This window comes from Symphalangus syndactylus, chromosome 24 (assembly GCF_028878055.3).
Source record: "Symphalangus syndactylus isolate Jambi chromosome 24, NHGRI_mSymSyn1-v2.1_pri, whole genome shotgun sequence".
Lineage (NCBI taxonomy): Eukaryota > Metazoa > Chordata > Mammalia > Primates > Hylobatidae > Symphalangus > Symphalangus syndactylus.
Window position 1 is genome coordinate 23,059,091 of NC_072446.2, and position 273,410 is coordinate 23,332,500.

Here is a 273,410-nt window from a genome sequence, read left to right on the forward strand (position 1 = left end):
CTGACTCGCCTCCTTTCCATTGCGTCTTGGAGTTCCCAGGCTCCTCTGTGGGAAAGAGATATTAGTTTACCTCTAATTGCTCTGCTGGAAGCGTGTGCCTCCATCCATCTCCACCCTATGGTGGAGTGGCTTGGTAGGGATGGCTGGAAGGCTGCATTCAGCTGTAACATTGGGAGGGCTGAGCCTCTGTCTCTTTCCATGTAATTGCAGGGCGTCTCATTTTCCATGTGCATTTCATCATTGTTTGGCCACAGACCCTGGAAGTCAGTGGCTTTGAAGGTCCAGGCCACAAAGAGGCTCACTGGCTTATCTGTCTTCCTCTGTGGGGACCCTCTGATGGCACTCACCTTTCTCCCCAGGGAGGGAGCCCAAAACAACAAGCTAGGGATTAGCACAGAGCATTACTGCAAATGTTAGGTGGTAGATGGGTGGAGATGGCTGGGTGGGCAGGTAGATACATGGATAGATTAGAAGGGTGGATGGATGGATGACTGGGGACTGAGTGGTGGATAGATGCATGAATATTTGGGGTGGATGAGGGAGTAGTTGTGTGGGTGGGTGAATGGGCAGATAGATGGATAGGTGAAAAGACAGATGGTGTATGGATGGGTGGATAGATGGATAAATGGATAGGTAGGTGGATGAGGAGGTAGCAAGATGGATAATGGATAGAATATATGAATGAATGGAAAGAAAGATGGATGAGTAAGTGGGTGAGTGAATGAATAGATAAGTGAGTGGGTAGATGGATGGGTGGGTATGTAGTTAAATAATTTGGTTGCTGAGTATATGGATGGATGAGGGGATGATTAGGTTGATGGATAGGTGATAGGCAAAAGAAAGGAAGGAGAGATGGGTAAATGTTTGGGTTGGTCAGAAAACTAGGCTCAGTCAGGCACACTGGGTATGTGTCTATAATTCCAGATACTTGAGAGGCAGAGGTGGGAGGATCATTTGAACCCAAGAGTGCAAGGCCAGCCTGGGCAACGTAGACTCCATCTCTAAAACAAATTTTATTTAATTTAGAAAATGAAAATGAAGAAAGAAAAGAAAACCAAGTTCATCCACTTACCAGGAACTTGGGCCAGGAAACCCAGGGCTTAATAAAGACAATCAGGCTAGGGGAAAATAGAATAGGCACTAGAATCAGACATCTGTTCACTCAAGTATCATCTAACATTTAATAGGTCTTGTTTATATAGAATATTCAGCCTGAGAGTGAAAGAGCTAGAAAGAATCTTAAATGAGATCAGACACATGCAAAGCATTTAGAACAGGGCCTGGTATATAGGAAGTGCTCAGTCAATGTTAGCTGATATTGTCGTTGTTAGCATCGCTACTACTCTTCCCTTAATGAGTACTTACTACTTTTAGGCAAGGTGTGAAATACTTTATATGCTTCATCTTTTTACTTCTTTCAGCAACACTGAGAGGAAGATTCCATCATTCTCCTGTTTTTAATCATGATTATGATTATTACTTTGGGGTGTGACAAAAGAGAGATGGGTGAGAAGACTGGAGTCCAAGCTGATGGAAAAATCCCTCAGGCTGCTGGCGCTTTGTCTGGGCAGGGCCACAGCAAAGACCCGTTGTCCTGAGTGACATCCACTCAGAGATGTAACGATTTTCCTTGAGGCTTCGGGTACCCCTATAACCACCCTCATAACGCAATTATTCTTACCCAGGAATTCATGGGGGAAGGGGGATTAATTTGCCTTGCTCAGTGCCCAGATGTGCCAAAAATCCTGAGTAGGATACTCAGTGGGATTATAAATAAATGATGACAGGTATTATGGAGTCCAAGAGAAAGAAAAAAACTTGACTTCAAGTGAACACGTCTCTTGCCAGCACCTTTTAAAGGTTATATCACTTGTATTTACATGGACGAATTGGGTTGACTTGACCTCACTCAGCCTCTAATAAAAATCTGAACACTTCTCAGCAGAGGATGTCTGCAGAGAGGATTGAGCAGAAAACATTTTGAGAGGGCATTGGCCTGGAAGTCGGGTGCTCGGGTGTTGGTACTTGCCTGCCAACTCACTGGCTGACCACTGGGATCCTGTTCCCCTAAATCAGCTTTTTATTTCCCTATCTTTAAATGAGATGGCTGTACTTGAGATATTTTATTTTATTTTATTTTATTTCATTTTATTCTATTTTTATATTTTTTTGAGACAGAGTCTTGTTCTGTCACCCAGGCAGGAGTACAGTGGTGCAATCTCCGTTCACAGCAACCTCAGCCTCCTGGGCTCAAGCGATCCTCCCACCTCAGCCTTCCAAGTAGCTGGGACTACAGGTGCACACCACCACACCTGACTAATTTCTGATTTTTTGTAGAGATGGTGCTTCACCATATTGCCCAGGGCTTAATAAAAAGTGGGCTCAGCCATCCGCCCGCTTTCACCTCCCAAAGTGTTGGGATTACAGATGTGTGCCACCACAACTGGCCTGTACTTAAGATCTCATTGGGATGGGGTGTCCCTTCTCTATAGAATATTGTTTTTTATTACTCTTTTTGCCTTGTTTCCTATAAGTATATATAAGTGTATATAGGGCTCAAGTAGATTACAATTGCAGTGGCTCATGCCTGCAATCCCAGCACTTTGGGAAGCTGAGGTGAGCAGATTTCTTGGCCCAGAAGTTTAAGACCAGCCTGGGCAATATGGTGAAACTGCATCTCTATTATTATAAAAATACAAAAATTTTCCAGGCATGGTGGTGTATGCCTGCGATCCCAGCTACTCAGGAGGCTGAGGTGGGAGGATTGCTTGAGCCCAGGAGGTCAAGGCTGCAGTGAGCCGTGATGGTGTCACTGTATTTATTCCAGCCTGGGTGACAGAGTGAAACCTTGTCTCAGAAAAAAAAAAGTAGATTATAACCTTCTCGTCAGTGGAAAGAGGATTATATCAGTTGAGCTCTTTTGGATGTGGATGACTCAATGACAACTCAGCTTGGCTTAGGTAAAAAGAATTTATGGGCTCACATAACTGGAAAATCCAGGGGCGCCCAACTTTCCCCTATAATGGCTTTATTTCTAGGTAGTCTCTCCTCTTATGATGGCAGGAAATTGTTAGAAATGAAGGTTATGTGCCTTCAAATAACTTACAGTCTTTTCATTCAGAAAGTGAAAATTCTAAATCAGGCACTGTGCAGAGTCTGGGGAAACAGAGAGAGGCAAGACAACCTCTTTGGAGTCCCCTGGCCTTTGCATGCAAGAAGCACACACTCAAATTTATACCTGGACCAGGCAAGTAACATAAATAAGAAGAGTGAGGCCGGGCACAGTGGCTCACACCTGTAATCCCAGCACTTTGGGAGACCAAGGAGAGTGGATCACTTGAGGTCAGGAGTTTGAGAACAGCCTGGCCAACATGGTAAAACCCTGTCTGTACTAAAAGTGCAAAATTAGCCAGGCTTGGTGGCATGTGCCTGTAATCCCAGCTACTTGGGAGGATAAGACAGGAGAACCACTTGAGCCTGGGAGGTGGAGGTTGCAGTGAGCTGAGATCACACCACTGCACTCCAGCCTGAGTGACAGAATAAGACTCCGTCTCAAAAAAAAAAAAAAAAAAAGAAAAAGAAAAAAAAGAAAAGTGACTTGAGTGAGGGGCTTTAGGGAGAGGTGGAGACTGTAGCAAACAGGAGAGCATGTCCTGCTTTAAAGGAGCAGCTGTGACTCAAGGGCAGCCACTACTCTGTGCCAGCCATAATTGCCATGCCATGCAAAAATGTGGTTCCAGTGTTAATCAGATCCTTTAATTTTTCAAGTGACGTTGCAAATCCATATTTTATGTAAACTTTTCTGATGTTTCACTGTTGATTACAATTTTAAAAAATACTCTCATGGCCAAACAACACAAGTCCACAGTCCACCAGCTCATGCCCTCTGCTATTTGGAATAGAGATTGCCTAGAGGGCTGGAACACTGCTTACGTACCAGCCATTTCTGTTTCTTTTTCCCCGAGTAACTTTTGCAGAATAGCCATTCTTTTTTTTTTTTTTTTTTTTTAAAGATATATACAAATGTCAGTTGAGATACTGAGATCTTAAATGATCTCAGGGGGTCTCCTCATCAAAGCCTTGGAGATGGGGAGGGACCAATAAGAGAGATCATTGTCAAATTTATTTCTGTATACCTTATCCCAACGAATAGAACTGGATACCCTTGAGATCAGAGATGTGTCTTATTCATAAGCTTCTTTATTTGTTTTATTTTTAATTTTTGTGGGTACATAGGAGGTGTATATATTTATGGACTACCTGAGATGTTTTGATAGAGGCATGCAAAGTGAAATGAGCACATTATGGAGCATAGGGCACCCATCCCCTCAAGCATTTAGCTTTTGAGTTACAAACAATCCTACTACATTCTTTATTTCAAAATGTTCACTTAAGTTATTATTGACTATGGTCACCCTCTTGTGCTATCAAATAGTAGGTCTTATTCATTCTTTCTACATTTTTATCCATTAATCATCCCCACCTCCCCCTCCCCAAGCCCTCACTACCCTTCCCAGCCTCTGACAACCATCCTTCTACTCTCTCTGTCCCTGAGTTCAATTGTTTTGATGTTTAAATCCCACCAATAAGTGAGAACATGTGATGTTTGCCTTTCTGTACCTGGCTTATTTCACTTAACATAATGCTCTCCAGTTCCACCCATGTAGTTGCAGATGACAGGATCTCATTCTTTTTTATGGCTGAATAGTATTCCATTGTGTATATGTACTACATTGTCTTTATTCATTCATCTGTTGATGGATGCTTAGGTTACTTCCAAATCTTAGCTATTGTAAACAGTGCTGCAATAAATATGAGTGTATATTTCTTTCATATACTAATTTCCCTTTTTGGGAAGTATATACCCAGCAATGGTATTGCTAGATCATATGGTAGCTCAATTTTTAGTTTTTTGAGAAACCTCCAAACTGTTCCATAAGCTTCTCATATGCCCTCAAATAAGAGGGTTTATTTATTCATTCAAAAACATTTGTCAAACAGTTTCTCTGTAATAGGGATTGTGCTGGCCACTGGTGAACAGTATGGCGGACACTGTTGGCTGCCCACTCAACTTCTGTCTTAATTTCTTCCTTATTAAAGGAACTTGAATTTTGTTAATACAGGAATAATCTCACCCTATGGGGTGAATCCTGTTCCCTTTGCTAGTGATCAGCCTAGGGGTGGCTAAATGACCCAGTTCTGGCCAATGAGATGGTAGGGGAAGTTGATGGTGGGCGGCGGGATTACAAAAAAAGAGAGAGAGAGTGAGAGAAGCGAGAGTTATTTTGGCCATCCTTGTCACTTCCTCCTTCCTGCCTTTGAATATGATTTTATGAAGATTGATGCCTGACATAACAGCAGCCATTTTGTAGCGATGAGGCAACAAGCCTGGGCATGAAAAGCCTATACATATAGGGAGGCAGAACAAAAGGGTGGAAGAAACCTGGGTCCTTAATAACAAGGTTCAGTTGCTGAATCAACTTTCATGCCACCCTCCTCTTAACTTTTTAGGTGAGATAAGTAAATATCTGTATTCTTTAAGTCTCTATTAGTTAAGCATTCTCTTATATGAGATGAGCAAGACAGACTAGCTCCTGCCCTTAGGTAACCTACAGTTACCAGACAATGAGAGCTGGTGATGACTGAGTGCTTTCTACAAATTCCTCATAATAATCCTATAAAGCAAGTGCTCTTTTTATTACCACCCTATATTTCAGATGAGAAAATTGAGGCTTGGAGAGGTTAGGGCACTTGCCCAAGGTCACTGCAAGTAAGTAATAGCACCATTCTGACTCCAGAATCCTTCCTCTGAGCCACAGGTCACACTGCCATCTGAGTCATTTTGCACTGAATCCTTGTTGAGTAAATAAATGGACAAGTAGTCACAACAGGGCTGTTAGCTGAAAAGTGACAGAGCCATTCCCACTGCCTTTACTTGCAAGCTCCAGGCATACCCTGATGTTCTTTATCTGAATCTGGAGCCACACTTTGTAAATATCGGGCCACTAGTGGGGAAGAATCTGAGTGATGTGGAATATCTAGCACTGGCCTTGGGCTTGGGGACCTTTGCCTTCCGTTTAATTAATCTAAGGTTTCTCAATCTTGCCACTATTGACATTTGGGCTGGTTTTTTTTTTTTTTTTTTTTTTTTGAGACAGAGTCTTGCTCTGTCGTCCAGGCTGGATTGCAGTGGCGCAATCTTGGTTCACTGCAGCCTCCACTTCCCAGGTTCAGGCAATTCTCCTGCCTCAGCCTCCTGAATAGCTGGGACTACAGGCATGCGCCACCACACCTGGCTATTTGTATTTTTAGTAGAGACAGGTTTTCACCATGTTGGCCAGGTTAGTCTCAAACTCCTGACCTCAGATGATCTGCCCGCCTCAGCCTCCCAAAGTGCTGAGATTACAGGCGTGAGCCACCATGCCCGGCCGAGAATTCTTTATAGTGGGGGGCTGTGCTGGGCATTGCATGGTGTTTAGCAGCATTCCTGGCCCCCACCCACTAGATACCAGTTTCCCATCAGAGACTTGTGGCTGTGAAATTGCCCAGCCATCCTTGCCACTATCATCCCAGTCCAAATCTCATTACCTTTGCCCTGGACAATTGGAGAAATCTTATCATGGGTTTTCCTGCCACCATTTTTTTTATCCTCAAATACTTCACAATGCACACCAGCAGCTGGAGTCATTGCCTCAGTGCATGGGACTTCTTTGCTTAAAACACTACCGTGGCTTCCCATCACAATTAGAAAAAACTCAAACTCCTCCCTTAACCTTGAGAATAAAATCCCAACCAGGCACTGCATGGCTTGGTCTTGGCATCCATGTGTTCTTAGAACACACCAAGCTCATTCCCACCTTAGGGCCCTTGCTTGTGCTGTTCCCTTGCCTGTACCTCCTTCCTCAGAACTCCACGTGGTTGGCTTTTCCTACCCGCAGGTTCTCAGCTTAGACATATTGCCTCCTCCAGGAAGCCTTTCCTGACTACTCTATCTAAAGTTGCTGATGTCTCTCTCAGTTAGGCTGTATCGCTTACTCCTGTTTACTTTTTTTCACTGCATTTATCACAAACAGAATGACTTATTTACTTGATTATTAACTGTATCTCCCACAAGAATATAAGTCCATGAATGCAGTACTGTCTATTTTATTTACACTGTAGCTCCAGTGTCAAGAGTAATGCTTGGTACATAGTAGGTGCTCATTAATGGTTGGTTGAAGAATGGCATTCCCAGACTGGGAAACACCTTTGCCTTCCATCTAACTCATGCAGGGTTTCACAATCTTGCCACTATTGAGAGTTGGTGCAGGAGAATTCTTTATAATTGGGGTTGTCCTGGGCCATGCATGATGCTTAGCACCATTCTTGGCCTCTACCCACTAGAGGCCAGAACAACCACTCTCCCTCTCCCCTGGAGTTATGACGATCAAAAATATCTCCAGACATTGTAACATATCCCCTGTTTGTTTAACAAACAAACAAACATAATAACATCAAAATATCTGTCTCACTCGTTTTTGTGGGGAAATTGCTTTCCTTGACTTTCCAGCTGATTGGAAGATTGGCCCCAGATTTCTTTCCAGGGACCTGTCTGTCCACATTTGTATTAGTCAGGGTTCCTCAGGGGGACAGAACTAATAGGATAGATGTATATATGAAAGGGAGTTTATTAAGGAGAATTGACTTACACAATCACAAGGTGAAGTCCCACAACAGGCTGTCTGCAAGTTGAGGAGGAAGGAAGCCAGTAGTGGCCCAGTCCAAGTCCCAAAACCTCAAATGTAGAGTAGCTTACAGTGCAGCCTTTAGTCTGTGGCCAAAGACTTGAAAGCCATTTGGTGTAAGTCCAAGAGTCTAAAAGCCAAAGAACTTGGAGTCCGATGTTGCAGGGCAGGAAGCATCCAGCATGGAAGAAAGATAGAGGCCAGAAGACTCAGCAAGTCAGCTTCTCCCACCTTCTTCTGCCTGCTCTATTTTAGCCACACTGGTGGTTGATCGGATGGTGCCCACCCACATTGAGGGTGGGTCTGCTTCTCCCAGTCCACTGACTCAATTGTTAATCTCCTTTGGCAACACCCTCACAGACACACCCAGGAGCAATACTTTGCATCCTTCAGTCCAATCAAGTTGACACTTAGTATTAACCATGGCGACATTCCTTAGGGGTTTCACTGGGCAGAGGAGCTGTGGGTAGGCTTTGGTGGCAGATTGGTCATCAGGATTAGGAAATGAGTGCAAGGGAAGAGAAATTGTCCCATAATAAACTTACTAAAAAGTTTGTAGAGAGGATTAAAGGTTCATAAATAGCCAAGTGTGCCCTAAAAAGAACAAAGAAGAGAGACAAGGGCTACAGGCGCTAAAGCACACTATAAAGCCATGCTAATAAAAACAGGACCACAGTGACATAAGCAAAAGAAGCCCAATGGAGCAGAGTGGGGAGTGCAAGAGGCTTCATATGACAAAGGTGGCCCACAGATCAGCTGGGGAAAGGACAAGTTATTTCATAGGTAGTTTTCAGAAAACTAGCCGACTATAGGGAATGAATGAAGTTGGCTCCCTACCAAATAACACACACACACACACACACACACACACACAATTGGTTAAAGACCTAAAGTAAAAAATAAAAATATAAAATTAATAAATAAAACTGTTTGCAACTTAGGGGCAGGGGAGGACTCAAACAAAAACTTTAAAAGCACAAACTATACAGCCAAAAATAGATTATCTTGATCACATTAAAAAGATTTCTGCTTAATAAAGGACACTGTAGACAAGATTAATAGGTAGGTGACAAAGCAGAAGAAGACGTTTGCAATGTCTAAAATCCACAAGGGACTTAAAATCTGCATTATACAAAGGAATCCTGCAAATCATCAAGAAAAAAACAGGAATCCCAATAGAAAAATGGGCCACTGTGTGCACAGGCAATTTATATAAGAGAACAATAAGCATATGAAGAGAATCTCAGACTCATTAGTAATCAGAGAAATGCAAATTTAAATATACTGAGATGTTACTTTGTATGTGTTAGACTGTCAACACCTAGATATCTGGATAATACCAAATGCTGGCTGGGATGTGGAGCTGTAGGAACTCTCGAGCACTGCTGGTGAGATGCAGCCTGGAACAGACATCTATAGGGAGACTTGGGTGTGCTTAGTTAAATTAAGTGCATACATACTCTGTGATATGCCAATTCTGAACCTGCAGGAAATGTTTTTTTAAAAAATCATCACACTGGCTCATAAGCAGACATGTGGCAGGATGCTCGTGGATGGTGGTGGTGGGAGTTGGAGGTCTTCTGGGTGACCACATAGCGGGTGGACAGTGGAAAGGGGACATGTGTCATCGTGAATAACTGTGCAGCTATTACGAGCAGCAGGCTGGGTGTACCCACAGCAACGTGGATGGATCTTAGAGAAAAATAAATAGAATGTGTTGTATAACACAAACCATATATGTAAGTTTTAAAGTGCACACAAAACACCAAACACAGTTTTCAAGAACTCATACAAACAAAGCAATATACAGGCCGGGCACAGGGACTCACACCTGTAATCCCAACACTTTGGGAGGCCGAGGCAGGAGGTTGAGCCCAGGAGTTTTAGGTTGCAATGAGCCATGATCATGCCACTGCACTCCAACCTGGATGACAGAGTGAGTCCCGATCTCTAAAAGCAAAAGCAAAAACAAACCCAAACAAAACAATATACGGTTGACACATGACAACCATTTCCTATGGGCTAGAAGGGGTAGTGGGAGGGGAATGCAGATAAAAGAGAATTTAAAAATGAAAAAAACAATACAGAAGAAAAACAAGTAACAAGGTTTTATGTCTGTTCCTGGCCTTGGCAATAGAGGTGTGTAGCTCCACGAGGACAGGGACCATAAAAGTTACTCACCCTCAATTCCCAGCACCAACACCCATGCTGAGGCACATAGTAGGTGCTCAGTAAACATCTGGAATGATTCCATTAATCAATAAATGAATTGATGGATAAAGGACTTTGCAGACAGGCTGCTCTGGTATTTGGATAGCCTGTTGATTTTGGAGTCAAACAAGAGATTCCCATATCTGGTTGTGCCAGCACTTGCCAGCAAGATATTGGGCAAGACACCTTCTCTCGGAGCTTCAGTTTCCACATCTATAAATAACCTCATCTCTCATTTACAGATGTGGAAGCTGATGGATGTTATACCTTCAGAGGACTACTTGTAGTAGGTGCCCAACAAACATTCATCTCCACTCCTTGGTTATATGGAGTAGAGAAGAACCGCACTTCCAGGTGTTATTTTAGCTGTACCTGGAAGGCACCGTAATGCCTGCAGTAATGCCTGGAAATTTCACCATCATAGAGTCATTTTTTCCCTCTCATCAGGAAGGATTTATTGCTATCTGAAGCCTCCTGTGGGAATGCCCAGATCTCTGGGGAAAAGTTGCCTTCAACAGATTAGGCTTACAGAGGGGCCAGCTGAGAACCCTTTCTGACCAGCCTGAAGCAGGAGGGAATGTGATTGTTCACTGTCTCTCACACCCCAGGTCATTTGCACTTGCTGTTTCCTCCACCTGGAATGCACTTCCCTCATTCTCCCCATGGCTAGTCCCTTCTTATCTTTCAAGTCTCTGTTAATCTCCTCTGAGACACCCTTTCTGACCACCCTGTGTTACGCTAGCAGCTTGGTCTCTTTCCACAGCATCATGATGTTCCATTTCCTTTATAACAATTACCGTAGCCTGAAACTCTCTCTTCCTTTTTTAGTTATCTGTCTTCCTCCACTGGTCTACAAGCTCAGAGAGGGGGGCAGGGCTGAATTAGGGCAATAGATCAGAAGTTTAGGTTTTCGTCTAAAGCAAGGGAAAGTTTGGGGAAGGTTTTAAGCAGATGAGAAACACGGTCCAATTTATGAAATGTAGCAGTTGTTTTGGTGGCCATGGGGAGAATGAACTGTAGGAGGCCAAGATGGGAGCCAGGGATGCCAAGTTTTAGGGAGGTTGCAGGGAGACAAGACGATGGTACATTGGACAAGGGTCGTGATGATGGAGATGATAAGTGGACAAGTAAAAAATATATAATAATATTATGTGTAACTCTATGGAAATAATGGAAATGAACCGCTTAATTTTAGAAATGAAGAAAAAGGCCAGAGAGGAACCCGTGTTGGAACCCTGTGTCTTGTTCAGTTTTCGTCCTCCAGGGCAGGGGAGCTCACTGCTGTACCCATCCCCGGCACTTTTTTTTTCTTTTTTTCTTTTTTTTTTTTTGCAACAGGGTCTCACTCTGTTATCCAGGCTGAAATGCAGAGGTGCAATCACAGATTATTGTGGCTTTGACCTCCTGGGCTCAAGTGATCCTCCTGCCTCAGCCTTCTGAGTAGCTGAGACCACAAGTACGCAGCACCATGCCCAGCTAATTTTTTGGTTTTTGGCAGAGACGGGGTCTCACTATGTTGCCCAGGCTGGTCTCCAACTCCTGGGCTCAAGCCATCCTCCCGCCTCAGTCTCCCAAAGTGCTGAGATTACAGGCATGAGCCACTGTGCCCGGCCCCCGACACCTATTTACTTATCATGCAGTAAATGAATATTTGAAAGAATAAATGAGTAAACACAAGGCCCATCTGTGGCATCCTTAGAGAACCCTTGCCTGCCTCTCCAGGTACCTCCTCCAGTTTTCATTTCTGGGATCATCTGATGGGTTTTTCCTCCCCCACTGGATGGGGAGCTCCAGGGGAAAGACTTTCCCTTCACGGAGCCTGGTATTCTGCTTGCACATGGGAAGCTGTCAATAACCAGATGTCCAACTTAACATGAATAAATGAATGAATGAATGAATGAATGAATCACCAGACTATATAAACCAGCTCACTCTTCACCCTCTTTTCCCCATACCTCGCTTTATTTTTCTTCTTAGCGGTTATCACCACCTGCAACACTGCATATGTACTGATGTGTTCATTGTCCGCCTCCGCCCCCCACCCCCGACCCCCCGCTAAAATCTAGAATGGAAGCTCATGAAAGCAAGGGCTATTTACAGTTCCGATTTGCTCCCTCCTCCCATCCTCTGACCCTCCCTCCTGCTTCATTATTTCCCCCAGCGCTTGTCACCGCCTCACATATCCTTTCGCTTTTTTTGTTTATGATCTGTTTCCAACCAGCTCCACGAGGGCCGGATGTTTGTGTTTGATTCACAGCTGTATCTCAGACGCCTGTCACCGTGCCCTGCACCGCGGCTCGCGCACAGGAGGCGTTCAACCCACGTTGTTGACGGGACGAAGGAAGGCGGGATCGCGAGGCCGGCTGTGCAGGTGGCCTGGGTGGAGAGGGATGCACGGCCACGCGCGTCTCCTTGGCCCGAGCCCGGAGCCCGCCCCCGGCCTCCCCGGCAGGCTGGGCCGGGCAGGCAAGAGTTAAGCCGCGCGCGCGCTTCCGACCCGCAGGTGGCGCCGTCCCGCCTCGGTGCCCGGCTCCGGGCGCTCCGAAGTGCGGGACAGAACAGCAGCGAGCGCGGAGCCGAAGCTCAGCCCCGACTTGTTGATCTCGCCCAGGCAGCCGCCGCCGCCGCCGCGGGAGCAGAAGGAGGAGGAGGTGGAGGAGGTGCCGCGCGGCCGCGGTCCTGCCCCCGCGCCCCCGGCGACCGCCCGCGCCCCCCGCCTCGGAGAGCGCGCCCCGGCCCCGCGGCGCCTGCAGCCCGGGCGCGTTGCCTGCCCGGCCGGGGTAGGCCCCGCTCAGCCCGGCCCCGGGACCGCCGCTGCCCACGGGCGGGGGCGCCCGGGCGGCCGGGACGATGCGCGGTCCCTGGCCCCAGGAGGCGGCCGCCCTGGGGGTGAGTGTTGGGGCGTACGGCCTTCCGTGGGGGTGCATGGGGACACGGGCAGGGGGCTTGCCTGCCGCAGCTCGGCCTGTTGGTCTGCTCGGGCTCCGCAGCTCCAGGCTGGAGGGGAGCGGGGTGGGAGGCAGGCAAGGGCTGGGGCCTGGGGGTGGGGCGCGATCCCCATTCTGGGGCTAAGGCGTGAGCCCTACATGCAGGGGGTGCTCAGGGAAACCCCCCGAAATCACCAGTGCGCGGTGGGAGGATGGCACGTTTTGAAAAGGCCAGAAAATTTAGCTCATTTCCCCGCCTCCCACCTCCCCCACCCCTTCCCTTCCAAGCCCGGGGAAAGGCGCAGAACCCGGAGTTATAAAAAGCCATCGCAGGAGAGGAACGAGGAGGAGGAGGAGGAGGAGGGGGAGGAAGAGGAGGAGGGGAAGGGAGAGGAGGAGGAGGAGGAGGAGGCGGGGAAGGAGCGAGGGGAGGACGGCGCAGGCGGATCCCGAAGACTCTGCCCGCCCCTCCTGCGGTAGGGTTGGGGGCGCAGAGGGAGAGGCGAGAGCGGGCTTTTCCTCCTCGCGGCTCACCTTGTCGCTGGAGCAACCTCAGGAGATGCTCCAGTGTTTGGGAAGAGGGGTCGCTACAGGACAGAGGGGCTGTTGTGCACACCCCGTCTGTTGTGACCTCGGACAGGTGGGCACCTGGAACCCCCGGAATTCCTCCAAATCTTTTAAGATTTGGAAAAAAGCCCGCTGCCATTCCCCCACCCCCAAAATCTTGATTATCTCGAGCAGGGGAAGGAAAAGAAGAGAGCTCGTTAAAAAAAAAAAAAAAAGAAAGAAGAAGAAGAAAGAAAGAAAGAAAAAGATAAAGAAAGAAAGTTTTCATGCAGCTCCCCCTCTCTCCCCATGGCGGGGCCAGGTTCGGGACTCGATCGGGAGACCCATAATGAAGCGAGTTTCAGCACTCTAAGGGGCGGACAGCGCCCCGGGCGGCTGGGTCGCGCCTGGGCTGCAGAAGCCCAGGGTGGGGCCTCCCAGGCTCCAGGGGCATCTCTTGGGGCCCTCTCCCCGCCCCGATGGGCGGCCCCTCCCTCTATCCTAGGGGTGCGGAGGACTTCAGCACCCGCTGGAGGGACAGCGACCATCCGTCCTACCCCACTGAGCCGCTTAAGCGCGGGGGAAGGTCAAGGCCGGCTGGGAGCCTGGTGGAGAGGTGGGGGGCGGGGGGACAGCATGTCCAGCTCCCCGTTTGCTGACCTGCGTCCGCTTTCGCTTTCTGCCTCCCAGCCGTCGGGATGGAGGTGAGAAGACGGCCGTGACGCGCGCCCGAGCGGCCCCCTGCACCCCCAGCAGCCCACAGCACTCCCTGCCCCCCTCCCCCGCAGCAGCGGGCCTTGCCGTCGAGTGACAGCGGCCTGGGGGGGCAGGGGGGGCGGGGGCGGCCGGATCAGCGATGCCGGCGGGCATGACGAAGCATGGCTCCCGCTCCACCAGCTCGCTGCCGCCCGAGCCCATGGAGATCGTGCGCAGCAAGGCGTGCTCTCGGCGGGTCCGCCTCAACGTTGGGGGGCTGGCGCACGAGGTGCTCTGGCGTACCCTGGACCGCCTGCCCCGCACGCGGCTGGGCAAGCTCCGCGACTGCAACACGCACGACTCGCTGCTCGAGGTGTGCGATGACTACAGCCTCGACGACAACGAGTACTTCTTTGACCGCCACCCGGGCGCCTTCACCTCCATCCTCAACTTCTACCGCACTGGGCGACTGCACATGATGGAGGAGATGTGCGCTCTCAGCTTCAGCCAAGAGCTCGACTACTGGGGCATCGACGAGATCTACCTGGAGTCCTGCTGCCAGGCCCGCTACCACCAGAAGAAAGAGCAGATGAACGAGGAGCTCAAGCGTGAGGCCGAGACCCTACGGGAGCGGGAAGGCGAGGAGTTCGATAACACGTGCTGCGCAGAGAAGAGGAAAAAACTCTGGGACCTACTGGAGAAGCCCAATTCCTCTGTGGCTGCCAAGGTGAGTCTGGGATCTGGGGGCTGCTGGTCTGGGATCTGGGGGCTGCTGGTCTGGCGGGATCTGCTTGCATCCCCATATTGAGGACCACTGCTGGAGGACTTTGGCTTCATTCCCAAAGATGAAGATTAGTAATGGGGATAGGCTAGGACTGAGTCCCCAGAGGTGAGGACCAACCCCCTCAGACTTTTCCCATGTGGCACTGGTCACTCCATTTTTTTATTATCCAAGACGTTATACCCTTACTTTGTTGGAGAGGTTTTACAGGGACCCATAAAAAGCCACAGGAAGAAGATGGACACTGATGAATAAGAGAGAGAGCACAGAGAGACAACAGAGGCTTGCTGGGGTGGAGTAGGGTTTGCTTCCCTGTGAAGTCCCAGACCTAGGCTGGATTGGGTCACCCTGTGATTTTAATATCTCCATATTTATAACCTCACTCTGCCCCAGCAAGGGAATAAAAGCAGCTTACAGACATGCTTACCGGACACTGAGATACTGTCAGGTAGTTTAAACATAAGTAAGAAGGGACCCCGACGGGTAGGTGTGGACCCACATGACACATGCAGTTGGTTGTGGATGCTTGTGGGTGAGGGGTCACCCCCTGGTTACTTATTTATTTGGTGAGTTTATTTCAAGAATGGTTTGGTGCAGCTTGTAACGATGCTTCGGCTCTTGGAACAAGATGTAAATTTCAAAATAGGAGAGAAAAATGAGGCAATGTGAAAAATAAAGGAGGAGGAGGAGGAGGCAGGAATGAGTTTGAACACAAAGAGTGGGACAGAGAGTCTTTGGTGCTGCTGGGTAATGGCATGGGCTGTAGGGGACTGAGGAAGGCTTGGGGTGGGAGCCAAGGCAGGGCGGGAGGGCACTGGTTGATCAGCAACTTTTCTACGTCAGGCTGGGATTCAGGGTTGCCTGGGAGAGATGGGGCCTGTCTTCATGTGCCCAAAGTGCTGGGTGCTGGGAACAAATGACAAAACAGTGTGTGCAAGGCTATAAAAGAGGTTCTGTGAGGTTCATGGAGAACCCAGAAAAGAGAGATGTTGATGTTGAAATCCAGCAAGACCAACTTGGGAAACATGGGGAGAATGTAACTGAGTGTGGGGCCTAAAAAAGGGGTCAGGTATATAGATTTGTGGCAAAAGAAAGAGGAGAGGAGGAAGCCTAAATATCCAGCCATATCTTACTAGCTAGGGCTGGCTCCTGTCCAGCCCAGCCTTTTATTGTGGGGTCCCTGGCTCAGTTCTCGTTGAAGGCCCACCTGCAGGTCCCAGTCTGAAGGGAGACTCCGTGGGGTCCTTCCTCCAGATCTAGCCACCCAAGGAGAGGCCCCTGAGAGTAGATGGAGTAGGGGTGGCTGCTAAGAGGGTGGAGGGAGCCCCCACGTGTTTTTTTTTCGTTTCCCTGTTGGCCCTAACAAGGATGTAGAGGTTCCTGGGCCTGGCTTCCTCCTCTGAGGCTGTGGGCTGTCTCTCTCCATAATCCCGCCCCCAATTTTATGTCCAAAAAGCCTCCTCCTAAGACAGAGTCACTCACCCTTAATCAGCTTAGGATCAACAGACTTATTTTGCTATTTCTAGGTATGACACAGGTTCTCCCACTCCACATCCCATTTAGGCCCAAACGTGACTCTCCCTCCCTGTCCTGTCCCTAAGACATGAGAACAAGGTACAGGGAACTGGACAATTTGCCCTCCCAGAGAAGAAGCAGGCACAGGGCCATGTTTTGGTCTGGCAGCAAGACCCAAGCACTGGGGCTTGCAAGAGGTGCTGTTTGGGAATAAAGAACCTCTCCTCTCCCTTGGGTTAATCTGCTAGCAGGGACAGCCTCGTGACCTCTCCATGATCCCAGTCTGGGGCTGTCGGCTCACATTCCTGGCAGATGGACCATCTAGGATTTTCTGCAGCCAGAGCTGAAATGGGGAGGCAGGCAGGCTCACTGGCCCTCAGAATAGAAATCCTGGCTGCCAATGATCAAACACCTACTGTGTATGGAGTGTAACAACGCAGCTCTGTTATTATCCCACCTTTCACAAACAGTGAGGCTGAAAGAGGTTAAGTAACTTGCCTAAGGTCACACCACAGGCAGACAGGAGTAGCCAGAAATCCAAACGAAGTGTTCTTTCTATAGTGATCAAGTGCCGCAGCCTCCTCCCCAGTCTCCCGGCTTCCACTTTTGCCCCTGCAATCCATTCCCCACATAGCAGCCAAAGTGAGCTTTTCAAAATGTAAATTGGATCACATTATTCATCTGCTTAAAATCCTCCAGAAGTTTCCCATCACACTCAAAATAAAATCCAGACTTTTCATCCTGGCATACAAGGCCCGGGCAGAATCTGGCCCCCATGACCTCCCTGGACTCATCTCTTTTGATCTCCTCTGGTTCACTTGGCTCCAGCCCCACTGGCCTTGCTGTTCCATAAACAGGCCAGAGTTTATCTGACCTCAGGACCATTGCACTTGCTGTTTCTGCTGCCTGGAATACTCTTCCCCAGATTCCCCCTTGGCCAGCCCCTTTTCCCCCTTCCTCATTTGAGCAGGTTCCTGCTCACATGTCCCCTCCTCATACAGACCTTCCTTGACTGCTGTTCTAAACAATTTCCCTCCCCTCACTATCTGTTGCATCATGCAATGTCTTTCCTGCAGAGGCCTTAAACGCCATCTGAAATTATATTTGCTTCTTTATGTTTCTCTGTTTCACACCCACAAGAATGGGAGTACCATGAATTGATTCACTGCTTGATTCCCAGCACCCATGATGGTGCCTGGCACTGAGGAGCATGTGGAATGAATAAATGAATGAATGAATGAATGAATGAATGAACGAATGAATGAATCAATCAAGCAAGCAAGCAGTCACTGTGTCTCAGGGTTTGGGGACCTGTCACCCCTTCTCACTGCCCACCTGCAACCCAGGTCCCTGTACCTCTGGCCTCCTTTGAGTCATCTGCACCTTGCCCACCCCATCCCCACCCATCCCCCCAGTTTGGATGCCTTGCTTGTCAAAATAAGCAAAGCCTGTGGAAATTGCTTAGAGCTCACAGAGTGACAGGACCAAATGGAGGATCATTTCTAGGTGATTGTAAGATACAAAAGTGGCCATATCTCATATGCTGAAGAGCAAGGATGGATCTGGTTCTGTGCTGGTCCCCACTTCCATAGCTTTTAGCTTCAGGTAATTTCTCCAACTTTCCAAGTCCCAACTTTCCACCTGTAAAATGGAGATAAAAGGCTCACCTTACAGGGTCTTCATTAAATCAGATTTGTCAAAATTTTGCTCAAAGCCTAGCACATAGCAGGTGGGGATTGTTGTTATAAATGCTAAGGAAAAGAGTCTTTTTTCTAGGGCTGGGTGGGCCGAGTTGCTGCAAACCCTTTCCTTCTGACAGCAGCAGTGCCAGGGAGACTGAGCTGACGCTGTTAATAATTGATGGGATGTTCTGGCAACTCGGAGACAAACCAAAGCACAGGCCCTAGGCTTTGCCATCAGAGGAGCGAAAATCAAAACCCATTAGGCAAAAGGCAGTGTGATTGATTCTTGTTTAGAAGATGGGGTCAGCCCCATTGGTGTGACAGGGTTGCGGTGCTGGGGCTACCACGGGGCTTTGGCTTTCTCGGAAAACTTGACAGGCTTTTCTCAGTAGGAGAGACAGTGAACTGATTTGCCAGTCCAGGAGTGTTTGTGATCCCTGGGATAATCTCAGGGTTAAAGCCCTGAGATAACTTCCTAACTTCCAGATTAGCTGATGTTTGTTGGGCCCAGCACTGATTAGTGGTGCTTCATATCTGCTATCTCATTGAAATTCCTCCAACAGGGATACAACCAGGTAGTTTGCCAGTTAGGGATGCTTTGGGCTGCAAGTAGCAGAATAGAAAACTCAAAGCAGCTTCAATAAGGAGGAAGATGCATCATTGAATATAATATGAAGTTCCAAGGCAGTTGGTTTTAGGGTGAGTTAATGGCTCAATGATGCCACCAGGATTCTAGATTCTTTTCATCTCTCTGCTCCTCTGCTCTCCAACCCTTGCAAGTGGCTTGGTCCTCATGCTTGATGCTTCATATCTCAAGATGGCTGCCCAGTTCCAGCCCTCAGACGTAGATTCAGTGATGTTTAACCCATGAAGAGAAACATTTTCTTCTATGCTCGACTTTCTTTCTTTTTTTTTGAAATGGAGTCTTGCTCTGTCACCCAGGCTGGAGTGCAGTGGCGTGATCTCGGCGGCTCACTGCAACCTCCGCCTTCTGGGTTCAAGCAATTCTCCTGCCTCAGCCTTCTGCCGAGTAGCTGGGATTACAGGCATGTACCACAATGCCTAGCTAATTTTAGGGGTTTTAGTAGAGACAGAGTTTCACCATGTTGGCCAGGCTGGTCTCAAATGTCTGACCTTAAGTGATCTGCCTGCCTTGGCCACCCATAGTGATGGGATTACAGGTGTGAGCCACAGCACCTGGCCCACTTTCTTTTTTTTTTCTGAGAGGAAACCCTTTCCCAGGAGCACCCTAGCAGACTTCTTTTAAAATCCCATTGGCCAGGACAGGTCACATGCTCATGCCCCAGCTATGAGGGAACCTGAGAAAGCAAGTGTCTGGCATTTTCAGATGAGAGAAGGAATGGATTTGATAAGTGGTATGAAGACTCTTTTACAGAACAGCAAATGGAGGCTCTGAGAGGCGAAGTCACTTGCCTGAGCCCACACAGCTAGGTTCTCAGTAAATATTTGTCAAAGGAATGAAAATTGCAGAGCCAAGGTTTGAACCCAAGTTCGTCTGGTTCCCAAGCCTATGTTTCTAAATCCTGGGACCTTGGGTGGATCATTTTAGCTCTCTGAGTTTCAGTGAATTCATCTGCCCGATGGTGATAACAGTCATAGCTCCCTTTCAGTGCTCTTTTGATGATTCAATGAGATTTCAGATGTGAATGTAATTTGTAAATGGAAAGTACTTTATAAGCATGAAGTATTATTGTATTCAAAAGTGGGAGTGGCCTTTATTTATTTATTTTTAATTTTTTAACTCTTTTAGAGACAGGGTCTCACTCTGTCACCCAGGCTGGAGTGCAGTGGTGCAATCAGAGCTCACTGTAACCTCAGACTCCTGGGCTCAAGTGATCCTCCTGCCTCAGCCTCCTGAGTAGCTGGGACTACAGGTGCACACCATCACTCCTGGCTACATTAGAAATTTTTTTTTGTGGAGACAGGGTTTTGCTACGTTGCCCTGGCTGGTCTCGAACTCCTGGGCTCAAGTGATCCTCCCATCTAAGCCTCTCAAAGCACTGGGATTAAAGGTGAGAGCCATCATGCCCAGCTTAAAGTGGCCTTTATTTAGGAACAGTGGTCAATATTTTTCCCATTACAGACTTGATTAAGAATCAGCTCTGGAGTCCAACAGATGCGGTTGATTTCTTGTCTCCGTTGCTTACCATGAATATGACCTTGAGCAAGCCCCATTCTTTCTCTGAGTGTCACTTTCCTTATCTAGGAAATGAGAATTATAACAGAGGCAACCATGAAGAGCCATTAGGAGATGCCCCTAATGTAAAGAGCCTAGCCCAGCGCCCGACTCATGGGAAGCATTCAGTAAGTGGCAGCAACGATTATTAGTGTTATCGCGGAATTCCTCTGCTCCAGCTACACGTCTCTAGTGTAATGAGGTTCCAGCTTCCTTGACCTGAGCCACAAGGATCTGTGCATTATCAACAAAAGAAATGCGGGAACCACCTCAGAATCCATGGGGCCCCTTCAGTGTGATGAGTCATCGACTTAGGCTCTTGCTGGCCCCAGCTTGGTCAACCCAGATGCCTGTTTTTATCCTGGCAGATAATATGCCAGCAATTCTGAATCCTGATTGTGGGGTCACACAGACCTGGCTTTGAATTCCAGCCCAGCCTTGTCCTAGCTGTGGACTTTGGCCAATTTGCTTCACCTCTCATCACTTCCATTTCCTAATCTGTAAGTGAGGGTGTTAATAAAACCTACTCCACAGGGTTGTCTGAAGGATGAAGGATGATAGTGCATGATCAGTGTTGAAGCTGTGCCTGAGAAATCCCACATCCCCACAGGATAAAGAAACCCAGAGACCCAGGATGCTCCAGTGACCTGCTGAGGATCACACAGCCCATCATAGCCTTTCAAATCCCCTGAGAGACCAGCTGCTAAGAGATGATCCTGGTCAAACATCCTGGAATAACAGAAAGATCCCTGAGCCTCAGCAGATATGGGTGGTGGGGCCAGAAAGGCCTGGGCATGGCCCCTGATCTTTTACCGACTTGCTGTGTGAATGTGAAATGCTAGGAAGAAAAAGGGATGGTCAAATGAACAGGTTGGCCAAAGCTTAATTAACTAGAAGAGAACAAGCATGCATTAGGCACCAACTCCATACCCAGCATTTGTGTACTTCCCGTACTTGATAACATCATCAGGATGGGAAGCACTTGACCTTAGCGCTGGATTGCCCAAGTTCAGAGTTTGGCTCCTCTACTCACTGACCATGTGATTTGGGGTCAACTATTGTAGGCCTCTGTGCCCTGGTTCCTTCAGCCAACAGCAATTTTGGGGCAATCACTGTGCCTGCCTCATTGGATTGAGTTACATGCATTAATGTATGCAGAGCACTTAGACTAGGGCCTGGTATGTAGAAAGCCCTCAATAACTGTTGGGATTTTTTTTTCTTCTTTTTGCTGTCCTCTCATGTAATCCTCCTGACAATTGTGCAAGATAAATAAGCTCCTTTTCAAAAAATTGCTGTCATCAAATGATACCTGCTCATTGTAAGGTTAGAGGCTTTCTCTGGCCACTGCAGTCCAGTAAAGGCAGGGCACTAACACCCCAGCAGGAACTAGTGGTATACTCACCTGCCGGCTGATGGGGAAGGTGTGTACGTGCTTCTCCCCTGGCTGGGGGTATAACTCAGAGGTGTGTGTTCTACACTGGTCCCCAGACCAGCTCCAGTTGTTCACATTAATTACTTGCTTGATAACAGACCCTGTTTGACCTCTTTCCTATCCCTGTCTCATGTTCCCTCTACCCTTCCAGAGTTTTCTGGGATCACTTATCATATAAGCCACTTGTACTCAGAATCTTGTCTTAGGATCTGAGATGCTGGGGAACCAACCAAAGCTCTGTGGGACACATCATTTTTCAGAATGACCTAGTGCTGTATTATAGACAACCCACCCGTGATAGAGAAAATCTCTTGGAGGTTGTCGTAAAAGAAGAAATTCTAGGTCTGGCAGGGCACAGTCAGCCTCATCTCTGTCTCTTAGATAAAATGAAAACCACAGCGGTGGCAGCAACAGCTAACACTGAGTGCTTACAATGTGCTTGCCTGGCACAGTTCAAAGGGCATTAAATACCCCATCACATCTGATTTTCACAGCCCCCCCATAAGGGAGGGATAACTATCCTCGTCTTACAGCCATGGAAACTGAGGCTCAGAGAGGGGAAGTGTCTGGCCCAGGGTCACGCAGTGAATGGAAGGCTGGGACAGATCCCACCCAGGACTCCCTGACTGCCCAGCCCACGACTTTGACCTCTGAGTTGTATGAGTGACCTTCAGAAAGTGAGAAGCAAGATCCCAGTGTTCCCTTCTCATGCTGGGGCAGTGCTGAGAGGAGAAAGATTTGTCTAGAATCGCCCTATGACTTGGAAGTGTTCCTAGCTCTGGATCTAGGATGACTTTACCCCCAAAGGCTCCTGGATGGGACTATGGGAGAGACAGATTTAGCATTAAGCATTATTTAATAGACAAACTAAATGCATAAGGTCCTACCTTCTCCCTGAGGTGAAATCAACTTGATTTTGGTGTCTCTGGCAGGAATGGGCATGACTAGGTGGGGCCAGAGATGGGAGGAATCTCTCAGCCCCCATATCGGGAGTGGGTGGGGTGGGAGCTAGAATTCTCATGTTAATATCCAGGGTGCCAATGCTCCTTAAATGTTTTCTCTGATGACATAAATAACAAATAAGATGTAATGTTGCCATGTGAGACACACTTCTGTGGACCTGGGTACAGGCCTGGGTTCAAATCCCACCTCCTCTGCTTCCTGGCTGTATAAGCCCCCAAGGCACCTCACCTCTCTGAGACTGGGAGGTGGGGGTAATACCTGGGGCACACCTCACAGAGTAGCGCTTCTCCATTCTGGCTGCACATAAGGATCACCTGGGCTTTGCAAAATACTCATGCCTAGGCCCCACAGTTGAAACTCACCCCCTAACTGGTTTCTTTTTAGTTCTGGTAAAATACACATAATATGAAATTTTCCATCTTAACCATTTTAAAATGTATAGTTCAGTAAAGTATATTCACATTGTTGTCCAACCAATCTCTAGAACTTTTTCATTTTGCAAAACTGAAACTGTGCCCATTAAATTCTCCTGGGCCCACCTCCTAGGCCCTGGCAACCTCCCTCCTACTTTCTGTCCCTTTGAACTCAACTGTTCTAGGTACCTCATATAAGTGGAATCACACAGTATTTGTCCTTTTGTGACTGGCTTATTTCACTTATCATACTGTCCTCCAGCTTCGTCCATGTTGTAATGTGTCAGAATTTCCTTCCTTTTAAAGACTGAATAATTTTCCACTGTATGTATACAGTACATTTTGTTTATCCATTCATCCATCGACAGACACTTGGTTGCTTCAGCCTCTTGGCTATTGTGAATAATGCTGCTATTCACATGGGGTACAGATATCTCTTAGAGTTCATGCTTTCAATTCTTCTGGGTATGGATAAGCAGAGACCGACTAGAATTTTTAACAATTCTTTTGGGTATATACCCAGAAGTGGAATTGCTGAATCATATGGTAATTCTATTCTGAATTTTTTTAAGAACTGCTGCTCTGTTTTTCATAGTGGCTGTTACCATTTTACATTCCCACCAATGGCGTACAAAGGTTCCAATTTCTTCCTATCTGTATTAGTCAATTTTGCATTGCTATGGAGAAAAACCTGAGGCTGGGTAATTTATAAAGAAGAGAATTTTATTTTGGCTCACAGTTCTGCAGACTGTACCAGAAGCATAGTGCTGGCATCTGCTTCTGATGGGGCCTCAAGAAGCTTACAGTCATGCAGAAGGCAAAGGGGGAGCACGCATGTCACATGAAGAGAGAGGGAGCAAGAGAGAAGCCAGGCCTTTTTAAACAAGCAGATCTCACATGAACTCATTACCGTAGGGAGGGCATCAAGCCATCTGTGAGGGATCCACCCCCATGACTCAAAGACCTCCCACTAGGCAGGCCCCTCTTCCAACATTGGGGATCACATTTCAACATAAGATTTGGAGGGGACAAATAGCCACTACATCAACATCCTTGTCAATGCTTGCTATTTTTTTGTTTACGTTTTTTTTTTGGTAGCTATCCAAATGGGCATGAGGTGGTATCTCATTGCAGTCTTGGTTTGCATTTTCCTGATGATTAGTGATGCTGAGCATCTTTTCATGTGTTTTTTGGCCATTTGTATGTACTAGCACCCCCTTATCAGGATGCCTAAACCTCAGATGGTACCAAACCCTATATGTTTTTTCCTACACATACGTACCTATGATAAAGTTTAATTTATAAATTAGGCACAGTAAGAGATTAACAACAAAAACTAATAATAAAATAGAATAATTACAACAAAATACTATAATAAAAGCTATGTGAAAGTGGTCTCTCTTTCTCAAAATATCTTATTGTATGTAATACTTTTGGACCACAGCTGACTGCAGGTAACTAAAACCTTAGAAAGTGATATTGCTGTGATAAGGGGGCACTACTGTATTTTCTTTGGAGAAATGTCTACTCAAGTACTTTGCCTATTTTAAAATTGTTTTTGTTTTTGTTGTTGTTGTTATTGAGTTGTAAGAATTCTTTATGTATTCTGGATATTAATCCCTAATAAGATATACAATTTGCAAATATTTTCTCCCATTCCATAGGTTGTTTTTGCACCCTATTGATTGTGTCCTTCAATACACAGAAGTTTTGTATTTTGTTGAAGACCAAGTTGTCTGTTTTTTCTTTTGTTGCCTGTGTTTTGGTATTATATTCGAGGAATCTTTGGCAATAGGGGGAAATCATAAAGCTTTTCCCCTAATTTTTTCTGAGAGTTTGACAGCTGTAGGTCTTATTTTAGGTCTTTGCATGTGGTGTGTAAGATAAGGAACCAACTTCATTCCATTGCATGGGGATATCCCCATTTTCCCCACACAATTTGTTGCGCTGGGTGATTCTGCACACGGCCAGGAAGCCCAGCCACAGAAGACAACATGGGATGGCGGAGATCAGAGGTGCTAAGCTGTGGAGCACCATGTGCAGTGCTGGGAACAGAGGGAGTCACCATCTGGGGCAGCTGCTGTTATCATTGTTGCCAGGATAAGGGGCAATCTCTGACACACCCAGTATGGCTCATCCCTTCCTCTTCCACTCAGGACAGCTTGGCAGAATGCAAGTGAGAGAGTGAGATGCAAGTGTGAGTGACATGTGTCCAGGTTGTGGCCACTTCTTGCCACCCCACTGCTACCTTCCTGACCCTATCCTCTCCCTCCTGGACCATTGCAGGAGCCTCTAGTCCCATCCGCTGCCTCCAGCCTCCCATCCCCAGTCTGGTCTCCACACACAGCAACTCACACCCCTGCTCAAAACCCTCCTGTGGCTCCTGCCTCACTCAGAGAAAAAGCCCAACTCCTCAGTCCCACTCACGGGGCCCATTATCTGGCATCTTCCCGCTTTTCCCAGCACGCTTACAGCCTCCTTCCCTACCACTCTCCCTCTCCATCACTCTGTTGCACCCACAGTGGCCTCCTTGCTGTTCTAGGCACCCTCCCACCTCAGGGCTTTTGCACTTACTGTCTGTCCCTTCTGCCGGGTACGGTCTTCCTGCCAATGCCACAAGACTCACCCCTCACATTGTTCAAGTCTCAGCTCAAATGTCATCTCAGCAAGGCCATCCTTGACCACCACATATAAAATAGCACTGTTCATTCCCCATGGCTGCTTTATTTGTTTCAACCTGACATATAATTAATTGTATGATTCCTTTCTCTCTCTCCCACTTTGATATACTCTTCAAAGGGCAGGGATTTTGTGTGCTTTGTCCACTGTTGTGTCTTCAGTGCCTGCCCTATGGCAGGCATGAAATACATGCGTTAAATAAATGAATGAATGATGTTATCCTAGAGATAACTGAGAATACTAATTGATGAAAAAGGAATTTGTTTACAAACTTTGGGACTTTCACTCTTATTACCAACACGTTGCTAGAAGTCTGACTCTCAGCTGCTTCTGCCAGGCTCTGGATGAAGAATGTGTCTGGTTTTTCAACCAGAGCCCAGTTTCTCAACCTTAGTGCTACTGACATTTGGCGATGAAGAATTCTTTGCTGTGGGGCTGTCCTGTGCATTGGAGGATGTTTAGCAGTGGAGAATGGGCATTAGAGAAAGAAGGGATAAGCCGCTGCCAGGAGGATATTGCATTATTCCAGGAAAGAAAAGAAAGATGACAGCCCAGAAGAGGGTGGTGGCAGGAAAGTTCGGTGAAAAGTGGCTGGACTCTGGATATAAGGTGTGGAGGCAGCTTCTGGGAAGCTACAACGCCTCTGCCTCGACCAGTGGTCACAGACCCTCAGGCTGTGCAATGGGTCTTAAGCCCTAGCCTTTTTTTAAGCTGTGAGTCCTGGGTCACATAGCTGTTTCCTCATCTGTAAAATGGACCTGATCACTGCACGTACCTCATAAGGGCATTGTAAGGATTTGATAATTATGACAAATAACAATAACAGACACATAATGCCCAACAGGTCAATAACAAGATTTTATTATCATGATTGGTTGTGTATATTCATTCAATGGAATTTATTGAGCATCTACTATGTGCCAAGCACTGTGCTGGGTGCTGGGGACACAGCAGAGATCAAAACAAAGATCCCAGCTCTCATGGCACTGATATTCCAGTAGGAGAAGGAGCAAGACTGTTAAAAAAAATAAACATAGATACTGATTGGACCAAAGCAACCATGAAAAATAAATAATGAGACTGTAAGACAATCAGAGAAAGAAAGATGAATGCTAACTGAATATTTGATGTTACTGAGGAATGAATGCTGTGTTTTTAGATGTGATAATGCTATTACGACTATGTTTTAAAATCTTTATCTTTTAGATACACGTACTGAAGTGTTTATGGATGAAATGACAAGATGAAATAATTATGTAATTTTTTTTTGAGACAGAGTCTTGCTCTGTCGCCCAGGCTGGAGTGCAGTGGCTCAATCTCGGCTCACTGCAACCTCTGCCTCCCAGGTTCAAGCAATTCCCCTGCGTCAGCCTCCCAGGTAGCTGGGATTACAGACACCCGCCACCATGCCCAGCTAATTTTTTGTATTTTTAATAGAGATGGGATTTCACCATGTTGGCCAGGCTGGTCTCAAACTCCTGACCTCAAGTGATCTACCCACCTCGGCCTCCCAAAGTGCTGGGATTACAGGCTTGAGCCACCGTGCCTGGCCTGATATAATATTTTGGATGGCACTGTGGAGAAAGTTCTGCAGGGAAGGAGGGGAGTGCTGGGGCTTAACCAGGCTGGTCAGGAAAGAAGAAGCTGCCAAGTAGAAAGGGAGGGAGACAGGCACATGGGCATGTGGGGGAAGAGTGCTCTGGGTGGAGAGAAAAGCAGTGCTACGGCCCTGGGACAGGAACGTGCCTGGGACACTCAAGGAACATTCAGGTGTCTATGTGGGTGGAGCAGAGTGTGCCGGAAGCAGGAGAGTAGAAGGAGGTGAGATCAGAGGTGCGAGCTTGTGGGTCACTGCTGAACTCTGACCCTCCCTGGGAGCCTCTGAGCCCCAGAATAGGCTCCCTGCTTCCAGCCTTTCCCATCCAGTTCAACCTCTGCAGAGCAGCCAGAGCCATCTTCCTCAAATGCAGTCTGCTCAACTTCATCACCCCCTTCCCAAAACTTCCATAGTTCCCACTGCCCCCAGGATAGTCCACGCTCCTTAGCCTGGCTTTCAACATCCCAGCCCAACTCTCCACCTTCATCTCCTCCCTGTCCCTTCTTCAGACACCCTCTGCGATCACCACACTAACCTTTCTGCATTCCCCCAAAAACTCCAGCCTTCCTCAGCGCTGGTCACCCTCTTGCCCAAGCTGTTCCTCTGCCTTGCACCCATTTCTTCCTCTTCTCTGCCTGCAGCCTCTCTCTTTCCACCTTCAAGGCCCAGCTTCCCCACCACCTCCTCTGTGAAGCCTTCTTTAACCACCCCCCGCCCCCCTACCACCACCTACACTTCCCTTCAGGCAGCACTGACTGCTCCCTCCTCTGTGCACCGGAAACCTGACGTTCATACCTTCCTCGCACAAAACATTGTGAAGATTCACTTGTGGGTTGTTCTGTGGATGCCAGGCCTGGCCTACAGAGAAATAGGGAAGCTTAAGCGTGCAGGCTGTGCAGCCTGACTGCCTGGGTTCAAATCCCAGCTCAGCGACTTTTGAGCTGTGTGCCCTTTGGGGAATTACATAACTTCTCTAGGTTTCAATGTCCTGATCCGTAATTTGGAAAGCCTCATAACAACCAGGGTTGTTGGGCAAATTCTATATGAAACACTCAAGCTGTGCCTAGCACTCAGCAGGTGTTCAGTATATTTCACTATTACTATTGTTACTGCAGGTAGGTGTTAGTAAACGTTTGTTGAGTGAATAAATGAGCAAATGTGCATGATCTTGTGATGACTGATCAGAGGGGTCTTCCTTAAAAGGTAAGGGTCTCTCCCAGGTACACCCCACTCCTTCCACCTTTCTTGTCTCTACTTGCTTGCAGAAAGTAGTGGCCTTTTGCCTTCCATTTACAGAGAGGAGACACACAATTAAGTTAGACACTTGAGGTGTTCCCTCACACCCTGACTTGTTTTCGAGACAAGGTCTCGCTCTATTGCCCAGGCTGGAATGCAGTGGCGCGATCATGGCTCACTGTTACCTTGATCTCCTGAGCTCAAATGATCCTCCCACCTCAGCCCCTCGAGTAGCTGGAACTACAAGTGTGCACCACCACCACACCCGGCTAATTTTTGTACTTTTTTTTTTTGTAGAGACAGGGTCTTCCTATGTTACCCGGGCCAGTTTCAAACTCCTGGGCTCCAGCAATCCTCTCACCTTGGCCTCCCAAAGTGTTGGGATTACAGGTATGAGCCACTGCACCCGGCAGCTGCTCCATTTTTGCTCTGAAATGAGACTGGTTTCTACCACAACTGCCCACCATGGGCTGGCAGGCAGACACTGCCTTTGAGAGAATAATGTTCCATTTGCCAATTCCACACCATCACTTACATCCACCAGGTAATGGGCCTAGAACCAAAGTTTCTAAAAACAGATCATCAATTGTCACTAATCACTCCCTACAGGCCATCCCTGAGTCTTTCTAAGCTTTGTGTGATCCTTGGAGCCCTTGAGCTTGGCCAGCCCCACCTCTCAGAGTCTTTGTAGACTCAGTTGTACCGAAGAGGCAGCCGATGATTGCCCTGTCAGGGGCATATGAGAGGCAAAAGGAAAGATGGAGACACGACGAGGTTGAACCAGCCTTTCGTTTGCTTATTACTTGTCTGGAATTCCCACTGTCTCTGAATGGATCGAGTTTCTTTTATCTCTTTTCAGTGGATACATTTGCACATCCTTGATTGTTTCTTGAAAGAGTGACTGTAATTCAACTCAGTCATTCCTCCTGTTTCTAGATCGTTCTTTCGGTTTCAAGGTGGCTTCCATTCTAGGCTTCTCTGGTCCTAAGTTTAGGTGGGAGTATGTGCCTGCTTTGAGGACCTGTTTCAATCCTACCTGTGGTTTGTCCGATAAACATTTAAAACATGTTACTGTGGGCCAGGTAACCTGCTGGGTGGTTGAGAAACACGTGTGTATCTATTTGTTAGGATTCTTCTAGCTGCAGGTGACAGAAAGGTAGCTCCAATGGACTTAAGCAAAATGTTAAAAAAAAAAAGGCTTGGGTTGGGTAAGGTTTCCAGCAAGGTTGGATTCAGGGGCTTAAATATGTCATCAAGACTTGGTATCCTACATCTCTAAACTCTACTCTTCTTTGTCATGGCTTCTCAGCAAGCTGCACCAACATGGTGGGAAAGATGGCCCCCTCAAACCCAGGCGTTCTTCCTGGGGCAAAGCAAGTCTCTCTTCCAATAGGCCCAGCAAAATCCCAGGGCTGATTTTCATTGGCCCAGCCCTGAGCCAATCACATAGCTGCGTCTGGGTCACATGTCAATGGCTGGAGCTGGGATGGGATTGAGAATGGGAAAGAGGTGCTTTCCCAAAGAAAAATTGAAGCCTTCTTACCAAGAGTGGGGAGAATAAATGTAAACAGGCAGAAATAATCCATGGGAGGGAGATATGCATTAAACAAATTAAAAATTAAATGAAAGAATAATCACACTAGGCGCAATATGTATTTTGGAAGCAGAGAAACAAGGTGTTTTGACAGAGACTGATGGGGCAAGGTGAAAAAGGGCTTCTCAGTGTATGTGAACTTTTTTGGGAGCCTGCAGTTGATATCTGCCGTGCTGAGCTACAGGAGTGATACTTCTTCTATAAGATCGCCATTCTGCCTATCCTGCACTGTTCAGTGTGCTCTCTCTCATATTCTATTTTCTTCTTAACTTGTTTCATCTCTCCACATAAAACAGGATGTTCTCAAAGTCTAAGAGTGTATCTTACTCACTTCTGTGTTCTAAGGCAGGGTGGGTGTGCTGCCTGTTTTGTAAATACAGTTTTAATGGAACACAGCCAAGCCCATTCATTCACCTGTCACGTACAGCTGCGTTTGGATGTATGGCCATAAAGCCTAAACCACATTTATTATCTAAACCTTTACAGAAAAAGTTTGCTGACCTGTGTTCTGAAGTTGCATCAGGGCCTGGTGCAGAGGAGAAGCTTATTGGGTGTTTGTGGGTGGGTTGGTGGGAAGGAAGATGCAAGCTAGCTGTGTGACCTTGAGTGAATCACTTAACTTCTCTGGGCCTCTGGCTTCATATCTTGCAGTGCCAGCCAGCCCCTTCTCCTTCTTCAGATCTCAGCTCATAGGTCACCTCTTCAGAGAGGCCCTCCCTGACCTTGAATGGCCAATTTGGACTTGGTAATGTTTACAGTCTTCCCATCATAACATGTTTCTTTGGTTTATTTTAAGATTATGCCCACTTGGGGCAGGCATCTTTCCCTTTCTCTGCACCAATGTTTTTCCTCCTCTCATGTGCCATCTCCCAGCAGGGTAGGTGGAAAGAGCCCTGGTTTGGAACTCTGGAGGTCTGGGTTCATAGTCCCCACATATGAGCAATGAGACCCTGGGCAGACCCTTCTTCTCTCTGAATTTCCGTTTCCTTGGCTGGAAAATGGGCATGGTGACTTTACCAAGCAAAGCTACTGGAAAGACAGGTGTACTCACCCGTGCCAGAGGGCCCAGCACTGTGCTGGGCTGAGCACAGGTACTTCATTCGTGTTAAGTTGTTTTTCCTTCTCTCCTTCCTCTCCTTAAGAGAGTCTACCCCTAACCTTGCTTTAGTCCTGCCCCTGATGATACCCTTGCCTGCTCAAACCCTTCATGCAATGACTGTGCCAAGGAATGGTCGGAGAGGAAGTGTTAGATACTTTCTCTACCTCCCACCCCCAGGCCCCATCACACTCCCCCATTCTTTGATGCCGCGTCCTCCATGTTACATAAAGCTCTATGCAAATGCAACCCAAGGAAAGTCCCCTTGTTCCCCTCCCCACCCCAGGTTACTGTCCCCAAGCCCCTCTTGTATAAAAATTTGGGACCCTTGCTGGCCTCATGCCTGGGAGAATTGGCCAATCCAAAGAGGTGGTTTTCCAGATGGATGAGAGCAGTCCTTGGGGGCACGGTGTACGGGGGACTGGGTGTCCCTAATTACCGAGTGACCTACTGGCAGGGCCAGCTACAGAATTCGTGGGGTGCAGTACAATATAAAAATGCGGTCCCCTTGTTCAAAAGTAAGAAAGAATTTTGAGATGGTGACAGCAGAGTAGCAAACCGAGCATGGAGCCCTTGTGAGCGCAGGGCCCTGTGCAACTGTGCAGGTTGCACACCCATGAAGCCAGCTCTGCCTGCGGGGCAGAATGACTCAGAGGTCCCTATGGGTTGGGAGGAGAAGGCCTTAACCTCCCTGCCTAGGCAAGTGCTGGGGCCGCAGACTCTGATGGCTACTGGAGCTAGGTAGGCCTTGTCACCCAGTGAAGCAGTTGCTGGAAGAACTGTAGGAGGGCAAGTTCAAGGAGGACACTGGTCAACACCCAGCCTAATGTGCCTATTCCATGGCCAGCCACTTTTCAGGCAGGGAGTGGAGGGGGCTAGTGGTGAACTGGAGCAGAAGCCTGCCTGAGAAAGCAGCAGCCATTCAGCCCCAGACTGGGTCTGGGCTTAGCCAGAAATTTTAATTTTCATGGGAGCTATCCCAGTTTTTCAACGTTGGCAAATCATTTTTAAAAGTTAAAAACATGCCCAAGTGCAGTGTCTCATGCCTGTAATCCCAGCACTTACGGAGGCCAAGGTGGGAGGATCCCTTGAGCCCAGGAGTTTGAGACCAGCCTGGGCAACTTAGTGAGATCCCATCTCTACAAAAAGTAGCCAGGTGTGGTGGCATGTGCCTGTGGTCCCAGCTACTCAGGAAACTGAGGTGTGGGGATTGCTTGAGCCCAAGAGGTCAAGGCCGCAGGGAGCCATGATTGTACTATGGCAATCCAGCCTGGGTGACAGAGCAAGACCCTGTCTCAAAACAGCAACAAAAGGCCGGGTGCAGTGGCTCATGCCTGTAATCCCAGCACTTTGGGTGGCCGAGGTGGGCTGATCCCAAGGTCAGGAGATCGAGACCATCCTGGCTAACACAGTGAAACCCCATGTCTACTAAACATACCAAAAAAAAAAAAAAATTACCCGGGCATGATGGCAGGCACCTGTAGTCCCAGCTACTCGGGAGGCTGAGGCAGAAGAATCGCTTGAAGCCGGGAGGCAGAGTTTGCAGTGAGCCGAGATCACGCCACTGCACTCCAGCCTGGGCAACAGAGTGAGACTCCATCTCAAAACAACAACAACAACAACAAAAACTCCAATACTGTGGTGACTGTCTTTGCACTTAACATCTGTATGTGTGTGTGTGTGTGTGTGTGTGTGTGTCTGTGAGTATATCTGTGGGAGAAATCTCTGGAAGTCAGATTTTATAACAGATTTGTGTATTTTACATTTTGATCCATATGACCAAACTGCACTTTGTAGAGGTTGTACCAATTTATTCTCCCACCAACAATGTGTGAGGGTGCCTGTTTCCCCACAACTTCGTCAGCACCATGTATTGTGAACTTTCTGATTTTTTTGTCACTCTAATAGATGGAAGCAGGTATCTCGGTATGGTTTCAATTTCTATTTTAAAATGAAGAGTGAAGCAGGTACCTTTTGCTTGTTGAGTGAAACAGCATCATTGTCACATGTCAGGAAGCTTCATTGTTTTCCTGTCTCAAAAAAAGAATTAAAAACAATTTGAGTGGGCCAAACAGAATATGTTTGGAACCATATGCAGCCCTTATGGCTCTAATTTTTGACCTCTGGAGCATAGAGCCTTCTCGTGGCTAGAAATGTTGGGCGGGGGGGCATTTCTTGCCTCTGAGGCCCCCACCTGGAAGGGAGGAAAGAGACAGAGCTTGGATGACAGAAGCAATAGGTCCCCTGTATTAGTTAAGGTTCTCCAGAGAAACAGAATCACTAAGAGATTTGTTTATTTATTCATTTATTTGAGAGACAGGGTCTCGCTGTCATCCAGGCTGGAATGCTGTGGCACAATTATAGCTCACTGCAGCCTCGAACTCCTGGCCTCAAGCAATCCTTCCACCTTGACCTCCAAAATAGCTGGGTTACACGCGCGAGCCCCCATGCCCCGCTTCCCAGTAAGACATTTATTCTGAGGAGTTGGTTCACACGAGTAAGGAGGCTGAGAAGTTCCACAATCTGAACATTCAGGAGAAAGCTGGTGATGTAATTTGGTCTGAGTCCCAGTGCCTGAGAACCACAGAAGCCAATGGTATAAATCCCAGTGCAAGGGTAGGAGAAGACCCATGTCCCAGCTCAGAAGGCAGGCAGGAAGCAAAAGGGGCAAATTTCTCTGTCCTCTGCCTCTTTTTTTTCTATTCAGGCCCTCAGAGGCTTGGATGATGTCCATTCACATTGGGGAGGGCTAGGTACTTTTCTGAGTCCACCGACTGAAATGCTAATCTCATCCAGAAACACCTGCACAGACACACAAATAAATGTTTAATCTGGCCACCCCGTGGCGCAGTCAGATTCACACATAAAATCAACCATCATATCCCACCTTCCCTCTTCTTATTTCTGGCATCAAGCACCTCGGGTGGCAAATCTTTGTTGAATGAATGACTATCCCCCCAAGGCGGGACTTGGCTCCAAAAATCAAGGCAGTTCATTCCTGATGGATGGCAACACCAGTCGGGGAAATTCTTAGGCAAATCGTAAATTGATTAGCTAATGAGTTACAACTTCCCAAACCCAAGCTCCAACCAGGGCAGGAAGAAAAAGCTACCGCAGTGGCTAGAAAAAGCTCTCGATGTCACGTCAGCAAACTGAACTGGCTCTAGGCCTCAGGTTCCTAATCTGCAAAATGGGAATAAGATCCCTGGGGTGACCCAGAGGATGGATAAGATGAAACATGTAAAGTGCACAGCAAAGTGCCTGATGCGTAACAGATGTAAGCCAGTATTATTTGTGTTGTTATCATCATCATCATCATCATCATTATCATCATCGAAGCATTTGGCTTACTTCTAGGGGCTGTGGGCCTGTGGGAAAGCTTACTGCGTAGAATTAAACTTTGTATCCTGTGGAGTAATGTCAGCTCTACTATTTCAGGCTGGAAAGCTTGGGCATTGAGAGATTCAGTAGAGATTAAGGGGCCCAGGATTGGGATTCTGGTGCTCAAGATTGCTGCTGTTGTGTCCAATATTGCAGCACATCATTCAAGGTCACAACTCTGAAGTTCAAGATCAGACGACTGCCATCCGAGGTCAGAATCCTCTAATCCATCATTGGAGCCAAGGAGTCCATGGCCAGAGAGTTGCTCTTCATAATTAAAACTCTAGCAGGCAAGGTCAGAATGCTGATGTCCCAGGTTGGAACTAATGTACGGGGTTGGAATTCTGAGGTTCAAGGTCAGAACGCTTCAGCAGTGTTCACGATCAGAATTCCGGCAGGCACATTCAGAAGACTGGTGTTTGGAGTCCAGTATTTGGAGTTGGAAGTCTTATTCCCTGCTTGTTATATTGGGAGTCTCATCTTTTCTGTATGTCCTTAACCCTTCATCATCCGTCTTCCTGGCAGCAGTTATTGAAGAAATGCAAACCACAGATCCCCAAACCCCCATTTATCCAGCGAGGTCCTGATACATAGGCCTCTCTCTCTTACTGTGTCTGATGCCCATCCACTCAGCTCGTGCTGATAAGGGTGACAGGATCCTCAGGAAGGCAACCAAAGTGTGGCCCCCCTGCCCCACCCCTGCCAAAGACCCTGGAACCTGTTGTCAACTCTGTTTAAATCTACCCTTAAATCCATCTTGTTGGCTGACCTGGAGCAGATCCAAGGAAGCAGCTCTGCCAAGCCCCTGGGGGGCATCTGGATGATCTCACTGCTCCATCATCCAAAGAAAGGCAAACACTGTCAGGCAAGGGGCAGAACAAAGTGCCAAGGGCTTGCGGCTTTCCAGCCCGGGAGATGGGCTGGCAGCAGAACGTGGGGAAGTGGAACAGTTTGTTGGTCACTGCGGTCACCACAAATACACTGTTGGTGCCAACTGGAGAGGGAGGTTTATTGCTCATGGGGTGGAGGGAGCTAAAAAATAATCTTTAAACTGTATTTATGATGGTGCAAGTAATGAGTGCTCAGTGGAACAAGGGCGGGCAGGAAGGATTGGCTGGGTCACGTTCCCAAGGAAATTGTTGTAACACACCTCCCCTCCCTGCCTTTATGCTCCATTTCTCGGCCTTCCTTTATTTTTTTCATAGCCCTTTTGCTACGTGTTATGTTATAGGTTTATCTGGCTCTTATCTGTCTCATTTCACCACAGTATCAGCTCCATTAGAAAGGAACCTGGTCAAATTTTACTGCTCACTCCCCACTGCCTAAAACTGTGCCTCACATAGAACAAGTAATAAATATTTGTTGAGCAAATGAATGAATGAATGGATGGATGATTTTTACCCTTTCAGAGACAGTATTAGAGAGTTTTCTGAGCTCCCAAATCATTCCATGCATGGCCCACCTCCAAGCCTGTTCGCTCTGTCTCCAGATTTTCTGGATGGGGGTGAGGGGAAACAGCAGGAGAGAGAGGGATTGGTCACTCCACGGCTCCTTGTTGCTCTCGGGATAACTTCCAAAATCTTTTTCTGGCCACCAAGGCCCTGGAAGGTCTACCACCCTACCTTCGTATCACATGCCTGTTATCTTGCCCCCTTTTTTCTCCTAGCTGTACTAGATAGCTTTCTCAGAGCCTCAGCACGTGGTGCTGGGTCACACCTCAGGGCCTTTGCACATGCTGCCATCTGACTAGGATGATCTTATGGCCCCTACCCTGGCTCCCTTGGCCTCCCTTACTCATGCTTCAGGGCTCTGCCTAAACATCCCACCCCTAACTTACTGAACATGATGTCATTCCCTCCATGATAGGCCTTGGTATTTCTTGCAAGGGTTTATCCATAGATCCCCTTGGTCACTGCTTTTGGGTTCCAGTGTTCATTACTGTCGGGATAAATCTTCCCTGAACTGGAGGTTCTTTATGAGGGAGGTAGCTAGAGCCCTTTCCCTGTCACTAAGAAAAATGCAGAAACGCGCTTCTCCTCCCAGAAATGAGACATCCTCGCTCTAGCAGGGAGGAATTTTGGTATCCCAGGAAGATTTCTTAGCTGCCTCTCCAAAGCCTGTCCCATACTAGCCCCATCATAATGGGGTTCTCTCTTTCCTCTCACCTTCCAGCTGTCCAGGCTAAATCTATGGCTTCCCCCAGGACCCTACAGAGGTTAGAGGGTGCAACCCAGCCTCTGAAGACAACGGCAAAATAGCTAACACTCATGTACCACGTTTTACACATCTCCTCATTTAACCCTTACAACATCCTATAAGGAAGGTATTATTATTATTATCCCTATTTTACAGATGTGGAAACTGAGTCCCAGAGAGGTTAAGTAACACATGCAAAGATGCAGCTAACAGGTGGCAGGGTAGCATTTGAACCCCAGCGGTTACCCCCAGAGCCCAGGCCCTGAACCGCTACACCCCCTCCCCTGTCCACTCCTTTTCCTCCCCACAGCCTTCTCCTCACTTACTTCTTCCTTTTATTCTTAGTCTTCTTGCCTTTCTCTTTGCTCTTCTTCTTTTTCTCCTTAAGTAACCCAAATTCCCCAAGTTATAAGCAACCCCAATTGTATGGATGCGTTGTTCTATTTTTCAAATTGCAAAAATCATAAGAGCAGTGGAATTTTTTCACATCCTTATGCTATAAGCGAGGGTGGATGGAAAGGTGGGAGTTTCCTGTTTGATTTGCTGCAGAACGGGTTGGGACAGGAGGGTAAATTTCCTCACAGTGGCCTATAAGACTCCATGAGGCCAGAGTCATTTAACACTCTCTGACTTCATCTTCCACTACCATCTCCTGCCTCCCTGTGTCCAGCCATGCTGATCTCATACTTACTATTATAAATTCCTTCCTGCCTTGAGTCTTTGCATATGCTGTTCCCTCTGCCTCGAATGCTCTTCCTCTCTTCTTCATCCAGTTATTTGTCTCCTCACCATAAAGCTCCCAGATAGAATGCCACCTCCTCCTGCAAGCCTTTCCTGATCTCTCAATATGTCAGATCCCCCAGTTATGGATTTTCAAAGTTCTCTGTGTCTCTCTTGGGTGGCCTCCCTTCCAGCTGTAATTTCACATAGGTTTAAGCAACGATCTGATTAGCGCCTGCCTCCACATCTGGGCTGTGATCTCCCCAATAGTAGGACCTTGTCTGCTATAGGCATGTCTCTCCTGCATCTAGCACTTTGCCTACCTCCATGCAAATCTTCCATAAAATTTTGCTGGATGAATGGATGGATGAATTCAGAGGTTAGTCAAAGTTGGCAGAAACCACAATTCACCTTCCTTTGGTTGAGGAGTGGTGAGATGGCCTCAAATGTTTAGTTCGTACTCCAGCCAGAAGTTTCTTATCCACTGAAAGCACAGGACACTAAATTCTTTACAAGTGGCCAAATACCTTCTCTGGTGCCCAGAATGTGTTGAATGATCATTACAGTGTCTTCTATCGGCTTTTCAAAGGTACCTATTTGGTTTATATTTTATGGGGTGCTATTACATTTTACTTAAGTAAACCCTACATATGAAGACTCAAAACCCAGGAAACAGAAGTTCTGAGGGAACAATAGGCAGTGGCTCACGCCTATAATCCCAGCACTTTGGGAGGCCGAGGCGGGCAGATCACCAGGTCAGGAGATTGAGACTAGCCTGGCTAACATGGTGAAACCCCATCTCTACTAAAAATACAAAAAATTAGCCGGGCGTGGCGGCGGACGCCTGTAATTCCAGCTACTCGGGAGGCTGAGGCAGGAGAATGGTGTGAACCCGGGAGGTGGAGCTTGCAGTGAGCCGAGATTGGGCCACTGTACTCCAGCCTAGGTGACGGAGCGAGACTTCGTCTAAAATAAAAAAGAAAAGGAAAGAAATAAAATGAAGAATCCCAGGAAATTCACCAGAAATGTGGCTTAGTGGGAAGTTGTACTACCTTTGTGGGCAGGTGGGCCTAGTTCAAATCCCTGCTCCACCACTGATGCCAGTGGCCTTGGCAAGTCATTCCCCATCTCTCAGCTGACATTGCCTCCAGATTCCATCCTCCCAGCATGAAGGCCAGCAGAGAAAATGGCCATTTTTTTCCTGACTCTTCCCATGAAGATTGCCTCTGACTGGACAGACTTGAGCCACATGATCATCTCTCAGCCAATCCCTGTGGCCAGAAGGGATCATGAGTGAGGGGACCAGCTTGGGTCAGAGACCACCATTAGGTCCAGGGGAAATGCCTGAAATAGGATTTGCTTAATAGTCTTCTTTAGATTAAGTCATTAATTTTACTAAATCAAGTTGTTTTAACAGGAAATTTGATATTATGAAGAACTGGTGCCATTTGCCATAAATCATGTCATAAAATTCCAGCCAGATGCTGAAGCCTGACACCTACTCTCTGGGTTAAAAGGGAAGATGTGTGTTAGAGAGGTGTTAAAATGTCACTGGCTTCATACTGGGACTTTCCCCTTCAGGGAGTCTGGGGGTCTGAAAGCAATTGGAAAGGGTAGCACCTTCTCACTCTGTGGATCAATGTGATTCTGATGGCTTGTCCCTGAGCAGCTAAACCAGTCTTGGCTGCGCATGAGAATCAGCTGAGGATCTTTGAAAAATCCCAATGCCAGACCACCCGCCAGACCTGTTAAATCGGTATCTCTGGGGATGGGACCCAGGGATTCGTGTTTTTCAAAGCTCACAAGGTGATTCCACTGTGCAGCCAAGGTTGAGAAATCCAGATTTCAATGTATCTAATACTGGTGGTGTGTGCCCCACATTGCTACCCACAAGGGTTCAGCAAGTCCACTGGGCTGCAGGAAGGGGCTTATTGGAGACTGGGGTGGCCTGGCTGGCCAAAGAGTGTCACAGAGAATGGGCTCCTGTTTCTCCAAAGCATCAGCTGAACGGGAGTCTGGGAGAGTCATTTAACACTCTCAGATGGGAAGAAAACATGTCTATCTCCCAAGTCCAGAAGGATTTGATTCCCAAAATGAAATTCAACTCTGACCTGGATCCTACCCCCACTGTCTGGATCCAATTGCATGTTACCTGAACCAGCTGTTACCTTTACCACCTATCCATCAACCATCCCAGACCCAGCTCTGCTGTTTCCCAGCTGTGTGGCCTCAGGCAAGGCACTCAGCTTCTCTGGTCTTCAGGTTTCTCATTTGCCTAATGGGGGTAGGCTGCTGGGCTCTGTGATCTTTAAAGCCATTTCCACTTGGGAACCTGCAAGTCTTGAGAGGCAGCCACAGGCTCTTTAACTGGACATCCAAGCCCTAGGTCAGGAGTTCTCAAACCCCAGGCGGTTCAGATTCCGGGTCCATCGCCCAGACCACAGAATCAAACTCTCTAGAGGCAGCCCAGGATCTGCATCGCTAACAAGGATCTCAACTGATTCTGATGCAGGTAATCCTCAAAACACTTTAAAAGCATATTGCCTATGCCTCCGTGTTCACCATAAAAGCCCCTTATCCAGAGATCCAGCCCACACGAAACATGCCCTCCTTTTTGCAGGTGAGGAGAGGCAAGTCCTTCTTTACCCGAGGTTCTGCAGTGAGTCCACGGCAGAGCTGGGATTCAAACACTGACCCTGCCTAACTCCAAAGCTGGTGTCCTTCCCCTGTCTATGTGACATTCCTCAAACTTAACATCTCCAAAACTAAGCCCCGCGTCCTCCCACTGCGAACTCACTTCTGCGGATTTCCCCCCATCTCAGTACCTCTTTCCAGCCACAGAGGCCAAAAACCTGGGAGCTACTCATGACTCCTCCTTTGTTCACACTCCGTGTGGGACCTCTGCATAAATCCCAAGGCCCTGCTTTCAAAGTGTATCGGGTTCCAACCCCTTTTCATCACCCCCATGAACACTCCTGACCAGGAGTCAGCACACTTTTCTTGAAAGGGCCAGATAGTAAATATTTCAGGTTTGCAGGCCAAGAGGCAAAATTGAGGATATTCTGTAGGTACTTACATAATCACTTAAAACGGAACCATTTAAAAATGTGAATCTGCTCTCGGCTTGCTCTCAGGTTGTACAAGCAGGTGGCAGGTTGCATTTGGCCTGTGAGCCATAGTTGGCTGACTCCAACTGGGGGTGATTTTTGCCCCTCAGAGGACATTTGGCATTGTCTGGAGATATTTTTGGTTATCATACCAGGTGGGATGGTACTATTGGCACCTAGTGGGTAGATGCCAGGGATGCTGCTAAATATCCATAGTGCACAGGACAATCCCACAACAAAGATTTATTCAGCCCAAATGATGATAGTACTGAAGCTGAGAAACTCTACTTTAGGACCAGGTATGGTGGTTTGTGCCTGTAATCCCAGCACTTTGGGAAGCTGAAGCAAGAGGATCACTTGAGCCCAGGGGTTCAAGACCAGCCTGGGTAACATAGTGAGACCCCATCTCTACAAAAAATAATTTCAAAAAATTAGCTGGGCATGGTGGCACATGCCTGTGGTCCCAGCTACTTGAGAGGCTAAAATGGGAGGATCACTTGGGCCCCGGAGGTTGAGGCTGCAGTAATCCATGATTGCACCACTGCACTCCAGCCTAGGTGAAAGAGTAAGACCCTGTCTCACAAAAAAAAAAAAAAAAAAAAAATTCTACTTTAGAGCAAGCCACTGTCATTTCTCACCTGGACTATTACAGTTACTTTCTCACTGCTCCCCTGCATCCACACTCACCGGCTCCCCACTGTCCCTTTTCCGCGAAAGCCAGAGGGATCCTGTGAGAACCCAAGTCAGGTCATGTCACCTCTCATTCAAAGCCTTCCAGTGGCTCCCACATCACTCAGTGTAACAGCAAAGTCCTCATGGCCCTGCAGGACCTGCCCCCACAAGACCTCTCTGACCTCATCTCTCCGCCTCCCATCGCAAATCTACCTGGGGGAGCTTAGCATCGGCTATTCCCGCTGTTCCCTGCACGACTTCTCTCACCTCCAAGTTCTTATTCAAGCATCATCTCTTTAGGAAGTGACACCTTCCCTGACCCTCTATTTTCAAATGGCAGTTTCCACCCCCTGCCTTCCTTTTTTTTTTTTTTTTTTTTTTTGAGGCAGAGTCTCACTCTGTTGCCCAGGCTGGAGTGCAGTGGTGCCATCTCGGCTCACTGCAACCTCTGCCTCCCAGGTTCAAGCAATTTTCTCGTGCCTCAGCCTCCCGAGTAGCTGGGATTACAGGCGAGCACCACCACACCCTGGCTAATTTTTTTGGACTTTCAGTAGAGATGCGGTTTCGCCATGTTGGCCAGGCTGGTCTCAAACTCCTGGCCTCAAGTGATCTGCCTGCCTTGGCCTCCCAAAGTGTTGGGATCACAGGTGTGAGCCACCGTGCCCAGCCCTCTTGCCTTCTTAGCTCCCTTCCCTGCTTCATTCTTTTTTTTCCACAGCAATTATTACTTCCTTCCCCACCCCCTCCTCTCCCACCTGAATATGTGCTCCATGTGGGCAGGGGTTTCTCTTTTGTTTACTGAAGTATCTCAGGACCTGAATTAGTGCCTGGCACAGAACAGGTGCTTCATCAGCATTTGCTAATGAATGAAGTTAGTGCACTTCTCTAGGCCTCAGTTTCTCCCTGCGTCAAATTTAGCCCCCAACTCACCCACCTCCGGATGCTGAGCTATTAGATTGTTTGCTCACTGTAGAGTGCTGTACCCAGGTGAGAGGGGTTCAGTTTGGCACGGGTGGTGTTGAAGTGTGGCCCTGCTCTAAGCCCTGCTCAGAGCCGAAGCATCCAGGTCCTTTTGCAGCTGAGGTCAGGGCTGCAGCCAGGTCCTCACCTGCCCCAAGGCCACTCCACTGGCACCTAATTTCCTACAGCTTCTCACAATCTCAGCTCTCGCCGTCCTCTCCATGGCCTGTCGTGGGGCCTCCCGTGAGACCTGGTCAAGCTACCTTGTCTTTCCTCACCTTGTAACTTCATCTGTCCAGCCTGGTCCTCGAGCCAGGCCCCATTCTGTCTTCCCCTGGGGAGGCCCCCTTTGTGGGTACATTAGCTCAGAGAGGCTGAAAGCTACAATTCTGAAGTTCTGCCCTCAGTGTCTTGAAGGTTCTAGAGTCCTACAACTGGAATAGGCACAGCTTGCATGCTGTGAGCCTAGATGTGCGAGCAGGGCCATTGTTTTGTTCATACACTGGATGCAATGGCCTGTGATGGAGGGTGGTGGAAACTGAATCTTGGTTCAATTCAGTCTCCCTTTTCTTCTAAGGGTTGACCCTAAGTTTGGGAGGTTTAGGTGGTGATGAATTAATACAATAAGAGGACACCCAACATTTAAAAAAAGCTAAAAGAGTGTAATTGGATTGTTTATAACACAAAGGTAAATGTTTCAGGGGATGGGTACCCCATTCTCCATCATGCGATTATGATGCATTGCATGCCTGGATCAAAACACTTCATGTACCCCATGGATACCCCTACTAAGTACCCACAAAAATAAAAAATACATACATTTTAAATTTAAAAGAAAAGAGGACAGCCAATGTGGTGGACACTGTGAGTTCCTCACCTACACTCCATGTACAAGCTGGTGCACCCACACCCCGACTGCTGGCAGTCCCCGCCGCTAACAGCTCATCACTGCCCCCTTCTCATGACTCCCGCCTCTCACAATTGCCCTTGGCCCATGGGAGTCGCCTGCCAGGGGATTTTAACCTGTGGCAGCTCTCCCCTCCTCCCACCAGGCAGCCTGTGGACTCACTGAGTCAGCGGTACAAAAGCTCAGCCCTCTTTCTGCAAGGTGGACTCAACAGCTGGTGCAATTCAGGCCGATGCTAGACCTCAGCTGAGGCTACATCCTGGCTTAGCTCCTTCCCTGTCCTGTCATGCTTCTCTCTCTCCTCCATCTCCTAAAGGAGACGTGGAGCAAGAATGAATCACGTGCCTAAGAATCCCTGTCTCAGGCTCTGCTTTTAGGGATGCCCTGACATGAAGGGAGGTGATCGGTGTTATTTTTTTTATTTTTTATTTTTGAGACGGAGTCTTGCTGTCTCTCAGGCTGGAGTGCAGTGGCGCAGTCTTGGCTCACTGCAAGCTCTGCCTCCCAGGTTCACGCCATTCTCCTGCTTCAGCCTCCCAAGCAGCTGGGACTACAGGCGCCCACCACCACACCTGGCTAATTTTTTTGTGTTTTTAGTAGAGACGGGGTTTCGCCATGTTAGCCAGGATGGTCTTGATCTCCTGACCTCGTGATCCATTGGCCTTGGCTTCCCAAAGTGCTGGGATTACAGGAGTGAGCCACTGTGCCCGGCCAATCAGTGTTATTTAAAACTGACCTCCATGCCCAAGGTCTGGGGACTGACAACTAAGAGTGACCCTCAGGATGGGATGGTCTCCCCCTACCTAGCTTCACCATCTTCCTGCCTTTTCCCTTCCATCTTCAGGGTGGGCTCTCATTGGGACTGTCCCCACACCCACAGACTCCAGTCCATTCTCCATTTTCCCTGCTGGGCTGAAGAGTTTGACTGTTTCTGCTGACTTGGAGGGGACAATGACCAGAGCGGGCTGCAGTCCAAGCATTTGTTCACGAAGGGCTTTGAAAGGCTGGCCCGGTCCTCCCTCCCCACTTTCTTTGCCAGGAATGGTCCCCATCCCAGCGCAAAAGCTCTGGCAAGCCTTGTTTCCTTTCAGCCGGCGTTTTCTGAGGTTTAGCTTGGCAGGCTTCCATGCCGACCTTGGATGGCTTAATGAAGCTGGGAGAGGCTCCATGCCAGCTCCCCATTAACGTGGCCTTTGAGAGAGCCTCAGGGGCTCCCAAATCTTTTGGCTTGCTCAGGTCCGAGGGCAGAGGAGGTGAGCCAGGCAAGGGAGAAAACAATAGCTTCAACGGCACCAAGATGCTGTGTGACCTTGGACGAGTCACATCCTCTCTCTAGGTCTTGGGTCCCCCAACTGTACCGGGAGGGCATTGGGCTGGGTGATTCCTCCCAACTCCCTGCTGTACTCATTCATTGGAAAACATGTATTGAGTGTCAAGTATGTGCCAGGCACTCTTCTAGGTGCTGAAGACGTAGCAGCAAACAAAACAAAGCATCTGCCTTGTGGAATAGAATATCCCCATCTGGGGGAATAGAAAGAACGTGGGACTTAGAACCAGAAGACCAGAATCTTTTGCCACTGACTTCTGAGCCTCAGTCTCCTCATCTGTAAAATGGGGCTGTTCTGAGGCATCAGTGAGATAGTGGATGTAAATGTTCTTGGTAGTAACCTTATGCAATACTTATTGAGCACCTACTGGGTTCCAAGGCATGGACATAATCAATAATTCTCATAATCCCTTCATAAAGAGGGATAATGGTGGCAGGTGAAGGCTCTGGAGCTGGACCGGGTCCAAATCCCAGCTCTGCCCCTTCCTGTGTGACCTCAGACAAGCTGCTGCGCCTCTCTGTGCCTCAGGTTCCTTTCCCGTAAGACAGGTAATGATGATACCTGGATTATAGGGTTGCTGGGAGGACAGAGTGGACTCGAACTTGTGCAGTCCTTAGAACAGTGCCTACTGCATAATAAGTGCTCAATACAGGGGAGTTATGAGCTGTATGTTATTATTCATTTCATTTCACAGGAGAAAACAGATTTTCAGTTCTTGTCTGAGGTCACTCAGCAAGGGAAGCTGAAGAAGATGTGGAAGGAGCCCCCCACGGTGGATGGACCCAGCGTCAGGGGCTCTCCGCACTTCCTTTAGCCCCCTGGACCCAGAGAGGCTTAGCTGAGCTGCAAGCTGAGGCCAAGGGATTTACAGCTCAGAAATCCCCATTTCTGAATGAGTCTGACTGACTATCCATGCACATGTGTGTAAGCGTGAGTGGCTGTGCGCACATCTGAGCATCCATAATAGGCATTGCCAAGAAGGACACACCATATGATTCCATTTATATGAGGCTCAAGCACAAGCAAAATTCAACTATAACGAGACAAATCAGAACAGTGATTGCTTTTGGAGGTATTGACTGGAAGGGAACCCAACAGAACTTTCTGGATGATGAAAATGTTCTGGACCTTAACTGAGGTGGTGGGTACACGAGTGTATCTATTTATCAAAAGGCACTGCACTAAACACTTAAAACTTGTGCATTTTATTATGTGTAAGCTATACCTCAATAAAAGAGCACTGGAAAAAAATAATAAGAGATCTAATTTACTGAGGAGTAATTAACCACATGCTGGGCACTGTTCAAGACGCCTTCCAGGTGTTCTGTAATGTAATCCTAACACAACCCCATGTAGCATTGCCTGTTATGTACATGTATGTACTCCATCCTGTGCGTATGTGTCTGAGGCTGCTTCTTAGCCGGCATATGAGTAGTTCACAGAATGCATGTGCACACGTGACACTGACTCAGTCTTATACTTGGGGGCTAAGTGGGCACGTATGAGGGTGCACGTGTCCACAGATTTGTCCATGGGAATAGATTTCTGCCAGCACCTGTTTGCTCCCCTCAAGAGCATTAATGAACCGTGCTTCACGCGCCATGCTGGCTGGTAGTTAGATGCTAACAGTATACATGCTGGGGCCCTGGTCTGTGTAGACAAATCAAGCACTGTTATCAGACAATAATGGCAGGGGATCAACAGCCAGCCGCCTGTGCCAGGGAGGGGTGGGGACGCATGAGCACTGGGCAATTAGCATCTCTGAAGGGTGTCTTTGCTGAATGGTGGCTAATTTGCCGACATGGCCCCATCAGTCAAACTCAGCAGTCACTGAGTGGGGAATGCCGGGCCTCTCCAAAGATTTGTGAGCTCCTGCTGTTGGTGCCAGCTTTTGCACTGGGAGCAACTCATACCTTAAGACCTCACCCTTAAGAGAATAAGGGTGAACAGAGCCTGCCTGCCCACAACAGCCCTGCCTCTGACCTCTCCCCCGGCTCTGAGGATGGTTGGCTTTGTGAGCTTGGGAGGATGTGGAGGCTCAGAGAGGGTGAGCAACCTGTTTAGAGTCAAACTGCCAGTGGGCCATCAACCCAGGAACTGAGCTTGGGTTTCCAGACTTGCAGGCATTGTACATTTCTCAACACCATCACTCACTCACATGACACAGCGTTCACAATATTTTTGCCATTTCTTTTCACCAAACGTACTATTAGTTTCTTGGTATTTTCCCTCAAGTAGCTCCCTTTTTAAATTTTTAAAATTATTTTGTTTTATTTTTACTATTATTATTTTGACACGGAGTCTTGTTCTGTCGCCCAGGCTGGACTGCAGTTGCAACCTCCGCCTCCCAGGTTCAAGCGATTCTCCTGCCTCAGCTTCCCGAATAGCCGGGATTACAGGCGTGCACCACCACGCCCGGCTAATTTTTGTATTTTTAGTAGAGATGGGGTTTCTCCATGTTAGCCAGGCTGGTCTCAAACTCCTGGCCTCAAGTGATCTGCCCGCCTCGGCCTCCCAAAGTGCTGGGATTACAGGCGTGAGCCACCGCGTCCGGCCCCTTTTTAAATTTAAATGTTTATTTTAAAAGGAAGCTGCCATTAATGGAAAACCAGTATCTGATACCCATAAGTTGAAGCAGGGGTGACCAACCACCCCTGCCTCCATTCACCTGTGAACTTTCAGTTGTAAAACCTAGATGGTTCTGGCAAACCGTATGGAGTTAGTCAACTTAAATTGAACACAGGTTTAAAAATCAATACCACGAAAATAAACTAGGTTATTAAACTCGAACTGGCAGCTCTGAGCCTGGAGCCTGTTCTTACCTGTGCTGAGCACAGAGCTCCATTAGAATCCTGGAGCTTCTCTTTCCGGGTAGTCCCAGGACAAGTCCCAGGGTTCACTCTGATTGGCTTGATTGGGGTCACATGCCCAAACTCAGCCAATCGTGGTTGCCAGGAGAATGCACAGTTCTGATTGGCCAGACCTGGAGCCAGAGGTGAGGCCAGGCTCCAAGCCACGTGGCTTGAGAGTGGGAAAGGGATAGTTCCCCCTAAAGGGTGAGACGGTTTGTTGCTAAAAAGAAGCCACCTCTTCCCCCAGGTATGAGCAGCAGGTGACTCCTCTGCCCTTGCAGGAACAATCTCCTCTTGCTGTCCCAGGCTCTGGCTCCCAGTCTGCCTCCTGCTGCCTGTGTCTCTTCCCGGCTCTGGTCCTCAGTCTCCTCATCTGTGAAATGGAGGGTTGTGCTGAATGATCTCTAAGCGTCTTCCAGGCTTTGATGTTATGTGATTGGTCTTCCCTGGGATGATTATTACTGGAGTTTGGTGGTGGCTGTTACTGTTTTACTCCCTCCCACTTGCCCAGAGATAGATGAGAAAAGAGAAGGTGTTATAGCATGGTAAGAAGAGCATAAGGCATTTCCAGGTTCAAATCCCAGTGCTGACAGTTTCTGGCTGTGTGACTTCAGACAAGTCACTTCACTCTCTGAGCCTCAGTTTCCTCATCTCTAAAATGGGAAGAACAATAGTATCTATGTAGAAGAGTCATACTGAGGATTAAAACTGGCAGTAAGTCTAGACTGTTGAGGTGTATTTGGGTCTTTTGGGGTGTATTTGGGTTCAGGAAACTGAAAGTCAAATGAAACTGGCATGGACAATAAAGGGCATTTATTGGATAGTGCAACTGAAAAGCCCGGGCAGTATGTAGCAGGGGTAGGGAAGGGATCATGATGTCATCATTGTGTCAAGGATTTACTCTGCTTTGTCCTCCTCTGTGAGCCAATTTTTCTCTTGGGCTGGCTCCCCTCGTGGGAGTCCCAAAGGCTGCAGCATTTCTAGCCGTCACACATGCACACTATGTTATCCAGAAGAGAAGGGAACTCCCAGCATTCCTGGCCAAAGCTCAGAAGTCAATAAATTGGCCTAGCTTGAATCACATGCCCCACTCAGCAAGCTCTCTAGCTAGGGGATGCCATGTGCTGACTGGCTTATCCCTGGGGCAGCGGGCAGGGTCGGCTTCCTCAGAACCACAGGGATCCCCAGGGAGTAGTTGGGAAGGGCACCTGCATGTTGGGAGTGATGCAATCAAGCATCGAAGATTACCAGGGACTCTAGCGCTGAGGCTCTGAAAGGGCTCTCTGGACATCTCCTGTCCAGAGCTATCATTTTACACAAGGGGGACACCGAGGCTCAGAGACAGGGGCTGATTTCAGGAGAGTGTCACTTGGAAAATGATGATCAAGATCTGCCTTTGGCTGATTGCTGTAAGAGCCCAGTGAGATGAAAATAATGCTTTGAGAAAGAAGGAAAGAAAGGAGGAAGGACTCAAATAGATCACAGACCTACTAGGTGCTAGATTTTCTGTACCTGTCATGTCATTTAATCCTTGTAGTCACCCTCGGAAGCGGGTTTTGCCATTACTCCCGGTTTACAGAGGGGAATGTGAGGCTGAGAGAGCTGAGGTGACTTTTCTAGGGTCACACCCTAGGAAGCGGTGCCAAAGGGCTGCGAAGCTGGCTCTGTATGATTCTGGTCCGAGGACACTTGCATTTAGTGTGCACCTACTGTGTGGTAGGTGCTTCCCAGGCCACCATCTCTTATGTGAGTGTTCAGTGGGTCGGCCCATGGCAGGGGATGTGTTCTCAGGAGAGAGCGGGGATCCCTTCTCAGTCACCAGAAATGGTCCATTTTTCAAGTTGTCTTTGCCAGTGGAGACTCTGTGACTTCTTTCTTGTTCTTTCTGTAACCCGGTCCCCTCCCCAATCCTGAACATTTTCTGGCCTGGCAGCTCTACTAAAAGTCTCGAATGTTCCAGGTACCTGTACCCAGCCCTGGGACTGGATGAGGAGGTTCTTCTGGAGACACCCAGGCCTTTGTATCCCTGGGCCCCAGGGCTCCGTCCCACCCCTGGCTGCCCCCTCCTGGGCCCCTCCCCAGCACTGGTTTTGTGCCAATGTTTGGGCTGCTACAGCCCTGGCCAGGCTCGAAAAAGGAATTATTTCTGTCTCTTGCATAGTTCTCAGCCCAATTCCCAAAATGGGAAGTGGCCTGGGAGGGCCGCCCAACCCCCACTCCAGTGGAGGAGGGAGGTGAGGAGAACTTGGCAGAGCTGAGACACACACACACACACACACACACACACACACACACACACACAGCTCCTTCTGTAGGTCTGTGGCCTGTAGAGGGAGGCCAGGCACTTCAGAGGGAGATGAGGGATGGCTCTTGGAGTGGGGTGCCTCTTCTCTCCTCTTCCAGAATGCTTTCCTTGATTGTTGAGGGGCTATATCAGGCTCTTGAGAGGGGTGTTGGGACCCCCCGTTATTCTGTGAGCTTAGGACCCCCGGTCCCATTTCTTAACATTCCTCATAGCCTCCAGTGTTTGTCTCTGCCCAGCCTGGACGTCTGTCATAATGGCCAGCTGCATCACTGGCCAGAAGGCAGGTTGGTTCTGGCCAACCTGTCTGACTGACTTGTCCACCGCAAGTCTGAGAGCCTGACGGACAGGATGGCTGACTGACTGGATGAATGGCTGTGCCTGCCTGCCTGCCTGTCTCCATGTCTGACTGAATGTCCCTCTCTGAGACAGAGAGACTGTCTCTCTGTCTACCTGGCTGCAGCTCTTGTACCTGACTAATTAGATGCACAACAAATTGCCTTTCTCTCCCTCTCCTCATTCAAATGCCTGTCGGAGTGTCTGTCTGTCTGTCTTCCTGGGTGTTTGGCTGGCTGTAATTAGATGAGTAACTAAGCCTAGCTGTCCATCTCCTGTCTGACTGACTAGCTGTCTCCATAGCTGACTGACAAGATGGCTGATGGACAGCCTGTCTGTCTGTCTGTCTATGTCTGTCTGCCTGTCTGTCTGCTGGGTATCTATCGTATCTGACTAATAGATGAAGAAGCCTGTCTGTTCATCTCCTCCTCTGACTGACTGACCGTCCGTCTGTCAGCCTGCTTGTCTGACTGCAGGCCTGATCAAACGGCTGAGTGATGGCCTGCCCATCTGCCTGTCTCTACGTCTGGCTGACAAGATGGCTGTCAGGCTGACCACCTGTTTCCCACCTCGGTGTCCGAATGATCAGCTCACTGGATACTTGACTCTTGACTCTCCTAACTAGACACAACTCCCAGGCTGTCCTAGATGGTCGGAAGGGCATGGGTGACACCCATCTGGAAGCCCCCACCCAGCCTCAGCAACCATGCCTCTCCCCTCCCTCCAGGGCTCCCTGGCCCAGAGGAGCAGAAGTCCTTTCCCTGCCAGAGCAGGGAGGGGGAACTGAGTGGAAACCTCAGCGCCTGCCCATGTGTTCTTGTTTCACATGTTTGCACTGCCTGGAGATGGGGGTGGAGGGTGAGCCCTGTGTTCCTCATCCATCTTGCACCCCTGTTTTCAAAGGTCTTAAAGGGGAAACATCCTTCCCCGAAGAGGCCACAAGGACTCTCCGGATATGTAATGCCCTCCCCAGGCCCTGCAATCCTGGAGAGCAGCTTGGGGAACTGTTTCAAACTCTTCACCCCTGTGTTGCTCAGACACTGGGGCAGAGTCCCAGGACGGGGGCCAGGTCTGGGGCAGCCAGCCACCGGTGGGAGCACGGGCTCCCTGGTCAGCATCAGCAGACGTCCACCACCTCCACCTGTCAGGAACTCCACAGCCCTTCAGAAGGAAGCCAAGCTGGGGAGAGTGAGTAACACTTTGCCCGGAGGGAGGGCGCAGTCCTTCCTGCTGGCTGCATTTCCTCCTGATAATAGAATTCTGCCCAGCTGCTGGGCCGGCTGCTGTCTGACCTCCCTTCTTAAAGACAGAATTTGCTGATGAATTTTGTTTCAGGAGAAATATGTGTGTGAATGGGGGAAAAGATGGGACAGAGAGAAATAGGAAGAGTTTGGGAGCCTCTAGATGGAAAGCAGCCTCTTGAGAATTTAGCTCTGTCTAAATCATGCCTTCCCTGTCTTTTTCAGAGCCCTCTAGGTCCCCCAGATGGGCCCCAGGGATGAAAGGCTGGGTGACCTCTGCACAGGCCAGTGGAATCACTTTAAGCTCTGGGGTAAGGTGGGAAGAAGGCATTCTGGGAGTCTCTGGATCACTGGGCAGTACACAGCAGCAACTGGAGATGGCTGGGCGTCTGAGGCCAGGGCTGAACTCAGTGTATGACTAGGGTTAGAGATCAATATGTGACAAAGGTTATGGTTCAGACCTAGGACCAGATTATGGTTGACTCTATGGCCAGGATCAGGGATCAGTCAGTGATGAGTGCCAGGATTCAGTGTCTCTCCAGGGTCAAGGCTCAGTCTGTGTCCTGCGTCAGAGCTCAACCAGTGAGCAGGGTCAGAACTCAGTGTGTGATGAGGGTCAGGGCTTATCCTTGACAAGGATCAGGGTTCAGTCTGAGACTGAGGTCAGTACATGACCTGGGTCATAGATCACACTAGGAGTTAGTCTGTGATCAGAGTCAGGGATCAGTATGTAACTAGGGTTAGGGATCAGTGTGTGACCAGGGTCAAGGCTAAGCCTAGGACCAGGGTTATGAAGGAATGTGCAGCCAGGGTCAAGATTCAGTGTGACCCGGGTTAGGACTCAGTTTGTGGCTCATTCAGGGGCTGGAGTTAGAATCAGTCTGGACACTTGGGCTCTAGGGGTAACCCAGATTCTTATGCCTGAAGGACAGGCAGACAGGGGACCAGCATGTACCTGGCTGGCTCCTGCTCCCCCTCGTCCCCTCTTCTACTTGGGCTCCAAGGGCAAAACCAGGACACCTTAGGAGCCCCTGGGACAGGAGAAGATTGAAAAGTGTCCTCCAATCCTTGCGTGTTCTGCTGCAGCTGGGGCCAGAGGAGGGTCATCCTCATGTCTGGGGAGGACAGGGAGGCAGAGGACTGGCTCTGATAAGCAGGGAAGAGGAGGAGAAGAAAGTCATGAAAGGAAGTAGTTATAAGTATGGCATCTGTAGCAGAATACCTGAGTTTGAATTCTGGTTCTGCCACTTACTAGCTCTGTGGCCTTCAGCAAGTTACTCAATCTCTCTGTGCCTTGACTTTCTCATCTCTAGAATGGACATAAAAATAGTACCCATAGGGTTGTAATAGGGATTCTAAGTAAGTTAATACATGTAAAGTACTTACAGTGTGCCTGTTGGCTGTATGTGTTCAATCAATTTTAGCTGTTTGTATTTGCTCTGATGCCATGGAGGGGTCCAACCTTGTGAACTGCCCAGGCTTGAGGATAGAGGGCCGGAGCCCAGGCTCCGACCCCCAGCCAACTCCCTAGACCTGCGAGCCTCCCCTCTGTTAGGTTCCGATGCCGTCATAATCCCCAACTGTTGTAACACTAACGACATTTGCAGTTACTTCTCTGATTCTGTGTCCCCCTAGCTAGAGCACCTGATCCTGAGGACCAATATTTTTATCTTTCTTGCTCACTACGTATCTTCAGCACCCACAAAGTACCTGGCACACAGTAGGCGCTCAAAAGACAGTTAATAAATGTTTTATTACTATGATAATAATAAAAGCAACCATTTGCATTGAGCCAAACACTGCTCGTTGCTTTCTCTCTCATTTTTTTATCCAGTCTTTTAAAAACTGATCATTAAAATAAATGCATTCAGCCAGCTGCAGTGGCTAACACCTGTAGTCCCAGCACTTTGGGAAGCTGAGGTGGGTGGATCATTTGAGGTCAGGAGTTTGAGACCAGCCTGGCCAACATAATGAAACCCTGTCTCTACTAAAAATGCAAAAAAATTAGCCAGGTGGCACACACCCGTAATCCCAGCTACTCGGGAGGCTGGGAGAATAGCTTGAACCCGGGAGGCAGAGGTTACAGTGAGCCGAGATCGTGCTACTGCACTCCAGCCTGGGCAACAGAGCAAGACTCCATCTAAATAAATAAATAAATAAATAAATGCACTCAACAGTAAGACTAATTCAAATGCCAGAGGGCATACAATGGAAAGACAGAAATCTCACTCCCACATCTCCAGGCTCAGAAGAAGCCATTTTCTTGCACGTCTTTATATTAGGTTGATGCAATTGCTTTTGCACCAACCCATAGAACCTCCACGTGTTTGTATATTCGTCTTCATATTCCACCAGCTCCATGGAAATAGGAGTTTTGTTTTATCCACACTGTATTCCTCCTGCTTACTCCAGTGCCTGGCAAGCAGTAGGTGCTCAATAAGGCTATGTAGAAAGATTATTTTTATTTCTAATATCAATGGGATTATGTCATATATACTGTTGGGTACCTTACTTTTTAACTATTAATAAATGAATAAGCCACCAGGCGTGGTGGCTCACACCTGTAATCCCAGCACTTTGGGAGGCCAAGGTGGGTGGATCACGAGGTCAATAGATTGAAACCATCCTGGCCAACATGGTGAAACCCATCTCTACTAAAAATACAAAAATTAGCCAGGCATGGTGGCGTGCACCTGTAGTCCCAGCTACTCAGGAGGCTGAGGCAGGAGAATCGCTTCAACCTGGGAGGCAGAGGTTGCAGTGGGCGGAGATTGTGCCACTTCATTCCAGCCTGGGCGACAGAGCAAGACTCCATCTCAAATAAATAAATAAATAAATAAGCCTTAGAGATCTTTCCATATCAGCAAAAACTAGATTTACCTCATTCATTTTAATGGCTGCATAATCTTTCATGGCTTAGATGTACCATACATTATTTAACTAAACCCTTCGTGGATATAGTTTTCAGTTTTATTTTTCTTCACTCATCATGACAATAATTTATTTAAGCGTCACACCTCAACTCTACAAGGGTTAACGCTGATTTTGGCTGAGAAGACTGCATCTCAGAGAATCTAAGGCACTTGCCTAAGGTCAGAGAATCTCAGCACTTGCCTAAGGTCACTCAGCCAACCTCCAAGCCCATTCCACCACCCAAGCTTTTTCTTTGCTGCCCGCCAATGCCTCTACCTGAGTTGTCCCATCAACAGCCTCAGAGAAGGCTGCCCTGCGACGCTTCTATCACCTGCACAGGGCAAGGCCCTCTGGCAAGGTTCTTCTCTAGGCCTTTGTCAGTGTCTTTCCAGAGCCTGAAGCAGGCTCAGAAGGGTTAAGAATCAGCTGGGTGTGGTAGCTCACGTCTGTAAGCCCAGCATTTGGGAGGCCAAAGTGGGTAGATCACTTGAACCGAGGAGTTCAAGACCAGCCTGGCCAACGTGGCAAAACCCCGTCTCTACAAAAAATTAAAAAATTAGCCACACATGGTGGTACATGCCTGTAATCTCAGCTACTCAGGAAGCTGAGACACGAGAATTGTTTGAACCCGGGAGGTGGAGGTTGCAGTGAGCCGAGATCGCACCACTGCCCTCCAGCCTGGGCAGCAGAGCAAGACTCTGTCTCAAAAAAAAAAAAAAAAAACAACCCAAGAGTCCCCAAATGGGCCTAGAATCCACATCTCCAGAGCTGTGTTAAGACAGTAGTTTTCAGCTGGAGGTGATTTTGACCTCCAGGGGACACTTGACAATGTCTGGGTCATTTTGGTTGTCATACCCAGGGGGCATCTAGTGGGTGGAGGCCAGAGATGCTGCTGAACATCCCAGAATGCACAAGGCAGCCCCCCACCTGAGTGAGCCAACCCAAAATGCCAATAGGTCGAGGTTGAGAAATGCTCGGTGAAGGGCACAGATTCTTGCACCAGGCTTCCTGGGGCCAAATCCTGGCTGCCACTTACTGGCCGAATGACCTCAGGCAAGTTGATCGATCTCTCTGTGCCCCTGTTGCCTTATCTGTAAAATGGGGATAAGAGTAGTCCCTCTCTTCCAGATTAGATATGTAAATCACTTCAGAAAACACTCAGTATATGAAACCATAACTGGAATATTTGTCCTCAGAATCTGGCTGTCAGAGCTGGGAGAAGATGTGCCCTACAGAGAAAACAGAGCAGTGGACTGTTGCCCCACCGTGGCCCAGCCTCCCCCAGGGAATGTGACCTCAGTCCGCAGATAGAAATAGATGCCCCTGACGCTGCTGACCTCTGCTCGGTCAGGAATAGAGGAAAAATCACTGTTTCCATTTTGAGGTCTGAAAAGCAGCTCCCAAAAGACCCTCAGACTTGGGGATTTTCAAGAAGCCTAACATTAAAGGATTTTAGGAACCAGCAACTCCAAGCCATCCATTTGACAGGTGGAAAGACTGAGGCCCAGAGAGAGGGTAGGGGGCAGGACTTGCTCACACAGCAAGGCCGTGACAGACCTGAGCTGGGATGCAGCCCAGGACAAACACGGGCCTCCCCACAGCCCAGCCCAAAGGCTCTTCTCAGGTACAGACCAGCGCCTGGGTCAGATTCGTTCTTCCCTCTTTTCTGAGAGTCTCTGGAATCCAGCCTGCCTGAAAAGCAATGTCATGTGTTTACAAGCACAGCTTTGACATCAGACAGACCCTGGTACAAATCCCCATCTCATCAGTTGCCTGTGATGACTTTGGGCAGGCGATGTACAATTCTCTGAGCCTCAGCAAAATGGACACCATCATAGTTTGTTGTTGAAAGGATTAGAGACAACGTGTGGGTGCACTCCCACATTGGTGGTGGAATGCACGTCAGCCAGACCTCTTTGCAGGGAAATTTGACAAAATCTAAGAACACTGAAAAAGCATCTGCCCTTGCATTCAGCAATTCTTCTGAAGACAAACCCTCACATGTGGGATATGAACAATGTCCCTGTTTTGTCTCTGCAGTATTATCTGTGATAGCAAGAAGTTGAGAACGACCCACACCAACAGGGACCTGGTGGAACGCTCTAGGAAGCATCTGTGCAAGGTCTTAGACACATTCATTTAAAAGTTCAGGGCAGCTCTGTGTGTACCTATTTGTAACAACCTCCAAGATATATTGTTAAGTGAAGACGTAAGATCCTGAAGGGTAGGTGGAGTATATGCTACCATTTTAGTGGGGAAGAACATAGATAAATACAAATGCTTATTTAGGCACAGTTTCAGTTAGGAAGGCATGTAGCTGCAAGGATGAGAAAAATCCAGCAAACAATGGCTTGAACAAACACAGTAAGTCCAGAGCTGGGCAGCCCCGCACTGGTGCTGCTGCTGAAGGACTCAAGCATCTTTCTTTCGTTTCCCCCATTCTGAGTACGTGTCTGTGACACTTACGGTCTCAAGGTGGCTGCTCCTCCACCTCCAGGCATCAAGTCCACATTCGAGGCAGGAAATTTTTTTTTTTTTGATTGAGATGGAGTCTCACCCAGGCAGGAATTTTTTTTTAAGGGCAAAGGGCAAAAGCAAAACAAAAACACAAAAGTCTTCTTTTCTGGGCACTTTGATATTTGAGGGAGTGAAAAGAAATTCCCTGCCCAGGGACTTCCACCTGCATCTCATTGTACAGACCAGGTCACATGGCTGCTGCTAACTGCAAGGGAGTCGAGAATGTGAGTGTTTTTATCTGGGCATATGGCCACCTGTGAGCAAAACTGGGGTTCTGTTCGCAAGGAGGAGGTGGAGGATGGATACTGGGTGGGCAACTAGTAGGTTCTGCCATTCCTAGTCCGGCACTGGAAAGATCCCTAAGAAACAAAATAGTAGTCACTTCTGAGGCAGAGAGCTGGTTGACGGGGGACAGGGGCGGGAGGGAGATCCCCCTTTTTAACTGTGTACCCTTTTGTACCTTTTTGATTTTCAAACTGTATGCAGGTACTGCCCTTCAAAATTAATATAATTTATATAAAAAGTGAAATTTTTAAAAATGCAGTGCAGGCTGAGCACAGTGGCTCACGCTTGTAATCCCAGCACTTTGACACACCAAGGCGAGCCGATCACCAGAGGCTGAGAGTTCAAGACCAGCCTGGCCAGCATGGTGAAACCCCCGTCTCTACTAAAAATACAAAAATTAGCTGGGTGTGGTGGCACATGCCTGTAATCCCAGCTACTTGGGAGGCTGAGGCACGAGAATCACTTGAACCTGGGAGGTGGAGGTTGCAGTGAGCCGAGATCACGCCACTGCACTCCAGCCTGGGTGACAGAGTGAGACTGTGCCTCAAAAAATAAATTAAATAAATAAATAAATAAATAAAAGCACAGTGCATACAAAGATGCCTGGAATATAACATGCACTCAATAAAACTGGCTTTCCTTCTTTTATCACCTGGCTTAGCGTCAAATGCACATTGAATTCTCAGCTCTGCTACACCTAAGTTTTGTGACCTTGGGCCTAGTTCTCCAGCTTTCCGTGCTTCCATTTCCTCCTGGATGTGTTATGAGATGCAGGTCAAGCATACTGTTTTAGTGGCTGTCAGGAGAATTCCTCCCAGGGGCCCACTTTTGTTGAGGAGATGGCTTCTTAAGACCTGTTGAAATGGGAGAGCCCCATCGGATGTGGGTGGATGGGGCCAATGTTTCCCAGAAAGGGAGCTACCTACCCAACACCCCTTACACTAGCCACATGATAATAATAGAAGCCAGGACGGGGCACGGTGGCTCTCACCGGAGACTGAAGCGGGAGGATTACTTGAAGCCAGGAGTTCAAGACCAGCCTAGGCAATATCACAAGACTCTGTCTCTAAAAAAAGAAAAAAAAATTAAACATTAGCTGGGCATGGTGGTGCATTCCTGTAGTCCCAGCTACTCAGGGGGCTGAGGCAGGAGGGTGGATTGGGCTCGGGAGTTCAAGGCTGCAGTGAGCTATGATCGCGCGACTGCACTCCAGCCTGGGTGACAGAGTGAGAGCCTGTCTCTTAAAGAATAACAATCTGCAGCCATAAAAAAGAACGAGATTACATCCTTTGCAGCAACATGGATGCAGCTGGAGGCCATTATCGCAAGCGTATTAATGCAGAAACAGAAACCCAAATACCACATGTTCCCACTTATAAGTGAGAGCTGAACATTGGGTACATACGGACACAAAGATGGGAACGATAAACACCGGGAAGTCCAGAAAAGGGGAGGGAGGGGAGGGAGACGGGGGAAAAGGATTGAAAAACGACCTGTTGGGTACCATGTTCACTGCTTGGGCAATGGCATCGTTAGAAGCCCAAACCTCCGCATCACAAAATATACCCGTGTTAACAAACCTGCACATGTGACCCCTGAATGGTAAATAAATAATAGGAGTGAACATTCATTGAGTGCCAACCATGTGCCAGGCACTGTTCTAAGTGCTTTTACATACATTAACTCATCTAACCTGGAGAAGAATCTTACCAGGTGTTTACTACTATTGACTCTTCAGTTAAGTCTGCCAGAATGATAACATGTTTGATGGGTTGAGTTTCTCATGGAAATTGGTGGCAGAGGCTGAGACAGCATCCAGATGGGTTCAGGACATTTAAACCCGAGGGACAGAAGCAGCAAGGACACTGGGATTTGTAGAGATGTGGAGAGGGGCTGTGACTGACCTTGGTGATTGGGAGGGATTCAAAGACTGTTCATCAGGTAGGAAGCTTTTGATCTCAGCTGACATCTGGGTCAAGTTAAATGGCAATAAAAATCCCTGCAAATGGAGGTTCCATGGATAGAATTGCTAGTCCACAACTAGTATCTGACCACTTCACACCTCCATCTCCACCCCCTGGGCTGAGCCCCCTTCGTCTCTCGCCTGGTCTATTTCAGTAGCCTAGTCACTGGTCTCCTGGCTTCCATCCTGCCCACATCCACCCCACAGTCCATTCTCCACTCACAGCCAGAGAGATTTGGTGCAAACCTAAGTCAGAGCACGTCCCTCTTCTGCTCAAAGCCCTCCATGGCTCCCACTTCACTCAGAACCAAGCCACGGGTCTCAGCAGAACCTCCCTGGCCCTCCAGGATCCAGCCCCCATCAGTTCTCCCTCTTTACCTCTTAGCTTCCTCTGGCTCCTTAGTGCTGCCACCCCAGGGCCTTTGCACTTGCTATTTCTCCTGTTGCAAATGCTCTTCCACCCAATTTCTATGCCCCACCCCCACCCAATCTCTTCACTCAAGTCTCTGTTCAAAAGCTACCTCCTCAGTGTGGCTTCCTTGGACCACAGTGCCTCTCCTCCATCTAAAGCAACTCCAGTCCTGGCCAACCCTAACCCAGCCTGCTTTATTTTTCTTAAAGTCAAACTGCACTTTTCATATTTCGAGTCAAATTCCACTTGTATCTGTTCCTCTGTGTCTTCATGGTTAGCTTCCTGAGCAAGCAGGGATTTTGTGCTGTTCACTTGGCTCATATTAGATGCCCTATAAATATATTTTACTCAAATCCATACACACATACACATGTAACAGATTTATTGAGATATTATTGAGATGTACAATTTACCCATTAAATTAAAGCTACAATTTACCCCCATTAAAGTGTACAATTTAATGGTTTTTAGTACATACATGGAGTGGTGCAACCATCATCATAATCAATTTCAGAACATTTTTATCATCCCAAGAAGAAACTCCTACCCCTTAGTAGTCACTCCCCATCTCTCCCCACCTCCATCCCAGCCCTGGGCAGCCACTAACCTAATTGTTATCTCTCTACATTGCCCTATTCTGGACATTTCATGGAAATGAAATCATACAATAAGTGACCTTTGTGTCTGGCTTCTTTTGCTCAGCATAACGTTTTCAAGATTTTAGATCCATGTTGCAGCATGCGTCAGTACTTCATTCCTTTTTATGGCTGAATAAGGTTCCATTATGTGGACATACCACATTTTGTTTATCCATTCATCAGTTGATAGACATTTAAGTTGTTTCCACTTTGGGCTATCATGAATAATGCTGCTATGAACGTTTGTGTACAAATTTTTATGTGGACATATGTTTTTCTTTCTCTCGGTATATGCCTAGAAGTGGAATTGCCGGATCATATGGTAATTCCATGTTTAACCTTTAGAGGAACTCCCAGACTGTTTTCCAAAGTGACTTTGCCATTTTACGTTTCCTCCAGCTATAGATGAGGGTTCCAGTCCCTCTACATCCTTGCCAGCCCTTGTTCTGTCGTTTTTATTCTAGCCATCCTAGTGGGTGTGAAGTGGTATTTCACTGTGATTTTGGCTTGCATTTCCCTGACGGTTATCATAGTATTTCTTGACGGAGTGGATTGAATGACATGCTGTCAGGTGAGAGTCCGCACAGGAGTCTGAATGGCTGAGCCCCCTCCACCGCCCTCCAGGCACGACCAGGCTGAGGTCTAGAGCCCAGGTGATCGCTAGGAAGGATGCTCTCTGAGGCTGGGCAGCCTTCCAGGTCAGGCGAGCTGGTTGGACTAACCTTCTATGCCATCTGGTGGCCAGTAGCCAGCTGGGTGTGAAAATCCAAGGTGGGCACCAAGTTACGGCACCCTTAGCCGAGCCTGGGCTGTTGACTGGCAGCTGTGGCCAGATTTGCAGGCCGGGCTGTAGGAACTGTGACATCGCTGCACCCCCTCACCAGCTCACAGTGCCTTTGCAGGGTGTGGTCTCCTTTCATCTGCTCCTCAGCCTTTGCAAGAGCTGCTGTTACCTCTTTTTGACGGGTGAGGAAAGGGAGACTCAGAGAGGTGGCTTCCTGGCCCCAGGACACACAGCATCCCTGCCCACCTTTCCAAGATTTGTGTGTACATTCTACAAATACCTATTGAGCGTCTTTGATGTGCCGAGCCCTGTGCTAACTCTGGGGTTCCAGAGTGCCTAAGATGAAGTCCCTGTCCTCATGGAGTCCACCCTTCGGCCTGGGAGACAGACAGCATACAAGCAGATAGATATGCACTATAATATCAGGAGGGGACAAGGGCAGTGAAGAAAAGTAAAGAAGAAAAGGGAGGAGCTGAGTAATAGGAGGGGGCAGAGTTTGCAAGTTTAGATAATAAAAATAATAATAATACTCAATACTTCTGCAGTGTTTAGTTTGGAGGCTATGCTGGCCATAAGCACCTCCACTTCTGCCAATACAAAAACCATAGGCCAGGAGTAAAATAAAGGATCACTCTTTCTGGGGGAAGGTGGAGGAGGGAAGAGAGAGAGGATCCAGGGCACAGCCCCCTGGAGAGGGATCGTTACCAGGTGCCAAGCCAGGCCCAGTGGTCCAGCTTCCACCCTGGTAGGGACAGGCCTCATCTGCCATGGTGGGCCCTGTGTTAGAGGAATGAGAGAATGAACTAGTACTTCTTAGGCACGTACAACATGCCAGGCACTGTACTAGGCAAAGGTGGAGTTGGTGGAAATCAAACAGCATCATCATTGCTGTCCCCTCCCTGGCCACTGCCACACCCATCCTCCCAGCTGGAAGCTAACAACAGGCTTTGTCACGGGTGTGCAACCAGTGCAGTAGCACCATACCCCACTCTCAGAAGGGCCCCACACTTTGTTTGAGGCTTTGCTGTCACTGTCATGAAATCCATAATTTTTGAACAAGGGGCCCCGCATTTTCATCTGCACTGGGTATTGCAAACCCCAGTGTGTCCAGTCCCAGCAGTAAAGGAACAAGGAGGCCCCCAGCTCCCTACCCTTGCCGGAGCCCATCATAATGGCTACTTTCTTTCCGTTGGAATTTAGAAGCATTGTTTGATCCATCTAGTATAATCAAGTGCCTTGTGAGTTTTCTCGGAGGGTCAAGAAAAGCATTTGTTCTTTAGAGAAACCAGGGAGCCCAGGAAGATGGGACAGAGAAGGGTCTGACGGTGCATTTAGCTTGGGGAGCCTGTAGAGAGCATTACCAGGGACTCCATCCACTGAGATTTTCAAATACATCACCCGCCCAACTGCCGGGATCCCAGAGCCTCCTGAAAAGGAGGCAAACACCACTTTGTGGCCAAAGCTTTTTCCAATATTATTTTACTTCATACTGCTTGGGAAGGCATCACCAAAATTAGCCCATTTGCAAAGGATGAAACCGAGACTCCATAAGGCAATGCTAATTGCTTAGGGCCCCATGGTTAGTGGGAGGAGGGGTGGGGAGCAGAAAGTAGGGCCATGTGATGAATTTTGTGGGCCCTGGGCACTCATGCCTCTCTCCATGAAAAAAAATCAAACATTCTATATTATGGCTGCATTGGTATAAAGATGAATATATTAATATCACATACAGTATTATAACATTTTCTTCCAGCTGAAAGTTCTTTTTTTCTTCTAATTATAAAAGAAATTAAAACATTGGAGAAGGGGCCCTAGAGGTAGTGTGAGCCCCAGGCTGTGTCTATTGGGCCTAATGGAGAAGTCAGCCCTGGCAGAAGGAGAGGAGAGGAAGAGAAAGAAGATGGAGAGGAGGGAAAGGAGGTAGAGGAAGAAGAGAATGGCTGTGTCGCTTAGCAAAGGTGCCAAGGTCTGCAGTGAAATGCCACGGGCAGCAGCTCAAATCATGGCCCTCTGCTCTTAACCCAAGTGTCTGAAGTCTTGGTGCCACCTCCCTCTGAGACACCCCCTCTCCCTACCCACCCGGCCCCATCTCTCCACTCCTACCTACACCTAGTGACCCTGGGAGCTTCATCTGCCCCAGACATCACCTGTCTAAAGCAGGTCCCTGTTAGATCAGATCGGCCCAAGGCCCTTGCATGGGATGTGTGTCTGCGGCCACACTCTGCCCCGTCACTCCACCTGCCCCCATGCCACTTCCTGTTCACAGATTGGCCCTGTCCTTCCTGATTTATACTGTCATCCTGGCAGGCATCAACTGGCACGCAGCCAGCGACGCCGTTACCTTTTGCTGCCATTAACGCAGCTATTTACTCCACGGAAAATGACCTTAATTTACAAGGCATTATAACTAATACTGGATGATTACGGTTATTAATATTTATGGATTGATACTCCCAGGAGGGGACCTGGGTGCTAATTGGCACTCCTCTCTGTGCCTCTTTTCTCAATGAGATTTCTTCTGATTTCTGCTGCTGTTCCAGCTCTCAGCCTCTTAGTTTCAAAGGAAAATATCGCACGGTGCCCTGCCTTATTTCTGGCTGATTCTCTTATTTCATTCCCTTACTTCCTTCGGGTTCTGTAGGCAGCCTAGAAACAGGCCTGCTGCCCTGGGGGCTCCTGGGTATTGGGAAAGGTCTGGGGTCCTGGCTGAGGGGAATTTGGCTGTGAGGAGTGGTAAGGGGAGGGAGTCTATGCTTCTGCTTAGAGGATGTGGAGAGAAGAGAGGCATCAGGGAATGTGTACATTTGCCCAGAAACAAAGCAGTGTCTCAGACTCCCACACCTTCCTCCATCTCTAATCAAAAATGTTCTGGTCTTTTTATATAAGATGGAATCTAAATCAACCCCTCCCAACGCCTCATCTCTGGGTTGGTTGAACAAATGGGGGTGTTTGGGGCATCTGCATTTGGGGCCCAGATTGGAGAAGACAGATCACACTCCCCCTTCTCGCTCTTAGGTTTTTGGGGGTGCCAGGAGCTGATGTTGCCTGGGCTGAGAAGAGAGATGTACTTGTCATCTCCTCTCCTTTTCAGGTGGAAGATGTGTTACAAACAGCAGCATGTTGCCATGGTAACCAAGGTGCTTCCTTCCAAGAGAGAGGGAGCGTGTCCTGCTTGTGGTCCCTGCATGGCCTCACCCACTCACGCCTGTGTCCTGTCAGCTGGGGCTGGGCTGCAATCTGAGACCGTTTCTTGGGGGCCAGGCAGCCCTGTACGAGAGTGATATAGCCAGGAGGGCACTGGGATGAAATGGGGCACTTGTATCCTGACAAAAGGTGCAGCCAGTGCCCAGCTCCTGTAAATAGCTGCCATGCAGAAAAATGGCCACAATGCTGTCAAACCTTCAATCAGAAGAGAAGTGGGAAATTTGGATTAAGGCACAATGTCCCAATTATTTTTATCATTGGCAAAGAATGCAAATAATAATTTTTTTAAGAATTAAACAAACATGGGCCAAACAAAACTTGTCCATGAACCGGCCATTTGGGTTGGGCAGTTTGGTAGCCATTTTGCCATCTGAGCAGAGTACACATTCACAGAAGGTGGCCCCACTCAGCATCCTTCTGGGGTCCCAAGGTAAGTGAATCCAGGAAGAAAGCTTTCTAAGGAGACAAGTGGTGGGAAACGCCAAAATTCCCGAATTCGGGAATTCAGAACTGTGCTCAGCTGAATTGTGAGTCTCTAAACAATTGTTCGGGATCCACCAGTTGATGTTGATCATGGGTTAAGAAAGGGGCACATGGGTCTGGCTGCATCTTCCCCCAGCTTTCTGAGTGACCTTGAACCATTTTCTCCCCTTTTGTGTGTCTTAGTCTCCCCATCTGTACAATGATAGGACTGAACCAAATGTTTTCTTGGGGTTTCCTCATGTTGACTGATATCCTCCTATATTTATTCCAGAGTCATTGCCCCCAACATTCACTCTGTGTGACTCCCAAGAATTTTCAAAGTTGGGGCTTCAGTCTCCAGAGAGGGTTTCTCCCCGTTTTAGTCCCTTATTCTTTGACAACAATGTGTTGAACAACTATGGTAATGGGCATCAGATGGGAAGGGGGATGGCGAAATGAATGGGTCAGGTGAGGTCCCTGACCATATGGGGCTCACATCAACTAGATGAGGCAGAAAAGAGGGAAGGGCTGCATTTTTGCTCATCCACATGGCCACCTGGTTAGACTGACTTGTTACCTGGATTGATTTAGCCAGTGTCCATCTTTCAAGACTCAGTTGAGCTATTACATCATCCAGGAAAGCTTTCTTAAGCAATTCCCCTACCCCTTTCTACCGTGTGCCCCATGACTCAGGATTTTGTTCTGACTGGTCTAAAGCAGCACTATTGACATCTGAATAATTATCTGCCGTGGGGTCTGTACTGTGCACTGTAGGATGCTTAGCAACATCCCTGGCCTCTATCCACAAGATGCCAGTAGCAATCCCCCCAAAACACACACATAATTATGCCACTGAAAATGTCTCTAAATGTCCCCTGGAGCACAAAATCATGCCCAGTTACAAACAGCTGGTCTGAGACAATCATGGTGGCCCCATTCCTTTTGCTCATGATGGTCTGAGTATGAATGTGGGCATGTCTTCACCTGATGGCCAGAGCAGAGGCAGCTATCTTGTGTCCATGAAGTAAGCCAGCCTGGGAATGAAGCCAGTCCTCTAAGGGTGGTAGAGTAGATGGTAGAGAGTCTGGATAGTTGACTATGTTGTCAAGTCCCTCAGTGATGGGGTAACCCTATTTCAGGAATTTTGGTTATGTGGGATCATAACCCTAACTGCTGGAGCCTCTTTTGGTTAGCATTTTCTACTTCTTGAACCAAGAGCATTCCTAACGGATAAATCATAAATCACACTTCAGATCTTATCTTAAATGTCAACTTTTTCAGAAAAGCTTCCCCCATCTCCCAATGGAAATTAGGCACCTTTATTATTCTGGACTTTTTTGGTAGCATTCATCCCAATTTATGCTTACATTTTGTGTGTCTGTTGAGGCCCATCTTCCTTCAGTGGACTGTGAACTCCATGAGGAGAAGGACCCTTTTTGTCTTTTCTTCCACTGTATCCACTGGCCAACACAGTGCCCGGCATATAGTAGGCTTTTGGTAAATATTTATTGAATTAATGAATGAATAAAGCAAATGGGAAAATAAATGAATGGGTGGATAGATGAGTAGATGAATATATGATTTAATGGATGCATGAGTGGATGGATGAATGAGTGGATGAATGGATGGATTAGTAGATGGATGGATGGGTGGATGGATGGGTAATTGGATGTGTAGATGAGTGGATAGATGGATGGATGGATAAATGGATGGGTGGATGAGTGGATGGATGGATGATTGATGGATGCATGGATGGATGGATGGATGGATGGATGGGTGAGTAAATGGATGGATGGGTGAATGAATGGATGGATGGATGGAGATATAAAAGGGTGTGTGTTTGCATCTCTGCCTGTACACTTTGATGGAAAATTCTCTGCAAGTCTACAAACTCCAAGGTTGAACCTAAAGCTTCAGAAAGTTTAGGTTCTGAAGGGCCCCACAAAAACACCTTATTTAGTGCTGAAGAAGAAAGCCTGTGAAATCACATCATCTGCCTTGAACCCAGTGGCAGGCAACATCAGGGTTTTTTTGAGAAGCAGTGCAGCATGCCAAGCACTGGAAGGACAGAGTGGAGAAAAACAGCATAGATGTGGACTAGGATCCCTGGGCAGGTGGGGCACTGAGAAAAGATGTTAGGCTTTGTTCACATGAAATCTGATGAAAGGTGAAGCACCATTATATCAGAGGCAGGTGGTGATGCTCTGGCTGAAGCCCCCACCAAGACAATGAAGGAGTAAGCTGGGATTTCATGGAACAGATGGGGAAACTGAGGCCAACAGTGGTCAAGGAACTTGCTTGGGTTCCCTAGGAAAGTGGCCTCAGGCCTTACTCTGGGTGTGTCCCACATACTATGATGTAGTTGAGACAGCCAAAAGCTGTGTGACCCCGGACTAGTCATTTTATCTCTCTGAGCTTCCATTTCTTCACCTGGATAGTAAGGGTGATGGTACTACCTTACATTCAGCAAGGTTGTTGCATGGCTTCAGTGAGATATCACAAGCAGAGCACCAGGGCACTGAGTGGTTCCCAGTTATCATAATGAGTTCATTTTCTTGTCTGTGGTTGAGATATCTGGGAGAGTTACCCGGAGGAGGTGTCCTACAGATTCTCAACTCCCTAGGAACAAGCCCTCAGGTGAATCCTTGGAGCTTGGGGTTGAAATACTTTCTTGAAATTCTTCCTGGGACATCCAAGAAGACAGCATGGAGCTGTCCATGGTGGGGACCCTTCCTCATTTGTATGTTCCCCCTTCTAAAACTTCCTTTCCATGGAAATGCTCCTCTTGCTCTTTTTTTTTTTTTAAAGGGTTTGATTGGGGTATAATTCAAATGCCATAAAATTCACCCATTTAAAATGTATAATTCAATAGTTTTAGCATATTCAAAAAGTTGTGAAGCCATCATCACATCTAATTTTAGAACATTCTAATCACCCCAAAAAGAAACCCTGTACCCATTAACAGTCACCCCCCATTCCTTCCTCCCCTCATCCCCTGGCAACCAGTAATCTATACTTTCTGTCTCGTTAGATCTACCTATTCTGGACATTTCTCATAAATGGAATCATACAATATGGGGCCTTTTGTGACTAACTTTTTTCACTTAGCAAAATGTTTTCAAGGCTCGCCCACAGTGCAGCCTGTATCCGTTTTTGTTCCTTTTTATGGATGAATACTACTTTATTGTATGGATAGGCCACATTTTATTTATCTTTCATCAGTTGATGAACATTTGGGGTGTCTCTACTTTTTGGCTATTATGAATAAAGCTGCTATGAACATTCATGTATAATTTTTTGCATGGACATAAGTTTTCAACTCTCTTGGATATATATACCTAGAAGTGGACTTACTAGGTCATATGGTAACTCTTTTGAACATTTTGAGGACCTGCTTTCTTAGTCCCTTCACTCCAAATGTTGTAGTATAATTAAGGTCAGAGTTGTCCTTGTAGACCAAGGCTTTTACCTCCCGGCTGACCATTTCCAAGGTCTCTTCCTCTACCAAAATTTAAGGGATGCCCCAGCCTGCATCAAGATGACATGGATTCAAATTCAGTCTCTACCTAGGCTGTGTGATCTTGGATAGGCAACTAAATCCTCTCCTAACTTCCGTTTCCTCACCTGCAAAATAAGGACAAAAGCAATTCTTGGCTACAAAGACAATCATGACGTCGAAATGAGGGAATGTGTGTGAGAATTCTTTGTGAAAGCTGAAAACAGCAGTAGAGATGTTGTTCATTCATCCAGCGTATATCAAGGGCCTGTTATTTGCCATGTACTATGTTTTGTGATGGGACACGATGTTGACCAAGACAGATAAGGTACATGCGAGTACCGAGATTTTATGTTCTGGTCTTTTTGGTCGTAGATTGCCATCAAATGTTCTATAATCCTGAGCAAGCTATGTTTCCTCTTCAGGCCTCAGTTTTACCATCTGTAAAATGGGTGGGCTGGATCCACCCATTTGCAGTAGAATTTCTACTTCTGCTTTCAGCCCAACAGTAAAATGAGCACAAGTGTCTCATACAATGCAGACTTCTAAATTCTATCCCTCAGGGGATAGCGAGGGTGGGCTCTTTGTAGCTGCTCAGGATAGTTGAAGAGGACAGATCAAAAAAGGCAGTCCGTCTGGGACCGGCAGGTGGACCGGGATGAGCTACCTTCCCCCTCACCTCCACGTCTTCTGGAACTTAATGATAACATCATCCCCACGCAGCTCCTGGCCTAATTGGCATGATTCCATTACATCTGCTGGTTCTTTCCCATAACAGAACCCAGCCTGGTGGTCCAGACCCGACTGCCGGGCCACAGCTGAGAAAAGGGCCCCCCGGGAGTGTGTGTTCCTCACGAAGAACAAAGATGTAGGCAGCAGCCTAAAATAGACACGGAAAAACACTGCTTTTTGTTTTCTCCCTGGAAGGGTGGCTGAGTGATTCGCGGCAGGGAACCCAGAAGGTCTGCATTGAAAACACTGTTATTATAAGACAGTCAGGAGGGACTGGGAGCTGCGGGTGCTGGTGGAAGACACCCTCTCTCACCACTGCATGCACTCTTGGCTGGAGTTGGAGCCCAGGAGAACCCTGAACCAGACTTCATATCCAGAATAATCCTCTCTCCCACTCCCCCACAACATTGCCAACTCTGGCAGGTCCTTTCCCTTCCTCTGAATCTTCTATGGCTCCCTATTACCCTTAGGATAAAGTCAAAGTGACTTAGCAAGGCATTCAAAGCTCCCCAGGTTCTGGCTTTAAGTGACTTTACCGGCCTCTTCCCACTGCAGGCTATTCATTGGAAATCCCAGAACTTGTTCTGCATTTTCCTTCTTCTGGGCCTTTGCTTACCCAACACCTTCACCTACCATGCCTGGATGAGTCCAGAACCTTAATTCTAACTGATAGTAGCAAAAAAGGAGGAAGACAGAAGGGATTGATTGGCTTATGTAACTGAAAAGCCCAGGGGTACGTGCCTTCAGGCTCAGCTGAATCAAGGTGCTCAAATTATGCTCTAAGGTTTCTGTTTTCCTCCATCACCAGGACCTTTTTTCCTTTGTGTTGGCATCCTCTCAGGCGGCTCCCCCAAGTCATAGCAAAAATGGCTCCCAGCAGCCCCAGGCTTGTATCTAACCAGCCCAGCAGCTCCAGTGGGTACCAGTAGTTCCTAAGAGCCCTGTGGTGACATGCATTGGCCTGGATTGCATCATATGGCCATCTCTGAGGCAACCACTGTGGTCATGAACCACATGCCCACACGTGGAGCCATTTCCTGGGGATCAGAGGAGGGATGGTGCCAGGGAAAATCAGGCAGCTGTTACAGATAAAGGGCAAGTAGATACTGGGCAGTTAAAAGCAAGTGTTCACAACAATGCCCATAGGTCTGGCCCACACTCTGCCTATTCCAACTTTAAGCAAATTTCACCGGGAAACATATACCCAGGGGAGGAATGGTTAGAAACTCTTCTGGGCAAGACTCATCCTCTGGTCTTGGTTTACTCACCCGAGAACAAAAAAGGTTAGACTTGAAGCTTTGTCCAAGGTCTTTCCTGCTTTGACATTAAGTGAATTGCAGCAAAACAGCCCTTCCTTTTCTCCCAAGTTTCTGATCGAAGAGACCTGGTGAGTCAGATCAAGGAATGGACTGTCATCAAAGACCAGAAAAAGCTTTTTTTTAAGTTTCCACTTATTGTGTTCTATTTCCTAGGCTTTGTGTTAAGCATTTTTCCAGGTATATTGTTTTGTTCAGTTTGCCCATTAACTCTCTGAAATTCCATACTACATGTGAGGAAACTGAAACTGTGATTGCTGAAATGAGTGAGGATTGCAGCCCCATTAGCCTGACTCTTAACCACTGTGCCACACTCTTTCCAGCCCAAACTAAAGACCCTTAGAGACCTCAGATTAGAGACTTGGGCTGCAAGCCCAAAGACTCCCATAGGTAGAACATGGCCACATACATGAATGAAGAGGGCCACATAGGGCCTTTGGCACTGGAATGCTTATGCCTCAGCCAGTTGCTGTTACAGATGCAGAATGCACAGCTTAATATTTTTGTTTTCTTTTTTTTTTTTTTTTTGAGACAGGGTCTCACTCTGTCTCCCAGGATGGAGTGCAGTAGCACGATCATGGCTCACTGCAGCTTCAACTTCCCAGCCTCAAGTGATGCTCCCACCTCAGCCTTCCAAGTAGCTGGGACTACAGGTGTATGCCCCCACACACAGCTAATTTTTGTATTTTTTGTAGAGACGGGGTTTTGTCCTGTTGGCCAGGCTGGCCTCGAACTCCTTGGGCTCAAGTGATCCACCCTCCTCAGCCTCCCAAAGTGCTAGGATTACAGGCGTGAGCCATCACACCCAACCTTAGTTTTTCAAGATAAATTGAAAATTAGCATTCTAAAACAAAATCTCTCAACTTTATAAGTGTTAGCAACTTGCTCAATTCTTGAAACACTATGTAGACCAAACAAAACAGTTCTGTGAGTTAGATTCAACTTACAGGCCACCAATTTTCAGCTTGTCTCTCTTTGCTCCATATGGATGGGGGAAACTAAGTTACAGATATATGTCATATTATACATATATATATATTTGGCCTTATCACTGAGGCTGAATTAGGTGCTTTCTCCTAGGGTGGTCTTGATAGTGTGTCTCTGGGAAGATGACATATGAGCAGAAACCTAAAGGGAGAGCTTCCCTTCTGGGGGAAGAGCTTTCCAGGCAGATGGAGGAGCAAGTGCAAAGGCTCTGAGGCAGGAAAGCATCTGTATGTTTGAGGAACAGCAGTAAGACTAGTGAGCTAGAGTAGAATAAGAGAGGGGGAGTGAAAGGAGATGAGGACAGGACAACCAAACCCACTTCTACATAGGGCCTGTAGGACCCAGGTTTTAATTTAGAATGAACAACTAAGAGGACAAGGTGATGAATGGATTTATGAATGAATGAATGGATTCCAAGCTGCTTTCATGGGACATTCATATTTGGTGTTAGTGTGTGGGTGTGGCTGATTCGCCCTAGGTTCTGAAGTCTTCAGAATTATCCTGGAAGATGGTCTTGGTTACATTCCCAAGTTGCTGTCAGTCTTCAGAGGTTGTGACACTTGGGTAGAAGCCTCAGTGAGGCAGGGCCTCTGAGAGAGCGACTATGAGAGAGACAGACAAACCAAGAGGAACCAGGGCAGGAAGAGATGGTGCTCACCAAAATACCCATCACGGCAAGTGTGCTCATTCCCACCAGCCAGGGACCCCAGGCTTCCATAGAGTACTGTGACCTGGACAGTGAGCCCATAAATCTCCCTTCTCACCAAGACCTCACATCCCTCCCATCAATCCCTGGCAAACCCACTGGGGATGCCGTGCAGGGGGCCTGCTCCTGTCCTCGGCCGCACTCAGCCTGTGAGACTATTTTGCGCCTTGGTTCAGTCACTGGCATCCCAGCTGCTGGCAAGCGACTCAGATGGCGTTGTCATGGCGACCCTCAGGCACGGATTTCCAGAGATGCTCCCTGCATCCTCCCGAGCCTGCCACTGCTGATTGCTGGGGGAGAGCGTGACTCACCGTTAAATATATCACGGTCGTCCCAAATTGGCTGCTCAGCCCCAGCAGCCGGATGTAGGGACAGGCAGCATCTGGGGGTGTGTGGGTTTGGGAAGCTGAGAGGCACGACCTTCTGTGTACCTTCGGGGCCTTCAGCTCCTGTCATTTCCAGCGGTTCTCTTCTCCAATCCCCTACTCATCTCTCCTGCCTTTCCCAATTGGTCTGGGTATCAATCCTAGCTTTGTTACTTGTTAGCTATGTGATCTTGAACAAGAAGCTTCAATTCTCTGGGCCTCAAAGTCCTCATCTGTAAAACAGGGGTGATGTGAGTATGACGGAAGAACTACGAAGGGTCCGAGATTTTGGACTGCTCACAAGCTAATGAGTTAGTCTGCCACAATGCCATCCATGACCGCAGAAGACACGAGATCCCAGGTCAGAGACAAAGGACTTTATTAGTCACATTTAGCAGGCAGCACAAGCTTCATTTTTGCCTCAGTTCTAATTGTCTCCCAAGTTCCACGAGAGCAATGCAAAACAACCCAAATGGATTCTGCACACACAGCAGCAGATCTGTGTCACAATGGAGGATCCCAGAGCTTAGGAAACCTGGGATCTTACAAGGGATCTATTGCCAAACCTGTCTAGCCTTTGCCTCAGATGGAGACATTATTGTATTGGTTGGAAAACAACTCTATCCTCTTCCTTCTGCTCCAGAGAGAGATATTGTCTCTGTCCTCCAAGTATGTTTGCTACACAGATGTCCTTGAGATGATAGTCTAGAACAAAGGTCTCAGTGTCTTTTGAGCTGAAGACATGCAGACCTTGGAGACACCCATGGAGAATTGTCTCCCAATACCACTTCAAAGGGCTTCTTGGAGGAACATACAGGTTCATACCTGTAACATGCTCTGCATGGTTGCCTGGCATGTGCCTGGCACTTAATCAGTGTTAGCACTTGTCATTATTACTCTCAGCTTTTATCACTTTTCAGCTAGTAGGAACTCAGAGGCCTCCTGTTCTGGGATTTCCCCAGTTAGGTGACTAAGAAAATCACAGCTTCTATCCTTTCCAGCCAGTACACATCCATTTACCTCCTATGCCCCACGAAGCTCTAACAACCCCACCCTCCACCCCTTGTCTCCTCCCTCTGACTCCCCTATGTTCTTTTTTTGTTTAAATAGCTTTATACCATAAAAATTTTTAAACAGCCTTATGGAGCTTTATACCATAAAATTCATTCATTTTAAGTGTGCAATTCAATAATTTTTAGTGAATTTACAGCATTGTGCAGCCATCACTACAATCCAATTTCAGAATATTTCCAAAAGAAACCCCATGCCAATTTGCGTTCACTCCCCACGCCCCTTTCACCCAGGCCCAGGCAACCACCAAGCTGCTTTCTTTCCTTATGGATTTGTCTCTTTGGGACATTTCACATAAATGGCATCATACAGTGTGTGGCCTTTTGCATCTGGCTGCCTTCACTCAGTATCATGGTTTTGAGGTTCGTCCATGATGTGGCATGCATCAGTAGCTCATTCCATTTTATTGCTGTGTAATATTCCTTTGTACAGGCATACCATAGTTTTTGTCCAGTCACCTTCACTGGATTCCTGAAAGGATATTCCAAGATCATGATAATAAAAAGCTCTTGTGCACCATCAAGTGTAGAGCAGACATTGACTGTTATTGCCCACATCACCCCTTGGAGCTTGTCCTGCCATCCTTGCCCCTTGGGGTGTTCTAGCTAATGTAAAATAAGACAGAGGGATAGTTGGCAGGCAGAGTTTTAGAGACTTTTAAAATCACATGACAAACCCACTTCTATGAAAAGCAAGCAAAGAACCAGTCCAAACCCTACTCCAACAAAAAGAGGCATTCACAGTTTTTTTTTAAGAGAGGGGATCTCAGGCTGGGCGCGGTGGCTCACACCTGTAATCCCAGTACTTTGGGAGGCCAAGGTGGGCGGATCATTTGAGGTCAAGCGTTTGAGACCAGCCTGACAAACATGGTAAAACCCCATCTCTACTGAAAATACAAAAATTAGCCAGGCGTGGTGGCATGCGCCTGTAATCCCAGCTACTCGGGAGGCTGAGGCAGGAGAATCACTTGAACCTGGGAGGCAGAGGTTGCAGGGAGCCGAGATCGCACCACTGCACTCCAGCCTGAGCAACACGGTGAGACTCCGTCTCAAAAAAAAAAAAAAAAAAGAGATGGGGTCTCATTCTCTTACCCATGCTGGAGTACAGTGGTGCAGCCAGAGCTCACAGCACACTTGATCTCCTGAGCTCAAGCACCCCTCCCACCTCAGCCTCCAGAATAGGTGGGGCTACAGGCATGCGCCACTGCACCCAGCTTCACACAGATTTTGTAGGCTGAACTTCCCCTGTCTCTTCCCAGCTCCATCTCCATGGCAGCCCCACACAATAAATAAAACAGGAAAGGAATAGAAGGAGAGGTTTCTGATGCTTGCCTATAGAGCGGCCTTATTTCCTTTGATAGTCCAAGTAGGACAATAGCCACCAGATAATTCCACATTCTGTGAAAAATATATAAGATCCTGAATTAAGGGAAAACATTTGTTCTCTACTTTTGCCACCTCCACCCTGGCCATAGAGGATCCTGAGGTGTGTTTGATTAGCAGAGGATTCTATCTCAAACAGGGAAGACTCCTAGACTGTTCTCAGCTATTCTCATTGACAAGGCTAGGGAGTGCCAGAGGGAAGTCAGCAGATGATGTTTCCTGACCTGATTTATTGGTCTTCCTTAAAATAACCCCAGGCCTCTCTGTTATTATTAAAATCCTACATCTGGATTGGGTTCCTGCAGGGCCCAGGAAATTCCTTCCAAGTTGGGAAGATGTTCTATTTCTCTACAGCCACATAACACACCACCCTCCAAAACTTAGTGGCTAAAAACAAAATATTTATTTGCTCATGAATCTGCAGTGTGAGCAGGGATGGACAGGGCTAGTTCATTTCTGCTCTGCACACAGCCTCCACTGGGGTGGCTCAACTGGGGCTCACTTGCTCGCAGGGCTGGAAAGATGTTGCTGTCTGACAGTTCCCCTCCATGAGGTGCCTTGAGTTTCCTCACAGGAGGCATCTGGTTCCAAGAGTGATCACACCAACAAGCAGGAAGTGAAAGATACCAGTTTCTCAAGGTCTGGGTCCTGAAACTGGCACTGGGTCATTTCTGCCATATTCTACTGAACAAGCAGTTGCAGAACCCAAGCTCAAAGGGAAGAGACAAAAGCCTTGTCTCTTGATGGAGGAGTGTCAGAGAATGTGGGGATTATGTTTTGAGACTCACATGGTTGACAAGTCCATGGCATGTCAGTAGGCCAGAAGGTTTTGGAAGAAAATGCTCTGCAGGACTGTTACACCATAAGTACTCATCCCAGAACAAGATATTTCTTAGAACTTCACATTGGCCAAAGTTGGTTTGGGCCAAATGTCATGTTGCCTAGCAGACCAAACTTGAAGTGGTTCCCCAGCTTGTCTGTTCTCTGTCCTCAGGCCAGTGTCCCTACCCCCCACCTCCTTGAGGGGCTGTGCAGGAAATCCAGACCTTCTTGCCCAGCCTTGGCCACATGTTTTCTCCCAACTGGGGAAACCCACAAGTGAGTCAGCAGGACATCATGCACACGGTGGCCTGGGTCCCGAGAACATCTGCTTTAATGGAGTCCAGAGAATGTTTCCAAACACGTCTTCCCTCTCCTCTCACCAAAGCTTTTAGGAGAAAATGGCCAGGGCTCTCTGGATGTCTTCCAGGAACACATTGACAATGAGATGTAACCTCAGCCTGAACTCATGGTGCTGCATGACTGGCCACCTTTGTCATTTGAAAGACCTAGAATCCTTGTTTTTTTCAGGCCCTGGCCAGCAGGGCTGTGCTTATCTGCGTGGTTGTCTTAACAACAAATCACCAGTGCCAGTGTCCTTTGAGGATCTTTTTTTGGATTCATGGTGAGAAGACCAGAGTTTGAGGGCTGACTTTTCCTCTTAGTGGTGTGAGACATTGGGTAAGGTATTTCACTTCTCTTAGCCTCGGTTTCCTTTTCTGGCAGGAAAGTTTGGAGCTCACAGTTTCCTTCGAGCTCCACATAGTTCTCATGGTGTTTGTTTGACTACCTTGAGGAAACAGAGTGTACCTTGCCATCAGCCACAAAAATACACTGACTAATGGGTATTGTTGCTACAGCCACCTGGACATGTGGCCATAAACTGCCCAACCCATGGTGTAATACTGGGTTTGTCTTTCATGGAGAGAGAGATTCATGAGACATTTCAGAGGACTCTCTGTTGTCCCGGAGTCCTGAGGAGTCTGCCTGGAGACCTGTAACTCATTTGTTTGTTCTTTAATTTGTGTCTACTGTATGCCAGCCCCTTGCTAGGCATGAAGGACACAACAATACAATCAAGAAAAAGAACAAAGACCTGTGGCTCTTAAAGCTTGCATTCTAGAAGCAAAAGAAGAACACTAAAGAAATAAGAAGACAATTAAACATATAATATCTATGCACATATGTAAAATGTCAGGAGTAAGGGGACCGGTATTGATGGGGTGTGGGTGCCATTTGAAATAGAGTGGTCAGGGAGAGCCATTCTGGGGATGTGAGATTTGAGCAGAGACCTGAAAGACACAGAGAAAGGAAACAGGGCTACACATGGGGCTGGAGTAGTCTAGGCAAAGGGCACAGCAAGTGCAAAGGTCCTGAGGCCAGACCATGCCTGTTGTGCTCCAGGAGCAGAGGGGAGGCCAGCATGGCTGGAGGGGAGTGAGCAAGGGGAGGAGTAAAGGGGATCAGGACAGAGAGATATGGAGGGGCCAGGCCCTGCAGAGCCTTGTGGGCTGTTCTAAGGACTTGGGCTGTTGTCCTGAGTATGCTGGGAGATAGGGAGGTGTTTTGAGCAAAGAAAAGTGCCCTGGTGTGTCTTAGGTTCTAATAGGATCCGTACGGATGAATGTGGAGAATGGACTGTGTTTTATTGTAGGGGCCAGGATGGAAGCAGGAAGACAGTGAAGAGGCAACTACAATCATTCAGGTAGAAGAGGATGTGGCCTGGCCCAGGGCAGATCTCTGGGGGTGGTGAGAGGTGGGCATGTTCCAGGTGCCTCCTGCAGGCAGATCTGGCAGGTCTTGCTGATGTGGTAGATATTCTGAGACTCCCTGTAGCTGGTGGCTCGGCCAGCCTCCCCCATCACCAGCCTCAGCAGGACAGTCTAGACTAGAGTCATCCGCCTCTGCCCTGCACTCTGCCTGCCTGGTGATGAGGAGCCTCTCCCATCCATGCCATGGGCACTGAGGCACCAAGCTAGGCCCACCCCGGGCTTCCCCAGGTGGTGAATCAGAGGGAGCTCTGGATTGGAGACTTTTACTCTATGCATGACACTCCTTAGCTCTGTGACCTTAGACAAGTTCCTTCCCCACTTGGAACCTCAGCTTTCTTGCCTGTAAAATGGGAATAATGACACCAACACTGCTACCTCCTAGGGTGGCTGGGAGAATCAAGTGAGATACAGGCTGGACATAGGGTTTGAAGACAGCGCAGGGGGATGCTCATGAATGGGTTAAGTGTGTGTACGTTATTAATAGTATCATTTTGTTCTTTCTACCATCTCATGGGCTGTTGGGAAACTTTAACGTTGGTTCAAATCAGGCCATGGCCACACTAAGTCAACATCTCTCACTTTGATTTAGTGGCTAAAAAGCCTGGGCTCTGGAGTTGTTCACAACTGGGTAGCGCTCCTAGCTCGGCGCTGTGAGATGCTGTTTCCAGAGGAGGCAGCTTAAAAACCACAGACATTCCCCTCCAGTCCGCAGCAAGACCAGCTTCACAGGATGGGAATTTTCTCTTGCCCATGCTCAGCAGAGCTACATCCCCAGGGGCAGGCCTGGCCCTGCCTCTGTGCCCTGGTGAACCTGTCCCCATCCCCTGGGAGCACCTAAATTGGGACTGTGGGCTGCTGTTCCTCCTGAGAACTCGGGTTTACTGTCCCTGTTCTCAGGCCTCCCTTGTCTCTCTTGCCCCCTAAGGAGAATTGGGACAGGGTCCCTCCGGCAGAGAGAAACCTGGAAGACTTCTATTTTTTGAGACTCCTGGAGTATTAATTTATAAAGAAAACAACAAAATGAAGACATCCCTAAAGTTGCGGTACATTTAAGATGTAACATTGAGCAAATCGTGACAACCTGCATAAAATTACAACGTAATGTAAATGTGAAACTCACAAGATAACCCCAGGATTTATTCGATTTGTTTATATATTCATATGTTAAACCCATGGCATTCTCTACAAGTGGTTCAGTAACGGATGCAGGAGTAGCGTTGTTTGAGGAATGCAGTCTTTTTTCATTGTTATCATTCTGTCCCTGTTTGTGTACATAACCCATTTAGAGATAAGGTCAAAATTCTAAAAATACTGGAATGTCAGTTTTCTGAATAGGCACTATATTTCCCTAGTATGAAAGTCAAAGTGTTCAAAAGGGCACGCGGTGAAAAGTTCTCTCCCCGCCTGTCCCCCAGCCACCCCGTCCTCCTCCCCAGGGGCAGCCACTGTTACCAATTTCCTGTGGTCCCTTCCACAAATAACATATCCATATATAAGTGAATGCGTACATGTACATATTCTTTTTTCCTTGTTTTATTGAAATAGAACTTTGTTATACATTCTGTTCTCACGGTGCTTTGCTGGCTGACAGCATACCTGTGGGCTGTTCCCTATTTATGCATATTGAACCATCTCTGTTCTTTTTTACAGCTGCATAGTGTTCATATTTACAGCTGCATATAAATGACCCTCTGTTGAGTTAACTTTTCCCTGTTGATGGACATTGAGGTTGTTTCCAAACTTTTTGATCGAATAAACAATGCTGCAGTGAATAATCTTATACCTATATCATGAAAACTCTTGTTTAAGACCCTTAGAAGCCAGGCACATGGGTCCTGCCCATAGTCCCATCTACTCGGGAGGCTGAGGCAGGATATTCCCTCGAGCCCACCAGTTCGAGGCTGCAGTGAGCTATGATTGTGCTACTGCACTCCAGCCTGGGTGATGGAGTGAGATCCTGCCTCTAAAATAACAATAATAAAGTAAAATAAAGATCCTTAGGGACTGTGAGGTCTGCAAGCAATGGCACTCCCTTTTGCCCACACCAATCCCTTCCTGGGAGCTGAGGCTTGAATGAGGAGGGCAGTCCCAGAGTGGGGGAAGAGCATTCCGGGCAGAGGGAGCTATAGTGCAAAGGCCTGGGGTAGAAATGAGCTCAATCTATGGGAGAACAGCAAGAAGGCCATTGTGGCTGCATGGGACCATGTGAGAGAAGGGTAGTAGGAGATGAGGTCAGAGAGGACTTTTGGGGACGGGTGAGCTTTGGTGAGATGGGAGGGAATGAATGAATGAAGCCTCCAATACGGTAAGTGAAAAGACATGATATTCCAAGAGACAGGCGTGGTCCTCCCTCGAATTTTGGTTGCTGGGAAGAATGGCAGTCCCTCCCCAGCTGGATCCCGTAGGCCTTTTCCCAGCATCACCTACAGAGAGGAAAGAACCGTGTGCCCTGTCACAAGGCTGGGGCTCACAGCCTCACAGCCCCCACCCCCTGCACCACCCCAATAGCTTCCTTCCATGGACTTAGCTCTGGCCTCTCCCAATACCCACGCTGGCCTGGGCCAATCACATTTTAGGTGGATGGGAACTCGCAGGACCACCACTTCAGCCACCTTGGCCTCTTTGCCGTATTTACATTCTCCAGGCGTCTGCTGCTTCCCTTATTCCTCCCACTGTCCTTACATGGCCAGACCCCCTGTCTCAGCTCACAGGTCACCTTCTCAGGCCACTGAATATCAAGCTGCATCCCCACCTTCTTTCTCCCACCACCTACCCAGCCTGTCCCATCCCCTCGATGTTTGGAGCCACCATGAAGGGCGATGGTTAACAGCTTGAGTTCCAAAGCCAGGCTGCTCAAGTGGAACCCGGGAGAAGCTGTGAGCAACCTGCTTTCCAGCTCATTCCCTCATGGGGTGGAGGTGATAGAGCTTCCACCTCTCAGGCTGGAGCAAGATTCAACAGGTAAATGCACGCAAGCCATTCTGAACAGTGCCAGGCAGATGGTCCTCAAAAAGCTTAGTCATTTGCCTTTCCACCTGGTGCTGATCCCTGTCTTAAATAATCTATCTTGTTTTTTAGTAGCGACAGGGTCTCACTGTGTTGCCCAGGCTGGAGTGCAGTGACAAAATCATAGCTCACTGCAACCTCAAACTTCTGGGCCCAAGTGATCCTCCTGTCTCAGCCTGCCAAGTAGCTAGGACTAAGGGCGTGTGCCACCACACCTAAGTGTGTTTTGTTTTGTTTTGTTTTGTTTTGTTTTCAGAAATGGGGTCTCACTATGTTCCCCAGGCTGGTCTCGAACTTATGGCCTCAAACAATCCTCCTGCCTTGGCCTCTCAATGTGCTGGGATTACAGGCGTGAGCCACCGTGCCCGGCTGATCTATCCTTTTATGCGTTTATGTATGTGTTGTCTGTCTCCCCTCTGAACCATGAGCACAGGAAGCGTGTATTATCATTTGGGTTCAGCTCTATGCCCCAAGTGACATTTAAACAGGCCTTCAAGGAAGAGCTGGAGTTAGCCCAGGCAAGAGGAGTAGGGAGAGAACACAGCCCATGCGAGACCCCTGGGATCGGAATGGTGTGGGAAGCAGGGAGCCGCATGGCAATAGGGGTGCCATTAGTAGGACTCAGATTCCGCGTAGGGCCTTCAAACCTCGGTGAGAAGTGTGGATTTATTCTGAAGGCACTGGGGAGTCATAGAAGGCTCTAAAGCAGAGGAGTGACAAGATTAGATCTTATAGAAAGATCCTTGGGATTCTCTGGAAGGAGGAGTCAGAGGAGACAAGAGTGAGAGCAAAACCACATCGAAACATTATTGCCTTTCTAGAGTCAGACAAACTCTCTCCCTCTGCTCGTGCTCTCCCTCCGCCCCTCTCCATGAACAAAACCGTAACTCATTTTCTCCCTCTGGCTGGCCCTGGCGCCCTTCCTCTAGTACCACTCATTATTTTAATTAAACTCTGGGATCTGTTTTACTAACCTGACATCTTGCTTAGGAAAACCAAAAGAGGAGTTGCCCGGAGCCAAGGAAGGGAAGTTGCCAGAGGATCGAGGAAATGTTTCCATCGGCCCTGTGGCAGGAGGGGGCCCCTCTTACCCAGGTCCAGCACTTAAAGGGGCAGCCATGCACCATGCTTAAGGATATGAGCAGTGCGGTGGCCTCTGAGCTCCATCACTCACCGGGGAGAGTGACGCAACCTCTGAAGCCGCTTCCTCATCTATAAAATGGGGATATTAATAGTTCTTCTCTTATAGGGTTTTGTGAGGTTTAAATGAGTTAACACAGTGCTTTTCAAACTGATGGTCATAAAATCAATCTAAGGGATCACAACCACCAGTGAAAATCCAAGAACAGAAAGTATCAGAGTGTATTATCATCATGAGGATACGTCTTGTGGGTGGAGCGTTTATTTCAGGGTATTTGTACTCGCCGGGTTTTTTTTTAGAACTATATTTATTACTCTGGTCCCCAGTCCAGAAGGCTTGAAAGCTACAATTAAAGTCCTTAGGAAAGTGCATGCAGCAGGTGCTCAAACTGTGGTTGCTGATATTTCTTGTGGTAGCAAGAAGATTTTCTTTTTTATTTCCCTGCAATGTCATTGGGTTTTGCTCTATCTTACTCATGGGGGGACTGAGGCTCACAGAGAGAAGAAGCCATTTCAAAGCTACATGACCACACTGAGCTGTGAACTGTGGCCTGACCCTGCCTGAATATGGCCTGAACTCCCATCCAGAATCTTCATGAGGTCGAGGAAGGGTCATGTGGCTGCCAATGGCATAATGAGAGCTCCAGGCAGCCAGGGTCTGGCAGGATGCAGGACAGAGGCTGGTAGGGGCCTCTGGGGTTGGGCCACCCTTGGCTGTGGCCCTGGAGGCAGCACAAAGCCCTACCCTGGAGATCTCTCCTCTCCACACCCCCACCTGCCCACAGCCCACACCCCACAGTTACCAAGGGAAACAGGCACCAGAGGGGAAAGGCTGCATTTCCCTGCTTCCTTGTGGGCTTTCCAGAAACCAGCCCATCTAGAAGAGCTCTCCACGTGGGGCAGGGGAAGATGTGCGGCTGAAATAGGGCAGATCTGCAAACTTCGGGGGCTTTCAGGAAGATTCCATGAGGCAAGGACTGGGAACCAGTGCCTGGCTGAGAGGCTGAGGGGCAGAAGATCTTGGTTCTGCTCCAGCAGGGCTATGTGCCTGGGGCCCAGTTCCTTCCCTTTCCTTCTGGGCCTCAGCTTCCACATCTGTACAGTGGGTGTGGTAGCTCCCAAGATCTTTAGGGGCCACACCACTCAGATGTCTCAAAAATGCTCCCTTTGAGTGTGTTTCTAGTTGTGAGAGGTTGCTTCAACATCCCCACTAGGGAAGGCATTGTGTATTCATTCATCCAGCAAACATTTATTGAGTACCTACTGTGTAACAGGAGGCTAGTGTTGCACAGGGATCAAGACATAGCTCCTGTCCTCTCAGGGAACCTTCATTCTAGTGAATGAGACAATTACCAAGTCAAGAAGGAAATGACGAGTGCTTCCAAAACCCTGAAAGAGGGTCATGGGATAATAGATGAGGATAAAGTGGCCAGGGTGGCCAGGGAGGCCCCTCTGGGGATGACACATGAGCTGAACGCTGAAAGATAAGAAAGCCCTGCAGAGACCTAGGAGAGGAGCATTCCTGGCAGGAACTGCAAGTGCAAAGGCCCTGAGGCTGGACCCAGTCTGGGATATTGGAGGAGCAGCAGGGCCAGTGGCTGCAGCAGGTTTAGCTCAGCTGATGGAGGTGAGCGGAGAGAGGTAGCCGGGGCCAGATCAGACAGGGTCTTGAAGGCTGTGTGAGGTGCTGGCTTTCATTCCAGGTGCACTGGGACTCCACTGGGGGCTTTTGAGGAGGGCAGTGGCAGGATCAATGCATGCTTTAAAAAGAGAGTTCTGATTGGAAAACAGACTGCGAGGGTGAGGGAGGACATAGGGACAGCACAGGGACAGCAGTGAGGAGGCCACTGCAACAGTCTTGGTGGGATACATCAGAGGCCTGGCCCAGGGTGATGACTGGGGAGGCGGGAGAAGTGCTCAGACTATTTTAAAGGTGGAGCCCATGGGATTTGCGGATGAACAGAGAGGAGACGAGGAAGGCTCTTGGGTCATGGTCTGAAGATCTGGGAGGATGGAGGCACCATTTGCCAAAAAAGGCAAAACATAGTACAGAGCAGGTAGTGGGGCATCAAGAGCTCCATTTGGCCTTGTTAAGTTTGAGAAGCCCGAGAGACATCCAAGTGTCAAAACAATCCTCCTCCAAACCAGCAAGGCCTGAGAGCCCAGATAGAGGGTGGAGGGGAGCCTGCCTGGGGTGGAGATTAATGCCCATGACCCAGTTCTGTCTGCCCGTGGCTATTTGGGTCACTTGGACTGCAGGTCCTCACCCCTCTGAGCCTGTCAATCACCCCCACCCCACCCCACCCTGTCCCTGTCCTTTTCAGTCTCTGGAACCTGCTGCCAGGAGAATGCTCAGGGAGGGAAACCGGAGCACTCCTCTCCCACTGGCTCCTTGATGAACCCTAAATTTCCCTGCCCCTTTGCCTTTGCTCTTACCATACCCTCTGCCCAGAATTCCCTTTCTCCTCTTCCAATCTCACACATCCAAATTCTTTTCATCCTTTTATGTCAAGCCCAGAAGCCTCCAAGAAACTTCCCCAGTTCCCACGTAGACTAATAAGAACCGTATTTTGAATGCCTGTTGTGTGCCAGGCTCTCTAAAAAGTGCTCTACCTTTCTGATGTCATCGAATCTTCAGAGGCAGAGATTTTCATCTCCATTGTACTCATGAGAAAGTTAAGGTTCAAAGGGGTAAAAAGTCACTATCTTGAGGTCATATGAGCGAAGTGGCAGAATGGAATTTGAACTCTATGATTTCTATTATGTTTCATAAAGCAACTGAGGTGCTTACTCTGCTGAAGGAGCTCTGGGCTTCTTGAGGGGGATAGATTGAGTTTACTTAGTTTTTGCATCCCCAGAATCTGCCACAGGCTCTCCATAAATGCTTGCCGAATGGATGGATGGATGGATGGATGGATGGATGGATGGATGGATGGATAACAGATGAACAAATGGACAGATTACTGGACATATAGATGGTGCATAAGTAGACAGATAGATGGATGGAGTAGGAAAAGAGAGATAAGAGAGGTATGAGAGAGAGAATTTCTAGCTGGTGGAAGAGGGAAAGAGCAAGTGCCAGGCGCACCCTTCTATGCCTGTGCACACCCCAGCCATCTGCTCATTTCTACCATATCCATTGGCCATGCCTAGCTGTAAGGGAGGCTGGGCAACAGTCTTTATTCTGGGCAATATGTTTCCCAGTACACATCAGTGGATCTATAACACTAAGAAAAGGAGAGGATGGATAACAGGGACATATTCTTCCCCACTTAATATCCCATCTCAGTATTTCTTTTCCTTCATAGCACTTATAACAATCTGCTATTATCTTGTTTATTTGTTTATTGTCTGTCTCCCCTACTAGAAAGTAAACTTCATTGTGGTAAGGAATCTTGACTATCATGTTCACCACTGTATCGCCAACAGTACAAATGAATGAAAATTAATTAATTAACTAATTAATTAAGGCAGCTTGAGCTTTTTTCCTTCCACACTAAATTTTTTCAGATTTTTCTTTTGTCAACATGTAATTGCACCCTAGGGGAGATGTCAGACATGTGGCTGTCATCATGAATGCAGCAGTGCCGAGAGGGTGGCAAGTCCCTATTCTACAAAAACACAGTTTAGCTGAATGTCACTTAGGGAATGTCATGTCAAAATAATGCAATAAAAATACCAAACATGAATAAGACGGAGGAGAATGTTGGGAGCTTGAAGTCCTCAGCGGGCCTGCAGCAGTCAGACCTAATTACTCAGGCAGGCTCACCCCTACCAGATAGGGTCAGCGCAGGAAAGGGGACTGCAAAGCGTGCCCGGGGCTGCAGCTCAGGTGGCCAAGGGCCCTAGAAGCCCCCTCCACCCTCTAAGCTCAAAAGACTGTCTTTCCTGCCTGACCAGCCCGGCCTTTCCCACCTAGGCTCATATGGAGGCAAAGAGATTCTGGTTTTAAGAGATGAGGTCACTGGTTCTGAAATGTGGTGTATCTGTGGCCTGTGTGGCTTCCACGAGACAGTGTACTGTGGTTAATAACAGGGGCTCTGAACCCAGCTCTGCCTGAGTTCAAATCTCACAGTTATCTCTTGCAACAGAGACCAAATGGTGCACAAAGACTAAAATATCTACTATTTCTGCTGTGGAAACTTGCCCAAGGATTCCAGTCTCTCTGAGACACCGTTTCTTCATCTGAACATAGGGCTGCCTATCTCATCAGGGTCCTATGAGCTAAGACATGCAAAGCCTCTGGAGCCGGGGCCAGCAATCCAGGGCCTGTGGGCCACATCTAGCCCACCCCCTGTTTTGGTACAGCCCTCAAGCTAAGAACAGTGTTTACATTTTCAAGTGGCTGAAAAACATCCAAAGAAAAATATTATTTCGTGACATGTGAAAATCATATAAAATTTAAATTTCAGGACCATCAGGGTTTTTTGGAACAGGGCCATAACTCAAAGACTCATTTCTGTTTATCTGTGGCTGCATCTGTGCTGCCCTGCAGAGTTGACGGGTTGTGAAAGAGATCATGCGGCCCCCAAAGCCTAAAATATTTACTCTCTGACCCTTTTACAGAGAAAGTTTGCTGAGCCCTGGTTTAGAGAGCATTGCCTTATTCAGGCCCTTAGGGAAGCAAGTGTGGAGTGGGCCCCAGGCTGCATTTATTAAGCACCAACTGTGGGCAACCTCTTGGGTTAGGCACATTATATTTGTCATCCCTTTCACAATACTCTGAGGTCAGTGTGACTATCCCCATCTTATAGATGAAGAAACTGAGACTCAGCCAGGTATGGCGGCTCACGCCTATAATCCCAGCACTTTGGCAGGCCAAGGCAGGTGGATCACCTGAGGTCAGGAGTTCGAGACCAGCCTGGCCAACATAGTGAAACCCCATCTCTACTAAAAGTACAAAAATTAGCCAGGCACGGTGGCAGGCACTTGTAATCCCAGCTATTCGGGAGGCTGAGGCAGGAGAATGGCATGAACCCAGGTGGTGGAGGTTGCAGTGAGCCAAGATCACCCCACTGCACTCCAGTTTGGGTGACAGGACAAGACTCTGTCTCCAAAAAAAAAAAGAAAGAAACTGAGGCTCTAAGAGGTGGTGGAAGCTCCTCACCCTGGCCTTCAAAGCTCTGCCTGATTTGCCCACAATCGCCCAGCTGGGTAAGTGTTAGAGCTGAGATTTGAACCCAGGGCCTTCTGATTCCACCGAGCCCCTGCTTCTCCCCCTCACATATACTGCGTGCACTGCTGCCTGAAGTAGCTCTGGGAACATGCCAGCAGCTATGTCTCTCCAGTGCTGGACAGAGGAATCACGTGGAAATGTTTGTAAAGATGTGAACTCCTGGGTCCTCCTGGGTCCTAGCACAGGCCACCTGAATCATTATCTCTGTGGAAGACCCTGGGACCTTCATTGCTGGCAAACTGCCCCAGTGGATTTCAACACCAGGAGGGTGGTTGGGAGGAGGAGGGCCCCATAGGCTCTAGCTGCCAGAGAAGGTTTCCTGAGGAACAGTGGGCAAATCAGGGAGAGGAGAGGCCACTCCAGGCAGGGAATCCTGTCCGAGCAAAGGTAGGGAGGCAGGAATGAGGCTGCTATGTGCAGTGAGGTGTCGCTCGGCTCCTCCTGATGCGGGGACAGGCTGCATACAAGCCACCCAGGTTTCGAGGTTGAGTGACTGTCAGGTTCTCCCATGAGCCCTGGTTCTCCCAAGAAGTAAGGCAGCTCATCCACCCAGGGCCCAGAGCCTCCTCTTCCTCTAGGTCCTTAAAATAAATTGCAAGCTCCTCACCCCAGCCTTCAAAGCTCTGCCTGATCTGCCACCCGCCTGCCTCTCCATTACCATCGCTGACCACTCTTTACTTTGCTTCTTCCACACCTGCCACACTGGCCTCCTTTCTGGTACCCAAACACCATCATTCCTATCTCAGGGCCTTTGCACGCACTGTATCCTCTTCCCCACAGTGCTTGGCCTCAGACCTCTGCTTAGCAGGCATCCTCAGTGGGGCTTTCTTAACCCTCTGCCTCCCTCCCACTGGCACTCTCTCCATCGCCCACTAACTCCCTCCCTGCCATTTCATCTGTTTGTTGGCTCTTCTGCTGTCTTGGGGACAGTGACTCCCAGAGCCCAGCACAGTGCCTGGCACACAGAAAGCACTCAGGACATGCAACTGAATGGACATGCAACGTAGACTGTGTCCAAGCCAGAGAAGGGCTGAATGGAGGCTCGGGACTCCCCTCTTGGTTACATACTCAGCACCCAGGGAACTGCTGGTTAAAGGCTTGGGATGATAACTGTGGCATGAAAGTGGACAGAGGGGCACTGGGGAGAATTCTCCAAGGATAAAGCAAGGCAGTCAGAGAGGCGCTTGCCTTCATCCACCCTCCAGAGAGGAGAGCACACTGTCACCTTCTGGAATCCACCAGAACATTCCCGGCCTCCACGGACCCAGGAGCTAATGGCCACCCCAGGTCCCCTCATTGAACAAGCCATGGGCCAGCCCTCCACATCCATGTTCCCATTAAATATTCACAGTTCCACTATTAAGGAAGTCTCACTGTCTCCCACTGCAGATGGGGAAAGCGAGGCTTGGAGCAGTGAAGGAATTTGTCCTGGGTCTAGCATGAAGCTCCAGTGCTGGAACCCAGTGCAGAGCCTGTTTTTCCCACCATTGTGTTGTGGCTGCCACCTCAGTTCCCACCATTCATACCATTCTTCCATCCTCCCTCGTGTGACATTGTCAGAGAGTCCTTCTGAGACCACAGCACATCACCCTGGGAGGCAATCTCAAAGACAGCTTCTGTTTCCATTTCCAATGTAACTTTGTGGCTCAGTTCAAACCAGGAAGGCAATGAATGTTGAAGAGAGGAGGCATAGAAAACCCAGACCCAAAGGAAGTCAATTCTCAGAAACAAAACTGCAGGGAGGCCGGGTGCAGTGGCTGACGCCTGTAATCCCAGCACTTTGGGAGGCCGAGGCGGGCAGATCACAAGGTCAGGAGATCGAGACCATCTGGCTAACATGGTGAAACCCCGTCTCTACTAAAAAATACAAAAAATTAGCCAGGCGTGGTGGCGGGCGCCTGTAGTCCCAGCTACTCGGAGAGGCTGAGGCAGGAGAATGGCGTGAACCCAGGAGGCAGAGCTTGCAGTGAGCCGAGATCACGCCACTGCACTCCAGCCTGGGCGAAACAGCGAGACTCCGTCTCAAAAAACGTAAAAAAAAAATTTAAAAATTTCAGTAAATGGGCTGGGGGGGCGGGGGTGTCAGGGTATCTGGGTTCAAATCCTAGCCCCAACACTCCCTTTGCTATGCGACTTTGATCAAGCTAGTGACACTCTCTGTGCATCTGTCTGCAATTGTGGAAAACAGGAGTCTTAACAGACAGGCGCCTATGTCCAGGGTGCTGTCAGGTTTGACCCAGAAAAGTCAAAATGTGAGCTGGAGAGGCAGGCCCTGCCCTGGAAAGCGGAAGCTAGAGGGAGCCAGGGCCTAGTGGGGAGAAAGCATGGTGACGGTGCAGTCAGAGGACAGCTCCAGACAGCGGCAGGAAGGCTGGAGATCAGTCACCAAGTACAAAGACCACGGGGTCCTGGGGCCTTCCCAGGAGCCAGAGTGGCCCAGAAGAAGGACTTGACTTTTAGGCGGGGCTTCTCAACCTCTGCACTGGTGACATTTGGGGCTGGAGAGTTCTCTGCTGTGGGGCCGTCCTGTGATTGTTTAGCAGCATCCCTGGCCTATACTCATTAGAGGCCAATAGCAACCCCACACACAACCCCCACCCAGTGTGACAACCAAAAACGTCTCCAGACATTGCCAAATGTCCCCTGGGGGGTAAAACCGCCCCTGATCGAGAATCACTGCTTTTAGGTGGCATCTAATTTACAAAGTTGGTAACCTTCACACTGGTCTCAGCTCAAACACCTCCTGGTCTCTGGCAGGTGACAACCAGGAGCAGGAGAATTCAGGCCCAGGAGCTGCCAGTTTGAGACTTCTGTCCCAGAAGGTGAGGCCGACCCTAGAGGTCATCTCATTGTACAGATGGGAAGACTGAAAGAGAAAGACTTGGCCAAGGTCATACAGCGGGATGGTGGCAGAGCCAGGCCTCGAACCATTCTCAGTTACCCCACCAGTCTCAGTTTCCCCATCTGTAAAATAATGGGCTGGACCATGTGGTCGGTGGCTGCTTGGCAAACTCTTCTCCCCACAAGACTCAAGTGGTGTTTCCTGCAGGAGGTCTTCCCTCACTTGCCCCCAACTAATGTAGACGTGTTTCTCCCAAGCAGTGGGAGGGCCCCTGTCTCCCTTGCCTCAGCTTTGCATCTGTCTCTCTGCTGCTAGGTGGAGGAAGACTAGGTCTTACTTGCTTTCGCAGACCCTCTCTATGCTGACCCAGGGCTGATCATCTTTTAGTCTTGCCATAAATTTAAAATTTATTCATTTTTATTTGCCTATGATATATATATGAAATATACAGCCCTTCACTCATTCAATCAGTGACTAAACACACCAGGCACCGCGCTAGGTGCTGCAGATATAGCAATAAATGCAGCAAACACAATCCCTGCACTGGAGTGCCCAGCTTGGTTGGGAAGATGAGCATTACAGCTAATTCTACAAATAGCCGAAGCTGGTTTGCAGGACCCAGAAGAAGGTGGAAGAGTGAGGTGCCCAGGATGCAAAATTGAAGGAGCAGCTCACTCTCAGGGTGGTGCATGTACACTTTGGTTCTGATAAGTGCCGCAAAGAAAACAAGTGCAGACACTCTGAAAATATAAGCAGAGAGTTGTAGCCTAATCAGGGAGGTAGAAGACAGCCAAGGAAGGCCACCTTGCATGGGTGAGACATATAAACACGTGCACCTTTCAGGGTCACAGTTTTCCACTCCCAAAACCCAAGTCCCCTTTATATATAACAAATATTTTGTTAACTTCTCCCACCACTTTGTACTCCAAAATGAAATTCACAGATCATATACTATACATGTAACTTCAAAAAAATCAATATAATTCCTTAACTTTAGAACGAATAATTACAAGGACGTTTGTATTAAACTTGTATGTGTTTCAGTATGCAAATGCCCAGTCACGACAATGACACCAGAAAACACCATGAGGTTGTCAGATGCTTCCACTATACATAGAAGCACCGTGAGTGTGACCGTGACAAAAACAGAGGTACAGGTGTGCTGGCAGCTCTGCTATCACAAGCGGCACTGACATCAGCTGCGTGACTTTTCCAATACGATGAATAACTCCTGGTAAAGTTCTGAACAGAACAAAGTCCAGTTCTTCCCTTGCTTTACCAAGCGTTGCCATTTCTGGAAAATTCAGCGTAGATTAAAACCTTGGCAAAACATATTTGGCGGGTTTATATATAAAATGAAGTTAGAGTCTAAAATTAATTTAAACAAGTTGTTGTTCACCTACCTGAGTATCCAATGGGACACTCAAACATTGAGTAGGACAAGAGAAGGTTATCCATGATCAGGGCTGTCTCGGGCATTACAGGTCACCTGGTGTCCTCAGCCTCTGCTCCTTCATGCCTGTGGCATCCTCTTCCATCCTTGTGACACCCTCGCACATTTCCAGAGCATGTCCTTATGGGCAGTGCCACCCTGCTGAGAATCACTGGATCCAACCTCCAGCTAACAGTGGCCCCTGCTCAGAAGATCTTGTTTGTTTGTTTGTTTGTTTGAGACGGAGTCTCACTGTCACTCAGGCTGGAGTGCAGAGGTGCGATCTCGGCGCACTGCAACCTCCACCTCCCTGGTTCAAGCAATTCCCCTACCTCAGCCTCCCAAGTAGCTGGGATTACAGGCACCCACCACCACACCAAGCTAATTTCTGTATTTTTAGTAGAGACAGCGTTTCAGCATGTTGGCCACACTGGTCTCGAACTCCTGACCTCAGGCAATCCGCCCACCTAGGCCTCCCAAAGTGCTGGGATTACCGGCTGTGAGCCACCGCACCTGCCCACGGATCTTGTTTGTTATCTGTTGATCTTTGCATTCCTAATAGTTTGTTTACTTACACTGTCACGATCAGGGTCCTTTGCACACTACGAGTGGCTTGTCTTTGCCTCCAATTTGTGCACCTCCCTGGTAATTATCCTTGGAAGTAGAGGAGGCAACACAAGCACAGATAAAGATTCCCAAGGCAGCAGCCCCTGGCTGAATCCATAGTGATTGTCTCGGCCACTCCAGCCTGACTCTGTGGACATTAGCCAGCTCCCACGTGTGACTACAGCCAGAAACAGGCAATCTGTGCAGTCTGGAACCACTGCCGATTGTTCCTTGGAAAACCTGAACCAGAATGAGCTCTTCTACATGCCAGAGAATTTTAGCTAGAACAGAGTTTCACACCTGAGCATCTAATTTATGAGACTTGAGAAGGAAGAGAGACAAAGAAAAATTATTTTATTTTTCTCCTTCACCTGTTGACCTTTCCCTAACCATCCCCTACCCTATCCTCTGCATTAGCTGGTTACCTTCCTGCCTCAAACAGAGAGGCCACATCTGGGATAAAATCCATCATTTCCTGGCTTCTGAGCTTCCAGTTTTCAGGTCCTCACAATATAAGGTAGGGATTTTCAAAAGTAAGTGATAGATATTCATCTTACTGGTTATCATTGGAACCAAACCCATGAGGATATGACTGTACTGTCCATTAATCCTAATCTTCCCCATCACTGGCAAGGTAGGTGTTCTCATTCCCATTACAGATAAGAAAGCAGAGGCTCAGAGAGGGCTGTGACTTGCTCAGCCCCACACTGCCAGTGAGTGGCAGGGTGGGGTTTGTCCCAGATCTGCTGCCACCAGAGCACACCCTTGTCATAGCCACCCCACTGTAAAGCCATTTTCCTTCTCTTAGGGTACAAATAGCTGTTTACCCTATTTTCTATGAACAGATTTCCAAAGATGCCTCCGGGATGTGTGTGATCAAGCCAGTGAATGCAAAAATACAGTGCTTATTACGGAACTTAGTATTATGGAACTTGGTATTAGCTGGCCACCCACCCGCCTGGCTCTAATTAAAGGCCTGTCTGTCTTCTGCTTTAGAAACCATGGCTTTCTGGAGCCTGTAATTTCAGCATTCACACTGCAGTCCTGGAGCACTGGGAGTGGAAGAATGGACTCCCCACATCTTACTGAGGCTGGTGAGATAGAGACAGATACAATTAGCATGGCCTGCCACTCAGGGACAAGACTAAAGTGAGTTGAAGGAAGCACTCACCTTGGGCACAAAAATCCAAGATCAGGCCAGGCACACTGGCTCATGCCTGTAATCCTAGCACTCTGGGAGGCCGAGGCGGGCGGATCACCTGAGGTCAGGAGTTCGCGATCAGCCTGGCCAACATGGTGAAACCCTGTCTCTACTAAAAATACAGAACAAAAAAACATTAGCTGGGCATAGTGGCACATGCCTGTGATCCCACCTACTCGGGAGGCTGAGGCAGGAGAATCACTTCAACCCGGGAGGCAGAGGTTGCCTTCCATGAGCCGAGCTAGTGCCACTGCACTCTGGCCTGGGCGACAAAGCAAGACCCTGTCTCAAAAAAAACAAAACAAAACAAGATCAGTATTAATGTTTTCATTTTCCCTTACACTCCCATATGGCTTAGCACACCACTGTTACTGATCCTGTCTTTATTGAAAATGTAGATATTTTGTTCATCATGGGGGTTTTTACATTAAGTTTGATTTTTTTAAATGTTACATTAAAGTATTATTTATCTTGATTACTGAGTTATTTGGCAATGCCTTAAATTTCACACCTTTAATTTTTTTCACCCTGGACTCAGCCCTGCTGCCATTTCCCAGTTCATGTGACCTTTGTTAAGTCACCTGCCCTCTTTGAACGGCAGTTTTCCCATCTGTAAAATGGAGATATTAATAGTACCTACCTTCTTGAACTGCTGGATCTAAAGTCCCTGGCATACACCAGGCACTCAATAATGGCTGCCATTGTAGGGGAAGAGGGAAAACCCCGGTACTATTAGCATTGGGAACAAGACAAGACTTCACAACACAGGACTGTGCATTGCAAGACGTCTTTTATCCCTGGGTCCCACTCACTGAATGCCAGTATCACCATGATAACCAGAAACATCTGTCCTCCCTAACATTTCCAAAATGCCTCCTAGGGCAAAATGCCACCACCACTGGGCTAGATCACTGTCTTCGAGTCACACAGCCCTGGGCTCAAATTCAGTTTGTCACTTAGCTGTGTGACCTTGGGCAAGTTCCTTAACTTCTCTGAGCCTTTTGTTTTCTTCATTTGTAAAACAACGATAACAATAGAGGTGACTTGAGTACTTGGATGTTCAGTTTTGGGTAGCTGCTATTATTAGTAGTATTTTGTTTGTATTCAAAGCAATGAGCTCTTCTTGGAGTTGAGCTCTCTTGTGGCAATTTGGGGGGTAGGGAGGGGAAGAGGGGGCCAGTGACCAGAGGGGTTGTAAAGAGAAGACAGGCAGCTCTAGCCTGTAAGCATGTATTGTTTGAACTGAACTGCATTTACATATTTTAATTAGTTACCCACATTAACAAATTGGGAAGAGTTCACCAAAAGAACCCCTAGACTTTCACTTGTTTGTTTCTACTGAGAAATTGGAAAATTAGACCACTCTGGGCCACACCTATTCCCTCTTGGAGCTGGTAGTGGCTGCCCACTTGAGAGGTGGCCCATGCACTCCTTCCTGGAGTTTGATATCCAGTCTGCTTTGGTCATTTGCACTTCCTGCCTAGCCACAGTAGCTGGTTAGGTTTTCTTTTCTTTTTGTTTGAGACAGGCCCTCGTTCTGTCACCAAGGCTGGAATGCAGTGATGCAATCATAGCTCACTGCAGCCTCAGTCTCCTGGGTTCAAGCAATCCTCCCACCTCAGCCTCCTGAGTAATGTTAGAAATAAGTTTTCAGTGCCACAAAAGAAATAGCACTCAAACATAAATTTAATTTTCTCAGCAAGGCAATTTTACTTCTATAGAAGGGTGCATCTCGCAGATGGAGCAATGGGGAGAGCACACCAGACAAGGGAGAGAAAGGGATTCTCATCCCAATGCAGCTAGTTACTGCTGCTGTGTCTTTCCCCTATTGGCTAGGGTTGGACTGCACAGTCTAAGGTAATTCCGATTGGCTATTTTAAAGAGGCAGAGGTACAAGCTGGAGTGGCGGGGTGAGTAGTTTGGCGGGAAGGATGGTTACAGAACAGGTGACTTGGGATGATTAAGAACAGAGCAGGTGACCCAGGATGACTAAAAACAGAGCAGGTGACCAAAGATGACTAAGGTCAGAGCAGGTGATAGAGGCTAGGAGGAGATTGTTGACTGAAACTAGGGGCAAGGAGACGTAAAGAATGAGGAACTTAAACTTTAAAATGAAGAACAAAGAACAGGGGAGCTGAACATACTGATACGTTGGTTCTTTGGAGAGGATCTCAGAACTCATTGTACTTAACAATTTACAGGCTGAAACCTTTGAAGAGGAATTTATTATATTCTACAGTAGCTGGGGCTACAGGTGTGTGCCACCACACCCGGCTACGTTTTTAATTTTTAGTAGTGACGGGATCTCACTATGTTCCCCAGGCTGGTCTCAAACTCCTGGGCTCAAGCAGTCCTCCTGCCTTGGCCTCCCAAAGTGCTGGGATTACAGGGGTGAGTCACCACTCTGGCCTGGTTGAATTTTCAGTCCCAAACTGGCAGTAGAGGGGAGGAGAGAGAGCACACTACTCAGAAAACCAGAAGAAAGAGTTTTAAAAGTAAGCACAGGATTGGGACTGGGTTGTCAGGAAAGATAAGAAATCTAGTAGGAATTCAGAGTGCCTCAAAAAGTGGGTGAAGGCCAGGTGCGGTGGCTCATGCCTATAATCTCAGCAATCAGGGAGGCTGAGGTAGGAGGATCACTTGAGGTCAGGAGTTTGAGACCAGCCTGGTCAATATGGCAAAACCCCAACTCTATGAAAAATACAAAAAGTAACTGGGCGTGGTGGCTCATGCCTGTAGTCCCAGCTACATGGGGGGCTGAGACAGGAGGATCGCTTGAGCCCAAGAGGTGGAGGTTGCAATAAGCCAAGATCACGCTACTGCACTCCAACCTGGGTGAAAGAGCAAGACTCTGTCTCAAAAAAAAAAAAAAAAAAATGGTTGAGAGAATCAGGTTTTTTGTTTGTTTGTTCAATCTCCCAAGCTTTTTGCAAATTGCTAAGAGCCAGGAAAATGTTAACATCCTGGGGAAGGAGCCTTCAGAGTAGCCACAGCAGGAGCAAAAACCTGGAGGCTGGACTAATTCTTCATTGCCCAAGGTGAACAGGGGAGGGATGGGGAGAGAAGGAAGGAGGGAGTAAGCAAGGTAGGAAAATGCGTGGATGGACAGATGGACAGGTGGATGGGTGGGTAGGTGGATGGATGGATGAATAGAAGAAGGAAGGAAATTGATAGATATTAGACAAATAGAAAGTTGGGTGGATGGAAGGAGGCCTAGTTCTGCCTCTGAGCAGCAATCCATCAATAAGCACTTACAGAGTGCCTACTCTGTGCCCAGCCCTGTGCTAGGCACTGTAACAGAGACAGAAAAATTAAGTCAGGACCCTCCTTGCCAAGGAATTCACTGTCTGGTTGGAAGGCTCAAAGGCTCAGTCTGTTGCCCAAGGCAGAAAAATACAAAAAATTAGCCGGGCGCGGTGGCGGGCGCCTGTAGTCCCAGCTACTCGGAGGCTGAGGCAGGAGAATGGCGTGAACCCGGGAGGCGGAGCTTGCAGTGAGCCGAGATTGCGCCACTGCACTCCAGCCCGGGCGACAGAGCGAGACTGTCTCAAAAAAAAACAAAACAAACAAAAAAAAAAAAAAAAAAGAAGTAAAATCCACAGCAGTGCTTCAATTCTGCTCACAAACTGGGCTCCTCCACTCTAGTCTCAGAATTCTGAGGAGAACAGAACGATCCTGGCCTGGCTTCCTGTGGGGCCTGTGAGGGAGGCTCCTGGAATGTTCTGGAGCCCACCCAAAGGGCAGCTCAGCGAAGGCAGGAACCATGTCGGTGTTGTTCACTGCTGCTTCCCAGCATCTAGCAGAGTCCATCCTCATGCCGAAGGCGTTCGGTGCCACCTCGTCAATAAATGAATGAGTAGGTGGGTCTCAGTCCCATTGGCTATGGCTGCAAGCAGTTCCTGCCACTTCTGCAACCTCGATTCCCCTGCCCCTACGATGGAACTAACAGTAGTGATCGTGTCCCACTCATGGGGGGGTGTGGTGAGGTTTAGAAGAGAATGAGACAGGATTTTGAAAGTGCTTTGTAAACTCAGGAGAGGTTTACAAATGGGAAGGAAGTGCGACGCTACTAGCAGAAAGAGTAGTAGAAACAGCATCAGTGTAGCAATAATGGCCCCTGTGGTCACTGTGTTAAAAGTAGGATGATGCTGTCATTCCTGGCAGTGGCAGTAGAAGTATTCATGAGAATAGTCGCTGTACTGGTGATGGCAGTGACGGTCATATTAATGGTGGTCATAAGAATAACATTACTGGGGCCAGGCGTGGTGACTCATTCCTGTAATCCCAGCACTTTGGGAGGCTGAGGCAGGCAGATCACCTGAGGTCAGGAGTTCGAGACCAGCCTGGCCAACATGGTGAAACCCTGTCTCTACTAAAAATACAAAAATTATTCTCTGGTTTCTCTTCAGATCATATAAATCTTTTGCCTTTTACTAAAAATATAAAAATTAGCCTGGCATGGTGGTACACTCCTGTAATCCCAGCTACTTGGGAGGCTGAGGCAGGAGAATCACTTGAACCTGGGAGGCAGAGGTTGCAATGAACCAAGATCGCAACACTGCACTCCAGCCTGGGCAACAGAACAAGACTCCATCTAAAAATAAAAAATAAATAAGAGTAACATTCATTGGTAGCAGGAGAGAAAAGAAGGAACGTTCCAGGAGGAAAACAAGGTTCTGATTGCAGTTATAAGAGACAGAAATCCAATTCAAATTGGCTTAATTTTGAAAAAAATGGGAGGGGTGATGCAACTGCGAAGTTCAGAAGTGGTTTCTGGCTCTGGCCCAGATACACAGGCCCTCGAACAATACCATCAGTGCTTGTCATTGCAACTCAGTCTCTCTTCATCTTTTGTCTCTGCCCTCCTCTACAAGGGCTTCACTCTTAAGCAAGCTCTTTGGGCTCCCGGGCTTCCTATCTCCCAGCTAGACAGTTTTCCTCAAAAGAGAACTCCTGGCCAGGCATGATGGCTCACGCCTGTAATCCCAGCACTTTGCGAGGCCGAGGCGGGCAGATCACAAGGTCAGGAGATCGAGACCATCCTGGCTAACACAGTGAAACCCCGTCTCTACTAAAAATACAAAAAATTAGCTGGGCATGGTGGCGTATGCCTGTAGTCCCAGCTACTTGGGAGGCTGAGTCAGGAGAATTGCTTGAACCCAGGAGGCGGAGGTTGCAGTGAGCCAAGATCGTGCCCCTGCACTCCAGCCTGAGTGACAGAGCGAGACTGCATCTCAAACAAACAAACAACCAAAAAACAAAAAAACAAAGAGAACTCCTCCTCCCCCATGGTTGCAAAGTTCCAAGATCCACTTTCCTGAAGCCGTCTTGTGTCACATGCCCATCCCTCAGTCAATCACAAAGGCTGGGAGGGTTGGTCTATGCTGATTGGACCAGGCAGAGCCACATGGCCACTCCTGGAGCTGGAGGTGGCCTCAGAGACATCAGAAGAGGGTGAGAGAGAGGTGCAGGGCAGAGGACCAGCGGGTGGCCTTCAGAGGTAGGACCAGGTAAAGACGCCATGGGTCCCAGGACCTGGTGCTTGGTAATGCTCAACAATTAATGTTTTTAATTGTAAAACATTAATGTGCTCTGACGATAGGGAACAACCCATAGGTTGTGAAGTAGAGCAGCCCTGGGTTCAAATCCCAGCTCTGCTACTTGTTAGCTGTGTGGCCTTGGGCAAGGCACTTGACCTCTCTATGGCTTGGTTTCTTCGTCTGTAAAATTGGATGACAATGATCGATTGTTTTGAGTATTAAATGAGTTATTGCATTCAAAGCGCTTAGAAGAGGGCCTGACACATTGTAGGTACTCAGTAAATGTTAGTTATTATGTTCATTATCTATTCAGTGTACTTAATGGTGCCAACTTATATGACTCACTAGGATTAAAATCTCTTCCCTCCACCTGGATGCTCCTTTCCCAGATCTTCATACAACTTGATCCTCCATCTTTGGGTCTCAGCTCAGATGTCACCTCCTCAGAGAAGCCCTCCCTGACTACCATAGTTGATGATGTCCCTACAGTCAGTCTCTATCCCATTAGCCCATTTTCTTGCACCTTGAAGAGATCTTTTTTAATTTACCTATTTCCTCATTTCATGTCTGCTTCTGCCACCCAAATGTCAGTTCCCTGAAGACAGAGTCTGTCTTGATCACTGCTGTGTCCTCAGGATCTGGAAAAGTGTTTGGCACATAGCTTGGCTCCATAAATGTTTGATAAATGAACGCCCCTTTTCTTCCCCAATAGTGTTTCTGTGCCGCGTCACCCATCGGGGAGGACACTGGGGCAAAGATGTAGCAATGGGGGAGGGGTGCAGAGATGCATACCCCAAATAGCTGGGGTGGAGCTTCCGGGGGAGACCTAGGTGAGCCTGCCACCCTCTGTCCCCCAAGAAGGGTCTCTTAGATCCCTGTCCCCGGTTGTATAGAGGGTCTCAGCTCTGGGTGGCCTAAGAGGACAGGAGCATTCTTCTTGACTTGGGTCATCCTAGCCAAGGTCAGGCTAAAGCCAGCAGGCCTGGGATTACACACCCTTGCACATCCAGCTGCTTAGCCGGATTAGCACAGACAACATGCCCACAGGCCTAGGCCCGAGACAGGGGCCTTGGGAGGGTGAGTCACAGGCCACCTCTCCCTCCTACTCCTCTGGCCTTTCCTACCCTGGAGAAGCCTCAAGACCTACCAGAGACCTGACAGAGTGGCTGTATTTTCTGTGTATATTTTCATTACTGTTTATCGAATGTCTACTGTGTACCAGGCCCTGGACGGGGCACTTTACAGGCTGTCAGTCAGTCCTTCAGTCTGGGAGACTAGGACTCATTTATTTATTTTTAAAATTCAGTTCCTCAATAGTTATTAAGCACCTACTATGTACCAGACACAGGTCTAGGCATGAGAGATGCTGAAGTTACAAAGATGGTCCCTGCTTTCATGGAGCTTTTAAAGGAAAAGACAGGCAGGGAGTAAATAAATATTTTCATTTTTAAATTTTTAAATTTTTTTTTTTTTTTTTAGAAATGGAGTCTCGCTCTGTCACTCAAACTGGAGTGCTGTGGAGTGACATGGTTCACTGCAGCCTCGACCTCCTGGGCTCAAGCGATCCTCCCACCTCAGCTCCCCAGGTAGCTGGGACTACAGGTGCACGCCAACTCACCTGGCTAATTTTTGTATTTTTTGTAGAGACGGGGTTTTACCATGTTGCCCAGGCTGGTCTCAAACTCCTGAGCTCAGGCAATCTGCCCATCTCAGCCTCCCAAAGTGCTGGGATTACAGGCATGAGCCATGGGGCCCGGCCATGAATATTTTTTAAATGCCCTTCAGCTCCTCAAGCTAGAGGTGAAGAAGGCAGGAAGGGAAAACGTGGATGGGCAGGTAGAGCTTTCTCGTGCACTTTATAGGCCCAGGAAGGATGTTTGTGGCCCATAACCCACGGCTGGTTGTGGGGAGCTTTGCCTTCTGTGAGAGAATAGAATATGAACAAGCTTTTACCACAAATGTTTGTTGAATGACTGAATGAATATTCTGCTGTTGCTCAGAAGCCTTCCCAAGCTCCCCACTGTCTGCGGGGTCTGGTCCAGACCCCTCAGCTGATGTTCACAGCGCCCCCATGATCTGGCCCCCAGGTGCTCCTCCGATTCCTCTCCATCTCAGGAAACACCACCACTGTCCTCCCAGTTGCTCAGGACAAAAACCTGGCATTCCATCTTGACTCTTCTTTCCCTCACCCGACACATCTGAGCCATCAGCAATTTCGTTGAATTCACCTCCAAAATATAACTTGAATTTGTCTTCTGTACTGTGAACAGTCACCATCTCTTGCCTGGACACCTACCACAGCCTCCTCACTTTGATTCTTGCTTCTATTCCAGTCCCCCTACAGGCTGTTCCTAGGTGCAACTCGAGGATTATTTATTTTATTATTTTATTTTATTTTATTTTACTATTTTATTTTATTTATTTTATTTTGTTCTATTTTATTTTATTTTATTTTATATTTTTGAAACAAAGTTTCACTCTTGTTGCCCAGGCTGGAGTGCAATGGTACAATCTCGGCTCACTCTAACCTCTGCCTCCCAGGTTCAAGCGATCCTCATGTCTCAGACTCCTGAGTAGCTGGGATTACAGGCGCCCACCCCCGTGCGCGGCTAATTTTTGTATTTTTAATAGAGCGTTTCACCATGTTGGCCAGGCTGGTGTCGAATTCCTGACCTCAGGTAATCTGCCCACTTCAGCCTCCCAAAGTGCTGGGATTACAAGCATGAGCCACTGTGCCTGGCTAGAGCTAAGGGGATCTTTAAATCTACGTTAGGCCATGGCCCTGTGGCTCCCAGGATTCTCAGGTTAAAAACATCCTATCAGGTCTTCAAGGCCTGCCTCTCTTCTCTCTTCGACCTCAACTCTCACGCCCTTTGTCTTCCTCCCTAGCACCAGGGACACTGGTCGCCTTTCTCCTCCTCTTCTCGCCAATCTCTTCCCTGCCCCAGGACCCTTACACTTGCTGTGACTGCTGCCCAGACGGTCTTTCCCCAGATCTTTGCAAGCTGGCTCCTTTGCATTCCTCAGATCCCCACTCACACATCACCTCCTCAGGGAGGCCCTCCAAAGCCACTTGAGCTAAAGTAGTCCCCTATCTCCTGCCCGTCTTTTTTTATCCTATAATTCTGCTTTACTGAGGTGTGGTAGGATGAGCAGCGGGGACTAGGAGGGGCTTCAGAGCAGTCTAGAAGCAGGAGAGACGAGGGGAAAATGCAGCCAGGGGCTCTAAGGAAGCAGCAACATGGCTTCTCTGCAGCCATATACGGATGGATGAGGGGCTGGCCCAGGCAGGGATTCCATCCGCATATTCCTGATCCAAGGCATCTCGTGGACCCAGTTCTTGGCCCAGCATTCCCTAAGGAACCCATGACTGCTTCTCTGGCACTGTTTAATCTTTTCCCTCATCGCTGGCTACACGTCTAATGATTTATTCCTGGGCTCCCAAACCCAGATTCCTGCAGAAGCCAAGCAAGCCTCATAAACAACACACACAGAGTGCACGTGAGATTTTAGAGTGCAGGACTGGACTTAACACTGCGCAGGGGCAGCCTGGGCTTGCCACAGAGCAGCGTGGACCAAGAATACCCAGAGCTTCAGATTTTTCTTGAGAAGCTCGAATGTGAATTCATAGGGAAAATAAATGTTGGCAACGAATTCACTGTGTGGGCCAAAACTCCCTGCCAGTGGATGAGGGGGGGCCCTCCTGCTGGCAGGGTGGCCTCGGTTCACATGCGTACCCTGGGGTACGCATTTTCCATGCACGATTTCATTGCTGCCTGACAACCACCTGTGCAGGGAGTATTATTCTGAGCCCCATTTTACAGATGAGGAAGCTGAGTCTCAGAGAGATAATGTGATCATCCATGCCAGAGTTCAACCTATATCTAGAACTCATCTGCTTGCCCAAAAGCTGAAGAGGTTCCAAACTCTGTACCGAGTGTCTACCCGTTTTGTCTGACTTCATCTTACGATTCTGCCTGTTTCACACAGGAGACTCAGAGAGGTTAAGTAATGTACCGAAAGTCACCCAGCTGCCAAGGGCCAGGATTGGAACACAACTTTGTCCAAAGTCAAAGTTTGTAGGCTAACCCCTTACTCTCTATCCAGTTTCAATATGAAGGAGCTTTGAGAAGTCCAAGTGACCACAGAATCCTTGGTGGTACTGAAACAATTATCTGTATAAGATTCTACTAAGCGTAAGCTCCTGAGAAGTGCTAGGACTTCTGGCCCTTCTATGGAAACCCTGTGTTGCAGCCAGGACTCTTAGATGACACTTTTTTGGAGAGAGTGGGATCCTCAGGAATTTTGTTCAAATGCTGACATCTGACCACTGGTTCACTTTATGTGTCAACTACTGGGCTTTGGTTGCTCCTGTCAGACCCCAGTGCAGGCTGGGAGAGTTTGGAGGATTCCAGATGCAATCTAGAATCTGCCCAGAAGCTTGGAGCTCATGGGGGAGCTTCCACCAGTGGGTATACCTCCTCCCATCCTTCTGTCCACCACTCCTTGGTCTATGCAAGAAGGGAACAGGCATTTCTTGAGGACCTGGTAGGTGCCATGCACTTTCTTTGGGATATCTCAGTGTGAATCAGTTCCTTCCTTCCTGTAGATCTTAAAAGTAAGTCATTTTGCCTCTATGAATCTTAGCTCTCTCACCTGTAAAATTAAGATAACAATTTTGTTAAGTCAGATCACTTTTTATTTGCAAGGGTCAGGAATCCAGCCCAACTGGCCTAATCCAAAAAGAGCATTCATCAGTTCATATTGTTGGAAAATCCAAAGGGATGGCTTCAGGGATAGCTGGATCCAGGTGCTCAAATAATGTCATTAGAAACCTGTCTTTGTGTCTCAGCACAGAGTCCCTCTGCTTTGGCTACACTCCTGGGCAGATTTTTTTCCCCCAGAGAGCCAGAGTTGACCCTCCAGCCCCTTCTGGTTGATATCCTGTCAACTCAACAGCCCCTGATGAAACAGACCACCTCTTTCCCAATACTTCGAGAAAAAGTTCCAGGATGAACCCTGACTGACCAATCTGAGTCATGCCCACACTACTAAAGTAATCCCTGTGGCCAGGGAGATGAATTATCCTAACTGGTAAGCTTGGATCTCACTCTTACCCCCTGAAACGGAGAAACAGGGACAACTTCACTTAATACATGATTGTGGAGGAGGAACAATTCCCAAAAAGTGATGCTAAACTATCCAAAAACATATCTACCACACTAATACCTACCTCCTGGGTACTTGTGAGGATTAAATGAGATAATATGCTGTGCCTGGCTCCTAGTACATGCTCAGTTACTCCATAGCTAGCCTTGTCAACTCCTTCCTGAACCCCTGACTATCCATCTCTGACCCAGCCTCAGAGTGAGACAGGCATGAATTCAAGTCCTAATCCTGCTGTGTGGCTCTGGGCATGTTATTTAGTGGCTCCAAGCCTCAGATCCATCCTCTGAAAAATGAAAGCGAAAAGAGGAGCTACTTCCTGGGGTGATGGTGAATAAATGCTTTGGTTCCTTACATGTCACAGGTGTGCAGTAAATGGTGGCTTCCCCTCTTGCCAGTTTTCTCTCTCTGTGCACACCTGCCCTAGCCAAACTGGATTCACTAGTATTCCCCACCTCCAACCCTTTGAATATGCAGCTACCTCTGCCTAGAACACCCCTACTCCGATCTCTGCCTGCTGGAATCCATCTCTAGCCCTCAGCCCCAGCCCAAATGCTTCCTCCTCCAATGGAACCTCACATTTTTGAGGCTTAGTTTTCACAATTGCAAAGCAGGAATTACAAGAGTATCTACCTCCTGGGGTTGATATAAGGAGTAAATGAGATTGGTGATGCAATGCAGTTGGCGCAGTGCCTGATTTGGTGAGAAATCAATAAATATCAGCTGTTATTATATCATTAGTATCAGGCATTCAGCTGCTAATTCAAGCTTGCATTTTCCAATAGTGCCTTGCATAGGAGGGGTGCTCAGTAAACATATTGCATTTGGGTGGTCCGATTGGGGTCATGGCTTCTAAACCCATCCATCCTTCCTTCCCTCCATCCATCCGTCCCTGCATCCAACTGACCAACCCACAAACCATTCACCTATTCATTCATTCAGGCAGTCATTTAGTGCACCAGTATTTGTTGAGTGCCAACCCCATATCTGGCTCTGTGCTGGGCAGTGGGGATCCAGCCTTGTGAAATAGATACAGTCCCTGCCCTTGATGTGCTAACCTGGGTTGGTGGAGAAGCAGAAAATAAATGAGTAAACAAACAAATAAACAAAACGACTTGGCCAGGCATGGTGGTTCACATCTATAATCCCATCCCTTTGGGAGGCTGAGGCGGAAGGATTCCTTGAGCCCAAGAGTTTGAGACCAGCCTAGGTAACATAGTGAGACCTTATCTCTACAAAAAAAAAAAAAAGCTAGGCATTGTGGCACACATCTGTGGTCCCAGCTACTCGGGAGGCTGAGGTGGGAAGATTGCTGGAGCCTGGGAGGTCAAGGATGCAGTGAACCATGATAACACCACTGCACCCTTTTGAGACCCTGTCAAAAAGATACAAAGATAAAAATGACTGCAGATTGTGACAAATCACCAAGGAGGTAAAACAAGAGTTTTTACAGCAAGAGTGAGTGACTGAGGAAGAGGTCATTTTTAATCAGGCAGTGAGGGACAGCCTGTCTAAGGAGAGAATGTGAGGGATAAGAAGGAGCCAGTCACAGACAATCTGGGATAAGGACGTTCTAGACAGAGAAACAGCAAGTGCAAGGGTCCTGAGGCAGGAGTGGGCTTGGCATGTGGAAGAGCAGACAGGTGGCCAGTGTGGCTGGAAGGGAGTGACTGTGTGGGAGAGCACAGAGGGAAAGAGATCAGAGAGGTCAACATGGGCCAAGTCAGGCAGGGCCGTGCAGCCTCCGTAAGAGTTTGGACCTTGTTTCAAGTGCAGCAGGACACCACTGGAGGACTTTAAGAAGGAGAGTGATGAAACTTCACAAAGACTGCTGTGACAGGGCAATGAAAGGGCTGACTCAACTTAATTCAGTCTGGGAAAAGCTGGTGACATTGCTATTGAGTCCTGAAAGAAGGAAGAAAGCAAATTGGTGAAGGGTCAGGGGAGGTGGCAGGAAAAGGTCCTCCAGGCCAGGCCCAGGGAACAGCAAATGAAAAGGTGCCGAGGTCTCTGTTGACCTCCCTCTTAGAACAGGAAAATGAGAGGCTACTGAGAGTCCAGAAAGGGAAGGAAGGAAGGGTGTGGAGTGGAGCTGGTTAAGGACACAGGGAACTACTCAAGTTCCATGGAATGGAGTTGTTTTCAGAGCAACTTGTTCCCAGTCCGTTGCTACATTATTCTGGGCAACCGGTGTCTTTTTGCCCGTGTTACTATCAGATGGGTTGGCAGTCCCTGTGTAAGTTGTACTCCATATTCTCCATATACTGGAGAATTACTGGACTAACCACTGCAGTGCTGATTAGAATCTAGGCCTGGCTCCATAACAAAGAGAGACCCAGGGAGAGAAGTATATTTCTCTCATCAGTCCAGATGAAAATAGTCCACGACTAGTACCATGGCTCTATAAAGTCATCATGGCCCCAGCCTCATTCCACCTTTCTGCTCTGCTTTTCTCAGAGTGGAGTTTTCAGTCTCATGATTCTCAGTGGCTGCTAGAGTTCCAGCGATCATGTAATCATCCCTGGCAGCAGGATGGAGGAAGATCTAAAAAGAGGAGGCAGCCTTCCCTGCTTTAAAGAGATTCTGGGGCTGGGTGCGGTGGCTCATGCCTGCAATCCCAACACTTTGGGAGGCCAAAGCAGGCAGATTGCCTGAGCTCAGGAGTTAGAAACCACCCTGGGCAACATGGTGAAACCCCGTCTCTACTAAAATACAAAAAAATTAGCCGGGCATGGTGGCACGCACCTGTAATCCCACCTACTCCGGAGGCTGAGGCAGAGAATCGCTTGAGCCTGGGAGGCAGAGGTTGTAGTGAGCCAAGATCACGCCACTGCACTCCAGCTTGGGCAATAGAGTGAGACTCCATCTCAAAAAAAAAAAAATACAAAAAATACAAAAAACAACAAAAAAGAGATTCTGGAAGTCCCACACAACACTCCCACTCCCATCTTATTGACCAGATCCAAGCACGTGACCTCCATCTAGCTGCAGGGGAGGCTGGGCGGTGTGATCTTTAAGCAAAGTAGTCATGTAAGCCAGTTGTAAATCAGGATTCTGTGAAAGAGTAGAAAATGGATACTTGTCTCTTGCACATATGGCTTTCCTCAAAGTGGCCCGAGGCCCATAGAAATCTCACCACTGAGCCTCAAGAATTGAGAGAATGGGAGGTGGCAGGACGAGGTCCCCAAAGGTTGAAGCCAAAGCTCAAAATTGCATGACCAGAGTCACCTCCTTGTCACTTTCCTGGACAATTAACGCTATTATTCCTTACACTCTAATGAGTCAATCTCCCCTTCAACAACCAGACCAAGGACTTGGAGTGTTGCTGCCCTGAATGTTTTCATGTAGGACAGCTGAGTAACTGAAGGGATCTTCCAGGAGAACCACAAGAATGGATGTCCTTACTTTCCAAAGCAGGTCCTGAGTGGGGGACAAACAAGGGAGTCAGAGGAAGACTGCTGCTAATGATACTAACAATAATAGCATGTTCTGCACTCATTGTGTGTGGCCTGGAGGCGCTCTAAGGTCTGCCTCCCCTTACCACATTCCTTACTCTCCCCTCCACTTAACCTACTTCAACCACACTTGCCAAACACGTTCTTACCTCAGGACCTTTGCACTTGCTGTTCCCTTTGCCTGGAATGCTTTTCCCACTGATGGTCATGTGGCCAGCTCCTCCTTATCAGTCAGGTCTCAGCTCAAATGTCACATCCACAAGGAGGCCCTCCTTGATCACCCCAGCTAAAGTAAACCATCTTGTAGTCATTCTCTTTCCCCTGACCAGCTTCATTTTTTCATAGCCATTATCATAGCCTGAAATGATCCTGTTGACTTATTATTGTTCACTGTGTGCCCTTTCCCTCTATAAAACCATCAGCTCCATGCAAACTGGGATTTTTGCCTGAATTGTTTACTGCAGTATCACCAGGGCCTAAAAGATTACCTGGCACATCCCCACATGAATGAATGAATGAATGAATGAATGAGGTAAATCCTTATAAGAATCTGACCATGTGGGTATTAATAGTCCCTTTTTATAGATAAGGAAACTGAAGCTCAGGGAGATGAATTCCTTGTGTAAATTCAAACAGCCAGTACATGTCAGGGGCAAGATTTGAACTCAGATCTTGCTGATTCCACCCTTTTCTTTGGCCTCCCTTCATTGAATAATAACAATAGCTCATTGTAACAGTTCCCACCGTTAGAACAGTCTCCCTTATTTCAAGGCGAAGTACTCCTCATGCTTTAAAACAAACGAACATCTAACATTCGTCGAGGCCTTACTGCATGCCAGGCTCCCCGTGCATTATCTCATTGAATTCCCACATGACAACCCAGTGAGGGAGGAACTCTGGTGATCCCCATTGCACAGATGAAGAAATGGAGGCTCAGGAAGGTTAAGACACTTGTCCAAGCCCTCACAGCTGGAAAATTGAAAACAGATTAAAATGCAAGTCCTATTTCTTAACCAACACATTCTAGTGCCTCCCTCCCGCTGGATCTAGCTCGTTCATTCCTTATCAAATTTCATTTATCCTGCCTTCTTTCTTTCTTTGATGAATGAATGAGAATAGGGCTCACTGTAAAAGAGAGTAGATGAAAATTCACATGCAAAGAGTCTTCCTCATCATTTCAACCCTTTTCTGGCCAACCTCTTGTCAGATCTGATGAGATCATCATTATTTTTAACTTTGTGTTGTCACTGCCAAAGGGCTCGGACCACTGGGGTGGGGGAAGCATCAGTTCAGCCACTGTCTTGATGTTCTCCTGTGTTTCCATTACTAATACTACCCCCAAACCCTTGTGGCTTTACCAAGATCTTTATGTTTTATTTTTATTTCTTTGGAGACTCGGGGGAGGGAGGGTCTCACTGTGTTCACCAGGCTGGTCTCAAACTCCTGGCCTTAAGTGATCCTCCCGCTCAGCCTCCCAAAGTGCCGAGATCATAGGTGTAAGCCACTATGCCCGTTTTCCAGGATCTTTGTAAGCCATTCATCCTTGTCTACAAGGACTAGTTAGCTTAAAATCAGAGAATAGAATCTGTAACCTGACTCGACCAGATGAATTAGTAAGAAGATGCTAGATTGTGCTATAGTAATGAACAAATCCACAATCTCTTGACTTTACCCATTAAAGTTTGTGTGTGAAGAACTCACACCCACTCTTAAATGCCTCTGCCAGTACCCACACAGAGCCCATGCAGATCCAGATATCCCTGCCCCACTGCCTCGAGGAAATAGACATTATGCCCAGGAAGAAGACTGGACCCAGACACCCATGAGTGCTAGAAGTCTCTTCACCCCAGACACACATACATGGCATTGCGGCCGTCAAACAAAGATGTGAGGGCTTCCTTGCCGACCCCGCTAAGCTGAAGCACCCCTACTCTCCCCGCAGGGCACTTCTCCTTTCTCCATGGCTGTCTGACATACAAAGTGAACAAGGATCCCAATGTTAATTCATGGACTTAACATCAGGAAAACTTGATTTCTTGGTAATTTTTTTTTTTTTTTACAGTAAAGGGTAGAAATGCCAGTCATTTGTTTCTGCACTCCAGTGTGTCATGTTGTGCACACACCCATATTGGGGACTATCTCCTTAGCCTGTTATAAAGCATTTTGTAAGTTTCAAAGCACTCATTGTGTCCCCCTGGAGGACACAGTAAGAGACCAGAGGCCTCACTGTCGAGGGAGGGAATGATGTATATCACTTTTGGGTGCGGGCATTTAAGAGCAAGTGTGACCTGTCCACACTGTCCCCTCCTCTGCCTTGGCAAGACTGGAGGCCACCTATTGAGATGGTAGAGCCACTAGGTCCTTGAGTCACCATCTAGAAAGGAACTGTACTGGAGACCCATTAGACTCCCAGTGGATCCTGCATGAGAACGATCAAAGATGTGACAACACTTGACTAAGGATGCCCAGCCAGAATTAAAAGTAGGTCTCCCGACTACCCAAGTGTCCATTTCACCTCTATATGAATCTCTAGTGAGACTAAACTGCTATAATTTCATAATAGATGAGAAAGATCTATTGTTAAGCCACCAGTAAATCTGGCTATTGTCAAAAAAAGACCACTCACAGAGCCATTATTCTGACATTAGCCAGAGTAGTACCTAACCCCAGCATCTCTCCAGACTCACATAATTAGCTTCCATTAGCAACCCCAGCCACCTTGGTCAAGCTCTCAGAGACTACCCTCCCCAATCCCCTCCTGCCAGACTCAGAGGACAAGGGAACTGGTTTGTGGCCGGCAGAACCTGGGGACACTGTCCTTGCCTAACACTTCCTGCGCTCCTCATTTTTCATTCAATACATTGCTCTCTACAACAGGAATGGACCCATGCCGTTCATCACGGTTAACACTGACAGTTCCTCCCCCACCTGCTCACGTCCTCAGCAAATATAGGGAATTGGCAATCACCCAGGCACGGAGCACACTGTCTCGCATTTCTCCCCTCCAGAGACAAGACTCCTCATCCCCTCTTCCCTCTGCAGGGATCAGTTTTGAGTCTCTCCTCCTCCTCCACCAGAGACCATTGTCCTCAGGTTGGCAGGAGATGGTGACATCACCACCTCCCAGAATTCCCGCCTTTGGAGAGGCTTGTGGGAACCTGGCTGGCCTGTTAGGAAGAGGTTGCCCAACCCAGGGCTTGTTAAGAAGAGTGCAGTTACCTCAGGGAGATGGTTCAAGTGAAGGCATAAGTTAAAAACCAGACCCCAGGATACTAGGATAAGAAAGGTCCCAGGTATATATATTTTTAAAAATAAAGAAGGGCATCAAAGTCTAGTAGACATCAATTTAAACTCTCTCTCTACTACTTTCCTCTTTTTTTTTTTTGACAGAGTTTTGCGCTGTTGCCCAGGCTGGAGTACAGTGGCATGATCTCGGCTCACTACTCTGCCTCTCAGGCTTAAGTGATTCTCCTGCCTCAGCCTCCTGAGTAGCTGGGATTACAGGCATGTGCCACCACACCTGACTAATTTTTGTATTTTTAGTAAAGACAAGGTTTCACCTTGTTGGCCAGGCTGGTCTCAAACTCCTGACATCAAGTGATCTGCCCACCTCGGCCTCCCAAAGTGCTGGGATTACAGGCCTGCACCACCATGCCCGGCCGTCTACTATTTTCTTAATTGTTCCTCTGGACATTTGTTCTCTAAGCCTCAGTTTCCCCAATTATAAAACAGGTGGAGGCACAGCACAGCCTGTAGGATTGTTAACAGGATGAAATGAGATCCTTTATTCCATAGATATGTATTGAGCACCAACTATGTGCTCTAAGGATTCAAGATTGAGAAAAATCAGATATAACCCCTGCCCTCACACTGCTTACAGTCTGCAGAGGTGGACATTACTGCAAAATTGCAACTTGAACAGTGTTATGAAGAGAAGGATAATAGTACTATGAGAGTCTGTGATTGGGATTTGACTTGGTCAGGAAGTTCAAGGATGGCTTCCTTGAACAGGTGATCTTGAGCTAAGAAGGATGAGTAGAAAGTAACCAGGCAGAGTGAAGGGAAAAGCATTCCAGGCGGAGGGAACAGTGTGGGAAAGGCCCCGTGGCAAGAAGATAGTGGAGACTATGAATGACCAAAGGAAGGTTACTGGTTAATGTACCTGAGATGAGGGGGCAGAGAGGAGCATGGAACAAGAGAAGGCTGGAGAATTAGTCAGGCCGGGAGAGACTAAGCGGCTGTAATAATGAGACCCCAAAATACAGTGAGTGGCTTAAACAAGATGGGTGTTATGAGATAGACCAGGAGCTGGCAAACTTTTTCCGTAAAGGGCCAGTCTAGCGCTGAGATTTGCTTCCATCTCAGATCCAAAACAGTTGCTCCAACTCTGCCCAGCACATCTGCCTCCCAGCCAGCAAGAAGGAGGAAAAGGAGACAGGGCTTGTATTATTTCTGCTCACCTTCCGTTGGCCAATGTTAATCACATGGCCACATCTAACTGCAAGGGAAGCTGGGAAATGTAGTCTTTATTCTGGGTAGCCCTGGGTCCAGCTAAAACTCTATGACAATGGAAGAGGGGAAGAATAGATATTGGTGACAGCTAGTGGTCTTTGCAATAGTGGGCCAGAGAGTGGTTTTGGGGAGGCCAGAAAGAAGTCCTGATGCGGCAGGGTGGGGACTGTGCAGGTGGAGAGAATGGAACAGATGCACAGATGTTGGTGAACTTGAATTGATCAGACTTAGCAACCACTATCTTCTTGCCATGGAGCCTTTCCCACACTGTTCCTTCTGCCTGGAATGCTTTTCCCTTCACTCTGCCTGGTTACTTCCTACTTATCCTTCTTAGTTCTTAGCCTGCCCCCTGCAGGCTCCTGTCTCCTGACTCCTGGGTATGGGGAAACAGGATAGGGCAGGGTATAGCAAGTGTGACCCCCATGTTCCTGGCTTGTGGAGTCTGATGCAGATCTTGTCTGGAAAGTTCTTCATACCCTATGGCAGGTGTTGTCTTCATTATCTCCTCAGGTGGGTCAGTGACTGCAAACCCAGCTGCCTGCAGAGACAGATCACAAAACAGGTGAAGGGCCTGTGGCACACAAGAAAGCTGGTTCCCTCTCCCAAGGGGCTGCTGTTCCTTAGCTCCAGCCAGTGGTTGCCACTGGGAATGCAGGTTGAGTGAAGACAAGCATCTAATTTTCCAAAAGAATCTGAAAATCTGGATTTTTATGTAAAATCTCCCAATTTTGAAACTCGGTCAACCAAGTAAAAATAAACTTCCCAGCAGCAAAGCCTCTGGGTTATAAGGGCTAGGGCGCCCTCCACAGTGGCCCTCCATCCTCTTTCCATCTTTGTAACTGTTTTCTTCTCATGGCAAAGCCCTCTGCTTTCGTCCTTTGTTGTACACGTAGAGGATTCCTGTCCCTTTGTGCCCACGAGCGCCCCCTGCAGGCTCCTCACTCCAATGTCTCACCAATCCTCTGCCAGGGGCCCCTGCCAGTAGGGGATGCGGGCAACCCCATCAGCCTGCTCCCAATCCTCTTAATCGGATCTGCACCAGTGACCCTTCTAATTAAAACTCCCCAGCTGTAATCCCCCCTTAAAGCTGGAGGAAGCGGAAGCACCATAAAAGGACCAAAGGTTTGATGGGCCAGTAGCTGCCTCCTCCTACGTCCTTGAAAATGTCTTGGGGAGACCCACAGACCTGAGATCAAGTCTATGGGTCTGGAACCACCGCTTACAAGTTGTGAGACTCTGGAAAATCACTTCATTCTCTGAGCCTCGGTTTTCTTTATTCGCTTGTTTATTCATTTGTCAGCTATATAGGAAGCTCCCATCTGTACCGAAGCACTGTTTCAGGAGCTGGGGACACAGCACTGGACAAGACTGACCCAGTCCGGGCCGTCATGGAGCTGACACTTTAGTGTGGGACAGAAAGGAGAAAACAATTTCAGCTCAGCAGCACCAGGGCTGTGATCAGAGATGCGCAGGGGCTGTGTGAGCTCAGAGAACTGATACACCCCATGCAGACCGGGGGCCCAGAGAGGGCTCGCTGGGGCAAGTGGCCCCAAAGCTGAGGCCTGAATAGGTAGTAGGAACCAGCCAGGAGAAGTGGGCTTGGAGTAGGAAGAAGAATACTCCAGACAGAGGGAACAGCAAAGATCTAGAGGTGGAAGCACCCATGGTGGTGAGTTTGGGAACTGTAAGTGGTTTCTCCAGGATTCAGTGTGGAATACAGTGGGAAATAGGGGAAATGGTCAGGAGAGAGAAGAAAGGTGATCTTAATATAAAACCCAGATCTCTTCATCAGGTCTCATCAGGCCCACCCGGCTCTCCCGCTCTCGCTCATGCAGCCCCAGCCACACTGAGCTTCTTTAGGTTGCTTGATATACCAGGCTTATTCCCACCCAAGGCTTTCATAGGTGCTGTGACTTCTGCCTAGAATGTTCACATCTTTGAGTGACACACACTCCTTATTTTTAAGTCTCAGCAACCAGACACCTCCTAAGAGAGGCCTGCCCTGACCACTCTGCCTCCCGTGGACACCCTAGTGCTTCTGCATCGATACCCCTGGTTTGCTTTTCTCAATAACTCACAGCACCTAACACTATGTGACATCACCTTGCCTCTTTCCTGGTATACGTTTTTGGGTTTTTTTTGGTCTGCCTCTCCCTACCAGCTCCATGAGGCTAGGAAATTTTCTTCCTTATTCATGCAGCACCCTCAGCAACTAGCATAGCAATTAGTAAGTGCTCAATAAGCACATGCCAACTAAATGCACAGGAACTGGAACTTAACTGAGAGAATGGGGAGTCGCTCCAGGGCTTACAGCAGCTCTGTGGCTTGCTCAGCTTCTTATTCTCTCCTGTGAACTATCCATATGTTGTGGGGATGGAAAGCAATGGGCTAACATGGGCAACGTGGCAAAACCTCATCTCTACAAAAAATACAAAAGAGGAGGTTGAGGCTGCAGTGAGCCAAGATCACACCCCTGCACTCCAGCCTGGGCAACAGAGTAAGATCCTGTCTCAAAAAAAAAAGAAAAAAGAAAAAAAAGGCCCAGTGCAGTGGCTCACACCTGTAATCCCAACACTTTGAGAGGCCAAGGCAGGTGGATCACCTGAGGTCAGGAGTTCAAGACCAGCCTGGCTAACATGGTGAAACCCTATCTCTACTAAAAATACAAAAATTAGCTGGACATGGTGGCCTGTAATCCCAGCTTCTCAGAAGGCTGAGGCACAAGAATTGCTTGAACCCGGAAGGCAGAGGTTGCAGTGAGTCGAGATTGCGACACTGCACTCCAGCCTGGGTGACAGAGCAAGACTCTGTCTCAAAAAAAAAAAGAAAAATGGAAAAAGAAAAAAGAAAGAAAGAAAGAAAAGAAAAGCAATGGGCTGCCCTTTATGGAAAGCAACTTTTTATATAACTTTTTTGAGGCTTACTTTACGTATCATATAATGCACACCCATTTCCAGCATACAATCTGATAATTTTTATTAAATTTTACCGAATTGTGCAGCCTTTGCCCTAAATCAGTTTTTAGAACATTTTCATCCCAGTGACATCTTTTATGCTCATTAACTTTTAATCCCTATCCCCCACCCTGGCAACCACTAACATACTTTCTGTCTCTATAGATTTGCTTTATCTGGACATTTCATATAAATGGAATCATATAATAAGTGGCTTTTTGTGTCTGACTTCTCTCACTTATCATAATGTTTTCATGGTTCATCTGTGTTGTAGCATATATCAGCACTTCATTCCTTTTTATGGATGAAGAATATTCCATTGTATGGATAGCTGCATTTCGTTTATCCATTCATCAGTTGATGGACATTTGGGTTGTTTCCACTGTGGGGCTGTTATGAATACTGCAGCTATAAACCTGCATGTTTATGAAGAGCAATTTGCAAGCCCTAAACATTAGGTGCAGCTTCCAGCTTGCCAAAGCTTCTAGTGTTACTGAACAGTGTTGACCGCAATGGGCTGTGTGACCGTGGGCAAGTCGCTTCTGTTCTCTGCTTGAGTTTCCCCATCTTCCCAGCGGGGAGCTTGAGCCCTTTTCTGCATGGACAGTCTGTGACTCATCCACATTCCTGGAACAGCAGGGAAGTGTGCAGAGGCCACGATAAACAGTCCGTAGGCCTCTCTGTGATCAACCACCAGAGCCGACAATTAGGATGAGGAGGGCCTGGCTCCAGCACTCCTGAATTCCACCCTGGGAATCCCCCCCTGCCAATCTCTTCCCCCAGAGGACTAAAGGCCCCTCTTTGGTGCAGACAGGTAGGCTCCAGGATCCAGAACCTCTTCACAGGGAATTTGGGGACAGCCTCCCAGTCTCTGGTGCTGGCTCCTGCCTCTGCTCCCCGGGTTCCTGGAGTTCTGCCAAGCCCAACTGGGCTCAGATCCCAGAAAAGCAGAGGCCTGTCCAGGCCTGAGCTGGGGCCGGGAGGACTCCCAGGTGGTAGCCGGTTCCCCACTCTTGGGGCTTATCCCAGAAACCAAATCAACACAGTCCATCTGGGTCCACGAGCTGTTTAGAGGACACATGCTGCCTTAGGCAGTCACTGGGGTCTACACAGCTACTCCTGGCTTCCAAAAGCAACAGTACAGTGGTTAGGGGTGGGGATGACCATAAATTATCTGAATAATAATTTATTTATTTGAGACGGAGTTTCCCTCTTGTTGCCCAGGCTGGAGTGCAGTGGCTTGATCTTGGCTCACTGCAACCTCTGCCTCCTGGGTTCAAGAGATTCTCCTGCCTCAGCCTCCCAAGTAGCTGGGATTAAAGGCACCCACCACCACACCCGGCTAATTTTTGTATGTTTAGTAGAGATGGGTTTCACCATGTTGGCCAGGCTGGTCTCGAATTCTTGACCTCAGGTGATCCGCCCACCTCGGCCTCCCAAAGTGCTGGGATTACAGGCGTGAGCCACCACGCCCGGCCCTGAATAATAATTTAATAACATTATATATTAAGTGGCTTTTAGGTGAGTGCTCAGTTACCTTCATCTTCATTTCAGAGAAAAGGAAATAGAGGCTCAGAGAGGGGGAGTGGCTTGTCCAAAGCCACACAGCTGGGGAATAATAGCCTTGGGACTCAAACTCAAGTCCAAAACCAGCTTATAAATAAATGTAAAGAAATGTGGAGAAATAAACACAATTAAAGTTTAAAGTCACTGTGCCACTAGCTAAGGGCATTTTGAGTTCATTGAATTTTCATTGCAGTCTTGCAATGATCCCTGTCTTACATATAGGGAAACTGAGGCACAGAGGGCTTGACTTACGTTGGGAAGTTCCCCAGGCAGGAAGTGTGGCCCTCATTCTAAGGGCCTCATTGAGTCTGGAAAAGAAAAAGTTCTTGCAGGTGGGGTCAGGAGGGATGGGGCGGGGAGACCCCCAACACTGCATTACCACACATGCTGTGTGATGCACATTCACACAGACCGATGGCAGGTGTACTCCAACCCTCCCAACCCAACCCTGAGCAGCAGGCACTCCCTCCCACCCCCTACCTTGGAGCCCAGTGGAGCCCCTCCCCCCGCTTTGCTCATTTCCTAGGCTTCCTTGGGCTGAGGGGAGGGGAGAGGGAGGGCACAGTCTCAGGTACAAAAGGGATGCCTGCTTTAGGTCTGTACAATAGCTGGGTGCATAACTCATGCATCTGTTGCCAGAACATCAATTATGTGGGCCTTCCCTGGAGTTGTCTGGGGGTTAGAAACCAAAGCAGGCTTCCCCTGCTAGCCTTTGGGGGAAAATAAGACCGCCCAGCTCTTAAAGGAACAGACTCCCAGGGAACCTATTCCTCCCTGTGCAGGTGCCTTCCTGCCAGAAGTCACCAGACAAGAGCAGCTTCCTGTAGAGCTCAGCCCAAAGCCCACTGGCTGCCCACTGTGACTCACTCTGTGTCCCTAACTCCACAATTGTGAGGGGCTGACTATTGGCATGTCCCAGAGTTTCTCAATCTCAGTAGTGATGGCATTTCAGGCTGGATCATTCTTTGCAGTGGGAGCTGTCCTGTGCATTGTAGGGCATTTAGTGACATCCCAGACCTCCGCCCCCAAGATGTCAGGAGCACCCCTCCCACCAGTTGTAATGACCAAAAATTTCTGCCAAAATTGCCAAGTGTCCCCTAGGAGTAAAAATCATCCCCTTAAAAACAACTAGTATGTCCTCATTTTACAAATAAGGAAACTGAGGCAGTGAACGTTTGGATGCCCAAGGCCATTCCACCAATGAATGGCAAGAGCTAGAATTTCAACTCCAGGACCCACACTCCTCAGCTCAACACAGGAGCACCAAAAAGTGTGCTGCCAAGATGTTATTCCAACAATCACATATTTATTTTGGTGAATATTTAATACATATAGCCCTGGCATGAAAAATCAGCAATTTTGCACATGATTTCCTAGAATAAAGCTAAAATAAAATAAAGAAGGTGAGTGGGCTTTTTTGATTTTTTGTTTTTACCATTAAGGAAAGAATGATACAAGTAGCAAAATACATACAGTATAACGTCAAAACTGAGCGAAGTCCAGGTGCAGTGGCTCACACTTGTAATCCTAGCACTTTGGGGGCCCTGGTGGGAGGATTGCTTGAGGCCAGGAGTTCAAGACCAGTCTGGGCAACATAGTGAGACCCCATCTCTACAAAATATAGCCAGGCATGGTAGCATGCGCCTGTAGTCCAAGTTACCTGGGAGGCTAAGGCAGGAGGATCATTTGAGCCTAGGCATTCGAGCTGTGACTGCACCACTGCACTCCAGCCTGGGCCACAGTGTGAGACTCTATCTCTTAAAAAAAAAAAAATAGCGCAACAAAATGACAATTTAGGGACCCATAAATTCTTTTTGAAAATCATACAGAGAAATAATGGGATGAAAAACTGCACACAGAGGTTATCTCTGGAGTGGGAAGGACACAAAGGAAGTGTCAGTGTTATTGCTGCCTGCTCTGTCTCTCCATTTGGGTGGCGGGTTCTAGGTGTTCATTTGATTATGGTTCATAAATTATATATAAATTAGGTCTATTTTTGTATATATCAAACGTTTTATTTTCTTTATTTTGTTTTTGAGACAGAGTTTTGCTCTTGTTGCCCAGGCTGGAGTGCAATGGCATGATCTCGGCTCACTGCCACCCCCACCTCCCGGGTTCAAGCAATTTTCCAGCCTCAGCCTCCCGAATAGCTGGGATTACAGGCACCCGCCACCACGCCTGGCTAATTTTTTATATTTTTAGTAGAGACGGGGTTTCACCACGTTGGCCAGGCTGGTCTTGAACTCCTGACCTCAGGTGATCCACCTGTCTCGACCTCCCAAAGTGCTGGGATTACAGGTTTGAGCTGCTGCACCCAGCCTCAAACATTTCATTTTATAAAGTATTACAGAATCTTTCTTTTTCAATAGGTGCAAATCAAGAAACTCAAATCTATTTTTTTTTAAACATAGGATGTGTCAGACTTAACTATAGCAAAAAAATCAGAAGTTATGGAACCCCTGAGGCTAGGGAGGCACCACACCTTGGAACATTCCCTTTCATCTTCAGAGCTGGCCCATCAGGGCACCGGCACTCTCTTGCCCCCTGTGGCATCCCCAGTGTCTGGCCTAGTGCCTCATGCAGAGTAGATGACCAAGAAATATTTCCCAGGCCAGTGCAGTGGCTCACACCTGTAATCCCAGTGCTTTGGAGGCCAAGGCAGGAGGACAGCTTGAGCCCAGGAGTTCAAGACCAGCCTGGGCAAAAAAGTGAGACCCCATTATTACAAAAAAAGTTAAAAGTTGGTTGGGCTTGGTTGTGCTCTCCTGTATTCCTAGCTACTTGGGAGGCTGAGGTGGGAGAATTGCTTGAGTATGGGAGTTTGAGGCTGCAGTGAGCTATGATCACACCATTGCACTCTAGCTTGGGCAACAGAGAAAGATACTGTCTCAAAAAAAAAAAAAAAAAAGAATTCTGGTCCTGACCCGTCTACTTCTAACTCCATGAACTTGAGCAACGGCCAACAAATACTTGGGGAGCGCCTGTCAGGTGTCCCACCCTGGGTTAGGTGCTGGGGGCACATAGATAAACCTCAGAACCCATCCCCATCCTCCCAGTGCTCACCAATTCTGGCCAGCAATAAGCACATTCACTCATGTGCACACACACACGCACACATACACACGCACGCACCTGTGATGGGATATGAGTAGTAAGTATCCCCAAGGTATGGTAAAATGGTGAGGAAACCCAAGGATGGAGCAGTCAACCCTGCCTGGAGAAAGCAGGGAGCACTCCAAAGGGAAGGGGTCACATGGGCTGGATTTGAAAAGATGGATTGGAGTTCACCAGACAGCAAGCAAGAAGCTCGGACATGCAGAATTGACCAATGATAGTGTGCGGCTAGAGGAGTGTGAATTTTGAGAACCCACGGCAGGAGTGGCCAGAGAGAGGGGTCAGAATCAAAATGAGAAGGACTTACAACCGTGTGTCCTTACTGGGGATTCATTGCAGGGCCAGAAACCTCTCACACTCACCCATGCAGCAATTGGGTTGACTTACAGGATACAGCAGACAGTCTCAGAACAAGGACAGGAGGCAAAAACCAAGACCGGGCCACCCCGAGGCTGGGTGATCTGAGTGGATGGGGTGATGTGGTCTGAGAGTTCCCCTGTGATGACAGCTGGCATCTATTAGACACTCACCGTGTGCTGCTGGAAGCGGTCTTAGCACTTTGCCTGTGCTAACACATTTCATCTTCACAGCAGTTCTCTGAGGTAGATACTGTTATTATCAGCCCATTTTCTAGATGAGGAAACTGGGGCTTAGAGAGGTTAAATAACTTGCTCAGTGTAAGGAAATGGCAGAGCTGAGGCTTGAACCTCAAACAGGCTGACGCCAGAGCCTCAGCTCTTAACTGCTGCCCTCGGTACCCTGCTATGACCCTCCTGCGGTCCCCACTCCTCCTTCATCTGCACCTTCCCTTCATTTTCTGGCTTCTTTTGAAGGTTCAGCTTTCTTTGTCTTTTTCTTTCGTTTTGTTTGTTTGTTTTTTGAGACGGAGTCTCACTCTGTCGCCCAGGCTGGAGTGCAGTCGTGCAATCTCGGCTCACTGCAACCTCTGCCTCCCGGGTTCAAGCGATTCTCCTGCCTCACTTCCCAAGTAGCTGGGAATACAGGTGCCGCCACTACGCCTGGCTAATTTCGTTTCTTTTTTTTCCCCCCCCTTTTTCTTTTCTTTTGTTTTCTTTCAAGACAGGTTTTCTCTCTCTGTCACCCAAGCTGGAGTGCAGTGGTGTGGTCATGGCTCACCACAGCCTCAACTCCCTTGGGCTCAAGAGATTCTCCCATCTCAGCCTTCCAAGTAGCTGGGACTACACCCAGCAGATTTTTTATTTTTTGTAGAGACAGGGTCTCACTGTGTTGCCCAGGCTGGTCTTGAACTCCTGGGCTCAAGCAATCCCCCCACCTTAGCCTCCCAAAGGGTTGGGATTACAAATGTAAGCCACCATGTCTAGGCTAAGGTTCAGCTTTCTCTGATGTTTTTATGGCATCTCTGTCCCCTACATTTGGGAGACAGTTGCTTGAGGGTTGGGCTTATCATGAAGGTGATTCAAGCCTAGATTCTACTTAACATTTAATTCAGGGACTCACCCTCCCATAACCCACTCACCGCCTGGGTTCCTGAACTCAAATTTCTCAAAGGTAGGTTGGCTAAGCCCCAGTGTATGGATTGGCTCAACCTGGATTTTTTTATCCAAACTTCGTGCTCTGATCAGTGGCAGGCAGGATCAAATGATACAACCATGGTGACCAGGCCCCCCCCTTCCCACTTAGCAGGGGCAGAGGAAGAGAAAGAGAAAATCTACAAAAGCAAGACAGGTATAGGGGACCCAATAGACAGGTTTAGGGGTTTGGATTTTTTCATGAGGGGCCCTGGAGTTTTATTAAGCAAAGGAGTAATGTGATTGGATTTGTATTTTTGGGGAAAAAAAAAAAAAAAAAAAGACCCTCGGAGCAATTGATTACATCTGTTTGCTTTTCTGCACAGTCTGCAGACTGGCCTAGGTTCCATTAATTTCAACATATATCCATTGAGCCCTTTCTCTGGGCCAAGCCTTCTTCTTGATCCAGGGGACTCGAAGGTAGTTAAGCCAAGGTCTTTAGCTCCCAAAAGCACATAGTTCCAATCAGGAGTTAACATGGGCCCAGAATGTCTGTGCCTCCCTAGGAATTACCTGCAAAATCTTGAGTGTCTAGGCATTTTTCTAGCAAAAGGTTAGCTTTCATCTGATTTTTTTTTCCCTTTGTTCTTCTATAGAGACAGGGTCTCACTATGTTGCCCAGGCTAGACTTGAATTCCTGGCCTCAAACGATCCTTCTGCCTAGGTCTCCCAAAGTGCTGGGATTACAGACATGAGGCACCATACCCAGCGGCATCCGATTTTTAACACAGCCTTAAGAGCTCATGTTCTTGGGTCACACAGACCTGGGTTAAAATGCCGGCTCTTCCACTTACTAGCTGTGGAAACCCAAGTGTCCGCATCTGTTCAATGGAGCTAATAGCGCTGAACAAAGTTATTGTAAGAATGAAATGAGCTATTTCATGGAAAATGCCTAGCACACAATGAACACTCAATCAAGGATAGTTATTATCATTAGTATCATCTCTGTGAAGGTAGTTCCCCATCCAGTGTGAGCCACTGGTCTGGATCAGAAGTGAGCAAATCATGGTTCACAGGCCAAATTCAGTCCACTGCCTGTTTTTGTAAATAAAGTTTTATTGAAACACAGCTATGCCCATTCATTTATGTATTATCCAAGGTTGCTTTTATGCTACAGCTGCAGAGTCGAGTCATTGTGACAGAGAATGCAGGGTTTCAGGGCCTATAAAATGGTTACTCTCTGAAAAAGTATGCCTGAACCCTGGGCTTGCTGATAGCTTTAAAACATTTCATTTCTCTGGGCCTTGGTTTCCACATCTAGACAATAAATGGATTACAACAAATTCTCTTTTTGGCTCATTAAATGACTAGTGAGATGTGAAAATGCTCTTGAACATTGAGGAGTGCCCTGTAGATCCAGGATATTATGATGATCATCCTGTGGGTAGGTTGATAACTAAATCCCACTCTCTTCTCCTCACAGATCCTTGCCATAATTTCCATCATGTTCATCGTCCTCTCCACCATTGCCCTGTCCCTCAACACGCTGCCTGAGCTACAGAGCCTCGATGAATTCGGCCAGTCCACAGACAACCCCCAGCTGGCCCACGTGGAGGCCGTGTGCATCGCATGGTTCACCATGGAGTACCTGCTGCGGTTCCTCTCCTCGCCCAAGAAGTGGAAGTTCTTCAAGGGCCCACTCAATGCCATTGACTTGTTGGCCATTCTGCCATACTATGTCACCATTTTTCTCACCGAATCCAACAAGAGCGTGCTGCAATTCCAGAATGTCCGCCGCGTGGTCCAGATCTTCCGCATCATGCGAATTCTCCGCATCCTTAAGCTTGCACGCCACTCCACTGGCCTCCAGTCCCTGGGCTTCACTTTGCGGAGGAGCTACAATGAGTTGGGCTTGCTCATCCTCTTCCTTGCCATGGGCATTATGATCTTCTCCAGCCTTGTCTTCTTTGCTGAGAAGGATGAGGACGACACCAAGTTCAAAAGCATCCCAGCCTCTTTCTGGTGGGCCACAATCACCATGACTACTGTTGGGTATGGAGACATCTACCCCAAGACTCTACTGGGGAAAATTGTTGGGGGACTCTGCTGCATCGCGGGAGTCCTGGTGATTGCTCTTCCCATCCCCATCATCGTCAATAACTTCTCTGAGTTCTATAAGGAGCAGAAGAGACAGGAGAAAGCAATCAAACGGCGAGAGGCTCTGGAGAGAGCCAAGAGGAATGGCAGCATCGTATCCATGAACATGAAGGATGCTTTCGCCCGGAGCATTGAGATGATGGACATCGTGGTTGAGAAAAATGGGGAGAATATGGGTAAGAAAGACAAAGTGCAAGATAACCACTTGTCTCCTAACAAATGGAAATGGACAAAGAGGACACTGTCTGAAACTAGCTCAAGTAAGTCCTTTGAAACCAAGGAGCAAGGATCCCCTGAAAAAGCCAGATCGTCTTCCAGTCCTCAGCACCTGAACGTTCAGCAGTTGGAAGACATGTACAATAAGATGGCCAAGACCCAATCCCAACCCATCCTCAATACCAAGGAGTCAGCAGCACAGAGCAAACCAAAGGAAGAACTTGAAATGGAGAGTATCCCCAGCCCCGTAGCCCCTCTGCCCACTCGCACAGAAGGGGTCATCGACATGCGAAGTATGTCGAGCATTGATAGCTTCATTAGCTGTGCCACAGACTTCCCTGAGGCCACCAGATTCTCCCACAGCCCTTTGACATCACTCCCCAGCAAGACTGGGGGCAGCACAGCCCCAGAAGTGAGCTGGCGGGGAGCTCTGGGTGCCAGTGGTGGTAGGTTTGTGGAGGCCAACCCCAGCCCTGATGCCAGCCAGCACTCTAGTTTCTTCATCGAGAGCCCCAAGAGTTCCATGAAAACTAACAACCCTTTGAAGCTCCGAGCACTTAAAGTCAACTTCATGGAGGGTGACCCCAGTCCACTCCTCCCCGTTCTAGGGATGTACCATGACCCTCTTAGGAACCGGGGGAGTGCTGCGGCTGCTGTCGCTGGACTGGAGTGTGCCACGCTTTTGGACAAGGCTGTGCTGAGCCCAGAGTCCTCCATCTACACCACAGCAAGTGCTAAGACACCCCCCCGGTCTCCTGAGAAACACACAGCAATAGCGTTCAACTTTGAGGCGGGTGTCCACCAGTACATTGACGCAGACACAGATGATGAGGGGCAGCTTCTCTACAGTGTGGACTCCAGCCCCCCCAAAAGCCTCCCTGGGAGCACCAGTCCGAAGTTCAGCACGGGGTCAAGATCGGAGAAAAACCACTTTGAAAGCTCCCCTTTACCCACCTCCCCTAAGTTCTTAAGGCAGAACTGTATTTACTCCACAGAAGCATTGACTGGAAAAGGCCCCAGTGGTCAGGAAAAGTGCAAACTTGAGAACCACATCTCCCCTGACGTCCGTGTGTTGCCAGGGGGAGGAGCCCATGGAAGCACACGAGATCAGAGCATCTGAACTGCCCTGCCTCGGAGGAGAGACTTTTGGGTGAGGTCCAAAGAGGAGAGCTGTTCAGCTTACCTGCCACAGAGCTTTTCTGCATGAACTCTGGAACAGAAAGGCCCTGTAAAGCCCTCAGAGAGAAGAGAGACTCCAGAGAAGGCTCCCTAAGACCTTGAGAGCCATGACAGATCCATCAGCATGAAGTTGGCCAAGCCATAGGGCACAGCACCTCCTTGTAACAACTCTATTGCCCTCTTTGGGAGATGACATGAGTGGAACTCACAGCCACCACTACCACCACTTTAGGCAGGACCGAGGCCACATACTCCCCATTCTCTCATGGCTTTCCATCTCAGCCTCGGAGGGCAACATTTCCAATCCTCCTGGCTTCAGCTGGAGAAGGATGCTGGAACAAGCGGCTGGTGTTGAAAAAGTGGGTTGACCAATTTGGTATTGAATGTTACCCAGCCACCCCTAGGAACACCTATCCATCACCTCCTGGATGGATTCCACTGTTAGACAGCTACAGGGAATGATTGGTCACGGGGAAGTCTCTGCGCCATAAGCCACGATCCCAGCGCAAAACCCTTACTCAAATGTCTTCATTGACTTCAGTATTTCGTAGTACCTGAGATTTTATTTTGAGATACCATCAGGGTGAGTTGCACCACTTGTACTCAATTCTAATTGCCCCCTGGCAATCTGGGAAGGGTTCAGAAGGTGGGCACCCAGCCAACAGCATGAACTCAGAGCATTGTTTTAGGGTTGGAGGAGGAACATGCTTTCTTTACATCACTAGTGTAGACTCAAAAGATATGCAAGTGTCAAATATGCAAAAGAAATAGCTTATTCAAAGAGACTGTGTGTTACTGAAGAACAGCATAAAAATATGATATTTTTTACTTGCAAAAATGAAAGGAAAAAAATACCCCGCATTGAAATGCCCAGTTCAGACTGAATAATTCCTGCTGCAGCAAGGAAAGTACCTACTATAATAGAAATTCTGTTTTGTTTTCTGTGGTTTTCAAGTTAAAATAAAAAGCACTTTATGTTTTTCAAAAATAGGTTCTGTCAGGGACAGTGTCAACATCTTGCACTTTAAAACAAGCACTATTTCCCGTGGCCCAATTGTTGGGACTGTAGTTGGATTGTTGCTACCTGCCTGTTTCTGGCCACCATGGGTAATATTGTGCTGGTGTTACTGTCTGCCATATCAAAGTCTGTGGGCTCCTTCCCTGCCCCTCTGAAGCCTTCCCTTAACCCTCATGGGTCAGGAGGGGTTCTTGCCCCTTGGGTGGGGCCTGTCATGAAGTCAAGTATACAGGAGACATGCACATCTCAAAAGGACACAGTGACAGTTGGACATTGGGTGTTTTACTCTGTTCTCTTTCTTGTCAACCAGCTATTGGTTTTTCAGTGTCACTGTCTGTACTAAAAGCTCAACTCTCCTTCCTGCAGCCATCGATGCAGCCAGTACAGACAAAAGCAATAAGTATTTGTGTGCATCCTGAGTGGTTCTGGTGTATTTCTTGGTGTTGGTTTTCCTGTCCTAGTTTGATGACCTGGCATTGTCCTGCCTGCTTTTAGTCCAACAGCATGGTGTTGTTGGTCGTTCCTCAGTACAGTGGCATTAGGTTGAACCACTGATGGATATAATGCTATAGTGTTGGCTCACCTGTCAGTAAAGATGATATGTTATTGGTCTGCCTGTCTGTAGTACAATGGAACAATGTTGTTCTCTTAATGTAATGTTGATGGATGATGTCCCAAGTACAATAGTGTAGTTCTGTCTATCCTCAATACAGTAACAGGCATATGTCTTCCCAATGGAAGAAAGATAGGGTATTGGTTCACCTAGTCTTAAGTCTCAATCTCATCTGTTGCTGGTCTGACTGTTAGTACAATGACATGATCCACCTCTCAGTACACAAATATCATGGAGCTGTTCTGCCTGCCCTTCATACATAAGGCATAAGGTTGAGCCACCTGCCACACGTATGATGAGATGGGATCATTCTACCACCCTTAAAAATACCTCTTCTCTGCTGTATACAAACCCAATTCATAACACTTCTCAGCATCTCCAGAGACTGGGATCCCCCCAAGAGGGTGCAGTCCTATTCTTTGCCACATTAACAGAGAAAACAAGAACAGCACCCTTCCTAGGTATCTTCAGAGTATTCACACAGCAACTGCAAAGGGACTTAGGGGCAGGGAGAGTGTGAGGTCATCCTGTGCCAGGCAGAGGAAGCAGAACTCCCAAAATACTTTGCTGAACATGCAGTCTGAGCTGGGGGCCTCTTGAGGAACAACTGTGGGACAGTTCTCCGCCGACCATCTCACATGTCTCTTCTTTGTTTTCATCACCATTAATGTCCACCATCAGCACAAATGTGAAAATTCAGGGAAAAAAAAACGCTTTTTGATAAAAGTAAATAGTTGTGATTTCCAATTCAGATATTTTTAGAGCTGATGCTATCTGTAAAAAATAATAATAATAATTATATAGTCTATTTTACATATCAGGAAAGTGAACATGTTTCAATATAGCCATATATATTGAGAAGGAACTTACTACCCTTTCTTCCAATCAAGGCATTTCATTTGTTGGTTGAAGCAGATGAGAAGTGTACAGATTGAAAATGATTTCTTTGTTTTTTTTTAAAAAAAAAAAAAAAACGAAAACCAATTGGTGCAACTCTCCTTGTAACCAAAGGCCCTTTCTGCCTTCTGTGGTCATGTAGGACCTGGCCCTTCCTTCCTTGTGTATTTTGTCCAACCTTAAAGTAGCATTTTATTGAGTCACTTTTGAAGGACGAATTCAGAAGTATCATTAAGAACCTACCTTTTCAGGCTTCATAGCCAGAGTCCTATAGAGTTCTTATAGAAACAGAATAATTGAAATTCAGCATATACTATGCTTAGAAAGTATTCCATTTGGGTTTGATTGGGTTTTTTTTTTCTTTTACTTGTGTGTGTATGTATTGGGGGAGTATAGCTTTTATTCCGTGCTCAATTCGAAATAGAGTATAATAAGTTTTCCTAGCCCATCCACCCGCTAAAAAAGAACATATCCGAATTTTAATATGCATACACCCAAACTGTACCTATGTACGTGAATATACACGCACTGGGAAATCTACCTAAGAGTCTTCACTGAGAAGTTCACTTGATAGAAAGGTCTTGATAGAGAAGAGAAGAGGAAAGCAATGGTCTGAAGGCAAATCCTGCTTTAACTTGGTGGTCCATTTCCCATTCATTCCTGAACCAATGAGAGCAGAAAGAAACAAGTCAACCCAAACAAGCAAACTAGGGGCTGGATGCGGCGGATGGTTGCTGGTCAGTTTGGCGAATTCACTGAAACTCATCAAGAACCCAGCTGAACTTGCATTCCAACTTCCACCATTGTCAGAAAGGGCTAGGGACCAGGTAGCTGTGTGTCCCAATCACACAGGGGAGAGTCTGCCACCGGCGGTGAGAGAGGTGGGGAAGCTTTGGAGGAGACAGTATATTCACCTTTTTATCTTTGGGTAAAAGAAACCAACAGGACTTTGGTGCAGTAGATTTCTCAGTGCCTTCTTTAGGAATTCTATCTTAAGCACACTTCAAGGGGAAAGAAAAAAGGAGGAGAGAACATTTGTTCCCGTGAAGTCCCTTTCTCCAAAGGACTGGGGATCAAGAAGGAAGAAGAGTACGAAGGAAAAACAGCAAAATCCTGAGGAGGCCATTTCTTTTAACCCACCCAGCTTGCCCCTGAAAACTGCTGGTGATACAAACTTTTTCAAACTGACTTCCAGCTTCTCCATGTGTCTTGGTAACTGTAGCCTCGTCTCTGCCTTTTCTCCTAGTAAGATCCATGTTTCTAAGGAGAAAAACAAAACAGTATTCTCTTCTGTAAAACTGTAATGTATTGTTGATATTTGTAACTATTGTATATTTCTGTCTTGCTCCAGTCCCAGCTGGAGTGTCTAGTTCCATGGACAAGGGGATATTTAAAATTCACCACGGACAAGGGCCACTAAAGCCAGGTCTCTATCGCTAATCTCTCTCCTTTTCTTATTTCTCTACCAACTAATCTCAAGTAACAATACCCCAGGCTTTTTTTCAGCCTCAATTCAAGTAACTTTGAATCAAAACAGAGCAAGGCAAAAAGGCTCCGGATATGCTTCTTTGGGAAAGGACTTTTTCTGTAGCTGCAGAGTGGGCAGGAGGGAGAAGGGGCTCCCCTGAGACCCTGGCAGAACAATGGAAAGCTTCCAGCCTCAAGCTGATGTTTCCTCACCTATCACTGCTTATAGGACAGCATCCAAATGCTTTCATGTCGCTCAGCCCAGGCAACCCAAACCAGTCCTGGCTACACCCAGAAATAAGAGTTACCTCTGAATTTTCTGTTGCCATTTTTCTGGCTCTAGAAGTCTCTGATGCGCGACTATGTCATAGAATGTCCACGCATCTCAGAGTAGTCTATTTTTCTGTTCAGATAAAATATATATATATGTATTTTTAGCAAATTTATAATAGGGCAATTGAGTCTAATTTCTTCTTTTGTAATACAGAACAATTAGGAGTTTCATTGTTGGTCACTATCGTAGCTGTTGTTTTCCGGTCTTTTGCAGTTCCTACCATTGTCCCTCGGGCTGTTTGGGTTTTCTTCTTTTTGATTCTGATTTCTTGAGGATGGGGAAAGACTTTGGGGTCTGACTTCCTTGTGTAGGCATTTCTTGATACTAGGCCTGGACTCTGTCAATGCTGTGACTTTCCTCATTCAGTTCTGTGTGTTTCTCCCATTCGTTGTTCTTAAGAATCCAGGGCATGAATGCAGGAATGAGACCCAGGGAAGCAGAGCTACAGATGGCCCTCAAAATCAGGATGGGATGTGGGCTGGTTTCGCTTATATCCCACACCCCTTTAGGGATCTGAAGGGACTGAGTTTTCTCATCCCCAGAGATCTTGGAACCAAAAATCTCATGCAAGCAAACTCATCACTGGCATTTCTGAGATCCAGAACACATGCGAGTCCCTCCTTGGCTGGGCTGCTCCCACATGTCCAGCACCCTGTCGGCCTGTAATATCAATCAGATCTGCAGGTCAGAGCTTTTTCAGGTTCTCATGAACCTCACAAGAACATGCTGGGCCTCCGATCTCACTGACTTGTTTATCGGTTCCTTGTTTCAATCTGTTTATTTTTTATTTTTTTTTTGTTATTATTATTTTGAGACAAAGTCTTGTTCTGTTGCCCAGGCTGCAGTGCAATGGCGCAATCTCGGCTCACTGCAACCTCCTCCACCCAGGTTCAAGTGATTCTCATGTCTCAGCCTCCTGAGTAGCTGGGATTACAGGAGCGCACCATGACGCCTGGCTAATTTCTGTGTTTTTAGTAGAGGCAGAGTTTCTCCATGTTGGCCAGGCTGGTCTTGAACTCCTGACCTCAGGTGATCCGCCTGCCTCGGCCTCCCAAGGTGCTGGGATTACAGGTGTGAGCCACCACCGCACCCAGCCCATTTCAATCCATTTCTAACAGCTTCACCAAAAAACAGTGGCCAGAGACCCTTGCAGCCAAACCCTGAGAAGAGATGTCCCCAAATCTGCTAGCTCATCTCCCCTTCCCTTGCCAGCTGCCTGGCTCCATAGAGCAGGAGGTGTGTGGCAAGGACAGGGGCAGTTTTCCAGCTTCCACCTATCCAGGCCTCGGGGGAGTTTTTGGACTGTCCTGATAATTAATTCCAGATGCAGTTTTCAGCCCTGGGTGGGCGGAGGACATCTCACTAGGCAGGATCTTCAGCAGAAAGTGATTCTCCATCCGTCAACTCACGCAGGAAGATGAAGAAAGCCCAGATAATCTCCAACTTGCATTCATTTAGGTTTTGGTATCCCACCCGCCTCACTGTCAGCTGCAGGGCTCAGGTCTCTGTCTGGAATCAGAAATTTGAGCCAAATCGGGACCCTCAGATGGCAGTGAGCCATCCCATCGGATAACTCCCGAGAGGAAGCCAACTCAAATATGAGTTTTATTATTCTGGACTATGACCCTGATCAGAGTTCTCCTGCCCCAAAAACCTCTAATAGTCTGGTTTGAACCAGGGTCAAATAAAACAGACAAGATTTTTTTTTCCTTTGTACAAGAGCAAAAAAACAAAACAAAAAAAAATGTCTGCCAGTAGTTTCCTGGGTTTGATGCCCAGATAAGCAAACACTGTTGCCTATGGCTGTTGCTGTTTTCATCAAGAAAGAGGTTATATAGTTCGCATTTCCATCCACTCTCCCTGATTTTATCTTAACCTAGAATTTCTCCTGAACTTCCCCAAATGCCAACTTGAATTGGGGTGGGGCTCTGTTAATCAAGGGAACGCTCATCTTCACTTATAAACCGAATTCTCTGTTCCTCCCTCCAAAGATCCTGAAAAGATCTGCTAAAGGCTGGCCAGGATGGGGTAGAGTGGGTCAGCGCACCTGAAGAAGAAAACCACTTAGCTGCCAGCTGGCTGTATGCAAGTTCTCCGAAAATTTCTATTGTATGAAAGGGATGGGGTCAATTGCAGCTCAAATTAAGGAAGCCCTCCTAACAGGCTGGGTTGTCTGACCATGGAACTCAATGCCATGGTGGACAGTGAGCTCCCTTATATCACAGGTGTTTAAAGAGAGGCTGGCTAGATGGTGTAAAAAATGGGCATTGCAGACGGGCCCTAGCATTGCATGGAAACTGGGCTGAACAACCACAGAAATTCCTCTTTGTTTCTTGGTGTGCGTGTGTGTGCGTGTGTGTGTGTGTGTGTGTAGGTGGTTTCAACACTCTGGATATAAGCTGAAGCCACTGAGGCAAAGGCATGCAGCACAATTAGCAGGAATGCAACTTCTGGGCTTTGGAGCTGTCAGACGGGGTGTCCAAGAGACAAGTCTGCTTCCTTCCGGCTCCTTGTCTTGGAACATTTTAATGACTGTCAGTCACCAATCCAACCCATCCCCAATGGCCTACCAGGTACCACATTGGGATGAGACTCATGCTACCCTTCCCCAGGCCAGCCAAGGAGCAATCCACGCTGTCCCCCATCCCTGGCTGGCTGTCTTATGGTGCTTCAGCCCCTCCGCCCAGCTCCTGTGCCCTCATGAGCCTGGGGCTTTCTGTACAAAAGATGCAATGATATCTGTTCCCCACTAGCCATCCCCACAATGAACAACTGCCCAGGCAATAGCAAATGGCTCCATTCCAAAAGGGCTTGTTTTTCTGGTAAATCAGAGATCCCACTCAAGACCTTTGAAAGTCCCCATCGATGAAAAAAATCCAGAAGGGTCAAACGAGAAAGGCAGCTTTTAATCCAGTTTCACAGCAAAACCAGGCTCTTGGCTGCCTCCAAGCCGAATGCCTGCTCTCCTGCAGCTGTGGCCTCCATCCCAAATCAGCCTGCATACTGCATTCTCCACGGAAAGCATTTGACAAGAGAGGGTTCATGTATGGTGGATTGGGAGGAAGTGAGACTTCAACCTTAGGATGAACCCAAGACCGGTTTGTCTTTGGTTGTTTTAGCATGAGGTTGGGCAGGATGATATGTTTGGGTGGGTAGAATGAGCAGCCGCCTTCCTCTGAAACCAAAATAAAATAAAAACCAGTTTTCAAGATTCCTCCCAACTCCTCACTGGAGGCTCTGCCCTGCAGAATCACTCAAGTTGCAACAACACAAGGAGGCAAAAGTAGGATAATTCATGAAAATGTAGGAAACTCCCAATTCCGTCCCATTACGACGCCCTCAAGGGCCTTGCAGGGATCTTCCCGTACTTCCTGCTTCCCTGATCTGAACCAAGATTGGAAAGAGGCAGGCAGCAGAGAAGATGCCCAAGAAACTCTGACATCTCCACAGCTTGGCTCTGCCCGTTGGGCTTCACTGGGGTTTGGGCCTCCCTCTTGGTTGAGCTGAGTGTGCCTGAGTGGGTGGGGACAGGGAGGATTCTCCAGGTCTATCTTGATTTCAATCCAAGGTCAAAAATTGAGAACCTTATTTTCTGCACCAGGAACTCAGGGTTATCCCGAACCTATGCCCTTGGCACATGATGGTCATCCAACCTGTGTTTTTGTGAGTGAGTGAATGTGTGACTGCTTGGCCCCTGAGTGGATAACTGGATGCGTGAATGTGTGAGTGAATGGGGGAGTTAATGAATCCCTACCTAACCGTGAAGAGAAGAAAAATAAGGAGCCCCGCTCCCACTGAAACCCATAACTGCCCCATCAAGGTCTTCTGTTCTTTGACTCAAGATGACATCTCAATTTGATGCTTGTAGGCCCCAAGCTGATAAGGGCCACAGCCCTCTCAGAGCCACACTTCCTGGGGGCCCACAGGGCAGCTCCGCCCTCCTTCCTCTTCCCCTACCCTGCATTTCTCAGCCTCATGTTCTATTTTAGCTCACACACGACCCATGGGGGGACCACCAAGTGGTTTTCCAATGGACTAAGCCAAGGGTTCGAAGTTGGGACTTCCCTTGGTCTGGGACTTGCTGGGGCAGAAACATAGGAGCCAACATCTGGAAACTGGATCGCATTCCCTGAGCCATGGGAGTCCAGCTGGATATTAAGACCAGCCTGCCCTCCAGCTTTTAGAGCCGAAGATCTTTTTTCTGAGCCCCAAAGCCGTCATGATAGTATGCCCCCAGATCCCATCAGCTAAGACCCTGTCTCTCCCAGGAACCCGTCGTGTGAGGTTGGGGCTTTTCTGCCAGTAAAGCCATTCTGATCACCCAACCCTTGACAGGGGCCAAGCCAATCACATTAGCCATAAATGACCAATGTCCTCAGCCACTCTTTTCTCGGGGGTGCATTCGTGGGTCCTATTCATCTCTCGTCAGTTAACGTCTCTAGTCCTTCCCATAAAGGTGAAAATGAGCGTTGCGCATGTGCGCAACACACACACACACACACACACACACGCAAACAAAAATCCCAGTGTCTTTTTATGCATGTGGTGAGATGAAATTGTGATCTTTGTGTGACCTCCAGCTGCTGTCTTGTCTTGTAAAATATGTCCAAATGTTTAAGAATTTCTAAGCAAATGGTCCCTTAATGAAGTCTGCAGAGTTCAATAAAAGGTATGGATAAAACAAGCCTGGTGGAGTTTATTTTTTGGAGGGCACAGGGAGGCAAGATGGGAAGCACTGTAAGGGGACTTGAATCAGGGATCCTGTCTCCAGGTGGCATCAGCTTTTTCTCTTACCCCCGGAAGAGGGAGGACATGAAAATATAACTGGCTTTTCACCCCCACTATGCAAGCCAGTGGTAACCCATCCTACATGATATTCATGAATCAAAGTTCCAACTCTGGTCATTTAGTTCGCATGTCAACTGTGCCTGGGCATCTCATTAAAAACTGTCTTACAATAGAAGGTATAAGCTCAAATGACTACTGGGGCAGAGCAGGTAACATAAATGAGTAAAGCAATTTAACTAAGAGACATAAGGGGGTGGTGGTGAGTGTGGTAAAAAAGAGAACACACGCCCTGTCTAAAGGGGTGAACACCATTCATCTCCAGCTGGTTGTTACCCCATAGGGATGTGGGCCCAGCAATATTAGATCTTTCTAAGAGAAGTCAGAAATCTGGATTTTCACAGGAAATACCCAACTTTTAAATGTTAGCAACTATGGCTGGGCATGTGGCTCACACCTGAAATCCCAGGACTTTGGGAGGCCAAGGCGGAGTTCGAGACCAACCTGGCCAACATGGTGAAATCCTGTCTCTACTAAAAAATAAAATAAATAAAAAATAAAAATAAATAAACATTAGTGACTAATTCCATTTTTTGTAGTCCTGTACTGGCCAAATGAAATATATCTGTAGGCAGACCAGAGCCCATAGGCTACCTTTCTGTGATCTCTGCCTTACTGATAGGGCTCAAAGATTTCTATATTTGTTTTGGGGAGGTTTTTTGTTGTTGTTTTTGGAACATAGTCTCACTCTGTTGCCCAGGCTGGAGTGCAGTGGCACAATCTCTGCTCACTGCAGCCTCCACCTGCCGGGTTCAAGCAATTCTCGTGACTCAGCCTCCAGAGTAGCTGGGATTATAGGCACGTGCCACCACACCTGGCTAATTTTTTGTATTTTTTAATAGAGACAGGGTTTCGCCATGTTGGCCAGGCTGGTCTTGAACTCCTGGCCTCAAGTGATACACCCGTCTCAGCCCCTCAAAGTACAGGGATTACAGGCATGAGCCACTGTGCCCAGCCTTCTGTATTTATCTACTGCTGTGTAACAAATTACCCCCCAAACTCTAGCAAGTTGAACCATTTATTATCTCATGGTTTTTGTGGGTCAGGAATTCAGGAGCATCTTTAGCTGAGTGGTTCTGGCTAGGGGTCTCTCACAAGGTTGCAATCAAGACACCAGCTGCAGTCCTCTGCTTCACTGGGATGGAAGACCTGCCTCTAAGGTGGCTGAGGAGGCTTCAGTTCCTTACTGGCTGTTGGCGGGAGGCCTCAGTTGCTCACCATGTGGACTTCTCCGTAGGGCTCTTGAATGTCCTCACAGCATGGAAGCTGGCATCCCCCACGGGCACTGGTCCAAGAGAGAGGGGTAAGGAGAAAGGCACAATGCATCTTGTGGCCTAGTCTCAGAAATCAGAAACCATCACTCGCACCAAATTCTATTTGTTAGCAGTGAGTCACCAAATCCAGTTCACACTTAGAGAGAGGTAATTCTACCTCTTGGGGAAAAAGGATCAAATATTTTGTGGACATATTTTAAAATCATTACCTTTCAAAAGCCCATTGAGTGAAAAGAGTAGTTTCCAGACTTTAGGATTTCATACCCTAGTAAAAAAAAATTGTTATTCTTATTTCTCTAGAGATGTGGTCCCACTCTGACACCCAGGCTGGGGAACAGTGGTGCAGTCTTAGCTCACTGCAGCCTCGAAATCCTGGACTCAAGCCACCCTTTTGCCTCAGCCTTCCAAGTAGCTGGGACTACAAGTGCCTACCACCATGCCCGGATAATTTTTTATTCAGCTTAGGGAAGTGTATAAGCCTTGCTGACATTTTATTTTGCCAAGTAAAGATGTGGAAAAAATGACTATTATGTACTATATATTATCTTAGTAAAACAAAGGATATATCAAACCCATAAAATATACAATCTCAGAATAAAGACCATCCTGAAAAAAAAAAACTTCTATTCTTCTTTCTTTCTTTTTCTTTTTCTTTCTTTTCTTTTCTTTTCCCTTCCTTCCTTCCTTTCTTTTCTTTCTTTCCCTTTTTCTTTCTTTCCCTTTCTTTCTTTCTCTTTCCTTCCTTCCTCCTTTCTTTCTTTCTTTCTTTCCTTCTTCCTTTCTTCCTTTCTTTCTTTCTTGAGACTGAGTTTTACTCTGTCACCCAGGCTGGAGTGCAGTGGCATGATCTCGGCTCACTGCAATCTCCATCTCCCAGGTTCAAGCAATTCTCCTGCCTCCTGTAGCTGGGATTACAGGTGCCCGCCACCAGGACCGGCTAATTTTTGTATTTTTGGTAGAGAGGGGGTTTCACCATGTTGGCCAGGCTGGTCTCCAACTCCCGGCCTCAGGTGATCTGCCCTCCTTGCTCTCCCAAAGTGCTGGGATTACAGGCGTGAGCCAACACACCCGGCCTTATTATGTTTTTTTAATAGATCAAACCTTCTCAAATTCAGCACTACTGACATTTAGGGCCAGCTCTTGCTCTGTTGTGGGGTCTGTCCTGGGCACTGTAGGGTGTTTAGCAACATCTCTGACCTCTACTCACCAGATGCCAGTAATACCTCCCCCCAGTTGCAACAACCAAAAATGTCTTCAGAAATTGCTAGATGTCCGCTGGGGGACATCACCTCCAGTTGAGAAGAGGCACAAAATCTCAAATCCAAAAGGTGCAATGAAAAGTGAAATTTCCCTTACACCCCGGACCCCCGTCCCCCTGTCCCTAGAGGCCACCAGTTTCTCATGTATCCTTCCAGAGATCATTTTTGCAAACACACACACACATATACATATACCCGATGTGTAGCATGCGTGTGTTGTTTTGTTTTGCTTTGTTTTATTTTACCCAATACAAATAGTAAGAGTGCCATACACACTGCTCTGCATCTTGCTTTTTTCATTTAATGTATCTTGGAAATCATTCTGTATTAATACACGAAGAGCCTCCTCATTCTTTCATAAGCCTATATTGTGTTCTATTATACGTGGTAATTGTCAGTCTCCTACTCCCGAACGTTCAAGTTGCTTTCAACTTTTGCTGTAACAAACAGTGCTGAAATGAATGGCCTGTCAGCCGTTCCTCTGGGCTCTGCCTTCAACATAGATCTAGGATCTGCATTTCTTGCTCCTCCACTGCTGCAGCTTGGGGCCAGACCACCATTGTTTATTGCCTTCATATTGTACCATGTCCAGACCAGCTTCCCTATTTCTGCCCTTGATCTTTCAGGTTCTTCTCAACATAATGGTCAGAGGGGTCCCGTCAAGCTGTCAGTCTGATCATGTCACTTTGCCATCAAAACCTTCCAAAGGCTTTCCGTCACATGTTAAATAAAGTCCGAAGTCCCTGGCTTGGTCTGCAAATACTTACATCCACTGGCTCCTGCATGCTTCTCTATTTCATCTCCCACAACTCTCACCCAAGGGTGCCTGCTCTAACATCCCAGTCTCCCCACTCTTTCTCAGACACACCTACTGTGGACCCACCTAATGAAGTAGCCACATTCTGATCCCCTTCCAGTCCCCTCTACCCTCTTTAATCTGTGCACAGAGCACTGAGATGACCGGCCCAAGATCACCCACCTAGGAAGGGGCAAAACTGAATTGTTTTTTTTGTTTGTTTTTTTTTTTGAGACAGAGTCCTGCTCTGTCGCCCAAGCTGGAGTGCAGTGGTGTGATCTCGGCTCACTGCAATCTCCACCTCCCGGATCCAAGCAATTCTCCTGCCTCAGCCTCCAGAGTAGCTGGGATTACAGGCATGCGCCATCATGCCCAGCTAATTTTTGTATTTTTAGTAGAGATGGGATTTTGCCATGTTGGCCAGGCTAATCTCAAACTCCTGACCTCAAGTGATCTACCCACCTTGGCCTCCCAAAGTGCTGGGATTACAGGGGTGAGCCACTGCACCCAGTCAAAACTGGGGTTTTAACTCAAACCTATCTGATTTTACCAGGTTACTGCCTCTACCAAAAAGATCAAGCATGATAATTCATGAGGCTGGCTGTGCAGGGTTTAAGAAAGATGGGTCTGGAACTCAATTGCCTGAGTTCAAAATCCTAACTGCTCCACTTACTAGCTGTTGGCACTGAGGAGGTCTCTAGCATCCTTTCTTCAATGTCCCCATCTGCAAAATGAGACTAATTCACTTTAGCAACCCTTAGGTTTTAAGCCCCTCAGGACCAGTAACAGGATAAGGAGATCCAGGCAGTAATGTACACATGCAGGAGGTTGGATCCCATCTTTACTTGAAATGTTGATATTTTGTTTATGGGTTTGGGGCATTACTTTTTATTTTTTTAAATATTACAGACAGGGTGCAGTGGCTCATGCCTATAATCCCAACACTTTGGAGGCCAAAGCAAGGGGATCACTTGAGCCCAGGAGTTCAAGACCAGCCTGGGCAACGTGGTGAAACCCCCTCTCCATAAGAAATACAAAAATTAGGCTGGGCGCGGTGTCACACACCTGTAATTCCAGCACTTTGGGAGGCCGAGCTGGGCAGATCACGAGGTCAAGAGACTGCGGCCATCCTGGCCAACATGGTGAAACCCCATCTCTACTAAAAACACAAAAATTAGCTGGACTTAGTGGCTTATGCCTGTAGTCCCAGCTACTTGGGAGACTGAGGCAGGAGAATCGCTTGAACCCAGGAGGCAGAGGTTGCAGTGAGCTGAGATCACACCACTGCACTCCAGCCTGGTGAAGAGTGAGACTCTTGTCTCAAAAAAAAAAAAAAAAAATTAGCCAGGTGTGGTGGCATGTGCCTGTAGTCTCAGCTACTTGGGAGGCTGAGGCAGGAGGATCTTTTGAGCCTAGAAGTTCAAGGCTGCAGTGAGCCATGATCACACCGCTGCACTGCAGCATGGGTGACAGATCGAGACACTGTCCCAAAGAGAAAAAAGGCAGTAAAATGTTCCTTATTTTGATTTCTGAGGTTTTGTGTGTGTGTGAACATGATATGTGACATGGCATGATTCCTGAGTTTTTGGTACCCCCTTAAGTCTTGCATACTTTGGTATTTTGGAGATGAAGCACTCAGCAAAGCAAATCCCTGCCTTCAAGAGACACACATCCCAGTGGGGGAGGCTGCCAATAAACAGATAAAAATATATGACACTTCTGGTGCTAAGAAGAAAAATGAAGTTGGGTAAAGAGACAGAGACATGGGGCTAAGAATAGTACCCCTCACACAAGAGTTGGTGTAAAGATTAAAAGAAATAATCCATGCGAAGGGCCTCGTACCGAGGCTGGCACCATATGTGCTATGGAAACATTGGCCACCGATGTGATTTCCACGCTGGGCTCCAGGTTCAAGACTCCGGAGCTCTGCCCCCCAGGAGTTTTCAGCATGGGGTGGCGTTTCATGAACTGTGTATCAGGACCCACTGGGGCAGCAGCTCTCAAACTCTGTGTGTCGTGGACCCTCTCACAAGTCCAGTGAAACCCACAGACCCCCTTCTCAGACTCAGAATAATATTTAAATGCCAATACATAAGGAGTTTTTTTTCCTTGCGCTCTTTTTTTCTTTCTTTCTTTCTTTTTTAAAGATACAGGGTCTCACTCTGTCACCCAGGCAGGAGTGCAGTGGCATGATCATGGCTCACTGCAGTCTAGATCTTTCTGGCTCAAGCGATCCTCCCACCTCAGCCTCCCAGGTAGCAGGGACTACAGGGGCTTGCCACCACACCCAGTTATTTTTTAAAAGATGGGGGTCTCTTATTATTTTTTGTAGAAACAGGGTCTCACTATATTGCCCAAGCTGCTCTCCGAACTCCTGGCCTCAAGCGATTTTCCTGCCTCGGCCTCCCAAGTGCTGGCATTATGGGTGTGAGCCACTGCACTTGGCCAAATACGTAGGTTTACAAAGCAAACCTACTGAAATGCAATTATCAAAATATTTTAGATGTGTGATGTAGTAATACAAGTGCTTCTTTATTAACAAATTAAATAACAAGATCGGGCCAGGCCTGGTACTCACACCTGTAATCCTAGCACTTTGGGAGGCTGAGGCAGGAGGATCACTTGAGGCCAGGAATTCAATGCTCCAGTGAGCTATGACTGAGCCACTGAACTCCAGCCTGGATGACAGAGTGAGACCCCGTCTCAAATAAATAAAAAGATCTAGCACTAAGTATAGTAACGACCACAATTTTGAGGTAGTGAAGATCATAAATGTTATTTTGAGACATCTGCAACAACCATAATGAGATACAAAACAATCTGTGATTTTTCTTCTAGAGACAAGATCTTACTCTGTCACTCCAGCTGAAGTGCAATGGCGTGATCATAGTTCACTGCAGCCTTGAACTCCTGGGCTCAAGCGATCCTCCCACCTCAGCCTCCTGAGTAGCTGGGACTGCAGGTGCATGCCACCACTCCCAGCCTGTGATTTTTGTGTGTGTGACAATGTCACTGAAACATATTACTATGATTTGTTGCCTGTATTCATACCTAAAGGAAGTGCTGGATTTCAACTAGAGGTCAGTGAAAATAAAATTATATCGTTTTGTTGTATACAAGTTTGTAGACCCAGATTATGAACTCCTGCATTTGGGGGTTTAGACATATTTAATGGGTCATGACTAGCAATTTTGTAATGAAAGAATAAAATAGACTGGAGTAGAAGAAACTAGAATCGAATCGAAGTCAGCATGCGTTGCTCATAAAAGGTAAGTACAGATTCATGAAATTTTCATGTCAATTGTGTGTGTGTGTGTGTGTGTGTGTGTGTGTGTGTGTGTTATAGGTCATGCTGCAAAATATACTTCTTCCTGCGACTTAACAGTCAAAAATGTCTGAAACACAATGGTGTACAGGCACACAGGCCCAGCTCAGCCACTGCCACATTGCAGGCATCCGCAAACACCCCTGTCCTTCCCTCTGATCCCTGTCAGCCTTGGCTTGGTCCCTGTCTGCTCTCCTGCCCACACACAAGTATGCACATCAGATTCAAGCTTATAAAAGGCCACGTTGTCTGTGACTGCACAGCTTTCCCCCCTCCTTGGGGAGAGGAGCAGGTGTGGCAATGCCCATGTCCTGAGCTCATCGCCTGTTTGAGGACCTGTCCCTCCTGATGACCACATGGCCCCGCAGCAAATATTAGGAGAGCCAGCTGGTGGCATGTCTGAAGGTGCCAGGCTGCAAAGGGTTAGGGCTAATGAAACCACCTCTGATGAGACACTGTAGGGAACTAAGGCAGGGCAGATGTTTCTGTGCTTTTCTGTACATGTATGCATTCTTATTCCCAATCCTAGCTATTGAAGGGGATAGCCTGGGAGAGGAACATGAATCACAAGAACAAACTTCTAACGGAATCTACTCTCCAGTCTCCCGAGTGCAAAGGAGTTTGACACTCTGCAGATAGGAGGTGAAGGAACTAATGATTCCATTCAGATGTGTGGGCAATTCACTCTGTACTAATAAGCAGGAAATTGGTAAAGGGAAAAGATAAGCTTTGTGTCAGGGGTGGGTGTGGGGGATGGGGAGTCAAGCTGCAGCTCAGCCTAGTGGTTCAGAATAGAAACTTTGGGGTCTGAAACATCTGAGTTCAGATCCTGGCTACCCCACTTCTTCCGTGTGTGATTTAGGGCCAGTCATTTTCTCTCTCAGGACCTTGATTTTCTAGTCTGTCAAATGGGGAAATAATAGCATCTACTTCAAAGGGCTGCTGCTGAGGCTTCGATGGAAGGATATGAAGTGCTTATGAACAGGCATTGAGTGAGTGTTCAATAACGGTAGCTCTTATCCTAACCATCTCTATTATCCCACTGCAGCCTGGGCCCTAGCTATGTTCCTTAATGGGGATCTATGCCAGGCACGGTGGCTCACACCTGTAATCCCAGCACTTTGGGAGGCCGAGGCGGGTGGATCACCTGAGGTCAGGAGTTCGAGACCAGCCTGGCCAACATGGTGAAACTCGTCTCTACTAATAATACAAAAATTAGCCAGACATGGTGGCACACGCCTGTAATCCCAGCTACTTGGGAGGCTGAGGCAGGAGAATCGCTTGAACCTGGGAGGCAGAGGTTGCAGTGAGCCGAGATCGTGCCATTGCACTCCAGCCTGGGTGACAAGAGCAAGACTCCGTCTCAAAAAAAGGGGGGGGCGGGGAATCTATTGTTCAGGCTCAGCATCTCACAGTGCCAGAAATAACAAAGAACATATAATCAAACCAGTTAACATTTACTCAGCATCTACTGGGTGCCAGACACTGCTCCAAGCACTAATTAGCATTTGCTAATTTCTTAGCAACAACCCTATGAAATACAACCTATGAAGTCATTATCAAAGGAGTCATCATGAAATTATCATCATCAATGACACTGTGAAATTACTGCAATATTTAGTTTACAGATGAAGAACTGTATTCATTACCTATCGCTGTGCAGCAAATGATCCCAACACTTAGCAGCTTAAAACAACAATCGTCACTTACATTTCACACAGTTTCTGTGGCTCAGGTATTTGAGAGTGGCTTAGCTGGATGGTTCCTGTCTAGACTCTCTGTGAAGTTGCAGTCAAGACAGACGTCAGCCAGGGCCAGGCACAGTGGCTCATGCCTGTAATCCCAGCACTTTGGGAGGCTGAGGCAGGAGGATCACTTGAGGCCAGGAGTTTGAGACCAACCTGGGCAACATAGTGAGACCCCGTCTCTACAAAAATAAAAACAAAAATAGCCAGGCATGGTGGTACATGCCTGGAGTCCCAGCTACTTGGAAGGCAGAGGTGTGAAGATGGCTTGAGCCCAGGAGTTCAAGGCTGCAGCGAGCTATGATTGTGCCACTGCACTCCAGCTTGGGCAACACAGCAAGATCCCATCTCTTTAAAAAAAAAAAATGTCAGCCAGGGCTGACATCCTTTGGGGGTTTACTGGGCTGCAGGGTCTGCCTCTAAGATGGCTCCCTCACATGTTGGCATATTGATGTGGAGCTATGGGCAGGAGGCCTCAATTCTTCAGCACATGAATCTCTCCACGGAGTTTCTTGAGTGTCCTTACAACGTAGGTGCTGGCTTCCCCCAGAATGAGTGATCCAAGAGAAAGAGAGAAGCCATAATGTCTTTTTTCCCCCAAATATTTTTATCGCAGTAAAATACACATAACATAAAATTTACCATTTTAACCATTTTTAACTGTACACTCATATGATATTGCGTATGTTGACTCTTTTGTGCAATGAGCAGCACCATCTATTTCCAGAACTTTTTTATCTTCCCAAACTGAAACTTCATACCCATTAAACAGTAACTCTCTACTCCTCCTCCCAGCCCCTGGCAACCACCTCTCCATTTTCTGTTTCTATGAACTTGATTATTCTGGGTATCTCATATAAATGGAATCATATAATATGTAACCTTTCGTGTCTGGCTTATTTCACGGAGCACAATGTCCTCCAAGTTCATCTATGTTGTAGCATACTCCAGAATGTCCTTGTGAAGCTGCAGTCAAGAAAGACAGCAGCCACGGCCAGGCGCCGTGGCTCATGCCTGTAATCCCATCACTTTGGGAGGCTGAGGCAGGAGGATCACTTGAGGCCAGGAGTCTGAGACCAACCTGGGCAACATAGTGAGACCCTGTCTCTACAATAATAAAAATAAAAATAGCCGGGCATGGTGGTACATGCCTGGAGTCCCAGCTACTTTGAAGGCTGAGGTGGGAGGATGGCTTGAGCCCAGGAGCTGAATAATATTCCATTGTTAGAATACCCTTTATTATCTAGCTGTGGAAGTCACACACACTGTCACTTCCAAAATACCCTGTTGGTCCCACAGGTCAGCCCTATTCACTGCCAAAGAGGGCCACACAAAAGAGTGAGCGCCGGAAGGTGGGAGTCATTGGAGCCATCTTGGAGCCCAGCTATCACAGAGCAAAGGCCCGAGAGGTTTTGTGATTTACCTAAGGTCATGCAGCAAGCCAGGGACAGCCCCAGGATTTGAGCCCAGATTGCATAACACCAGTGTGACGTGTGACCACCCTACTGTAGGTGATAACTACAGAGATATCACCACCCCTCTGTCCACACCTCGGCATGGCTTCCGCCGGTAAGGGAAGAGGTACCTGGAGAAGTGGAGACCCCCTGGACAGGTCAGAAGGCCTGGAGTAGAGTCTCAATTCTTTTGTTTGTTTGTTTGTTTGTTTGTGATAGAGTCTCGCTGTGTCACCCAGGCTGGAGTGCAGTGGCGCGATCTCAGCTCACTGCAACCTCCAACACCCAGGTTCATGTGATTCTCCTGCCTCAGCTTCCCAAGTAGCTGGGACTATAGATGCACGCCACCACGCCTAGCTAACTGTTGTATTTTTTATTTTAGTAGAAACAGGGTCTCACCATGTTGCCCAGGCTGGTCTCAGACTCCTGGGCTCAAGTGATCTACCTGCCTCAGCCTCTCAAAGTACTGAGATTATAGGTGTGGGCCACTGCACCCAGTGGAGTCTCAGTTCTGACACTAATTCACCATGTGACCTTGGGCAAGGCACAGCCCATCTCCAGTCCTCAGTTTTTTTGTTGTCAGGCAGAGGCAATAATAGCTACTTCCCACATTTGAGGTAAATAAAGAGAATGAATGCATTGTATAAAGCTTAGTCCACAGACTGATATGCAGAAATAATACATTAACTTCTTCTACGTTTTTAAAAAAAATTTTTTTAACTCGATAATAATTTCACATGGTGCCCAATGGGAAAGATATAAAAGGATCTGCAAAGAAAATCTCCTTTTTTTTTTTTTTCTTTGAGACAGGGTCTCTGTCACCCAGGCTGGAGTGCAGTGGTGCAACTACAGCTCATTGCAGCCTCAAACTCTCAGGCTCAGGTGATCCTCCAACCTAGCCTCCTAGGTAGCTGGGAATACAGGCATGTACTACCAGATCCAGCTAATTTTGAAGGGCTTTTTTGTAGAGACAGGGTTTGGCCATGTCATCCAGGCTGGTCTCGAACTCTTGGACTCAGTTCAAGGCATCCACTCGCCTCAGCCTCCCAAAGTGCTGGGATTGCAGGTGTGAGCCACCGCTCCTGGCCTGAAAATTTCCCTCTTACCCCATCCTTTGGCCACCCAGTTTCCCTCTGCAGAGGCAACCACTGTTCCCAATGTCTTGTTGAAATATCACATTTCTTTATTTCCTTAAAACAACGTAATTTTCAAGGACCTGCTGAGCTGGAGATAATGTAAGCTTAGCCCTTCTTGGGGCAGAGGAGCCTGGATCTCACCTGGCATCAAGGCAAGGATGGTGGAGGGGGCAGGCACTTCTAGTTATCCATTATCTAGCCACGTTAGTGACTTTGGAGATGCCCCTTGTTCCAGGCATGTAGAATTCTCAGAGCCAAGTAAAGAGAGGAGCTGAAACCTGAGCGCTACATTACTCCAGTAAGTCCAGGGTGTTGGTCCTCAAAGCATTAAAGAGAACCTCAAAATCGCAAGCATGAAACTCCCCAACAATGATGGATGGTGCTGCCTCTCACTGGAATAATATGCATTACTTAAAATTTTAACTGTGGACAGCATGGAGATATTAAAAGTTCTTAAGCTATAATGTAAAATTAAAAACAAATAAATTCTAGACACAGCTAAGGTACTGCATCTTTCAGGAGGCTTTGCTCATCTTTTCTCCTATCAAAAGCTATTAGGTTGTGAAAAGAAATTGCAGTTCTTGCCATCACTTTCAATGGCAAGAACCGCAATTACTTTTGCACCAACCTAATAGGTCAGGTGCTTTTTCTGGGCTCCCACAGCCCCCAGAGCCTCCCCCAACACAGGTTTCACAGCACGAGGCTTTAACTACCAGTGGTTTCAGTGAGCTTGTTAAACCAGCAGAGTGGGGAGCCGGATGGCCTGGCCACAAACTTGGCTCCTCTGTTTTCTAACTGTATGGCCTTGAGCAAGCTATTTCTCCTCTCTGTCCCTCATGAACTGGTACAAATAATAGTTCCGAGGGCTATAGTTAGGATTAAATGTGATGTCTCTTTGTGAAATCCTTCTCACACTCAATAAATGTTCGTTACTATGGTGTTTGCCTCTCTGCGCCAGACCACGAGTTCCATGCAGGCAACAATCTTGTCTTGTTTTTTTTTTTTTTTTTAATTGAGACAGAGTCTCACTGTAATGCCTAGGCTGGAGTGCGGTGGCACGATCTTGGCTCACTGTAACCTCCACCTTCCAGGTTCAAGCAATTCTTATGCCTCAGCCTCTTGAGTAGCTGGGATTACAGGCATGTGCCACCACACCTGGCCAATTTTTGCATCCTTAGTAGAGACAGGGTTTCACCATGTTGACCAGGCTGGTCTCAAACTCCTGACCTCAAGTGATCCACCCGCCTTGGCCTCCCAAATTGCTGGGATTACAGGTGTGAGCCACCGTGCCCTGCCTCTTGTCTTTTTCTTAGCTGTGTTCCCAGCACCCAGAATAGAGCCTGGCACCAGGCAGGCACTCTGAAATGGTTTGCTGAATGAGTGCAGGCATTCATTCCACAAATATTTATTAAGGTGCTTAAGAAATCTGTCTCTCTGAGCCAGATCCTAGGGGGACAAAGCTGAAGGAGACATGTAGTCTGTGCTCTAATGGGGTTTATACTCTCATGGGAAAGACAGCAAATAAATAAATAGGCAAATAAGTAAACAAGAAAATGCAAACTATTGCTCAGTGTGATGGAGAAAATGAAATGGGTGTGATACAGAGTAACTGGAGAGTGTTTCTCCAGATGGGCAATCAAGGAAGGCCTCCCTGAGGTGGTGACTGTGAGACAAGACATGGAAGGAGCTAGCCACGGGATGAGCTGGGAGAACAACTTTTCAGGCAGAGAGCATGGCAAGTGCAAAGGCCCTGAGGCAGGAATGCTCTCAGGAGGCTAGCCAGACTGAAGAAGGATGAGGGAGGAGAGTGGTGGGCAGGAGCAGGGAGGTTAGCAGAGGTCCATCACGCAGCCCCTTGTCAAGCAGGATAAGCAGACTGGAGTTCCCTCTGAAAGAGTGAGCAGCCATCGGGAAGGTTTCAGTGGGGGAGGGGTGCCAACACCTCCCTTGCATCCAGGAGCCCCCCACACACAATGGGAACGGTCCCAGCCTAAATCTGGAGGCATCTGCTTCTCGAGGCAGCGTCTGAGCTCAGCCTGGAGGGCTGGGCCTGGGAGTTGCTGCCACCCATCCTTGTCTCTGCCACATCTCAAGTCAGGCTCAAGTCCCCATTAATATAAATGAGGCCCTTTGCTGACTCGATTTCCAAATGAGTCCAGACGTTCAAGCTCTCTATTCCAGGAAATGTGAAATTTATGTAACGAAAATTAAAAGAGAAACCGGGGAAGCGCCTCCTTAAGTGCCTGCCTCCCGGGTAAGCGAGCCAGTTCTGTGTGTCTGGCAGAAGATGGATGAAGGTGCCATCAAGGGCTGCTGGGAGCCTGTGGCCATCGGGGAGGATGACAGCAGGGTGGCCGGGGAGCCCCCTGGGTCCCCTTTCTTCCCTCAAAGAGGGAGCCATGGTAGGAATGGAAAACCAACAATGTGTTCTCACTTATAAGCGGGAGCTAAGCTATGAGGATGCAAAGGCATAAGAATGATACAATGAACTTTGGGAACTTGGGGGGCAAGGTGGGAAGTGGGTGAGGGATGGAAAACTATAAATGGGGTTCAGTGTATACTGCTCTGGTGAAGTATATACCACCCGGGTGATGGGTGCACCAACATTTCACAAATCACCACCAAAGATGTAACCAAATACCATCTACTCCCCAAAAACCTATGAAATTAAAAAAAAAATTTCTTAAAAAAAAAAAGAGAGCCATAGTAATAATAGTTTATGTTCATTGCTGCATGTCTAGCCCTGTTCTGAGTACTTTACTTACATGGATCATCTCATGACAGCATGATGGGGTAAGCACTACCATTTTTCCAGATGGGAAACTGAGGCTTATATTGGAGAAATGACTTGATCAAGGTCACAGAGCAAAACAATGGCCACAACAGGACTCGGGTCTATGTCACTAATACTCACACAAACCCTCTTGTCCAGAGCTCAGACCATGTGGAATGGCAGAAAGGCTCAGGGGTAGAGACCTGGGCTTGAATTCAAGCTCCAACTACCAACCTGCTGTGTGACCTTGGATAAGTCACCTCCCTCCCTGAGGATCAGTTCTTGTACAATCAGAGCCCCTTCCCCACGGGATTCATCTCTGAATTAAAGGAGATAACGTACAAAGATGCCAAGCACAGGACTTCAGCTTCCCTCTCAAACTGGCTTTTAAAAAGAAAAACAAGTATAAACTCATAGAACTGAAAAATCTTAGGGTAACTGACTTCAGGTGTGGCTGAGTCCAGGGGCTCTAAAGATGTCATAAGGGATGAGTTTTTCCTCTCTGTCTCCATGTAGTAGACTCTCACTGGGAATTCCAGGGTTACAGAATTCTTACAGCTAGAAATCCTGATGGAAAGACAGCTCTTTTTCCCAACAGGGCAGCAAAAATCCCAGGATTCACTCTGATTGGACCAACTTGGGTTAGATACTCGTCCTATAACTAATCTCTAGAGCAAAAGGGATGGAGTATGCTGATTGGGTCACCTGGATCACACTCCCACCCCAGGAGTCTGCGGGAGGGGTACAGAAAGCCCAGGTGAAACCACTTAGCAGTAAAGGGAAGAGGGTAGGTTCCCTAAAGGAAAACTGGGGTGCTTTTACCAGAAAAATTGGGAGTGGCTGCCAGACCAGCACAAATGCCAGCTTATACTATTGGCACACAGTAGGCCCTAAGCAAATGTCTGTTCAATGGAATGAGCAAATATCTACCCCCAGAGATGGTGGTAAGGATAAAATAAAATAATGTATGCAGAGTCCCTGGCGCACAGTCAGCACTCAATAAATCTTGTTTTAAAGGAACAAAATGTGTTCAGATTAGGTTTGGATTCTGGTCATGTGCTGATGAGCCCAGATGCTGGAAGGAGCCAGAAGGAAAGGCTTCCCTTGCCTCATCCCTGCCTCCCGCACATTCGTTGCCCAACTCCAAGGCAGGGCGAGGACCAGCATAAAGAGAGTGAGGCACTTGCCTCTGATGCAAATGTAAGATGCACCCAAAAACTGAGTAATCAAGAGAAATAATATCTTAATGCAATATTTTTTAAAAATCAATACTCAAGCAAAAGTCCATGAAGAATGAAATATCAACATCTTAAAGACATTCATATACACATATTTGCATATCATTATATTTAAATATCCAGACACATACACATATGAACATTTTCACAGACATTTTACATGGATTTATTTATATATATGCTCAGGGTCACTGTGCTGCACAACTCCAGGAGGTCCCATTTCATTGCAATCAGTGTGAATGCCACTCCCTGAATTGCGCAGGTGCAGCCTCTGTAACTGAACACAGCAGCTCTGTACATGAACAAACATGTATGTGCATTGCCACCCATGTGGACAGGCATAACCACCTATATGCCACCAATGTGTGTCACATAACATCACACACACAGACGTGCCAAGAGATATGACTACACGATACAGTCACATACATGTTCATGCTCCTGCCTCAGGGCCTTTGCGCTTGCTGTTCCCTCTGCCTGGAATGCTCTTGCAAATAACCTGTGACTCCCTCTTTTACCTCCTTCAAGTTGTACTCAAAGGTTACTCTCTCACTGAGGCCTTCCCTGACACACTCACATCCCCCTGCATCAATTTTTCTAAAATTGCAACAGCTCCCCTACAGTTGGAATCCCCCAGCCCTGCTTTCTTTTTCTTCTTATTGTCATCTGATATAATATCTATTTTCCTTTTTGTCATATTTAATGTCTATCTATCCCTACTAGAATGTTAGCTCTACTCTGCCAGGGATTTTTGTTTGCTTTATTCACTGCTGTGGTCTCAGCCTCTAGAACAATACCTGGCACGCAGTAGGTGCTCAATAAGTATTTGTTGAATAATGAAAAAAGCCAGGGAAGTGGGGATCCTTGAGGATGATTGAGACCAAATTTCCCACTACCCCAGCAAGAAGGCAACCTAGAGTCAGATGTAGATTGATGTCAAGAATTAAGGCACAATGCAAGGTGCATTGTAAGTGCTGTGGGAGTAGTATCTCATTTAATCCTCACAACAGTCCTATGAGGTACTACTATCCACCTCATTTTACATTAGAGGGAACTAAGGAGCCGAGAGATTAACTCATTTGCCCAAAATGCCACGGCACAGAAGAGGCAAAGCTGAGACTCAAACCCAGGCAGCCTGGCTCCACACAGCCCAGACACTACACACACACACACACACACACACACACACACTTAGGTAGCATCACCAGGCCCTCCCAGCCTTCAGGCAACTCTCAGAAATGAGAACTCCCAGCCGGGCACGGTGGCTAATACCTGTAATCCCAGCACTTTGGGAGGCTGAGGTAGTCAGATCACTTGAGGTCAAGAGTTCCAGACCAGCCTGGGCAACATGGTGAAACCCCATCTCTACTACAACTACAAAAATTAGCCGGGCATGGTAGCGCACGCCTATAAGCTCAGCTACTCAGGAGACTGAGGCAGGAGAATCACTTGAACCCAGGAGGCGGAGGTTGCAGTGAGCCGAGATCGCACCACTGCACTCCAGCTTTGGCGACAGAGCGAGACTCCATCTCAAAAAAAAAAAAAGAAAAGAAAAGAAAAAAGAAAAAAAAAAAACAGAAATGAGAACTGCCTCCCCCGGACTGAGTGTTTAGGGTCCCCCTGTTTCCCAGCCCCCACTCCATTGTCCCAACTGCTTCCCAGCCAAGAGCAAACCTGCGTCCCTGGTGACGCAGGAAGCTGTAGGCTGTCCGGTTGTCATGGCGACAGCCGCTAGCCCCTGTAAACAGTCTCGCCTCCTGGCTGCCTGGGTGAATCGCTCTCACCACCCTCAGACGCTGTGCCCTGGGCCTTGCTGCACACTTGACCCGTTCTGGGTGGCTGGGTGAGCCAAAGATCCAAATGTCCCTGCTGCTTCCCACCTGGGGGGTTGGGGGGACAGGGGGTGTAGAAGCAGAAAACCTAGGTCCTCATCACCCTTTCTGCCCCTTCTGGGCTGTGCGACCTTGAGGAGTCCCTTCTCTTCTCCATGACTCAGGTCTCTTGTCTCTGCTTTATAGGGTGGTCATGAGGAGCTGATGAATTCTTTTCTTCCTTCCTTCATTCATTCAACAAATAATTATCAAACATCTACCATGTGCCAGGCAATGGCCTAAGTGCTAGGGATATAGCAGTGACCAAGGCAGACCTGGTCCTCTGGGAGATACACAACAAACCAGTTCTGGGAAGAAAATAATATAGGCGAATGTGTATGATGGGGGAAAGAAGACAGGGCTACTTTTCTTAGGCGATCAGGAAAAGCCTCCCTGAGGAAGTACCATTTGAGCTAGACCAAAATGAGAAGATGGCCAAGCAAAGCGATGGGAAAAGAATTATTCTGGGAAGCAAGTGCAGCGTGTGCAAAGGCCCTGAGGCAGGGATGACTCAGCCTATTTACAGGACAGAGGCTCTTCTCTCAAAATGATGCTAGGAGGGTGGGCCCAAGGTGTGAACTCTGGTGCTGCAGGTGGGGGGAGAGAAAGTGGACATTGACAAGGGCTGCTGCATGGGACAGCAGGAAGAGACGCTCTCATAGCCAGCTGCCACAGGTGCAGCTTCCAGCTCCTGGAGGCGCAGCCCCCAGACTGGGGGTTTGAGCTTCTGCACCAGGATAAAGCAGAAAAGTAGCAATAACAGTACAACATATTCCAGATGCTTTGCATATATTAACTAGTTTAATCCTTACTACCCTAAGAGAGAGGTTACTGTGATGATTAACAGTAAAGCTGAACACATATCTGGCTGCAAACCCCATGGTCCCAGCTATCGTGCTGGAAGCTCTGTAAATGAGCAAAGAGGCTCAGTCCAAAGCCTCCAGGAGTGGTGGGGACAGTGGCGGATGTGGCCTGTATAGAGGAGTCCAGCTCCAGCCCATGTGGCAGTGTGTGGGAATGCAGACTCACAGTGGCAAGATGTTCTAATTTTCTAAAATAAGCCAGACTGTTGTGTGAACTCCCCTGATTTTAAAACGCTGACTCCATTGTTATTTTAAATATCAGACGGTCAAATAAGACATAGCATCATTCTAGACCTCCAGATGAGACCGGCTACATAATTTGTGGGGTCCAGTACGAAATGAAAACACAGGGCCCCTTGTTCAAAAATTAAGACTGTCAAGCCAGCGACAGCAGAATGCTAAACCAAGCTCAGCATGCTTGTGAGTGTGGGGCCCTGTGCAAATGGCTGTGCATGTGCATGATGCCAGCTCTGCTCAAACGTGGGCACTTCCTAAGAACTTGTTGAATTAAATGGAAGGAAGGGGCTGGGCACGGTGGCTCATGCCTGTAATCCCAGCACTTTGGGAAGCCGAGGCTGATGGATCACTTGAGGTCAGGAGTTCCAGACCAGCCTGGCCAACATGGTGAAACCCCGTCTCTACCAAAAAAAATACAAAAAATTAGTCAGGCGTGGTGGCGCATGCCTGTAGTTCCAGCTACTCAGGGAGCTGAACTGGGAGAATTGCTTGAACCTGGAAGGTGAAGGCTGCAGTGAGCCGAGATCGCACCACTGTGCTCCAGCCTAGGCAACAGAGCGAGACCCTGTCTCTAAATAAATAAATAAAGGGAAGGGAAAAAGGAAGGAAAATGAACATGTGTCGGCACCTACTATGCATCAGACATAGCTTTATAAAATAGCAATACTTATAAAGCACTCACCACATGCCAGGCGCCATAGGCATTAATGCATTTAAACCTCACGCCAGCACTATAAGATGGTGCTCTTGTGAATCCCATTTTCCAGATGAGGAAATTGGGACTCAGGGAAGTGAAGCCACTTGGTCACTGCTAATACTGGGGTGGCAAGGGGTGAGGGAGAACAAATGGAAAAAATAAGAGGAAGACCAAGGCAAGAGGAGGAGAAGCCACCCCAAGCCTGTCTCCCAAGCTGGGCTGCATTCAGGTCTCTGCCAAGACCGCGTGGAATTTGGGGAGGCCGCCACGCCCCGGAGAAGGGCCCGTGGCATTTCTGAATCACGGTGCCATCCGCCCCGGTTTGGCTTCTCTCCGGCGATCCAATTACTAAATGTAGCCGCATTCTTTAAAAATGTCTTTCCTCTTATGTAATGCAATAGTGACAAACGCCAAACAGATGGTGCTGTGACAAGCTTTTTAAAAGTTGATTAGGAGCTCATCTTTCAAAATTAATGTATGGGCATTTAAACAAGCTTCAGCCGGCCACAAAACTCAATCGAGAATCCATATGGGACAAATCGCTTGATGGACTGGCTATATTGACCACCTTCCCAGCCAGGGTTTGATGTGGAAAGTTTGGGGAATGGTAATAGTATGGGTCACGTTGACTTGTGAGCAATGGGCAAAAGATACCTGGTTTGGGCAGAGGGGAAAAATGCCTTGGGCCTCCCGAAAGCCCAGGAGGCTGGAGCCTCGTCCATCTGTTTACCAAGACTTTTTTTTTTTTTTTTTTTCAAAATTGTACATTGTCTTCGAGAGAGCGGACAGTCTCTCCCTGCCTCAGGAGGGAAGCGGGTTAGTCATAAACTATGTCAGATGCTGCCAGCGAGCAGTTTCACCCCCACCCTTTCTTCCTCAGTGTTCGGGGATGAGATCATTTCATTTGGAGCCAATTATAGAAGGAGAATGCTGGGGATGTGCAAAGAAACCTCCTCAGAACCCTTCCCTCCCACATCACAGGCTGTACCCTGCCAGGATGGGCAAGAACAAGAGGCTAGGCGCCCAGCCCCAGATTTGACCCCAGGGTTTCTGAAGGCCATGCATTCCTAAGCCTTGGCTTGGACCTGTCAAGCTAGGATGCCAGGCTGTTGGCTAGACAAAACCTGTTGGCCTCAGAAGTTCAGGGCTGTATGGGCCCTTAAAGATCATCGCTGTTCAGATGGGGAAACTGAGGCTCAGAGAAGGGAAGTGGCTTGCTCAAGGTCCCATGGCAAGTTGGCAGCAAAGCCACAGAGATGAATGGTGGCTTCTCTACCACTCACGAGGAGGATGTCTGTGGCCTGAAACATTTCCAGCATCCATTCCCATTGCTTCTGATAGATACAAGGGTCCCGAGTTTTCCTTCTTGGTTCACGTGGTTGAAGTAGGACTGACCATGCCTCCACTTCCAAGGATAGGCACCTGACCCAGCACTGGCCAATCAAAACAGTGCATTCCCCCACCCTCCCCCACCCATTGATTCAGGAATATGAACCAGGGGCGGGAGATGAGCCTGGTCAATAAGCAGCAAACCCAGATCTGTAGCTGAGACTGAGACCATTGGAAGTGAGATGCTGTCTTCACCTTCGTGATGCAGAACAGAGAGGAAGAAAGCCTAGAGCAGCCATTAGCACCACCAGAGGATGCCTACCTAAGCACGAAGTCAACAGAGAGGAGAACAAGGCCAAAAGAAAGTGAGGCAGTGGCTTCAACCTTTAAACCCCTGGATCCAGCCATACCTGAAGGCAGTCTTATCCTGGATATTTTGTTTACATGAGTCAATAAATTATCCTTGCTCAAGCTGGTTGAGTTGAGTTCTTTCACTCATTTCCCAAAGGGCCTTGACTGATAGAAAGACTTGGAGGTCCTCGGGTGTAGGGCAAGGCTCCAAAACATAACACTGAGTGTTCCTCGTCTCCATCCCCAACACACTGCTGGCCTCTTCCCCAGAAGATTCCCTAAGTCCCCGCACAAGTTCCAGCAACACACTCCAAAGGGAGTACCCAAGGTAAATATCCCATTTTATGGTATGCAAGAAATGGCTCTGCCTTCTGGGTACCCATAACCAAGCTGCTCCCCACCACAGCCTCTGCCTTCCTATTTCGTCAAGAGCACAAGCTTTGCAGTCCAGTTCAAAGCCCAGCTCCAACGTTTCCTAATCATGAGAACTTGGACAAGTCATGTGACTATGCCGAGGCTCAGTTTCTCATCTGTGAATGGGGAAAAGATCACCTACTTTACACGATCCATGAGGGGATTAAAACAGGCACCACCACTATTTAGAGGCTGAAAAAATGGGTAGCTACCAAGAGCTGCAAAAAGTCTATCCTGCAGAGCTGGGGCAATTGTCGAGCATGGTGTGTTTGGGAAGACAGCACCTACACACATTAAACGATTTCCACCTAAAACAGCTTCCTGCAGCCAAAACAAGTGTAAGGGTAGAGGCAGGGAATGCTGGCTGAAGGGTATGAGTCGGACAGCCCCTTGCTGGCCTCGTGGCCGTCCGCTTCTTTCTCCCCTCCGCTGCCCCTTGGCCCAGGATTCTCGCCCCAGACCAGCATACACAGGTGCTGCTGACATTCTCACTCAGTGATTCATTCACACTCCCAGAGAGCAGGAACAGACAGTGATTCCCAGGAGCGCCCAGAGTCCTGATTTAGGAAGGAGGATAGAGTAGCAGTAACATTTGAACAAGTTCCTGCCCAGTCCCAAGGACAGCTGAAAGATAAACCTCCTGCTCCAACCCCACTGCAGGGAAGCCTGAACCTGCCCGCTTAGAACCAGAAAGAGATTGAGCTATGATTCCCCCAAAAGTTTCTTTATTCATTACAGCGGCGCTTCCTGAAGCCGGGGACTCATATTTTAGGTCGTTTTACCCGAACCCGGGATGCAGCATTAAATAACTGACTCCGGTACTGATCCAGGCTACAAGATGGGAGAGCCTCGAAAACATTCTGCCAAGTGAAAGCAGCTAGTCACGAAAGACCACATATTGTGTGTGATTCCATTTATATGAAATGTCCGGAATAGGCAAATCCATAAAGACAGAAAAAGATTAGTGATTGCTGAGGGCTAGAGGGGTCGGAGGAAGGAGAGGCTGCTAATGAATACAGGGTTTCTTTTAGAGGGGGATAAAAATGCTCTAAATTAGACTGTGGTGATGGTTGTACAATTTTTTCTATATACGGAAAAGAATTGAACTGTACACTTTAAATGGGTGAATGGCGTGGTACGTGAATTCGCTGTTAAAAATGGTTATAACAACTGACTCCTAAAGGAAGAAAATTAGCCCCCTTTTAAGCCTTTTTTTTAATTTATTTATTTATTTATTTTTTATTTATTTTGAGACAGGGTTTCCCTCTGTTGCTCAGGCTGGAATGTAGTGGCCCGATCTTGGCTCACTGCAACCTCTGCCTCCCAGGCTCAGGTGATCCTCCCACCTCAGCCCCCTGAGTAGCTGAGACTACAGGCACCCACCACCACACCCAGCTAATTTTTGTATTTTTTTTTTTTTAGAGATGGGGTTTTGCCATGTTGCCCAGACTGGTCTCAAACTCCTGGGCTTAAGCAATCCTCCCACCTAGGCCTCCCAAACTGCCAGGATTCCAGCATAATTTTTCTAATTTGTCAAGGAGCAAGTCTCCATTGGCTATGAGTGTGTTCTTCCTATCACTCCACACTTGCTAGTTTCTTGTTTGAATCAGGAGAGCAGGCTTCATGCTCAGAATCTTGAGCAGGCAACAGTGGACTTCTTTGGTTTCCATTGTATTTATTTTTCTGATTGTCGTTTTTTGTTTTGTTTTGTGACAGAGTCTCGTGCTGTCACCCAGGCTGGAGTGCAGTAGTGACATCTCAGCTCACTGCAACCTCCATCTCCCGGGTTCAAGCGATTCTCCTGCCTCAGCCTCCTGAGTAGCTGAGATTACAGGCGCCTACCACCACGCCTGGCTCATTTTTGTATTTTCAGTAAAGATGGAGTTTCACCATGTTAGCCGGGCTGGTCTCAAACTCCTGACCTCAGGTGATCCACCCGCCTCAGCCTCCCAAAGTGCTGGGATCATAGGCATGAGCCACCGTGCCCAGCCTGATTGTCTTCTTAGTATAGCAACTGATCATTCATTTATTCACTTGTTTTTATCAACAAATATTTATTGAGCATTATTGTGTGTCAGGCACTATTTTAGGCCCAGGGACACAGAAACCAAAACCCCTGCCCTCATGAGGCTGATATACTGTGCTGGGAACCTAAGCAGTAGGTGTAGCTCCTGAGTTCGAATCCCCACTCTGCCACTCACTCACTGTGCAACTTCCAGCAAAGTGGCCAAACCTCTCTGAGCGTCAGTTTTCTCACATGTAAAATGGGGATAATCACTGCATCTAACTCAGAATCCAATGAGTCAATATGTGTAAAAGGCTGAGACAGTGCTTGGCACTCTTATAGGTGCTTAATAAATGTTTGCTATTATTGTTTATTTTCTTTTATAACTGTGATAAAATGTTTCCTCTTTAAACATATATTTAAGTAGAAGTTTTCTTTTAAAATAAATTTATTTAAGTAAAGAAAAGAAGGCTGGGCATGGTGGCTCACACCTGTCATCCCAGCACTTTGGGAGGCCGAGATGGGTGGATCACTTGAGGTCAGGCATTCGAGACCAGCCTGGCCAACATGGTGAAACTCCATCTCTACTAAAAATACAAAAATTAGCTGGGCATGGTGGCGTGCACCTGTAGTCCCAGCTACTAGGGAGGCTGAGGTGAAAGAATCGCTTGAACCTGGGAGGCTGAGGTTGTAGCAAGCAGAGATTGTGCCACTGCACTCCAGCCTGGGTGACAGAGGGAGATTCTGTCAAGAAAGAAAGAGAAGGAAGGAAGGAAGGAAGGAAGGAAGGAAGGAAGGAAGGAAGGAGGGAGGGAGGGAGGGAGGGAGGGAGGGAGGGAGGGAGGGAGGGAGGGAGGGGGGAGGGAAGGGAGGGGGGTAGGGAGAGAAGGGAGGCAGGGAGGGAGGGAAGGGGGGTGGAGGGAGGGAGGGAGGGGCTGGGCATGGTGGCTCATGCCGGTAATCCCAGCACTTTGGGCGGCCAAGGTGGGCACATCCTCTAATGTCAGGAGTTCAAGACCAGCCTGGTCAAATGGTGAAACCCTGTCTCTACTAAAAACACAAAAATTAGCCCGGCATGGTGGTGCACGCCTGTAATCCCAGCTACTTGGGAGGCTGAGGCACGAGAATTGCTTGAACCCCGGGAGGTGGAAGTTGCAGTGAGCTAAGATCACGCCACTGTACTCCAACCTGGGTGACAAGAGTGAAACTCCATCCAAAAAAGAGAAAAAGAAAGAGAAAGAGAGAGAGAGAGAGAGAGGGAAGGAAAGGGAATGGAAGGGAAGGGAAGGGAGAGAGTTCATTAAAAAATTAAGTATACAATAAGGAGAATACGGCAAAGGCCAGGAGAATGTGTTTGGGAGATGAAATGTGGGAAGCCCTGAAGGGGCAGGAGATGTCGGTAGGACTGTGACTCAGCTGGCACTGAGTGGAAGCATGAAGCTATTTCAGTGTCAACATAACGACAAGGCTTGTTCCTTCAGTCTCAAAATTGCAGACTTCTCCCAACTCTTTGGTCCTGCGAGATCCCAAGCCCTGCAGTTTCCCTGCCATCCCTGAGGCTTTGGAAAGAGGGGTTCTGGACGGTTAGGGGGTGCAGATGCTAGATGAAGACGAGGCTGTGGACCGCAGGGCAGGAACAATGCCGGAGCTGCCCTAGCTTCTCCCAGGTCCCTCGGCACCGGGGTGGCCGGCCGCTTGCCCCAGCAACATCTTGTTCCTGCAAGAGATGGGGCTGACTCAGTCAAATGATGGCTTTCCTGGGCTCCAGGGACATTTGCTTTCAGGGACCCTCCCTCTAGCTTGTGACTGCACTGTATAAAGACGAGTAAAATCCAGACTAGGTTTGTGATCCACTAATAATAATAATAATAATATTATTATTATTATATCATCAGTTTTTTTCTTCTGGTTTTAAAAGAAATTAAAATTAAAATGTCTTTGTGGGCCCTAAAACCGTATGGGCACTGGGCCCTCGTAAGTGACCCTGGGGATGGCCACAGAGCCAGCGACCCTCAGAGGCCACAAGGGCATTCCAGAGTCAGCTCTGAGGGTCTGGGGAGGTGGCTCGATCGTGTCCCTGCTGGGCAAGGCTGGGCAAGTTGCTTAACTGCTCTGTGCCCCCTTTTCCTCCTCTGTTGAGGGGCCACACCGTGAAGTGGCTAAGAGCACAGGCTCTGGAATCAGGTGGGGTTTGGGACCTGGCTCCTAGGAGCCTCTCTCTCCTCAGTGGAAGACGGAGATATCAATAATCTTTGCCCCTCTGAGGTGTTGGCGGGGAGGTCATCTGAGACGCTGTGTGCAAAGAAAATAAAGATGATCATGATAATAGCTAATCGGCTGGGCGTGGTGGCTCATGCCTGTAATCCCAGCACTTTGGGAGGCTGAGGCAGATAGATTGCTTGAGGTCAGGAGTTTAAGACCATCCTGGCCAACACAGTGAAACCTCACCTCTACCAAAAATACAAAAATTAGCTGGGCGTGGTGGCACTTGCCTGTAATCCCAGCTACTCAGGAGGCTGAGGCATAAGAATCTCTTGAACCCGGGAGGGGGAGGTTGCAGTGAACTGAATCCATGCCATTGCACTCCAACCTGGGCGACAGAGCCAGACTCTGTCTCAAAATAATAATAATAATAATAATAATAATAATAATAATAATAGCTAACTATTTCAGCAACAAGAATGAACCAGCTAATGCTGCAAGTGCAACCATGTGGATGAACTTGGAAACCTCATGTGGAACAAAGGCAGTCAAATTCCAAAGAGCACATGCTGGATGGTTTCACTGATGTAAAGTTGGAAAGAAACAAAACGAAATAAAATGGAACTATAGTGTTTAGGGCTCCACATCGAGTTCCTAAAGCTGCCAAGGATGTCGCACAATGGATCACCAGAGAAGTCAGGGCAGAGGCCTCCTTTATGGGGAGGGAGGGACTGAGGGAGTGGGCGTGTGCAGGTCTGGGGGGCTGGCCAGGCTCTGTTCCTTGCCTGGGCAGTGTCTACCTAGGTGTGTGACCTTCCCAAATGTTTGTGAACCTGTTCATATATTTTTAAGCCAATTTTCTGTGGATGTAATCCAAATCTTTTTAAAAAATGCAAAATAATATCAATAATGAATGACAAACACTGGGCCTGGTGCAGTGGCTCACACCTGTAATCCCCACACTTTAAGCCAAGGCAGGTGGATCACTTGAGCCCAGGAATTCCAGACCAGCCTGGGCAACATGGCAGAACCATGTTGCTACAAAAATACAAAAATTAGCCCGGCATGGTGGCATGCACCTGTAGTCCCAGCTACTTGGGAGGCTGAGGCAGGAGGATGGCTTGAACTCAGGAGGTAGAGGTTGCAGTGAGTCAAGATCGTGCCACTGCACTCCAGCCTGGGCGACAGAGCAAGACCCCCGTCAAAAAAATAGAAAAAAAAAAAACAAAAAAAAACACTGATTGAGCGCCTCCCACATGGTGCCAGGCACCGTTGTAAGCTTCTAAGCCCAGTACCTGGCAGATAATAGGTGTTTTATAAATGATAGCATTTAAAGTTACTATTATTATTACCATCATCATTATATAAAATGGAGTTCGTGTCCCTTGTCTAAAAGGGCCCCTAAGGCCTAACTGTGAACACACGTGTGAAGCACCTGCTTGGTGCGTGCCCAGCACGCAGTAGGTGAGTGGCTCATGGCAGGTGTTCCTTATGCTTGACCCAAACTCAGGGATACTTCTTAAGCTAAATAAACCCTCCAAAAATTCCCAACTGACAGGCTAATCCCTCTCCAGGCCCATGCCCTTGGCACGCCCACTCTCACAGCTGCCCGTGGAAAGAATTTGGCTGACAGCTCATGCCTCTCCTCTCTTGGATCCCCTTGCTCTGCCAGTCCTTCCTGGTGAGCTTATGCCCCCATCAGACCTTCCGTCACCTGCTCTGCCAGCCTGACCCCAGGTGGGGAGTGTGGAGAGATGCCTGTCTCGGACACAGCCCTGGCTCTCCTTTCTGTCCCTTCCCATTCGTGGTGGGGACTGTGGCCCCTGGGACCCACATCTCAGCCTTGCCAAAGTGCCATGTTTCACATCCCGGAGTATTTGTGTCCAAAAAGAGAAATTTGGGATTAATCAGAGTCTTAAGACTAGAAAGGGTTTCCAAAAATTGATGGATAAACTGAAGCTCTAAAAAGTGAGTGCCTATCCCAAAGAATGAATCCCTTAACAGTGGACTCTCAGGTCTAGGACAGGTAAGTGGGAGGGAGGTTGGAAGGGAGGCTGGCAGGAAGGGCCACCCTATAGTGTGATAATATTGTTGGACGTGTATTTACTGGGCATCTACTATGTGCCAGGTTCATCACATCCATTACATCTCATTTTCACAAAATAGGTCTTATTATATCTATTCTGCAGATTAGAGATAATGACAGCAGCCCCCACTAGTGGGTATCTACAAGGGGTCAGGTGCTGTGCAGAAGGCTCAGGATCCTCCCCACAATCGTACATGGTGGTGACTGTCAGGGTCACATGCAGGGCTTGCCCAGAGTCACATAGCCAGTCAGGGCCAGAGGTGGAATCTTAACCCAGATCTGTGTGATCCAATGCCTCCTGTCTAAATGCGTTTGTCCCTAACACCCTAACTGGCCTTGGCATTCCCTGTTCTAAGTTTACAGTGAGCAGAGCTGCTTAATTTTTAAAAGAAGGAAATTAACACCCTTGGAAATGGTAGAACTCCCTGTACAGACCCCAGAGACAGCTCATGTTCCAACAGTGTAATAATCCCTGCACTGGAAAAGCATGTTCAGTAAGAAACAGTCTAGACTAGAGTCTAGAGCTTGGCTTGGGGGTCTGAGCAGTTCAGGGTCAAATCTCATTTCTGCCATTTGCTAGGTGTGTGACCTTGGGCACCTCTTTGTATCTCAGTCAACTCATCTGGAAAGCAGAGATCCTAAAAGGATCCATGTTAGATTCTTGCAACGTTTCATTGGCATACTGTGTGTTAGTGTGACTTCACCTCCTTCTAAGCTCTCCCTCACTCACTCTGCTCCTGCCCCAATGACCTCTCTTGCTCCTCAGTGCTGCAGGCACGCTCTACCCCAGGGCTTTTGCGCTCACCGTCCCTCTGCCTGGAAAGCTATTCCTCCAGAGATCCACGTGGCTCCTCCCTCATTTCCTTTGGGTGTCCATCCAAATATCACCTCCTTTCTGTTACCCTCCTTGATCAGGCTTTTAAAAAGAATGGCCGGGCACGGTGGCTCACACCCATAATCCCAGCACTTTGGGAGGCTGAGGCCGGCAGATGGCTTTAGCCAAGGTGTTCAAGACCAGCCTAGGCAACATGGTGAAACCCCGTCTCTACAAAAAATACAAAAATTAGCCAAGCACGGTGGCACATCCTGTAGTCCCAGCTACTCGGGAGGCTGATGTGAGAGGATCACCTGAGCCCAGGTGGTTGAGGCTGCAGTGAGCTGAGATTACACCACTGCACTTCAGCCTGGGCAACAGGGCGAGACCCAGAAAAGAAAAAAAAATTAACAACCCCCAGGACATCATCCTCACTCTGCTTTCTCTCCTAACATTCATCTCCCATCCGACAAATTACAGATTTACTTGCCTAATGTCTGCCTCCTCCCAGCAGAAAGGAAGGGACCTTACTGTCTGCATAAGGGAAGGGACCTCAGCTGTTTTGTTCACTGCAGAATCCCCAGTGCCCAGAACAGTGTCCAGCACATGCTCAACACTGAGTGAATTAAGGAATATAAAGAGCTTGAAATAATTCTCAGCTCACAGGAAGCGCTCAATCAATGTAAGCCAGTATTATAATTAGTATGTATGAAGCGCTTTCCAAGATACCCTGACCCCACAGGAGGCAGTCTAGAGGAAAAATGTAAGCCAAATCTGGGTCAAACCCTGCTGTGTGAACTTGACTAAGTCACGCTGCCTCTCTGAGTTGGTTTGCCCATCTATAAAATGAAAGTAACCAAATTTGGCCTTTAAGGGACTCGTGAGGGTTCAATAACCATGCAAGCTCCCTTTTCTTGGATACTTTCTGGATGTCAGAAACTGTCCTAGGTCACCTTGCACAATCTCACTGAGCCCCCACTCCTGCCCCATGGGGAAGTCCTCTCATTATCTGTATCTTCAGATGAGGCACTTAGTGATCCGAGATGTGATGAGATTTGCCCAAGTTTACACCACCGGAAGTGGCGGGAGTCCGGCTCCTAACTGACTGGTCTCTTTGGACCCTGGGATTGGGACTCTGCTGGCCCCTGCCCTGGCCAGGGAGCAGCATCTCTCTCCCGGGGTGCTATCTCAGGCAGCAGAGATACCCTGGGCTCTACAGCCACACCTGCCCATGCCCAAGTCCTGTCACTCACCCTTTGGCCCCACCGCCATCCCCGTAGCAGCGCCGGCTCCTGGTGTCCTGGGCAGGCCATTCACACCTCACACAGACCGTGTGGCCCTGGGTCAGATACCTTGTCCACTGGGCATGAGGTGCCCTCGCCTGCCCACAGCTCCCTGGAATGGACCCCAACTGGAACTGGACACAGTATCTGCAGCCACACAGGGAGATACCACCCCAAGAACCCATGAGCATTTATGAAGCACCTACTGTACACCCAGCCCTATCTTAGGCCCAGGTTGGTACAATTTCTCCCTGATACAGGAATCTTTTGTGCAACCCAATTGGCCTCAACAGGTTGCATACAACAAGATTCAACGTCTGCTTTTCAAGTTAACATTATTCACGGTTTACCATGTACCAGGCAGACCCTATTCTAAGCAATTTATCCAAAAGTCTGAGTGTTTTATTTTTCATCTGTTTTCCCCATTAGAACGCTGGCTCCACAATGCCAGGAATGTTCATTTGTTTTGTTACTGTTGGGTCCAACTCCTAGAATGATATCCAGCTCAATTTTAAAAATGTTAAATAAGTCACTGGGGCCGATGGAATATGGAACCCCTGAAAGTTAGGTGCTTCCCCTAGTTTACAGATTAGGAAACTGAAGATCAGAGAGACAACTCGCCCGAGGTCACATAGCTAATAAGCAGTGGGACCTAAAATGGAACCATCTCTGCTGAAAATAAGACTAAATGGATACTCTTAAGCACTCCACTGCGTTTTTTTTTTTTTTTTCTTTTTCTTTTTTTTTTTTTTGAGACCGAGTTTTGCTGGTGTTGCCCAGGCTGGAGTACAATGGTGCGATCTCGGCTCACCACAACAAACTCCACCTCCCTGGTTCAAGTGATTCTCCTGCCTCAGCTTCCTGAGTAGCTGGATTTACGGACATGCGCCACCACGCCTGGCTAATTTTGTATTTTTAGCAGAGACGGGGGTTTCTCCATGTTAGTCAGACTGGTCTTGAACTCGCGACCTCAGGTGATCCACCCGCCTCAGCCTCCCAAAGTGCTGGGATTACAGGCGTGAGCCACCGTGCCTGGCAGGTTTTTTCAAAAGATCCTATTTTATTAAAAAGATTTGCCAAAAAAAAAAAGAAAGAAAAGAAAAGAAAAAGATTTGCCTCAAAAAAAGGAGAGGAAAAAAAAAAAAAAAGGCCAGGAGCGGTGGCTCATTGCAGTGGCCAACTTGATGAAACCTTGTCTCTACTAAAAATACAAAAATTAGCCAGGCGTGGTGGCTTACGCCTGTAGTCCCAGCTACTTGGTAGGCTGAGACAGGAGAATGTCTTGAACCCCGGAGGCAGAGGTTGCAGTGAGCTGAGATGGCGCCACTGCACTCCAGCCTGGTCAACAGAGTGAGACTCGGTCTCAAAAAAAAAAAGAAAAAAAGATTTGCAATGAGGATTATTTAAAAGAAAAGCCCCTCCATTCAAGGGTATCTGAAATTAGACCCAGAATTTGCCAAATTTTACTTCTACCCAACTTTTTCTACAAGGAGCAGTAAATAGCACCCCATGCTGGAAGAGACGCCGCGTGTCAACGACTCTTGAATGACTCTGTGTGAAGCTGCTGCCCCCTGGTGGCCAGAGGAGCCCACGGTTTTCTTCCAGGTGCAGCCCAAAGCCCATCTCCAGTCCTTTCCTCTCTGATCTGCCTGTATATCCCCTCGGGAATCTGTCCCCTACCAGAAGTCTGTGATAACTAGAAATTGCGTCTTCCCCATACAATTTCTCTTCCCCTTTTGGCAGTTTGGAAATTTCTTGCCCTCGCCCTATGGTCTTGGAGGGGCCATCACTCAGTCGGCCTGGCCGTGGCTCCCACAGCTGCCACTAAGGCGGGTACGTGATTGGAGTTGACCGACCAGAGTTCCCCATCTTCCTGGCCACGACGACTGGTTCAGGGATGGGCCCGGATCCAAGCAGGTCCAATCGGGGTCTCCTCCAGATATGATCCACCGAGACTTCCAAGAGGACACCTTTGGGGTTACTGATCTGGGAGGATGTGGGGCTGCTTATCCCCACAATCTCTGCAAGATGCCCATCTTAGCCACCACAGGGAAAGAGCCTGCTTGAGAATAAAGCCAACCCATGGAGCGAGTGACAGAAAGAGAGGGGACAAGAGCCAACCCTGATGGCCTTACACACACCGTTGGCGCCAGCCCTGGTTGAAGCAATGTTATTTCAGAACTTCCCTCCCAGTTATCTAAACCAATACTTCTCCTTTTCACTTGGCACAGTCTGAGCTAAGTTTCTGTCACTTGCAATCAAAAGAATCCTAACTCTTTTAGTTCTCCTGTCCATCTCCATTGCTGCTGACTTAGTTCAGACCTTATTCTTTCAACTTATATTTACTGAGTACCTATCATGAGCCAGGCACCGTCCTGGAAGTTTGACCTCAGCTCCGCTATCCTGCAACACACTGATCTGTTGCCAGTCCCCACAATCCATCCTTCACAAGGTACACTGAAACCACCGTGGTCCAAACCACCTTCTTCCCTCGCCTGGACCACTGCAATTGCCTCCTCATTGGTCTCCCGTGTTACCCCCTTGCTTCTCCTCTATTCATTCTCCAAGTAGGATCCAAGGAATCCTGTGAAGCCTTAAGTCAGATCATGTCACTCCTCTGCTAAAAACTCTACCATGACTCCCACCTCATGAGAGAAAGTGCCCAACTCCTCAACACAGCCTACAGGCCCCACAGGATCTACCTCCTACCCCGTTATCTTTTCAACCTCATTTCCTACTCTCTCCCTGCACTCCAACTATACCCACCTTCTTGCTGATCCTTGAACACACTAGGCATGCCCTGCCCCAGGACTTTTGCACTTGCTGTTTCCCTCTTCCAGGCACACTCTTCCCCCAGATCTCCTCCTCCAGATCTTAGTTCAAATGTCATCTTCTCAGGGCACCCCTACCTCCTTCCCTGCTTTATCTTTCCCATGGCACTTAGGCTCCAACATGTTATTTGTTTGTTTTTTATCTCTCTCCTCCCACTGGACTGTCCACTCAATGAGGACCAAGTATTTCTGTCTTTTTTGTTCCTTGCCGTAACAGCTGCCTGTGGTTATCAAAGCAGGGACTGTGGGTCAAGGAGAAAACAGAGTTAGGGCGGACCGCATCCCAGGCTATGGCGCCATAGGGACACCGAGCTTGGTACCTCTGGTATCCAAGTCACTTACAAGACAGCCCTAAAGAGACTGTAGGGTTGTAGACTGTTGAACTGGGTAGATAATCACTACCAGTGCCCTTTATAGTGCTGGAAGCAGGGTCATAGTTATCTCTGAGACTCCAGGGCCTGGTATATAGTGGTCTCAAAAATTCATTTTGAATGAATGATTTGCTGAATGAATAAGTGAATGATTTTTTTTAAAGGGTAGATAAAAGAGTTAGTTAGCTAGGAGCAATGTCTCACGTCTGTAATCCCAGCATTTTGGGAGGCCGAGGCAGGAGGATTTCTAGGGCCCAAAAATTCGAGACCAGCCTGGGCAACATGGTGAAACCTCATCCTGCAAAAATTAGCCAGATGTGATGGCATGCACCTGTAGTCTCAGCTACCTGGGAGGCTGAAAGGGGAGGATCACCCGAGCTCAGAAGATCAAGGCTGCAGGGAGCCATGATTGCATCACTGTCCTCCAGCTTAGGCAACAGAGCAAGCAAGACCTTGTCTCAAAAAAAAAAAAGGAAAAAGAGTCAATAACTATCAGCACCATAGGAAAGGCAAAAAATTAATTAAATAATTTTAAAAGAAGAAAATAAAATTTTTAAAGTCAGTGACTACATGAATAAATGGATAGATAGCTGAAATGATGGAAGAAAGAAAGAATGGATGCATAATAGGTAGACAAATGGGAAGATGAGAGGCTGGAAGTAAAGGAGAGACAGAGAGATGAGTAGAAGGATGGATGGGTGGAAAAAAGGATGAATGGAAAGGATGGATGGAGAGTTGACAGATGGATGGATAGATGAATGAATAAAAAATGGATGGGTAGATGGATGGATGGACAGCTGGATGGATGGATGAATGGGAAGATAGAAGAATGGAAGAAGGGATGTGCAGAGAGATTAGTGGAAATGGCTAGATGAATGAGTGGATAGATGGACGGATGGATGGATGGATGGATGGATGGATGGGAGAATAGATGAATGAGTGAATGGAACAATGGAAGGATGGAAGAAAGGCGGTATACGGGGATGGATTGATAGAAAGACAAATGAATGAATAAAATTATTTTACTTGGCCAGCTTCCAAGTTTCTTCCTTTCTAGATCAAACAGAGGAGAACATAGAAGAGGAGAATTGATAATCAATTCACAAGAGGTTGGTGATTCCTTAGGAATCCCTAACACACAGCATCCCTTCCCTCTTCCAACAGCTGTAGTTGTACTTTGGTGTCACCTAGAGCAGTAAGGAGAGCCCCAGCTAAGCCCAGGTTCTAGTCCCAACTCCCTTTGTTATAGCTGAGTGACCTTGATCAAGTTACTGCACCTTTCTGAGCCTCATTCTTGTTATCATCAAAATGGGGTTAATATTAGTACCTACATCCTGGTGTTATTGTCAGAATGTAATGTAACATTGGTCGAGGGTCTGGCACAAGGCAGGTACTCAGTAAGTGTTTCTTCCCTTTGTAATTTGCTTGACATTGTTAGCTACTGGGATGCAGCTGTTACTGTCATGCTATGGTGAAGGGACAAGCCCTCAAATACAGAGGTGAGATGTTCTGAAAGAAGATTCAAGGGATCAGTCATAAAAATCAGAGCCTCATGGCTGTAACGGTGAACACAGAAAATAACTCAGCTGCTGTTTATTGAGCACTTATGTCGTAGGTGGTCATCATATATCATCTTATTACATTCTGACAGCACTTGGGGAGGCCGAGGCAGGTGGACTACCTGAGGTTAGGAGTTCAAGATCAGCCTGGCAAATATGGTGAAACCCCATCTCTACAAAAAATTAGCCAGGCGTGGTGGCAGGTGCCTGTAATCCCAGCTACTTGGGAGGCTGAGGCAGGAGAATCTCTTGGACCCGGAAGGAGGAGGTTGCAGTGAGCCGAGATTGCACCATTGCACTCCAGCCTGGGCAACAAGAACAAAACCTTGTCTCAAAAAAAAAAAACAAACAAACAAACAAACAAAAAAACAGTACAACGAAAAGATTGTAGGTGGGTGATATTGGGGTCAGAATGGGAGGGTCCTGGTTCTCTAGTCAATAGCCATGTGACTTGGACAAGCTTTGTCACCTCCTTGAGCCTCAGTTTCCCTGTCTGTAAGAAGAGAATAGTAACGCTGACCTCACAGAGTCAGGTCATATGGTGAGGCACTTGGCACATATTAGCAAGTCAAAATGATCTTCCCAATCTTCCTCAGGGAAACTGACATCTTTACAGGAAGTGATGACCCAGGAATGGCTGGATGGGGGTGGCTGGAGGTAGGGAGAAGGATTTCAAGCAGAGGAACAACACTCCCACTTGTCATCACCCCACTGCCACCTCCGTGGTCCATTCACCGTAGTAGTCTCTTGCCTGAACTATTGCAGCCACCTCTTCCCTAGGCTCCCTGATTCCCTCTGACCCCTCTCAGTCTGCTGTCCACATGACAGTCAGAACGACCTTTTGATTGATTGATTGATTGATTGATTGATTGATTGATTTCTAGAGACAGGGTCTTGTAGTGCAATCAGTTCACTACAACCTCAAACTTCTGGGCTCAAGTGATACTCCCGCCTCAGCTTCCTGAGTAGCTGGGACTGCAGGTGTGCTCAACACCACAAATATCCTGGGATATTTGCTGAAACTGTGGGGAAAGAGGTCTTTTCTTCAGCTGCTAGGCTGGTTGGAGGGAAGCCTGCAAAGACCATTACAGGGAAAAGCCTGCCTGAGAATGAGGCCAACTGAGAGGAAAACAGAGCTGAGACATGGAGAGAGATTCCTGGCAACATTGCATGAGCTCCTGGATCCAGCCATGCCTGAATGCAGCCCCTGGAATTTTAGTTACAGGAGCCACACAGTTTTGCTCAGTTCAGGTTAAGTTGGGTCTCCTATCACCTGCATACAAAGTCCTGACTGATTCACATAGGGGGAGGAGCAGAAAGAAGACTGAGAAGCCCAGTGGAGTTCAGAGCTTCTGAACTCATTCGCAAGACAAGAAGGGGGATCAGGGCAAAGGAAGGCAAAGCCCCACTCCAAACTCAGACCCCACCCAAGAACTCATAGAGGGCCCTGCAGTCCAGCCTGACTGTTCCCACTGAGATCCACCCCTGGGGCCCACCCCCACTCATGCAAGGACTGCTGGCACTCCACTCCCTGGTGGCTCCAGTACTCCACACAGCCAGCCCGCTCTTCCAGCAGCGGCAGGGGACACCCCCATACCTTGGCTCCTGCAGGACACACCTCTGGCATATACGGTTGGATACCTGGCAGGGCTTTACACAGCGACTCCAGCCACTCCACTGTGCCACAGTGCAGGGGACCACTGGAAGAGAAGGTGGTGTCTGCAAGGGAGATCTCTGTGGGGTTTAGCTAGCCAGCATCCAGGTCTTCTCCACCTTCCCCACAATCTGAACCCCCAAAACACCATACCAAGTGCTAGAACTCTTGCAAACCTCAGTCTATGCCTTCCTTGAAAGTTTCCCTATGACAACTGTTCATATGTCCACCTAAACTTAGAATTCCACCTTTATCCAATCATCCTATTGATGATCACTTAGGTCGTCTCCATCACTCATTCCTTCAATAAACATTTCCTAAGCACTTAGGGCAACTGATGCCTCAATTTCTTCTTTTGTCAAATGGGAATAAGAATAGTATCTAATTGATAGGGTGGCCTTAAGGGTTCAACCAAATATGAAATATAAAGCATTTGCTCCCGGCACATAGCAGGTGTTTAATAAGCACTAACTATTCCTCTACAGCAGTGAAAATGAGCCACAGCTACACTGTCAGTAAACTGAAGGGGAAATAAATTACTTGCAAAAGGATTCACATGTCTAATGTGATGCTTTTTATATACAGTCTTTTTTTTTGTTTGTTTGTTTGTTTGTTTGTTTGTTTGTTTGAGACGGTGTCTAGCTCTGTTGCCCAGGCTGAAGTGCAGTGGTGTGATCTCAGCTCACTGCTACCTCTGCCTCCCAGGTTCAAGCGATTCTCCTGCCTCAGCCTCTTGAGGAGCTGGGATTACAGGCACCTACCACCATGCCTGGCTAATTTTTTGTATTTTTAGCAGAGAAAGGGTTTCTCCATGCTAGCCAGACTGATCTCAAACTCCTCACCTCAAGTGATCTGCCCACCTCAGCCTCCCAAAGTACTGGGATTATAGGCGTGAGCCATCGCGCCCGGCCTATATAGTTTTTTAAACCTGCAAAAGGGTACTATAAAGTATTTAGGCATTCATACAGGTATAGTAAATACATATATATGCAGCCAGTCCTCATGATTTACAGATTCTGTATTTGCTACTTTGCTTATTTGCTAAAATTATTTTTAACCCTAAAATCAATACTTGCAGCACATTTGTAGTTACTCACAGACAAGCGAAGATTAGTGAAAAATTTGAATCACTCGATGTGCAGGTTCCAAGCTGAAGCCAAATGGGGCCCCACTCTGTCTTCTTGTTCCAGCCTCATACAGATGTTACCAGAGGACAGAGACAGTAGGGACAGGTCTATGTAGTGCAAGAAGCTCCAGCCCTGGGCCAGTTGGATGGGGTTTGAATCCCAACTCCAGCAACTGTTAGGGAGGCAGCCTCGGGCGAGTCTCTTAACACTTCCTAACACTCTTTTGTAAAATGAAGAAAATGGAATTGACCAGGATGAGTTGTTTTTAGGATCTAACGTATAATCTAAGTGAGATATGTGTGTACATATTTCCCCTAGGGGCCATTGGTTAATTCAGTCTTTGTGGCAACTTTACAGAACATAACTACTGTGAATCACAAGAACGTCCTGTAGCCAGGCGCCATTACTCACACCTGTAATCCCAGCACTGTGGGAGGCCAAGGCAGGAGGATCGCTTGAGACCGGGAGTTTCAGACCAGCCTGGGCAACATGGTGAAATCTCATCTTTACCAAAAAAGAAAAATACAAAGACTAGCCAGGCATGGTGGTGCACGCCTGTAGTCCCAGCTACTAGGGAAAGTGAGGCAGAAGGATCACTTGAGCCTGGGAGGTGGAGGTTGCAGTGAGCCAAGATTGCGCCACTGCATTCCAGCCTGGGCGACAGATCGAGATTCTGTTTCAAAAAAAAAAAAAAAAAAGTACAGTGTATATTTATGTACATAAACACACACACACACACAAACACACCCATATATGAATGGGAATTTTAAATGTCAAATTCAGCATTGTGACAATCTCTGGGGAGAGTGGGAAAGCAGGTGACTGCAGGAGGGAAACAGACACTCCAGTGGCAATTGTCAAGGTTTGTTTCTTAGCTTTTCCTGAAGGTTTGTTGTATTATCTCTCTACATTGGTGGTGTATGTCGGAAATATTTCATCATCACAAAAGGAACGTGCTGGGTTCCCCCATCCTTGAGGTGCTTCACATGTCTACCACAGGTGGTATTTCTAATGATGTCCCCCCTGGGACCGACACTTCTTCATTCCAAGTCCACAGTCCCAGATCAGGACCAGAGCAAATCAGACAGGGAAAGGCAGTCTAGCAGAAACGGAATCTGGGCACTTCCCCAGCGAGAGACTTTCTACGGATGTGCCAGCAAGTTTTGTCAGCGGCACACACACATTTGCTGCACATGCAAGGCGGCTACCACTGTCAGAATTAATTCACTCATTCCCCAAATATTTACCGAGCATCTGCAGCAACCGCAGAACTGTCTTGGGTGCTGGAGACACAGCGTTTAACAAAAAAGATGAGGTCTGTCTTCAGGAAAACCCTCCCAGCTATGAAACATGTCCTAATTCAGCAACGTGAAAATGTGAAGGGAGAAAAAATCGTGTGCATCCTTGATGAAGGAATGGCGTTATTGTGCTGAAGACAAGCAGCAGTGCATCTGGCAGGTCAGGAAGTCACATATTCTTTGCATAAATCTCAGAGGTTTGAAATATTTTTCTTGGAGCAAACAATCCTTCAATCTGCCCATCTTAGCAGAGTTGAAAAGCTCAGAGGGAAGGAAGGGAAAAAAAAGAAAGGAAGGTAAACAAGAGAAGAAAGGAAACAGAAAGAGGGAGGGCAAGAAGGAGGAGGGAGGGCAGAAAACCAGTGTGACAACCTAAGACTGATCAAGTGCTTTCTTCATCCATCTAATAACCCCGTTCATTGTGCTTTGGATGCCAAACCAAGCAAGTCCCACACATGACTTCATATAATTCTCACAACATCCATCTAATAACCCCGTTCATTGTGCTTTGGATGCTAAACCAAGCAAGTCCCACACATGACTTCATTTAATTCTCACAACATCCATCTAATAATCCTGTTCATTTTGCCTTGGATGCTAAACCAAGCAAGTCCCATACATGACTTCATTTAATACTCACAACATCCATCTAAGAACCCCGTTCATCGTGCTTTGGATGCTAAACCAAGCAAGTCCCACACATGACTTCATTTAATTCTCACAACATCCATCTAATAATCCTGTTCATTGTGCCTTGGATGCTAAACCAAGCAAGTCCCATACATGACTTCATTTAATACTCACAACATCCATCTAATAACCCCGTTCATCGTGCTTTGGATGCTAAACCAAGCAAGTCCCACACATGACTTCATTTAATTCTCACAACAGTCTCCTGAAACTCTGTACTCCCTCTCCATACTCAGCCCCCAGCAAGCCTGTGCATCTCCCAGCCTCTCCCTGGCTGCCAGTAGAGTTGAACCAGCGGGGAACACCAGCGGGGATGAGAGGGGCAGAGGGCAGGAGGAGAGTGCACCCAAGGTGTTTATTGTCCCCCATTTTGGGGAAGGGAGCCCTTGGCTGTGGATCCTACTCTCACAGGCTCTAATAACACCATTTCCTCCTGTCCTGTACTGCTGCCCCCATCTCTGTGAATAGAGCCCTTGTTTTCTATTATACCCTTCTGCGGGTACCATCTGTCACTTGCCAGGTCCCCAACTCCTAATGTGTTTGCACTATTGTCAAACTCAGCTCAGGGATGAGGCCACTGGGGCTTAAGAGGCAGAATCCCTAAGTTGAGCCAAGGATGTAGAGTCAGACAAACCTGGATTTGAACAACAGTCTCGGGTTTGTTGCAATGGCGAATGCAAAGCACTGGCCATATTGTAAATGCCCAGTTCAACAGTCTTTATGCATTCGTTCAATAACAATTTAGGACCTACTGTGTGCAGAGCACTGGGCCGGGTGCTGGGAACACAGATGAGCAAAGCAGGTACAGCCCTGCCCTCGAGGAGCTGACATTCAGTGGGCGAAACAGACAATAAACAATAACACGCAACCATGTAATTTCAAGTAGTGATCCGTGCTTTGAGAAAAAACAGCAGGTCAGGAGTGGCCAGGGTTGGGGGAGAGGCAGGGAAAAAAAGAAAGAGTGCCAAGGGTGGTGTAACAAGAAACTATTTTAGGCAGGAGTCAAGGAAGTCTTCCAAGACAAGGACATCTGAACAGAGCCCCCAAAGAAGTGATGAAGGGAGCTGTGTAGGAATCTTGGGGAAAGTATTCCAGGCACAAAACAGGCAGTGCAAAGTCGCTGAGGCAGGGTAAAGGTAGGATATCAGAGGGACAGTGAGGAGGCCAGTGTCGCTGCAGGAAAATAAGCCAGAGGGAAAGTGGTAGGAGGTAACATCAGAGAGGGAGGGGACAAAGATAGCATATAGGGCCTTGAGGACTGTTGTAAGGAGTTCAGATTTTATTCTAGGCATGATGAAAAGCCATTGCCGAGTTCTGAGCAGAGATGTGACGTGGTGACGCCAAAGGTTTCAAAAGGATGACTGCCCATCTCTCTGGGTGGGGGTGAGGGCAGAAGCATGATGGCTCCTGCAGTTTCCCAGGAGAGGAAGGATTATCTAGAGTAGAAGAAGCTGCTAGAAGAAAGAGTTTTGTGTCACTGAAAGTGTTCACAACATGGCTAAAAAACCTGGCAGGAAGACTGCAGACCAGATTCAGGCACTGGCTGGACAGCTGGACCAAGGGGGATCCCCAAAGTCCACCACGATCTCCTGCCCTGCCTGCCAGGCAGGTGAGAGATTTTGCAGAAAATTAGGCAGGCACCACCCTGCATGTGTTCTACCCGTCTCGCTGGCAGCACACACACAAGAGGGAGCCATCATCACCCCTCACATAGGCCCAGGATCACAAACTCAGTACATCTGTGGTTATTCTCGCAGTGTCCGCCTCCTCCACTAGAGTGTCAGCTCCACAGCGATGGGGTCCTCATTTGTCATGTTCCCTGCTGTATCCCATCACCAAGCACAGGGCCTGGCACACAGCAGCTCAGGAAGTGATGTGCCACTGAACACTGAGTGAGCAAATCTTGCCTTAGCAACAACAAAGGAAATACAACCACGGGCTGACATTGCAAAAAGGCACCACCAGATAGCGGTGTTTCTCAAAGCAAAGCCCAGCCCACTTTTCCTACTAAAGGAGAAATTCTAGCTTCCCAGCCTTACAGAAACGGGGAGGGCGGTGGTAAGGGGCTGCTCACTGAGTCCTGGATACCCAGATAACATCGTGCCAGCTGAGCCTGCCATGGCCAGACCACATTTCCCACAGACCCCTTAGAATCGCTGCACTCCACCCTCACAGGCCCAGGCTGATGAAGGAACATCTTTTTTTTTTTTTTTTAAAGATGGAGTCTCGCTCTGTCGCCCAGGCTGGAGTGCCGTGGCGCCATATCGGCTCACTGCAACCTCTACCTCCCAGGTTCAAACGATCCTCCTGCCTCAGCCTCCAGAGTAGGTGGGACTATAGGCACGTGCCACCACACCCAGCTAATTTTTGTATTTTTAGTAGAGACAGGGTTTCACTATGTTGGCCAGGCTGGTCTCAAACTCCTGACCTTGTGATCCACCCACCTCAGCCTCTCAAAATGCTGGCATGAGCCATGGTGCCCGGCCAAGGAACATCTTTCTGCATTATCCAAACCCCGCTTTCTCCGCTGAACCTAACTGCCCAGCCTCCTTACCAACTGCCCTCCTTATTGTCTACCAAAAGGATTTTCTAGAATACGATTCTGGCCTGTCCCCTGAAATCCCTCAGTGGTTCCCATCTCCTATTGAGGGGGTTCACGAAAGATCTTTTTTGACAGTGGATCATAGATGGAGACCCCCAAGCTCAGCGGCTAAAAATCTACATTTTCCTGCAACTCATCCACAGTCATTTACCGCTCCCTCCTCCTATTCAACGTCTCAGCACACTTTACCCAAAGTTTCCCAAAGCACGTGGTCTCCCACAGCTGAGTAGTACCCTTCCAGCCTCCTTTCCCCCATCTTCTGGGAACATCACCTCAGTTTTCTCCTGAGAAACCAAAACTCCCCCGCTGTCAATCCACATGATTTGGACAGGGCTGATCTCACCCTCTTGTCCCTGGTATGAAGCAGCTGACATGGCCAGTTGATATATTCCTTCTCGCTAGGCTCAGTGATTGGTTGCGTCAGCAATGATCATTTAATCCAAACTGGGCCCATGAGAACCAGCCCTGGGATTTTGGCTGGAACTGGGGAAAAATGCTCTCAATCCATTAGGGATGGCAGTTTACAGCTACTGTCTTTGACCACTAGCTTTGCTACCACTTGGTGACAGCATGCCTGTGAATGAAGTTAACACAAGAAAAGCCGAAGAATGGAAAGAGATAGGGTCCTGATGACATCCTTGGAGCCCCTGGATCCAGTCATGCCTGAAGCTCCGGAATCCCTGGGTTGTTCTTTAGTTACCTAAGCCAATAAATGTCCTTGTTAGCTTAAGTTAAATTGTGTCACAACCCTAAGAGTACTAACCCTACAGGAAACACGTAAGTGTATATGTGGGGACATCAACCATACAGGGTTGAGATGATATTTAAGAAGTATAAAATACATGGAAACATTCTGTAAATAACTGGGAAAATGTAGTGGTGTCTATCTTTCAAGGCCTTACTAATCACTCCGGCCCCACTCTCTCCCCACATCCACCCCATCCTCACCAATCATTTCAAAGCTTCACCTTGCTCAGACTGAAATTATTTATTCCTTTCCCAACTACCTTGTCTCCCAAAAATAGACAATAAGCTTGAGGGGTACCAGAACTCCAGCCTTGCTTCCATCCCCCAGTGCTTCTAGCTGAATTGGGCACACAGAAGGTGGCCACCAATTTTAATTGAGGCTAGGTGCGGTGGCTCACACCGGTAATTCCAGCACTTTGGGAGGCCAAGGATGGGGGATAGCTTGAGCCCAGGAGTTTGAGATCAGCCTGGAAAAGATGGTAAAACTCCATCTCTACAAAAAATAGCAAAAAAAAAAAAAAAAAAAAAAAAAAGCTGGGTGTGGTGGCCCACACCTGTATTCCCAGCTACTCAGGAGACTGAGGTAGGAGGATCACTTGAGCCTGGAAGGCAGAGGTTGCAGTGAGCCATGATTGCACCACTGCACTCCAGCCTAGGTAACACAGTGAAACCCTGAAAAAAAAAAAGAAAGGAAGGAAGAAAGAGAGAGAGAAAAAGAAAAGAAAAGGAAGGAAGGAAGGAAGGAAAGAAGGAAGGAAGGAAGGAAAGAAGGAAGGAAGGAAGGAAGGAAGGAAGGAAGGAAGGAAGGAAAGAAAGAAAGAAAGAAAGAAAGAAAGAAAGAAAGAAAGAAAGAAAGAAAGAAAGAAAAATTTAATTGAACTAAATGGGGAAGATGTCAAGGGGTCTCCTTTCACCTGTAGACCCAAGCTTCCCTCTCCTAACATACTGAAGTCTCTGCCACCCTTGAGCTGCTATACAATATTGAGGTCTGGAGTCAGACTGCTGGAGTGCAAATCCCAGATCTGCTGTTTAATAGCTGTGCAACCCAGAACACATCACTTAACCTCTCTGTGCCTTAGTTCCTCATTTGTAAAACAGACATGATAACACTGTTCCATAGCGTTATTATGAGGCGTAAATGAGACAATTTACTTTAAGCACTTAAAATAGTACCTTCCTGACATTTGGTATTTAGTAAATATTAGATCTGTTGTTTGGGGATTTTATTTGTTTGTTTTTTAAGTCATCTTCAACATCTCCCTCTATTACAATCAACCACTTAAGGCAGTTGACTCTATCTCCTAAAAATAGCCCATGAAAAAAGCAAATACTTCTCTCCACCTTTTGCCTCCTAACTAGTCCCCTCCTGCCTGCTCCCCTGGGAGGTGGAAAGTGAACTTTTTCCTGTGTCTCTTCATAAGCCCCTGCCCCAGATAAGGAGGCAGATCCCAAAAGAGCAAAACAAAGGTGAAAGCAAAGCTTTGAGGCTCCTGGTTCCTCCAGCCCCCGCTCCGTATAGAAGGGACATCTCTTGGGAGCGGCTAACATTGTGTGATTCTGTGGGCGTCGGTCAGACCATGAGAAAGTATCACTGATGCCTTTGCCTGGACCCCTCCTGGGCCCCCACTCCTGCGCTGTGGCAGGGGAGCCCCTGTGGGTGGTGCTAACCTGGGACTTCAGCTCCAATCTGTACAGACCCGCGGCTGCACGAACTCTCTACACGGAAAGCCAACCAGTACAAAAGCACTCCCAGGCAGTCTTTCCCCAAATTTAATCTGGAAGGAGTTCTCATTTGCCTATGACTTGAGAAGACACCACAGCCAAAATTACTTTCTCATCTCACTGCTGCCTGAATTTCCAACGTTGGCCACTCCTGGCAGCAAGCAGCTAGAAGACTCAGAATCAGACCCAGCTCCTCCACTGGCTGGGAAGCCTTGACTGCCCAAAGCCCTCTCCTCTCTGAGCCTTGCTTTTCTTGACTGCTAAACAGGGACGTTATTCCATACCTGAACCCCAGAGGGCAGGGAGAATGTATTCAGGTTCAAGGGGACATCCAGCCCAGCTCCTGGGCACAGAGGGATAGGTGATTAATGGATGTTAGGTCCCTTACATTTTTTTATTTTTTTTGAGACATGGTCTCGCTCTGTCACCCAGGCTGGAGTGCAGTGGCATAATCATAGCTCACTGCAGGCTCAACCTCCTGGGCTCAAGTGATTCTCCCACCTCAGCCTCCTGAGTAGCTGGTGCTACAGCCAGTCATCACCATTTGAGGCTTTTTTTTTTTTTTGTAAAGACTGGGTCTTCCAATGTTGTCCAGGCTGCTTACTCCTGGCCTCAAACGATCCTCCCGCAGCCTCCCCAAGTGTTGGGATTACAAGCATGAGCCACTGTGCCCGACCCATTATGCATTTTTTAAAAAGCGCCCTCTCTCTCTTTTAAAATAAATTCCTGAAAGATGCTCTAGTGATATCACACGGCAGAGGGGCCCAATCAATCACTTTCCTCCCTGACATAGGAAAGTTGGGTCATAACCGTTTTACAGGGTGACAGAATTTAGATTTTTTGTCTCTAGTGGGTGTGAAAACTTTACTTCTGGGATTTAAAAAGGATAGAGAGACAGACATGGTGGTGCCTGCCTGTCATCCAGCTACTTGTGAAGCTGAGACAGAAGAATCGCTTGAGCCCAGGAGTTAGAGGCTGCAGTGAATGATGATCGCACCACCGTACTCCAGCCTGGGCGACAGAGCAAGGCTCCATCTCTAGAAGAAGGGAGTGGGGTGGCGGGGTGGGGGGGATAGGCAGCGTCCTTCGCACCAATGACTCAACTAAAATAGCCCTTAATAGAGCGTTGTGGGTACCCCTCTGGAGGGGCCTTTACCAGGAATGCCTGGACTAGCCCGGTGGCCACGCCCAGCACGCGGACCACAGATGGACTTCACCTGCGTATCTATCAGGCCCCTCGGCTTCTGGACCCGCCTGCCTGAGTTCTAACCAGCTTGGGCACACTAGTTTTGGAATCACTCAGACTGTTCCTCCTCCGCTTTGAGCGTCCTTCCATCCTTGCTCTCCAAGCGTTAGCCCTTTTCTTGGTTTCTCCATTCGCCTTGTCACCTTCTCCATTCACCTTGTCACCTTCTCCATTCGCCTTGTGAGCCCTCCGCCCGAAAGAAGCTTGCAACACCTCCTCCCTCGCAGCTCTCTGGCCCCGCGCCCATCCCCCAGCTAGGGCTCTCAGATAAAATACAGGACTCCGAGTTAGATTTCAATTTCAGAAAAACAACCAATAATTTTTTAGTGTAAGTATATCCCATGAGATATTTAGGACATATTTTTCTCTAGAAAGATTTGTTTATCTGAAATTCGAGTTTAACTGGGTGTGCTGTATTTTGATTTGCGAAATCTGCCACCCTACCTCAACCCAAGCGCCTCCCTCCCCTCGAAGCCCTCCAAGCTTCACGATCCCCCGACCCCTTACCGCGTGCAACCCTTCCTCCCTCGCACCAGGCGCTCTCCTTCCTGTCTGCGCCTCTTGTGCTCATTTCCTCTCCACCCCCTGCGTCCCGCACCTGGGCCGAATCCTCCACCTTCCTGTCGCCCTTCAAGTCCTGTGCGCAGTCCTTGCGCCCCTCCTCCAAAACACCCCTCAACTCTCCACCAGTCCCTCTCCTTCAGGTCCCCCGAGATGAACGCACCCAGGTTCATAACCTGCGCGTCTTTATCGGCTCGCAGCTCCACAGCCAGTGCTTCCCCTTTAGGTCCTGAGTGTCTGTGTCCCTCCTTGCCCGCGCGACCCACTGCACGTCCCGTCTGCCCCACGGCACACCCTTCCAGTCCCCAAGCGCCCCGCCCTCGGCCCCTGTGCCCTCTCCAAGCCCAGGTGCTGGGCTCCCTTCCTCCTCGCATCCCCCTCCCCAGCTCCCCTCCGCTCCGAGCGTTCCGCTAGTGCCTTGCCCTTACCCGGGCGCACCTGGGCAGAGCCGCGTCGCACTCTTGGTCGCAGAAGCAGGGCGGGGGCCCGCGGGCGACGCACATCGGGTCACGGCCGGGACAGCAGCGGCCCAGCGCGGCTCAGCCCTGCCAGGTCAAGAGCACGCCCAGCGGCCCCCGCTCCCAGGCCCCCGTGGCCACCGCCGCCAGGACGAGCGACAGGGACAGGATCCGCGCCACGCCACGCGGGCCCATGGTCGGGATCAAGCTAGGTACCGGGACGCCAACGGGGACAGATCCTGTGCAGCCTGCCTTGAGTTGGGGGCGGAGGCTCCCAGACTCGACCCCTCCTCGGACCCACCTTCTACCTGTCACCGAACTGATATCCACCCCATTCGTACCGTCCAAACTTTGCGCAGCTCTTTGTAGTGGTGAAATATCCAGATATGGTCATAATAACCTCAACAACTTCGCAGAGCTCCTCATTGCCTCCAGGTTCCAGGAAGACAGGGGCGATACAGCCCCTATGCCATTAATTGTAATAGCAAAAATACCAACCGTAACTGCTAATATGATTAAAATAGTAGTAACCGCCATAATAATTGCCAGGGAACCAGGCTCTATATGTCATCAGTATTGCCCAAACCTAAGTCTCTTGGGTGCCCTTTCATTTTTTCACCATATTCTACCACCTTGGCTATTATTTTCTGGGTGTTTCTCTTTAAACGGACTTGCTTTTTAAACTTAAAGTAATTTTATTTTTTTAAATGCCACATCACTCAAGAGAATGAGAAGACAAACCCACCAAACCCACAGAATGGGAAAAATTATTTGCAAAAGACACTCCTGATAAAGAACTGCTGTCCAAAATATATAAAGAACTTTTTAGAACTCAATAACAAGAAGACAAAAGACCTCATTTAAAAATAGGCAAAAGAAGCCAGGCACCACGGCTCACGTCTATAATCCCAGCACTTTGGGAGGCCGAGGCGAGTGGATCACCTGAGGTCAGAAGTTCAAGACCAACCTGACCAACATGGTGAAACCCCATCTCTACTAAAAATACAAAAAATTAGCCAGGTGTGGTGGCGGGTGCCTGTAATCCCAGCTACTCAGGAGGTTGAGGCAGGAGAATCGCTTGAACCTAGGAGGGGGAGGTAGCAGTGAGCCAAGATTGCACCATTGCACTCCAGCCTGGGCAACAAGAGCAAAACTCCATCTCAAAAAAAAAAAATAGGCAAAAGAACTAAGCAGATACCTCAACCAAAGAAGATACACAGATGGCAAATAAACATATGAAATGATGCTCAACATCACATGTCGTTAGGAGATTGCAAATGAAAATACTAATGAGATACCACTGCATGCCTATTCAAAGGATTAAAATCCTAAACGCTGGTGAGGACGTGGAGCAACGGGAACTCTTATTCATTTCTGGTAGGAAAACAAAATGGTATAGCCATTGTGGGAGACAGTTTGGCAGTTTCTTAACAAAATGAAATGCACTCTTACCATATGATCCAATATTCATGCTCCTTGGTATTCACCCAAATGAGCTGAAAATTTATGTCTATACAAAGACCTGCACACAGATGTTCCTAGCAGCTTTATTAATGATTCCCCAAACTTGGGAGCAACCATGATTTCCTTCAGGAGGTGAATGGATAACTATACTGTGGTAAATCCAGGCAATGGAATATTATTCAGCACTAAAAAGAAATAAGCTATCAAGCTACAAAAAGATGTGGAAGAAACAAGTGCATTTTATTAACTGAAAGAAGACAATCTGAAAAGGACTACATACTGTATGATTCTAAATATGACATTCTGGAAAAAGCAAAACCATGAAGACAGTAAAATTATCAGCGGTTTCCTGGGGTTAGGCTGGAGGGAGGGATGAATAGGTGGAGCACAGAGGATTTTTAGGGCAGTTAAACTATTCTGCATGATACTATAATGGTGGATACACGTCATTGTACATTTGTCCAAACCCACAGAATGTGCAGCACCAAGAGTGAATCCTAAGGCAAACTATAGGCTTTGGATGGTAAGGATGTGTCAGTGCAGGTTCATCGATTGTAACAAATGTACCACTGGTGTAGGACCTTGGTAGTGGGAAAAACTGAGGGGTGGGGGGAGCAGGAAATATATGAGAACTCTGTACTTTCTGTTCAATTTTGCCGTGAACCAAAAAATTCTCTAAAAAATAGTCTATTTTAATAAGAAAAGGAAAGGAAAAAAATATATCACTACCATAAATGGAAAACCAGCAAAATTTTTCATAAATAAAGAGAAGAGACCAGGCACGGTGGCTCATGCCTGTAATCCCAGCACTTTGGGAGGACGAGGCGGGTGCATCACCTGAGGTCAGGAGTTCAAGACCAGCCTGGCCAGTGTGGTGAAACCCCATCTTTACTAAAAATACAAAAATTAGGTGGGCTTGGCAGCAGGCGCCTGTAATCCCAACTACTTGAGAGGCTGTGGTAGGAGAATCACTTGAACCTGGGAGGCAGAGGTTGCAGTCAACCAAGATTGCGCCACTGCACTCTACCCTGGGCAACAAGCAAGACTCTGTCTCAAAAAATATATATAAAAAAGAGAGAAGGAAGGAAGGGTAGAAAGATAGAGGAGGTGATACTGTAAGTGAGCTAAATCCTCATGTATTGGAGCAGAAATCAGTAGATAACGTCTAAAGCTGATAAATCAATGAATGGCTACATTCAAACATTATTTAGCTCTATGGAAATAAACAACTAGAAGAAATCGCTACGAAGGCTAGAAGTGGTTGCCATGACAATTAAGCATATGAAGATGCTCAACCTTCTAACAATATATTTCAAATGTAAAAGTACAGAGATATGTTTCTTACCAATTCTACAGCAGAAATAAAAAATGTTGATTTTTATTTGGATAGAATTGGGGAAGGTGTAGGGAAAGGGGCACTTAAGTATGAAGTCTGCAAACAAGAACATCAATACAGTCTCATTTTGTCAATACCTATTAAAAGTACAAAAGCAAAGCCTATAATCCCAGTATTTTGGGAGGCTGAGGTGGGAGGATTGCTTGAGCCCAGACATTTGAGACCAGCCTGGGCAACATAGGAAGATCCTGTCTCTACTAAAAATAAAATTTAAATATTAGCCAGGCATGTTGGCACACACCTGTGGTCCCAGCTACTCAGGAGGCTGAGACAGGAGGATCACTTCAGCCCAGGAAGTCAAGCTACAGTGAGCCATGATCGTGCCACTGCAATCCAGCCTGGGTGACAGAGAGAGACCCTGTCTCAAAAATAAATGAATAAATAAAAATTTAAAAAATGACAAAAGCACACATCTTTTGATTCAGGAATCTTTACTGAGAGAGGCATACATGTGCAAGAAAACATGAGTACAAGATTATTTGCTGTTTCACTGTAATATCAAAAGATTGGCATCAACCTCAGTGTCCCTCAGTAGGGGCTGGTTACATAAATTATGGTCCATCCCTACAATGGAATATTGTGCAGTCCCCTAAAATAATAAAGCAGTTATTTACCACTACTGATATGGAAGACCTCCAAAATATTGTTATTAAGTGGAAAAGCAAGGTGCAGAACAATATTTGTAGCAAGTTGCCCTTTCTGGGTTGCTGCTGGTGGTGGTGGTGGTGGTGGTGGTGGTGGTGGTGGTGGTGGTGGTGGTTTTTGAGACAGTGTTTCCCTCTTGTTGCCCAGGCTGGAGTGCAATGGCACAACCTCAGCTCACTGCAACCTCTGCCTCCCAAGTTCAAGTGATTCTCCTGCCTCAGCCTCCCAGGTAGGTGGGATCACAGGCATGAGCCACCACGCCCAGCTAATTTTGTATTTTTAGTAGAGACAAGGGTTTCACCATGTTGGTCAGGCTGGTCTTGAACTCCTGACCTCAGGTGATCCACCCACCTTGGCCTCCCAAAATGCTGGGATTACAGGCATGAACCACCATTCCCAGCCCTTTCTGTTTTATGTTTTAAGGCTGTTTATATTACATGCTGACATATGCATAGCATGTCTCTGGAAGGAGATGTAATACACTCTGGTAAAAGTGCCTGTCTTTAGGGAGAGGAGCTGGGTGGGGAGATGGAAGGAGAGGGACTTAGTCTCTTTACCTTTTTTGTACTTTTTGAAATTTTTAGCACACGCCTTGTATTACCTATTCCAATAAATGTGAAAGAAATGTTAAGCAATTGCCTCTGGGGAACTGAACAGGGATTGGGAGAAAGGGACAGGTTTTTTTCTGTTTTGTTTTGTTTTGTTTTGTTTGAGACAAGGTCTCACTCTGTCACTCAGGCTGGAGTGTAGTGGCACAATCACGGCTCACTGCAGCCTGGACCTCCCAGGCTCAGGTGATCCTCCCACTTCAACTTCTCGAGTAGCTGAGACTACAGGCATGTGCCACCACTTCCAGCTAATTTTTGTATTTTTTGTAGAGATAGGGTTTTACCATGTTTGCCAGGCTGGTCTCGAACTCCTGGCCTCAAGTGATCTGCCCACCTCAGACTCCCAAAGTGCTGGGATTACAGATGTGATCTCAGCTCACTGCAACCTCTTTCTCCTGGGTTCAAGTGATTCTCCTGCCTCACCCTCCCGAGTAGCTGGGATTACAGATGCCCACCACCATGCCCGGCTAATTTTTCTATTTTTAGTAGAGATAGGGTTTCACCATGTTGGCCAAGCTGGTCTTGAACTCCTGACCTCAAGTGATCTGCCCGCCTCAGCCTGCTAAAGTGCTGGGATTAAATGCATGAGCCATCGTGCCTGGCCTGATTAATGCATACTTTCCAAAATGTTTACAAAGAAAGATTTACAAACATGTACAAAGAAAGAGAGAGCTCTCTAGAAGAGAGGAGGTCCCTATGACATAAGGGTACAGAGAGGGCAGGCAGCCACTCCCAACCATGGTATGTCCCCATGACAAGGACCAGCAGCTTCCTATGAAGTTCCCAGTCTCCTTTATCTGATGTTTCTCTGTTCTGCCAGGTTTGAAACATCTAAGTAACTGGTGACCCAGTTCTCAGAAAAATCTCCCCTGCAGTCCTTTTGTAAGGGCCCTGGGGACAGCAGGGCACTTGGCAGTTGCCAGCTCTCTGGGAACAAAGAGAAAATTATTCTTCTTGCCACTAAGGCAGGAAAAGGGGAGCCTTCAGAGTGTGGAGGGCTGCCCAGCTGAGGTCTGCTCAGCCACCTCTCCATGGGTCTGGGTGAAGAGGGCTGTGCTCTGTTGCGGGCAGGGGACTGGTCAGTCTCCCTCTGCAATGAACTCCTGTCTCCATTATCCACTGTAGAATGAGCCACCCCAGAATGTAGAGCCTTAAAACAACAGTGCGTCACTATCTCTCCTAGTCCTGTGGGTTTCTCCCTCGGGGTTTCTTATGCTGGTGCAGCTGTAGCCAGTCATGCAAGGTTTAATTGGACTGGATGTCTAAAACAAATTCTTCACTCTCGTGGCTGGTGCCTCAGCTGAGATGGCTGGAACAACCATGGCCCTGGTTGGCCATCTTTTCCCTCCATCCTGGGCTTCCCACATGCTTAGCTTGGGCTTCCTCACATCGTGGTGGCTCAGAGTAGTCAAACTTCTTTGATGGCAACTGGCTTATCCCAGAGCAGCATTCAAAAACACTAAGGTAGAAGCTGCGAGGTTTCCTGTGACCTGGCCTCAGAAGCCAGGCTGTCACTTCTGCTGCTTTTTATTGGTTCCATGGTGCCAGCCCAGAGGAGAGTGGCTGGGGCCAAGCAAGAGTGTGAACCGCAGTGTGCAGTTCTTGGCGGGCCATTTCCCACGGCCAGCTACCACGATGCTGCTTGTCATTCAGCACTTTCTTCTCTTAGTTCTCTTCCTACCTCACTGTCCACAACTTCTTAGTCTTTTCAGGTGGTTCTTCTTCATCTTGTGGCTTTGAATTAATCAAGAGCCCAAAGCTCAGGCTTGGGCCTCTTCTCTCTCTCCCATCTCATCCAGACTCATGGCTCTAAATACTAATAAGCTGACAACTTCTGAGTTTACATCCCCAGCCTGGACCTCTCCCCTGAAGTCTAGACTCTAGTCTCCAACTGCCAACTTGGCATCTCTGCTCAGATGTCTCACAGGGACCTTGATGTTAGCAGCACCAAAGCCACCTTTCAGCCCGGCATGGTGGCTCATGCCTGTAATCCCAGCACTTTGGGAGGCCAAAACGGGAGGATCACTTCAAGCCAAGAGTTTGGGACCTCCCTGAGCAACATAGGGAGATCCTGCCTCTACAAAAAAATTAAAAAATTAACCAGGTGTGATGGCATGCATCTATAGTCCCAACTACTCAGGAGGCTAAGGTAGGTGGATCTCTTGAGCCTGGGAGATCAAGGCTGCAGTGAACCATGATTGCACCACCACACTCCAGCCTGGGTGACAGAGAAAGACCCTGTGTCAAAAAAAACAAAACAAAAGAAACAACACACATACACACACACACACACACACACACACAAATAAAAATAAAATAAAACAAAATAAAATAAAATAAAATAAAAGGGTCTTTCATCCTTTGCTCCCAATGTTCTCCTTACAAAGTTTCCCTAAATCAGTTACTAGCAGCTCTATCTTTCCAGTTGCTCAGGTCGAATATCTTGGAGTTGGCCTGGATTCCTCTGTGTTGTCACCCTTAGCAAATTCTTCAAATATCCATCATGGCTCACTTGAACCAGGTAAAAGAAAAACCTCATAATTTGTTTTCTTCCACCTTTGTCTCCCAAGGTCTGTCCTCCAACCAGCAGCCAGGGACTCTATTAAATTTAAGTCAGATCATGTCTCTTCTCTGCTCAGAAACCTCTAATGTTTTCTCATCTCACTCAGTGGCCCTACAAGGGCCTACATGACCCGACGCCTTGTTATCACTTTTTTTTTTTTTTTTTTTTGAGACAGAGTCTCTCTGTGTCACCCAGGCTGGAGTGTAGTGGTGTGATCTCAACTCAGTGTAACCTCCACCTTTTGGGTTCAAGCAATTCTCGTGCCTCAGCCTCCCGAGTAGCTGGGACTACAGGCCCCCGCCACCACACCCAGCTAATTTTTGTATTTTTAGTAGAGACCAGGCTTCACCATGTTGGCCAGGCTGGTCTCGAACCCCTGACCTCGGCCTCCCAAAGTGGTGAGATTACAGGTGTGAGCCACCATGCCCGGCCGCTCTGTTATCTCTCTAACCCCGTGACTTGGTACTCTCTCTATTGCCGTCACCACTGGAGCCACACTGACCTTGGCTATTCTTAGAACACTTCAGGCAGGTTTGTGCCACAAGGCCGTTGCTCTTGCTGTTCTTGCTGCTGGAATGCTCTTTCCTGTATCCTCTTGGCTTGTTGTTTCATTTCCTTCAGCTCTCTATTCAGATGTCTCCCTCTCACCGAGGTCTCTGCAGACCACCTGAAATAAAGTAAGAATGCTTAGTCTCCTCCTGCCCCCAGCCCTCCGTAACCTCCTCCACATGACTTTCTGCAAGCATTTTAGCATCATCTGATGTGTTATCTTTTTATTTATTTGTTTGCTTTTTGTGCACTTCCCCTGACCAGAAGTTAAGCTACATGAGAAAGACACTTAGTTTAAGTGGTAGGCAGGCTTCTCAAATGACTCCAACTGACCTGGGCATTCACACCCTTGTTTTCACTTACGTAATTTCCTTCCCTGAAGTGTGGGTTGGACCTAGTGACTCACTTCCAATGAATAGAACAAGGCAAACATGATGGGATGTCACTTCCATGATGAGGCTACAAGATACCATGACTTCCTTTCTGCTCACTTTTTCCCATTCACTCACTCCTTTGATAAAATCAGGTGCCATGCTGTGAGCTGCCCAAGGGAGAGGCCCATGTGGCAAGGAATGGACCTCAACCAAGAACCCTCAGAACTGAATCCCTCCAACAAAAAAGAGAGAGAGCTTGGAAGCAAATCCTTCCCTAAGCAGATCCTTCCCCAGCCAAGCCTTAAGATGAGAATGCAACCCCAGCCAACACCTGGACTGTTGCCTATGAGAGGCCCCAAAGCATGGGACCTAGCTAAGCCACACCTGGATCCCAACCTACAGAAATCATGAGCTAATAAATGTTGTTTCAAGCCACTAAGATTGGGAAGTAATTTGTTATGAAGCAAAAGATAACTAACACAGTTTATTTCAGAGGTATCTGCCATGCCTAAGCAGTGTTTGTTGTGGAAAAGTTATGTTCAGTTTGCAAGGAAGCATTTAGGGTGGTGAGGAAGAGCACAACCTCTGAAGTTGGACAGCCCCGAATTCACATTCCAGCTCTGCTCCTGACTTGCTGTGTGATTTGGGGAGAGTCATTTCACCTCTCTGGACCTCAGTTTTCTCATGTACAAATGTAGCTTCCTACATTCACTCAACAAGTATTTATTAAGTCTCAAGCTTCTATTTCTCCCACATCCAGCATGCATCCAATTCCTCAGCAAATCCTGTCATCTTCACCTTCAAAATATACAGATAGACTATACCAATGCTGGGGACTCAAGAGTGAACAAAAGAGATGCATGCAGCCCCTAGTTTCATGGAGCTTGCAGTCTAGAAGGCAGAAATTTATTACACAGATAATCACACAAATATTTAGTTAATAGCTGTGATAAGTGCTGTGCACGAAAGATCAGCAAGCTAACTGAGCACATCAGAGGTGCCTCATCTCTTCTGCAAGTCAGGGAGGACTTCTCTGAGGAGGTGGCTGAGGAAGGAGGTGGCTGAGGAGGAAGCTGAGACCAATACAAAGAGTCACTCCAGCAAAAGTCCTAAAGTTGAATCCCATTGGATTCATCTGAGTTACATGCACATTATGAAGCCAGGAAGATGAAAATGCTGATTGGCCAGGCCAAGGTCATATCCCTCCCCAGGAGCCAGGGTTTAGGGTCAGCTTCACCCAAACTGCAGGTACTAAAAATGGTGGAAGAATGATTCTCCCTCGAAAACATTGGGGTGAGTTGTTATCAGAAAAGGTGTAAATGCTGGACAGAAAGAAACAACAGCCATCCACGGCAGCACTTAAAATTTTATCTAGAGTTTTTATCTTAGAGTTTGAACCTCACCTTCCTCATGGATGGGCTTCCAGAGCGCAACTCCTCCCCTGACCATGATAAAATTAGATAAAATTCATCACTCCCACTTTGAGGACACCACTATATTAAAATGTAGCATTTTAGACATGTAACATATATAAAGAACCCTTATTACTCAACAATAAGAAAACAGCCCAATAAAAGAAAGAGCAACAAAATTTTCAATAGACTCTTCACAAAATAATACATGCAAATGGCCAATAAGCACATAAAAAGATACTCAGTAGCATTAGGCATTAGGGAAATGCATGTTAAAATCATAATGAGATACCACTTCACACTCATTAGAATGGCAAATATTAGAAAGACCGATCATCACAGGGTTGGTGAGGATGTGGAGTGCATAAAACTCTCACCCAGGGCTGGTGGGAACACAAAATGAGATAAACCACTTTGGAAAACAGTTTGGTAGTTTCTTGAAAAGTTAAATGTACCTACTATGTGACATGACTCAGTCGTTCCACTCCTAGGTGTCTGCCCAAGAGAAGCTAAAATATCTGTCCACACAAAGATTTGTACACAAATGTTCACAGCAGCTTTATTTGTAATCACCATAAATTAGAAGCAACTTAAAAAGTCCATCCACAGATTAATGGATAGACAAATTGTGATATATCCATACCATGGGATATACTCAGCAATAAAAAGCAACAAATTGTTGATTTCTACAACATAGATGAATCTCAAAATCATTATGTTGAGTGAAAGAAGCCAAGCAAAAGCATATATGCATGCTGCGTAATTCCATTTCCATAAAATCTAGAAAATGCAAACTAATTTATAGTGACTGAAGTTGTTCAGTAGTGGAGGGGATGCAGGTAGGAAGGAATCGCAAAGGGACACACGGAAACTTTTGGGGGTGATGGATATGTGCTCTATCCTAGTTGGGGAGATGGTTTAATTGGTCTATGTCAAGAGTAATCAGGAGAGTGGCGTGAATCAGGGAGGTGGAGTTTGCAGTGAGCCAACATCGCGCCACTGCACTCCAGCCTGGCCGACACAGCGAGACTCCATCTCAAAAAATAATAATAGGCTGGGCGCAGTGGCTCAACCCCAGCACTTTGAGAGGCCAAGGCAGGCGGATCACGAGGTCAGGAGATTGAGACCCTCCTGGCTAACACGGTAAAACCCCGTCTCTACAAAAAAAAAAAAAAAAAAAAAAAAGTAGCCGGGTGTGGTGGGCGCCTGTAGTCCCAGCTACTCAGGAGGCTGAGGCAGGAGAATGGCGTGAACCGGCGAGGCGGAGCTTGCAGTGAGTTGAGATCGCGCCACCACACTCCAGCCTGGGCAATAGAGCGAGACTCCATTTCAAAAAAAAAGGAGTAATCAAATTGGGACTGGGCTTGGAGGTTGATGTCTATAATCCCAACACCTTGGGAGGCCAAGGCAGGAGGACTACTTGAGCCCAGGAGTTCCAGACCAGCCCTAGGCAACAAAGTGAGGAAGGAAGATTGTTTTCTTTATTAAGGAAGATTTATTATCTCTACAAATAATAAAATAAAAAAATTTTAAAGACCAATCAAGTTATATACTTTAAATATGTGCCACCATCCAGGCACAGTGTCTCAAGGCCTGAAATCCCAACACTTCGGGAGGCCGAGGAGGGCTGATCACTTGAGGTCAGGAGTTCAAGACCAGCCTGGCCAACATGGTGAAACCCCATCTTTACTAAAAATACAAAAATTAGCTGGGCGTGGTGGCAGGTGCCTGTAATCCCAGCTACTCGGGAGGCTGAGTCAGGAGAATCACTTGAACCCAGGAGGTGAAGGTTGCAGTGAGCCAAGATTGTGCCACTGCACTCCAGCCTGAGCGACAGAGTGACTCCATCTCAAATAAATAAATAAATAAATGTCATGTACTATAATTATACCCCAATAAAATTTGGGGGAAAACTTTATCTGGAGAAGAAAACAAACAGAAAAAGAAATATATTTGGAAGACTATACGCCAGAGTTAAGTATAATAGTTACCTTCAAAGAGTGGGAAAGGAGACAAGAGCTGTCACATTAAGTTGTTTACGACAGGCATGTATTACTTAATGAGTTTAGGGAAAAAAGCAATACTGGTTTTGCCAGCAAACCTTGGCCCAGCCTTTAGGAGACCTGTCACATGCCCAGAAACCGACCAGGTTATTCTGCCAAACAAAGATGCTTCCTGAATTTGAGTCAAGGGTTTCTGGGGGCAAATTCCCACCTGAAGACAATGAAAAATGTCCTCCCTCGGAACAAGGACTTTATTTACACCTTATATCTACATTCTGGACTGGGGCCTGCATGGGATGATAGCCTAGGAAGATAATGGAGTCATTCATCTCTGTCAAGGTTAGCCTCCGCCTGCCAGCTTCCCATCTGGGTAAACCAGTTGGCAGCCCTGTTATCAGTCTCCATGGTAACTGGAGCGCAGAGGAGGAGGGCACCTCTGGACATGGCACTGGCTTCTCCAGAAAGACAGGTTCCTGAGTAACCTCAGGAGAAGCAAACTAAGCCCACGCTGGGTATTCAGGCCTGACTCTGGCTAGGAAGTAGAGCCAAAACCTAGGCAAACATGTCCCTCCTGGCACATCAGGGAGTTGGGAACAGATGTCTGAGCTTTTGTATTTGTGTGGTTGTCCAGGTGTAAGCTTCTAACCTCACCCTAACCTTTAATTCTTTGAATGCCACAGGAGTTGCCTACCCCACAGCTAGTCCCCAGTGAGCCCCACTTTCTTCCTTCCTCACTAAGACCACCAAAATGTTTGAGGGGAGCGCCCCTCTGCCTGCCCCAGAAGGTAAACGTTGACCAGGCCTGGCCCTCGCTCCCTAGAGCATGGTCCAGCATCAGCATCCCCTGGCAGTGTGGTGGAAATGCACAATTTCAGGCCCACCCAGACCTGCTGAATCAGAACCTTCACTTTAACTCCCTGGAGATTTGATCATATTCATTCACAAACCTGGCTGAATGTGAGAAACGCCTGGAGAGTTTTCCATGATACCAATGCCTGGGATCTTCTGCTAGAGATTTTGACTTAACCAATCTGCAATACAACCCGGACATCAGTATTTTTTTAAGTTGTGATGTACACTTAGTAGCATGTGTAAGGTGCACAAACTTTAAATGGATAGCTTGATTTTTTTTTTAAGACAGTCTCACTCTGTTGTCCAGGCTGAAGCACAGTGGCGAGATCACGGCTCACTGCAGCCTCTACCTCCTGAGCTCAAACGATCCTCCTGCCTCAGCCTCCCTAGTAGCTGGGACTACAGGCATACATCACCATGCCTGGCTAATGCTAAAGTTTTTTTTTAATTTATTTTTAGTACAGATGGGGTCTTGCCATGTTGCCCAGGCAGGCTGATCTCAAACTCCTGAGCTCAAACAATCCTCCTGCCTCGTCCTCCCAAAGTGCTGGGATTACAGGCTGGAGCCACAGCACCCAGCTCAACTTGATATTTTTTACACATGTGTACACACATGCAACCACCACCCAGATGATGTGATAGAACATTTTCAACACCCCAGAAAGTTCCCTCTTGCTCCATCAAGGTAAGGTGACAAACCATCCTAATTTGCCCAGGATTGAGGGGATTTTCCGGGACAGAGGGCTTTCAGTACTAAAACCAAGAAACTCCCAAGCAAACCACAAGTTGGTCACACTACTTCAGGGTCTATACTCCAGTGCAGCCTGCAGAGGTAACCACCATTCTGACGTCTATCTAGCAGTAGCTTTAAGAGTTCGCTGGATAATTCCAATGCGCAGCCAGGGCCAATTCTAGTGTGTATCACAATTATCTGGAGCCCTTGTTAGAATCCATTGCTGGGCCTCACCCCTAGACTTTCTAATTCAGTAGGTCTGGGGTGCAGCCCCAAAATATGTTTTTTTTTTCCCCTTGAAATGGAGTCTCGCTCTGTTGCCTAGGCTGGAGTGTAGTGGCGTGATCTCAGCTCACCACAACCTCTGCCTCCCAGGTTCAAGCAATTCTTCTGCCTCAGCCTCCCAAGTAGCTGAGACTATAGGCATGCATCACCATGCCCGGCTAACTTTTGTATTTTTAGTAGAGACACGGTTTCACTATGTTGGCCAGGCTGGTCTTGAACTCCAGACCTTGTAATCCGCCCGCCTCAACCTCCCGAAGTGTTGGGATTACAGGCGTGAGCCACCGTTCCCAGCCCAAAATATGTATTTCTAACAAGCTTCCCCGGCGATGTGATGCAGGTACAGCTGGTCCCAGCACCTCACTTTGAGACTTCTGGCCTGAGCCAGTCACAGTCATTCTACTCTCCTTGCCAATGACTGGCTTAAGCTTGAAGCACATGACACACATTTGGCTAATGAGATGTGAGGAGAAGGCTGCTAGGACTTCTGGGACAACATTACCAGAGAGTCTATTAAAATGATACTCCTGGCTTGTGCCACATGGCAGCCACTGGCTGGGATGAGGGGTGGGGGTCAGAAGAATGGGCTCCTAGGAAAGATTTCCCCACTGATAGAGAGATGCCTGGGAGGGTACATGCTCCTCTTCCTTTGAAAGTTCAATCATGTCTGGGTGTGGTCGCTGGCATTGTGTCCTTGACCTTGTGACTTTCAGGCAAGGAGCCTGGGGACAGCACACCAACCATCCAGGATGGCAGGGAGAAAAGTGCGAGAGATCTTGGGCCCTTGAAGAACTTGTTGAAATGGTGGATCCGCCAACCCTAAATGGTTATCCTTAGGAACATCTCTCAAGCTCCACCACAGACCTACTGAACCAGAATCTGCATTTTAGCTGAGAAGCATCCAAAAGCACTGCTCCAACTTTTACAGCAGCACACATGCTTTGGATTTTCTGGGCCTTTCTATTTAGCCTCATGTACTTTTTTTTTTTTTTTTTTGAGACAGAGTCTCATTCTGTCACCCAGGCTGGAGTGCAGTGGCGTGATCTCGGGGGGTCACTGCAACCTCCACCTCCCAGGCACAAGCAATTCTCCTGTCTCAGCCTCCTGAGCAGCTAGGATTACAAGCGTGTGCCACCATGCCCAGCTAATTTTTGTATTTTTAGTAAAAATGGGGTTTCACCATGTTGCCCAGGGTGGTCTTGAACTCCTGACCTCAGGTGATTCACCTGCCTCAGCCTCTCAGAGTGCTAGGGTTACAGGCATGAGCCACCACACCCGGCCCCATCTACTAATAGCTGCATGAAATCATATTATTAATCATGTGAAAACAAAAAATCACAGGCACTACATATAGAAGCTCCCTAGCCAATTTTTCCATGCATCTCATTGGCCAGAACTAGGCTGCATTCATTAGCTGCAGAGGAGGTTGGGAAGGTGAAGGTCTGGCCTCATCTGCTTCTGTCATGGGCGAAGGAAGCAAAGACCCAGGAGGGGAAAACAACTGTTGGGCAGAAACCATCAGTGTCTACCACAAATAAGTATTATTAATGTCCATTTTCAGAGGTAAGACAAGGCTCAGAGGTGTGAACTCACTTGCCTAAGGTCACAAAGCTAAAAAGTACCTGCCACTTTGTAAGAAACTGGTGTAAATTTTTACAAATGAGAGGGCTGAGTCAGTTAGTGCATGAAATGGGCCTTGAACCCAAATTCTGTGAAGTCCAATATGGTGATCTAGCCACTTCCTCAAGTTGCCTTCCTTTTGCCTTTTGTGTGTGTTTATATCTTAAGAAAGATTTTTTTGGCCGAGCACGGTGGCTCATGCCTGTAATCCCAGCACTTTGCGAGGCCAAGGCAGGTGGATCACCTGAGGTCAGGAGTTCAAGACCAGCCTGGCCAACATGGTGAAACCCCACCTTTACTAAAAAAATACAAAAAATTAGCTGAGCATGGTGGTGGGCGCCTGTAGTCCCAGCTACTTGGGAGGCTGAGGCAGGAGAATCACTTGAACCTGAGAGGCAGAGGTTGCAGTGAGCCGAGATGGGGCCATTGTACTCCAGCCTGGGCAATAAGAGCAAGACTTCATCTCAAAAAAAAAAAAAAAGAAACATTTTTATATATTTTTTAAAGACAGAGCTAAATCAGGGAGCAGTAAGGTACCCATGTGACTTCCTGAGTGGCTAGCCACAGAGAGAAGAGATGAATGCCTGATACAACTGGAATTTTCCCAGCTGCTTCTGGATGCTACCCAACCCAAAACGCATATGGAACCATTAGACACACAGGCAAATGTTATTTCCACCGTTTTCTGCCAAATGTCTAGCTGGCAACACTGATAAATGATAAAGCTCAGGGTGGAGCCGGGTGCTTAACTTTCTCTGATGGTTCACTTTCCAGCTCAATTTCCCTTCCTGGCAGAGAGTTTGGGAAACTGGAACCCCATGATTTAGAGATGAGGAAAATTCCTCCTAAGCAAATGAAGCATGTTGAGTGTTTATGGAAATGTCTGGAGTTTGACATTTGTATTCTACTTTAACATGAGTCCAGCTCTGATAAGTGTTTAACTGATGTCTGTTATATGTGTCTGGGGCCCAAGTTTACCATGAACAAGTTTTTCAGCAGCTGAAGAATGTTGGACACAATTCTGTGTAGTGTTGCCAAATTCATTCTCATCTCTGAGCCTTTGCACTTTCTGTCTCCGCTCCCAGAATGCTCTTCCCTTTCAGATTTTCTTGTGCCCAGCTCCTATTCATCCTTCAGATCTTGGCTCACATGTCACATCCTCAGAGAGGCCTTCCCTGAATACTGTAATCAAAGTAACCCTCTAGTAATTTTCAATTTTCTTTCCCATCCCTTTTTTTTTTTTCTTTGAGACAGGGTCTTGCTTTGTTGCCCAGGCTGGAGTGCAGTGGTGCGATCTCGGCTCACTGCAACCTCTGCCTCCCAGGTTCAAGCGATTCTCGTGCCTCAGCCTCCCGAGTAGCTGGGATTACAGGTGTGTGTCACCACGCCCGGCTAATTTTTGTATTCTTTGTAGAGATGAGCTTTCACCATGTTGGCCAGGCTGGTCTTGAACTTCTGGCCTCAAGTGATCCACCCGCCTCGGCCTCCCAAAGTGCTGGGATTACAGGTGTGAGCCACTGTTCCTGGCCTATAAATCTCTTTAATGTCTGGGAGGCTGAAACACAAGAATTGCTTGAACCCGGGAGGCAGAGGGTGCAGTGAGCTGAGATCACACCCGCACTACAGCCTGGGCAACAGAGTGAGACTGTCTCAAAAAGAGAGAGAGAGCCTAAGGAGAGAGGACATCTAAATAGAACATGTTTCAACGTTAGCTCTTCATGCACACGTATGTTCATCACAGCACTGTTCACAATAGCAAAGACATGGAATCAACCTAGGTGCCCATCAGCAGTGGAATAAAGAAATTGTGGTACATATACACAACAGAATACTACACAGCCATGAAAAAAGAATGAAATCCCCAGGCACAGTGGCTCACACCTGTAATCCCAGCACTTTGGGAGGCCGAGGTGGGTGGATCACCTGAGGTCGGGAGTTCGAGACCAGCCTGACCAACATGAAGAAACCCCGTTTCTACTAAAAATACAAAAATTAGGTGTGGTGGCGCATGCCTATAATCCCAGCTACTTGGGAGGCTGAGGCAGGAGAATCGCTTGAGCCCAGGAAGCGGAGGTTGCAGTAAGCCGAGATCACCCCACTGCACTCCAGCGTGGGCAACAGAGTAAGACTGTCTTAAAAACAAAAACAAAAAACAAAACCAAACAAAACCAAACAAAACAGCATTATGGTATGATCCCACTTTGGTAAAAAATACATATAGTGTATACATAAACATGTAGAAAAAGACCTAAAAGTGGCCTGATGCAGTGGCTCACACCTGTAATCCCAGCACTTTGGGAGGCCGAGGTCGGCAAATCACCTGAATCAGGAGTTCAAGACCAGCCTGGACAACATGGTGAAACCCCGTCTCTACTAAAAATACAAAAATTAGCCAGGCATGGTGGCAGGTGCCTGTAATCCCAGCTACTCAGGAGGCTGAGGCAGGAGAATCGCTTGAACCCGGGAGGCAGAGGTTGCAGTGAGCTGAGACTCTTCTCAAAAAAAAAAAAAAAAAAAAAAAACCTAGAAGTATATAAAATAAAATAAGGTTCAACAGTGGAGTCTGAGTTGTGTCAGTATTTTCTTGTTTTTATCCTTCTGTACTTCCCTCAACAGCGCACCACATATTCTGCTTTGGTTTTTGTTGTTGTTTGTTGTTTTTTTTTTCCTGATTTAGTAATAAAGTTTTTTTTTAACATTTTATTTGGAAATAACTATTGACTCACAGAAAACTGCAAAAATAGTATGTAGAATATCAGGTACACTTCAAGCAGCTTCCCCCAAGTGTGACATCTTTTTTTTTTCTGTTTTGTAATTTTAATTGAAGAAATTGCTTTTTTTGTTGTTGCTGTGTTTTTAACAGGGTCACCAGCCTGTCAGTCACAGAAAACACATTTGGCAACTTCCTGCAACTGTTGTGGAAATGACAGCAGACCACGGTCCAAGCCAAAATGGAGAAGCCAGGCCTGGCAGAAGAAACCAGCAGGCAGCTCTGGGAGGCCATTTGCACAGAGCTTATTTTGAAGTCCTGGGGTTCAAATCCCAACTCTGCCTCTGGATAGTCACAACCCACTGGATAGAGAATAGTTCAAGCAGAGTGTAATTTGAGAATAACAAAGGTGCGCCCAGGATATAAGGAAACCACATAAGCTAGTGTTGACCCATGAAGCAACCCCTACACCTGACAGGGCGGGCAAGGAAGCGGTTACCAGAGCCCAGAAAGTCAGGTAGGGAAGCACTTGAGGGCTTGTGGTTTTAGACAGAGGCAGCCAGGCTGAGGCATGTGCCTTAGGGGAACACACATCTCAGCCTCACCCTCCCTGCCTCCTGCGGAACCTTGAGGCCACCAGACAAGGAGCCATTAATGCAGTTCATGCTCCCAGGGGCACTGAGCAGAGAGGAGCAGAGAGGACAAGGGTGAGAAGGGGATCGGAGGCGCTAAGGAAGACACTGGCAGAGCCATTTATTATGCATCTGAGGCAAGTCACTTCCCCTGCCCAATCTGTTTCCCTATCTGTAAAATTGGGATGTTACCTCACTCACTTGAGGTGAGGAATAAATTATTTAAAACATATAATGGTGGCTTACATCAGTAATCCCAATACTTTGGGAGGTTGAGGCAGGAGGATCGCTTGAGCCCAGGAGAGATCAGCCTGGGCAACAAAGGGAGACACTGTCTCTACAAAAAAATAGAAATATTAGCCGGGCACAGTAGCACAAACCTGTAGTCCCAGCTATTCGGGAGGCTGAGGCAGGAGGCTCGCTTGAGCCCAGGAGTTTGAGGCTGCAGTGAGCTGTGATCACACCACTGCACTCCAGTGTGGTGGACAGAGTGAGGCTCTGTCTCAAAAAATAAATAAATAAAAATAAAACATGGAAAGTACCTAGCATGAAGCCCAGTAGGAAGTTTTTTAAAAGGCAGTTGTTGTTATTATTATTATAACTCAAGTGGGGAGAAATCAGGCTGAGAGAGGTAAGTTAGAGTTGGCTGAAAGGTATGACAGCGAGGGATATTTGAGGCAGCCTAACATACACTATGATAAATACCACCACACTCAACAAGCAGCCACTCTCCCTGTAAAAACATCAGGTCAACCTGGGCAGAGGCAGAAGACTGCACCTGCTGCCATTTTAACATCAGGGCAAAAAAAAAAGTTCTCACTCACTTGGCCCACTCCCATCTCAACCCTTCCTACCCACACAGTGGGGCCAGTCTATTTTAGCAAAAGATCATTTAGTTAAAGGAGGCTGACAAGCAAAGAATCCAGACTTCTCCTTTTCTGTCTTTTAAAAAAAGCCACAGATATAAATAAGCCCAAGACGGTCTGTTTCTGCCACCTTCTAAACAGACCTGTGATGAATTAATATCAGAACCATGGGAGATTGTGACCAAAGGATGGGTTAGGCTGGCCGCAGACCCAGCCAATTTCACAAGCCCAGGCTTTGAAGCCAGTTTGGCAACTAGCCATCAGGAAACTCCACAAACCTCAATTTCTCCCGGACAATTTTGAAGGAAAAACCCAAGTCAGCAAAGAATATGGAAATTACTGAGAAGGTACGAGGTCTACGGAGGCTGCATCTTAAAGAATGAATGCCATCGGCTGGGCGCGGTGGTTCACACCTGTAATCCCAGCACTTTGGGAGGCCGAGGCGGGCAGATCATGAGGTTAGGAGATCAAGACCATCCTGGCCAACATGGTGAAACCCTGTCTCTACTAAAAATACAAAAATTAGCTGGGTGTGGTGGTGCATGCCTGTAATCCCAGCTACTTGGGAGGCTGAGGCAGGAGAATCGCTTGAACTAGGGAGGTGGAGGTTGCAGTGAGCCAAGATCACGCCACTGCACTCCAGCCTGGCAACAGAGTGAGACTCCATTTCAAGGAAAAAAAAAAAAAGAAATTCAAATTTAACTGAGCATCTTATGTTTCAGCTGGCATCCCAGCTCAGGAATGACAAGAACAGTGCTGAAAGGGACACAGCTCAAGCTACAGAGGTCTCCAACTGGTGGCCTCCAGGCCATATGAGGCCCATGCATGTGTGTTGCTCAGTCTTCACAGTTTATAAAATTGGAACAGGCTACAAACATTTTAAAGAACTTTAAAGGATTTCTTGCCTCTTTAAAAATGGGAAGCTCCAACCATGCAGGTAGAAGGTGCCCCACTATGGGAACATAATGGGGACACCAGAGAACATGGAAAAGTGAAAACTGATCACTGACTTGTTAGGATGGACAGATTGTGAATAAATCTGTTTAGGGGTTGTTTATTGCATGAGGAGTCTGGAAGTGGCAGTGTCAATAGCCCACACCTGGGGAACTGGCCTTCTGCAGGCTCCACTGCTACAGTCCCAGAAGTGCTGGTTGCAATATCTGAAAAACTTGCCCATCTGCACCATCTCTGCCAGACGGACTTGTACTTCCCTCTTTCCAGTCACAAGATGAAGGCCTCTTGCCATGGGCTGGAGAAATCAGTCCCTACAGCACCCCCTGCAGACACAGGCTGGAGTTGCAAGCCCTGGGAGAGACCTGCTCTATCTTCTCTGGCAATTGTGGCCACTACTAGAGCAACTCAGGCAGGCAAAATCCAGGAAAAGAAAAAGATTGAGTCAATGGCTAATACATAGCAGAGCCGGGATTTGAACTCAAGTCTAGCTCCAGAGCCTATGTTTGTTTTTAACATTTTTAAAAAGCACATTCGGAGGGTGAGGCAGGAGGATCACTTGAGACCAGAAGTTTGAGATCAACTCCAGCAACATAGTGAGACCCCTATATCTACAAAAAATTTAAAAATTAGCTGAATGTGGCAGCACGCAGCTGTAGTCCCAGCTACTCAGGAGGCTGAGGTGGGAGGATTGCTTGAACCTGGAAGGTGGAGGCTGCAGTGAGCTGAGATCGCACATTGCACTCCAGCCTGGGTGACAGAGCAAGACCCTGTCTCAAAAATAAATAATAAAAAAATTGTCATTCAATAAAACTATTTTTTTATTTTGCTGTACAGTTCTATAAATCTGGGTTTTTGTTTTGTTTTGTTTTGAGACGGAGTCTCACTCTATTACCCAGGCTGGAGTGCAATGGTGCGATCTCAGCTCACTGCAGCCTCCACCTTCCAGGTTCAAGCGATTCTCCTGCCTCAGCCTCTGAAGTAGCTGGGATTACAGGCACGAGCCACCACGCCCAGCTAATTTTTGTATTTAGTAGAGACGGGGTTTCACAATGTTGGCCGGGGTGGTCTTAAATTCCTAACCTCAGGTGATCCACTCACCTTGGCCTCCCAAAGTGCTGGGATTACAGGCGTGAGCCACCATGCCTGGCCCAGTACTATGAATCTTAACACATGTACACATTCATGTAACCACTACCGCAATCATGACACCCCAAACACTTCCTTGTGTGATCCCTTTACATCATCCACATCTGCCACCCATCCTAACTTCTGGCAACACCATCATCTCTTCCCTTCATCATACCTTTATCTTTTCCAGAATGTCAAATAAATGGAATCACACAGCATGTAACCATTTGAGGCTGGCTTCCCTGTCAGCATCACGTCTCTGGGGTTCATCCAAGTTGTTGCACAATCACTAGTTTATTCCTTTTCACTCGGATGAAGATGACTATTACTGACCTAACCCTGTGGCCAAGCATTTAGAGGACACATTGTCTCACTTGATCCTCACAGTAACTCCAGGAGGAAAGACGTTATGCCCACTTTAAAGATAGGAGATCTGGGGAAGTTACTGCTGTCTGCCAGGAGCTGGGAATAAGCCCAAGCTCCAAACCATTTGTAAAACTGCTCTGTTCCCAGAAAATGAGCAGTGAGGTACAGGGAAGATAATACCACCACCTCTCAGCTAAAATTCTGGAAGACATTGTGAATCTCTTATTTTTTCCCACAGCTTCCCAGAAATGCTTGTGTGGTTTTTTCTTTTTGTTTTGTTTTTATTTTGAGATGGAGTCTCACTCCGTTGTCAGGCTGGAGTGCAGTGGTGCAATCTCGGCTCGCTGTAACCTCCACCTCCAGGGTTCAAGTGATTCTCCTGCCTCAGCCTGCCAAGTAGCTGGGACTACAGGCACATGCCACCACGCCCAGCTAATTTTTGTATTTTTAGTAGAGACGGGTTTTCACCACATTGGCCAGGATGGTCTCGATCTCTTGACCTCGTGACCTGCCCGCCTCAGCCTCCCAAAGTGCTGGGATTACAGGCACGAGCCACCGTGCCTGGCCATGCTTGTGCTTTTACCCATGCAGTTGGTGAGGGTCTTAAGCAAAGGCCCTTGGAAATTAGGGGCCTAGGATAGTACTGGTTCACATCCGAGCTTTCAAGAACCACCTTCAAGGTATATGAACTCACTAAACCTCCCTGAGCCTGTTTTGCTATCTATAAAATAGGGGAATAACAGAGTTGGGGTATAGATTAAATGAGATAATAACACAATATCAGCACGTGGCAAGCACCCAATAAACCTCTTTTCACAGATGAGGAAACTGAAGCATATAGAAGGAAAGGACTCCTCAGTCAAGGAGACAAAGAGGTAAAACGAGACTGAAGCATCAATGTTTGGTGGGACTGGTGGGAGCTAAAGCTAGAGACAGGTTGCAAATGGTTTGATCATTAGAGGCCTACAACTGCCTTGGAACTCAGAGAAGCAACAGCAAAGCTGAGACTATGGGTGTGGCTGGGAGTTCTCCAGGAAGCTTCTCTGGCCCCTGGCTGGCAGGTATTTGGGGCTATTTCTGACCTCAGTGGTATCTCTTCAACACAGAAGTCCAGCAAAAGCATTTGAGCTTTTAAGAGCCAGAAATTATCTCCTTCCTGTATCCACTAGACTGCATTTAAGTAACATGTTGCAATTAAGCCAAAGGTTACAAATACAAGTGCCAGGCCAGGCACAGTGGGTCATGCCTGTAATCCCAGCACTTTGGAAGGCCTAGGCAGGTGGATCACTTGAGGTTAGGAGTTCAAGACCAGCCTGGCCAACATGAACCCCCTCTACTAAATATACAAAAATTAGCCAGGCGTAGTAATCCAAGCTACTCGGGAGGGTGAGGCAGCAGAATTCGCTTAAACCCAGGAGACGGAGGTTGCAGTGAGCTGATCTCAAAAAAAAAAAAAAAAAAAAAAAGGTGAGAAAGCCAAGGAGAATGAGAAAAAGAGCTAGCAAGTCTCAGAAGTTACACTAGATCCAGCCTAGTCAAGGGGAGGGGATTCTGAGTCAATACCAGGAGCCATTTTAGAAATCTAGAGGTCCCAGGCCGGGCGTGGTGGCTCATGCCTGTAATCCCAGCACTTTGGGAGGCCGAGGCGGGTGGATCACAAGGTCAGGAGATCAAGACCATCCTGGCTAAAACGGTGAAAACCCGTCTCTACTAAAAATACAAAAAATTAGCCAGGCGTGGTGGCGGGCACCTGTAGTCCCAGCTACTCAAGAGGCTGAAGCAGGAGAATGTGATCCCAGGAGGCAGAGCTTGCAGTGAGTTGAGATCATGCCACTGCATTCCAGCCTGGGTGACAGAGCAAGACTCCGCCTCAGAAAATAAAAAAAAAGAAAAAGAAATCTGGAGGTCCCATCTTTGAGGTGAGATTTTAGGACACTTAAAAAATTATTCAGTGTATTTTAAATAAAAAAATATTCATCACATATTGATAAATGATGCAGCCTATTTTTGCAATTTTCTATGAAGTTTACAAACACAAATACCATAGCCCAAATCATCCTTACTCATCTCATGCAACCATTAGGGCCTAATACCCACGATTTAACATACACAATCTTGTGCAGGTGTAAGCATACAAGTGAGATACCTCTGTATTGACCCTCTGCTTTGAATTCTGGCCCAAGTGTGCTTGCTTATTCTTAGGTTTCCAATGCAGAAGCCAGTCATGAGGCACAATACCTGTGGAAAGCCATGCTTTGCCCACAGAAACCAACTGCCCACTAGGGTGATTCTCCCCTCAAAAAACTAAAACCAAATGAAACTGCAAATACCTAACTACTACTTGTTATCTCTGTTCAATGGTTATCTCCAATGGCCAAACAAAACAGCATTTTGATTTAAAAGATTTTATTTTCTTTATCCAGGTAGGCAGTTAGAAATTGCACCAAAAGTCTAACAATGACATTCTTCAAGTGGGCACAGCCTTTTAAACTCAGGCTACGTATACAGTAACCTTGTGGAACTGGTTCAGCCAGACAGATCTTCACCTTCATGAAAGCACAGGGTCTGTCCTTTTCTTTCCAGAGGGCTCCTCTCATATTCCATCGCCAGTTTCTAAGAAAGAAGGTGGATTACAATCAGTGCTCCATTCTGGTCTATAGTGCTTCTTGTTAAGGGTATGAAAATACGTATGTGTCTAAGACCTGGTCACTCCAAGTCCATCCTCTTTATTGGCACAGCCAAGTACCAATAAAGGGAGCTGGGAAACTTCCCAATCTCTAATAAGACAACTTTAATTCTGTACTTTTATTGAATCCCATATTGTACCTGTGTTGGCAAAATGTTTAACCTTCATCTAAAAATGACTTCATGTCACAGTAAACACAGAAGACAGAAACCCAGAATGAGGACACTACCAGTAAAAATCTTTTAAAGGATGAGAAGCTGAGCAGTGGGGTGTATGGCTGTAGTTGCAGCTACTGAGGATAATGAGGTGGGAGTTTCCCTTGAGGCCATGAGTTTCAAGCAATCATGCCTGTGAATAGCTACTACACTCCAGCCTGGGTCATGTAGCAAGGCTGCAACTCTACAAAATATTAAAACATTAAACATTAGCCAGGGATGGCAGTGTGTGCTTTTAGTCCCATCTACTTGGGAGGCTGAGGCAGGAGGACCATGGATGCAGTAAGCCATGATTGCACCACTGCACTCCAGCCTGGGTGACAGAGCAAGACCCCATTCTCTTAAAAAAACAAATTGGGATACCTGTATGTTCATTCAAGAGACAACCCAAGTAATGTGTATTAAAGACATTTTAGGGGCAAGTAAGGATACTTGAATAAAGTTATATCAGACTTAGGATCTATTTAACGTCTTAGACGTAAGGGTCATTGTTATATGCAAGATGTCTTATTACATGAATGTTGGACTTTAGGAACTATGGACATTCATACATCCATAAACAAAATACTTCTAAGATGAGTCATCACTGACTGACACGAACTACAATTTTTGAGGTTTTGGTTTTTTTATATAAAAGTTGGATCGGCCGGGCATGGTGGCTCATGCCTGTAATCCCAGCACTTTGGGAGGCCAAGGCAGACGGATCACGAGGTCAGGAGATTGAGACCATCCTGGTTAACACAGTGAAACCTTGTCTCTACTAAAAATACAAAAATTTAGCTGGCCATAGTGGCGGGGGCCTGTAGTCCCAGCTACTCAGGAGGCTGAGGCAGGAGAATGGCGTGAACCCGGGAGGCGGAGCTTGCAGTGAGCCGAGATTGTGCCACTGCACTCCAGCCTGGGTGAAAGAGCCAGACTCCGACTCAAAAAAAAAAAAAAAAGTTGGAGAATTATCAGGAGCCACATCTAAGATGGCAAGCAAAAACACTATACTCAAAAGGTGTAAGAAAACTCAGTTTGCTTATTCCCCTTCCATTGATTAAGGACAGTAGGCAAATTGGGAGGATGATGCAACACAGGTATTTGGTAAAAAAAAAAAAAAAAAAAAAACTTCCCTGTGTTAGCGCAATTTATTGAGGGATTGTAAAGGTCAGCGGAAGGAAAGCATACAATCATGGTCTCAGGCCACAGTATGCTTATCTGCTGTAAAGTCCAGCCATGTGACCAGACGTGGAGGTAGTGTCCCCAAGGGACACAGAAAAGGAGTGGTGTTACTTTCTCTTTAAAGGAGGTGGAAGGTATAGACTTCAAACATCCATCTCTGCTATGTCTGTCTCTCCTGGGTTTGCTCACTGACAAAGCTGCCATGTTAACAGGCCCATCTAACAAGGAGCTGAGGATGGCTCATGGTAGTATGATGAATCTTACACCTGAACCTCACAAGAACTAAGTAAAATCAATTGACTCCCAACTTAAATATAACTTGGAGCTCCTTATCTTATTAAGTGAATTGGCCAAGGAAAATTAGCTCCACCCAATGTTCAATCACTGTGTCATCCTTTCTTACAAGACTGTTAGGTATGATGGGTTTCTCTTCAAAGTTTAACTTCCTTGTTCTTTGTTCTTAAGGTCAACTCCCTCATACCTTCCCACTCCTAATTACCCATTCTGTAAACATTTCTCCCACCAATCCCAACCTGTAATCCGCATCTGTTCCTTATTTGGAAAAGTCCCCCTCACTCATAGCACCCGCTCTGTAAACTGCTCTTCCCACTGCTGTAACCCACACCCCTCCTGTTTAAAATAGCCAATCAGGACTAGTTTAGATTGGACTCTAGCCAATGGGGATAGGACACAGAAGCAGGAACTAGCTGTGTTAGGGATAAAAACCCCTTCCCCTCCTTTGTTCGGGGTGCTCTCACTGTGACCAGGAGTGCAAGCAGCACCATTCTGCAGAAGTAAATCTGCCTTGCTGAGAAATCTTTTCGAGATCATTTTCTTTGCAACTCTGAGCTCTTATTGCCAACAATTTGTGAGCTCGTCTGGGATTACCATTCTCCTTCGGGAGGGGCCCACAATCACCTCTCTTGAGGAGAGGCGTCCCACCGCCTCTTTGCAGTGGCCTCACAAACAGGAGATGGGTCCCACCCGGAGTGACAAACTCAGACTCTGAGCAACACAGGCGGAAAGGATCCTCACATACTGCGGTGACCAGGTAACTGCACAGACCAAACTAAGAAAAGTCGCAGGGGCGACAAAGTATTTCCTTGGTGGTGAGGGCATTTTGGAGGTTGAAAGTGTGTCAAAGAGATGCACAACTCAGTGCGAAGCGAGCGATGATTCCGGATCTGTGGTTCCATGGTCACTTCATACAGCTTATGGTGGATTCTTGTCATGGGGCTTATACTGACACACCAATGCTAACGAGGACCTGAAATATTCCCTCCTGGGAAGCAGCCAGAGAAGGATGAAGCCAAAGGAGAAGAGTGCAAGAAATCTCCAGTAGCCGGGGGCTGACCCTCTAGAGAAAGGGATGGCAAGAAATCTCCAGTAAGGGAGGTTGAGCCTATGAGAGGAAAGGCAAGAAATCTCTAATTTGGGGCCTCACACCAAACCTTCACTATGGGAAATACCTCAAGAAAGACAGGAAATAGAAAGGATCAAATTAATGACAGTAACATCCCCTCTGATAGTCCCCTAGGTTCTCATGCTAAAAGAAGGACAGTGAAAGGACTAAACATAACTACAGGAAGCAAGCCAGAAGCCAACTCCTCTGAAAGGAGTAAGGTCTCTACCCCCAAACAGCCTACTAACATATGGGACCCACTAGACCACCTGCCTCTGCCAAACCCCCTGTACCAAGCTGGTGCACAGGATCCCCCCACTCATCAGTCCCTTCCCCATATAATCCTGAATCAAAACCCCATGTTCCCCCTAGCCACACACTTGAGCCCTACAGCATGAAATAGAACATGTAAAAAGGATACTCAGAACTTCCCTTTCCCCTTTCCACCTCCAAAGAATCGCCCCCAACTCTCTTTCCCTTGAAAGAAGTTCCCTGTAGGAAAGGAGGCATCAGCTTCGTAAATGCCCCCTTAACCAGCTCAGAAGTCCAAAATCTAAAAAAAAAAAACTCAAGCCCTTGTTAGATGACCCTTATGGGGTAGCAGATCAAATCATTTTTTAGGACCCCAGTTGTATGGGCCAAGCTTATGTCCATTTTAGGCATTCTTGGGAGAAGAACCACGATCCTTCCTGGGAGAAGAACCACGATCCATAGGGCTGCTATGGTAGTCTGAGAACATTCACGATCCATAGGGCTGCTATAGTAGTCTGGGAACATTAACACCCAACCAGTCAAAATGTTCCATCAGTATCCCAAACTGAGAATATTTCCCAAGCATTCAACATACAAGGGATGGATGAAGGACCCATGGAATTCCTAAATAGGCTTAAAGAACAGATGAGAAAATATGCAGGTTTAGAAATGGAAGACCCACTGGGGCAAGGGATGCTAAAGCTTCATTTTGTTACTAAGACTTGGCCAAACACCTCTAAAAAAAACTACAAAAGATAGAAAATTGGAAAGACTGTCCCAGAGACTAACTTCTTAGAGAAGCATGTAAGTAGGGACGAAGAGCAGCAGAAACAAACGGCAAAAATCATGCTGTCTGCCTTACAACAGGGAACTCTGCAATAGGAGACACAAGGAAGTAAAACTTATAAACCCTCTAGGCCAAACTGTATACAAGGAGTAATGGAATAAAACCTGGAAGTCACAGTGCAGGACAGGGAAGAGGGGAAAACAAATGTTTCGAACATGGAAGAGTAGGTCACTTCAAAAGAGAATGCCCCGAATGGGAAAAAGAGAAAAAATATCATTCCACTTATGGCCTTCAAGGAAAATAGGGAGGTCAGGGGCTCTGTCTCTTTTACCTTGAGTCCCACCAAGAGCCCTTGATAAATTTAGAGGTGGGACCCAAATGTGAACTTAAAACCTTCTTACAGATTCAGCAGCAGCTCGCTCCTGTTCCCTCCCATCTTCAGAAGAACTTTCTATCTCAGAGATAAAAGATTTAAAGCAGCCGGGCGCGGTGGCTCACACTTGTAATCCCAGCACTTTGGGAAGCCGAGGCGGGTGGATCACGAGGTCAGGAGATTGAGCCATGATGAAACCCCGTCTCTACTAAAAATACAAAAAACTATCCAGGTGTGGTGGCGGACGCCTGTAGTCCCAGCTACTTGGAGAGGCTGAGGCAGGAGAATGGCATGAACCCAGGAGGCGGAGCTTGCAGTGAGCCAAGACTGCGCCACTGCACTCCAGCCTGGGCAACAGAGCAACACTCCGTCTCAAAAAAAAAAGATTTAAAGCAAAAATCTTAAAAGACAGAGGTCTAATACAAAAATTGATCAGCCCATGTTAAATTCCTGTTAATCCGAGGCAGGAACAAACTTACTAGGAAGAGACTTAATGCTAAAACTAGGTATAGGCTTACATGTTGGCCCAGACAGTCTTCACCTCATTAAATCTACTTACCACCACAGAAGAAAAATACATTCATCCTGATGTATGGGCAGGAAAAAGAAATCAGGGAGGCTGGGCGTGCTGGCTCATGCTTGAAATACCAGCACTTTGGGAGGCCAAAGTGGGTGGATCACAAGGTCAGGAGCTTGAGACCAGCCTGGCCAATATGGTGAAACCCCACCTCTACTAAAAATACAAAAATTAGCTAGGCGCAGTGGCAGGTGCCTGTAATCCCAGCTACTCAGGAGGCTGAGGCTGGAGAATTGTTTGAAACCAGGAGGCAGAGGTTGCAGTGGCTTAAGATCACACCATTGCACTCCAGCTTGGGTGACAGAGACTCCAACTCAGAAAAAAAAAAATCAGGGAAGACTTCAAGTCACTCCAATCCATACAAAGTTAAAGACCCCAGGGGAAATAGTAAAAGGCAATACCCCATTCCCCTAGAGGGCAGAATAGGCTTAAAGCCTGTAGTTGAAGTTCTCATTCAGGACTGATTCCCTGAACCCTGTATGTCCCCCTATAACACCCCGGTATTAGCTGTAAAGAAATCAGACAGGTCTTATCAACTAGTACAAGATCTCCAGCTATCAACCAAATAGTCCAGACTAACCACCCTGTTGTCCCCAAGCCTTATACCATCCTCAGCAGAATTCCATGACAATCAATGGTTCAGAGTAACAAATTTAAAAGATGCCTTCTGCGCATGTCCCTTGGCTGAAGACAAGAGAGGTATTTGCTTTTGAGTGGGAAAACCCTCATTCTGGATGGAAGCAGCAGTACCAATGTAGAGTCCTACCCAAGCATTTACAGATTCACCTAATTAAGTCAGGACTGCCCCTCAGAAAGATACTGGCCTATCTCTCTATGAGATGTTATGTGGACTGCCTTATTTACACTCTACTACTGACATTCCTACCTTTGAAACAAAGGATCAAATTATATACTTGGTCTGTCTTCCACTTTCTCTTCCCTCAGAACTAAAGGTCTTTTAGCACAGATGCCACCCTTACAGTTCCTGGTACATCAATACCAGCCTGGAGATCACATCCTCATCAAAAGCTGGGAGGGAAAACTTGAGCCAGCTTGGGAAGGACCATACCTAGTACTCCTAACAACTGAAACAGCAGGCCAAACCACCGAAAAGGGGTGGACCCATCATACCCTAGTCAAAAGAGCATCACCATCTTCAGAGTCATGGGCTATTGTTCCAGGGCCAATTTCTACCAAGCTAAAGCTATGAAAACTTTAACCCTATTATACTGCCTTGTCTTCTTTCCTCTCTCTACCGTCAGCTACCTTATCATTAATGTAACTAGATCAAGCTCACCTCAATCACATTTGATGCCTGTCTTGTCATACCCTGTGGGAATCTCCAAAACCAGAGGCAGCTGGCCTCCTCAGAAAAATATCTCTGCCCTTCCAAGATAAATTCTAAATCCTCACAGAATCCTTGCCTAATCGAAACTAAATCCGTTACATTCTTTACAGTTTGGGAATGGGAAGGGTTTGAGGAGAGGTTCTGCCCATCCTGGAATGATGTCCTATGGAATACCGATCCTCAAGGGTAGACTTCCCCAAAAAGCTGCATCTTTACAACCCTACCTTCGTTTCAGAGGGGAGGCCCCCTCTAATTGCCAATATCACCAATGTAACCCAGTGCAAATTTCTATTCTTACCTCTACCTCCATCAATCCTAATCCCACTTTAAGTAGCTTCTACGGGATGGGAGCCACAACATTAGGGACAGACCCCATAGGATCTTTCGAAATGCGCTTCATTGCTCCCCCACCCCCTTCATCCCCTTCTAAACAAACACCCAATGACAAAACCAAAGTGACCATTGTAGGGGTTAAAGATCTAAAGCAAACTCTACCAACTGAAACAGGGTACCGAGATGCAAATGCCTGGCTGGAATGGATTAAACATTCGGTCCGCTCTCTAAACAAAGCGATTGTTATGCTTATGCACGTGGTAAGCCAGAGCCCCAGATTGTTCCCTTTCCACTCAGATGGTCCTCCAGCCACATCAGGCATGAGTTGTATGGTAGCTCTCTTCCAAGACCCCACAACCTGGGGCAGTAAGCTATGCCAAACTCTCTCGCTGCTGTTCCCTGAAGTCTGACACCGTGCGGGTCAGCCCCCGAGGGCCACCCAGCATCCGTCTTCCAATGCCAATTTCACCTCGTGTCTCTCACAGGGGGAGAACTTGAATTTGCTTGGAGACCTAACGAGATGCAGTGAGCTTAAGCCCTTCCAGGAGCTTACCAATCAGTCGTCCCTTATTCATCCCCAAGCAGATGTATGGTGGTATTGTGGTGGACCATTACTGAATACTCTGCCAAGTGACTTGGAGTGGCACTTGTGCTCTAATCCAATTGGCTATCTCCCTTTCACCCTGGCATTTCATCCAGAAAACATAAAACATAAAAACAAAACATCATGAAACAATGGATGCCCCTCGTGACTCTCATGTTTATATCGATGCCATTGGAGTCCCACGAAGAGTGCCAGATAGATAGATTTAAGTCCCGAAATCAAATAGCTGCAAGTTTGAATCCATGTTTTTCTGGTGGTCAACTCCAAATAAAAATGTAGATTGGGCCAGGCGTGATGGCACACACCTGTAGCCCAGCTAGCTACTCAGGAGGCTGAGGAAAGAGAGTAGGTTGAACCCAGGAGGTGGAGGTTGCAGTGAACCATTGCACTCCAGCCTGGGTGACAGAGTGAGACTCCATCTCAAAAAAAAAAAAAAAAAAAAAAAAAAAAATGTAACCCAGCAACGATTCATTAATTATACTAAGGATGCTATTAAGGGAATAGTTTAACAATTAGGGCCCACCAGTCAAACGGCCTGGGAAAATGCAGTAGCATCAGACATGATACTAAAAGAGAAAGGTGTAGTTCGTGTCATGATTGGAACCCAGTGTTGTACTTTTATCCCTAGTAATACTGCTCCCGATGGAACCATAACAAAGGCCCAAGGACTTACTGCTTTATCCAATGAGCTAGCTAGAAATTCTGGAATAAACGACGCCTTCACGATTTTAATGGAAAAATGGTTCGGCAAATGGAAAGGACTTATGTCCTCAATCATCACCTCTCTTGCCATCAGAATAGGTTTGCTCATTCTTGTAGGATGCTGTATCATACCCTGTATCTGAGGATTAATACAAAAGCTTATTTTAACGGCTCACCAAAATCGTCCTCAATCCTCCCTGGCATTATTCAGTTAAGCTAATTTTAGAGGACCAAGAGGCACAAAGTCAAGACATGCTAAAAAAAGTCTGAAGAGAAAGAATTATAAAAATCCAAAGGGGGAAATTGTTAGATATAATGGATTTCTCTTCAAAGTTTTAACTTCCTTGTTCTTTGTTCTTAAGGTCAACTTTCTCATCCCTTCCTGCTCCTAGTTACCCATTCTATAAACAACTTCTCCAGCCAATCCCAACCTGTAACCTGTTCCTTATTTGGAAAAGTCCCCCTCACTCCTAGCAACCCACTCTGTAAGCAAGTGTCCTCCCTTCCCACAGCTGTAACCCACACCCCTCCTGTTTAAAATAGCCAATCGGGACTAGTTTAGATTGTGCCATGGACTCCAGCCAATGGGGATAGGACACAGAAGTAGGGACTACTTGCGTTAGGAATAAAAACCCCTTCTCTCTTTTGTTAGGTGTGCTCTTGCCAGGAATGCCAGCAGCAGCACCCTCCAGCAGAAGTAAATTTGCCTTGCTGAGAAATCTTTTGTTTGAGTGCTCTTTTTCTTTGCGACTCCAAGCTCTTATTTCCAACAAAGACCTATTAATACCAACAGGCCAATGTCAGTCCTAATGACTTATTCTCCCAGTTTTATACACAACTTGGATATGGGTCCTGAGGTTAGGCCCAGTTGGACAAATTTTGCTGTGGGGTTTGACACCTAGAAAGCAGAAACCTCACCTGTTACAAGGCAGACTGAATCAAGCCATGATCAACACACTGGTACACGTGGCTCCCAACCTATTGAAAGTTAACAGGTCGAAATAAGCCATCTGAATGCTGGAAAAAATAGAGTAAGCCCAGTTCCCATGAACAAGCAATAGTCTCTGATAAAGATAAGCAGAAAACAAAGATAGGAGTTATATTACTGGGGCCAATGCATCAGACAAAACTGGCCAATATAGTGTAGAGATCAACAAGGTCGATCTGATGGGGAAAGAAGCTGTATCATCAGCTGCAAAGGCCACATTTGAGTCGTACAGTTAGTAGGGTGACAAACCCACACTGAAAAGCAGCTACTACTCCTCCAGAGCCTGTGTCTACTCAGCTAAGGAAGATGTGTTGGCACCACTTACCAATTTTATATGTGTATATATATATATTCTACTTCCAACACCTGCATTCATCCTGGTTCAATCAAAGCCTGGTTTTGGCCAACAATAAACCTGAAATGAAAAAACAGAAAAATGAGCTCCCATCAGCTAGATGCCCAGGGGAGCTGGGACAAAGGAGCTGCTCAAGCTGGCATATCAGACAGAAACTGGCTTAGAAAAGTTAGATCAACATAGTCGATCTGTCGGGGAAAAAAGCTAAGTCATCATATATGCCAGCAGGAAGTTCTTGAGTGAGGAGTAAGATTTGGTTGGTATGCTTCATATCTGCAAATTTGCATTCAGTGTTCGAGCACTTCTGTGTTGTATTCTGTAGCTGGCAATATAATTTGGTAGCCAAACCAAACACCCCTGTCTTCGGTGCTTACACTCTATTTGAGTATAGGCCCATGATAGAAGCCAGTGTGGCTGGAAGAGTTGAGGAAGTAATTGGCATTTACTGAGTTGGGAAGAGAACAAGCACCAAGAGGTTGCATTTTAACACAAGTTACCTGACAAAGGAACAATCGGGAATAATAAGCTTCCCATGTGTTCCCATGAAGCCCAGACTTTATAAATGCCTCACTCCTGGACTCTAGCAAAAATATTAGTTATGTAGTCAGGCACTGGTTTCAGTGGCTAGTTCAACAGAAAAACACATTTGGCTTTCCAAAATATGTCAATAAATCATCCTCCACTTGGAAATTTAAGCACCCAAAACACACAGGAAGAATGGAATCCAAAAATATGTTTAAGTGGCATTAAAATATTAAACGCCTCTTCACCAACAAGGTTCTTCCACTTTAGGCATTTCTCTTAAACCTGTTTCTTCACCAGAAACCTAGGTCCAATAGGTAAACTGTGAGAATAAAACATTCAGAACATGTTTTTCTTTTTCTTTTTTTTTTGAGACGGAGTCTGGCTCTGTTGCCCCGGTTGTAGCGCAGTGGCGCAATCTTGGCTCACTACAATCTCCGCCACCCGGGTTCAGGCAATTCTCCTGCCTCAGCCTTGCTGGGCATTACAGGCGCTTACCACCATGCCCAGCTAATTTCTGTATTTTTAATAGAGTCAGGGTTTCACCATGTTGGCCAGGCTGGTCTCGAAATCTTGGCCTCAGGTGTCCCACCTGCCTCGGCCTCCCCAAGTGCTGGGGTTACAGGCGTGAGCCACAGCGTCCGGCCGTCAGAGAGCACTTTTTAAAATACCTAATAAATGCGCGATATAAAGTGCTTTGTTAAATCCCACGTTTTCCTAGGAAACTAAAGCTTCTCAGAGCACGTGTTTTCTATAGTAGGCCCATAGGAGACAAAAGGCTTACTCGTCAGGAGATCGAAGGTTGTAGATGTCTGCACGTGGCTTCCTTGGAGGTCCAGTGGTGACTCCCTCCTCCAAAATCCATTCTGTACCCGCTGGCTGCTCTAACCTGTGAACCAACAAATAAAGAGCGTCAACCACCATCTTCCCACGGTCAGAAATGAACAAGGCCGGGCCTTTTCAGGCCGATGTATCAGAACTAACTGGCAAAATATAAAACGTCAGCATTGTCGATCTGACGGGGAAAAAAGTGAAGTCATCATTTACACCAGCCAAGGGCTTCTCAGGACCATGCAGAAGGCACTGGCTTTTCCAGCTCTAGAAACTCATTTCTCCCACGCCCTTAAGGCCTATTTGGGGTCAGAGCCGGAGCAGCCACGAGAGGGAGATTAGGCTGGCCGCAGAGACGACGGCACAAAGAAGGAAAGGGAGGACCAGAGGTCTCCAACGAAGAACATGGGAGTTTCCACTCACCACACACAAAATGGGAACTCACGGGCAGGACAATAGCGGGTGAAGCCTGGCTGCAACCAGTAGAAACGCCATACTCTCAGCGCCGCAGACGCGAAAGAACGAACGGCTTCCCGAACCTCCCTTATATAACCAAAGATGGCTTTCGCACCTGCGCACTGGACCCGAAACGCTCTCTTTCCCGCCCGCTCCGCGCGGCGCCCCCTGGGAAATGTAGTCTCGAGCCGCACAGCCCGAGGCGTTCTAGTAGTTGTGAAGGCCGCGTCTAGCCCCGCCCCTTTCCCTATACACGCGGGGCCACCCGGGCTTGTCCGCTTCCCCGCCATGTCGCGCTTCACATGCACCAAACCGCTCGACGGGTCCCCCTTCCTCTGGGGCCGGCTGAGGCCCGCAAAGGCCTTGGGCGCAGTCATCCCGCCCCCCGCGGTCCGCTCCCCTCAGCCGCGCCCGCCTGAGCCCGCCGGCTTCGCCGCCGGGGGGAGCTGAGGTGACGCCCTCCTCGAGGGCGGAGGCGCCGGCCGTGCCTGGGCCTGGCCCTCGCGCTCTCCACCCTGCGCCCCCGCCTCCTCCTTCTCCTCTGGGCCGCCCGCCCGGCTCCGCCCAGGGTCTGCGGGGAACGGAAACCGAAAGTGCGCGGCGCCGGGCGGGGCCACCGACCTGCCTGGGCCGAAGCCCCAGCACTCGCCGGCGGCAGTGAAAGGACGCGCCGGAGCCGGGTGAGTGGCCCCGCAACTGCCCCTACCCCTGCCTCTTCCTTGCCCCGCCGCGAACTCCGGCGCACGCGCCGCCCCGCCACTGCCTCTGCCCGGAAGACCTGTCACCCTCTCAAGCCCCCAGCGAACCCGTCACCCGCTCAGAGCCCCTGGCCCCTCAGCGCCCCGTCGCCCCCTCAACCCCCAGACCCCCATCACCTACTCAGAGCCTTGTCACCTCCTTAGCCCCCAGCGGCTTCAGCACCCACTCAGAGCGCCTCTCAGCGCCCCGTCGCCCCCTCAGACCCCAGACCTCCATCACCCACTCAGAGCGCCTCCCAGCGCCCCGTCGCCCCCTGAGACCCCAGATCTCCATCACCCACTCAGCGCCCCGTCACCCACTCAGCCCCTGGCCCATCTCAGCGCCCCGTCGCCCCTTCGGCTCCCCTGTACTCTCTTTAGTGTCCCCATCCCCTCAGCTGGCCCGTCGCTCTCCCCAGCACCCTCGAGACCATCACTGCTTCTGCCCTCAGCACTTCGATCTCCTCTGCCCGTACCCCTGTCTGTGCCCTCCCTTCTGCCACTCGCACCCCTCCCATTCCTCCGGCCTCAACTCCTGTCACGTTATCAATCCCCCTCTTCTACAAAGCACCTCGGCACCCCCTTCAGCCTTCTCCGTGCCCCCCACCCCGCCTCCGTCCTCAGCAAGCACCCCCAGCTGCTCGCTGCCACCCTCTCCGGGAGGCCCCCATAACCCCGCCACCTCACAGCCTTGGCGCTCCCTGACCCCATAACATTTCCATCAGGGACAGTGAGCCCCCTGGGTCAGGGATTCCCCAGGACCCTGGAGACTTCCCCCAAACCCAGCCCTGCCTCCGGCCTCAGCCTCCTGCGTCCCACCCTGGTGATGACCAGCCCCTCTCATTCTGACTCCAGGCCAGCTTGATCATCACTGATTTTCTTCTTCGTGCCCTTTAGGCCTTGATTCCCCCACCCCAAAAAAATCACTTCAGTCTGTTTTCGATCCCAGCGTTTCCTGTTCATGTCTGCTCCTCCCTTCCTTTCCTTGCCTTTTCAACATTTCTTTTTTTTCTTTTCTTCCGTTTCTTTTAAATTTTCTAGAGTTTCTATTTTAGCATTTTTCAACAAGGGGAAGAAGGAATTTTCCCCTCGGAGAATTGAAAATAAACAAACAAACTCTAAATACTGAGCCTGCGCCAGGAGGGCTGGATTTGATAAGATGAGGGAGGGGACTCACCAGAGATATTCCCAGGGGGAAGAAAAGAGACTTCTTTTTCAGATGAGGAAAAAAGCTGCCCCTCATATAATGCCAAATGTAGTCACAGTTTCCAAGTATGAATATTTTAAAACTCAGTGAAGACAGTCTCAAAAATCCCTTTGCTGAGGACTCTGAGTCACCCACTCTTTCCTTAGCCCGAGCCCACACAATGTGTATGAGTTGGTTGAGAAGCTCCCTTAAAGGGGCTTCCTCTTCCTCTTACAGGACCAGTGTCAAAAATCATCAGGGTAGAAGAATGAGGAGGAAGATAGAATATCAGATTTCTAGCTGGTCCTGAGGAAACAGCACCTCATAGTTGCCAAACCTCCTGGTTATTGAAACATGTAATTTCTTTCTCTTGAGTCAGTAGAGTGGAGAGCTTAATCATTTGGCTCCATTCCAAAGAGTAGGCTAAGGGCATAACTGCTCACTAATTATTTATAAACTGTAGGGTACTGCAAGCTATTGGGTACTATATAAGTGGCAGATATGTAAATGCCAGATAAGGTGGTGAGTACCTGGTTTTGGATTAACAAAAATGTACTCCTTTTTGCCCTGGCAACAATATTGTCTGCTTCTTAGGAAAGGAAAATGAAACCTAGCAACTGATTGAGTAACTTGGCTAAAGGCATAAACCAAACAGCAGTTTTGAATGGGAATTGATGACATTCCCTCTACCCCAAGAAAGTGCAAGGGTAAAAGAAAGGGGAATTCTATCTCTTGAAATCAGCTAAATTGTGAATTTAATATTTTATATCATAATTGGGCATTTGCAGAGTCGAGCACTTGTGCTCTAGGTTAAAATCTGTATTTAACCCTTAGTTAACAAATCATTAAAATGTTAACAAAGACAGAAGGACTGGCTTGATGGTGTTTGGGTTTTTGCTGCTAGATGCTATGTTTCGAGGACACTGATAACTCAACATGTGCAGTTTTCCAGATAACATAAAGTAACGTGAAGGAATTCAGGTGACTCAGACATGGAGGAGAGAAGACCTCATCTGGATGCCAGGCCCAGGAATTCCCATACCAACCACAGAGGTAAGCAAGGTTTCCTACCTAATGAGAAGGAAATTCTAGTAATAAGAGAAGGAAATAGGGCTGTCTATGAATGAGCAGGCCTACCTAAGATTGTCTGCATCTCTCAAGTAAGAATGACTATGGCTGGATGCAGTGGCTCAAGCCTATAATCCTAGCACTTTGGGAGCCCGAGGTGGGAGGATTGTTTGCGCCCAGGAGATTGAGACCAGCCTGGGCAACATGACAATAGCCTTTCTCTACAAAAAATATATAAATTAGCCGGACATGGTGCTGTGTGCCTGTAGTCCCAGCTACTTAGGCTACTTGGGAGGCTGAAGTGGGAGGATCCCTTGAACCTCAGGAAGGGGTGGGTGCAGAGGGCAGAGGTTGCTCTGGACTGTGATCTGGCCCCTGCACTCCAGCCTGGGTGACAGAAAGAGACCTTGTCTCAAAAAAAAAGAATGACTTATTTCTTAATTACAGCATGAATTACTCTGAAAAACAGCCAACCCTCTACTTTCCTAAGAGAGCTGATGAATGAGTGCAGTTCACTTTAATAAAAACAGTGATAGAGTTTCAGAAAGGGAAATAATGTTTGGTGTAGAGCAGCATCCAATAGAAACAATGTAAACCAAGAGCATAATTTTTTATTTTCTAGAAATATCATTTTAAAACGTAAGAAGTAACAGATGAAATTTATTTATTTATTTATTTATTTATTTATTTATTTATTTATTTATTTATTTTGAGACAGAGTCTCACTCTGTTGCCCAGGCTGGAGTGCCATGGCATGATCTCGGCTCACTGCAACCTCCACCTCCCAGGTTCAAGCGATTCTTCTGCCTCAGCCTCCCGAGTAGCTGGGATTACAGGCACCTGCCACCATGCCCGGCTAATTTTTGTATTTTTAGTAGAGGCAGGGTTTCACCATGTTGAACCAGGATGGTCTCAAACTCCTAACCTCAGGTGATCCACCCGCCTTGGCCTCCCAAAGTGCTAGCATTATAGGCATGAGTCACCACGCCTGGCCTTGAAATTTATTTTTTCAATTTGATGACAATTTAATAAAATTTAGTAATTTAATAATGTCTTATTTAACCCAGTATAACCAAAATGTTATTTGGTTATAATAATTGACTACAGTTTATACTTTAATAATTCACATATATTTATTTCCCTCAAATGCTCATTTTAAGATATTATCAACATAAAAATTTTTAATGTAATGCTTAACAGTCTTTGGTACTAGCCTTCAAAATCTCGTGTGTGTTTTACACGTCTTAATTCAAAGTGGGTTACATTTCACAAACATAGCAGCCACATGTGGCTAATGGCTTTGTATTGGATAGTGCAGATCATGAATCCTAGTCACCAAAGCTAAATTAGTTCCAAGAGCATCACTCTACTAAAGGAATTATTCTGCTTGCTCAGCACTTTCTAAAACTTGAGCAACCAGATGGATTCCTGTTTTTCCATAAGTTTGCAATGTGTCTTCCAAAGAGTTTTAGCTGTGTAACAAATGAGGAAGAACTATGGGCTCTTATGAGCTATGTGAATGGTTTGTTTTTTGTTTTGAGACAGGGTCTTGCTCTGTTGCCCAGACTGGAGTGCCATGGCATGATCTTGGCTTACTGCAGCCCCGACCTCCGGGGCTCAAGCAATCATCCCACCTCAGCCTCCCAAGTAGCTGGGACCACAGGCATGCACCATCACGTGTGGCTCATTTTTGTATTTTTAGTAGAGACAGGGTTTCTCCATGTTGCCCAGGCTGGTCTGAAACTCCTGAGCTCAAGCGATCTGCCTGCTTTAGCCTCCCAAAGTGCTGGGATTACAGGCATGAGCCACCACACCCGGCCATGAATGTTGAAAGAATAAGAAATGATACGATTTTCCATTCTTCCAAGACATAGAGTCTTCTAATCAGATAAAAATATTAAAAGTAGTACTTTCTTCTGATTTTGGGGGTAGTTTGAAAAGTAAATATGTAAGTAACAATTATAAAAATTTAGAGTTCACTTGTAGATCATTTATATTTTACCAAATATTCCTTTATGTTGTCACATTAAAGTCTCGGCCAGGCACGGTGGCTCACACCTGTAATCCAGCACTTTGGGAGGCCGAGGCAGGCGGATCACGAGGTCAGGAGATTGAGACCATCCAGGCTAACACGGTGAAACCCCGTCTCTACTAAAAATACAAAAAATTAGCCAGGCGTGGCAGCAGGTGCCTGTAGTCCCAGCTACTCAGGAGGCTGAGGCAGGAGAATTGCTTGAACCCGGGAGGCGGAGGTTGCAGTGAGCCGAGATTACGCCACTGGACTCCAGCCTGGGTGACAGCCAGACTCCCTCTCAAAGAAAAAAAAAATTAAGAAAAAAATTATCTACAAAATGCAACACAAGGAAAAGTGTGCATAAATGGATTTAGTATCTGATGTCAGGAAATGGTATAATCATCTCAAATATAACATGCATTTGAAGCTTTTATAACTTTTTTATCAAATCATTGTATACAGTCATATTTTATTTGTTTTTAAAATCTTCACGTCATTCTGCTAAGTTAGGTCAGCCCCAGAATCAGTTTTAGCAAAAAGGAAAGTGAAAAAAACTGGACTTTGGGTATGTTAGGCTTCCTGTATAAGGGTTGGTAATTGGTGAGTACTGTGAAGGTGAATGAAGTTCATGCTACAGAAAGGAGGAAAACTTGAGTTTCATTTTCAGTTTCTTTCACAGTCTGTTAGCTCAAAAACATCTTAGTAAAGGAAACCCTACCTTTCTCTTTCCCACTCAAACTGCATTTGCTGATGCTGGACAGCATTCAGGTAGTACTTCCCTTTGTAATATTATTTCACTTGATGTCTCTCTGTTGGCTGTGATAATTGTTTAGTGGTAGAACCAGTGGCCCCCTTAGAATCAATAGGATATTCCCAATTATTGCTACTAGTAATAACTAACAAATTTATTGAGAGTTTTTAATGTGTCCAGTACTATACTAAGCACTTTATAAACATTTAATCTTTATAAAAACCCCGCCAGGCACGGTGGCTTACGCCTGTAATCCCAGCACTTCCAGCACTTTGGGAGGCCGAGGCGGGTGGATCACAATGTCAGGAGTTCAAGACCAGCCTGGCCAAGATGGTGAAACCCCATCTCTACTAAAAATATAAAAATTAGCCAGGTGCAGTTGTGGGCCTCTGTAATCCCAGCTGCTCGGGAGGCGAGGCAGGAGAATCGCTTGAACCTGGGAGGCGGAGGTTGTAGTGTGCCGAGATCGCACCACTGCACTCTAGCCTGGGAGACAGAGCAAGACTCCATCTCAAAAAAAAAAAACAAAAAACGCAGAAACTGAGACTTAGAGAAATTATACAACTTGGCCAAGGTTATATAGTAAGGAAGTGGCCAGGCCAAGATTTGAACCAAGTCAGTTTGGACTTTAAACTCATGTTCTGACTGTTATTTGGTACTGGCATGAGATTAGAAGCAATGAGAAGTACTGTATGTATTTATTCTCTAACACACATCAGGTACTCAACAAATGTTTATTCCTTTTCCCTTTTGCATCCTTTGGAAAAATAATATTTTCCTAACCTCTACAGCAACAGTAATTATCTTTCATTTATCATATGACTTGGTAGAAACTGTTTTTCTCATCATATAAAACCTGAGCTCTTTAGTTATTTTGGAAAATGAAAGCACGTTCATTGTTGTTCTGTTGGGTTTCCAACAGAACTTGGTTCTTGTGGTTACTCAATATTTCATTGTGTTTAGGCCCTGTGGATGGAGAGTTACCAGCAAGAGCTAGAAATCAGGCCAGTAACCCACCAGCTAATGCTCTCCGAGGAGGAGCCAGCCATCCTGGAAGGCATCCTCGGGCCAACAACCATCCTGCTGCTTACTGGCAGAGGGAAGAGAGATTTAGAGCCATGGGCAGGAACCCACATCAAGGAAGGAGGAACCAGGAGGGGCATGCCAGCGACGAAGCTAGAGACCAAAGACATGATCAGGAGAATGACACCAGGTGGAGAAATGGCAACCAGGAGTGTAGGAACCGCAGACCACCATGGTCCAATGACAACTTCCAACAGTGGCGGACTCCCCACCAGAAGCCTACAGAACAGCCACAGCAGGCGAAGAAACTAGGCTACAAGTTCTTAGAAAGTCTTCTGCAGAAAGACCCTTCTGAGGTGGTCATCACACTCGCCACAAGTTCAGGGCTTAAAGAGCTCCTTTCTCATTCTTCCATGAAATCTAACTTCCTTGAGCTCATCTGCCAGGTTCTTCGGAAGGCTTGTAGCTCCAAAATGGATCGCCAGAGTGTTCTCCATGTACTGGGCATATTGAAAAACTCCAAATTTCTCAAAGTCTGCCTGCCTGCTTATGTGGTAGGGATGATCACTGAACCCATCCCTGACATCCGAAACCAGTATCCAGAGCACATAAGCAACATCATCTCCCTCCTCCAGGACCTTGTAAGTGTCTTCCCTGCCAGCTCTGTGCAGGAAACTTCCATGCTGGTTTCCCTCCTGCCAACCTCTCTTAATGCTTTGAGAGCCTCTGGTGTTGACATAGAAGAGGAGACTGAGAAGAACCTGGAAAAGGTACAGACTATCATTGAACATCTGCAGGAAAAGAGGCGAGAGGGCACTTTGAGAGTGGATACCTACACTCTAGTGCAGCCTGAGGCAGAAGACCATGTTGAGAGCTACCGAACCATGCCCATTTACCCTACCTACAATGAAGTGCACTTGGATGAGAGGCCCTTCCTTCGCCCCAATATCATTTCTGGAAAATATGACAGCACTGCTATCTATCTGGATACCCACTTCCGGCTCCTGCGAGAAGATTTCGTCAGACCTTTACGGGAAGGCATTTTGGAACTTCTCCAAAGCTTTGAAGACCAAGGCCTGAGAAAGAGAAAGTTTGATGACATCCGAATCTACTTTGACACCAGGATTATCACCCCCATGTGTTCATCATCAGGCATAGTCTACAAGGTGCAGTTTGACACAAAACCACTGAAGTTTGTTCGCTGGCAGAATTCCAAACGATTGCTCTATGGGTCTTTGGTATGCATGTCCAAGGACAACTTCGAGACATTTCTTTTTGCCACCGTATCTAACAGGGAGCAGGAAGATCTCTGCCGAGGAATTGTCCAGCTCTGCTTCAATGAGCAAAGCCAACAGCTGCTAGCAGAGGTCCAGCCCTCTGACTCTTTCCTCATGGTGGAGACAACTGCATACTTTGAGGCCTACAGGCACGTCCTGGAAGGACTCCAGGAGGTCCAGGAAGAAGATGTCCCCTTCCAGAGGAATATCGTGGAGTGTGACTCTCATGTGAAGGAGCCAAGGTACTTGCTAATGGGGGGCAGATATGACTTTACCCCCTTAATAGAGAATCCCTCAGCCACTGGGGAATTTCTAAGAAATGTCGAGGGCTTGAGACATCCCAGAATTAATGTCTTAGATCCTGGCCAGTGGCCCTCAAAAGAAGCCCTGAAGCTGGATGACTCCCAGATGGAAGCCTTGCAGTTTGCTCTCACAAGGGAACTGGCTATTATTCAAGGACCTCCTGGAACAGGTAAGACAAAATTTTTCAGAGTACATAAGATCTGCTTTGTAAGTCAAGCAAGGGACGGAGCCTTGACTCTAGGTTTCTAGAACATCTTCTTATTTACTTATTTTATTTTCCAACTTTTATTTTAGGTTTAGGGGTACACGTGCAGGTTCGTTACATGCGTAAATTGCATGTTGCAGAGGTTTGGTGTACAGATTATTTTGTCATCCAGGTAATGAGCATAGTACCTGATAGGTAGTTTGTTGTTGTTGTTGTTGTTGTTGTTGTTGTTGTTGTTGTTGGAGACAGAGTCTTACTCTGTCACCCAGGCTGGAGTGCAGTGGCACGATTCCAGCTCTGCAACCTCTACCTCCCAGGTTCAAGCAATTCTCCTGCCTCAGCCTCCCCAGTAGCTGGGATTACAGGCATGCGCCACCACGCCCAGCTAATTTTGTATTTTTAGTAGAGACAGGGTTTCACCATGTTAGCCAGGCTGATCTCAAACTCCCAACCTCAGGTGATCCACCCGCCTTGGCCTCCCAAAGTGCTGGGATTACAGGTATGAGCCACTGCACTCAGCCCTTGATAGGTAGTTTTTAGATCCTCACCCTCCTCCCACTCTATCCTGAAGTAGACCCTGGTGTCTGTTCCCTTCTTTGTGTCCATGTGTACTCAGTGTTTAGCTCCCACTTATGAGTGAGAACATGTGGTATTAGTTTTCTGTTCCTGCATTAATTTGCTTAGGATAATGGCCTCCAACTCCGTCCACTTTGCTGCAAAGGACATGATTTTCTTCTTTTTCATAGCTGCATAGTATTCCGTGGTGTATATATGCCACATTTTCTTTATTCAGTCCACCATTGTTGGGCATCTAGGTTGAGTCCATATCTTTGCTATTGTGAATAGGGCTGTGATGAACATGCATATGCATGTGTCTTTATGGGAGAATGATTTATACTCCTTCCCGTTATATACCCAATAATGGGACTGCTAGGTCAAATGGCATTTCTGTTTTAAGCTGTTTGAGAAATCTCCAAACTACTTTCCACAGTGGCTGAACTAATGTACATTCCCACCAGCAGTGTATAAACTTTCCCTTTTCTCTGCAACCTCACCAGCATCTGTTATTTTTTTACTTTTTTTTGACTATTTATTAATAGCCATTCTGACTAATGTGAGATGGAATCTCATTGTGGTTTTGATTTGTATTTCTCTAATGATTAGTGATGTTGATGTTGAGCATTTTTTTCTTATGCTTGTTGGCCATGTGTATGTCTTCTTTTGAGAAGTGTCTGTTCATGTCCTTTGCTCATTTTTTAATGGGGTTAATTCCAGATATTAGACCTTAGATGGATGCAGAGTTTGCAAATATTTTCTCTCATTCTGTAGGTTGTCTGTTTATTCTGTTGATAGTTTCTTTTGCTGTGCAGAAGCTCTTTAGTTTAATTAGGTATCACTTGTCAGTTTTTGGTTTTGTTGCAATAGAATGTTTAGTTAATAACATTCCTCCCGAAATGGGCATAAAAGTTGTTTATAAAGTAGCTGCTCATAGGGATTTTCCAATAGGAACCTATTGTCATGCATAGTAATAGATACAAGATTGCTAGAGGTCAAATGTAGTGAGATGTGTGATTTCTGCTTTATATAATTGGTTCAATTTTATATTATTTTAAATTAAATAGTATCACATATATAATAGCACTATGTGTGAAGCAACATTTTACTTCCTTTACATATGTTAACTAATTGCATCCTCACAACCTTGTGAAATAGAAACCATTACTACAACCATTATACAGTTGGCCGGACATGGTGGCTCACGCCTGTAATCCCAGCACTTGGGGAGGCTGAGGCGGGTGGATCACAAGGTCAGGAGATCGAGACCATCCTGGCTAACACGATGAAACCCTGTCTCTGCTAAAAAAAAATATAAAAAATTAGCCGGGCGTGGTGGCAGGCGCCTGTAGTCCCAGCTACTCGGGAGGCTGAGGCAGGAGAATGGCGTGAACCCAGGAGGCGGAGCTTGCAGTGAGCCGAGATTGCGCCACTGCACTCCAGCCTGGGCAACAGAGCAAGACTCCATCTCAAAAAAAAAAAAAAAAAACCATTATACAGATGAAAAGCTAAGGCAAAGAAGGGTTAAATAACCTCTTAAGAGATGGGAAGTATGTACTGAAGTTCACACAGATGTTAAGTGACAAGTTTAGGAATTGAATTCAGGCAGTCTAGCTGTAGAATCCTGGCTCCTATCTGCCACATGGTACTTCTCGTGGAACTATACCTTCCTATACCCTTCTCCCCATGTGCCACTCTCTAATTCTACTCTGGGGTCATAACTATTATTAGAAGTGGGAATTTACATTAACAGTTAAAATAGCTACTGCTAAATTACTCTCCGAAAGGAAGTACCAAAAAAAAACAAAACCCCAAACAGGAAGAAATCTTAAAAAAACACTAATAAAGTAATGGCAACTCATGATTAAAAAAAAAAAAAAAAACTTTATGTAACAGAGCTGGGCGTCTTGACGAGTACCTGTAGTACCAAGTACTTGAGAGGCTGGGATGGGAGGATCCCTTGAAGACAGGTGTTCAGGCTGCAGTACACATAGCCCCTGCACTCCAGTCTGGGCAACATAGGGCCTTAAAAAAGAAGGAAGAAATTGTTACTTATCCTGCTATAGTGAAATCTTTGATTATCTTATATCACTCCCTCCCTCAACTTTGAGATTTTTGAGGACAGTGTCTACCTTACCAGCCTGACACAATGTAAGCATTTAGCAGGCCAGGTATGGTGGCTCACGCCTGTAATCCCAGCACTTTGGGAGGCCAAGGTGAGCAGATCACAAGGGTCAAGAAATCAAGACCATCCTGCCCAACATGGTGAAACCCCATCTCTACTAAAAATACAAAAATTAGCTGGGCATGGTGGTGTGCGCCTGTAGTCCTAGCTACTTGGGAGGCTGAGGCAGGAGAATCGCTCAAACCCAGGAGGCAGAGGTTGCGGTGAGCCAAGATCACACCATTGCACTCCAGCCTGGGCAACAAGAGCGAAACTCCATCTCAAAAAAAAAAAAAAAAAAGAATTTAGCAGTTTTTAGCCTAATTAATTAATGGCCATTTACTAATGAGCCTATAACTCTTATTCCAATGTTGATTTCTACAAGTTTTCGCTTCCCATCACAAAAGCAAATCTACCATGTATATAAAAAGTATTTCTAATTTGCCACAAGATTGGAAACAATACACATGTCATCCATAGAAAACTGGCTAAAAAATGCCTTATAGCTGTAAAAAGAAAACGGGGGATGGGGGGGACGGGATTCTCCTATGTATTGATAGAGAACAACCTTCAAGATACATTAAGTGAAAAAAAACCAAGATGTAGAATGGTGAAAATAGTCTGTTACTATTCATATTTTAAGAAGAAAAGGGGAAGTCTAGAAAAAGAATATACATTAGTATTTGTTTGTATATGCATGGATATACTATCTCTGTAAAGTTACAAAAGAAACTGGTAACATTGGTTGCTTCCACCCAGAGAACTGGGTGACAGAGTGGAAAAGGGACTTTTCACAATATACCATGTATGCTTCTTAGATTTTAAACTATCTTAATGTATTATATTAAATTAAAAAAAGATTTTGCTCTAAGTATTACTTTATTTAGAAAATGTCTAAATTGTTAAATTCCTTTTTCCTTATTTTCTAGGCAAAACCTATGTGGGTCTAAAAATTGTTCAGGCCCTCCTAACCAACGAGTCTGTTTGGCAAATTAGCCTCCAGAAGTTCCCCATCTTGGTTGTGTGTTATACTAATCATGCTTTGGACCAGTTTCTGGAAGGTAATATTTATAGGCAAATTTGTTCTCTATCAAGACGTTGATGATTGAACCATCAGCAACTTCAGTAGCTTTCTATTGCTCTTCGAACAAAGTCGACAGTCCTTGTCATTACTTACATGGCCGTTTGTGATCTGTCCCAGCTGGACTGTGAACCACAGCTCCTACTTCTTAACCTTGTTCTCCCTAACTCCAGCAACACTGGTTATCTTCAGTTCCTTGAAAGCCTCTACGTCCTCCATTGGTCCATGCCATCCTCCGGCCTGGAATAGTTTTTTCCCTCTCCATCTTGAGCTTATTCAACCTGGCTGGCCCTACTCATTCTTCTAGTCCCACTTTAAATCTCTCTTCTCAGGTGGACATTTTCTATAGCCCCAAACAAAGTGAAGTCTCTTTGGCATTTTTTATTTTTTTATAATCTATTTTATGTATCTCTACCCTAGATGAGGATTGGTCCTTTTCTTGCTGTATTCACATATCCTGGCACATATTAGTCACTCAAAAAATACTAAATAACATTATGGATGAATAAATATATGCTTTTCCTTTATTTTTCATTCTTCTATACCTCCCTTTCACCTAGATAAATCTTTATTCTTGGATATAAAGAGTCTGAGTTTAAATATTAGATTCTTAAAAATAGATCCCTACCCCACCCAGACTAGGTAATGTCCCCTGCTACGAGTACTCACTACATTTATTGCTGTCATATTATTTAATGAGTAACCTCCTGCCAGAGACAAAGAAATGATAACAAATCAGAAACTGGGCCTATGTTTCTACTGCTATATCTTCGGAACTTGGCACATGCCTAAAACATATGAGCAATCAGTAAATCTGCAGAGTGAAAAATATGTAACATCTCCTAGGTGCTTGCTTTGTGCTGGGCCCTAGCTAGGAGCTTTAAAGATTTTCTTTCATTTATCCAGACTGTAGCCCTATATGGGAGATATTGCCATCTCTAAATCACAGACAGAGAAACTGAGACTCAAGTCACTTGCCCCAGGTTACACAGCAATAAGTGGTAGAGCTAAGAGTGGGATCCCTAGTTGTCTGATTCCAGAACCTGTACTCTTTAAATGCTACACTTTACTGCTCTGCAGGTCACATCTTCTCGGGGACCTTCTCACTCATTAATGGGGTAAATTTCCTTTAAGCAGAAGTTTATTCTCTTAAGGGACCAGACTATCCCAAATACACACAGCTCTCACCTGAGAGAACCTAGCATAAGCTCCTCTCAACCCTACCGTGCTCCACTTTGCTCCACAGGCATCTACAATTGTCAGAAGACCAGCATTGTGCGGGTGGGTGGAAGGAGCAACAGTGAAATCCTGAAGCAGTTCACCCTAAGGGAGCTGAGGAACAAGCGGGAATTCCGCCGCAACCTCCCCATGCACCTCCGAAGGGCCTACATGAGTGTAAGTCCCAGCTCTGAAATATCTGAGGTAGTTCAAGAGGGACCTAAACAAGATAGCCATGGCTTTCTGGGTAGGCAGCCCGGGGTAGATGTGGAGGCTCCTCAAAGCTCTGGAGGACCCAGGTTCCTTTCAGCATTCTATTCTGCTAATCCCTTGGTATGACCTTTGCCTTCACAGTTCAAGATGGAGAAAAGACAAGGAAACACTGCCCATCCCCACCCTACCTTAAGGCTCCTTCCCCCATACCACCCACAGCACCTCTATGTAGAGCCAACTGACCAGGGAAATGGCATCTTTTAGCTGGGCAGCAATGTGCCCAATCCAAAATCTGAGTTCTTATTACTAAGGAAAAGAGAGAGAACAGATATTGTGAGGCTTGAAGTCTCTGCCACAGTATTCTTGGCCTGTTTGTTTTTCTCTTGCGTAGGTTGAGCATCTCAAATCAGAAAATCCAAAATCCAAAACTTTCTGAGTGCCAACCTTATTTCTTTCTTTTTTTTTTTTTTTTTTTTTTTGAGACAGGGTCTCGCTCAGTCGCCCAGGCTGGAGTGCAGTGGCACAATCTCGGCTCACTGCAACCTCCACCTCCTGGGTTCAAGTGATTCTCTTGCCTCAGCCTCCTGAATAGCTGGGATTACAGGTGCCCGCCATCACACCTGGCTAATTTTTGTATTTTTAGTAGAGACAAGATTTCACCATGTTGGCCAGGCTGGTCTCGATCTCTTGACCTCATGGTCCACCCGCCTCGGCCTCCCAAAGTACTGGGATTACAGGTGTGAGCCACCACGCCCTGCCCAACATTATTTCACATTTTGGATTTCCAGATTTGGGATGCTCAACCAGTAAGTATAAACGCAAATATTCCAAAATCTGAAACACTTCTAGTCCCAAGCATTTTGGATAAGGGATATTCAACCTGCATTACTTGTTTTCTTTTCTTACTGATTGGTAGGAGTCTTTTCGACATTTTGAATTTTTTTTTTTTTTTTTTTTTTTTTTTTTTTAGGGACAGAGTCTCACTCTGTCACCTAGGCTGGAGTGCAGTGGCACCATCTCGGCTCACTGCAACCTCTGCCTCCCAGGTTCAAGCAATTCTTGTGCCTCAGCCTCCCAAGTAACTGGGATTACAGGTGCTCACCACCATGCCTGGCTAATTTTTGCATTTTCAGTAGAGACAGTGTTTCGCCATGTTGGCCAGGCTGGTCTTGAACTCCAGACCTCAAATGATCTACCTGCCTTCGCCTCCCAAAGTGCTGGTATTACAGGCATGAGCCACCACACCCAGCTGATACTAGTTCTTTGGTTTCAAAACCACAATAATGTGCCTTGGGAAATTGGTTTGTTGACTAGTCTATTTATTTATTCTCCCTCCTTACTGTTCCAGTCTTAGCTTTGTTTTCCCTCAAGGTGAGGACTGAGTTTGGGGAATGATGATATTTCCTCATCATTTCTGTCCCTCTGTTCTTGGCAGATCATGACACAGATGAAGGACTCAGAGCAAGAGCTTCATGAAGGAGCCAAGACCCTGGAGTGCACCATGCGTGGTGTCCTACGGGAACAGTACCTGCAGAAGTACATCTCACCCCAGCACTGGGAAAGTCTGATGAATGGACCAGTGCAGGTAGGGGTTATCCTGGGGGACACAAATATGTCTCTGGCCTCAGTACTTTGAGGTAGCCTCCAGGAGAAGCATCAGTCCAAAACTTCAGCTGTTTGATAATCTGATGCTGCCACAATGTGCAAAGTTCCCTTTTGTGATGAGAGGCAGCTGAATATGCTGGTCAGGAACAAAACTCTGGAACCAGCCTGCTGGGTTTTAGTCTGGGCTTGGCTCTGGACAAGTTACTTAATTTTCTGTGGCTGTTTCCTCTTTTATAAAATAGGGATAATAATAAGCATTAAGTTGAACCATATGAAATTGCCAATATCTATAATATTGATTTGCAAAAAAGGCAATTTCTTACAGATCTTTGTTCTTACAGGATTGTTATTTAGATGAGCAAGGTAGTATTTGTAAACTTATTAATTTAGTAACTACTATAAGTGTTTGTTAAATGAAATGAACAAAATCATAACCAGAGGCAAACTAGCACAGAGAACTTAGGAGTTGATAGATGTAGTCATGCAGACTGACTATGTGACTTGGGTTCGTGTGATCCTCAGTGATCAAACATGGATAATAATAATGCCTGCCTTCAAAAGATACTGTAAGAAATAACTGAGACGGCCGGGCGCGGTGGCTCATGCTTGTAATCCCAGCACTTTGGGAGGCCGAGGCGGGCGGATCACGAAGTCAGGAGATCGAGACCACGGTGAAACCCCGTCTCTACTAAAAATACAAAAAAATTAGCCGGGCGTGGTGGCGGGCGCCTGTAGTCCCAGCTACTCGGAGAGGTCGAGGCAGGAGAATGGCGTGAACCCGGGAGGCGGAGCTTGCAGTGAGCCGAGATTGCGCCACTGCACTCCAGCCTGGGCGACAGAGCGAGACTCCGTCTCAAAAAAAAAAAAAAAAAGAAATAACTGAGACAGTCTCTGTAAAGTGGCGGGCTAGGAACCCAGTGAAATGGTAGCTTTATTATCATTAGATTGCTGATTTACAAGATTACAAACCAAAAGCTTACAGAGGTCATTCAGGTCTTACAAATAAGTGAAGCAATCTAGATTTGAAATATTAAGAAGCGGAGAGGACTGTGGCAAACTGGAACAGATGTGGTAGCAACCCAGCTCCAGCCATTTGTTGCCATTCAGTAATAAAGAGTCATTGCTGCCATAGCTCCTGATTTTGTCAAAATAGGCTGGAAAATTTTTTAAATTCCTTTTTTTTTTTTCTTTTTTTTTTGAGACAGAGTTCTCACTCTCTCATCCCAGGCTGGAGTGCAATGGCACGATCTTGGCTCACTACAACCTCCACCTTCCAGGTTTAAGTGATTCTCCTGCCTTGGCCTCTTGAATAGCTAGGATTACAGGCACCTGCCATCATGCCTGGCTAATTTTTTTTTTTTTTTTTTTTTGAGACGGAGTCCTGCTCTGTCCCCCAGGCTGGAGTGCCTTGGCGCGATCTCGGCTCTGCAAGCTCCGCCTCCCGGGTTCACGCCATTCTCCTGCCTCAGCCTCCCAAGTAGCTGGGACTACAGGCACCCGCCAACACGCCCGGCTAATTTTTTGTATTTTTGGTAGAGACAGGGTTTCACCGTTAGCCAGGATGGTCTCGATCTCCTGACCTCGTGATCTGCCCACCTCGGCCTCCCAAAGTGCTGGGATTACAGGCTTGAGCCACCGCACCCGGCCATGCCTGGCTAATTTTTGTAGAGACAGGGTTTCACCACGTTGGCCAGGCTGGTCTTGAACTCCTGACCTCAGGTGACCCTCCCACCTCGGCCTTCCAAAGTGCTGGGATTATAGGCATGAGCCACCATGCCCAGCCCTTTGATTTTTAAAATTCTATACAAGTCATGTTAAATGTTCCAGTTGCCCAAGGAGATGCCAGTTTGCAGCTTCTGAACTTTTTTTTTGACAATATAATGTTTCTTTTTAAATTTTTTTTTAACTTTTATTTTAAGTTCAGGGGTACATGTGCAGGTTTGTTACGTAGGTAAACTTGTGTCATGGCGGTTTGCTGTACATCACCTAGATATTAAGCCTAGTACTCATCAGTTATTTTTCCTGCTCCTCTCCCTCCTCCTACCGTCCACCCTTCGATAGGCCCCAGTGTGTTGATCCCCTCTGTGTGACCATGTGTTCTCATCATTTAACTTATAAGTGAGAACATGCAGTATTTGGTTTTCTGTTCTTGTGTTAGTTTGCTAAAGATAATGCCCTCAAACTCCATTCATGTCCTCGCAAAGGACGTGATCTCATTCTTTTTTATGGCTGCATAGTATTCTATGGTGTATATGTACCACGTTTTCTTTATCCAGTCCTTCATTGATGTGCATTTAGGTTGATTAGATGTCTTTGCTGTGGTGAATAGTACAGCCTATAAACTTTAAGGGAATTACTTTTGATTCTTTTTTCTTTTGAGATAGGGTCTTGAGCCCAGGCTGGAGGGCAGTGGCATAATCATAGCTCACTGAGGCCTCGGCCTCCTGGGCTCAAGCAGTCTTCCCACCTCAGCCTCCTGAGTAACTGGGATTATATACGCATGCCATCACACCCAGCTTTTTTGAGACAGAGTCTTGCTTTGTCATCCAGGCCGCAGTGTAGTGGCACAATCTCCACTCACTGCAACCTCTGCCTCCCGGGTTCAAGCAGTTCTCCTGCCTCAACCTCCTGAGTAGCTGGGACTACAGGCATGCACCACTATGCCTGGCTAATTTTTGTATTTTTAATAGAGACAGTGTTTCACCATATTGGCCAGGCTGGTCTCGAACTCGTGACCTCAGGTGATCCGCCTGCCTCAGCCTCCCAAAGTGTTGGGATTACAGGTGCAAGCCACCACTCCCAGTCTTTTTTTTTTTTTTTTTTTGGTAAAGACATGGGGTCTCACCGTATTGCCCAGGCTGGTCTTAAATTTCTGGGCTCAGGCATTCTTCCTGCCTTGGCCTTCCAAACTGCTGGGATTACAGGCATGAGCTACCATGCCCCCATCTGCTTTTGATTCTTTGAGGAGACCCTGCCTTCACATTGGTTGTTATAGAATCCTCACAAATGATCATTCTTCCTTCCTTAGGATAGTGAATGGATTTGCTTCCAGCACTGGAAGCATTCCATGATGCTGGAGTGGCTAGGTCTTGGTGTCGGTTCTTTTACCCGAAGTGTTTCTCCAGCAGGACCTGAGAATACAGGTAAGAAGTGCATGTCTTCCTAGAATCAAATCTTGAGGTAGAATATAGTAAATACCAGAACAGTGAGACTTAAAAATAATTCCCAGAATAAATAAAGAGGTATGAGTCAATCAGAGAAAGACAAATAGCTTAATATAAGGAAAAGAGATAAAATAGTTTTTTTTTTTGAGATGGAGTTTCACTCTTGTTGCCCAGGCTGGAGTGCAGTGGCTCACTGCAACCTCCGCCTCCCAGGTTCAAGCGATTCTCCTCTCCTGCCTTAGCCTCCCAAGTAGCTGGGATTACAGGCATGTGCCACCACGCCTGGCTAATGAGATAAAAGACTTTTAACAGGCACATCACAAAATAGGAAATCTTATCGTTCAATAGATATATGAAAAGTGCTCATTAAAAACTAGAGGAATTAAAACCACAATGAGATAACTATTACTTACGCACCAGTTTGGCAACAATTAAAGTTTGATATAACCCCACGTTGATGAGAATTTGAAGCAATGGAAACTCTGATGCACTGCTGCTGGGGATATTTAAATTTACGTAACCACTTTATCATAGCAGAAAATCAGAAAACTCAAATGTTCATCAGCATTTCTTCAATGGATGGATCAATTAAGTCAACTCAGATAATGAAATACTGTACAACAGTGAAAAGGAATGAATCACAGCATATACAGTAACACACACGAATCTCAAAAACATGCTGAATGAAAAAGGCAAGTTAGCCGGGCATGGTGGCCCATGCCTGTAATCCCAGCACTTTGCGAGTGTAAGGCAGGAGGATCGTTTGAGCCCAGAAATTGGAGACCAGCCTGGGCAACATAATGAGACCCTGTCTTTACCAAAAAAAAAAAAAAAAAAAAAAATTAGCTGGGTGTGGTGGTGCGTGCCTATAGTCCCAGCTACTTAGGTGGCTGAGGCAAGAGGATGGCTTGAGCTCAGGAGGTTGAGGCTGCAGTGAGCCATGACTGCAATGCTGCACTACAGCCTGAGTGACAGACATGGTCTAAAAAAAAAAAAAAAAAAAAAGGCAAGTTATGGAAACATATATACTAGACAATGTGTTACTTGGATACAGTATAAATGTGGTAACATTATTATCTTTTAAAAAGGAAATGAGTAAAATTCAGGTTAGGAAGGCTAACAAAGGTCTTCAAAAAATTTGGCAGTTTTCTACTTAAATTGGGTGGAAGGTACTGGGTATTCATTTTATATATTTTTGTTATCCTTTATATTACATATTTACATTGTATGCCCTCCATTGTATATGTATTTGGTATAAGTAAAACCTTTATTTATTTATTTTGTATTTATTTATTTTATTTATTTATTTATTTATTTTTTTTTTTTTTTTTTTTTTTTTGAGACCAAGTCTCGCAGTCTCACTCTGTCCCCCAGGCCGCAGTGCAATGGCGTGATTTCGGCTCACCGCAACCTCGGCCTCCTAGGTTTGAGCAATTCTCCTGCCTCAGCCTCCCAAGTAGTTGGGATTACAGGCACACTCACCACGCCCAGCTTATTTTGTATTTTTAGTAAAGATGGGGTTTCCCCATGTTGGCCAGGCTGGTCTCGAGCTCCTGACCTCAGGTGATCTGCCCACCTCAGCCTCCCAGAGTGCTGGGATTACAGGCATGAGCCACCACGCCCAGCCTTATTTATTTATTTTTGAGATGGAGTCTCGCTCTGTTGCCCAGGCTGGAGCACAATGGCACAATCTCAGCTCACTGCAACTTCCACCTCCTGGGTCCAAGCGATTCTCCTGCCTCAGCCCCCCAAGTAGCTAGAAATACAGGCATGTGCCACCACACTTGGCTAATTTTTGTATCTTTAGTAAAGACGGGGTTTCACCATGTTGGCCAGGCTGGTCTCGAACTCCTGACGTCAGGTGATCCACCCACCTGACGTCTCCAAGAGTGCTGGGATACAGGCATAAGCCCCACGCACAGCGAAAACCGTTCTTTAAAAGGCATACATTCATATGATTTTTTAAAATGTAAAACGTGTAACAAAAAGTATATAAGGAGACCTAAGCCTTTCCTAACTCTCCTCTCATTCCTTCTAGTTTCTTTTCTCAAAAATAATCACATAGGGCTGGGTGCGGTGGCTCACGCCTGTAATCCCAACACTTTGGGAGGCTGAGGCAGGCAGATCACCTGAGGTCGGGAGTTCAAGACCAGCCTGACCAACATGGAGAAACCCTGTCTGTACTAAAAATACAAAATTAGTTGGGCATGGTGGTGCATGCCTGTAATCCCAACTACTTGGGAGGCTGAGGCAGGAGAATCGCTTGAACCCGGGAGGTGGAGGTTGTGGTGAGCCGAGATTGCGCCATTGCACTCCAGCCTGGGCAACAAGAACAAAACTCCGTCTCAAAAAAAAATCACATAAACCCTTGATAATGTCTTCATGCATCTGAGCTCTTGTAGGTGCCGTCTTCTGTCCCTTAGCTTCAAGAGTTTCCATCTCTGGCCAGGCACGGTGGCTCATGCCTGTAATCCCAGCACTTTGGGAAGCCGAGGCAGGCAGATCACAAGGTTAGGAGTTCGAGACCAGCCTGACCAACATGGTGAAACCCCATCTCTACTAAAAATACAAAATTAGCCAGGCGTGGTGGGGGTTGCCTGTAATCCCAGCTACTCAGGAGGCTGAGGCTGGAGAATCACTTGAACCCAGGAGGCAGAGGTTGCAGTGAGCCAAGATCGCACCACCGCACTCCACCCTGGGCAACAGAGCGAGACTCCGTCTCAAAAAAAAAAAAGAGTTTTCATCTCTGTCCTGCCTGTTTCTCTCTCTTAGCCCAGGCAGAAGGGAATGAGGAGGAAGAAGGGGAGGAGGAGAGTTCGCTGATAGAGATCGCAGAGGAAGCTGACCTGATTCAAGCAGACCGGGTAATTGAGGAAGAAGAGGTGGTGAGGCCCCAGCGGCGGAAGAAGGAAGAGAGTGGGGCAGACCAGGAGTTGGCTAAAATGCTTCTGGCCATGAGGCTAGACCATTGTGGCCCTGGGACAGCAGCTGGACAGGAGCAAGCCACAGGAGAGTGGCAGGTAAACTCACTTCCTTGGGTTGAAACAGGCCTGAGAGTGTTCTGACCACTTGTTTTCCCCCACTTCTGATACAGTATATTCACTTCACCATTACAATTAGCTAAGTACCCGTATTACAGCCTACCCCTGGTATGAGATGGGTGTAGTAATTCCCAAGGATATAAATATGACAGTTCTTCAGAGGGCCTCTGGCAAAAAATGCCAACTTATCTGACAGGAAGCAGGTAGCCAAGTGCTTCTGTAGAACTTGTGGAAGAATGTAGCACATATGAGTCAGGTTAAACACGGTCTCAGTACTTAATGCCTTCAGGAGTGTTGTCTTCTCTATTTCAAATGAGTTTGTGAACATGTACTAAGATTTTAGAGGATTAAAGTAAGCAATGAAGCGAGAATTCCAGGCTGGATGGAATATTCCTCCTTCATTCACCCTGGAATTTGACACTTCTCTTAAAGCTAGAATTGTATGAATGCCCAGGTGTCTTCATGTAGCCTTCCCTCTGCTCCTTTTGGTGGAGACTAGTAATCCTCACTGTTTACCATGCATAACTATGATGATCAAGGATTAGATACTCAAAATAGAATTTGTAAACCTTACCAATGATTTCAGAACTTTCAAGGGCAACTTTGGATGCAGTTTTCACCTGAGTGCTGGCTTTGCACCTGATCTCCTAGTTCAGTTCAGTATCACTATATGTGGTGAGCAGAGTCATGATCTCAATTCTTAGAAGCATGGAATCAGCATCTCTCCCAGGAGGCATCAGGAAAGGTTGATTTGTTTCGTTTTGAAGCAGCGGGAAGATGTTTATTTAGTGACATCTGTCTGACTTGCGAGAGAAGAGAGCACTTTCTCATAAACAGTGCTTTCCACCACTTGTTAAAGGTACTGTGTTGATACGATGGCAGTAGGACCGTTTTAGCAGGCACTGTGCCAACTCCTGTGTGAAGCACCAGTTGCTAGGCATTGGTTGTACAGCATTCAACAAGAAAGTACCACCCCCATGACTTTCATGGCATACATTTTAGGAACAAGAAACAGGCCATGGTCAAAGATGTTTAATGATAACTAGTGCTAGTACTACTATAAATGTTTTCCATGTATTTACTCCTGACAAGCCAACAATCCTATAAAGAGATACCATTATTATTCCCATTTTATAGAAGGTGATACTGAGGGACACAGAGGTTAGGTCATTTACCTTAGGTCCCACAGTAAGAGGTAGAGTAGGGCTTTGAAGCCAGGCAAACTGGCTCCAGAGTCCTTGTTTAGCCACTCTACAGTGGAAGAGCTGTTGGGAGAATGTAAGACATTTGACATTAATCAGGGATGCCAGCCCTTTTTCTTATGTGCTGTGGCCCCTGCCTTGGGCTTAAAACCAAGCCTGCCTCTGCTCAGACAGTACCCTGCCTAGTATTGATGTCTGCAGACCCAGCGCAACCAGAAAAAGAAAATGAAAAAAAGAGTGAAGGATGAGCTTCGCAAACTGAACACCATGACTGCAGCCGAGGCCAATGAGATCGAGGATGTTTGGCAGCTGGACCTCAGTTCTCGCTGGCAGCTTTATAGGTACTGTGTTCCACATCCAGCCAACCCATGTAATTTCCCCAGGGAGTTCCTTTTCTGTTCCTGGAACATTCTTCACCTCCAAGACCTTCAGTGATGTTAACTAATTATTGATTGAGCACTACCACTGAGCTGAGTGATAGGGATACAGCCATGGGATAGAATAGACACTTTGCTCTACTTTCATGGAGCTTATGGAGTCTATCTAGGGTAACAAATTAATTATTACCTTCATGGAGCCTATGGAGTCTATCCAGGGTAACAAATTAATCACATAATTCCACAAATAAAAAGTTACAAGTGGGTATAAAAACTCAGAAAGAAAAGAACAGAGAGGTAACAGGCACAATGACTCACACCTGTAATCCCAGCACTTTGGGAGGCTGAGGCTAGAAGATCACTTGAGGCCCAGGGTTCAAGACCAGCCTGGGCAACATAGTGAGCCCTCATCTCTACAGGAAAAAAAAAAAAGAGTAGTAGAGGCCGGGCGCGGTGGCTCACGCCTTTAATCCCAGCACTTTGGGAGGCCGAGACAGGCGGATCACAAGGTCAGGAGATCAAGACCATCCTGGCTAACACAGTGAAACCCCGTCTCTACTAAAAACACAAAAAATTATCTGGGCATGGTGGCCAGCACCTATAATCCCAGCTACTCGGGAGGCTGAGGCAGGAGAATCGCTTGAACCCGGGAGGTGGAGGTTGTAGTGAGCCGAGATCACGCCACTGCACTCCAGCCTGGGTGACAGAGCGAGACTACATCTTAAAAAAAAAAAAAAAAAAAAAAAAAGAGTAGTAGAAAGCCGTTGGAAAGTTTTACAGCAATTAGTGACATCATCAGTTTTACTAATAAAATAAATACTCTATGGAGAATTAGAGGAGGGGAGGGAAATTAGGCAGGGATGCTGCAGCTGGGAGAATTTATGAGAAATTCTTCCCAAAGTTTTTAAAGTCTCTTATTTTCTTCCCATAGTTAACCTTTGTTCTTTATCTCACCCCTTTCCTTAGCTCCTGACCACTCTGCACATCTTTTTGTTGGGCATTTTGGATTCTTAGGTCCCCGAATGTATCTCTCTGTCACTATGCTCCAGGGGTCCAAGATTCACTTCATACACTGGACACACTGAATGGGGTTCTTCCACCTTCTCAAAGAGCATGTGGCTTTCTTTCCTTGGTTCTTCCCATTCTCCAGGCTCTGGCTACAGTTGTACCAGGCTGACACCCGCCGGAAGATCCTCAGCTATGAACGCCAGTACCGCACATCAGCAGAAAGAATGGCCGAGCTGAGACTCCAGGAAGACCTGCACATTCTTAAAGATGCCCAGGTTGTAGGAATGACAACCACAGGTAAGAAACTGTGGAGAAATTTACCTGTTGCATCTAAGTTCACTTCTGGTGCCACATTATCTAAGGACAGGTAAAGAGGAGCTTCTTTGGTAGGTTAGAGGAAAATACCATGAAAAGCTACTGAAAGCACCTATATTTTGAGAACTCTTGATGAAATTCACTCACTTTCGCCAGGCGCAGTGACTCACGCCTGTAATCCCAGCACTTTGGGAGGCCAAGGCAGGTGGATCACCTGAGGTCATAAGTTTGCAGTCAGCCTAGCCAACATGGTGAAATCTCGTCTGTACTAAAAATACAAAAATTAGCCAGGTGTAGTGGTGGGCGCCTATAATCCTAGCTACTTGGGAGGCTGGGGCACAAGAATCACTTGAACCTGGGAGGCAGAGGTTGCAGTGAGCCGAGATCGCACCACTGCACTCCAGCCTGGGTGACAGAGTAAAACTTTGTCTCAAAGAAAAAAAAAAAAAAGAAAGAAAGAAAAGAAATTCACTCACTTTCTCCTGCTGGGTTTGAAAATCCAACAGTGACCAACACGGCTTTAATGTTCTGGAGACCACCCAGAACACTGTAACGACTAGTTGTCGCTGATCCAGGTTCAGGGAAGATACAGAAGTGGATTCCCAGAGGCCCAGTGGCCCTGTGGATCCTGTGCCTCAGCTCAGAGGAGCCTTTCTTTACTTTCCTCACTTGAGGTGCTGCCAAATACCGCCAGATCCTACAGAAGGTGGAGCCAAGGATTGTCATAGTGGAAGAAGCTGCGGAAGTCCTTGAGGCCCATACCATTGCCACATTGAGCAAAGCTTGCCAGCACCTCATTCTGATTGGGGACCACCAGCAGGTAAAACAGGAGCCCCCCAGAAGATGAGCTGGCCCTCTGTGGGGGTGAGATCATAAAGGAAGACCCTGGCCTCTGCTTCAACAGTCCTCAAGCTTATTAGTAGCTTTTTGTGATTCCTCTTGCCTTCACCTCCCACATTCAGTCTAAGAGCAGGTGCTATTAGATTCGAGGTATATTTTAGTGGCAACATCATTTATTTCATCCATTCCCTCTGCTATTTACCTAGTCCACCGTGGCCTCTTGTATGGACTGTATTATAATAGCATGCTCCTCGGTGTCCCTGTTTCCATTTTTGCTACCCTCTAATGCACTCTACATAAAGGAGCCACAGTAAATTTAAAAAAAAAAGGTAGATAATGTCACTTTCCAGCTGAAAACCCTCCAGTGGTTTCCCATTGCACTTGCATAAATATCAAGCTTCTTTTTTTTTTTTTGAGACAGAGTCTCGCTCTGTCGCCCAGGCTGGAGTGCAGTGGCGCAATCTCGGCTCACTGCAAGCTCCGCCTCCCGGGTTCACGCCATTCTCCTGCCTCAGCCTCTCCGAGTAGCTGGGACTACAGGCGCCCGCCACCACGCCTGGCTAATTTTCTGTATTTTTAGTAGAGACGGGGTCTCACCGTGGTCTCGATCTCCTGACCTCGTGATCCGCCCGCCTCGGCCTCCCAAAGTGCTGGGATTACAAGCGTGAGCCACCGCGCCCGGCCAATATCAAGCTTCTTAAAGTGGCCCACAAAGTCTTATGTGATCAGGTTTCAGCTTATTTCTCTGACTTCATCCCATTTGCTCATGGTGTCCCACTGTGTCCTTTCTGCTCCCCATTATGGATCTTGCTTTCAAATGACTGAAGAACTGGCAACCTCTGCCATGCTAGTGTCTACTCAGATGTCACTGTTCAGAGGCCTAGCTAGAAAAAACCCACCATGGGGCACTCTGTCATATCACCTTTAGTTCTACTAATCCTTAACCCTTGTCATTATTAATCCTTAAACTGTACGTAGAATAGTGCCTGGCACATAGTCAGCACTTGAAAAACATTTGATGGTTGGTTGGATGGATGGAAGTATGGATGGTTAAATGACTTTTATCAGTAGATAATCCTCTGCCATGTTTCTCTTCTCAGCTGCGCCCCAGTGCCAACGTGTATGATCTGGCCAAGAACTTCAACCTTGAGGTGTCCCTTTTTGAACGGCTAGTGAAAGTAAACCTTCCCTTTGTCCGTCTGAATTACCAGGTGAGAAGCTGGGCCTCTGTTATTACCAAATGACCAGGAGAAAGCTCCTGGGAAGCTGCCAGTTGCCAGCAAAAGAGGTCTTATATAAATAAAAATAATTTAATACTGAAATGACTCTGTCAGCCTTACATTTTCTGTTTTAAAACACCACAAGATCACCATGTTGAGTTTTTGTTGGATAAAGGAGCTGTTTATGTTATGCCTTCTCATTATTTTTTCAAATGATAATCTCTCTCTCTCTAGATTTTCTTTCCTTTCTTTTTTTAAAGAAAAATAGAGGCCAGGTGCGGTGGCTTACGCTGTAATCCCAGCACTTTGGGAGGCCAAGGCGGGCAGATCACCTGAGGTCAGGAGTTCAAGAGCAGTCTGGCCAACATGGTGAAACCCCATCTCTACTAAAAATACAAAAATTAGCCGGGCATGGTGGTGGGCGCCTGTAATCCCAGCTACTCAAGAGGCTGAGGCAGGAGAATCGCTTGAACCTGGGAGGCAGAGGTTGCAGTGAGCCGAGATCATGCCACTGTACTCCAGCCTGGCAATAGAGCTAGATTCCGTCTCAGAAAAAAAGAAAAGAAAAATAGAGGCCGGGTGTGGTGGTCACACCTGTAATCCTAGCACTTTGGGAGGCCAAGGCGGGCAGATCATCTGAGTTCAGGAGTTTGTGACCAGCCTCGCCAACATGGCGAAACACTGTCTCTGCTAAAAATACAAAAAATTAGCCAGGCGTGGTGCCTCATGCCTGTAGTCCCAGCTACTTTTGGAAGGCTGAGGCAGGAGAATCACTAGAACCTGGGAGGCAGAGGTTGCAATGAGCTGAGATTGTGCCACTGCACCCCAGCCTTGGTGACATGTCTCAAAAAAAAAAAAAAGAAAGAAAAATAGAGACGAGGGCTCACTGTGTTGCCAGGCTGGTCTCGAATTCCTGAGCTGAAGTGATCCTCCTGCCTTGGCCTCCCAAAGTGATGGGATTACAGATATGAGCCATCACAACTGGCCCTCCCTAAATTTTCTAACAGCAACCTTATCTTTAAAGAATTTTGTCTGTGTGTGCTCTGCCCATGTTTCTAATGACATGCATGTGTTTTTTCAGCACCGTATGTGCCCTGAAATTGCCCGCCTTTTGACCCCCCACATTTACCAGGATCTGGAGAATCATCCATCCGTTCTTAAGTATGAGAAGATTAAGGTGAGTCTGTCTTACCCGATCTTTCTTGGATGGTGTCAGCAACCTAAAAAGGCTATAATTTCCTCAAGATGAAAAGGCTTTTCAGCGGCCAGGCGCGGTGGCTCACACCTATAATCCCAGCATTTTGGGAAGCTGAGGTGGGCAGATCACTTGAGGTCAGAGTTCGAGACCAGCCTAACTAACATGGTGAAACCCTGTCTCTACTAAATACAAAAATTAGCTGAGCATGGTGGCAAGCACCTGTAATCCCAGCTACTCAAAAGGCTGAGGCAGGAGAATTGCTTGAACCCAGGAGGTGGATGGAGGTTGCAGTGAGCTGAGATCGTGCCATGCTACTGCACTCCAGGCTGGGCAGCGGAGAGAGACTCCCTCTCAAAAAAAAAAAAAAGCCTTTCAGAAGGGAGTAGAGCCAGCTTTTTAAAAGCTGGTTACTGGGAGGAAATTGAAATACAGACCACGGTTTTTTAATCCCAACTCTGCCTGTTAGTAGCCATGTAACCTTAAGCAAGTTATATAAGAATTCTGGCCAGGGGTGGCTCACGCCTGTAATCCCAGAACTTTGTGAGGCCGAGGCAGGCGAATCACAAGGTCAAGAGATCGAGACCAAAAAAAAAAAAAAAAAAAAAAAAGAGATCGAGACCATCCTGGCCAACATGGTGAAACCCTGTCTCTACTAAAAATACAAAAATTAGCTAGGTGTGGTGGCGTGTGCCTGGCTGGGTGTGATGGCTCATGCCTATAATCCCAGCACTTTGGGAGGCCAAGATGGGTGGATCACCTGAGGTCAGGAGTCTGAGACTAGCCTGGCCAACATGGTGAAACCCCGTCTCTACTAAAATTACAAAAATTAATTGGGCATGGTGGTGGGCGCCTGTAATCCCAGCTACTTGGGAGGCTGAGGCAAGAGGATCGCTTGAACCTGGGAGGTGGAGGTTGCAGTGAGCCAAGACCGTGCCACTGTACTTCAGCCTATGCAACAAGAGTGAAACTCCGTCTCAAAAAAAAAAAAAAAAATTGTCAGCTGAGGCCAAGAGTTCAAAACCAGGCTGGGGAACATAGCAAGACTGTCTCTTTTTTAAAAATAAATAAATAAATTCTGAGTATCGGGTTCTTCTGGACAATAAGAATAATGGCTCCTGCAATATCCCATTACTGTACGGAAGGAGGTAATGTATATAAAGCAGTCAGCACAGTGGAGTGCTCAGTAAGTTAGCTGCTCTGTCATCATCATCCTCATCCTCACAGCACTGCTTGTTCTCTCAGCTATAATGGTTGATTGTGGATGGCTGTTTTATTTTTTATTTTTTTTGAGATGGAGTCTCACTCTGTCACCCAGGCTGGAGTGCAGTGGCACGATCTCGGCTCACTGCAATCCTGGGTTCAAACTATTCTCCCGTCTCAGCCTCCTGAATAGCTGGGATTATAGGCACCCACTACCACGCCCAGCTAATTTTTGTATTTTTAGTAGAGACGGGGTTTCACCATGTGGGCCAGGCTGGTCTACAGGCGTGAGACACTGTACCTGGCCAGCTGTTTTAAATATTAATATCAAACAAGTATCTTGAAAACTGAAAGAGACATAATCTTTTATTTTCATAACTTGCTGTGGCCCCAAAACGAAGCATACAGTGACTAACTAAAGAACTAAAGATAGTGATGTTGAGGGGACAAAAACTTTCCAAGGTCTCTCTCTGGAGCAGAGTAAGTGGCCAGTGCATTGAAGAGAGGAAGAAAAAAACAAGTGCCATGAGTGAACCTTTTAACGTGTCACTTCTTTTCCCTGTCAGGGGGTGTCTTCCAACCTTTTCTTTGTAGAACACAACTTTCCTGAACAGGAAATCCAAGAGGGCAAAAGCCATCAGAACCAGCACGAGGCTCACTTTGTGGTAGAGCTATGCAAGTACTTCCTGTGCCAGGAATACCTGCCTTCCCAGATCACCATCCTCACTACCTATACTGGGCAGCTCTTCTGCCTGCGCAAACTGATGCCTGCCAAGACATTTGCTGGCGTCAGGGTCCATGTTGTGGACAAATACCAAGGGGAAGAGAATGACATCATCCTCCTCTCGCTAGTGCGGAGCAACCAAGAAGGCAAGGTGGGTTTTCTGCAGATATCCAACCGCATCTGTGTGGCCTTGTCCCGAGCCAAGAAGGGAATGTACTGCATCGGAAACATGCAGATGCTGGCCAAGGTGCCCCTGTGGAGCAAGATCATTCATACACTTCGAGAGAACAATCAAATAGGCCCCATGCTCCGGCTCTGCTGCCAGAACCACCCTGAAACCCACACCTTAGTATCCAAAGCTTCTGACTTCCAAAAAGTACCCGAAGGAGGCTGCAGCCTGCCCTGTGAGTTCCGCCTGGGCTGTGGGCATGTCTGCACCCGTGCCTGCCACCCTTATGACTCTTCACACAAGGAGTTCCAGTGCATGAAGCCATGCCAGAAGGTCATCTGTCAGGAAGGGCACCGGTGTCCCCTTGTTTGCTTCCAGGAGTGTCAGCCTTGTCAGGTGAAGGTGCCCAAAACCATTCCTCGGTGCGGCCATGAACAAATGGTCCCTTGTTCCGTGCCTGAGTCAGATTTCTGCTGCCAGGAGCCTTGCTCCAAGTCTCTGAGATGTGGACACAGATGCAGCCACCCATGTGGTGAGGACTGTGTGCAGTTGTGTTCAGAAATGGTCACCGTAAAACTCAAGTGTGGGCACAGTCAACAGGTAAAATGTGGTCATGTGGAAGGCCTCCTGTATGGTGGTCTGCTAGTCAAGTGTACCACAAAGTGTGGCACTATCTTGGACTGCGGGCATCCTTGCCCAGGCTCCTGCCACAGCTGCTTCGAAGGGCGTTTCCATGAACGCTGTCAGCAGCCCTGCAAGCGCCTGCTTATCTGCTCACACAAGTGCCAGGAACCATGCATTGGCGAGTGCCCACCCTGCCAGCGGACCTGTCAGAACCGCTGTGTCCACAGCCAGTGCAAGAAGAAATGTGGGGAGCTGTGTAGTCCCTGCGTGGAACCCTGTGTCTGGCGCTGCCAGCACTACCAGTGCACCAAACTCTGCTCTGAGCCCTGCAACCGACCCCCATGCTATGTGCCTTGTACTAAGCTGCTAGTTTGTGGCCACCCCTGCATTGGTCTCTGTGGGGAGCCGTGCCCCAAGAAATGCCGGATCTGCCACATGGATGAGGTCACCCAAATATTCTTTGGCTTTGAGGATGAGCCTGATGCCCGCTTTGTGCAGCTGGAAGACTGCAGCCACATCTTTGAGGTGCAAGCCCTAGACCGCTACATGAATGAACAGAAGGATGATGAAGTCGCCATCAGGTTGAAAGTCTGCCCTATCTGCCAGGTGCCCATCCGCAAAAACCTGAGGTATGGAACTAGCATAAAACAGCGGCTAGAAGAGATTGAAATCATCAAGGAAAAGATCCAGGGCTCAGCAGGGGAAATAGCAACCAGCCAGGAACGGCTTAAGGCCCTGCTGGAGAGGAAGAGCCTCCTCCACCAGCTGCTTCCTGAAGACTTCCTGATGTTAAAGGAGAAGCTGGCCCAGAAAAATCTGTCAGTGAAGGACCTGGGTCTGGTTGAGAATTACATCAGCTTCTATGACCACCTGGCCAGCCTGTGGGATTCCCTAAAAAAGATGCATGTCTTAGAACAGAAAAGAGTGAGGACTCGACTAGACCAGGTCCATGAGTGGCTGGCCAAGAAGCGCTTGAGCTTCACTAGCCAGGAACTAAGTGACCTCCGAAGTGAAATCCAGAGGCTCACGTACCTGGTGAACCTTCTGACCCGCTACAAGATAGCAGAGAAGAAGGTGAAAGATAGCATAGCAGTAGAGGTCTATAGTGTCCAGAATATCCTCGAGAAAACATGTAAGTTCACCCAAGAGGATGAACAACTTGTGCAGGAAAAGATGGAAGCTCTGAAAGCCACCCTTCCCTGCTCTGGCCTGGGCATCTCAGAGGAAGAGCGAGTGCAGATTGTCAGTGCCATAGGTTATCCTCGTGGTCACTGGTTCAAGTGTCGCAATGGCCATATCTATGTGATTGGCGATTGTGGGGGAGCCATGGAGAGGGGCACATGTCCTGACTGTAAGGAAGTGATTGGTGGCACAAATCATACTCTGGAAAGAAGCAACCAGCTTGCTTCTGAAATGGATGGAGCCCAGCACGCTGCCTGGTCTGACACAGCTAACAACCTGATGAACTTTGAGGAGATCCAGGGGATGATGTAGGAAGATGGTACACCACTGCCTTTTGCCCTCGCCACTGAATGACTGGGGCCAGCTCCCTAATGAAGGAACTGAAGTTTGTTTTTTATTATCATCCTTTTGGGCTGGGTGCAGTGGCTTACGCCTGTAATCCCAGCACTTTGGGAGGCCGAGGCAGGCGGATCACGAGGTCAGGAGTTCGAGACCAGCCTGACCAACATGGTGAAACCCCGTCTCTACTAAAAATACAAAAATTAGCTGGGCGTTGTGGCGGGCGCCTGTAATCCCAGCTACTTGGGAGGCTGAGGCAGAAGAATCGCTTGAACCCGGGAGGCGGAGGTTACAGTGAGCTGAGATCATGCCATTGCACTCCAGTCTGGGTGACAGGAGCAAGACTCTGTCTCAAAAAAAAAAAAAAATCATTCTTTTTAGTCTTAGCACCTATTTAAGGATCCACTTTTAGGGCTCACCCACATTTGTTTCTAGATTTACCCCTGCGCTAGAGTAAGCACTTTATCTCCAGAACTGAGAGCAAAGTTAACAAATCTCACCCTTCTCTCCTGCAAATTAGTGGACAGACTCCCTGGAACATGTTTGGGGCTTCCAACTAGGGCCACCTAGTGGTATCTCTGGGTCTTTACTTGGTCAAATGTTTATTCTACATTGTTCCCCAGGAACAGAGTATGAGCTCATTGATGGAGACCGATTCTAATTGCCAGGCCCTAATTTGTAGACTAACTCTCATTATAATAAACAGAGGCCCATAGTTGTTTATGAACTGCTTATCCCTTAAAGGAGCACAAGAACCCCTCCTGCCCTCCTTGGGCACCCTGCCTCCAGGAGATGGAGGCATGTGATAAGACAAAGACTGCACCAACTCACCCTGACACAGTTACATAGTCACTGAGGGTGGGGAAGATGGGAAAGCCCACATGCTGCATAAGATGGGCCTTATGCAGCAGGCCCAGGCCGTCATTAAGGAGTGACCCCTTTCCTGTAACCTGCACTTTGGGATGGTAGAAGTTTCTTTACCTGCTGTCTGACAGGTTTGGTGGCACTGCTGGTTACCCCTGGGCCCTGAATGGAGCTAAAATCACATTTGGTACCAGCAGCACCTATCCCAAGTGTGATCCTTCATCCCAACACTCCCTCTTGGAGCTTTTACCTGGGTAGGGCTAGCATGCCAGCAACTTCTGCAGGCTTCAAACCCAGGCCAGAAGCCAGACCCAGGCCTGCTGCCTGCATCTGCATTCCCTCCTTCCAGTGTTCCTTAGAACAGACATTTAGGTATCTCAGGTCCTTTCTAAGTGTCCCTTTCCTATGTATGCATTTCCTTTTTTTGTCTTTACTATGCACTTTAGCTTATAAAGCCAATTAAAAACGATGATTGAGAAAATCAACGGTCCACGCGTATCCTCAATTTTCAGAAGCAACTCAGACAGCCAAAGACAGTGAAGACGGGGACAGGGAAGGCACTGTCTATAATGAGGCTGTGATTTTGTTTTTGTGATACAGGATTTTTATTTAGCTGGTGAATGAATCACTTTTGCCCATGGTAAAAAGAACATTTTTTCAGCCTGTACAAAAGGGTATACTTGAAGTTTCTTTCTCCAGAGGCAAACTCTGTTCACTTCCTGAGTCCTCCCAGAGAGAACTTATGCACATGCAATACATATCCCTTAGGCCAGGCATGGTGGCTCACATCTGTAATCCCAGCACTTTGGGAGGCCACATTGGGCAGATGGCCTGAGACCAGGAGTTCAAGACCAGCCTGGGCAACAGGGAGAAACCATCTCCACAGAAAAAAAAATACAAAAATAAGCCAGGTGTGTTTGCACCTGTAGTCCTAGCTACTCCAAAGGCTGAGGTAGGAGGATCACCTGAGCCTGGGGAGTTCGAGGTTGCAGTGAGCAGTGAAGCCACTGCACTCCAGCCTGGGCAAGAGTGAGACCCTGCTTCAAAAAAAGGAAAAGTACACAGTTCTGCACTTGGCTTTTTTAGCCTAATAACCTACTTTATGTAAAATCCAGTAAGAACGTAGTCTGAACTGTACTCCATCACACAGTTGTGCCATCATTTTCTGAACTGGACCCTCTGTTGGTGACTTAGGTGCAGCCTGAATGAATAGCTTTGAACACACTCTTTAGTATCTAGGGTATGTGTTACTGGATAACTTATAATTTTTAAGCTGGGGTTAGGGTGGTAAATACTCCCTGAAATTATAACAAACTATACAGTTTTCCCAGGTGGGGCCCCACAGCTTTCATCTCATTCTGAGTCAGAAAAGGATGAGAACCGACGTTCTTACAGGATCGAAACTGGTTTTTGGCCAGGTAATGCCTGTAATCCCAGCACTTTGGGAGGCTGAGGTGGGTGGATCACCTGAGGTCAGGAGTTCAAGACCAGCCTGGCCAACATGGTGAAACCCTGTCTCTCCTAAAAATACAAAAATTAGCCAGGCATGGTAGTGGGTGCCTGTAATCACAGGTATTCGGGAGGCCGAGGCAGGAGACTCGCTTGAACCCAGGAGGTGGAGGTTGCAGTGAGCCAAGATTGTGTCATTGCACTGCAGCCTGGGGGACAAGAGACTCTGGTTTTTGCAGCAAGTAACTAATTTATGGTATCAAGGCTCCTTCTGTCCTTTTTGGGCTTCCATTTCTCTAGCAGCATTTCCACAGTACAGCAACAAGAGGTAAGGTGTGGGTTCAAGTAGATGTTGGTTGAAAACCTGAATTCCCAGCTGTGCAACTCTGGAAAGTTAGTCTTTCCAAGCCTCTGTTTATTGGAAAATGAGGATATCTCTGCCTGCCTCAAGAGTGCAGTGAGTTGACTGGATTCTATTCAGCACACACAACATCTGGTGCATGGTTGGCATTCATGCTAAAGTTCTCTCCTGTTGATATTTTAGAACTAAGAGTTATCATTTAGCTATCTTCTTCAGCTATCATTTAGCTCTTAGTTCTAGAATATCAACAGAAGAGAACTTTTTTGGTTTTTTTTTTAAGAGACAGGGTCTTGTTATGTTCCCCAGGCTAGAAGAAAACTTCTACCAAGAATTTCCTCACTCCATACCCAGTTCCTCTACAAGCATAAAGATTATGCATTCCAACTGTATGTGGTGATACCAAGCTAGTAGACTGTGGGCACATTTTGCCATTGAGGAAGAGATAGTAATAAGATATACACTTGGATTGGTTTCTCTTCCTCTCAAAAATACTTTCATTTAATATAGTCATATGAAAGCTAATCAGCAAGAAGGGAGGTTGACAGACATGCTTAGGAAAATAGCTACATACCATACCACCACACCAAACTTTTTTTTTTTTAAACAAATGGAGAAACGACAGACCAGCCAGGATGACTTCCCACAGGGAAGGGATTTAAGGGCTGCCCCCATGAATTTCTTCAGGCCACAACAGCTACTTCCTCCTCTTGTATCTGTAAGAAAATCAGAGTTAAGACCAGAATGAGGATGGAGAAGCTCCTTTTCCATGAAAGGTTTTTATCTCTAATCCCAAAACCTATGCCCCTCCAAAACAGCCAGTATCACCTGGATTTAGATTTAAAGTTTCCTCCTCGTCTCTGGTGGGGCAAGCCCAACTGTTTCCTTTCTTCAAAGGAAGGGCTGTGAGAGAAGATGAGATGCTGAAATTAGCAAACTGTTCAACAAATGGGTGTTGTCTCACCCCCACCCTACCCAGCTCCTACATGAAGCAGTAGCATCTCTGGGATGCATCATTTTCAGGCCCTAAGTTCTAAGCCTTTATGTGTTTCCACCTGATAACGTGTTTCTGCAAGTCAGGGCCCAACTTTAAAACAAGGTTGGAAGAGGCCCTTTTTAGGTATATATGACTACTTGGAAAGCTTAGTCTGCCCCTACCCCAACCTTGGGCTGGGGAAAGTGGTGTGGGACAACATATTCCTAAGAGCAAGCCAGGATTCTCTGTTTGGGGTTCTGCAGGATGGAACTTGAGATGAAAGAGTTATCACTCCCCTGAAGGAAAGCTCCATTTCTGAACCCAACAATGTACTATTTCACCTCCTCCAAGGCAGGAACAGTGCTAACTGAACACCCCTCTCCTGTTCTCACCTTGGGATCCTCAGGTAGCCCTGAGAGGGGTGGGGGGTGGAGAACAGACAGGTACCCTTGAATTTACATAGTATAAAGCTATAGGTATGCAAGAACTGGGAATGGGGAAGGAGGGAGAAGACTCATAGCTTCCATTAGAATACCAAGGGCTTGCCGGGCACAGTGGCTCACGCCTGTAATCCCAGCACTTTGGGAGGCCGAGGCGGGCGGATCACGAGGTCAAGAGATCAAGACCATCCTGGCAAACATGGTGAAACCCCATCTCTACTAAAAATACAAAAATTAGTTGGGCGTGGTGGAGTGCACCTGTAGTCCCAGCTTCTTGGGAGGCTGAGGCAGGAGAATCGCCTGAACCCAGGAGGTGGAGGTTGCAGTGAGCTGAGATGCACTCCACCCTGGGTGACAGAGCAAGACTCCGTCTCAAAAAAAAAAAAAAAAATAGAATACCAAGGGCTGCATGATGACTTAAAATCCTACCCAGCTCGATACTGTTTCAGGGCCTTCTTGCTTGTGTTGGTGAGTTCTTCATCAAATACAGATTTCTTCCCCTGCTTTTGCTTCTTGGCTGTGCACAGAGAGAATGGGTTACATATGGTTGTCTTTGGCCCAAGCTCCTAAATCCCCTTAAGTTCAAGGTAATGATTCCAAGTTCAGTGGATGCTCTGGCATCCAAAGACTATCTTAATTCTGTCCTCACCAGCTCCTCCAAGTAGCAGCTGGTGAGGCCTTAGGCTCTGGAGTCAGAAAAGCTGGTGTTCAAATCCTGGTTCTCACCAACCACAAGGTCACTGTGCCCCTTAGACCAATGGAGGGATAGCTGTACACATTGGTACATACTAATTACTCAAATAATGTGGGCTATTGTCATCATCCCTCAGATTTTCTCCCTGACCCAAAGCATAGGCTTCAGGGAAAACCTTCCTACAAGCTCCTTTGGGCTCCCCATTCACCTACCAGGACCTCTCACTGGCTCCTCCTCGGGCATTGCTCGGGCCCGCTTGGCTCTGCGATTCCTCTTCGCTAGCCGTTCAGCAAACATCTGCGCCTTGAGGATTTCAAACTGGGACCTTTCCTCTGCCTAGGGGGAGTGGGGAGGTGTGAGTGTGGAATACACCAGGCCTCTCTGACCCACCCCACCGAGTGGGCCCAAACTCCAAGAGGGAGGCCACTCACAGTCATCTCCCCCTTTTTTTTGGCATCCTTCATAAACTTCTTCCTTTTCTTCTTTCCTCTTAAGGCCAAGTCAAATTCCTGCAGCGCTTTGGCAACTGGGATGAGAAGAAAGCATAAGATTTCAGGGATGATTTTATCTTTTTTTAACCTTACGATAAGAAGTGCACTTTTTCAACTGGTAAGTTAGCAGATTAAAATGAAAAGCGGCAAGCACTTCTTGGCTGAGTGCAGTAGCTCGTGCCTGTAGTCTCAGCACTTTGGGATGCTGAGGTGGGTGGATCACCTGAGGTCAGGAGTTTGGGACCAGCCTGGCCAACATGGTGAAACCCCAACTACTAAAAATACAAAAATTAGCTGGGCATGGTGGTGCGCCTGTAATCCCAGCTACTCGGGAGGCTGAGGTGAGAGAATTGCTTGAACCTAGGAGGGGGAGGCTGCAGTCAGCTGAGATCGCACCACTGCACTCCAGCCTGGGCGACAGAGCAAGACTCTGCCTCAAAAAAAAAAAAAAAAAAAAAAGAAAAGAAAAGCCGCAAGCACTTCTTCCACTGATTTCCTCCATCTCACTAAATAACATGCTTTTTTGACTATTTCTCAATCCATTTAAGATACTCATTACAAACCTCCTGCTATGAAGGATGAAGATTTAGGTCACTTACACTACTTTACCCACCAATACAGTTATAACTCTATTTTTATCAGAAATTTAACTTACATACACCCTTATTTTGTCCCATCAAATATAGACAGCATTTCTAAAACTACTGGTATACCCTCTAGGAGGGTAATTTTGCAACCTCTAACAAAACTAGAAATACAAATATCCTCTGACCCACTATTCCACTTTTAGGAATGAATCCTGCAAGCCAAATATACACTTGCTTAATTGTAAAAGGGCATATGTGCAAGGTTATTCCCTACGTCACTTGTTTGTAATGACAAATGATTAGTTTTTAGGTTTTTTGTTGGTGGTGGTGGTGGTTTCTTTTGAGACGGGGTCTCATTCTGCCGCCCAGGCTGCAGTTCAGTGGCAGAATCTTAGCTCACTGCAACCTTGACCTCCCTAGGCTCAGGTGATCCTCCTACCTCAGCCTCTCAAGTAGTTGGACTATAGGCATGTGCCACCACATCTGGCTAATTTTTTGATTTTTAGTAGAGATGGGGTTTTGCCATGCTGCCCAGGCTGGATGGCAAATGACTGTAAACAACCTCAATGTCCCTCAACAATCTACTCATACGATGGAAGAACATGAAGCCATTAAAAAAACAAAAAGGGGGCCAGGTGCAGTGGTTCACACCTGTAATCTCAGCACTTTGGGAGGCCGAGGCAGGCGGATCATGAGGTCAGGAGATTGAGACCATCCTGGGTAACACGGTGAAACCCGTCTCTACTAAAAATACAAAAAATTAGCCGGGTGTGGTGGCAGACACCTGTAGTCCCAGCTACTCGGGAGGCTGAGGCAGGAGAATGGGATGAACCCAGGAGGCGGAGCTTGCACTGAGCCGAGATTGCGCCACTGCACTCCAGCCTGGGAGACAGAGCAAGACTCCATCTGAAAACAAAAAACAAAAAGGGCAGCCATATGTGGGCCTATATAAAACATATCTCTAAGCTTCAAAATTAAGTGAAAAGGCAAGGCATAGAACAATGTGAACTTGTAAGTGTTTTGGGTCTTTTTTAAAGGGAGATGGAGAGGATATCTGTATTAAATATCTCCTGACTTTTTTAAAATTATTTTTATTGTGGTTATATATACACATATAAAACAAAGGTTGTCAGCCGGGCGCAGTGGCTCACGCTTGTAATCCCAGCACTTTGGGAGGCCGAGGCGGGCAGATCACGAGGTCAGGAGATCGAGACCACGGTGAAACCCCGTCTCTACTAAAAAATACAAAAAATTAGCCGGGCGTGGTGGCGGGCGCCTGTAGTCCCAGCTACTCAGAGAGGCTGAGGCAGGAGAATGGTGTGAACCCGGGAGGCGGAGCTTGCAGTGAGCTGAGATTGCGCCACTCCAGCCTGGGTGACAGAGCAAGACTCTGTCTCAAAAAAAAACAAAAAAACAAACAAACAAAAAAAAAAAACAAAGGTTGTCATTTTACCCAATCTTAAGTATACAATTCAGTGGCATTACTTAAATTCACAACATCATACAACCATCACCACTATCTATTTCCAAAACTCCTACCGGGAGGCTACTCACTGACCTCATCGAAAACAGAAGCTCTGCAACCACTAATAATTTCCTATTACCCCTTTCCCCTAGCCCTAAGTAATCTATAATCTATTTCTGTCTCTGTGAATTTGCCCAGCTAGGTATCTCAGGTAAGTGGAATCAGACAGTATTTGTCCCTTTGTGTCTGGATTATTTCATTCAGCTTAATATTTTCAAGGTTCATCCTTATGACATGTATCAGAACTTCATGGCTGAATAATATTCCATTGTGTGTATATATACACACACCCCAAATTTTGTTTATCCATTCACTTGTTGATGAACATAGTTTGTTTCTACCTTTTTGCTATTATGAACAGTAATTCAAAGAACACTGGCATCTAAGTATCTGTTTGAGTCCGTTTACAGTCCTTTACAACAGTGGTCCCCAACCCCCAGGCTGCATACGGGTTCCAGTCCATGGCCTATTAGGCACCAGGCTGCACAGCCGGAGGTGAGCGTTGGGCAACCAAGCATTGCCACCTGCGCTTGGCCTCCTGTCAGATCAGCAGCAGCATTAGATTCTCACAGGAGCACGAACCCTTTGTGAAGTGCGCATGCAAGGGATCTAGGGTGTGCACTCCTTATGAGAATCTAATGCACCCCCCACACCCCAAATGTGGAAACACTGTCTTCCACGATACTGGTCCTTGGTGCCGAAAGGTTGGGGACCGCTGCTTTACAGTATAGAACTAGGAATGGAACTGCTGAGTCCTGTGGGGTAATTCTGTATTTAGATTTCTGCGGAACCTCCCTGACTTACTTTTCTCCTTCTTCCTCTCTTCTTTGGTCTGGAACCAGCTCCTCTCGGGCTCTTGGACCACTGCCTCCTTCCCCTTCTCCAGGAGCCGCTTTGCTGTATTGATCTGTAGAGATAACAAAAGGATGCCTGCCGTGAAACCCGTATCTACTAACACAGGAAGCCACAGCCTGCAAATGCCTGGGGCTCTGATGAGAAAAACATTTCAGAAGGGCAGCACCAGCAGGGATGCAGCAGCTTGCTTACTGAGCAGCCCTGTGAACAAGATCCCACCTCGCAGCCTCACCTGAGCTTCCGACTGCTGCATCTCTTTTTCCTCTGCCTCTAGCTGCAGAACTGCATACACATCTTTCTCCATTTTCTCAATCTTGTCCCGGAATTTGAGGATGACATCTCAATGGGAGAAAATAAAAAGGATTTACAAATAAGGGTAGGCCAGGCATGGTGGCTCACACCTGTAACCCAGCACTCTGGGAGATGGAGGTGGGAGGATTGCTTGAGCCCAGGAATTTGAGGCCAGCCTGGGCAACATGGCCATACTCTGTCCCTACAAAAAAAAAAAAAAAAAAAAAACGCTGGGCGCAGTGGCTCACGCCTGTAATCCCACGCTTTGGGAGGCCAAGGCAGGTGGATCATCTGAGGTCAGGAGTTCAAGACCAGCTTGGCCAACACTGTGAAACCCTGTCTCCATTAAAAATACGAAAATCAGCTGGGTGTAGGGGCACACGCCTGTAATCCCAGCTACTACTCAGAAGGCTGAGGCAGGAGAATCGCTTGAACCCACGAGGCAGAAGTTGCAGTAAGCCAAGATGACACCACTACACTCCAGCCTGGGCAAAAGAGTGAGACTCCATCTAAAAAAAAAAAAAAAATTAGCCATCATGGTGGCACACACCTGTAGTCCCACCTACTCAGGAGGCTGAGGAGAAGAACTGCTTGAACCCTGGAGTTCGAGGCAACAGTAAGCTATGATCGCACCGCTGTACCCCAGCCTGGGCGACAAAGCAAGACCTTGTCTTAAAAAAATAAAATAAGGCGGTGGCTCAAGCCTGTAATCCCAGCACTCTGGGAGGCCAAGGCGGGTGGATCAAGAGATCAAGAGATCGAGACCATCCTGGACAACATGGTGAAACCCCATCTGTACTAAAAATATAAAAATTAGCTGGGCGTGGTGGCACATGCCTGTAGTCCCAGCTACTTGGGAGGCTGAGGCAGGAGAGTCACTTGAACCCAGGATGCGGAGGTTGCAATGGGCCGAGATCGCACCACTGCACTCCAGCCTGGCGACAGAGCGAGACTCCATCTCAAAAATAAATAAATAAAATAAAATAAAATAAGGGTGACTACTAATACTATGTAACTGATGAAAATAATTTAGCTGTGCATTTACTGACATAGGAAATGGTGTTTGTAATGTGTGCCGTCTCTGCTTCATATCCCCCAGACTCAGAGTGGCCCCTGCCTACCGCTCTGATCTTCTGTGTTCCCTGCTCACCACGCCTGAGCCTCCTGACCTTTCTCTTGTTCTCACACACTAAGCTCCTCCCTACCTCACAGCCTCTGCCCTTGTTCTCTCAGCTCAGCACTTTGCCCTCAGACCTCTCATGGCTGCCTCATTCCGATCATCCAGGACTCAGCTCCAATGCTAGCTGTGCAGAGGCCTTTCCTTAACAGCTTAATGAGGCAGTCTCCTCCTGCTGTTCTCAATCACATCTACTGTTAGCTTATTTATTGTCTCTTTCTCCCAGAACCACAGCTCTGCTTTGTTCCCTGCTGTATCCCCAGCACCTAGAACAGAATCAATAGCACTAGGCCCCCAGCAGGACTCAATAACTAGTCGCTGATTAAATGAAGACAATGAAAATGAAAAAAAATAAAAGGGACATTTAAGAAAGGAAAAATGGTTTGAAAGGACATACACCTAAATGCTACCAGTGGTGAGCTCTTTGACACAGAATTACATTTTTTTATTTACTAATTTCCAACAATAAATATGTACTTTTTATTTCATTTTTTAGAGACAGGGTCTTGCACTTTTGCCCAGGCTACAGTGCAGTGGCGCAATCATAGCTCACTGCAGCCTCAACCTCCTGGATTTAAGCCATCTCCTGCCTCAGCCTCCTGAATAGCTGGGACTACAGGCACACACCACCACACCCAGCTAATTTTTTTTTTTTAGAGACAGGCGTCTCACTATATTGCTCAGGTTGGTCTTGAACTCCTGGCCTCTAGCAATCCTCCTGCCTTGGCCTCCCAAAGTGCTGGGTTATAGGCAAGAGCTACCATGCTCAGGCTAAATAGGTATTATTTTTATAACTTTAAAAATTTTTAAGGCTGGGCATGGTGGCTTATTACTGTTAATCCCAGCACTTTGGGAGGCAGAAGGTGGGTGGATTGCTTGAGCCTAGGAATTCAAGAACAAAACAAAACAAAAAAAGACTTTAAAAAAAAAAAAGACTTTAAAGAGGATGTGCTTTATAGGACCCCTACAGATCACAGGAACAAAATCAATGAAAGGACCCAAAAAGAATGAGTACTGATCTCTCTTCCCCACTGCCAATAGTAAGGGAAAGAGGAGTTTAGTGAGAATTTTGCCCCAAGAGACCTTCTCTTCCCAATTTTCCACCTAAATGGGGCACTGTGTTTACAATTCTGTAATAATTCCCTTCTACACAGAGGAGGCAAGCTCAGAGAGGTGAGGCGAAACCTGCACATGGTCACTCGGCAAGGAAGCAGCAGGGCTGGAATTCAAATCTGGCTCTGAACTACAAAGTACCTGCTCTCAGCTGTTACATTCTGTCCTTGCCCCGCCCACCCGAGCCATTCTGCACTGCCACAGGGGTGCCTGCTCACCTTGGGGAAGTATCCTGGCCTTCACAGGGGCCTTGGCAGCTTTTACAATCTCCTTCAGCATCTTCCGCTCATCTTCTCCCACCAGAGAAACTGAGCGCCCAGCCCTGCCAGCACGTGCTGTTCGCCCCACCCGGTGGACATAATGTTTGATGGTATTAGGCATTGTGAAGTTGATTACCTAGAAGGTCAAAAATGAACATCAGTCAGGCCTGGCAAGGGAAGGGGGGTGCAAAGAGGCAAAAAGACTTCCACCAGAAGTCCAAGGAAGACAGGCTCTGCTCACCGTTTTGACCCCCTCAATGTCAAGTCCACGGGCTGCCACATCAGTGGCCACGAGGATGTCAATCTGTTCATCCTTAAAACGCCTAGAAACAGTCACAAACAGCTGTTCATCCAGACACCCTCCCCTAATAATGCTCCACAAGAGCCTGAGCCAGCAGAGGACAGAACAGGGCATTAAAACGGGGATTATAGAGGCCGGGCGCAGTGGCTCACGCCTGTAATCCCAGCACTTTGGGAGGCCGAGGTGGGTGGATATGAGGTCAGGAAATCGAGACCATCCTGGCTAACACGGTGAAACCCCGTCTCTACTAAAAATACAAAAAATTAGCCAGGCATGGTGGCGGGCGCCTGTAGTCCCAGCTACTTGGGAGGCTGAGGCAGGAGAATGGCGTGAACCTGGGAGGCGGAGCTTGCAGTAAGCCAAGATTGCGCCACTGCACTCCAGCCTGGGCGACAGAGCGAGACTCCATCTCAAAAAAAAAAAAATGGGGATAGATTCTAAATGTGAGCACATGGGATATTTACACCCACCCTTCAACAACCCATCATACAGAGCAAACGTAGTTCTGTGTCTGCTAACAGCATGGGCAATTGTCTCAGTTTAAATCAGCCTATCTTTAACAAACACCTTTCAGCACCCTCTGATGAACAGGGTTAGGTGGAGAGTTCTAAAGGGTTCCTCCTTGCCAACCACCTTGATGCCATTCTCTGAGGATTAAACAAGAAATCACATGGAAAGCACGCAGCACAGTGCCTGGCAAAGTAGATGCTCAAGTAATGGCTGCTAACTTTGACTCTAAATCTTGTTCAATCAGACCCAGGAATGTTCACCACTCTCAGAAAGCTTCCAAGAAGAGACCATGTGTTGCCTTTCGAAGCCGGCTTCCTCTGTCACCCCACACAACAGCTCCCATGCTAGGGACAAGCACCCAAGGACATGAGGGTCATCTCTATGAAGTCAGAGTTCTAAATGCATCTAAGACATCACCTCACAGTGGTTAGGTTAAAATGTTCAAGGCCAAGATCATCCTATGTGTCCCCTGCTAATGCTCTAATAGAATGCTCAGGGTCCTCTTCTTCCTTCTATCTGCTCTGCCCCAGAAGGATGGTGGGAGCCTCAGTCCCCAACCCAAATGTTACCGGAGGGCCTCCAGCCGCTGCGTCTGTGACAAGTTGCCATGGAGCTCGCCCACCTGCAGCCCCATGAGCCCCAGGAGGATGTGCATGCGGTGGGCCTGCTTCTTGGTCTGCGTGAACAGCATCACATGGTCAGTGAAGGTCCTCGTCAACAAAGCTGGTAGGAAGAGAGGACTGAGCTGGCAGCTGTTTCTAGGCTCTTATTCAACATGTACCCCCTCCTCATCCACAAAGTATGGTCACTGTGCCTGGCACTGGATAGACAGGCACTGTCCCTGTCCTGTGGAACTCAAATTCCAGGGTGGATACAAAGAAGCCAATTCCTGGGGGGTGAAAAGTGTTGTAAGAGAGAGTGCAGGGACGAGGGGGAAGCAGCTAAGGGCTGGCCTCTCTGAAGAGGTGACATTAGGTTGAATGACAAGGCAGATGATCCATGGGAAGATCAGAAGATTCTAGACAGAGGAAATGGCAAACATGAAGGCCCGGAGGCAGGAACGAGCTTATAGTGAGAAGTGCAAGCAGGCGGCCGGATGTAGTGGCTCATGCCCGTAATCCCAGCACTTTGGGAGACCAAGGAGGACAGATCACTTGAAACCAGGAGCTCAAGACCAGCCTGGCAAACATGGTGAAACCCCATCTCTACTAAAAATACAAAAATTAGCCAGAAGCGGTGGCAAGTGCCTGTAATCCCAGCTACTCGGGAGGCTGAGGCATGAGAATCATTTGAACCCAGGAGGCAAAGGCTGCATTGAGCCAAAATCGTGCCAGTATATTCCAGCCTGGGCGACAGAGCAAAACTCTGCCTCAAAGGAAAAAAAAAAAAAACTGCAAGCAGGCAAATGTAGCTGGAGTCATGAGCAAGCCTCCATGGCTGGGGACCCCGGGCAGGCAAAGGCCAGGCCCGAAGAATCCTAAAAGAATAAAATGTTTGGATTTTAGCCTAAGACCAATGGAAGCCACCGCAGGGTGTTCAAATAAGGACGTAACAAGTACGAATGTCTTCTGCAAGCAATCATCGTAAATGCTCTACAATGCAGAGAGTCACAAAGGGCCGAGTGGAAGTGGGGAGCTCGAGCAAGAGGCTGCGCAACGATCCAGGTGACAGAGAACAGTGGTCTGGACTGACGGGTACAACCGCAGCTGACGCCAAGTGGTTGGGAGTTGAACAGGACACAAAGAGGATTGGTGAGGCAATAAAGTAAAGTGAGGAAGGACCCATGGAGAAGTGAGGCAGCGGATCATCGTTAGTGCAGTGCAGCCTCTGCGCTGGGAAAGACTGGACGGCAGAGGCGCAGGGGAAAAACCAAGCACTTCAGCATGGATACCACGAGCTCAAGGAAGCTGACCAGCCCACCCAACCCAGGCTTGCCCTGGGCTGCCACCTGCCACGATGGCTTCCCGGTCTCCTTCCCGATTAGGCCGGATCCGGATGAACTCCTGCCGCAGGAAGGGAGCCACATCTGTGTTGCTGTTCACAAATATCCGGACAGGATTTTTCAAGGAGACAGAAGCCAGATCTTTCACCTGCCAAGCACAAAGCCAGGTTTGCTCAGCTCTCTGCGAGGTCGTGGGGAAGGAAGCAGCAGTGCTCACCCCAGACAATCCCCCTCAAGCCCAGCCAGGGTCCTCCGCACAGCCCCCTCTGCGTACACCTGCCACCCTCCACAGAGAAGTCCCTCGGCCCACCTCGTCTGTCATGGTGGCCGAGAAGAGCATGGTCTGGCGGTGGTGGGAACACATTCGGATGATCTCCTTCATCTGCTCCTCAAAGTACTCATCCAGCATCCTGGGAGCAGAGAAAGACATGGCAGAAATGGAGAGAGTGCTCTTCGGTCACAGTGAGGGACAGGATTGCATACCAGCTGCTGTTTGTTGTCATTGGTTATATTTAGGACTCATCTATTTTGTTATTTTATCTTTTCACCAAGAATTATCATTTTGCCACATTTGTTTTGTCTTTTTGTGGCAAGTCAGTCGCAGATGTCATGACACCTTACCCCAAATATTTCAGCACACAACTCCTAAGCACTAGGACCTTCTCTTACAGAAACACAACTTCATTAACACACCCAAGACTTTCGAGTGGGTGAATATCTAAAGTACAGGCCATGTTCAAATTCCTTCAGCTGCCTCCAAGTTCCAAGTGTGTTTTTTTTTTTTTGAAACGGAGTTGCACTCTTGTTGCCCAGGCTAGAGTGCAATGGCGCAAACTCTGCCTCCTGGGTTCAAGGGATTCTCCTGCCTCAGCCTCCTGAATAGCTGGGATTACAGGCATGCGCCACCACGCCCACCTAATTTTGTATTTTTTTTTTTTTTTTGAAAAGGAGTCTCACTCTGTCTCCCAGGCTGGAGTGCAGTGGCGCGATCTCCGCTCACTGCAAGCTCTGCCTCCCGGGTTCACGCCGTTCTCCTGCCTCAGCCTCCGGAGTAGCTGGGACCACAGGCGCCCACCACCACGCCCGGCTAATTTTTTTGTACGGCATTTCACTGTGTTAGCCAGGATGGTCTCGATCTCCTGACCTCGTGATCCGCCCGCCTTGGCCTCCCAAAGTGCTGGGATTACAGGCGTGAGCCACCGCGCCGGGCTAATTTTGTATTTTTAGTGGAGATGGGGTTTCTCCATGTTGGTCAGGCTGGTCTTGAACTCCCAACCTCAGGTGATCTGCCTGCCTTGGCCTCCCAAAGTGCTGGGGTTATAGGCATGAGCCACTATGCCAGGCCAAGTTTTATTTTATAGTTACCTTTTGTTTTAGTACAAGAACCAAAGTTCCTGCCTTGCAACTGGCTGCCACGTCTCTAGTCTTCCTGCATCTAGAAAAGCCCCCTCAGCCTGGGCAGTATAGCAAAACCTCATCTCCACAAAAAATACAAAAATGAGCTGGGGCCGGGCAAGGTGGCTCATGCCTATAATCCCGAAACTTTGGGAGGCCGAGGCAGGAGGTTCTCTTAAGCCCAGGAGTTCAAGACCAGCCCTGACAACATAGCGAGACCCCGTCTCTATTTATTTAATATAAAATAAGCCAGGTATGGTGGCATGTGCCTGTAGTCCTAGCTACAGGACATTGGGGGACTGAGACAGGAGGATCACCTAAGTCTAGGAAGTAGAGGCTGCAATGAGCTAGTGTTCGCACCATGGCACTATAGCCTGGGTGACAAAGCGAGACCCTGACAAAAAAAAAAGGAACGAAAAGGCCCCTCATCCTTCTCACACTCTGGATTTGAATAATGATTTCCCAGTAACTGGATTCAGAGAAATCCTCATGGGGACAGCACTGCTGGGCACAGCTGTGCCCTGCATTCATGCTCCATCATGAGATACTGATGGCCATTTTGTTCCAGAACTGTGGATGTGAGGTTAGTCACTTGGCTATAGTGTCTGCCAGATCACTCCACTGTAAAGGATCCGTTTTCTCTTTATACATAATAGTAATCTGTGAGATTCCTTGGATTCCATGTTTTCAGCAAGCCCAACCCCTTACAGCATTTCTCTCCCCAGTGCAGGCTACAGTCTAGGTCCAAGTATCACACAGAACTGTCTCCTGATCTTCCAAATCTCAAACACTTCCTCCACCTTTTTTGGTCTTTTGAGATACATACTTGAATAGTTTTCCTCCCCCTTAAAACCTAAACCAGATTACGTCCCCTTGGCTTAAAATGATCTCTTTTTCATCCTTTAGGCCTCAGGAATGGGTCTTTTGGAATGGGCCTCAGGAATGGGAGTCAGCCAATCGGTTATTCAACAAGTATTTACTGAGCACCTGCTATATACTAGACACGCCCCTATGCATGGGGGTACAGCAGTAGCCCCGTCATGAATACTGCATCCTAGGGAGAGAGGGGAGACTCGGCACTCCTCCTCAGTGACAATGCAGGCAGGACGGGAGGGGCAAGTCAGGGCAGGACCATCACAGGGTGGCCAGCAAAGGCCCCACTAACAAGGTGACAACTGGAACAGAAACCTGAAGGGGCAGGAGATGGCTTCAGGCTGAGGAAACGGCAAATGCAGAAGCCACAAAGTGGGAGTGTGTGGACAGGCTGTGCCAATAGGCGGGCTGTGGGATGTGAAAACAGAAGGACACGCTAAGAATTCGGAACAGAAGCTGCCATTCCCCAATCTGGTGAAGAGTCAGGGATTAAGGGCCTGCAACCTTAGCATGCCTCGGGGCTGTTTGCGAGCTCCTTCCCCTGCCCCACCGCCAGCCCCATTCCAGAGTTCAGGAAGAGTTCCTTCTGTTCAGTCCCAGAGCAAAGAGGTGAGCAGATGGCACAGAGAGGAACAGAGAGCTGGGGGGCGAGGTAGGGGGAGAGGGAGTCCCCGCTGCAGTTACAGAGGCCCTGTGGGAGCTGCGCTGGCATTTCCTCCCTCCTCAGCTCAACACTATGATGTGTGTATGTCTTTATCTCCCACTTACAAACGAGAAAAGATTTTGTTTTGAGAATCTAAATGTTTCCAAATCTCCCTTAGGAAGTGGCAGGGCCAACATTTGACCAGCCTTATCACTTAACCACCATAATAGAGAGAGAGAGAAAAAACAGGAAAACATGGGCTAAGGCTGGGCAGAGGCCCCAGCACAAGTGGCTGATCTGGTATCGCACACCAAAGGCCATGGCCCAGAGCCACAAAGAATAACGCAGTGTGGCAGGTGCACATCCAGGTTGTGGGCCTTGGAACCCCACAGTGCCCTGGGCCACACGCTGTGTGGAGCACCTGTCAGCCTCGTCCAGGATGAGCACCTCGATGCTGCTCAGGTGGAAGGAAGGGCAGTTATGGAGGTGATCGATGAGCCGGCCTGGGGTGGCGATGAGGATGTCAGGCGCTGCCCGAAGAGCTGCTTCCTGAGACTTCACATCCAAGCCACCTGCAAAGAGGAGAGAGCCCCACCAGGCAGCCAGGTCAGCTGCTCATGGGTGTTGACTGAGCACCAGCCACTCACCAGGCCTCAGGCCAGATGCAGAGGAAACCACTGAGAGAGTAAGACTAACAAAGGCCCAAGCACATGGGTTTCCCAGAAACATACTGGGAAAGACAGATCAGGTCATTAAAACTGTGCTAAGTGCAAAAATCAACAATGATGATGACACAAAAGCACTTCAGAAGAGAATGCATGGGCTGGGCGAGGTGGCTCACGCCTGTAATCAATCCCAGCACTTTGGGAGGCCAAGGCAGGTGGATCATCTCAGGTCAGGAATTCGAGACCAGCCCACCCAACATGGCAAAATCCCGTCTCTATTAAAAATACATAAATTAGCTGGGCATGGTGGTACACACCTATAATCCCAGCTACTCGGAAAGCAGTGGAAGAATCATTTGAACCCAGGAGGCGGAGGTTGCAGTGAGCCCAGATCACGCCATTGCATTCCTGCCTGGGCAACAGAGTGAGACTGCCTCTCAAAAAAAAAAAAAAAGAGAGAGAATGCCTGAAACATCCAAGGACTAAGAGAAGCAGCTGCGGAAAGTGATGAAGTCTCTGTTACAGGGAGACAAAGATCACTTCTGACTTCAAATTGCACAAGGAGGCCAAATGCAGGCTAGATAACACTATCATCGAAAAACGCTGCCCAAAGTAATATTTATTTCATTATTCTCACAGAGCAGAAATTATATCCCAAATTTGTTCAGTACGAAGAAAAAAATGTTCATAGTTTTCAGGTTTCGTTTGTGAAGGTTGGTTAAGTCTCAATCAAATCCCACCCGCCTAAAGCACTATGAAAACAGGTCGGCTGGGCGCAGTGGCTCACACCTGTAATTCCAGCACTTTGGGAGGCCAAGGCGGGCGGATCATGAGGTCAGGAGATCAAGACCATCCTGGCTAACACATTGAAACCCCGTCTCTATTAAAAAAATACAAAAAAATTAGCCGGGCATGGTGGCAGGCGCCTGTAGTCCCAGCTACTCGGGAGGCTGAGGCAAGAGAATGGCGTGAACCCGGCAGGTGGAGCTTGCAGTGAGCCAAGATTGTGCCACTGCACTCCAGCCTGGGCAACAGAGCGAGACTCCTCCATCTCAAAAAAAAAAAAAAAAGTCTTCCAGTTTTTAAGTGGATTCAATCAACACAAAGGCCTCTCCTGGCACCTGTCACCAACACCAACAGATGGCAGGGCACATCCACCCTCCACCCCACCACAGTCTCTCAGGGGCTGGCAGCCCTTGGCCAGAAACTCACCCACAGCCAGGCAGGTGGTGATGTTGCAGAACTGGGCCAGCTGTCTGGTGACAGAGTGCACCTGGATGCCCAGCTCTCGGGTGGGCACCAGCACCAGCACGCGGGTGACTGGAGCCTGGCGGGGTTTGTAAATCAAACGCTCCAAGACAGGCAGGGCAAAGGCAGCAGTTTTACCTGGAGCGAGGGGCAGCAAGGAAGCAAGGAGAAGATGTTCAGTTCCCTCCAGGGTTAGGTTTTCACCAGAGCACAGAAAAACTACGTCTGGGAAATAAAGGAACTTATTTTTCATAGAATATTTTTTCTGCTTTCAAATCACATGGTCAGGCTCACATATGTAATCCCAGCACTTTGGGATGCCGAGGCGGGCGGATCACCTGAGGTCAGGAGTTCAAGACCAGCCTGGCCAGCATAGTGAAGCCCCAATTCTACTAAAAATACAAAAAAAACTTAGCTGGGCATGGTGGTGGGAGCCTGTAATCCCAGCACTTTGTGAGGCCAAGGCAGGCAAATCACCTGAGGTCAGGAGTTCCAGACCAGCCTGGCCAATATCGTGAAATCTCGTCTCTACTAAATATATAAAAATTGGCCAGGCTTGGTGGTGGGTGCCTGTAATCTCAGCTACTCAGGAGGCTGAGGAAGGAGATTCACTTGAAACCGGAAGGCAGAGGTTGCAGTGAGCTGAGATTGCACCACTGCACTCTAGCCTGGGTGACAACGGCAAAACTCTGTCTCGAAAAAAAAGAAAAAATAACAGCCGGGCACAGTGGCTCATGCCTGTAATCCCAGCACTTTGGGAGGCTGAGGCAGGTAGATCATGAGGTCAGGAGTTCAAGACCAGCTTGGCCAAGATAGTAAAACCCTGTCTCTATACAAAAATTAGCCAGGCATGGTGGCGCATACCTGTAATCCCAGCTACTCAGGAGGCTGAGGCAGGAGAAGCGCTTGAACCTGGGAGGCGGAGGTTGCAGTGAGCCGAGATTGCACTACTGCACTCCAGCCTGGGCAACAGAGCAAGACTCTGTCTCAAAAAAAAAAAAAAAAAAAAAATCTTTACTCCTCTGATATGGCAGGGCCAGGAGGCCACGGTCACAGAGATCAGGGATACCGCAAGAGGATTAAATGAAAATGACCTTCATCGGACCCCTTGAAATTTGTGGCCCATTACTAGACCGGACATCCTCTCATGCACTGTTTATCTTACAAAATTAATCCTTCAGTAGGCCAGGAATGGTGACTCACACCTGTAATCCCAGCACTCTGAGAGGCAGAGGCAGGTGTATCACTTGAGGTCAGGAATTCGAGACCAGCCTGGCCAACATGGTGAAACCCTGTCTCTACTAAAAATAGAAAAATCAGCTAGGTGTGGTGGCGGGCACCTGTAAACCCAGCTACGGGGGAGGCTGAGGCAGGAGAATCACTTGAACACAGGAGGCAGAGGTTGCAGTAAGCCGAGATTGCGCCACTCTACTCCAGCCTGGGTGACAGAGTGAGACTCCATCTCAAAACAAAAAATTAATCCTTCAGTAAACTGAATAAGCTCTGCAATCTAGGAAACACTGTTGTATCGGTGCCAATTTCCTGGTTTTGATTTTGTCCTACAGTTATGTGGGATGTCACCATTGGTGAAGGATTCGAGAGACCCTATGCACTATTTTTGCAACTTGCCACTCATCTACAAATACTTCAAAATAAAGTGGTTGCAAATTTAAAAGTCCTTTACTCTCTCAACTGCACCAGTATAACTTTTTTGTGTTACAAAAATTTTATGGCCAGGCACAGTGGCTCACGCCTGTAATCCCAGAACTTTGGGAAGCCAAGATGGGAAAATCGATTGCTTGAACCTGAACCTAGGAATTCAAGACCAGCCTGGACAACAAAGTGAGACCCCTATCTCTACAAAATAAAAAATAAAAACAAAATAGTTCAAAAAACCAAGAATACTTATTTAGCAAACCAGCCTTTTGGTAAGTCAACCTAGAGCCCAGCCCTGGCCGTAACACCCTTCTGCCCACCCTGGGTCCCTATCCTTTTCACCTGTCCCAGTGGCTGCACAGGCACAGATGTCCTTCCCCAACAGACCCACAGGTATGCACGCCTTCTGGATCGGGGTGGGCTGCTTGAAGCCCATGGCTGTAATGGCCTGAGGAAAAAAGAACTGGGTCAGACAGGGTTGAGCGGGGGAAGTCTCAGCACAACACAAACAGGGCAGCGGGGGGAGTGCTATTCACAGTAGGGCTGCCAGGGAAGGTCTCATTGAGCAAGGGATACTGAGTTGAACCCTGAAGGAAGCTAGAGAGCACCCCAAAAGATTTCTGGAAGAGTCTTCCAGGCAGAGGGAACAGCAAGTGCAAGGGCCCTGAGGAACAGGAGGCCTAACCTATTTGAGGGCCAGCAAGGAGGCCAGTGTGGCCAGAGCAGAATGAGTGCCAGGAGGTGTCATAAGAGAGGGCCAGAAGGGGCAGAGCCTTGTAGGTCAATATAAGGACCCGGGCTTTTAAGACGAGTGAGACTGGGAAGTTCTGAAGGACTTAGAGAAGAAGACAAGGGACATGATGGAACTCATTGCTTAAGAGAGTTCTCGGCCGGGCGTGGTGGCTCACGCCTGTAATTCCAGCACTTTGGGAGGCTGAGGCGGGCGGATCACAAGGTCAGGAGATCGAGACCATCCTGGCTAACACAGTGAAACCCCATCTCTACTAAAAATACAAAAAATTAGCAGGGCGTGGCAGCGTGTGCCTGTAGTCCCAGCTGCTGGGGAGGCTGAGGCAGGAGAATGGCGTAAACCCGGGAGGTGGAGCTTGCAGTGAGCCGAGATTGTGCCATTGCACTCCAGCCTGGGCGACAGAGCGAGACTCCGTCTCAAAAAAAAAAGAGAGAGAGAGAGAGTTCTCTGGCAACTGTGTGGACAAGAGTTGAGGGAAGCAAAGAGAGAAGCAGAAAGTCCAGTTAGGGGTGGCTGCAATAATCCCATGGTTGCCAAAATTAGCCACTACTGGCCAGGCACAGTGGCTCAAATCCCAGCACTCTGGGAGGTTGAGGCAAGAGGATTGCTTGATGCCAGGAATTTGAGACCAGCCTGGACAACATAGCAAGACCACGCTTCTACAAAGAAAATTTTTGACAAGAAGCTGCTACCTTCAGAAGAGGGCGGGAAAGGTTCATGTCCTGAAACGAGAGGTTTTCATCGTACTGAGATGCATCTTCAAAAAATCCTTCTGCTTCCTACACCAGAAAACCAAAAGAGAGATGAGAATTCAACAAAAAGGGCCAAGAAACCCAAATGACCTTAAACTCCCTTCGGTTTGCCAATAAGCTGCATACTGTCTTGCAGCCCCAAGCTCACCTGTCCTTTCTTCTTCTTCTTCTTCCGATCCTTTACTTTGAGTGTATCTATGGAGAAAAACTTAGCTGATGACCATGGCTCAGACTTACAAAGCACTTACATCCTGCTGGACACTGTCCGAAGTGCCAATGCCACACATTAGCTTCTGAGGGGTGACCATCATCAACCTCGTTTCACAGATGAGGACACTTTGTGGCAGCATGGTGAAGTAACTTGCCTAAGGTCAGAGAGAAAGCTAACCCAGTGACTCTGGTCCAGAGACCAGGCTCTCGACCACTACACTGTATTATGATGCTTTAGCACACATTTCTGTAAGAAATACTTATTGAGGGCGGAAGTGGCTCACGCCTAAAATCCCAGCACTTTAGGAGGCCGAGGTGGGTGGATCACCTGAGGTCAGGAGTTTGGGACCAGCCTGACCAATATGGTGAAACCTCATCTCTACTAAAAATACAAAAATTAGCCAGGTGTGTTGGCGTGTGCCTGTAGTCCCAGCTCCTTGGGAGGCTGAGACAGGAGAGTTGCTTGCACCCAGGAGGCAGAGGTTGCAGTGAGCCGAAATTGTACCACTGCACTCCAGCCTAGGTGACAGTGAGACTCCATCTCCAAAAAAAGAAATACTTATTGAGCACCTACTATGTGGCTGGACCCATCTGAGTATGTCACCCCAAATGAGTTTGTATCACAGTGGCATCCGGCAGCCGCATGGGGCTAGATGGGAAAAGAGTAAACTACCTACGAAGTACAACAACCCAAACAAAATCCCAAGAGAAAAGAAAACCTAAAAGAAAGGATTCAGTGGGCACAGTGGCTCACGCCTGTAATCCCAGCACTTTTAGAGGTCGAGGCGGGAGGACTGCTTGAGCCTAGAAATTTGAGACTAGCATGAGCAACAAAGCAAGACCCCGTCCCTACAACAAAAAAAATTAGCCAGGCGCAGGGACATGCACCTGTAGGCCCAGCAACTTAGGAAGCTAAGGCAGGAGGATCACTTAAGCCAGTGAGTTCAAGCCTTCCAGTGAGGTATGATTGCACTACTGCATTCCAGCCTGTGGATGGAGTGAGACCACATCTCTTTTGTTTTGTTTTTTGAGACAGGGTCTCATTCTGTGGCCCAGGCTTAAGTACAGTGGGACAATCTCAGCTCACTGCAACCTCTGCCCCCCAGTTTCCAGTGATTCTCGTACCTCAGCCACCTGAGTGGCTGGAATTACAGGTGCATGCCACACCAAGCTAATTTTTGTATTTTCAGTAAAGATGGGGTTTTACCATGTTGCCCAGGCTGGTCTCAAACTCCTGGCTTCAAGTGATAGACCCACCTCAGCCTCCCAAAGTACTGGGATTACAGGCATGAGCCACCGTGCCCAGCCAACATCTCTTCAAAAAAAAAAGTTCAATGTAGTAGGCAGAATATCTTAAAGATAAACTGTGCAGAAGAGTGGAGGAAACCCTACAAAGTAAAGGAGGATGTCTTCTGATCTCCTGTCCCCGTTACTGACACCTCTGCTGTAGCGTCTACCTGCTTTGGTGAGGATGTTCTCATCAGCTGATGAGTAGTCGATCTCTGAGGCTTTATCTTCTGAGCCTTCCTCATCATGCTCTTGAAGGTCTTCCTGCTCCTTTGGTTCAGACCCTTCCTTTGCTTCTTTCTCCTTCTCCAACTTCCCAGACTTGGCTTCTTTATCCTGGGAAAAAAATTAAAGTGAGGGTGATGAGAAACTTCTAGAAATCCAGAACCTAAGTAGAGTGATAGGAAGCTCTCTGGCCTTAACGGACGGCTGTGGGGATTCTCAGTACAGATTCACAGCAAACACACAGAAGAGCGCGCCTGCCCCAGCCATGCCCCCCTCTGTAAGGGCTTCCAGAGAGATGGTGGGGTTGCGGTGAGAATAAAGTGTGGGGCATAACAACGAGAAATAGCCACTTTTCTTCTCACCTCTGTTTTCCTTTTCTTTCGAACTTTCTCAATCTTCTCATCTAATGTAGTGGCTGCCCTCTGCAGATAAAAATAAAGAGGTGAAAAAGAAATTTTCATTGAAACATTGAATAAGAGAACAAACTCTTCATAATTAACTTGAAAAAGAAAAAATTTTGGCCCTCTCCGAAAATATATATACATATTATATATATAAAAATTTTAGGCCGGGCACGGTGGCTCACGCCTATAATCCCAGCACTTTGGGAGGCCGAGGCGGGCGGATCACCTGAAGTCAGGAGTTCGAGACCAGCCTCAACATGGAGAAACCCCGTCTCTACTAAAAAAATACAAAATTAGCCAGGTGTGGTGGTGCATGCCTGTAATCCCAGCTACTCGGGAGGCTGAGGCAGGAGAACTGCTTGAACCTGGGAGGCGGAGGTTGCAGTGGGCCGAGATCGTGCCATTGCACTCCAGCCTGGGCAACAAGAGCAAAACTCCGTCTCAAAAAAAAAAAAAAAAATTTTAAATCCTCTCCAGACGATCTTGAAAAGGCAATGCTAGTAAGGCTGAGCGCAGTGGCTCACACCTGTAATCCCAGCACTTTGGGAGGCCGAGGCAGGCGGATCACCTGAAGTCAAGAGTTCAAGACCAGCCTGACCAACATGGAGAAACCCCATCTCTACTAAAAATACAAAATTGCCAGGCATGGTGGCACATGCCTATAATCCCAGCTACTCAGGAGGCTGAGGCAGGAGAATCACTTGAACCCAGGAGGCAGAGGTTGCAGTGAGCTGAGATCATACCATTGCACTCCAGCCTGGGTGACAGAGTGAGACTCTGTCTCAAAAGCAAAAAAAAAAAAAAAAAAACTACAAAAAATTAGCTGGGCATGGTGGTGGGCAACTGTAATCCCAGCGACTTGGGTGGCTAAGGTATAAGAATCGCTTAAACCCAGGAGGCAGAGGTTGCAGTGAGCCGAGATGGCGCCATTACACTCCAGCCTGAGCAACGGAGAGAGACTCTGTCTCAAAAAAAAAAGAAAAGGCAATGCTGGTTTACTTCAATCAGGATAAGGACCAGTGAAGCCTGGATTAAACTGTTCTGGACAGGCAATATTTCTCTTTGAAGCACATGAAATGGAAAATAACTTGGATGCATCTTCTAGTTTAACCAGATTCACAGAAAGTCATGGGATCTTGGCAAACAAGCAGATGACAATGACATCTGTGGTAGCTTTGGCTGTGCTGTGTGGGAACCAGGGACACTGCACAGTGACACCACAGGAGACCACCTGGCAAGTGCTCATACTTTGTTTGGTATTAAAGACGAGTCTTCCCCAGCAAGCAGACTCAGAAAAAAAAAAAAAAGACACTGAGTCATTTGTGATCCCTGTGCCCATCTCATCAAAAGTATACCAGATATTTTCTTTTGTTTTTTTTTTAGCCAGTTATTTTCAAAGGAGTTCTAGTATCTGCTGAATGTAAACAGTTGGTCAGGCAGGTCAGGGCTAGGCCCTGAAACCCACAGTCCAATCTTAATAGCCCAAAGTCTGGAGCTGTCCATCACTGTCAGTCTCACCTTCTTCTCTTTTTTTTTTTTTTTTTTTTTTTTTTAGAGACAGAGTCTCACTCTGTCACCCAGGCTGGAGTGCATGCAGTGGCATGATCTCAGCTCACTGCAACCTCCACCTTCCGGGTTCAAGCGATTCTCCTGCCTCGGCCTCCCCAGTAGGTGGGACCACAGGTACGTGCCACCACAATCGGCTAAGTTTTTGTATTTTTAGTAGAGATGGGGTTTCATCTTGTTGGCCAGGCTGGTTTCGAACTCCTGACCTCAAGTGATCCGCCTGCCTCGGCCTCCCAAAGTGCTGGGATTACAGGCGTGAGCCACTGCGCCCGGCCCCCTCACCTTCTTCTTGAGTTGGCTCATGACATCAGCCAGGGCCCAGCTGCCATCATACGTCCCCTCCTTCTCAGTGAAAACGAAGTCAGGGTTGAAATCAGCACTGCGATTCTTCCCCAAGGCTTTTTGTCGTCTGCCCAGCACAATGGGCCCCTGGGAAGAGTAAGAGACAGAGTGACTTTGGGGGTGAGATAAAGAATGATAGAAAGCAAGAAGGGGCCAGGCAGAGTGGTTCACACCTGTAATCCCAGCACTTTAGGAGGCCAAGACATGCGGACGAGGTCAGGAGTTCAAGACCAGCCTGACCAACATGATGAAATGCAGTCTGTACTAAAAATACAAAAAAGACGGGCGTAGTGGCTCACACCTGTAATCCCAGCACTTTGGGAGGCCAAGGTGGGAGGATCACGAGGTCAGGAGTTCAAGACCAGCCTGGCCAATATAGTGAAACCCCATCTCTACTAAAAATACAAAAATTAGCCAGGTGTGGTGGCACGCGCCTATAGTCCCAGCTACTTGAGAGGCTAAGGCAGAAGAATTGCTTGAACATGGGAGGCGGAGGGTGCAGTGAGCCAAGACCACATCATTGCACTCCTGCCTGGGCAACAGAGTGAAACTCCATCTCAAAAAAAAAAGAAATACAAAATAATTAGCTGGGCGTGGTAGCGCATGCCTGTAATCCCAGCTACTCAGGAGGCTGAGGCAGGAGAATTGCTTGAACCCAGGAGGCAGAGGTTGTGGTGAGCCGAGATTGCGCCACTGCACCCCAGGCTGGGTGACAGGGCGAGACATGGACTCAAGAAAAAAAAAATAGAAAGGAAGAAAGAAATGAGGGTCACACCTCTCTCAGCAACTGATAGATCAAGCAGACCAAAAATGAGTAAGTCTGTAGAAAATTTGAACAGCACAATTAAAAAGCTTCATCCCAATGAATGTATACAGAACACTGCATTTCTCATTACAGAATGCATACGGAATCAAAAAAAGTGAAATCCATAGAAACAGAGAGTAGAATGGCGGTTGCCAAGGGCTGGAGTGTGGTGGAAATGGAGAGATGTTGGTCACACGGTATACACTCTTCAGTTTTGCAATGTACAAGTTCTGGGGATCCAATGTACAGCATGGTGACTACAGTTAATAACAATGTATTGGGCTGGGCAAGGTGGCTCACACCTGTTATCCCAGCACTTTAGGAGGCGGACACGGGTGGATCAGCTGAGGTCAGGAGTTTGAGGCCAGCTTAGCCAACATGGTGAAACCCCGTCTCTACTAAAAATACAAAAAATTAGCCACGAGTGGTGGCGCATGCCTGTAGTCCCAGCTACTAGGGAGGCTGAGGCAGGAGGATTGCCTGAACCCGGGAGTTGGAGGCTGCAGTGAGCCGAGATCACGCCACTGCACTCCACCCTGGGCGACCCAGCAAGACTCTGTCTCAAAAAAAAATGAAGTGAATGAGACTGGAGTGTTGGTCATGAAGGAGAGCTGTGAGATGAAAATCAAGGTGGGAAGGACAAGATCGTGAGGACCTTGAAAGCCAAGTGAAAGCAGTCTGGAGAGGTTTTTTTGTTTTGTTTTTAGCAATTTGAATCATTTCTTGAAAAACAAACACAGACAAACACTAAACACTGAGTTGGTGCCCGGAGCGGTCCGCAGGGTTGGAGGCCAGCCCCGCATCATGGGTGTGACCGGGCACTGTGTGCCTGTGCAGGGGCCCGGCTCCTCGGGGACTGGCCCATGACCTCCCACGGAGCGGGCTGAGCCAAGGCCTGTCAGAGAGGGGGCCGCAGCCAGCAGGCCTGGGCGGCCGCCCGC

The 273,410-nt window shown here is 47.3% G+C and overlaps 5 protein-coding genes, 2 long non-coding RNA genes and 3 other non-coding genes across 18 annotated transcripts in view; 2 read left to right on the forward strand and 8 right to left on the reverse strand.

Annotated features, from left to right (window-relative positions):
• Positions 1–14,252: 14,252 nt before the first annotated feature.
• On the forward strand, positions 14,253–196,464 carry KCNB1 (potassium voltage-gated channel subfamily B member 1). Of its 3 annotated transcripts, none has more exons than XR_010119320.1 (3): positions 14,253–14,831; positions 121,799–124,450; positions 196,424–196,464. XR_010119320.1 is itself a non-coding variant. In XM_055265219.2 (2 exons), the coding sequence occupies exons 1-2, from the start codon at positions 14,265–14,267 to the stop codon at positions 123,806–123,808; spliced, it is 2,577 nt and encodes an 858-aa protein (XP_055121194.1). In that variant the 5' UTR covers positions 14,253–14,264; the 3' UTR covers positions 123,809–132,880. The 3 variants fall into 3 exon arrangements, 1 of the variants encoding a protein (XP_055121194.1); XR_008654482.2 differs by lacking the exon at positions 196,424–196,464 and adding an exon at positions 139,209–139,296; XM_055265219.2 differs by lacking the exon at positions 196,424–196,464 and having other exon boundaries at positions 121,799–132,880.
• On the reverse strand, positions 55,153–61,153 carry LOC129474202 (uncharacterized). The gene is made up of 3 exons (XR_008654483.2): positions 60,742–61,153; positions 57,998–58,072; positions 55,153–57,080 (listed from the first exon to the last, which is right to left on the reverse strand). It is a non-coding gene; the product is annotated as an uncharacterized lncRNA (long non-coding RNA).
• LOC134735817 (uncharacterized) lies at positions 134,047–186,417 on the reverse strand. The gene is made up of 2 exons (XR_010119335.1): positions 186,238–186,417; positions 134,047–134,326 (listed from the first exon to the last, which is right to left on the reverse strand). It is a non-coding gene; the product is annotated as an uncharacterized lncRNA (long non-coding RNA).
• LOC134735811 (somatomedin-B and thrombospondin type-1 domain-containing protein-like) lies at positions 156,664–179,297 on the reverse strand. The gene is made up of 3 exons (XM_063633409.1): positions 179,040–179,297; positions 162,164–162,340; positions 156,664–157,525 (listed from the first exon to the last, which is right to left on the reverse strand). The coding sequence occupies exons 1-3, from the start codon at positions 179,102–179,104 to the stop codon at positions 157,462–157,464; spliced, it is 306 nt and encodes a 101-aa protein (XP_063489479.1). The 5' UTR covers positions 179,105–179,297; the 3' UTR covers positions 156,664–157,461.
• Positions 196,465–202,605: 6,141 nt separating the features above from the next.
• Positions 202,606–214,188, reverse strand: LOC129474312 (uncharacterized). Of its 4 annotated transcripts, none has more exons than XR_008654516.2 (5): positions 213,779–214,188; positions 213,309–213,413; positions 211,973–212,062; positions 211,578–211,637; positions 202,741–202,829 (listed from the first exon to the last, which is right to left on the reverse strand). XR_008654516.2 is itself a non-coding variant. In XM_055265535.2 (4 exons), the coding sequence occupies exons 1-3, from the start codon at positions 214,186–214,188 to the stop codon at positions 212,020–212,022; spliced, it is 558 nt and encodes a 185-aa protein (XP_055121510.2). In that variant the 3' UTR covers positions 202,606–202,829; positions 211,973–212,019. The 4 variants fall into 4 exon arrangements, 2 of the variants coding, with proteins under 2 accessions (XP_055121510.2, XP_055121509.2); XR_010119327.1 differs by lacking the exon at positions 202,741–202,829 and adding an exon at positions 210,632–210,798; XM_055265535.2 differs by lacking the exon at positions 211,578–211,637 and having other exon boundaries at positions 202,606–202,829.
• On the reverse strand, positions 211,770–211,861 carry LOC129474950 (small nucleolar SNORD12/SNORD106). The gene has a single exon (XR_008654694.1). It is a non-coding gene; the product is annotated as a small nucleolar SNORD12/SNORD106 (small nucleolar RNA).
• LOC129474949 (small nucleolar SNORD12/SNORD106) lies at positions 212,138–212,228 on the reverse strand. The gene has a single exon (XR_008654693.1). It is a non-coding gene; the product is annotated as a small nucleolar SNORD12/SNORD106 (small nucleolar RNA).
• On the reverse strand, positions 213,489–213,577 carry LOC129474948 (small nucleolar SNORD12/SNORD106). The gene has a single exon (XR_008654692.1). It is a non-coding gene; the product is annotated as a small nucleolar SNORD12/SNORD106 (small nucleolar RNA).
• A 107-nt stretch (positions 214,189–214,295) lies between the features above and the next one.
• ZNFX1 (zinc finger NFX1-type containing 1) lies at positions 214,296–247,163 on the forward strand. Of its 2 annotated transcripts, none has more exons than XM_055265513.2 (14): positions 214,296–214,491; positions 216,679–216,787; positions 220,531–222,339; positions 226,024–226,155; positions 227,422–227,570; positions 229,042–229,191; positions 232,240–232,354; positions 235,148–235,395; positions 236,820–236,959; positions 238,146–238,300; positions 238,993–239,138; positions 240,259–240,369; positions 241,460–241,555; positions 243,343–247,163. In XM_055265513.2, exons 2-14 carry the CDS (start codon positions 216,727–216,729, stop codon positions 245,785–245,787), a joined length of 5,757 nt encoding a protein of 1,918 aa, XP_055121488.1. In that variant the 5' UTR covers positions 214,296–214,491; positions 216,679–216,726; the 3' UTR covers positions 245,788–247,163. The 2 variants fall into 2 exon arrangements, with proteins under 2 accessions (XP_055121488.1, XP_055121489.1); XM_055265514.2 differs by having other exon boundaries at positions 216,687–216,787.
• A 1,791-nt stretch (positions 247,164–248,954) lies between these two features.
• The window catches only part of DDX27 (DEAD-box helicase 27), a 25,776-nt gene continuing 1,320 nt past the window's right edge, over positions 248,955–273,410 (reverse strand). Inside the window, exons 2-22 of one of the 3 annotated variants that reach the window (XM_055265520.2) lie at positions 271,605–271,751; positions 269,715–269,774; positions 269,298–269,463; positions 267,779–267,825; positions 267,571–267,657; positions 266,470–266,575; positions 264,436–264,609; positions 262,980–263,130; positions 262,231–262,323; positions 259,958–260,057; positions 259,654–259,795; positions 258,275–258,428; positions 257,136–257,217; positions 256,853–257,030; positions 254,286–254,392; positions 254,003–254,105; positions 251,027–251,121; positions 250,808–250,931; positions 250,331–250,418; positions 249,314–249,388; positions 248,955–249,201 (exon numbers count right to left, since the gene is read on the reverse strand). In XM_055265520.2, coding sequence (XP_055121495.2) covers positions 249,183–249,201; positions 249,314–249,388; positions 250,331–250,418; positions 250,808–250,931; positions 251,027–251,121; positions 254,003–254,105; positions 254,286–254,392; positions 256,853–257,030; positions 257,136–257,217; positions 258,275–258,428; positions 259,654–259,795; positions 259,958–260,057; positions 262,231–262,323; positions 262,980–263,130; positions 264,436–264,609; positions 266,470–266,575; positions 267,571–267,657; positions 267,779–267,825; positions 269,298–269,463; positions 269,715–269,774; positions 271,605–271,751 — 2,298 coding nt within the window. In that variant the 3' untranslated portion in view covers positions 248,955–249,182. The remainder of the gene's footprint in view (positions 249,202–249,313; positions 249,389–250,330; positions 250,419–250,807; positions 250,932–251,026; positions 251,122–254,002; positions 254,106–254,285; positions 254,393–256,852; positions 257,031–257,135; positions 257,218–258,274; positions 258,429–259,653; positions 259,796–259,957; positions 260,058–262,230; positions 262,324–262,979; positions 263,131–264,435; positions 264,610–266,469; positions 266,576–267,570; positions 267,658–267,778; positions 267,826–269,297; positions 269,464–269,714; positions 269,775–271,604; positions 271,752–273,410) is intronic. The other 2 variants (XM_055265521.2, XM_055265522.2) reach the window with 2 other exon arrangements.

What these genes read in the sequence shown, in the direction of transcription:
- KCNB1 (XM_055265219.2), top strand. Translation starts at nt 14,265, where the DNA reads ATGCCGGCGGGCATGACGAAGCATGGCTCCCGCTCCACCAGCTCGCTG. An exon ending in ATTCCTCTGTGGCTGCCAAG is followed by an intron (nt 14,832 to 121,798) that starts GTGAGTCTGGGA and finishes TTCTCCTCACAG; the next exon opens with ATCCTTGCCATAATTTCCAT.
- LOC134735811 (XM_063633409.1), bottom strand. Translation starts at nt 179,104, where the DNA reads ATGTGCGTCGCCCGCGGGCCCCCGCCCTGCTTCTGCGACCAAGAGTGC. An exon ending in TGCGACGCGGCTCTGCCCAG is followed by an intron (nt 162,341 to 179,039) that starts GTGCGCCCGGGT and finishes GTGTGGCTGCAG; the next exon opens with ATACTGTGTCCAGTTCCAGT. An exon ending in GATGGCGGTGGGGCCAAAGG is followed by an intron (nt 157,526 to 162,163) that starts GTGAGTGACAGG and finishes CATCTCTTGCAG; the next exon opens with GAACAAGATGTTGCTGGGGC.
- LOC129474312 (XM_055265534.2), bottom strand. Translation starts at nt 214,188, where the DNA reads ATGACTGCGCCCAAGGCCTTTGCGGGCCTCAGCCGGCCCCAGAGGAAG. An exon ending in GAGTTCCCATTTTGTGTGTG is followed by an intron (nt 213,414 to 213,778) that starts GTGAGTGGAAAC and finishes GTTGGTTCACAG; the next exon opens with GTTAGAGCAGCCAGCGGGTA. An exon ending in AACCTTCGATCTCCTGACGA is followed by an intron (nt 202,830 to 213,308) that starts GTAAGCCTTTTG and finishes CTTCTTTCTTAG; the next exon opens with AAACTGGCGATGGAATATGA.
- ZNFX1 (XM_055265513.2), top strand. Translation starts at nt 216,727, where the DNA reads ATGGAGGAGAGAAGACCTCATCTGGATGCCAGGCCCAGGAATTCCCAT. An exon ending in AGCAGGACCTGAGAATACAG is followed by an intron (nt 232,355 to 235,147) that starts GTAAGAAGTGCA and finishes TCTCTCTCTTAG; the next exon opens with CCCAGGCAGAAGGGAATGAG. An exon ending in AAGCCACAGGAGAGTGGCAG is followed by an intron (nt 235,396 to 236,819) that starts GTAAACTCACTT and finishes TGATGTCTGCAG; the next exon opens with ACCCAGCGCAACCAGAAAAA.